Source organism: Lissotriton helveticus, chromosome 9 (genome assembly GCF_964261635.1).
Source record: "Lissotriton helveticus chromosome 9, aLisHel1.1, whole genome shotgun sequence".
Taxonomy (NCBI): Eukaryota; Metazoa; Chordata; class Amphibia; order Caudata; family Salamandridae; genus Lissotriton; species Lissotriton helveticus.
In genome coordinates this window covers 1,249,324,151-1,249,612,508 of record NC_136070.1, presented here as the reverse complement: position 1 = coordinate 1,249,612,508, position 288,358 = coordinate 1,249,324,151, and the positions used below count along the sequence as shown (strand labels likewise).

Here is a 288,358-nt window from a genome sequence, read left to right as displayed (position 1 = left end):
ACCAAAAGTAGTAAGTTTAGGATTTTGTCTTAAGTTAGTTCTGTGAATCGGGCCCATAATTTTTACACCTCCACCCAGCCTCTCAATTTATTATCCCCTCTGCTCCTGCCACTAAGTCAATGCTTACTTCCACCCCACCACGCACACACTGCCTTTTTTATTTTTTTTATATAATATTTATTTTTTGTAAAGCCCAGGAGGTGCATTTTGCAGTCTGGTGCCCCTTTCTCAAAAAACAAAGGCACTTTAGCACACTTTTTATATTTTTTTATTTACCAGTCCAAGATGGCTGTCTGACATCTTGGAACACTACATTAAAACAAAAAAAATGTGTTGTCATGATGTATTTGTAAGCATGAATGGTGACCTATGCACATGCATGTGTTGTGATACAAGGGGCAACATAGCATATAGACACAACGGTGCACCTTTGTGAAACGTGCATCATATGCATCACTGTTTTATGTTGTTGCAGATGATGTCCAGCATCAGGAATAACCTCTTCTTTTAGTACTGGCTACATTTTGGCAAAGCCAGAATGTCTACATTGTAAAAGCCAAAGCACAAGCCCTATTGGCTTTGCCACTGCTTGTTTAAATTATGCAACAGGACAAGAATGCAGGTCCTCTTCTGGTTTTTATGAGGGAGTTAATTCCTTTCCTTTGTGACTTGAAAGTAGCAGGGTGCCCAGCATAACCTGTTGTGACATTGCTTTTTCTCCGTTCTCATTTTTGCCTGTGAATTTGAGGTGCTTGTCAAGAAGCCCGTTGAGGATTGCAAGACTCTTCCATTTGCCCTGGTCATCCTGGGGTCCCCGTCTTCTGGCCATACCTTTGGAAAGAAGAATTGATGCAACGGATTACATGGTGGTACATCAACATCCTGCTTCCTCCTCCGTCCCAACCCTCCTCCTCAAATGCAGGACTATCAACTATACTGTCCTGTGCTACTGCAGGTGCCAAAGGGGCCATCTGGTTTATTTCCTGGGTTAGTGGAGTTTGTAGGTGCCTGACCAGTGTGTGCCTCAGGTGTTGGTAGAGAATCACTGGATCAGACTCAGCTTTTATCAAAATAGGTCTACATTCACCAGCTCCTTGCTCTTTGTTACGTAAGTCCACGCTTATGAAGGGACACAGCCTTTGCTCACCCAGAGTGCCATTTGGCCCATTTCCACTGGAGAGGAAGGCCACGGCATGTACTTATTCCTCTTCCTGTTGTGAAAGCCAAACAGCGACTTCTGTCCTATCATGGACATATCTGCTTTTAATAAATACCAATGTATCACTGTTCCATCAAGATGACCATTCCACAGAACACCCATGTTCTGAATCATTTTGAAAACCTACTCAGGTCACTCTCCTGGAAAGATGCTTACTACTGTTTGCCAGAAGCAATTCCTGTGTCTGGAAGAGGGGCAGCAACATTACTTGGTCCAGGTCATTTCCTTAAACATAAGCAGGACAGAGGCGGCCTGAGGCACCTTGCCATACTGATTCTTAGTTATTCAAAGTGATTTGCTCAAAAATCTATAAGTAAATCAATATAGAATGAATTCAGACAACTAAATCAGGATAACTGTGCGTTTTGACACCGAGCTCTCCATATCGTTGAATGTTTGTTAACAAAGCCTCTCCCTTTGTATACGGTTTCTTCCACCTTTGCACAAAAGTCCATTTCTCTAGTCCCACGGCTTTGTGCGGATCAATGCGAGGGCAATATTCTACTCTGAGCCTTTTCGCTCATCAAATGCAACATTTATAATCAAGTATTTAAAATGATCCACTGCTATTTGTATTCTTGGGTGTGGGAGACTGCTCGGCCAAGTACCAACAATATGGAAGCACGTTGATTTCTGCCAGCTCATTTGTAAGCCAGAAGCACCCAAATATATCCCTACATTATGTGCTAATCTTGCAGGTGTGGTGTCAGGCTGTTTGCAAAAGAGCAACATGTCATTGACATACAATGATACTGTAGCTTCTAACCCCCACTGAAAGAGTGTCACGCGGGCCTCCCTCCTTATCCATTCAACTAAAGGTTCAATTATCAAGGCAAACAAATTAGGGGAGAGTGGCATGTTCATCTGGAAATAGGGGCGAGAGTGTGCCGACACCCATGATGCTTTGTAAAGGGTAGCTTTATATTTTAAGATGTAAGGACCAAAGTTCATCCTGTGAAGCAACTTGTGTATAACAGGCCAGTGAACGGAATCAAAGGCCTTCTCAAAGTCCACTAGGACCAACGCACGAGGCCCAGGCAGTTCCCCTTCCGTAGCCAATGGTACTGTAGACGCATCCGACAGGGCCGGGTTCTGCTGCCAGGTATAAAGCCAATCTGATCACTATGCACAGTTGTGTGCATTCCCTATATCAACATAGTGGTTAGAACCTTGGTCATGGTTTTGGTCTCCACGTTAATCAACGAAATCAGGCGATAAGATGCACACTCAGTCACCAGTTTGTTAGGTTTCAGTATAAAACTGATAACAACACCATACAAGTCAGGCCACAGAGAACTTCTCAGCTGTGCTCCTTCAAACATTGCCAGTGAGTGTGGTGCACTGATTGAAGAATACTTTTTGGGAAATCCCAACGGAGAGCCATTTGGACAGATGTTTTGCCCAAAGGCATATCGCTATGGCATGGTGAATTCAGTTGTGTTGTCGTTGGAAGATCTAAAGTGGTACGGCCTGCTGGTGCAAGGGCTCTAATCATGAGATCTTCAGGTGTGGAATCTCTCGAGGGATAGATGTTTGTTTGGTATACAGAGCTTTATAGTACTCGGCAAAGCATGATGCAATGGCCGTGGAATCTGTGGTTATAGCTCCATCAGCATGTGCTCACATGGGTACAATTCTAGCTTTCAGATCTATTTTGGCCAGCCTGAATAGAAATTGACCTGTTTTGCTGCCTAAATCATATATTGTTATATTGAGAAATCAACCCTGCTGACCTTGCAGTTTCATGCAATTTCTGCCGTAGAGATATTCGATCAAGTTGTCTGAGAGTGTTGTTATCATATTTTGCCACTGACTTTCTAAGCGATTAACGCTCTGTTTCAACATTTTAATGTCCATCTCCCAATCCCACTCCTAACGTGACATGGTGGCACTTTTGATTGCAGTTCTAAATGCCTTTCAGTGTGGTCGGCGATTATGCGTGTTGAACGCAAAATATTCCTACACCTTTTCCTGAAGCAAGTCCATTAATGTCTATCGTTTAGCAACCATGCATTTAGACGCCATCCAAAGGCCTCAACTTGGGTGCTGTATTGATCATTCAACTATGGAATTATCTGACAATCATCTAGGGAATACCAAGCATCCAATGTAGCATTCAATTCAACATTGAAAATGAATGAGTAATGTAGCTTTGAGAAAGAACAGTGAGAGGGGTGAGTAAACTGTCCTTTGATTTGCCATTTCTGCAATACATCAGTAAGGTCCAGCATGGTTGCCAACTTCCACAGTACTGCTGTTTTATTACTGGAAGAGGGGCCGCTATCATCTAATGTTGGATCCATAACTGCATTAAAATCCTCACTCACCACTTGTATTCACAGGGGGAATTTAAGCATTAAGTTACAGATACTTTTAACCCCTTGGCCGCGGTGGTAATTCTGCTGGGGGGTAGGGGGGGCCGCGCGGCACCGCCATGCTGGTGACGGAACCACTCCGTCACCAGCCACGGGCACGCTGTGCTTGTGACGGAGTGGTTCCGTCACGGCCCCGCCAGCTCAATGGAACGCTCAGCGCAGGCGCGGCGGCGGGGCCGTGACGGAACCACTCCGTCATTAGCATAGCCCATCCATAACTGGTGACGGAGTGGTTCCGTCACCAGCATCCAAAGGGTTACGGGTGCTAATAATTAGCTTGTGGGACCACAGACACTAATATAGGACCATGTTAAGTCCTCATGCGTTCCTGATATCATTATAAATCTGACTAAATCATCAGAATAGATGTTGTACACCACCATTAGGAAGATTTTCCGAAGGGGAATTGGTACTTCCCTAGATCCTCTAGTGAAACCTCCATGATACACCCTAGTATATCCATGTTAGCCTACAATGCCGCATCTGGTGCCCATCAAATGTGCTTCCTGGAAAAGGAAGATGGCTAGTTCACATCTCTTTACACATGGTTCCTTTGTTGATTTTGTTATGGAGATCATTTACATTCCATGTCATGAGACAATAGCAGTGTGGTGCACTATCCTGTGTCATCATATGTGATCGGTAAATATGTCCAACTATGAGCCTCTGTGTCCCACACGCAGGTGATTGTACAAACAATTATCAACTCCCATTCCTCCATCATTATACTTCCTGCCCTGAAGCACCTGTTGCCCTAGCTAACTAGATTACTATGCTATAGTCTGTGTAAATACGTAACTACTACTACAGAGTTGCTACACCCTATTAGGAATGCACCAATTGTAGGAGAGTAGGGTCTGCTATCCTATGGTCACCCCAAATTTTTGCTTTTTGCTTCACTGGTTTATGACTTAATGTGGCTGTGGGCCTGCTAATCAGACCCACAGCCTGCTGTTCTCTCTCTAAATTAATGCCAATGCACATTAGGTGCATTACGAAATTGGAACTGGTTCACTTTATTGGCCCCTGTAACAGTGTACCCCAGGTACCCAGGGCATAGGTGCTTCCAAGGCCTACCAGGGGCTGCAGCACGTATTGTGCCACCCCTGGCCTGGCCTCCATATTTAACACAACTGGCTGATCACTCAGCTGGGGTAAGTCGGTGTAACCACCCCTTACTTAGGTATAGTATGCCTATATCTAACCTAAAATGGACACATATGTTCCTATCAGCCACTCCTATGGAAGGCCTCATCAATCCTGGAGGCAGAGTGCTTGGAAATATGTGAGATGGTGCTCTGGCATGAGCTGAGCCTGTCTGCAGCTTTCGGAACCATGTCCTTTAGCTGTTTCATGATACTGCCATACCATATACTCTTAAGTGCATTATGAACCTCGCGGTTAAATGCTATCTTTGGTTTGGCTTTATCAAAACATGTCGAGTAAGGTGTCATACGAATTGGAATACTACCCCCTCGCCAGCGACGGGGGTAGCATTCCACCCTTCTAGAGGGATACGACATGTACATAACCTGAACCCCGGTTAAAGTTAAACAGAGCCTCAGCATCACAAAATGGATGCTGCCACCACAGACATAAGTCTGACCTCCTGCTGCTGGGAGTCCTTCCAGCGAGGGCGGCTTGGACAAAGGGTTTCCTGCCTTGGGAGGTGCTAGCACCACCCCAGACAGGGTTTTGTGTATTGGGTAGGACAGGGCTGAATAGAATCAGACATGCCTGGGGCACACAAGGTGTCCCTGTGCATATGCCAGTTCAAACCGGTGCTGGGGCTCTCCAGCCCCAGTCTTGGCGCGAAGCTGGACAAAGGAAAGGGGGTGTAATCACCCCCCTTCCTGGTCCCACCCAGAGGAGGGACCTAGCAGGTAATCCGGCCCCTAGATTTGGAATAAGAGTAGGAGCTGTGTCCCAAGACTTCAGATCATCCTGAACTCGACTTGAAACTAAGAAGAAAACTGGACTTCGACATTCTGCTGCACAGAAGACTGAAGAGAATCTCCCTTGTGGCCAAGGAGTGACCACCCTGTGAATACAGGCACCAACCAGCAACTCGACGTCTGCTTTGCCGCCGCCTTCCGCCGGAGCCCGAGCCCAGAGCCTGACAAGACCCAGACTCCCAGACATCTCAGAGCCCGATCCACAGTCCCTGAAAAGAAGAGACCCGTGGAGGCACCGAGAGACGTGGGACAGGACATCTTGGAAGACCCCCGAAGAGCTGACTGCGCAGCACCCGAGGCACTCTCGACGCTGTGCTTTAGGGTTTGAGAAGCCCCGACACCGAGCAGCATTTGCACCGAAGATCAGCCCCCCAGCGTCTCCACGATCTGCGTGGGGCCCTTTTGCACTTTGCCACTCGACACGCCATCCCGGCCACTTGCCACGCGGCTAGCGGCCATCTTGGCAACGAAAACTACAACTTTCACCACTGGTCTGGTTGCTCCAGACTGGCCCTTGCTCCCCTGAAAAGGAGCACCCGCTCTGACCTTGCTGGTCCGAGTGAGAAGCTTGCATTGATTCCTGCGTGGCTTGCATTAGCCAAGGCCTGTTTGCTCCGATCAAGAAGCCGATACCGCCAACAGCTAGAGCCTTTGTGGGACAGCTCGTGACCAACGCTTGGACGTCCTTGACCTCTTCGTGTCCACGTGGCTGCAGAGACAATCTTCACTTCTTCACCTGTTTGCCCCCGACATTGCCTGGTTCCATCCTGGTTCCACGGTAGTCACTGGCTAGTGACTTTGAACATTGTCCCCTCTGCTTTCAGGTCTTCACCTCTTCAGATCCACCCTTGGATCCACCGGAACTCTCCTCGACGACCCGCCTGCAGCATCTTCAGCTCCAAGCACCATTGACCTGCGTGACGAAACCCGACACTACTTCGCACCTGTGCACCCGCTTCCTGTGGGTGAGGTAACTCAGCAACGCCGGTGTTCCCACACTGGTATACACCTCTAGTGCCTGTGTCTAAAGTTTTATCCTTGTAGGTCCATCGGAAGGTTCCTTAAACACTAACTTGGTAACTTTTATGCACCATTGACATTGCATTGGTGCATGCGTGCGCTTTAAGCGCTGCACCCGAGTCCCGCGGGCCTTTCCCGACTTCATCACTGCTAGTCCCGAACAGCTCCAGCGATTCCCCAGGCCCTAGGCCTCTTTCCTTTCCCCATAGTGGTTCTTATACCACTATTTTAGTATATGGTTTAGGTGGCCCCTAGGGCTCATCCATATTGTGCAACTTTTGTATATTTAAACTGTGGTTTTTTTAAACGCATTTGGGGCCAGATGTAGGAAAAACATATTTACCGATTCATAAATACCGAATTTTACCGATTCGGTATTTATGAATTGGTAAATATGAAGGAGGGAGATTTAGGAAGAATCGGTAATTGAATTACCGATTCTTAAAAATTCGGTATTTACCGATTCGGTAAATACCGAATCGGTATTTCCTATTGATTCCTATGGGCTGTGAAGCCCATAGGAATCAATGGGAAATACCGATTCGGTAATTACCGAATCGGTAAATACCGATTCCTGCAAGGGTGCAGGGGGTGTCACTTTGACTCCCTCTAACACCCCAAATACAGGCATGTGTGCCATGTGGCACACAGACATGCCCTAAGGGCATGTCTGTCTGTCACATGGCATAGGTGTGCATGCACACATGTGCATGCACACCTGGATTCTGTATTTTACCACCCAATTGAATTGGGTGGTAAAATACCGAATCTGTATTGCCTTTGGGACTCTGAAGAGTCCCACCTACATTTGGATTTACCGAATCGGTAAAATTACCGATTCGGTATTTTACAGAATCGGTAAATTTACCGATTTGGTAAATTTACCGATTCTGTAAAATAAATGCCCCTACATGCCAATTCTTAAATACCGGTCGGTAACGGCCGAAATCGGCCGTTACCGACCGGTATTTAGGCTCCTACATCTGGCCCCAAGTTCTGTGCTCATAACGAGTATAGGGGATATTTGTAGAAATAAATCTATATATATTTTCAATATATATCTGTGTGGTGTCCTTTCATTTGGTATTCAAGGGGATTGTGTATGGTAAAACAGCTCGCTTCACATGCCTTTACAGAGTTTAGCCTAAGACTGCTTAGTCCATGCTACCCCTAGGATAGCTTGTCTATAAGGTTTACTTACAACCAATCATCATAAGGGTTGCTTGGCATGGTACAAGGTGATCACTAGAACTAGTGAGCATCATATACCAGGCCAACTTCTCACACCAATCATTAGTGAATATTTGCTTCACATGTCTGATGTGTATGCTAGATTCAAGGACAGCATTTCCAACCACTGATCGGCCAAGAAAATGTGATATTCTTTCCATCACCCTGGCAATGGATATCACCGGTGGAAGGTCAAAAGAGGAAACAAACTATCTTAGCTCCACCTTATTGTCAGCAGATGCACAGCTGGCTTGGTATGTCTTGTGGTTTCCATTTCAGAGATGAATATCAGTTGCCTCAGTCCTCAGTGTCTCGAACAGGGGTGTGAAGTCCTGGAGTTGCATACACTTCTTCTTTAAAGTGTCCTGTGAATCTGGTGTTTCACTTTTTGATTCTTCTTTGCCACTCCCTGTCATCAGCATCAGCTTACTCTTGCAGAGTGCTGCTAGGGCCTGGATCTCTGTCTCCTGCCAGCTGTTCTCCTGGCTTGATTGCTAAACATGAGCCATCAGTTGTTCCAGCTTGTTGTCCTCAACTGTTCAACTTGGGAACATGCTCTTGCTTCCAAGCCCACACCTGGTCAGGGTGGTTGAAAAAATCCCTCTTATTCTGGGGAATAAATTTCATCTTGGCCACATATATCAGCATGTATGTCAACGTCAGAGCTCTGAACTTCTGCTTCACCTGCTGGTAGGATCTGCACTGCTGCTGAACATATCTGGTGTAGTTTGGCAAAACCAGGATTTAACAGGGTTCATATCTTACTTCCACCTGCCCCCTGACTATTCTCAGAATCAGATCCTGGTCTATATAAATGAAGAAACAAGCCATTAGTGGTCTGAAAGGAGTGCCAGAGGCCATTTTTGTACAAGGGAACTGTGTGCTCCATCAAATAGAAAACAGGAGACCTCATCTCTGGGCACAAGCCTTTAAACTATGTTTCTAAGAACAGTTCAGGTTCTTATCCCTCAGAGACTTCTGGGAAGCCCACAAACCACAAGTTGTTGCAGTGAGAGTGACCTTCTGTATCTTCTGCCCTTGCAGTCAGTGCACTTGTGATTAATTTAAGTTTCTTGACTATGTTTTTAAGTTCTTTGACAGTGTCTTCTAATTCTGTTATGTGTCCTTAGGTTTCCATTACTCGATCAACTGTGTTTCGTAACTCTTGATGCAGTAGGGTTACATCTACTTCTACCGTGTCAATTGTGGCTTCTAATGCCTGCCTCGATGTCTAGATTGCTTACAGGATTGGTTCCATAGATGCAGATATTTCAACTTGCGGTTCTGCCACAGTCACTACAAGCAGCAGTGCTGGATCCTCTGAGGATCCTGCTGCTGAGTCTAGTACTTTGGCAAATGTATCCATTTTGCTTTGGTTAGAGGTGATTTTCTCTTTAGCCAATGAGTCAACGAGAGACAGAGTAAGGATAGGTGACGTTCCTCAGACATACATCATTGAATGAAGAGCAGTAAACCTGAATTGGTAGTGTTGTGTGCGGGGTAATTCCGGATTAAACCTCACAAAATAGTGTTACTGTTGGGGGCCACCCCCTTATGTCATCAATTGTACACTGCACACCTACTTAACCCTTGAAGGTGTGCGGGGCTCTGTTCAGGTGCCACCATAGTGGCTGTTTTTTCTTTCCATGTCTCTACGTTGCAGGGGACAAATGTCAGATGTGAGGAAATGGGGTGTATTATTTGCTGCGGTTGTGTGACCTCACCATGTAATGCACTTACCACCCCTTTAGGACCAGTAGGTTTCGATTCTTAAACCCTCTAGCTCAACCAGGAGTAGATGTGGCTCTGAGCAGCAAGGCTTTCAAAAAGGAATAGGTGTAAAGCATTTAACATCACCAAAACAATTGAGAAGAAATACTCAAGACACCTAAGAAATCTGACACCAACTTATAACAAGCATTTACAATGCAACGGTTTCGCCTTTGGAAAAGTTAGAGCGATTGGCAATGTAAAGGACAATGCCATTTATTTATCTGTTTTCAAAACCAACACAAATACAAATGTTGTCATTTACAATGCCAATAGCTCAAACTTTTCCAAAGGCGAAACCGTTGCATTGTAAATGCTTGTTTTGAATGAGCGGTCAATGATGAAAAGGCGAGATTTTACACTTGTGATGAGGAAGGAAGTGGTCCATCCACTTTAATTTAGAGGTGATCTCTCTTGGGTGTGGACCTGTAGGATACTTGACTAAGAGAATAAATTCAGTATAGAAGGTCATCAAATGAAGGGAGACTCAAGCTATCCGGGATTGGAAGAGGGAAAGTCAGCCATTGAGTCACTCGATGGCTGTGCTTTAGGAGACTTCAGACTCACTTAAATATCTCTGACATACTGATGGATCCTAATGTCCTCTCTAAAGAGCACTGGCAAGAACATCGATGTTAAGGCAACTGGGAGCCGCTTATTTAGAAGCTCACAAGTGTGCAAGGTGGTGCTGACTTAAGTATGATTGATATTTTGGGAAGTACCAAGCAAGGCAAAATGTTGTTGCGTAGAATCACTGTGCAGACTTCAGTCTGTTCCTTCTGGATCAGCCATTCTGGAGTTGTGGCACACTCCCGAGCCTGTTCACACAGACAAGAGAGTTTGCCATGGTGCACATTCCAGAGCAGGTGTCGCCAACGAGTAGCTCTCAAGATATCTGTGAGTAGCTCTCCTGTGTGCAGCCAGCTATGATTATCGAAGCTTTTGTTTGGTTGAATTATTATATGTATATCAGAATTAAAAAGCATGTATTCAAGACGCAAATTTGTGTATTTTCACAACTCATAAGCTGATGTCTGTAGAAAAATAGTTGAATCTTTAAAGTGTGGTTAAAGCTATTAGAGTTTGAGAGATGTATAACTACTATTTATACCTTGGTGCCCGGGGGGTTGCAGCTATGGTTTGTATGTACTACACATGCAAAATCATATCAAATTGTCAAAAGCCTTTTTGATATTATTACTGGAAACCCTGCTTATGCACCGATGTGATCACTGCTGACACTCTTGAATGGGATGTTCACTTTTATATCACTAGTTTTAAGTAGCTCGGGATGATTTTCAATGAATTTAAATAGCTCGTTACAGAAAAGGTTGGAGACCCATGTTGCAGAGACAGCTCACATAGATAAGACAGCCTGTCACCGTGCGCACACACTCAAGCCTGCTCCTTCAACAGCAGTCAGTCGGCATAGCTTTTCGAGGTTTCCTCGCTGTTCAGCTAATTGAGCCGCCAGTAACGGCAGCAACCACAAAAGGCTACAGACTCATTAACCGCAACAACAATAAAGCTAGCGCCCGGCCAGCAGGCCCTTTGTATAACCACTGGCTGCATGTACGAGTCAGCCAGTCATGGGGTGCGTCCGTGCTATGGAGCACACTTCTTTACATTACGTGAGCGTCAAGCACATCACGTTTGAACACTTTATCTGATTCCGAAGTGGGTTTAGAGACTGGACGCAAAGAAAAGAAACTCTAATCTAAATTAATTAGCTTTCACATGCATTTAATATTAGGAGACAAAGTAAAAAGACACTTTCAATCCAATCATGAGTGTCTGCGTCTTTGTCCCTTATCTTAATAAATAATCTCTGCTAGTTAATACATAAATAGCGCGGTGTGTACACAACCATCTAAGGCTAAGCACACACACGACTAACGCGGAGCATATACGAAGTTGACCCTCTCGGGACATATATTTTTAGGAATCGATCCATTGTATGGCGACCCCCCTGAGCAGGCACTCCGTGCACGTCCATGGTATTTTAACGCCATAGGCACATGCTTCACTACTACAGTGTATATGCTATGCAGAATCTACAGGGTTAATGGTGTGCCTTCACGCCATGCGACACCAATGAAAAATACTTGGTTAATGATGCTCACCTGGTGCTCGTTTGGGAAAAGACTGGGGTAAGCTGTGAGCATACTAACATACTCCCTTGATCCCCTAGGGACATACATGGTTAGTTCTACATACATGCTTAAGGGCTCTCCTTGGCACATATACGGTTAGCTGTATATGCAAACTAGTTAGCAGTGCATCGATGCTCTGGAATTCCAACGTGCAGACAAAGTTAGAATTAAGTACGTGCTGTCGAGTCCTCACAATATACATATGTGGATAGTGCTGCATATGTGTTCTGAGCAGTGTTCAACCCTTCTGGTTTGGCGAAGGTGGGGGGGGGAGGGGGTGGTACATACAAGACATTCCCCCTGCTCGGACGTTTGCTTTAATAGAATACAGTAAGGTAATTCAGTGGGTCGAGAACAGGCCCAGTGGCATGATCAACCAAGATTTGAATCCACGTAGGATCGACTCAGCCTTTCACCGTTGAAATAAGTGATCAGTGCTACTCATTTTGCTTCAGGAGGCTCCTGCCTCGAAACTGCAGACAGTCATCATAGAAGATCAAAGAGTGTGACATTAAGAGGGCTAAAAAGGGGGGCCTGTAACCACCTCTCAACTTGGAGATGAAACATCTCATGACTTGACTGTCAGTCAGGTTAAGAAGAAGGGGAGAGTTCTTCACGGGGAATCCCTGATGTGAGCAACTCCACAGAAGTAAGACAGGAACTAAAACCAGTGAAAAAACATTAATGTGCCTTTTTAGGTATAGGGGAAAAGAGTAATGTGGCACAACAGAGTACATTTTTGGCAGGTGAAGGATTCTAGAGATTACCAAAGAAGGACAAAAATGCTAAGAAGATGGTTGTATGAAAGGGCACGCACTGAGTTTGGGTTCATGAGAAGTTGCTACGGGTCCTAAAGGTTATAACTGGGCCTCATTTAGCTGTGTAACACGTATTGATTGAGTTGTAAACAGTACCTTGCAGGAGGACCCCGTCTGGGGTGGATACAGCAGGTAGGAAATTATGGTTTCCAGATCGGAGGGTCACAACTCACATGAGCTAGCGTTGAATGTGTAATATGGCCGTGGTTTCTCAGCAGCAACAAGTGCTCTTGTGGGTATGTCACATTGGTTATAGAGTGTACCTAACAAAATAGTAATAAAGATTTAAAGGGAGGGTGTGTGTGTGTGTATATTTAACAGAAAGTGCAATTGTTTAACAGATTAGGGCAACTTACTTTGTGATGTACTATAATATAAAATGTCATTCTTATACAGCATGTGTGAACTAAGCAGACTCCCATTTGACCGAGAGGACTGCTGGATAAGGTATTTGTTTAACCAGCTCACACTTATATATTACCTATATATTTTCCACCAGCAACTCCCCCAATTCGATCCAGACTTTTCAGTCCACCGTGCTGTCATTAGTGAATGGATGAATGCTGTAAATATTGACAATAGATGACAGGATACTTCTAGTTGATTACATGTAGATTTATTGTAGGACACAGCTGAGTACACACCTCGCCAGCTGACCAGACCATCAACTGACACCGGTAGAACACTCTGGTACAGGTTAGAACACACACAGGTATTCAGGGAGACTGAGGAGGAAAGAACACTAAGGAAGTGCTAATGACTACTGTCAGCCATATTACATGAAGAATCAATATACAACAATGAACAGCAACCATCTAAAACTTAGAACCAGCTCTGTCTTATCCGGGTTAACAGGAGGTATTCATAAAAATCCCTGGGGCCCTAATTTTTGGCCCAAGGAATTGGGTCAACACCCATCCCCTTCTAGTTCGGCCAAGAGCCTTGGGGTAACTATCAACCAGGACCTTACTATGAAGTCCCAGATCTATTTATATAATTTCCACTTGTTTCTTCCATCTGAGGAAAATAAAAAAGATCCAAAGATTACACACCCAGAAAGCTCCGATTCAGGTTACTCTTGCCATGGTTGTGTCCCATACTGACTATGCCAACTCGTATTTTGGCATAGCCTTATATTGATCAAAAGGCTTGCAGCTAGTACAGAACCAAGCTGCGCGTCTGATTTTCACTCAAGCCAGGAACCACCATGTCACTCCGCTTCTGAGGAAGCTACATTGGCTCCTGATTACTCAACGCTGCGCCTTCAAAGTCTGCTGCCTCATTTTCAAATCTCTAAATGGAAGAAGTCCTACATTTTTGAACAGTGATTATAAGGCATGAACCCACATGTAATATGCGCTCGGCCCATAAGCAATTCCTGTCCACTCCCTCATTTAAATTGAAGCATGTAGGCGGTGCAAGGTTTGCTATCCTGGCCCCTAAACTTGGGAATTCGCTTACTTCTGAAATTCGCTTTTGCACCGACCTCCTAGGTTTTAGAAAACTTCTTAAAACCTGGCTGTTACGGCATGCTTATGAGTAACTCCTTAAGGCACACGTATCCATCAGGGTAGCGTCATGAAACCATCCCGGTGTACGCGCGCTATATAAATTCATTTTAGCTTCACATAACTTACTGTCCAGAAGTAATAACCAAATATGCCCGATAGTAAAGGACTTGCTTATTGCCACCACCATGAATATCTTTCTATTCCACAGACCAAGTGTTGGCGTTCAAATAGAGTATCTGGGGCTCACACTACTAGAGAAAGTGCTATTACCTGGGAAGTGTATGATCTGGTATTGCCATTTACCCGATCATGACCTTATAAACCCTAACATACAGCATGGACCGAGCTGCTGGTAAACGGTCAAATAAAGGCTGCAGATTTTCACTCAATCATACTAACAATCCCCAAAAGGTCCAACAATGCCTTAACATTTCACTTGCTTTATTTAATGTTGGGTTCTCTAAATAGACGTCCTTTTGGTAGAAAGCTGCCCCTTCACACTTCTGAGATGGCTTTCCCAAAGGAAGCTACAAGAGATCATTAACCCTGCTATGAAGTACTCATTTTAAGCCCCTTTGGTGTAGCGACGACCATTTAAAGCTGCCATAGTTTTCACAAGATCCCATCTTCAATTTCAAGGTCTCCATTTGGAGCACACTGACAGAGTATAACACGGTCACATTACCCAGGCAATATACACACAATTGCTAATGATGCCTATCTGTACAATACGTGCAAGATAACGTGGCCGTGCAGAAAAAGTATAATTTGTCACCACGTAGTACATAATGTTGGCATGATCCCAAGCATGGCACAATATTGACACCACCCAGCGACGTGGCACAGTTAAGTTAAGGCACATTACTCTGGCTAGCACAATAATGGCTGACACTACGGTGCAAAACTCGCCAATTCAGTGAATATACCCAGTGATGAGGTCTGAATGTATTTATTTGTATATGTTGTGTGACTCAGTGTTGGTTTAAAATCAATTAATTTCAAAATATGATGATTTTGTCTACTGATTTAGTTACTATCCTGTCAACCCAGAGACTTGGGTCCTAATCCCGCTCACTCAATATATCTAAACTTTAATACTTCTACGTAAATAATGATCAATAAGTCTTCAAACTGGAAATAAGGATTGCTAATGTGTGAAGTAAAAATAAAAATGACTACTGCCCAAAAGTTATGTTTTCAACACACTCCAATAAATATTAGGTTATCTGACAGTTATATCCACGCAGGACACCTCCTAAAAGGCCTAATGCATCAAAAATAAAGTCGTTGCCAATCACTCTTCTGTGTACAACTCCTCTTCTGTAAGAGCTGTCCCTGGCGCAACAGAAACGTTCTCTGTAAGGAACTAAGCTGCTAGATGATAGGTTTGCGCTGTATTAAAAAGTTAAAATAAATAAATAAAAGTACGCTGGTCACAAGGAAAACTCTGTACTGGGCACCGCGGAGTCCTAGAATGATGTACGAACTGACTACTAGTCTTGCCCCAGCACAGAGACTTCCTATTGCCTCACCTGCAGCACAGTGGCCTCTTTACTTACCCCTTCCTCTGCGTGAGCAATCCACCCTCACCCCTCCCTGATGCGGCCTTTAATCCTAATCCCTTCCTGTCCCAGGCTCGCCGGGCACTGTTTACACGTACAGTGCAGGCCGCACTCTTCCCCTGTGCACATAAACAGATCTGTTAACAAGTGGCAGGACCAGGCTCCCAGCAACCACCTGAGCCAGGGAGGTCTTTAAAGCAAGCCCTTTGAGCATTTAAACATATTTCGTAAAAACGAAGACATTGGCACATAATGTGAGCAGTGTTCTACCAGCACAGTGTTGAAAGCCCTGCTTAATGTTTAGTTAGCTCATGGGACAGCGTTTCTTCCACCTCACAAAGAATCAGTGGAGGTGGCTGTTTACAGTGCACATAAATAAAGTAAAATGGTTCGGATTTCTCCACGCAGACTATATCAACTTCTCGGATCCACATCTGCCCAAAAGATAAATAAACTCAAGAGATAATATACGTCTTCCACAGTAACCACCACATTGAAATGGAAGCGATAATATGGTTCCCAAAAAAGTATATGTAGCCCTAACTAGTCCACAAACGGTACCGAACGACATTACCCCCGCACCAGAGGTGACACCGACGAGATGTGTAGAACCAAAATGACCCCCACTAGAAAAGCCAGCAACACGTTAAACCTCATAGATGGGGCAGGCAAAAGGGTAGAGCACGGGCCGAGAAAAAGACAGTACCCAAGTAGTGCAGACGAAAAAACGTGACAGTTGCAAGGGACCGTGACACAAAGTTAAGGAGCAGATTGAGTTACCTGGACAACGGTAACACGTACGAGAGGCACAACCACTACAACAAGAGCTTCAGAAACGCACATCCTGATAAATTCACAGTTGATGTTCGCACCTTGAAACCTGTTTGTTAATGTACCTTCACGATGAGATCTTTAAAATACGTCTGCACCCTGAAACACTCAATGTGCCCGCGCCCTCAATCCCACCGAGAAGCCTGATGAGCACAACAATAACTTCGTGTACTGCCAGCTTTCTTGTCTTGCGTACTAGAGTTCGTGTACCTGATACACACCTCACTCACTGTTGTACCTCTGCGAGTCTTCACACTCACCTCAAACCTGCTCTTAGTGACCCCGTTCATCTCTCTCCTCATGGTCCGGCTCTCGGTGCGCGGCGGCTTCGGCCTCCTGTGGCCCCCAGGCTCTTCCGCCTCTCTGCACCAGGGCCCGGGTGTACGGACCTCTGCCCACCTCGGGGCTCGGGGGGCGTCGTCCACCCTCGCTGTGCCGCGGTCCGGCAGCGCGGCCTCCTGTCCTACACCCCGGGGTATCCCACCTTGGCTGGACACCAGAGTGAGTCCACTCTCCCGAGCCCCCTCTCTCCCTCCCGGGCCCCAGGGCGGCCTGTGAAACCCCGGCGGGTGGTCCTCGATATGCCTCAGTCCGTCAGTGAACTCGAATCCCCTCTCAGGTTATTTACACCCCCGATGACAGAGGCCCCCGTACACCACGAAGGCGGAAGGGCTGCCCTCCCTTGTTTGGGATCCCAGAGACACAGAACTGTTCCCTCTGACACTCTCTTCACTGATGCCTGCTACCACAGGAATCAGTACTATCCTCCCAGGGGGTCGCAGCTCTCTCCCACCCTCACTCTGCCCACCCACTTCTCTAAACTGTGACTGCTTCCGCCACCCCGGGCCTCGGTCCCGGAGCTCCCCGTACCGGAGTCGCACCACAACAAGCCGCGTTCTGATTGGCGGAGCGTATCCCCCTGTGCTGACAGCCGCCTGCGGGGGGCCAGCGGAGGAGCAGGCAGCATACACAGTACACTGCGCCTGTGCAGTCCCGCATCGGGGAGGAGCCACGTCGCTAACGACGGGCATCTTTGGGTCAGGCATAACAATCCGGCCGAGTCGGTGAGGGTGTCTACGTGCCTCTGGCAGCAAACAAAAGGGCTCATGCTTTGCCTGACCCCTACATGGCTCCTAGTGTTCCCGAATGCTCGAGGCTTTCATGCTAAAATGTAAAAGAAGGACTACAGAACGTTTGTCGACCATAAACAATATCCACAACAAGTCAGGTCCCGGGCCGCGCTGTGATTGGCTGACGTCACGGGGGTTTCCCGGCCGGCAGCCAATCACAGCGCGGCCCGGGAATGACGTCACGGGGGTGTCCCGGGCCGGCAGCCAATCGCAGCGCGGCCCGGGACAAAGGGGCGGGGCTTAAAAAAAGCACCAGAAACGCCCCCGAATCGCGTTTTCGTGAGAAAGCGCGATTGACAGCCTCTGCCTCCCAATGGCTAGCCTCCATTTATGGAGCTAGCCAATTGGAAACAGAGGCTGTCCTAACCTCACTATTAGAAACAACAGATTTCGATCTGGGAGTGGCTTCGCCCCTCGCCAGGTTACGAAACCTAAAAATGGACTGTACTTTTAAACACCAAAAGAAAAAGGATCCATTTGAGGGTTCCAGAAATGCAGATTTTACAAGGTACAGTAAATATGCACTTTTTACTCAACAGTAAACAAGCATTAACAAATTAGACTCTTAGAATCTCTTTGAGCAAAACCTTAGGTTAATTGTATTGCGGTCGATTAGAGTTACTTTGGGTGACCAACTCTGGCAGGGAGCCAGGCAAGGGAACCAATAAGGTCCATAGAAACAGTCACCTTAGCCAGAGAAGCATTCTTCAGTCAGTTCCAGGCACTTTTATCCCTGTGCTATAGGTTCCTGTACAAATGGTCCTGAGACAAGGGATACCGGATGCTGAAGATGCTCAAGGATACTGCGGATGTGATGCAGTTGACGGGGATCTTTCAGCCATTACTCCTTGGTCCACGGATGGGGTTCGGGGGTCCTGGCCTCGAGGTCGACGTCTCTCTAAGTCCTCTTGGTCCTGGTAGAAGTCTAGTCGCCACTGGGCTACCAGTGATCCGGTGTCACAGTCACAGCCAACAAATCCTTCCCTGGGCAATAACTCATCTTCTGGGCAACAAAGCGGCATTCTGATGACTCTTCAGGGTCTAGCAGATTTAGGTGTAACTTTGAGCATCGGGTCATGTTCTCTGGTGCTGCACGGCAGTGGGTGACGGCAATGCAAAGATTTTGGCTACCAACTTGCCCCAGCAGGCTTCTTCAACTGTTGTGGCCCTGTGCTGTGAACATAAGGTCAGCCAACCTTTCCTTGGAGTCTCTTCCTTCAGCTGGGCTCTGGAGACATCTGCTTCAACACACAGCAGGCACAGCCCCTTCTGCTTTGCTAGCGACCATGTTCAGCAGGTGAAGTCCATGCCAGTGCAGCCTCTCTTCTCCAATCTTTGTTGCAGCAGGGCAGTCCTTCTTCGGTCCTTCTTCCATTCCAATCGAGATCTGACTTCTGGGTGCCAGGGGTGCCCTATTTATGCTGTGAAAATGTCCACAGAGTTGGATGCAGTTGGTGGGCAATGGGCTACCAGGTTCCCTCTCCCCTAATGACCACTTCCTGCAGAGTGTGGCATCTGGCAATCTCTGGATGCACCACTCTGCACACTTCCAATATGGCGGTACCTGTCTCTCGGTGTCCAGAGCTCCCTAGCCCAACAGAGGTGTGACTACCAAGGGGACTTCACGCCCCTAGAAAACTAGTGTGGCAACTGCTTTCCCCACTCCTGCCTAAGTGACAGCCTGTCGTCCTAACTATAGGGCAGCACTTCTCCCAAGTGTTGCCCATTTGCTCTTCAAAGGCGGCTTCAATTTTGATGCTTTCATTTAGGGCCAACACCTGTGTGGCCTCCTGCACGAGAGAGTGCAGGGTTCTATTGTGTCCTCTCCTAGGAGTCATTAGCATGTCTCCCCAGGAGGCAGAATGCTGTCTGTGAGGAAAGTCCCTGTGTGCAACCATAAAAACAGACTGGTAATATTGGTCCACCAAAGAGGCAACTTCTGAAGTTGCACTTTGCCAAACAGTGTCATTAAATTCAATGTAACCATTTAATCCGATTTAATGCACTGATTAGTAGTCCCATTCCGACGTTAGCAGGGCTGAGGCATCACCCTGTAACTCTGTACTTGCCGAAGGGGCCACTAGCCTTTCCACAGTAAAAATGACAATTTAGGGTAAAAGTGCATGTTCAACCATTTAATATACAGCACCCTGACTTAGGGCTCAACGGGAGTACCTTAGGTGACATACATATAATAACAAGCATTGGAAATGCAATAGGTCTCGCATTTGTTTGAGTTAGAGCTATTGGCGTTATAAATAAAGCACAAGGACAAGTTTACTTTTGGGATGCCTTTTAAGGTGTGAATTCAAAGTACTGAAAAACAATACTCCTAACAGTTTATAAACATGTTTATGCGGTACAGAGGCAGAAACTCTATGGCCTCTAAGCAGCTGCAAAATGTATGTAGTCACTGGCACTGCTCACTTTTGTATAATTTACAGGCAGTTTAGAAATTCATTTAGTCTACTTTTCAAATTTGCAGAAAGGAACCAATGAATATGTATGTTCTTGCATTGTGTGAGGCGGAGAAGGGACAGTGGCATACAAAAATCGCAGCTCTGGTCCGGAAACAGATCCCCAAGACTCAGAGCAGCGCATTATTGAAGGGAATACTAAAGGAAAAAAATGCAGTTCAGTATGGCTTTCGTTGCATATGGTATATGACTATCACATGATGTTGACATATATAATAAATACAATACAGAACCTCACCAAATAACGAAAAGAGATGATTGCTTGTACTTGCTAACTGCTTCATCATTTCCGGAATTTATGTTCATTAAAAAACATGCAATACAATGTGAAAGCATCCTGTAGGCAATATACATTAATTAAATATTCTTAAACAGAGGGTCGATCAAATATCAAAAAAGCAACTTACATTAACCCGTTTGGTGCGGCCCCGATTTTGCGGAAGTGCGGCACTTCCGCAAAACGAGCGGGGCCGTTGAACTTTCGCTGCACCAGCCAGGTAGTAGCAATGGGGTTAAACAGATTGATCGGACTAAAGGATAATTATCACATATTAAATGCTTTTCCTATGATAAATTAAGCCAGGATTACAGAGGGGTCCATATCCGAATACCCACACCAAGGGTGACAGGTCTAACAGTAATAATATCTAAAGTTCGGGTAGGCCCGAACACCTTACCCAAGGGGTAAGCTTATGTATTTAAGGGCTGTCCTTGGCCTCTAATATTCCCATAAGAAAGTATTACAAATGGAATCTATTTTATTAAACCTAAATGAAGACTACAAAGGGGGTTGCGCTGTGAAAGTACAGTATTTTCAGGAGTGAACCTCAAATGTGTACTCTCATTTAGGGCTTGCTCAGTTCTAGTTCAGGTAGATGTATTCAGGTTTATGAGACAAAGTGAGTTTTTGGGTGGAAACGTCAGCACTATCTCAGGGATAGCCTTTAAATATTTTTTTTTATAATTAAGTAACAATACTCATATTGGTCTTATAGTCATGTCTAAACAATGGACACTTTTGCTTCCATATATGTGCATCATACTGTACACTCCATATCACACTTCTGAGCACCGTCTGCACTATTGTTGCACTACCTAAGGTGCAAACAAGAATATAATGGATTTGCAATTTGAAACGCCTCTGTTTTTAAATCACTGAATGAAAAGTGTATAATTTTCACGTTCTCACACTTGGAGAAGTCCTGGGGAATAAAATAGACCAACGGAACACACACACACTGAACATCGCTGTCTCTTCTCTGCACAGCAGTTACTCAAACAACTTAAAAGTACCTTCTAATTAGAAAACCTACCTTACCAAAACCACATCTGTTCCGCAGCACCACAGTGCCTTTCGTTTGCATGAAAAAAAGCCAGATGTGTTATTTCAAAGCTCTAGTTTCATGGCAACAATACTTATTTGAGGGGAGACAAAAGAATGTGTATAGAGACAAGATAAAACTACAGTCGAAGCAATGATTAATTTCTGCGCACATTAGTAATGCGTCATTATTTACAGTAATTAGCCTCCCAGATAAGTACTCCAGTCATGCTAACGGACTGGTGTCTGCAGAATGTCTTACACCTACAAAATGCTGCTACACTGCCAGCGACAAAACTAGTGAGAGGCAATGCCAAGTCGACCCAATATATTTGAAGTCGACGGGTATGGCCACGAACCCAGACTTCCACATTTTCTCAAGCAGTCAATACAATGTATAATGAACTAGGCACCTACAATTCCTAGTTGAATACATTTGTTAAAAAGGTTTGCTGTGAGAGTAATTAACACTAAATAGGATATGCGATCACCACACTGAATAGTCCAGAAGATGACAATGATGGTATCTGCAATACCGAGAGGATGGGAAACTAGCTCACTACGTAGTTTTTTTCTTACAAATACTATTAAAACTTTATTAAATAATATTTATTAAAAAATTTATATTATTTATATATATAATAATATATAAATATAAATATAAAAAATAAATAAATATTTATTAAAAATTTAGGTTTTAAGGAATTCTTGAGTTTGGTTCTTCACTACATTGAAAGAGACCGAGATCCTCTCAGGACGTTACGGCCAAGCCTTCTGGTGAACTATGTACATTTTTGATGCAATCGTCTATTGTGCCTTCCTGAGTCGAGTATTCATAATATGCACTCTAACGCTAGTGTCGATTCTTACTGGCTTTACTTGTTTTACCTGGTACACTGATTGCAGCCGACCCTGGCAGAGGGTTGTAGGCACAAGGCTGTGTATATGTAACTTGAACAATAAAGGTCTTTCAAAAAAAAAAAAATAATAAAAAATAAAAAAAAAGAGGGGAGACCCATCAAAAAAAAAAAAAAAAAAATACTATTAAAACTAAAAAGGCTATTTCCATTTTTCCTGGATCACCCCCGATGCGGATCTGTTTGGTAATGCCATTTTCTAATTGCACATCCTTCAACATTCTGTAATGCCCATGTTCTCAGAAAACGAGCTTGCATCCGAGTCAAATTGACGTGGTTGTCGTTTCGCTCAACTATTTTAATGTGTAGTGAAATCACCAGTGTTTAAAGTAGCGTGATTGAGTATCACTCACTCATTTATAACACAACAAAAAACATGCAGCTTCCAGACCCAGTAACATTTTGCGACACTTACTTAGTCCCACAGTCAAAAATCTTTACAAGTTCAGTGAGGGCGATTCTCTTCGCTTCCCGCAGAGAACAACTTTAAACACTGACGGCAGGGAAAGCTCGTCTCTAGAGACTGACCGGAAGCTTGAAAACGAAACATTCGCTCTGGAAGAAATTTAATCGGAAGTTATCTCCCCAGTTGCAGTAAAAAAAAACAAGCATTTGCAATGCAAAAAGTCTTGCATTTCCGGGACTTTGAGCTATCGGAATTGCAAATGATAATGCCTTTTATGTATGTGCTTTGAAAACCTGTAGGTTTTTAAAATACTTAAATAAAAGGCATTGTCATTTGCAATGGCTGAAACTCTTTGAAATGCGAGACCTATTGCCTTGCAACTGCTCGGTATTGTAAGCACTGCTCCACCAGGCACTTACTTTGTGAGGGGCAAATTGGTACGGGCAGCCTTAAAGCAAGGACTCTGATTCTCCCACGGCGGCAAAGCTGCTATTACCTCCTCGTCCTGGTCTCCCCGTCCCATTCCTGAGCCCTTCCCTCCCTCCCTGGTTTGGGTTTTCCGTGGGTGATTGTATGTGTTTCGTTCTGTTGTCTTTGGTATTTTCAGGATGATTCATCCGGCACTTCCCCCTTTAGTAGTCACGTGATGGTGACGTCATCCTAGGGGGAAGTGCCAACAGCTCAGCTAGGTAGGGGTTCTGTAGAGCAGACTAGCTGCTCACGTATCAGGAATGGGACGGGGAGACCAGGACTCGGAGTAATGGTTATTACCGGTGAGTAACCGGGCATTATTGAGGATGAGGGCTTGGCTCCGCTAAGCAGCAGTGTAGTGGAGGACGCGGGTGTGCTCTGGGCTGCTGCAGCTGGGTGAGGAACCACTCCGGCGGCCGGCAGCCAACACACTTAGGGGTTCAGTGAGCTCAGCTGGTGGGTAACGGGTTGGGGCGGGTCACGACACGGGATAGACAACCACTCGCGGTGTGAGCTACAGCGCGCTGCCATTGACACAGCAGCTGAGCCAACCTCTTATGAATGGGTAACCACCCGCATTGCTCGCTTCACAAATGAAACTACTCGCCGAATGCAGCGGCCCCCATGATGCACATATGAAAGCGGGCTCTGCATTTTATATGTTAGGACGGCATGTAAAACGTATGCGCATCGTGGCCCTTGCCAAAAATCATGAAATGGGAGCCGTGGTAAAACTTCAAGTGCGGCGCCCGTGCGTGCTAAAGTTCTGCGCATGGCAGTCCATCTAGCGGGCACCATGGCCAGCAGGAAATTAAAAATATAATGAACAATCCCGCGAGTAATAAATAAATGTGCACAACGAGTACTGTTTGATGGTTTCATAGATGGGAGATGTCTACTTTAGAGGCAATGCAACAAAAAATGAAATGGATCCAAAAAGAAACTAGAGCTGAATTTCGAGGGGGAGATGGCATTCCTTTACTGTTGCTTAAAGCACGCAGTTCAGAAAAAAAAGTCAGTAATTGGTAAACGCACGCGCGCGCACCACAGCAAGGCGTGTCATTTCTATTATCATGCCCGTCGCTGTGTTGCTCCTGCACGGCCTATTGATGTCTGTTACAAGCTTCGTGCGCGTAATAGACACCAATAGGCCATGGGAGGAGCAATGCTCGCGCCAAAAGCCAATAGTCTGCAGTCTTTTATTATCGAAAGAACGCCAAGGCCAATGAGGTAACACTAAACAAACAAGCACACGCACGAGCGTCTTAGAGTCCAAGGTGACTGCTGATACCCCGTTTTTCGATTACAAAATGCATCGCGCTACGCAGTGCAACGCTAGGCGCGAGACCTAAAAAAGGGAGGACTGGGCTTTGCCTTTACCTTAAATTGCAAAGTAGAGTTAGCAGCTAAAGACTGCCCTTCCAGTGGCAGACTGGTAGCCATGTGTTACCTTGTCCCACTCAGGGTGGCACAACAAGTGCTACAGTCCTTGAGGGGACAATCTAACTTACAGGCCCTGGGTACCCTTGGCACCTAATACTAGGGACTTACAAGTAAGTCAGGCTATGCTAATTGGGTAAGATTATTAAACGTAACACCATGTTAAGGGTCAGAACACATGAACGGAGTCCTGATCAGCAAGGCGAAGGGCATGTCAGAGACATTACACCAGTACCTAGTAGTACCAGTGGGGGCAAACCTGCAAAAAGCCTGTTGTCTTACATCAGAGCTCACCAATAATCTGTCTCTTAGGGCATGTCCAAAGTATTAACCTTACCGGATCGCATTGGATTGGCCTTAGGGCACCCCAGCCCCAGCCCCGCAACTCAAGGGCAGCTTGCCCAGCTGGAAGTTTGCCATTTAACTAAAGTCTTAGAAATGTCTCGAGTGCAGGCCACAACCATTTACACATGTCTTTGATCACACAAAATCAGCTGTCTCATCGCCATGGCATGATAAAGGTTCTGCAGAGTGGGCTGGGTGCCCGGTCCAGTGTGTGGGCCAGTCCTTCCCTGGGCCATATCTACAGCGTGCCGAAAGGCGACTATGCTCCCCCTAATAGAACACGGAACCGATCACTGCCATCCACCAATAAGTCAGAGCTGGGTGCAGGGACGTCGTCCACGATGTTGACTTTAATATTATTACGCTTTCCTGCCTTAATCCAGCTGCCGCCTCATTCACCTTACAAGGCCCTCCATATATTCTGCCTTGAGGGCTGCGGAATCAAGGTCCCATCTATATCACCAATAGGCAGAGTCCAGCACCTTACACTCGTATCTGTCCAGACTGGTGTCATTCTGCTCTATCTTCAATGCGTGGAACGCTACGCTTCTCCCGCCATTGCCATGGTTTTTCAGAAGGTTGCTCCAAGGCCTCAATGGTCCTTTCCCTTCTGTGCCTCCGTTTAGCTGCAAGATGTCTTCAATCATGCATGGATCCTTTTGCATGTTTGCCACTGGTGTTTCTATTGCGCTGCAGTCTTTAGTAAGGCAGGATGATGTAGGATATCTTGTGCTGGCGTGAGATCACTAATAAATGGTGTCCGACATCTTGCTGTATTGACCACGTCCCCTGCCTCTCCTTTTTAAAAGTTGACAGAAGATATTGAGGTGCTGTGTCCATCATTATTTGTCCAGTGTGGGCAAGATTCATCTTCTGCTTTCTCAATAAGGCACATTCAGTACAGCTTGGAGGGAGTGCATTAGTGCATGTAATCGGTGGCTCAGGACCAGTCTCATGTGTCTCTCTCTAGCTGTGCGTCCCTCTATAATCCGGGAATGGTTCCATACCAGGAGTACATGGCAGGGACAACCTCTGTGGTGTTCTTGGCATATTTCCATCTACAACCTTACATGATTTTCATCCTTTCCTATTTTTGCCTTTTCTCGTGCATTATACTATCTTGGAGTTGTTGGCGGACTACTTTTTTTAAAATTTGTTTTGTTTTTATTTTGAAGGTACATTACAATGCAAAGAATACCACAACAACTTTTCGGAATTCATTAAAAACTCAGGAATTGGGAGAAAAAAGAGAATTTACAATTTAGGCTTTCAATCACAAAGCAAAAGGACAACACTTCATTGATCCTCTAATACTTCTAGAGCGAACATAAGCAGTTTAGCCGATTTACTCAACTAAAACAGATTCCATACTTCACCGAACCTCTTTGAGCTGCCCAACCAAATCGAATATATCCTCTGTCTCTCCATTACTCTTCGCATTTTATTTAACCAGTCGGCAAAGTCAAGGACAACTTTGGAGCTCCAGTTTTGTACAAGTAACCCTGTATGACCATTGGAGCCAGTTTTTGTTTCTAACAATTTGTGGCTCGATTTCTTTCCAAGTTTTCCATTTATCACCCACCAAGAATCAGCTAATTTTACAAAACCATTATCTTACCAGCTTTTAATAGTCGGGGGTCCAAAGCAAGCTGGTAACAGCCCGAGGGTTGATTCTGAATTAATATAGGGACAGTCATATTGTCTAAAAAAATTTTTTTAATTTTTTTTAAAACATTCGATTGGATAGTATCTCACATTTTTAGTAGATTTAGCTCATCTTAAAGGGTTCCGTATTTCATTCTCTATATTTATTATATCTATTAAGTAATTTTGAAGGTGGTTAGGTTTAGAACAGGTTTTACTCAAATCTAACAAAGTCAAGTCAAAAGATCTTTATTCGGAATAAAAAACATCCATAAAAGTACGACAAAATCAATCAAAACAATACAATACAGTAATATGTCAGCTGGCTAAAAGACGAAAGGTCAGTCAGTCAATTTCACATTAACATACATAGTATCCCTCCTTATTAAAAACAAACAGCAACTTTTACACAATTAAAACAAATGATTTCTAAAAACATAGTTAAAAAGGATGAATGGTATCAGCATTATTAATAGGTCCACATCAGTAGTGTGCAAAAATGCAAAAATGTGCAAAGATAGAATTACAAAGTGCAAAAAGAGCCCATGGGCGGATGTTATACATCAATATGTAAAGTAGCTCGTGAACGGACAGCAGCTTTGAGGAAGCAACTCACTCTAAATATTACTTCATCTGATCCTAGTAATAAAAAAGACCTCAGTGCAGTTCTAAAACTAGACAAATTATGTTTCCTACAGTAGGGCATTAAATAATGAGCGGAGAGATTTTTATAAAAACCACAGAAAAACAAAAAGTGCATAAGGCTCTGTTTCATATTAGGGTTACATGGGCAGTGCAAAGTTTCTAAATGTTTGTTGTAGCCCAGAGGGAAGTTTAGTAAATTTACTATACTCCCATCTCGAAAGCGAAACAATAACCTCCTATTCCATCTGCCAAGGTGTAAACATAAATACCTATGTGGGGGACCTGGATTTTTAGTATGAGGTTCAAAGTAACCCTTGTATTTTATGATAGTACACTTTGACAGGTTCTTTCTCTCACGCTCGTCTCTATACAGCTGGTATAGTGCCCTATGAATAATAGTTTTATGAGTGCGATTTATTAAACTGGGTGATGTAAACAAAAAACCATGTCCTACGCTATCAAGGCATTCTTTTACAGCTTTTAGCCATGGTATACAGTGTGCCCTATCACACTTTAAACAATCCAAGATTATGTCACGGGTAAGGGTGGCTGCCGGGTTAATCCATATCTTTAGCCAGAAGAGAGCGGGTCTCGATTTTACAAAGTCTTCTATATATGAGATGTTTAATTCACTATGGCATATATAGGAAGGGGAACAAATAACCCCGCCCAGCACCTTCCGGCAGAACCTATTTTCTTCGATTTGAATATGGGTACAATTTGTATAACCCCAAACCTCGGCGCCATAAGTACCAGTTGGGATGCATTGAGTTTGGTAAATCTTTACTAGTGGTGTAATCACATCAGCATAGTTGGGTTGTCTCAGAGAGGTGACACAATTTATAGCTTTACCCAACTTGTTCCTAGCGTAAGATACATGTGATTGCCATGACCCAGTATTCGAAAATAGCAACCCCAGATAGGGAAAAGTGCAAGTACTTTTCAGAACATTTGACCCTGATTTAATCTCAGAAATTTTATATTTTTTAGGCCCACAGCTCACGATTAAAGATTTTTTTAAATTAGTGGTCAGACCAAGGTCTGCCATAAAGTGAACAAAGCCTGAAATTAAAATACGAAGTGCCTTTGGTGTGCGGCCCATTAGGACCGCATCATCAGCGTAAAGGAGGGTTGGTATAGGGATTCCATTTACATAGGGGACATCATGTGTAGAAGTACTCAACCAGCAGCTCAGATTATTTATATAAAGGATAAAAAGGAGGGGGGCCAGCACACACCCCTGTCTGACCCCCCTACCAATCCTGATGTCGTCAGAGACTTCGCCAAATTAATTAATACGCACTCGTGCTCTTAAATCACTGTGCAAAAAAGCTAAAAAGTGGACCAAATAATCATCTAAGCCATAATTAAGAAGGGTGGACCAAAGGCGGGAACGGTTAACAAAATCAAATGCAGAACTTAAGTCCATAAAACCAAAATATAGAGGGGATTTTTTAGCAATGTTATATTTTGCCATAATCAGACTCAGGTTCAAGCATTGTTCCACCGTACCAACATTGCTACGAAAACCAAGCTGGCTGGGATGTAGGATCTTACTCTCATCCGCCCAGGATCTGATCCTTTTAAAAATAACCCTCCCCAAGACTTTCAAAGTGTTATCGATTAACGAGATGGGGCGGTAGCACCCAGGATCCAACCTATCACCCTTTTTAAAAATGGGGACTATTGTACTGCAAGACCATGTTTCTGGGATTTGTTCATTCGTTAAATTATTAAAAACGTTACACAGCAATGGGGCCCAAAAGTCAAGCTCACATTTTAACTGATCAATTGAAAGCCCATCGGGGCCAGGCGCTTTATTTCCGGCGCTTTCAGATATGGCATCCTCAACCTCAGACACAGAAATGTTAAGGGGGCTTAGAGGGAGGGAGGTTAAAGAGGGGTTGTCTGGTGTAGCATAAATTTTAGCAAAATGTTCAACCCACGTAGGACCAGTAATGTTACAATTAATTGCTGTTAAATTTGAACCTAAAGATCTTAGCTTCTTTACCTCACTCCAAAACCCAGTGGTGTCTTTCAATTCGGCCGAGCGTGCCAAAGAACCCCAGTGGGTCTTAACCAGTTCATTTGTTCTGAACCGTAGGGTAGATTTATACTCTGCTCTGAGTGACCTTATTTGGGAAATGTCCCTGGGTTCTACTTTTAAAGCGGCTCTCAACTGCCTGTTTGCCTTGGAGCAAGCAGCATCAAACCATCTGGGTGTTTCCTCAGATTTCCTTAAAACTGGTTTGGAGATCTCACTTTTTATTACAGAGCAGAGTTCAGTAAATGATGTAATTATATTACCCTCATGTGTATCAGTAGTGAGACAGTTTTCAATCAGAGCTGGGTGTTTTTTAATGACGTTTGCCAGGATTCCCCTATTATCCACGCCCCTCCAAATTACCCTCAATTTATCTGTTGAAACCTCCAAGTTTCTTGCACCTATTTCGTTTTGTGTACACTTACCCCTCGGAAGTGATAGGTGAATTACAATGGGGTAATGGTCGCTATATACTTTGCAGACAACTTCCGCCTTCGTTAAAACATTTGCAACAGGAGATGAGACAAATACATAATCGATTGTAGTACCACTCCCATGGCCAATGAAAGTTGGAAAAGGGGCAACGCTGGTTTCCCTGCCAGCGTACTCCATGCAATTTACAAGATCTCTAATTGCAAGGAGATTTGACAGTTCTGTTCCCCTCCTGCAAGGGGGATTTCTAGAATGTATATGGGCATTGAAATCCCCTCCTAGACAGATGCCGTCAAATATCCCATATTTCTGTCCATCCATAATACTATCGATAAAATCAAATAAAGCTATAAAATTACAGTTAGGTTGGGACAAAAAGTCGTTATTGTAAAAATTGATCAGACATAGTCTTGTCTTTTGAGTATATGATAATGCCATGAAGCTTGGAGAATCACTTTGGAGTGTGTCGACTTTAACTTCTGCAGTTATTTTGACCCAGATAGATAAGTCCCCACTAGGGCGGCCTAAAGGGGGGGCCAAAACAATCCTATTATGACAGCTGTACCCCTCAAATAACAAATCATCGGTACACCAAGTTTCTTGGAACATTAATACGTCGTGGCAATTAACCCAATCCTTCCAGGATGTAATTTCCATTTTAGCCTTTAGGCCAGCAATGTTCCAGCTAAGGATTGACACATTTTTATCTGGCTTCGAGCAAAGGCCCTGGTCAATTCCTGGGGAGGGTGTGATTGTAAAAGGCCTCTGTTGTTCACATAATGTTTCAAGTAAGGAAGTTTTAGATGTTAGCAGTGGTGCCTCAGATGATGTTCCCACTGTGTGATCAAGAACTGGACACACAGGGACAGGTTCTACAATAATAGGGGACAGTCAATCCAGTGTTCCCTGGTCATAGAGTATTGAGAACCTGTTATGTACAGGGAATACAGGTGGTGGCTGCATCATTTTGTGTGGGGGACGGTAAAAGTAATTTAACGATAGAGGAGTCACCACAGTGGGTGGGCCATGTTGCGCAGAATTTTTGTTCAACAGAAATTTCGCAGTGCCCGGGTTCCTAAAGTTAATTACAATACAGTCCCCGTTAATATTTTTAAAGAGAGGACCTACCCAAGTTACTCGGCGTGTAGATATAATTTCTTTAGAGATATCATAACCCACCCCCTTGTACTTAGCTAGCCAGTCGATACATTTATTATGCAATTGGACCCACGATTCTCCTTGCCCTTCCCTAAGTGGTGGGATTCCAGCCAGAACCAAGACGTAGGGACACGCCTCAGGTGGCAGATGTAAGGCAGGGCCTTGATGTTTAAAAGGCCTGGTGTCTTCATCAGGAGTCTTTTTATAACGTTGGCGTTGGCTGGAATTTATGGACGTTTTCTGCGTTGTAGTGCTTATAGCAGGGTTACTGTTATGAATAGTTTTTTGGGCACTAGTAACAACAATGGGAGGCAAAAGAGATTTGTTCGAGGGAACAGAAGGATTACTTTCCCTTACGCTTGTAGTCGCCACAGATGTTATAGTCATGGGTAAGTTAGTGGCAACCTTAGGTTCCTTGGCCCTATTTATAATATGGTCGCTGCTAGTTAACGCACGGGTGGTGGATTCCAAGTCTTTCAGCAGGCGTTCACCTCTTAGTTTATCCAAACAAACTGAGCCTTTTCTCTTGGCATCATCATTTTTAATTAAATTTTCCAGTCTAACAAGTCTTTTAAAAATATTATTAAATTGTTTGATCAATTGACCTTCAAGTTGCTTACTAATTGTATCCGCGATGGTCTCAATTAAATTCCCCTCCGATTTTGGGTTATAGCCATTTGCATTGAGGAATTCGGTCTGAGTGGAAATAGACACTGAATTGGAACCTTCATTATTTATAACTACAACGTCATCCAACTGAGGTTGGTCCTGCACGGATACTGTGCATTGCTTTAGTTTCTGTTTCTGTTTCTTACCCCTGCTCCACATACTTTGTGGTGTCGGTTGGTTGGCACTCCTAGGGAGCTGCTTCCTTTTATTGTATGTCGGTTTCGCTGGGCCCCTTTTACGCTTAGCTCCTGTATTCTCAGCAATCTCAATGACCTCAGTAGTTGATAGTACTGAGGTAGAGTCAGGAGCAACAACTGGGGCAACATACACAATAGTATTTTCATCTTCATGGACAATGGGCACACTGGCAGCAGAATGGGGCGGTTTAACCACGATGACTTCAGGGGTTATGTGTATATTACCACTTAAATTGCCTGTTGCACTTATTGGACTTGATTTTGAACTGTTAATAGTGCGTGAACCTATAGAAAACCTCCTCTCGGTTTCGGCAATTTCATTGAATGCAGTGTCTATCAATGTCTCGAAGGATGTAATAAGAGATGCAGAGGTTTCAGCGCCCTGAGTGGCGAAAACTGTGATGTTACTAATAGCGTTACAATCACCCATTTTAAAACTTGCTGGAATGCTCACCTCTCACAGGGGATGTTAGAGGGGAGGCCCGCCCGACCACTGCTGACCTCTGAGGGCCTCAGAGGGCCCACCCTTTGCCCAGGCTTCGCTCCGGGCTCTCCCGCGGGCGCAACTCGCGGGGCGAGAGGGGTGTCAGCCTTTTGCTCGCGCCTCCGGGCGCTTGTGTGGCGTCACGGGCGCGCTGCTGCCCCAGCGCCTGCTGGGTAGTGAAGTCCGGTCCGGGCTGCCTCCCGGTGTGAGCTCCGCTGATCCGCCGTTGCCCTCACGGCTCCACTGGTGTCTGTGGCGAAGCAAAGCAGGTACGAGCGTCTGGTGTTCCCCACTATGCTCGCGGGGGTCAGCCTTTTACTCACGCCTCCGGGCGCTTGTGTGGCGTCACGGGCGAGCTGCTGCCCCAGCGCCTGCTGGGTAGTGAAGTCCGGTCCGGGCTGCCTCCCGGTGTGAGCTCCGCTGATCCGCCGTTGCCCTCACGGCTCCACTGGTGTCTGTGGCGAAGCAAAGCAGGTACGAGCGTCTGGTGTTCCCCACTATGCTCGCGGGGGTCAGCCTTTTACTCGCACCTCTGGGCGCTTGTGTGGCGTCACGGGCGCGCTGCTGCCCCAGCGCCTGCTGGGTAATGAAGTCCGGTCCGGGCTGCCTCCCGGTGTGAGCTCCGCTGATCCGCCGTTGCCCTCACGGCTCCACTGGTGTCTGTGGCGAAGCAAAGCAGGTACGAGCGTCTGGTGTTCCCCACTATGCTCGCGGGGGTCAGCCTTTTACTCGCGCCTCCGGGCGCTTGTGTGGCATCACGGGCGCGCTGCTGCCCCAGCGCCTGCTGGGTAGTGAAGTCCGGTCCGGGCTGCCTCCCGGTGTGAGCTCCGCTGATCCGCCGTTGCCCTCACGGCTCCACTGGTGTCTGTGGCGAAGCAAAGCAGGTACGAGCGTCTGGTGTTCCCCACTATGCTCGCGGGGGTCAGCCTTTTACTCGCGCCTCCGGGCGCTTGTGTGGCGTCACGGGCGCGCTGCTGCCCCAGCGCCTGCTGGGTAGTGAAGTCTGGTCCGGGCTGCCTCCCGGTGTGAGCTCCGCTGATCCGCCGTTGCCCTCACGGCTCCACTGGTGTCTGTGGCGAAGCAAAGCAGGTACGAGCGTCTGGTGTTCCCCACTATGCTCGCGGGGGTCAGCCTTTTACTCACGCCTCCGGGCGCTTGTGTGGCGTCACGGGCGCGCTGCTGCCCCAGCGCCTGCTGGGTAGTGAAGTCCGGTTCGGGCTGCCTCCCGGTGTGAGCTCCGCTGATCCGCCGTTGCCCTCACGGCTCCACTGGTGTCTGTGGCGAAGCAAAGCAGGTACGAGCGTCTGGTGTTCCCCACTATGCTCGCGGGGGTCAGCCTTTTACTCGCGCCTCCGGGCGCTTGTGTGGCGTCACGGGCGCGCTGCTGCCCCAGCGCCTGCTGGGTAGTGAAGTCCGGTCCGGGCTGCCTCCCGGTGTGAGCTCCGCTGATCCGCCGTTGCCCTCACGGCTCCACTGGTGTCTGTGGCGAAGCAAAGCAGGTACGAGCGTCTGGTGTTCCCCACTATGCTCGCGGGGGTCAGCCTTTTACTCGCGCCTCCGGGCGCTTGTGTGGCGTCACGGGCGCGCTGCTGCCCCAGCGCCTGCTGGGTAGTGAAGTCCGGTCCGGGCTGCCTCCCGGTGTGAGCTCCGCTGATCCGCCGTTGCCCTCACGGCTCCACTGGTGTCTGTGGCGAAGCAAAGCAGGTACGAGCGTCTGGTGTTCCCCACTATGCTCGCGGGGGTCAGCCTTTTACTCGCGCCTCCGGGCGCTTGTGTGGCGTCACGGGCGCGCTGCTGCCCCAGCGCCTGCTGGGTAGTGAAGTCCGATCCGGGCTGCCTCCCGGTGTGAGCTCCGCTGATCCGCCGTTGCCCTCACGGCTCCACTGGTGTCTGTGGCGAAGCAAAGCAGGTACGAGCGTCTGGTGTTCCCCACTATGCTCGCGGGGGTCAGCCTTTTACTCGCGCCTCCGGGCGCTTGTGTGGCGTCACGGGCGCGCTGCTGCCCCAGCGCCTGCTGGGTAGTGAAGTCCGGTCCGGGCTGCCTCCCGGTGTGAGCTCCGCTGATCCGCCGTTGCCCTCACGGCTCCACTGGTGTCTGTGGCGAAGCAAAGCAGGTACGAGCGTCTGGTGTTAAATCTAACAATATATTGTGCAAAATGAGCAAGATTATAAATTCTTAAACTGGGGATAGAGCCTGCCATCCTCTGCGCTTGAATTGCGAGTTGTTCTTAGGAAGGGGCGTTCCCTTCCTAATAGCGACTGCAACCCCATGTATGAATGTTTTGCAACCGTAATTCCGGTCGCAAAACACTCACAAATTGCCACCCTCTTCAAGAGGGTGGGAATGCAGTCGCAATTTGGACCCCTTCCACTTTGTGACTGTCTCTAAAAATATTTTTTAAGGGCAGGCAGTGGTTCCTTAAAAAATTTAACGAAATTGTTCTTTGAGGTTTAACTGGCTGTTCGCGACGAATAAAATGGGCCGACTGCGTGGCGATAGAAGAGAATATAGTTGCTATGAAAGAGCTGACTATTCAGGCAACAGAGGAAATTCAGAATTGTTCCACCAAGCAGGAAGTTGTGTCTAATGTCAATCTCATCCACTCTAAATTTATTTTTTAGACAGCTGAGCAGCTATTTTTTAAAGAAGATTTTAAACACACAGAAAAGGCCTGATAGAAAAGAAGAACAGTGGTATGGGAAGTCCTGTAGGGCCACATATAAAGGTCTAGCGGAAGCTGTTAAATCAAAAGATAAAGAAAAACTAAAGAACCCAAGAGCATTATATAAGAAAACGCAATATGATGCCAAATGAGCATGGGATGAGGACTACTGGGGTGAGCTGCTGGGAGCTAGCAAAGAACGTTCTATGTGTACCTTTTGGGATATGGTCAGGTGGGGTAGGGGTCTCAAAAGGGCTGAACCAACCAACCATGTTCCCCCGAATTTATGGGTTTCCCATTATGCCACCCAGTTTGCACCTTTTGAGCTGCTGAGCGTTAGTGAGGCTCCCATCACCATCGAGCAAGATATCATTCCCTTATGTTTCACTAGAACTGAAGTTAGAAAGGTGCTGGATAATATCCCCAAAGGCAGGGCACCTGGTTTGGACTCAATCCCTGCTGACCTATTCATGCATGATAAGGAGGTCTGGGCATCTTATATATTAGCGCTAATTAACAGTATCGCAAAGGGTTCACCCATACCCGAAACCTGGAAGGGCTCTGTGATAATTCCCATATACAAGAAAGGGGAACGCTCAGAACCGGGAAATTACAGGCCTATCAGTTTAATTGACTGTATCCAAAAGGCAGTAGCTAGGCTTGTCCTTCAGAGGATACAAGCATGGATTGAGGAGGAAGAGGTACTCTCTCCACTCCAGGCTGGGTTTTGTACTCACACTAGTACGATCAATCAAGTATTTAGATTTGTTTTAATTTATTGGCGGGTGGTGGTACGGGGGGGGTACACTGTATGCTGCTTTTATGGATTTGAAATCAGCGTTCGACTTGGTGCCCCGTCATAAAATGTGTACTGTCTTTTTAGAACAGGGTATGCCCTTGAATATTCTATCTTTTATAATTAAGTTACACGAGGGTAATTATGCCCAAATCCGCTGGAACCACCAAGGGAGTGTTACAGAAAAATTCCCAATCGCAAGGGGTGTGCGCCAAGGGTGCGTTTTGGCACCGACCCTCTTTTCATTGTACATCAACAGGGTGATCAGCTATTTTGAATACCAACCAACTGATGCCCCCAAGTTGGATGGGAAGCTGATCCCCCTGTTGATGTTCACCGACGACACCCTTCTAATTTCAAAAACCCAGCAAGGCTTACAGAAGGCCATAGATGCTTTTGAATTATTTTGCAAAGACTATGGACTTGTTATAAACGTTAATAAAACCAAGTTTATGGTCCTTCATAAATCCAAGCAAGTTAGAGGCAGGGCGCTCGTGAGTGGGGTACAGCTTGAGCAGACAGAGGTTTTCTCATACTTGGGTATTACCCTGGCTTCCAAAATGATTGGAAACACCATACTAACCAACTGGCCATAAAACACGCATAATTGGCAGGGGCCTCAACGAAGGAATTCTATCTCTCCCACACTAGGCCGGTTAGTCCAGTTCTAAAGATTTATGAGGCGAAGATTGGCTCAGCTGTTCTTTACGGGGCAGAATTGTGGGGGTTTAGTAACCTCAGTTGTCTAACGATAGCACAAAACAAATTCCTACGAGGAATTACAGGTCGCCCGGCATCAACCCCCTGACACCTCTTTTTTACGACCTAGGCTGTCTGCATTTGGAGGACATGGCTCGCTATAGAACGATAGCCTACTGGAGAAGACTGTGGGTGACCCCAGAACTCTCCCAGTATGCTCGGGCATTTATGGATGTACGAAATGCAGACAGGGCACATAAGATTCCATGGATGAGGGAGGCTGGGGTAACATATAAAGCAATGGGGTTATTAACTCTCTGGCAAGATCCTGAGGCTAATGTCTTCCCACCGAGGAACCGGCTTAGAGAACTTTATTGGAGTCTGGTTGCCCATAAAAGGTTTGGTCGCTGTAGCGGCCCTTCCCTGACCGCTGCTTTTTTAGACATCAAGCATACAGCAGCCTTAGAGGGCTATTGGGACTATTTAACTGTCCCCGGAGATAGGAAAAGATACCATCAGTTCAGGATTGGTACTTTACCCATTAACAGCTACACTGCTAAATGGTGCAGTGGTTCCGGTGCCACTTGTCCCTTTTGTCCCTCTGAAAGGAAAAGTATTGGCCACATACTATTCATCTGCCCCGAATATAAAGTACCAAGAAGGACATGGTTGAGACCCATTTGCCTCCAGCTAGGCATACAAACAGGTTGTGAGGCACTGAGGATTTTAAAAACAAATAACTCACAGCCTGTGGTTGTAGCTGTTGCAAAATTTCTTCACTGGATGTGGATTACGAATATATGATGATACAACGAATTCCGTTGCAACGCATGCCTTTACCACGCATGCGTTACAACGGAATTCGTTTACCACGGATAAAATTTACCTCGAATAATTGCGTGGTGACGTCATACGTCGTTAAGAGAAAACGGCATTTTTTTCCGATTTCTCTTAAACGACGCTGACGCCGACGTGACATATGGTGAGTTGTTTTATTTGGGGGGGAGACCCCCCCAAGCCCCCCTTTTTTTATTTTTACCTTTACCACATATGCCTTTACTACAAACATCGTAGTAAAGGTATGCGTGGTAAAGGCATTAGTGGTAACCACGCATGCGTTGTACTGCATGCGTGGTTAAAGATTTCGGGGAAACGGCTTCGTTGTAAAGGCCGTTTCCCGTGGATTACACGAGCCCGAGGTCTTTGCACATATTGATGTGTTGTGTGTATTTATCTAAATCACATAAATTTGCACTTGTCACTTTACTGTCTTAGAGCAATACAGAGTTGGAATTATTGTTTTTTTAATAATTTGAACTTTTTAATAATTGAAAAGTTGGATTCTATTTAAATTGGTCATAAAATTCACCACTATTTTATTAATTAATTATTTATATTCTTAATGTTGGAGATTGACTTCATGTAACGTCTTACTACTTTTTGGATGCTATTTGCTGCTGGATTTGTTTTAATAAGCCATAAATGTAAATTGTCTTGTTAATGTGTCTGTTATGATTTTTATCGAAATAAAGACTTTTTTGATTGATAACTGGCTGTTTGCCTCCTAATATTTCTAACTCTAGTGCCGAGATATCTAGGAACCCGTTTGGCAACATGTTTAACCGTTTAAACCTAACTGCAGGGGAGGTTAAAAAGATCAATTTGAGTCGTTGTTTTAGATCAATCAGAAAAACAAAAGAACTCCCTTTTATCTGGGAAAGCCGCTTTCCAATTTAAAAACTGTAGATTATTCAGTGAGAGTTCTTGCAGTTTTGGTTTTATATTTCTTCTTATTACTTACCACAGTATCTATACCCGTGTTCTGTACAAAGTAAAAATCAGCCCCCCATAATAATTTCACTTTTGATGGGTATTAAGGATTGAAAGAGCTTCCCTGATGGGCCAGGATCAGCTTATCCTGGGGCGTACACACTTACTAATATAAAGTCTAAAAATGTATTAAACAATATACCCAGCACCATCGGCCTTCCGAGTCAGATTGCCATGTATGGATTCAATATACCGCACTCCTTTTAATGCACATTGCCCCCCTCTATGGGTGGCGCCCACAGAACAGAAGCACTTGCAACCTGCCCAAGCTTTGAAAATACCGAACTTGTTGAATTGTCTAGAGGGAATATGGGTTTCTTGCAAAATAATTCCTGTTTGATTATGCTCTTACAGAAGCCTGTATCTGGGACAAGAATACTGTCTCCAATGTTGGTGAACAGCCATGACAACGCGGACACCTTCCGTACTGTTGCGTAGGCTGGGGTTGGAATAGTAAATCATACTATTCCAAAATCCAGTGCCTACAGCGCAAGTCGTTATAACGACTTGCGTTGTAATAGATGCGTCGTAATGGCAGCGTGGTGTAAAAGCCTGCGTTGTCATGACGTACATCCCCCATGTTAATAGCCGTAGACCCCTCAGTAACTGGGGCACCATTTTCCCAATAGGCAATTGTGAACACGAGCAAATGTGAATGAGAGAGTGGCTACAGACATCGGTGTGATTGCGCACGAACCAAGATATTATGAAACTTGTGGGACAATTACTATTTTGTTTCAAACATACATATCCTGAAGTTCCATCACTCTGTTCCCAAGCTGGCCCACAATCAACTGAAATCACTTACTTCCAGGACATCACATTACGCAGCTGCATTGCTGAGAACTGCATTCCTGCCAGCGGAGGCCGCCGGATGTCTCCACCCACAGGCAGCTCAGGTAAGCATACATGCCAACATTTCAGAAGAGCAAAGAGGGAGATTTTTTTTAAAAAATCGGGAGAATGGGGCTTCAAATCGGGTTACTGGCGTGTATGGGCTTTGGAAGTGTGCTGCTGCAGGATTGGACATTTGAAACACAAATGTACGTTTTTTTTCTTACCTTTTACAAGCATGGAGCGCAATGGCAGGCTGAGAGGGTGATGCAAGTGTTGTCCCCCCCCCCCCCCCCCGCCCCTGTGTGACACCCCAGCCGAAAACAGCTTCCTGTGCACACACACGCCCCCCCCCCCCTACTTCACAGGTCTTCAAAAGACTATTGCCTTGTTAATGACCCTTTGTTGTTTTTTCACCCCATCGAGAGCCCCTGCATGGCCACTTTGACTATTGCTGGAAAAATTAGCACTTCACACAAACGCCCTGTCAACAAACCCCGAGGAATCGGGTTTTTGCTTGCAGGAATCGGGAGGCGGGAGACTAGCCTTCAAATCGGTAGTCTCACGCCTGAATCGGGAGGGTTGGCATGTATGGGTAAGGTCTCTCTCGGCCTCTGCCGGTGTCCACGTGCGCCGAGAGCTGCCACCGCCCCAGCTGTGCCCGGGCCAAGCCTTTCCAGATGAGGGTCCCTCACGTGCTACAGAGGCCTGTCCGTGAGGCCCGGCCTTTCCCGCCTTCCTGCGGAAGGAGACGCACGTGCTTCAGAAGCGTGTGCGTGCATAGACACGCCTGCGCACTGACGCACGTGCTTCAGAAGCGTGTGCGTGCATAGACACTCCTGCGCACGAGGTGCACTCTTTCCCGCCATCCTGCAGAGAGAGCCGCACGTGCTTCAGGCGTGCGCGTGCGTGCGTGCGTAGACACGCCTGCGCACGAGGTGCACTCTTTCCCGCCATCCTGCAGCGAGAGCCGCACGTGCTTCAGGCGTGCGCGTGCGTGCGTGCGTAGACACGCCTGCGCGCGAGGTGCACTCTTTCCCGCCATCCTGCAGAGAGAGCCGCACGTGCCAGGAGGAGGCGGGGACGACGCTCAACCACTTGAAAGGATGGAGACAGTGAAGCTGGAGAGACCTCCGGGAGGCGGTTCTTGAGAGCAGAAAAACGACCTCTTTCCTCTCAGAGAGTTCTACTCTTCTAGTATGGAGCCTCCTTGAGGTCACGTGCCAGCCGCCCCACTGGTACCCTTGAACCCTGCTGTGATGAACCAGCCGCGGACTGGCGCCAATTTTAGGCCATAATAAAAATGTGAGCTTGTTTTCAAGATATCTCTTCATACACAACACTTCCTGTTGTGCCACTGTAATCTGGCTAAATAATACTGCAAGAATCAAGACGTTGCCTCTAGCACCGGCAATGTTAATTGTATTAATGTTGCCTTAAGGAAAAAGTTAATAAAGAAAATTAAAATAAATAATACTCCAAGAAAGAATAGAAGGGCAATTGGTAAAAGAGTCATATGTGCATGGATTAGAGAAATACAAAGATTCCTGGTCGGTCACTCCGAAAGGTCAACAGGCCTGGGGATGAGTCAGTCACCACTAAGACTTCCAGTTTGTTCGGTAATTTCCTGATTAAATCTATATCATAAGAGCAGAGACAATAAGTGTGTCAGAATTCACTGGGCGGTACCTAGGGAGGCCCTGGTGTTTGAGATATCAGAGAGGCTGGGGTAGAGTCTGTCACAGTTCAGCCCTCTCTCTCTTTCAGAGGCACTGTCCTGCCTAGAAGGGCTCCAGGTTCCCTCCGATCAGTGTTAAGTCCAAGCCCTGGTTAAAGATGAATGAATGAATAAATCATGCTGACTCATGCATCCAACAATCTTCAGGACATTCTCCTTTCAGCATTCAGAACCACCCCAGACATCAGTATCTTTCAATTATCCCGTCTCTATGGCTCTTTCCGAAGGATTGTATGCTTACAATCAAATGTTTTCGTAACAAGCATTGACAAAGGCAAAAGGTCTCGCCTTTGAATGACATTAACTGGCATTTTGACTTTGCCAATAGTTGCCGTTGATGCTTTTCAACATTAGCAACACTTAAAACAGCGTCCACAAAAACCGTTGACAAAGCCAATAGGCATGGCTATGTTTAGAGAGTAAATGTGCTTAGTCGTTGTAAGCCTTTGCATGTAGCAATGAAGTGCACAAAGCGGACATATTTAAAAATCCAAATGCGTGCAGAGAAGCTGGCGCTGAAAGGAGACTTGAGAAGCGCATTGTATGAGGTTTTATGATGGAAACTGTTTTTCTGCATTATTTTGGACAGAGTTATTTTTTATTAATTGAGGTTTCTGTGTTAGAAGCAATGTGAAATATTGTAACTACGCCCCTGCTTTGTGGTACTTGAGGGGTACTATGAAAGGATGTAGATATCTCACACATGAGCCTAGATGGAGCATGCCTCGAACACTGTGTAGTTAGTTACTTGAAACAGGTTATCAAGCCATATAATCACTTCTTGCTTCCTGTAGTGCGTCGAAAAAGAAATGTTTTGCTTGCAGAGAATGCTAAAATGCAAGTAAACTTTATTGGTCTGCTGGACAGCAGCCATGTAATCCTTATCTTTTCTTTCACTAAGGTGCAACTTTGAGAAAATATGTTTTCAAGAAGTGTTTCTCTTTTGAACTCAAAGATAAAGGAACAAAAGTAGTCCTCATAAGACATTTAATTAGCTGGAAGCAGTAAAAAATGCATTGGAAATGTCAATAGGTTTGTCTTATAAATACACAGTCAAGCCAGATCTAAAAATGTAGGTAAGTTAATGACTGTGTCATCCCATCGGGGAACATCCTTTACAACGCGGATGTTACCCCGCAGTACAGTTACAACGCGTCTTTTACAACGCAAGTCGTAACCACGACTTGCGCTGGAGGGCGCTCAAGGATAAGGAATAGTAGATTTACTATTCCAACACCTTCTCTACTGTACGTAGGCTGGAGTTGGAATAGTAAACTTAACTATTCCTAAGTCCGCACCCCTACAGCACAAGTCGTGGTAACGACTTGCTTTGTAAAAGACGCGTTGTAACGGTACGCGTGGTAATACCACGCGTTGTACCGTCGTACATCCCATCCCATCTGTGCTGCTGCCAGAGAAAAACAACGTACATTATGCATTATCTAGTCATCTAAGTCACTTTAATAGCATTACAATGTTTTCAGCAGCAAGACCACATCTCTCCTCCCTTGAAAGCCCTACATTGGTTGCCAGAAGCTCCAAGTTCAAACTGCATTGTATCACCCACAAAGCAATATATGGAACAGGACTGCTCTAGAGTGGCACCGCGACTCAAAATCCCACCTTACAAGAAAAACAACATGGGTGGCAAATCCTTCTCAATTCAAGCCGCTACACTATGGAACGCTCTACCCCCAAACATAAGATCCACGACTAACCACCTCATCGTCAGAAGACTACTCAAGAGTTGGCTCTACCCAACATAACCACCATACTCAAACATAAATCTACAGCATATCCCTCTGTATATAAGAATGTATTTGCACTATAGATATGTACCTATATATGTGTATTGCTTTATATAAACATACAATAATTATGTTTTAAAGATATAGATATTCTTTAGCTCTGCTTAACAAAGGTACATATTACTGATAGTTACATTATTCTATGTTTTTAACATGGATATATGTGACTGCATAAATAAGTAAATCTCTTATCATAACTATTTATCTACAATTGCTTCACTATTGAATTACAATTTATTTTACATTTAAAGTACAGCAACACTTGAAAGTCTGAGTTTATTAAATGCAACTTTAATCTACATATATTACCTTCCTATACATATATACCTTCCATTTACTTATGATATACCTTCCATGTACTTATATATCTTTATATGTATTGATTTGCTTCTAATTCAGCATATCCAATGCACTACCCAATATTTCACCCTATATCTCTCGCAATATATCCTCTACCTCCTCTCCCTGGCTCATCTCAAACCTTATTCCACTACTCTCTCCAGTGCACTACCCAATTCCTCATCCTATACCACTCTCAATATATCCTCTACCTCAACTCTCTGACTCGTCTCAAACCTCATTCTATTAATCTTTCCAATGCATTACCCTATTTCTCACCCTATACCTCTCCCAATATAGCCTCTACCTCCACTCTCCCATTTGTCCCAACCCAATACTTCTACTATGCTCCCCAAAATAACCCTTCCTGTACTCGTCCTTCTTCTAACCCTCCTTGCATCATTTCATACCTCTGTTACTATTCAGATCTCCCAAACAAGCCTTTGTAAACCCTTCCCTTTTACGTTTGCCCCTCCACCACCCCTTTACTCATCCCAAACCCCCACCTACTGCTTTGAACTCACCCAAAAAAGTTCTAGACCATTCCACTATTCCTTTTACAATCCAAATAACAGACTAACATTTCCATCCCTCAAATCAAATGCATTTAATATTTCCCTCACTAATTCACCACTAATCCTTTTTGGGTTCTAGAGTAGCCTGCTATTCGCCGAAAAGTTCTACAACACCTCATCAGGGGAGCAAACGCTATATAAATGCAATCCCTTCCCGCTTCCATCCCTCCACTATCCCTTTAATCCAAATAACAGACCAACATATCCACCACTCAAACTAATTTCATATTGCCCTAGACTAATTCACCACTAATCCTTTTCTGGTTCCAGAGTAGTGTGCTACTCTCCGAAAAACGCTTCAACACCTTATCAGGTGTAGCAAGCGATTTATAAATGCAAACCATTCCCTCTACTATCCCTCCACTATCCTTCTCAATCCAAATAACAGACTAACATATCCACCGCTCAAATTAATTTCATATTTCACTATACTAATTCACCACTAATCCTTTTTGGTTTCCGGAGTAGCATGCTACTTGCCAAAAAAGTGCTTTGGCGCCTCATCAGGGGTAGTAAGCGCTATATAAATGCAATTGCAACACAAACAATGTGTATGCCCCTGAAAGCTCAAGCTAAGGCACCAGGATAAATAAACAAATGATCACAGCTGCGTGGAGGGCAAGCATTTTTTTGTGGAAGCACACAACTTCTGTCCAATAAAAACATGTACTCCTGGGGGCCGATTCACAGAACTAACTTAAGACAAAATCCTAAACTTACTACTTTTGGTATTCACAGAAGTTAGGATTTTGTCTTAAGTTTGACTTAAGACAAACTTAAGACAGACTTAAGACAAACTCCTAACTTAAGTCTGTCTTAAGTCTGTTTTAAGACAAACTGAAGACAAAATCCTAACTTCTGTGAATACCAAAAGTAGTAAGTTTAGGATTTTGTCTTAAGTTAGTTCTGTGAATCGGGCCCCTAGTTCCCACAAAGCAAGCAAAGCCAAAGTCCCTCTCTTTGTGGTTCTCACATAATTGTCTGGCAACTGCTGTGCTGTCAAGCCAGATCAGAACAATGTCTGTTTAGTGTTTTTACACAACAACCTGGAGTATAGTTGGACACACACTGAACATCAGCAGCAGCAGCCTGCGAGGAGGAACAGGGACAATCTGCCAACCCGCACTTAAAAGAGGAATCTGTTAGGAAAAACGTTCATGACCTGCTTCAAGATTACACTAGAGCCATTGTCTGAAGAAAAGTGCAGAGATTGTAACACAGTAGCACAAGAGAACACTGCCAGCAGCCGGGAGACAGTCTAAAACGTCTGGACCAAGATCACAGTGTAGTGTAAAAGGAAGATCCTAATATAGCTGGGTCTATGAACAAGCATTTACAATGCAACGGTTTCGCCTTACAAAAAGTTAGACACGCTTTCAGTTTTAGTAGAGGAGACCCCTTGCCTCCCACTGCAGCTGAAGCATTTCAGCGCTGTGAATTAACCCCCTCCTGGGAGAGTTAGCTCTACTTTTTCAGAGAACTTTTAAGGCATCTGCAAAGTGGACTCTGGCCCAGGGCCCCAGCCTTTCAAAGGGGGTGGGAGTGAAGGGGAGGTGTGGTGTGAAAGAGCCAGCTCTGTTCTACAGATTTTTGCGCTCATCACTTAGATTAATTTTTAAAGACAATCTTGGAAATAGTTTATTTTTTAATTTATTTTTAATGTATATTACAGACATTTTGCAGACAAAATGTGTTATACAAGGAAGCCATAGCTGGATGGATTAGTGAAAGTATGAATGGATGAGTGAAGGGGTGAATGGAATGATGAGGGAAAGGATGGATAGATGAGTGAATGCAATGGGGGGCTGAGCAGAGAGTGCATCAGTGAAGGGACGGTGCAAGGAGAGGCTGAGGAGAGTGCAGCAGTGAAGGGACAGTGCAGGGACAGTGCAGGGAGAGGCTGAGGAGAGAGTGCATCAGTGAAGGGACAGTGCAGGGAGAGGCTGAGCAGAGAGTGCATCAGTGAAGGGACAGTGCAGGGAGAGGCTGAGCAGAGAGTGCATCAGTGAAGGGACAGTGCAGGGAGAGGCTGAGCAGAGAGTGCAGCAGTGAAGGGACGGTGCAGGGAGAAGCTGAGGAGAGTGCAGCAGTAAAAGGACGGTGCAGTGGGGGGCTGAGCAGAGAGTGCAGCAGTAAAAGGACGGTGCAGTGGGGGGCTGAGCATAGAGTGCAGCAGTGAAGGGACGGTGCAGTGGGACTGAGGAGAGAGTGTAGCAGTGAAGGGATAATGCAGTGAGAGGCTGAGGAGAGTGCAGCAGTGAAGGGACGGTGCAGTGGGGAGGAGGAGTGAGTGCAGCAGTGAAGTGACGGTGCAGTGAGAGGCTGAGGAGAGTGCAGCAGTGAAGGGACGGTGCAAGGAGAGGCTAAGGAGAGAGTGCAGCAATAAAGGGACGGTGCAGGGAGAGGCTGAGGAGAGAGTGCATCAGTGAAGGGATGGTGCAGGGAGAGGCTGAGGAGAGAGTGCAGCAGTGAAGGGATGGTGCAGTGAGAGACTGAGGAGAGTGCACCAGTGAAGGGACGGTGCAGGGAGAGGCTGAAGAGAGTGCAGCAGTGAAGGGACGATGCAATTGGAGGCTGAGCAGAGAGTGCAGCAGTGAAGGGACGGTGCAGGGAGGGGCTGTGGAGAGAGTGCATTAGTGAAGGGACGGTGCAGGGAGAGGCTGAGGAGAGAGTGCAGCAGTGAAGGGATGGTGCAGTGAGAGACTGAAGAGAGTGCAGCAGTGAAGGGATGGTGCAGTGAGAGGCTGAGGAGAGTGCAGCAGTGAAGGGACAGTACCGTGAGAGGCTGAGAGAGAGTGCAGCAGCGAGTGATGGTGCAGTGGAGGAGTGAGGGCTGCAGCCTGGATGGGGGGGCTGAGCAGAGAGTGAAGCGATGGCGCAGGGAGAGGCTGAGGAGAGAGTGCTGCAGTGAAGCGATGGTGCAGTGAGAGGCTGAGGAAAGTGCAGCAGTGAAGGGACGATGTAATGGGGGGCTGAACAGAGTGTGCATCAGTGAAGGGACGGTGCAGGGAGAGGCTGAGGAGAGTGCAGCAGTGAAGGGACGATGCAATGGGGAGCTGAGCAGAGAGTACTTCAGTGAAGGGACGGTGCAGGGAGAGGCTGAGGAGAGTGCATCAGTGAAGGGACAGTGCAGGGAGTGTCATGTATTCCTATAGGTTCTGAATCGATCCCCCTATTCCTGACCCTATTCTAGTTAAACAAACCAACAAGTTAACTAGCAGTCAGCCCATGAGGCAGAAAACCCCCATGATGCAGATACCGTTATCTGACGCAGTCACACTACGGCACAGGAACGTGTTATCTGATTAGGTCATAACGCTTGCGATCTAATTAGACAAGCGATATTCCTCCAGCCCCTGATAAGGCATACGGAGTTCTCATAACAAATCAAACCTATGACAACCTGGGCAAAACCCTGCGGCCATTGTTTTGATTTCACAGAGAACTTCAGTAAAAGAATGTGCTAACGAGCAAGTCGTATGACATCCTTATTGACGTATCTATGTCCATCCTTACGTCAATCTCGGCACCTTAAAGGTATAAATATTACCGATCTTGCCCTATGCAAACACACGCGTGGTGACGAGACGGAGCAGCCATACTTGCCGAAGCCAAGAGCAGAGCAGACCCCGCTGGCAGCAGCCCTGCCTTCCTGACGCGCTGAGAGACGCGCTGCTTTCTCCTGCCGAGAATCCAGCACCGGCGTTTCTGGGTAGCCCTCGCAGGCAGCCTGGAATATCGAGACCAGAGAGAGAGATACCATTCCTCATTCATCCTAACTTCCAGGTACAGAACTGAATGACCCGTCACAGAGAATTCTTTAGTTATTCACTTGGCAAAAACAAACTTAACTTAAACTGTAACTTTCTATTCCCGCCCATGTATTAGACTTAGGTCAGGTACACGGGGTAGGCGTATCTAGAAACACCAGTTGAGTACGTTTAGTCAAATGTATAGGTGTATGTAATATATTTTATTCATTTTAAAACATCTTATGGCTTAGAAACCATATCAATGTTTTTACAGTATTATTTTATACTATTGCTTTTAATGTATGCACTTTACTTAGCTATAAGTATTGCAATAATATCGATCCATTTCTCTTGTATGAGAAAAGAGACTGATCAATAAATAACACCTTTTTATTGAACACGCCCGTCTCTTCCTTTTCTCTACATTCTGATGAGACTAAGAATGCACGTACTGACTGAGTAAAATAAATTGCCTTTTGTTCACACGACTCTCGAGATTTACTCTTGATTAGGGGAGAGCAAAGTTGTCATGTTCTATGGTTGTCAGAAACTAAATCCCTTCTTGTCTAATCAGGGAAGTTAAGTCCTCCTTGAACATTCGAGAAAGTTTCTAGTGAACTCTGAGCTAAGCTGGCAAACCCAAAACTTTAAGTCTAGTATCGACAGTAGTAGACCTAGTTAACGTCTGGCCTAAGCCTTTACTGCTGTAGGTATTATTCCAATGCGCAGAGCCTATTGGGATGATAGGAACTACACTACATGGCGCCCAACGCGTTTGGAAAGGGCGATAAAACTAACGTAAGACATTTAGAGTAACTCAGTCGTGCTTTCTCACTCAGACCCCTTTTCCCAAATACTCCAAAGACGTCTGGAGTGGGTGAAAGGTTATATCCGCCAGACCTCGCAGGAGGGAACTCCTATGTATGGTTCTTGGTATAGTCAACGTTGAAGGACACACTGTTCCAAAATATTGTGCATCTAATCTTTGTTTCCATAAGAAACCTGATCTGCAAACAAAAGAAATAACCTTCAGGACAGTAAAATGTCAGACAATGAAGAAGAAAGAGAGGCAGTTAGATTAGCAGCTGAACTCGCAGCGGCTGATGCTGCAGCACTAGATGCGGACGGGGATATAATACTCATCCCGGTCATCAAAAGGAGATCTATAACCCTGAAACTTATAGAAAATGGACTGACACCTAGAGGTGGCACAGTCATATTCGTAATTGAGGCACACGAATATCGGCAGACAGAGGTATACTATTCATGGATACATTTTCCAGCAGCAAATGCTGTAACAAAGTACTTCCACTATTACAAAATAGAGGAACCTCCTAATGAGTACACTCCTTTCGAGGAGGTGGAAGTACCACTCAAATTTCAAGAGCATTTGCTCTTATTTGATGGCGCCCTAAAACATAACAATCACATCACCAGGCTCGGTCCTTTAGGTAGACCAGGAGCAACGTGGCCGGTCCTAGCCGGATACACACCACATCCAGACATCGATGGGATGTCTGTAGCAGAGCTGTTAACACAGCTAAAACAATTAATAAAAATTCATAGACAATTAGTTCAGTATGTGATGCGGACATCAACAATTCAGCCAGCGATTAAACTTCCACAGCTGACCCCTCACCAGGGGAACACAAATAAAATTACACCACAGAACATCCAATCCTGCCTAGGTAAAGTACCGGCTAAACGGGAACAAATACCATTCTGGTTGGCACAGAAAATTACCCAAATAGAGGCGGTGTTTCCTGACATCACCCCGCTAGAAAAGCACAGGATTCTGACTATCTGTCTCCCAATGGGAATCGCACCACACATAGAGGACTGTGACACTTGGGGTACAGTCTTTGCTTCCATCTACACAAAAACGCACGGTGTTCCATCCATTTTGGTAATACCAGATGTGCTAAAACAAATTCAAGATGAATATGGTCCTGAACCCGCTTTAACTCTTGGTATGAAATTACTAAAAGACTTCAAGCAGGTCTCGTTTATATTATTAGCCAACATAAAGGGAGAAGCAGCAAACGTGGCGATCCGCCAGAGGTTAAAAGAGACAGATATAGCAGACCAACCAGCTGAAATTGCCAGAATCATAGAAAAATCCTATGAGGAACTAGGTAGAGATAGTTTAGGTGGAATACCAGTAAAACCACAACTGACTGAAAGTCCAGAAAAAATATTTTTTAATAATAATTCACCAAAAAAGAACTGGGATGGAAACAAACAATCCAATCCTAAAGAAAAGAAATTCCAGTCCAGAGGAAGGTCTCCTAGGCGAAGAGAGAAATCTCCGAACCAAAGACACAGGTCACCCCAGAGTGACCCCTCTGGGAAAAGATATAACCTTAGAAATAGGGATAATATAAAAAAGCCTGATAGATATCAAGACATTGATACACGTCCCTCTCAATCCTTTCAGACTTCCTCGCAGAAATCGGAAAGAAGAGGACGATCAGAACAAAGAGAAGAGCACACCAAGTCCAAAGACAAGGAACCTGCTCAGCTAAAAAAGAAATTACAATTTCCAAAAAAGAAGGTAGCCAGTATCAAGGTAGTTAACAATGCCGAGAATACTGAGGACACAACTGAAAAACGGAGAGTGGGCTCAGACAATGCTAGACAGTGCAGCAGAAGTGAGCATAGCTCGCAAAGTCCTTATGAATCATCTGGAGACAGTGGACACGAATGAATATCTTCAAGTGGAAACTGCGGACACCAGAGTTAGCAAACCTCACAAGATATACGAGATAACATTACGTATAGAGGGAGATAAGACTAGGAAAATAAGGGGACTATTTTGGGATAACCTATCCGAGGGCTATGACATCCTTCTAGCTGAAAAAGACTGGCCACCAGAGTTTGTTAGGGAGTGCCCTCATGGCGAAGAAATAATTATGCCTGCCTTCTCGAATCATATCCCGATTCATAAAAAATACACACTTGCCAGAAAATGGGCAGTGGCTTTAGCGCCTGCCTTATATAAAAATCATGTAGGATGGGATGAGGACTCTCCTCCTCACAAAATCCAGTTAAAATCACAACCAACTGCACAAAGGCAGTACCCAATTAAGCAAGAAGCTAAAAAACAGGTAAATGAAATACTAGATCAGCTAGAATACCAGGGGGTGATTGAAACTTGCACCTCACAAATGAACAACCCTTTGTTTCCGGTCTCCAAACCAGACAATTCATATCGTCTAGTTTTGGATTACCGACACCTTAACACATGTTGCAAAACTTTTGCAGTGCAAAACTCACACAGTGCTGCACTAATGAATAACATAGTGCGCAAAAAATACAAAACAACCTTGGACATCTCTAATGGATTCTTTTGTCAAAACATAGCACCAGAGAGCAGATATTTAACTGCATTCTCAATAAATGGCACTCAAAAACAATTCTGTCGGTTAGCCCAGGGGTACAAGAACAGCCCGGGGGTATTCTCAGCGAGAGTAACAGAATTACTACAACTATATGATGATGAAGCATTATCTTATGTCGATGACATTTACTTAACAGATGATGACTTGGAGACTCACTTGAAGAGAGTGAACACCATAATACTTGGGTTCGCAGCAGAGGGTTACAAATTCAACTTTAAAAAATCCAGAATTGCCCATCTGACAGTCCTATTCTTAGGATATGAGTTATCAAGTGAAGGCAAAAGCCTGGCTGACAATTTCCTAGAGAAATGTGCCGTACTCCAAGCACCTAGAACACTAAAAAACTTACAGTCGATTCTAGGCTTCCTAAATTTCGGAAGAACATACATTGCAAATTACGCAGAAAGGGTCAAACCCCTTTATGATCTGATAAAACCTGATTTTAAAAGATCCAATTGGACTCAAATACACACAGAAATTTTGAGATCCCTACAAACAGACATGCTAATTAAAACAAAATTAGAAACACGTGATAACACACGCAATCTTGTGATTCGAGTCATCCCAGGGAGATGCGGATTCACATACCTGACCTCTAATGAGGGTGAAAAGGTACCAATTGCATTCAAATCACACTTGTACACAGAGGCTGAACAGAAATTCAGCAACAAAGAAAAAATTGTTCATGCAGTTCAAACCGCAATAGCTAGAGAAAAAGATCAAGCGGACGGTAGACATATCACAGTCAGAACAGCGGAATCAGCCTTTGAGGCATTAACAACACCGTGTAATTTACCAACAACAACATTGAATCCGGAATGGATACAATGGGTGAATTCAATTACAACGGACAAAGTACACTACTACTTTGATCCAGAACTAAAGGAATTGAACAATTTAGAATATGAAAAAACATACCCTCTGCCAATCGACATTCTGCCTTTACGACATTACGCCTGTGTAATCTATACAGACGGACATGCTCAACCCCCCGTTTGGGGAGAACAGGCATACAACCCCACATGTGAGATTACAAAAGAAGTGTGGCGCGGAGGTAAACTAAAACCTCTATTAACAAAATCACACTCAGTAGAAACTAATTCAGAAAAACAAACTGAAATAATAGCATTGAAAATGGCGCTAGATAATGCGGATCGCGAATTCCCGACACTTATAGTGTCAGATTCATATTACTGCGTCAAATCATATAACAAGGATTTGCAGACATGGATTCAAAACGGTTACAAAGATGACACAGATGCACCAATAAAGCAGAAACTGCTCTGGGAACAAATAGCTCTTTTACAAAAAGAACTACCAAAGACTCACGTGACACACTCACTGAGTCATCAGCGTGATGGCGTTCACGTTGCAGGGAATTCATTGGCTGAGACAGCCACAGCGGCAGCCACTAAATCGGCTCCCGTAGATCGAAAAAAGCGTACATTAAAATACATTGACGGTGAAACAGTGCTGGCAGTGAAAACGTCATCAAAAGGCGACTGCTCAGCGTTACCGATCAACTATCCACTCAATTATACATACATAATCGATGCAAACTCCGTCCCTTTTGCTCGAATCCCTGGAGTGTGGGATAGAGTGATTCCAAACATGGACAGGAGAAACTTGTTAATCGCAGACGCACATATGGGCGAGGGTCTCAGACACCTCAAACTAAAATATTCTCTGGAAGAATTACAATCACGGTACTGGTGGCCAGGCATGAGTCTGCGTCACACCATGTTTGTAAAAAACTGCCCAAACTGCAACAGAGATCGCAGTGGGGAGAGAAACAGTTTATTACCTCGTCGGTTTACTCCAGGAAAAATCAGGAGTAAAAAGGAAGGGTTGCGATTAACTTATACAGGCTAGTTCCACTTATAATGTAGATCACCAGCACTCGGCTGACGTCCGGACTGTTATACAAAGATTTGCGAGTCTAAATGGCATATACGCTAAGAGCATGCTATGTTTGACCATTGTCTCCACTATAGCCCTCAAGCCAGGGGGGAAACATGGCCAAATGAGCATAGCCCAGCGGGAATCTTCTCACTTCCTTCCTGAGGGTACGGGATGGTGTAAAGAAAAAACCAAGGCATAAAGCAATCTATAACGGAAAGGATATTAGGTACGGGAGCTGGGTGGGTCAAACATCTAATAAGTGTCCAACGTAGTCTCAATAACTTGCCAAGAAATTCTCTGAAGGGATTCAGTCCGTACGAATTATTATTCGGAACTAGGATGATTATCTCTGACCTTGACAGTCAGACTTCAGTGGTGAAAGAAAAAAGCTTTGATATCAAAGACCGTTTGGCTATTTTGCAGGACTTAAACAAAACAAGAAAAGACCTGAGCAACATAAAGTTGAAACAACAGCCAACAACCACTGAAGAACCACCACCTGTCCCAGCAAGACCTGTCTGGATTCCTAAAGTCGGGGATCTAGTCAGGGAGAAGATCGCGGTAAAGAAGGAATTTGGGCCTTCTTACAGAAAAGCAGTTCCTGTCTTGTCTGTCAACGGGACAAGATCAGTTGTACTACCGCCACTTGCTGGTAAAAAGGAGAACCGAGTTGTATCCATCGACTTGGTAAAACCACAACATGTGGCCGATAACAAACAGTAGGCCAAGTGGACTCCCAATAAGTAGCAGAACACCAAGGTTTGCTACCAGTACAGAGGTTCTTACGAAGAGGCTCATCACATTCGACACGCCTACAGAAGAACAACAAGGACTATGCAGCAATGCAATAGAACTCAGACCTCTGAAAACCCAAATAAAAACATTTAGCAGAGACACACCAATCTATAATGAAGTACCAAGTGAAAATGCAACCAATGAACCAATTGGAACAATTGACAGAACTGCTTCCGGCTACTTCATAAACTTCGATGATTCCTCTGAAGGCTTCACTGAATCAAAGACACAGCCATCATCAAAAACCTTTAAAGATAAAGCTAAAGAACTTTTGAAACAACTGAAAGAAACATATCTGATTTCTCCATGGATTGAATTTTGGGTGGGTTTTGGTGCATTTATCCTCATACTTTGGCTCATCATGGTACTTACTTTGGGACGCTTCATTGAGGGAAAATATGCTAAAATGGACACAGCAAGTCAGAAAATCAACTTGATCCTCAAACCACACACATCTTCACACGTCGAGAAAAGAGAACTTTCTTCAGCCAACTTCACAGCCAATCCGATACCTGGTGGGGTAGCCTGGGACAACACTGACTATGAAATTTATGGTCCAGTCGAGATCCTGAAATATCCACACCAAATTAAGATCTCCTTGAGTGACTTTGTGAAACCAAACTCATTTGCTGATGATTGGGACTTCGAAAGCATTAATAATATGATGTCTGATTTAGTAATGTCTGCTAAATTTACCAAACATGATTATTTGCAGGGTTCTACCAATTATGATAGTATGTACTGTTATAACCACTATGGTAACCATTTTTTACATAGATCTGCACAACCTAGAAATGTTTTTAATTATAATCAATGGGAACATTGTGCAACACCTCCAAAAGGGAGCTCAAGAACCGTTTACGACAAATATTCATATTTTTCAGGTTTTAACACAAGTAATGCTGAAGCATTTTATTTTAAATTGTCAAATAAGACAGGGACCAAGACCATGATAACCAACACAAAATTGTTATATTCAGACACATTCTTTGAAAAAATGAATACCTTTGGATTTGATTATTGGGACAAAAATGTTGAATTGAAAAGTGTTTGGGGTACAAAAGAATGGCAAGTACAGGGTATAGAAGCTTTGTTTAGAGCCTGCATGATCCCAGAACAAATGATATTTTTAAATGACACTGTTCAACAGACCACCTGTCTTGGCCTAGCCAAAATCAAAGATTTAATTAAACCGTCTATTCCAAAGCCAACAATGTTTAGCAATAACTCTGATACAGATGAAGAGATAGACGTAAACCATATATTAAACCAAAACAGAACACATCCTGATTGGAAACAGTGGTTGATCTGGCCCACAGATACTAATAACTGTCAAGACAGATTCCTGAACAAAACGCAGGGGTTCAAAATGACCAGGCCAGACCCTAGATATCCCCAAAGACATCACCCAGGGATAATAACCACCTACAGTGTGGGCAAATTATGCCTTCAGTGGCTACAAACTTCCACACTGGCAGAAATTAAGCAACACCTAACTTTACTTACTGATGGTGCTGACTTGCGTGATTTCACTTTGGGACCACGCAAACAGCGTCAAAAGCGTTTCATAGCAGCCTCTGTATATGCAGCATACAATGAGGCCTGGAAGGTTACTCAAATTGAAACAGCAGAGAGTATACGGGAAATTGACCGTATTAATTTGGAAAAATCACTTTCTGTAGTGGACAATGGGTTAATGACTCTGTCCTCCAGAATTTTTTCTTTGGACAGCATTGTGTCTTCAGCAATCGATATATTATCGCAAGACTTACTGTTATTACAACACGGTCAGTCACAATTGCGTTCTATTGTACAGCTTGGCTGGACGTTACAAAATCTGCATTCAGGCTATGTGCCTTGGCGTCTAATCAACACAACGTCATTATTTAAAATCTTTAATCTTACTGATAGACAAATCAGTATGGCACAAAAGGGTGCTGATTATACAATCTTGAGCATTGAAAAACTCGAAAGATTACCAGTGACAATGTCAGAACGACCTGTCAGTGAATGGATAATACATGGGATAATAAATATTCCAATCTCAACCTTCAGGTTTCAATACTGCCAAAAATATATACAGGCTGGCATGTACGAGAAATTGGAAAAGGGGTACCTTAAAACAACATGGAACCTGCCCTATTCACATGCATGTGTCAGTAATAAAGGACAGAAAGTGTTTCTTAGTGGCAACAATTGTGCGATGTCACTAAGTGGCACACTTCTGTGTAACGGAATTAGTTTGCATGGAGCCTGTGAAGGGAATTCATACAACCTTTCATGTCACCAGCAAGGCGCACCTGCAACAGAAATAGAACCATTCTTTCAAAGACTCTATAATGGGAGTTACATTCTTATTGTAGACCGCAGATGTTGTAGTCTTATGCCCGGGACTCCTTATCTAGTAACTACTACTGCGAAGGTCAAGTGCTGTGGACGCTCATTGTTCCCCAGCTCCTTCCCAGACAGGGAGGCAAGGGCATGGCCCGATTTGAAAATTACTTCTATTCGAATAGATACTTTAAGCAGAATGAAAACAGTGCTTCTTCAGACGCCTACCAGGCTCTCGTCATCAAAAGAAACGTATGATCTACACGTCGCAAGGACGACTGCAGAGATACATACATTATTATCAACTAATTCCCCCGTACATTTCGCGGAAATCCTGAATGAAATCTTAAATATTTCTGATACCAATGGGGTCTCAAAGGTATTTAAGACAGTATTTTCGATGGCATTAACACCATTCAAAGCCATACTGGGTATTTTTCCAGATTTCGTCCATTCGATTTTTGGCGGACTTCCCCTGATCTTGGGACTAATTGCAGGAATCCTATTCTTAGTCCTTATTTTTCGTTATGGCAACCCATGTCACAGACAAAACTCTTGCGACAAGGGAAGAAACAATCCTAGCCATTGGATACCGGGACCGGATATCAAAAATCCTGGGACTCTCCCGGCTTAGAGACCTGAACATGACTTGGTTTCTATCATTTCGACCAATGTGGCAAAGATGTGTTTTACCTGTATTAAGGTGTCTGCTATGCGGAGAAGAATGCGTGTTAGACACCTGTCTGACGCTACAATCGGATGCGCCGATGGATGCAGAAACATTGTTGAGCCCGATCAAGGTTCATGCTTTGTGCTGCCCTCAAAGGCTACCAATCCTGATGACGGCATTCGTGGAAGCTTCACCACTACGATTGATGGGTAGTGAAGTTCAAGATGAAAGCAGCATCGAACAGGTACGACCTTCTGTCAGCAATGCGAATCAGAATGTCAATGGAGACAATCATGCACAAGAATGCATGATTACACCTATTTCCGAGTTAGTGGAACTTTCCCAGGAAGCTGTTGACAGTTTTTTCGAAAGCCTAAATGATATGATGTTCTCACCCGAACAGAAATAGAGACTTTTGAGCAAGCTCGCACACGGCGTTCCCTGAATTCGGCCTTCAACTTTAAATAATAAAGTCACATGAACTATTTTTCACTCCAGTTCACGGACAGCAACTCTTTCAGAAGCCCCAATTCATTTTTTCGGTTTTTCGGGACACTTATCTTCTGCTTAAAGTAAGAAACTATTCCTAAAGAACTAAGATTTCTATTTTTAGATACTTTATAGACTTTAGCTGCCCGCTGGTATGTTCACAAATATTTTATTCTGTGATGGAATGGTCTCGAAACTTTTTTCTGTATTTAAGAAACCATTTCATGTGTAATTCTCATATACCAAATAAGCAATAATGTATACAAATGCGTGATTACTTTAGCATTATTCCATAGCTTGAGTGCATACAATATATATGTCTGCAAATTTTCCGTATATTTGAAGAATTTCAAAATGCATTTATGTATTTTGGGGTGGTAAGGTATACACACTACTCTATAGTATGTTGTACTATGTTATACTATGCCTAGATTAGTAAATATGTCCATAGTTAGCGTGGAGTGGGTGTCATGTATTCCTATAGGTTCTGAATCGATCCCCCTATTCCTGACCCTATTCTAGTTAAACAAACCAACAAGTTAACTAGCAGTCAGCCCATGAGGCAGAAAACCCCCATGATGCAGATACCGTTATCTGACGCAGTCACACTACGGCACAGGAACGTGTTATCTGATTAGGTCATAACGCTTGCGATCTAATTAGACAAGCGATATTCCTGCAGCCCCTGATAAGGCATACGGAGTTCTCATAACAAATCAAACCTTTGACAACCTGGGCAAAACCCTGCAGCCATTGTTTTGATTTCACAGAGAACTTCAGTAAAAGAATGTGCTAACGAGCAAGTCGTATGACATCCTTATTGACGTATCTATGTCCATCCTTACGTCAATCTCGGCACCTTAAAGGTATAAATATTACCGATCTTGCCCTATGCAAACACACGCGTGGTGACGAGACGGAGCAGCCATACTTGCCGAAGCCAAGAGCAGAGCAGACCCCGCTGGCAGCAGCCCCGCCTTCCTGACGCGCTGAGAGACGCGCTGCTTTCTCCTGCCGAGAATCCAGCACCGGCGTTTCTGGGTAGCCCTCGCAGGCAGCCTGGAATATCGAGACCAGAGAGAGAGATACCATTCCTCATTCATCCTAACTTCCAGGTACAGAACTGAATGACCCCTCACAGAGAATTCTTTAGTTATTCACTTGGCAAAAACAAACTTAACTTAAACTGTAACTTTCTATTCCCGCCCACGTATTAGACTTAGGTCAGGTACACGGGGTAGGCGTATCTAGAAACACCAGTTGAGTACGTTTAGTCAAATGTATAGGTGTATGTAATATATTTTATTCATTTTAAAACATCTTATGGCTTAGAAACCATATCAATGTTTTTACAGTATTATTTTATACTATTGCTTTTAATGTATGCACTTTACTTAGCTATAAGTATTGCAATAATATCGATCCATTTCTCTTGTATGAGAAAAGAGACTGATCAATAAATAACACCTTTTTATTGAACACGCCCGTCTCTTCCTTTTCTCTACATTCTGATGAGACTAAGAATGCACGTACTGACTGAGTAAAATAAATTGCCTTTTGTTCACACGACTCTCGAGATTTACTCTTGATTAGGGGAGAGCAAAGTTGTCATGTTCTATGGTTGTCAGAAACTAAATCCCTTCTTGTCTAATCAGGGAAGTTAAGTCCTCCTTGAACATTCGAGAAAGTTTCTAGTGAACTCTGAGCTAAGCTGGCAAACCCAAAACTTTAAGTCTAGTATCGACAGTAGTAGACCTAGTTAACGTCTGGCCTAGGCCTTTACTGCTGTAGGTATTATTCCAATGCGCAGAGCCTATTGGGATGATAGGAACTACACTACAGGAGAGGCTGAGGAGAGAGTGCATCAGTGAAAGGATGGTGCAGGGAGAGGCTGAGGAGAGAGTGCAGCAGTGAAAGGATGGTGCAGTGAGAGACTGAGGAGAGTGCAACATTAAAAGGACGGTGCAGTGGGGGGCTGAGCAGAGAGTGCAGCAGTGAAGGGACTGCAACAGGGAAGAGACGGTATAGTGGAGCTGAGGAGAGAGTGAACGGATGGTGCAGTAAGAGGCTGAGGAGAGTGCATTAGTGAAGCGATGGTACCGTGAGAGGCTGAGGAGAGAGTGCAGCAGTGAGTGATGGTGCAGTGGAGGAGTGAGGGCTGCAGCCTGGATGGGGGGGGCTGAGCAGAGAGTGCAGCAGTGAAGCGATGGCGCAGGGAGAGGCTGAGGAGAGAGTGCAGCAGTAAAAGGACAGTGCAGTGTAAAAATAAAAATATGCCTTACCTCTAACATAAACTAAAATCAACATACATACCTGTCTGAACAACTCCGTGCACAGCGGTGCACATCGCTGAAGGGAATCGCCACGGGCCATGTTGAACCTAGAAAAGAGAGAATAAACATAAGATTAGCAAAAAAAAAAAAAATGGCTTACCTCTGAACGAAAACAGAGACAGAGAGTGAGGTAGTGAAAGAGAGTGAAAGTGACTTAGTGAGATAGAAATAGAGAGAGTGAGGTAGTGAGAGAGAGAGTGAGGTAGATAGAGTGAGACAGAGAGAGTGAGGTAGTGAAAGAGTGAGTTAGTGATGGAGAGTGATTTTGGTGGTAGTGAGATAGAAACAATGAGTGATGTTGTGACATAGTGAGATAGAGAAGGACTGAGGTAGTTTAAGAGAGAGTGAAAGTGACTTAGTGAGATAGAAAGAGAGAGAGAGTGAGTTAGTGAGATAGAGAGTGACGTAGTGAGTTGGAGAGAGAGTGAACTTGTGAGCTAGTGAGATAGAGAGTGAGTCAGCGAGAGAGTGTTGTAGTTATTTTTTGAGTGAGTGACTTGTGTTATAGTTAGGTAGTGAGAGTGATATGGAAATAGATAGAGTGATGTTATGGAGAGAGTTAGTGAGAGAGAGAGTGAGATAGTGTTATAGATATAATTTGAGTAGTGATGTAGTTATTTTTGTTTTGTTGGAGAGTGAAGTAGATATAGAGTGAGGTAGTGAGAGAGAGTGAGGTAGTGAAAGAATGAGGTAGTGAGGGTGAGAGTTGTTGTGCTGTATTGAGATAGAAACAGAGAGATGTTGTGAAGTAGTGAGCTAGAGAGAGAGTGAGGTAGTGTATGAGAGAGTGAATGTGAGTTAGTGTATTTGAGAGAGAGAGAGTGAAGTTGTGTGGTAGTGAGAGAGTGATGTAGTGAACTTTAGAGAGAGTGTCGTGATATAGTGAGAGAGAGATAGTGAGATAGAAATAGAGTGAGGTAGTATATAGAGAAAGTGTGAGGCAGTGAGATAGAGAGAGAGTGAAGCAGTGAGTTAGAGAGAGAGAGAGAGTGAAGTTGTGAGGTTGTGGAAAAGTAAATTTTGCCATGTTGTATGTGCCTACGTGTTCCCCATCTTATGTTATATGTGTATGATCGATATGCATGTATTCCCCTCTGATCGATTAAAGACGCAATTACAGTTGTGTCCATTTTTAGTATGCCAGTTTCCAGACCTCGTGAAAACAACGAATATTAGGCTTATGTAAACCTACGTTGCCACATTTTACGGTGTGCACGTTAACTCATTGAATTGTCCCCGTTTCTAGGCCTCAAAAGGGCCAGGACACCAGATTCAGCTCCTGTCTCCTGAACCCTCTCCGAGGAGCGATGCAGCCCCCACCTACATCCCTGACCCTTCGCTTACTTCATGCCTCGCAGTGCCCGGCCCGGCCTGGCTCTGCCTCCCAGTCTGCCAAGAGTATGTTATGTTTCTAGTTATCAGTCCAGTCCTCCTTCTCTGCATTCCTAAGCTACTGCATTGCATCAATAGTTTCCGTCCTGGTCTAGCCTTTATGTCTCCATGTAAGAGAAATACTGTATTAATATTCATAGAATATTCCTCGTACACGCGATACATGTAGAATTATGCATGCATCAGTCCTAATGTCTAGTAGCCTTTGCCCTGATAACTTTTGGATTCTATCAATATGTACTCCAAACACCAGATACCAGATATGCCTTGGGTACATGTCGCTCTGACACTCCAGACTTTAGTCTCCTCTTCTAGCGCAGAAGTCATAGCCCCCAGTTCTCCCTGGTAACACGTCATTGCCCGTTTGCGCGCACCACTAGGTTAGAGGTCCCAGCTGCTCAGGTAGCCCCCTCCATGTTTCCGCCCTGTTTATGACACTTCTGTTACGTTTACATCACATGTCTATGTATACGCCCTGTACACGCCTTCTTGTTACATCATTTTTGCCCTTATCTTTCGCGACTGCTACGAGTCACGCCTACTGCTACGCCTACTGTATTGAATGTAATGTATTTGTTTAAGTATATATATTGTGCACCCATATTAAAAGTCGCCAATTCGCCAATTAGCCACCCAGATTCCATTGTCCCTTCCCTGGCAGCTGCCATCCCGTACTATTGCAGGCTGTCCTGTTCCTGTCCTTTATGCCTGATTAAAGCCTGTAGACTCAAGATACCTCGAATCCTGACTCTTATTTATTGAGCTATCTGTTTCATTCATTGTATTAAAAAATAGAACCGGTAATTAATTATTTATTTACCACATAATGGAGCCCGAACAGGGACTTGCCCTTTCCCCACGCGCCGGAGAAGCCACGCAGGCCCCCTGATCCTCTGCAGCCGTGACGGAACCATACCGTGCACGTGCAGATATTTCTGCTTCAAGTATCCCTCAGGCCCACGGAGGAGACGGAGGTTGCGGTCCAGCATCCAGACGAGGCGGTGAGGAACGCGGCGAGTCCCGACCAGAGCCCAAGCCGAGAGCCCAAGGTCCGAGGTATCCGGAGGCCCACCTGTAACTGAAGTCCGAAGTTCGTAGTCCGTCGTCGTAGCAGTCCAGTCCAGTCCGAGGCCTTCCGTTCTTGCTGCCCGGTGAGTACCGTTGCTGGGGTAGTATCTAGACAGGGTCAACTAATTTGTCTCTGGTCCGTGGGTTTGGGTACACAGATCCAACACGAAGTGTTCACCTAGGTGGACGCGGGTCCTGACGTGTCTCTTTATGGGACCGGTAAGTTTCGTGCTGTTTTAGCAGTACATCTAGTCATTCTAGTAAGTTCTGTTCTCGAGAAATTCATGTGTTCTGTCCGAACTGTTATTTTAAATGTTATTTCAATGTGTTTTCAATGTCGTGGTATGAGTGATTTGTTTTTCCAGTTATTATTGTGTTTATCGTGTATTGTATTGTGTCCAGATTCCAGTCTAGACAATGCCTCTATTCTCGAAACTACGTCAGTTAAAAACCAGAAAAGGGTTATTAGAGGAAGCAGTTCCTGTCCCGCCTAGGGACAGTCCAGGTCATTTTATGTATCATAAGCATGGCTTAAGTGCCATATTATATCTAGACTTATGGGTGGATTACACCAAGGAATTAGAAGAGAAATATAGATGGCCCGTATCAGGTACGTGGGATGCCGAGTGCATCATGCGAGTAGAGGAAGCATTATGGAAAAAGAAATCCAGACAGTCCCAGAAAGATGCCATCGAGTTATGGCGCAAAGAATCTCATAAAAGAACCGAAAAAGAGATCAGAAAAACAGAATTAAGTAGGGAATCCTCAGAAAGAGCCCAAGAAAGGGAATTAATCGAAGTAGGTGAACGAGTTAAAACAGAACAGTCAGACCGACAGAGAAATGCCCTTATTAAGGGTATGTATCCTCTTCTTGCCGAGGGCTTGCCAAAAGCAACCCCGGAAGCACCATGTAATTTTCCGCCACCATTAGTTCCGACTAAGCTACGTCACAAACCGACCGCAGCTGATATATTTCTCTCGTCCTATTTGGACGACACAGTCCCAGCCTATGCTAATCCTGTTCCGCCTGCTCCTGTAAATAATGTAATTCCTGTTCCTCCAGCCACCGGGGCACCCGTTGCAGCACCTGTTACGGCACCCCCGGTCCAGCCTACAGTACATGTACCCGCTACATCAGTCACTCTCCCAGCACGTACAATACCCGTTGACGATTCTAGTCTAGGGGCCACGGGGGGTAGTCCTCCTGGTACCCCGCCTCAACACAGACGTATGACGCTACATGAACTAGCGTTACAGCGTACGCCAAAAGTTCATACATTTACAGATATCAAGCGAGCACTTACCGAATGTCGTTATGATCCAGTTCCAGGCGATGGTACTATGGTCATATATTCATTACGTTTAAGACGGGTGACCGACTATTTGGACACCCTGCCGAATATGAAAGGTTATCTAGACAGAATATATCGTTTCATCCGTACAGGAGTAGATCCAGAAAGTATTGGCGACGCCATGGTTCAAAGGAAAGTCGAGATTCAGCTCATGCTTTTAAAGTTTCTAATTAATTGTTTAATAAGAGAACAAGATTATCCGGATAAAGATCCGGAAGAAATGAAAGTCCTGACCAGGTGGAGTGACCATATAGCCGAGGGAAGACACAAGACACAGAACTGTATAGAGAGTATGTACAAGAGAATACGTAGGGAAATAATAAAGTTACACGAGAAACGAGAAGCAGCACAAGTAACCGAGAAAGAAGACGACTCTGATAATGAAGAACTAGACGACGAGAATCCCTCCAGAATAGCGTATGTAGGTAGAACTAGACTTCCCGACCGACATTCACGCCTAGATCACAAGAAAGTTTTCCCTCCTCCAGCACCAGAACAAGGTTCTCTTGAGCAAGTATTTCAAGCTACCGATCACATTTTGAAATCACGAATCGGTTATAGTGAACTTAGTACCATGCATGAACAAGAACTAGCCCGCTCAGCAGTCCGATGGACTACTGATTCTACCACTTTTCCAGACGAAATAGTGGCACAAATGTTTCTGAAACTGCCCCCAGCCGAACAGCGACTGGTGGGTATGTATATGATCCAGCACCTCATTACACTGTATGAGGGACAGCATTCTGATCCAGGTCCGCTACATGATGTATTGAACGAGTTACTCCAGTATAGATGGAGAGGTTTAGGTACTGATTTAATTAGTATCATTCTAGAACAGCGCCACAAATATCGAACGTTTCTGAATCCGCATTTTGTTCATGTCTCACCTCCAGAAAGTAAATCATTTTACATAGATAGACAGCATCCGTTACGAGAAGTACACCCAGTTAGAGGAACGGGTGGTGAACTAGAACGAGTATTTGTTTACACCCCTATCACAAAGATGGAACTCTTAGAGATGAAAAAGTTAATTCCTTGTCACGACAAAGATCCAGCAGGGTTCCATCGAGAATTAAAAGACATGCTCCGTATGGGAGAATACACGTATCCTGATATCATTAAAATGTTAAAAGTCCTGTTACCCGCAGGGGTATATGAAAAACTCAAGGAAAAAGAATGGGAGGTGGGAGAGAAAAAGATAGATTGGACAGCTCTAGAAGCTGAAGATAATTCACGAGTACCAGGTACCGGTCTTGGGGGTAAAGTTAAAGAATTGCCCGAGTTATTGATACAGGTTCTGCCAAGATTACTAGCCACGAAAAAGGAAGATTGGGATGCAATCTCAGCTTGTAAACAGAAACAAGATGAAGACACTAGTGATTTTTATTCTAGATTTGAAAAATGTTTTATTATTAACAGTGGTCTGAAAACGAGTAGTGAATCGTACCCTCATCTTTTTGTTACCAAACTGGTCGAGAATTCAAGTCCACAAGTTAAAAATCGAGTATTGAAAGTCGAAAGTAGTTGGCAAGCTAATACTCCGTCACAAATGTTACAAATGCTCCAGTATCACCAGAATAGAATCAGGGAAGAGCAAGAACACGAAAGGAGACGTATGAAAGACACGAAAATGAAAGTATTAGTTGCACAATCTGTTACACAAGACAGTCAGAAGAGGGGTCCGAATCAAGCCAGTCATCCTGCAGCTCCCGTTAAAGGGACTTGCAATTACTGTAAACAGCCAGGTCATTTTATAAACGAGTGTGCAGTTCTGAAACACAACATAGCTACTGGTAAGACTAAAGAAAGACCACGTCCGCCTAGACAAGAACAAGTTTCACAGACTTCTCAGCCACCACAGAATGCACAACAGACAGTTCCAGCACCGCAGCCTATAGCTGCAACACAACACGTTACACAGCAGATGTACCAGTACGCACAGTCAGAGTATCCAGATTATCAGCCATATTCATGAAACAGCCTAGAGAGGGAGGTAGGCTTGCCTCTCATCGAGATACCTGTAGATCAAGAGGGTCCCTATGTACACAGTCAAGTATTAGGGAAAGACAGAAAGTTTTTGATTGATACAGGGGCAAGTAGGACTACTATCAGTCATGACGAGGTTCCAGGGGCTCCGCTCTCAGGCTCTAAAAATGTTTCCCTTGGATTTTCAGGAAAGCCAATTGTTAATGAAATTTCGAAACCAGTTACTCTAGAAGTTGGTCCATTGTCCCGAACTACTGATTTGTTACTCACGAAATCTTGTCCAGAAAATGTGTTAGGCATTAAGACATTGAAAGAATTAGGAGCAGTTATTTGCTGCTCCCCAGAAGGGGTCCGATTGTTTCTGAGAGACTTTAAAGGTCATTATGTATTACGTGATTTTGATCCGAGATTATTGAATGTACCACAGCATTTATGGGCGCAAGGTCCAACTGATGTAGGTTGTATGCATATCACACCCCATCGTGTGACTCTCAAACAAGGTATAGTTTTGCCACGAATCAGACAGTACAGATTGCCACCTGAGGCTGTAGCAGCCTTATCCAAAATTATTGACGAGCTTATTGCTCAAGGAGTGGTTGTAGAAACTGACTCCAATGTATGTAATTCTCCTATCATTCCAGTCCTGAAACGTACTGATCCAAATGCACCTCCAGTATATCGATTAGTGATTGACCTTCGGGAGCTTAATAAATGTATCATACCCCAGTACCCAGTAGTCCCAGATATTTCATCCCTCTTGACAGCCATTGATTCTGAAGCCACGTTTTTCACAGTTATCGATCTCAAAAATGCATTTTTCAGTGTCCCCATTCATCCAGACAGCCAGTACCTTTTCGGTTTTTGTTTAAATGGAAGGAGCTATAAATTCACACGAGCTCCTCAAGGTTTCACAGAAAGTCCTAGCATTTACAGTCAAGCACTTAAGAGACAACTAGACAATATCCGCCTGCCAACTGACACTGCCCTGCTCCAGTATGTCGATGATCTACTGATCACAGCCCGTTCTGAACGTGACTGCGAGCGTGCGTCACTCACGGTTCTATATTTTCTGGCCGAGCAGGGGCACAAGGTGTCCCCTTCCAAATTACAATTCTGTGTCCAGCAAGTGGTATACTTGGGACACTTACTGTCCAAGTGGGGTAGGCAGTTGACACCAGACCGTATCCAGTTAATAGCGAGTCTTCCACAGCCCAAGACACAGAAGGAGGTACGAGCTTTTATTGGCCTCACTTCTTATTGCAGACAATGGATTCCTCAGTATGCATTTCTAGCCAAACCACTGATACAGTTAACGACACAGGAGGCAGCCGTATCGACTGTCCTCCCTTGGACCCAGGAACATACACTTGTATTCAATGAATTAAAGAAAGCCTTATGTCAAGCACCTGTTCTAGCGACACCAAACTACAGTAAGCCTTTTACACGTTTTGTTACAGAACGTGATGGTACTGCATTATCTGTTCTCACACAAGACCAAGCAGGACAGTACAAGCCCTGTGCTTATTTTTCTAGCACATTAGATCCAGTAGCCCAGGCTCTGCCTGCGTGCCTCAAGTCAGTTGCAGCCACAGCCCTAGCTATCAGACAAAGTGATTCCATAGTGTTAGGACACTCCCTGACAGTACAAGTTCCACACTCTGTGGAAGTTCTTTTAAACCGAACACAGACTCAGCACTTGACCATTGCACGTTTAACAGGTTATGAACTGACACTGTTCCAGCCACACATAGAAATCAGACGCTGCAACATTCTAAATCCTGCTACACTGTTACCGTCAGTTACTTCAAATCCTGCCACACATGACTGTGTGGAAGTTGTTAACACTATGACAAAGCCAAGACAAGACCTGACAGATATTGCATTACCTAATCCTGACCTGACACTTTATGTGGATGGTTCATGTATGAGAACAAGTACAGGAGAACTAGTAGCCGCGTATGCAGTGACTACTGAAACCGAAGTTATAGAGACACGTCGTATTGACACCCTGTCTGCTCAAGCAGCAGAGCTAGTAGCTCTGACTCAAGCCTGCATACGTGCTAAGAACCTGAAAGTAAACATATATACAGATTCACGTTACGCATTCGGAGTTGTACACGACTTTGGAGTGCTCTGGCAGGAGAGAGGTTTCATGACTTCTCATGGAACCAAGATTCAGCATGGTCTCCTCATTCAAGCTCTGTTAGATGCAATACATTTACCGACAGCTATCGCTATCATGAAGTGCAAAGCACATACGAAAGTCACTGACATCATTTCCCAAGGTAACGATCTAGCAGATCGAACAGCCAAGCTTACAGCTCAGACTCCAGACATTCCAGTTAACACGACACAGACACTCACTCCAGATCAGACTACTTGTATGACAGTTAAGGACCCTACACAAGATGTCATAGACATACAGTTACATGCTACTCCTGAAGAAATAAAGAAATGGTCCGAACAAGGAGGGGTCCAGACAGATCAAGGATGGTTGACGAAGGGAAAAGCCACATGGTTTCTCCCCGACTCTATGGTTCAAGTCATTATTAATACCGCACATAGTCCAGCACATCTAGGAGAAAAAGCTATGTTAGACAGTATTCAGAACCTTTGGTTCAACAAGCATTTACGAGCTGCAGCCAAGCAGAAAGTCCGTACCTGTATGATATGTTGTCAGTTCAATCCAGGTAAAAGTGTCCCGGTGGAACAAGGCGGATTCCAACCTCCTGACCACCCTTTTGAAGTCCTCCAGATGGATTATATTCAGATGGAGAGATGTCGAGGTTTCAAGTATGTCCTCGTAGTTGTATGCGCTTTGTCCAGGTGGACAGAAGCATATCCGGTTCCAGATTATACAGCCGCGACCACTGCCAGGCAGTTGGTTCGTGAGTTCTTTCCCCGCTATGGACTCCCTAGGGTCGTGTATTCTGATAACGGCCAGCCATTCTCATCTGAGCTCATGAAACATGTTTCCCTTCTGTTAGGGTACCAGTGGAAGTTCCATTGTGTGCGCCATCCTGAAGCAGCCGGTCTCGTAGAGAGACATAATCAGACTTTGAAAATCCGCATTGCAAAAGTATGTAGAGAAAAAGGTGTAGACTGGCTAGTAGCTCTGCCAGTTGCTTTGTTCTATATGAGGATGGTTGCACATTCCAGATCAGGTCTGTCCCCGTATGAGGTCGTATTCGGCCGCCCCCCAAACATGTGGGGTACACCTAGACCCCGCAGTATTACAGATGTTTCCAGTAATATGCTGACAGATTACCTAGCTTCCTTGATGTCTGCCCTACACTCTTGTCGTTCACAGGTTGCCGCCGCATTTCCAGACAACACCGAGGTGAAACCGCATGAAGTCGTTCCCGGTGATTTTGTATTCGTCCGAAATTTTGATCGTTCAAGTCCGCTGGAGCCCCGTTGGAAGAAGCCTCGCATGATCTTACTAACAACAAGGACCGCCGTAAAGCTCGAGGGCAGGAAGGGGTGGGTCCACCTGAGCCATATAAAGAAGTTCCATGGATTACGAGAAAAGACTTTTGTTAAGGACTGCCTTATTCCTAAAGACTGCCTAAAAACAGACTCTGAACTCAAGCCTCCCCTGTTAGAGAAAACTCCGCAGCAGGAGTATAAAGAGAAACTCCGGTCTAGTAAAATAAGTCAGCCAGTTTAATTGTCTAAGTCCCTCTCGGGTGAAACGGTTAGACAGGTTCCTGACATGTATGAGATAGACCCCCACAGTGAGAGAGTTAGTCAAAACTCTAAAAAATTTATTATTGTTCTAAGTTTCTTATTATTTTTGAGTCTTATGGTTACCTGCACAAGTTATGCTTTACATTTATGTTTTCCAATTTCACATGTACATATGTTTTCTAATGCTACAATAGAACACACATTTAGTGATCTGCCTCCTCACGAGCTATCCTATCGTCTTGCTATGCGAAATAACACATTCATTAGAATGTTACACTATTCACACCAGACCAGCAATGCCACTAATTGTTGGGTGTGTGGTCGACTCCCCCCTTTCCAGACACCGAAGGGAGTTCTGCCACTCTTTCCTTATCCGTTTTCACATAATGGTTCGTGTGGAGCATGGTCCACGTTAACGTCATCCTCCAATGATATGTCCCTAATGAATAGAACATGTTTTCCAGACAAGCAAGGTCTCTCCCATAGAACAGGGTTAGATCTAGAAAATGAAGTATATGATTTAGGTAATTATTCTTCGAATTTCATGGTCCTGAATGTTCAGTCTGATACTACTCCAGATTTGCCTGCTATTTCAGTACTACCAGTCAAAGGCGAATTATGTGTCAGAAAGAATGGTTCCGCACATGTAGGACATAGTGATTGTACTACTACTGTCGAGTATAGTGACAGTGGGAAATCTATTTTCAAAGCCTCACGTCATTCTTATTTTGTTTGTGGTCAGACCGCATATGTTCGTCTGCCCCTCGATTGGGATGGAACATGTTACATTGCCTTCCTACTGCCACCAGTTTTTCTAGCCCCGTCCGATTATCACAGAAACACACATCTAGTACACGTCAGACCTAGAAGGGAGATCGAGTCCCCAATTGTCGATCAAACTGAAACTACTCTAGAACAGTATCAAGACTTCAACAAAGGTTTCTTCTTCTTTATAGGACCTATCCAGAATAGTAAGTTAATACGTAGGTTAACCAGAACCCTTGAAGCTGTAGTGAATGAGACTACTTCTGCTCTAGGTAACTTAACTGAAGAGCAATCTGCTATGAGATTTGTCGTGCTCCAAAATCGTCTCGTTCTTGACGTCATACTGGCCGATAGAGGAGGAGCATGTAGAGTCATCGGATCTAGTTGCTGCATTTTCATTCCTAATAACGCGCCGTCTGTTTATTCAGCTATAACCAGACTTCATAAAATTGCCCATCAGTTACACCAGAATCCAGGCACCTGGACATGGTCCGGTTGGCTCTGGAGTATCATATCTGCCTGGGGATGGAAAGTATTGTCATTCCTAGGTATTGCAGTAATGATCATATTCAGTTGCTGCCTCTGTATACAATGTGGCCCTGCGATTTGTGGCATGTGTGCTACCTCTTGTATTCCTAGTCCTAAATCCCGTTCCAAGACAATTCGAGACGAGCAAATGATGCTATATGAAATGATAGATGGTATCATGAATATTGATGTTTCCTGATGGAAACGTAGGGTACAAGGAGGGAATGTGGAAAAGTAAATTTTGCCATGTTGTATGTGCCTACGTGTTCCCCATCTTATGTTATATGTGTATGATCGATATGCATGTATTCCCCTCTGATCGATTAAAGACGCAATTACAGTTGTGTCCATTTCTAGTATGCCAGTTTCCAGACCTCGTGAAAACAACGAATATTAGGCTTATGTAAACCTACGTTGCCACATTTTACGGTGTGCACGTTAACTCATTGAATTGTCCCCGTTTCTAGGCCTCAAAAGGGCCCGGACACCAGATTCAGCTCCTGTCTCCTGAACCCTCTCCGAGGAGCGATGCAGCCCCCACCTACATCCCTGACCCTTCGCTTACTTCATGCCTCGCAGTGCCCGGCCCGGCCTGGCTCTGCCTCCCAGTCTGCCAAGAGTATGTTATGTTTCTAGTTATCAGTCCAGTCCTCCTTCTCTGCATTCCTAAGCTACTGCATCGCATCAATAGTTTCCGTCCTGGTCTAGCCTTTATGTCTCCATGTAAGAGAAATACTGTATTAATATTCATAGAATATTCCTCGTACACGCGATACATGTAGAATTATGCATGCATCAGTCCTAATGTCTAGTAGCCTTTGCCCTGATAACTTTTGGATTCTATCAATATGTACTCCAAACACCAGATACCAGATATGCCTTGGGTACATGTCGCTCTGACACTCCAGACTTTAGTCTCCTCTTCTAGCGCAGAAGTCATAGCCCCCAGTTCTCCCTGGTAACACGTCATTGCCCGTTTGCGCGCACCACTAGGTTAGAGGTCCCAGCTGCTCAGGTAGCCCCCTCCATGTTTCCGCCCTGTTTATGACACTTCTGTTACGTTTACATCACATGTCTATGTATACGCCCTGTACACGCCTTCTTGTTACATCATTTTTGCCCTTATCTTTCGCGACTGCTACGAGTCACGCCTACTGCTACGCCTACTGTATTGAATGTAATGTATTTGTTTAAGTATATATATTGTGCACCCATATTAAAAGTCGCCAATTCGCCAATTAGCCACCCAGATTCCATTGTCCCTTCCCTGGCAGCTGCCATCCCGTACTATTGCAGGCTGTCCTGTTCCTGTCCTTTATGCCTGATTAAAGCCTGTAGACTCAAGATACCTCGAATCCTGACTCTTATTTATTGAGCTATCTGTTTCATTCATTGTATTAAAAAATAGAACCGGTAATTAATTATTTATTTACCACAAGGTAGTGAGAGAGTGTTGTAGTGAATTTTTGAGAGTGTCATGATATAGTGAGGCAGTGAGATAGTGAGATAGTAATAGATAGAGTGAGGTAGTGATGTAGAGAGGGTGAGGTAGTGAGATAGAGAGAGTGAAGTTGTGAAGTAGTGTGTTAGAGAGAAAGTTACTGTGGTAGTGATATTGTGATGCTGTGAGAAAGAGAGAGTTGAGTAGTGAGGTAGAGATTGAGGTAGAGAGAGAGTGAATGAGAGATAGTGTAGTAGTGTGAGAGATAGTGAGGTAGTGAGAGAGATAGTGAGTTAGTGAAAAAGAGAGTGGGGTAGTGAGAGTGAGGTAGTGAGAGAGAGAGTTTGAAGGGACGGTATAGTGGAGCTGAGGAGAGCAGCCTGGATGGGGGGGCGGGCTGAGTAGGCTGAGCAGAGAGTGCAGCAATGAAGGGACAATGCAATGGGGGGCTGAGCAGAGAGTGCGCCAGTGGAGGGATGGTGCAGGGAGAGGCTGAGGAGAGTGCAGCAGTGAAGGGACGATGCAATGGGGGGCTGAGCAGAGAGTGCATCAGTGAAGGGACGGTGCAAGGAGAGGCTGAGGAGAGCGCAGCAGTGAAGGGACGGTGCAAGGAGAGGCTAAGGAGAGAGTGCAGCAATAAAGGGACGGTGCAGGGAGAGGCTGAGGAGAGAGTGCATCAGCGAAGGGCCGGTGCAGGGAGAGGCTGAGGAGAGAGTGCATCAGTGAAGGGATGGTGCAGGGAGAGGCTGAAGAGAGAGTGTAGCAGTGAAAGGATGGTGCAGTGAGAGACTGAGGAGAGTGCAACAGTGAAGAGACGGTATAGTGGAGCTGAGGAGAGAGTGAAGGGATGGTGCAGTGAGAGACTGAGGAGAGTGCACCAGTGAAGGGACGGTGAAGGGAGAGGCTGAGGAGAGTGCAGCAGTGAAGGGACGATGCAATGGGGGGGGCGGAGCAGAGTGCATGAGTGAAGGGACAGTGCAGGGAGAGGCTGAGGAGAGTGCAGCAGTGAAGGGACGATGCAATGGGAGGCTGAGCAGAGAGAGCATCAGTGAATGGACGGTGCAGGGAGAGGCTGAGCAGAGAGTGCAGCAGTGAAGAGAGGGTGCAGAGTGCAACAGTGAAGGGACGGTATAGTGGAGCTGAGGAGAGAGTGAAGGGATGGTGCATCAGTGAGAGGCTGAGGAGAGTGCATCAGTGAAGGGACGGTACCGTAAGAGGCTGAGGAGAGAGTGCTGCAGTGAATGATGGTGCAGTGGAGGAGTGAGGGCTGCAGCCTTGATGGGGGGGCTGAGCAGAGAGTGCAGCAATGAAGGGATGATGTAATGGGGGGCTGAGCAGAGAGTGCGTCAGTGAAGGGATGGTGCAGGGAGAGGCTGAGGAGAGTGCAGCAGTGAAGGGACGATGCAATGGGGGGCTGAGCAGAGAGTGCATCAGTGAAGGGACGGTGCAAGGAGAGGCTGAGGAGAGTGCAGCAGTGAAGGGACAGTGCAGGGAGAGGCTGAGGAGAGAGTGCATCAGTGAAGGGACAGTGCAGGGAGAGGCTGAGCAGAGAGTGCAGCAGTGAAGGGACGGTGCAGGGAGAGGCTGAGGAGAGTGCAGCATTAAAAGGACGGTGCAGTGGGGGCTAAGCAGACAGTGCAGCAGTGAAGGGACTGTACAGTGGGACTGAGGAGAGAGCGTAGCAGTGAAGGGATAATGCAGTGAGAGGCTGAGGAGAGTGCACCAGTGAAGGGACGGTGCAGGGAGAGGCTGAGGAGAGTGCAGCAGTGAAGGGACGATGCAATGGGGGGCTGAGCAGAGAGTGCATGAGTGAAGGGACGGTGCAGGGAGAGGCTGAAGGGAGTGCAGCAGTGAAGGGACGATGCAATGGGAGGCTGAGCAGAGAGTGCATCAGTGAATGGACGGTGCAGGGAGAGGCTGTAGAGAGAGTGCATCAGTGAAGGGACGGTGCAGGGAGAGGCTGAGGAGAGAGTGCAGCAGTGAAGGGATGGTGCAGTGAGAGACTGAAGAGAGTGCAGCAGTGAAGGGATAGTACCGTGAGAGGCTGAGAGAGAGTGCAGCAGTGAGCGATGGTGCAGTGGAGGAGTGAGGGCTGCAGCCTGGATGGGGGGCTGAGCAGAGAGTGCAGCAGTGAAGCAATGGCGCAGGAAGAGGCTGAGGAGAGAGTGCAGCAGTGAAGGGACGATGCAATGGGGGGCTGAACAGAGTGCATCAGTGAAGGGACGGTGCAGGGAGAGGCTGAGGAGAGTGCAGCAGTTAAGGCGACGATGCAATGGGGGGCTGAGCAGAGAGTGCATCAGTGAAGGGACGGTGCAGGGAGAGGCTGAGGAGAGTGCATCAGTGAAGGGACAGTGGAGGGAGAGGCTGAGGAGAGAGTGCATCAGTGAAAGGATGGTGCAGGGAGAGGCTGAGGAGAGAGTGCAGCAGTGAAAGGATGGTGCAGTGAGAGACTGAGGAGAGTGCAACAGTGAAGAGACGGTATAGTGGAGCTGAGGAGAGAGTGAAGGGATGGTGCAGTAAGAGGCTGAGGAGAGAGTGCAGCAGTGAGTGATAGAAATAAACATAAGATTAGCAAAATAAACAAAATGCCTTACCTTAACTGAAAAACAGCAGCATACATACCTGTCTGAACCACTTCGTGCACAGCAGTGCACACAGCTGCACGGAGACGACACGGGCCATATTGGACCTGAAAAACAAAGAAATAAACATAAGATTAGCTAAATAAACCAAATGCCTTACCTTAACTGAAAAACAGCAGCATACATACCTGTCTGAACCACTTCGTGCACAGCAGTACACACAGCTGCATGGAGACGCCACGGGCCATATTGGACCTGAAAAACAAAGAAATAAACATAAGATTAGCAAAATAAACCAAATGACTTACCTCTAACAGCAAAACAGCAGCATACATACCCGTCTGAACCACTTCGTGCACAGCAGTGCACACAGCTGCACGGAGACGCCACGGGCCATATTGGACCTGAAAAACAAAGAAATAAACATAAGATTATCAAAATTAACCAAATGCCTTACCTTAACTGAAAAACAGCAGCATACATACCTGTCTGAACCACTTCGTGCACAGCAGTGCACACAGCTGCACGGAGACGCCACGGGCCATATTGGACCTGAAAACAAAGAAATAAACATAAGATTAGCAAAATAAACAAAATGGCTTACCTCTAACAGCAAAACAGCAGCATACATACCTGTCTAAACCACTTCGTGCACAGCAGTGCACACAGCTGCACGGAGACGCCACGGGCCATATTGGACCTGAAAAACAAAGAAATAAACATAAGATTAGCAAAATAAACAAAATGGCTTACCTCCAACAGCAAAACAGCAGCATACATACCTGTCTGAACCACTTTGTGCACAGCAGTGCACACAGCTGCACGGAGACGCCACGGGCCATATTGGACCTGAAAAACAAAGAAATAAACATAAGATTAGCAAAATAAACAAAATGGCTTACCTCCAACAGCAAAACAGCAGCATACATACCTGTCTGAACCACTTCGTGCACAGCAGTGCACACAGCTGCACGGAGACGCCACGGGCCATGTTGTACCTAGAAAAGAGAGAAAAAAACCTAAGATTAGCAAAATCAAAAAGATAGATTACATCAAACAGCAAAAGAGCAGCATATCAGGACCAGTTCGTGCACAACGGTGCACACAGCTGCACGGAGACGTCACGGGCCATATTGGACCTGAAAAACAAAGAAATAAACATAAGATTAGCAAAGTAAACAAAATGCCTTACCTTAACTGAAAAACAACAGCAAACATACCTGTCTGAACCACTTCGTGCACAGCAGTGCACACAGCTGCACGGAGACGACACTGGCCATGTTGGACCTGAAAAATAAAGAAATAAACATAAGATTAGCAAAATAAACAAAATGGCTTACCTCCAACAGCAAAACAGCAGCATACATACCTGTCTGAACCACTTCGTGCACAGCAGTGCACACAGCTGCACGGAGATGCCACGGGCCATATTGGACCTGAAAAACTAAGAAATAAACATAAGATTAGCAAAATAAACAAAATGCCTTACCTGCAACAGCAAAACAGCAGCATACATACCTGTCTGAACCACTTCGTGCACAGCAGTGCACACAGCTGCACGGAGACGCCACGGGCCATGTTGTACCTAGAAAAGAGAGAAAAAAACCTAAGATTAGCAAAATCAAAAAGATAGATTACATCAAACAGCAAAAGAGCAGCATATCGGGACCAGTTCGTGCACAACGGTGCACACAGCTGCACGGAGACGCCACAGGCCATATTGGACCTGAAAAACAAAGAAATAAACATAAGATTAGCAAAGTAAACAAAATGCCTTACCTTAACTGAAAAACAGCAGCAAACATACCTGTCTGAACCACTTCGTGCACAGCAGTGCACACAGCTGCACGGAGACGACACTGGCCATGTTGGACCTGAAAAATAAAGAAATAAACATAAGATTAGCAAAATAAACCAAATGCCTTACCTTAACTGAAAAACAGCAGCATACATACCTGTCTGAACCACTTCGTGCACAGCAGTGCACACAGCTGCACGGAGACGCCACGGGCCATATTGGACCTGAAAAACAAAGAAATAAACATAAGATTAGCAAAATAAACAAAATGGCTTACCTCTAACAGCAAAACAGCAGCATACATACCTGTCTGAACCACTTCGTGCAGAGCAGTGCACACAGCTGCACGGAGACGCCACGGGCCATATTGGACCTGAAAAACAAAGAAATAAACATAAGATTAGCAAAATAAACAAAATGGCTTACCTCCAACAGCAAAACAGCAGCATACATACCTGTCTGAACCACTTCGTGCACAGCAGTGCACACAGCTGCACGGAGACGCCACGGGCCATATTGGACCTGAAAAACAAAGAAATAAACATAAGATTAGCAAAATAAACAAAATGGCTTACCTCCAACAGCAAAACAGCAGCATACATACCTGTCTGAACTACTTCGTGCACAGCAGTGCACACAGCTGCACGGAGACGCCACAGGCCATATTGGACCTGAAAAACAAAGAAATAAACATAAGATTAGCAAAATAAACAAAATGCCTTACCTGCAACAGCAAAACAGCAGCATACATACCTGTCTGAACCACTTCGTGCACAGCAGTGCACACAGCTGCACGGAGACGCCACGGGCCATGTTGTACCTAGAAAAGAGAGAAAAAAAACTAAGATTAGCAAAATCAAAAAGATAGATTACATCAAACTGCAAAAGAGCAGCATATCGGGACCAGTTCATGCACAACGGTGCACACAGCTGCACGGAGACGCCTCGGGCCATATTGGACCTGAAAAACAAAGAAATAAACATAAGATTAGCAAAGTAAACAAAATGCCTTACCTTAACTGAAAAACAGCAGCATACATACCTGTCTGAACCACTTCGTGCACAGCAGTGCACACAGCTGCACGGAGGCGCCACGGGCCATATTGGACCTGAAAAACAAAGAAATAAACATAAGATTAGCAAAATAAACAAAATGGCTTACCTCTAACAGCAAAACAGCAGCATACATACCTATCTGAACCACTTCGTGCACAGCAGTGCACACAGCTGCACGGAGACGCCACAGGCCATATTGGACCTGAAAAACAAAGAAATAAACATAAGATTAGCAAAATAAACAAAATGGCTTACCTCTAACAACAAAACAGCAGCATACATACCTGTCTGAACCACTTCGTGCACAGCGGAGCACACAGCTGCACGGAGACGCCACGGGCCATATTGGACCTGAAAAACAAAGAAATAAACATAAGATTAGCAAAATAAACAAAATGGCTTACCTCCAACAGCAAAACACCAGCATACATACCTGTCTGAACCACTTCGTGCACAGCAGTGCACACAGCTGCACGGAGACGCCACGGGCCATATTGGACCTGAAAAACAAAGAAATAAACATAAGATTAGCAAAATAAACAAAATGGCTTACCTCTAACAGCAAAACAGCAGCATACATACCTATCTGAACCACTTCGTGCACAGCAGTGCACACAGCTGCACGGAGACGCCACGGGCCATATTGGACCTGAAAAACAAAGAAATAAACATAAGATTAGCAAAATAAACAAAATGGCTTACCTCTAACGGCAAAACAGCAGCATACATACCTGTCTGAACCACTTCGTGCACAGCAGTGCAAACAGCTGCACGGAGACGCCACGGGCCATGTTGTACCTAGAAAAGAGAGAAAAAAACCTAAGATTAGCAAAATCAAAAAGATAGATTACATCAAACAGCAAAAGAGCAGCATATCGGGACCAGTTCGTGCACAACGGTGCACACAGCTGCACGGAGACGCCACGGGCCATATTGGACCTGAAAAACAAAGAAATAAACATAAGATTAGCAAAGTAAACAAAATGCCTTACCTTAACTGAAAAACAGCAGCAAACATACCTGTCTGAACCACTTCGTCCACAGCAGTGCACACAGCTGCACGGAGACGACACTGGCCATGTTGGACCTGAAAAATAAAGAAATAAACATAAGATTAGCAAAATAAACAAAATGGCTTACCTCTAACAGCAAAACAGCAGCATACATACCTGTCTGAACCACTTCGTGCACAGCAGAGCACACAGCTGCACGGAGACGCCACGGGCCATATTGGACCTGAAAAACAAAGAAATAAACATAAGATTAGCAAAATAAACAAAATGGCTTACCTCCAACAGCAAAACACCAGCATACATACCTGTCTGAACCACTTCGTGCACAGCAGTGCACAAAGCTGCACGGAGACGCCACGGGCCATATTGGACTTGAAAAACAAAGAAATAAACATAAGATTAGCAAAATAAACAAAATGGCTTACCTCTAACAGCAAAACAGCAGCATACATACCTATCTGAACCACTTCGTGCACAGCAGTGCACACAGCTGCACGGAGACGCCACGGGCCATATTGGACCTGAAAAACAAAGAAATAAACATAAGATTAGCAAAATAAACAAAATGGCTTACCTCTAACAGCAAAACAGCAGCATACATACCTGTCTGAACCACTTCGTGCACAGCGGAGCACACAGCTGCACGGAGACGCCACGGGCCATATTGGACCTGAAAAACAAAGAAATAAACATAAGATTAGCAAAATAAACAAAATGGCTTACCTCCAACAGCAAAACACCAGCATACATACCTGTCTGAACCACTTCGTGCACAGCAGTGCACACAGCTGCACGGAGACGACACGGGCCATATTGGACCTGAAAAACAAAGAAATAAACATAAGATTAGCAAAATAAACAAAATGGCTTACCTCTAACAGCAAAACAGCAGCATACATACCCGTCGGAACAACTTCGTGCACAGCGGAGCACACAGCTGCACGGAGACGACACGGGCCATGTTAAACCTGAAAAACAAAGAAATAAACATAAGATTAGCAAAATAAACAAAATGGCTTACCTCTAACAGCAAAACAGCAGCATACATACCCGTCGGAACAACTTCGTGCACAGTGGAGCACACAGCTGCACGGAGACGCCACGGGCCATATTGGACCTGAAAAACAAAGACATAAACATAAGATTAGCAAAATAGGAAAGGAATACATGGACGACGGGAAACGGAGACGACAGCCAGGCACGACGGAAATAAGCACACATTATCAGTAAAGTCAGCATTAAACACACATTAACATTAGTAAAGTCAGCATTAAACACACATTAGCATTAGCAGTTACTAAAAATAAATAATAAAAAGGTCTTACCTCTCATACTCGTAATGAACACAAAAACAAAATGCCGTGACGAATGCCGTGATGAAAAAAGGGGCGAGTGACGAAAAAAGGGGGCGGGACTTAAAAAAAGGCACGGGAACGCCCACCATTCGCGTCCGGACGGGGGAAAGAGTGACGGACAACATTATCTGCCAATGGCTAGCCTCCATTTATGGAGCTAGCCAATGGTAGACTAAGGCGGGACATTGCCACATAGTGTAGATCAACAGATTTCGCCTGGGCGAACGCTGCTGCGCAGCGGACGCCAGGCGAAACCTAAAAACCTCGACTTTCAGTAAGGGGCAGCAGAGGAAAACAGGCATAAACAAAACGACCGGTTTTGTATTTTGAGCCTTAACTAAAATATTAAAAAGTCTGCTGCAATGAAAAACCAAAACGAAGTATGATCGCTTTCTATATGCAATGTATTTATGTGATAAAGAATTTAAAGTTAAATGATTTATTTTTCTTTTAAGATAACACATAGTCTACTGTTCATTGCAACTAAGCACTCCAAAGACAACAGAATAATACATCAACCAACCAATAGGCTGAAGTAAGAGAGAATTACACTCTGGGTGGATATATATTTTAAAGAATTGGTCACAGTAGGTTAAGCAGACAGTTGCACTAGTCAGACATGCTGAATTTGGAACCTGGGAACCAGGTTTGAGTCTCAACATCGGCGTAACATCCTGTGAGTCTGAGCAAATCACTGAGGGCCATATATATCAACAAACTCTTTTGCGATTCCTAAATAGCGATTTTTAAGGAATCGCTATTTAGGAATCGCAAAATGGTATGTATGAAGAATTTCGCTATTGTTTAGCGATTCCTTAATCTTCCTTATTTGCGAATTCACATTTTGCGAATTCGCAAAAAAGGAATAATTCCCTATGCATTCCTATGGGCCAGGAGGCCCATAGGAATGATTGCGAAATAATTCTCAAATTGCGAATTCGCAATTTGCTAATCGCAATTTGAGAATTATTTCAAGGGTGCAGGGGTGTCTCAAAGACACCCTGCTGCACCCCTGAAATGTAAATGTGTGTGCATATGGCGAACATACATGCCCTATGGGCATGTGTGTGCATCACATGCCACCTTCAAAAATGCCAAATTGTGCATTTTTTGAAGAATTTGCAAGTTACCATCAACTACAAGTTGGTGGTAATTTGCAAATTCTTAACCAAAATTCGCAACCCAAAAATGCTACATACATAGCATTTAAAGAATCGCAAAATTGCGATTCCTTAAATGCTATGGCAAAATAAGGAATCGCAAATCTTTGCGATTCTTTATTTTGCGAATATTTCATACATCCCAAAACATGCAAAAAGGCCTTTTGCGATTCGCAAGGCCGAAATTCTGCACATTTCGGCCTTTGCGATTCGCAAAAGGCTTGATACATATGGCCCTGAATCTCCCGTGCCTAAAAAACACATGAATGCGAGCTGGTGTAAAGTAACTGGTGCTCATGTAGGGCGCTCCAATACTTTATGGTCAAGTCACACTATATAAAACTGCAAAAAAAAGACTTGCTCTTCCCGTGCCAATAGTTGTAAGGGTAATTTTTATGTCCCGAAGGAGAATCATAAGCCACCGTCTACTGTTTGCTTTCTTTCCATGTTTGGTATAGTTATAATCAAATAATAGTGAGTGAGTGATGCCCCAAAACTCAAATGCAGATGATTATGTATATACCCTTATCCCAATGAACTCCTGCATCATTTATTCTGATTTGCATCGAAGCGCACTGATTGGGGTGTTTTGCGAAGTGTGCAGTGAATGGCAAGTTTCAATACGAAAAATGATACACAATTACGCTTTAAACACACTGCGCTCATAGGACCCGATTCACAGAACTAACTTAAGACAAAATCCTAAACTTACTACCATTTTGATATTCACAGAAGGCACTTACTCATTTTGGTATTCACAGAAGTTAGGAGTCCTAACTTTTGGACTCCTAAATGCCTTCTGTGAATACCGAAAGTCTTAAAGTTAGGATTTTTCTCAGTTTAAGAGTCCTAGAGTAAGGACTCCTAACTTTACTACTCCTAAACTGAGAAAAATCCTAACTTTAAGACTTTCGGTATTCACAGAAGGCATTTAGGAGTCCTAAAGTTAGGACTCCTAACTTCTGTGAATACCAAAATGAATAAGTGCCTTCTGTGAATACCAAAATGGTAGTAAGTTTAGAATTTTGTCTTAAGTTAGTTCTGTGAATTGGGCCTTTAGTCCTTGCCGAATGTCCGAACAGAGCACTCCGCAGACTTGAGCTATTCAGCTACATACTGGTGTGTATTATCTGAAGTCACTGGTGAAGGGAAAGCAAAAATCTGAATTTGGTATCAACAAACAAACAATTGCAAAGCACCTTGTAAGGGTTAACAAAGCAATTCAACATCACAACACATAATGTGCATGACTTTTTAAGCATTTCTGAATACATGTTGCAATAAAAGCAAAGCATTGCTTTCAACTGTAGCAAACCCAGCCAAGCATGAAAAGGAGAAATTGACCTCGCTCTGGGAACTCTGCTGCAACGCATGAGAGATCAACTGCATGCCTGTTCGCAAACCTGAAAATGCACATTCAGGGGTACATTCATCTAAACATCCCACAGCGCAGCAAGACACTTTGCTGCGCTGTGCTGCATGATTGGAAAAGGGCAGGAATGTGCTGTATTTATTATTATATTGGCCATTTCTGTCTTTTCCTTGCGCTGGCGCGCAATATCCTACATTGTGCCAACACAGGCACCTTTGCGCAGTGGCGTAACAAAATGTGAGGGGGTCCTCATGCAAAGTACATGAAGGGGCGCCGACGCTCTGTGCCCAGTCAGTCACTCTCAGGTCAGGGGCATGCTGTCCGTGCACAGGAGGTGGCCCCCTGGAGCTCGTGGCCGCTCGCACCTCAGGGGCTGCAGGAGCTAATGTTGCACCACTGTCCTTGCTTCATTGTGCAAGGGGGCCTGCATTGTAGGCAGGGTTAATTCTGTTCAGGTAAGGACACCTTCCTGCACAAAAACAACCCTGAGAGGCCTTTTCCTCTTTCTATGTGTGGCTCAGAATATAACTTGCATAGAATGAGGAACAACGAGGAGAAATAAAAATATTTCTCCTCGTTTCACCTGACCTGGGGAGTGGTAGCATTTTGACGCATTGCCAGGTCTACCACTAATGGTAAATCTGGGATTGCACCAAAGTCCATGCGGAGAGGCGTGAATACACCCACACTCAACCCATGGTACATCTCCCTGGGACAGAATAACACAGTGCAGCGATTTGTGCAGCCTTGACTTACTCCAGATTTATTAACCCCTTGGGCGCTCATGACGAGCTCAGCTCATCATGAGGCACAGTGGCGCTGTGCTCATGACGAGCTGAGCTCGTCATGACTGCCGCGGACGGCCCACGCGAGGATAATTCCCCTGCTGTGCTGGGCGTTCCATTAAACGGGCGTGGTCATGATGAGCTCAGCTCGTCATGAGCACAGCGCCACCGTGCTGTGTGATGAGCCGAGCTCGTCACGAGCACCGGGGTGCCGCGCGCTGCCCTGCCCCCCTCCCCCCAGCACCGCGGGGGAATTAGCCCCACGGGGAAGGGGTTAAGCCATGCTGGGCCACACAACTCTTACTTAGTAGTCACGTTAATAAGTGACTTCCTGAGATGAGCAGGAAAACCTTCTAATGCTGGGAAGCAGATTACTTTTGTCATATAGCTCCCAGGAGGGAGTAGCAGGGGTGCAATGGAGGAGGTGTGAAGGGGGAGCAGAGGTGGGGGGGACTGAAAAAACAAAACATAATTAAAGCTGAGCTGGATGGAAAGTGGTGCGGGAACAAAGCATACGTAAAGCTGAGCTGGATGGAAAGTGGTGTGGGAACAAAGCATACGTAAAGCTGAGCTGGATGGAAAGTGGTGCGGGAACAAAGCATACGTAAAGCTGAGCTGGATGGAAAGTGGTGTGGGAACAAAGCATACGTAAAGCTGAGCTGGATGGAAAGTAGTGCGGGAACAAAGCATACGTAAAGCTGAGCTGGATGGAAAGTGGTGCAGGAACAAAACATGAGTAAAGCTGAGCTGGATGGAAAGTAGTGCAGGAACAAAACATGAGTAAAGCTGAGCTGGATGGAAAGTAGTGCAGGAACAAAACATGAGTAAAGCTGAGCTGGATGGAAAGTGGTGCAGGAACAAAACATGAGTAAAGCTGAGCTGGATGGAAAGTGGTGCAGGAACAAAACATGAGTAAAGCTGAGCTGGATGGAAAGTGGTGCAGGAACAAAACATGAGTAAAGCTGAGCTGGATGGAAAGTGGTGCAGGAACAAAACATGAGTAAAGCTGAGCTGGATGGAAAGTGGTGCAGGAACAAAACATGAGTAAAGCTGAGCTGGATGGAAAGTGGTGCGGGAACAAAACATAATTAAAGCTGAGCTGGATGGAAAGTGGTGCGGGAACAAAGCATACGTAAAGCTGAGCTGGATGGAAAGTGGTGCGGGAACAAAGCATACGTAAAGCTGAGCTGGATGGAAAGTGGTGTGGGAACAAAGCATACGTAAAGCTGAGCTGGATGGAAAGTAGTGCGGGAACAAAGCATACGTAAAGCTGAGCTGGATGGAAAGTGGTGCAGGAACAAAACATGAGTAAAGCTGAGCTGGATGGAAAGTAGTGCAGGAACAAAACATGAGTAAAGCTGAGCTGGATGGAAAGTAGTGCAGGAACAAAACATGAGTAAAGCTGAGCTGGATGGAAAGTGGTGCAGGAACAAAACATGAGTAAAGCTGAGCTGGATGGAAAGTGGTGCAGGAACAAAACATGAGTAAAGCTGAGCTGGATGGAAAGTGGTGCAGGAACAAAACATGAGTAAAGCTGAGCTGGATGGAAAGTGGTGCAGGAACAAAACATGAGTAAAGCTGAGCTGGATGGAAAGTGGTGCAGGAACAAAACATGAGTAAAGCTGAGCTGGATGGAAAGTGGTGCAGGAACAAAACATAATTAAAGCTGAGCTGGATGGAAAGTGGTGCGGGAACAAAGCATACGTAAAGCTGAGCTGGATGGAAAGTGGTGCGGGAACAAAGCATACGTAAAGCTGAGCTGGATGGAAAGTGGTGTGGGAACAAAGCATACGTAAAGCTGAGCTGGATGGAAAGTAGTGCGGGAACAAAGCATACGTAAAGCTGAGCTGGATGGAAAGTGGTGCAGGAACAAAACATGAGTAAAGCTGAGCTGGATGGAAAGTAGTGCAGGAACAAAACATGAGTAAAGCTGAGCTGGATGGAAAGTGGTGCAGGAACAAAACATGAGTAAAGCTGAGCTGGATGGAAAGTGGTGCAGGAACAAAACATGAGTAAAGCTGAGCTGGATGGAAAGTGGTGCAGGAACAAAACATGAGTAAAGCTGAGCTGGATGGAAAGTGGTGCAGGAACAAAACATGAGTAAAGCTGAGCTGGATGGAAAGTGGTGCAGGAACAAAACATGAGTAAAGCTGAGCTGGATGGAAAGTTATGTTATGTTAATAACTTTTATTAGGCGCACAGCTGCCCCAGCAAAGGGGCGTCCTGGCGCCCGATCCAGTACCACAACACAACAGATCAAATGCTGAGAAGGGAGGGAATCAGTCAGCGGAGGCAAACAGGTGGGTTTTTATAGCGCGCCTAAAAAGAGTCAGGCTATCCAGGGCACGAATATGGACAGGGAGAGCGTTCCACAATCCAGCCGCCAAAACACAAAAGGAGCGACCTCCCATCCTACCCAGTCTGAATCTAGGCTTAATCGCTAGAAGGAGAGATTCAGACCAGAGAGACCGCGTGGGGACATAAAAAGAAACAAGGCCCACAAGGGCAGGAGGCGAAGAGAGTTTCAGGATCTTAAATGTCAGACAGAGAGCCTTGAATTTGATTCTCTGTCTGACTGGCAGCCAGTGAAAGTGGTGCGGGAACAAAGCATACGTAAAGCTGAGCTGGATGGAAAGTGGTGTGGGAACAAAGCATACGTAAAGCTGAGCTGGATGGAAAGCGGTGTGGGAACAAAGCATACGTAAAGCTGAGCTGGATGGAAAGTGGTGTGGGAACAAAGCATACGTAAAGCTGAGCTGGATGGAAAGTGGTGTGGAAACAAAGCATACGTAAAGCTGAGCTGGATGGAAAGTGGTGTGGGAACAAAGCATACGTAAAGCTGAGCTGGATGGAAAGTGGTGTGGGAACAAAGCATACGTAAAGCTGAGCTGGATGGAAAGTGGTGCGGGAACAACGCATACGTAAAGCTGAGCTGGATGGAAAGTGGTGCGGGAACAAAACATAAGTAAAGCTGAGCTGGATGGAAAGTGGTGCGAACCAACTAAAACTCCTCAGAGATATCAGGAGCCTCTACAACAAGCAGATCAAGAAAGCCAAGGCGGACTATTTCAGATTACAACTAGACCAAGCGGCAAATCGCCCCAAGAAACTTTTCAAATTGGTCAAACAGCAATCAGTTATTGGTCCAAACCTCTCAGACCCGGGTTGCAACCCTCCCTCCTGCAAAGAATGTGATGCTTTCTTCACGGAGAAATCTCGACTCATCTCCACTGACCTCGCTTCCAAGAAGGTCCTATTACCCTCCTCTATTGCCGCGGCACCCGCTGACCTCTTTGACAAGTGAACCCGACTTTCATGAATACCAAGAACAATGCGTCATGGGGCTCCTTTACCCCATTTAGTGAAAAAGACATTTACACAATTCTTCAGACTATCAACCTGTCCAACCAGTTTGGTGACCCGCTGCCTTCGGCCATCTTCAAAGAGATCAAGGTCGCTCTCATCCCCACCTGGACTAGGATTGTAAATGCTACCTTATCTGAAAGCATGATCCCTGACTGCCTCAAAGCAGCTCAGGTATCACCTATTAAAAAAAAAAACCCCACTGATAAATCCGATCTCAATAATTTCCATCCCCTCTCCAACATCCCAACCCCATCGAAACTCCTAGAAAAATGTGTACAATCCCAAATATGTGCTCATATAGAGAACTATCAACTTCTAGACCAGCATCAAATCAGTTTTCGGAAGGGGCACAGTACCGAATCGGCCCTCTCACACATTATGGATGACATTCTGAAAATGAACGACCAAAATGAATTCTGTATACGTATCCTTCTTGACCTGTCCTCAGCTTTTGACACGGTTAATCATGAGCAATGAGGGGTCGCAGCTGGCAAGACGGGGGGGTGAGTGGGGGGTTTGTTTCGGGTTCACGTTGAGGGTGGGAGGGGGAGCGGCTGGGACTTAAATTAAAATAAAAAAAGGTACCTTCCCCCGGGTGACGCGCCTCAGCTCCTCCTGCTCCTGGCCGGGTCTCGCATCAGGAAGCTGGCTACCTCCCTCCCTTCCCCAGGCCAATCACAATGCTGCAAAGGCAGCGTTGTGATTGGTGCGGACGGTGCCCAGCCGGACACCTGAAGAGAACCCATTTTCTCTATGCAGGCTGCATGCAGCAGGCTACATAGAGAAAAAAGGGAGAGTGTGCATGACTGGTTTGGTCTGTCCGAGTGGGCTAACAAAACAGTCTGGGCCCACAACAGTGGGCAAGCCACTCCCCCCTGTCCTCGAGCAGGACCGCCCACCAGCCAGCCAGCCCCCAACCAGGCACTTCTGTTTTCTCGCAGTGCGAGAAGCAGAAACATAAAATGGTAGTTTTACCGTTTTATGTTTCTGCTTCTCGCACTGCGAGAAAGCAGTGGGCGAAGCCCCAATGGAGGAGCCGCCACTGCCTGGGTGTGACTCTGATCGACATGTACCTGACGGACTGCCTTCTCCTTCCAAGAGACCCCCTGCTTCTTTCTCCATTCATAAAGTGTTTTGTTTTTGGCCCTTAGCACTATGGACCAACAGCCCTTTCCTGCGCCTGGCTCTCCCCAACGACATTGTGCTGCTAGGTAGTATTGTCCACTTCAGGCATGGGTGGTGAGAGTGATTGACCGGGCTGGAGGAATGCTTCTGAGAAAATCTGAAGTGGGTCAAGAGACTGCATCTCCCCCCTGTGCTTCACAGAAGTGGTCTGGTGCCGGAAGGCCCTTGTGGACCCCTTTGGTGTGACCTACAGTGCCCTCAGCCCGTTTCTGGTCCGCATCCTGTGGATGAACTTCTTGATTGGCTGCCATACTCCCTAATTAGTCCTGCTACCTACCCCCACCTGCCTCCCTGGAACCCTGACTGAGAGTGACTTCGGCCACTTCTGGTCTAGCCGTGGGGGGAGGACGGCCCCCACCCTAGTGGCCTACCGGGGAAATGCCTGGTGCCCACTATGGCCAGTCTGGCCCTGATCACAGTGAATGAAGCCAAAGCCCATCTGGGGAAGCTCTCCTTCAATTTTGTGCTCCACTTACCAAGTCCTCCACAAGACATCATTCACACCACCATCAGTATCCCAGTCACACGACACACGAGTGACATGCTTCGCTCAATGCACAGTATAGAACACCCGGGGGGAGGGGTTGGGGGGCTAAGATGTGAGGGTCCTCAGCTGTGTTTGACTGCTTGTATTTCACATAGAGGACGCGGTAGTAGTCCGCTTCCTTGGCAGGAGTTTGATAACAAAAACAGCCTGGGCTCTAAATCTATTGCCCTCCACTCAGTCCCAACCCACTATAGTCTGGAGTGAAGGGGCAGTAACTGAGCAGACTTTAATAGCCTCATTTACAAGCCCAGTGCACTGCCGGTGCGTCACTTTTTTTAACTCTCCAGCAGCACAGTATGCTTGCCCCCAAAAGTGTGCCACCAAAGTGACCAGCGGCGCAAAAGTGTCGCAAGGGGCTTGTAAATCTGCTCCCAAATGACCCCGTTAGTGATCTGCAGGGGATCACACATTGGGTGCCTCATTAATGAGAAGTGACGCATCGCTGCGTGAAAGCAGCGATGCGTCACTTCTCAGGGCGCACTCCTTGCGACATACCTGATGCGTCATATTTAAAGTATGACGAATCATGTCGCAAGGAGTTACAGATACGTCAGTATTTCTGACGTATCTGTATGGCGCAAAAGTGACGCATTTCTGGAGTGTGTCACAAAAGTGACGCAACTCCAGCAATGGGTATTTACACATGGGCAAGCCCCATGTGAAAGGGCCTGCGTCAGTCTTACGCCTGCTGTGAGGCAGGCGCAAGATTTTGACGCAACGGCATCCTAGAAGTGACGCAGTGAAATCTCATAGATTTCACTGCGTCACTTCTACGACCCTTTCGAGCGGGGGAACGCCCCCCCCGCATACATTATTCCTGACGCAGGTATAATGTAGCGCAGGGGTTTACAAAGTGACGCATCTGCTTAGATGCGTCACTTTGTAAATAGTGTGCACAGGTGGCATGTTTTACGCCGCCGATGCGTCACAAAAAGTGACGCATCAGAAGCGCAAAACTGACGCAAGGGCCCATAAATGAGGCCCTTGGGTTTTTTCGGTGATGAAGTGTCCCCTGCCTGCGAACCTGCCACTGGTGCCCTAACCACCGCACTCACGCTGACCTGTCGTGTCATGTCACAGTGAATCAGCAAAGCGACGAGGTGCAGCCGGGAGTGGACACTCAGCTCCACGAACCGAGTAACATATTAATGCCAAAGCTAATTCCCGGAGCCTCGAGGCGCACGTGCGCCCTCCGGCACCTTGATGTCCTTATGGCTATAAAAGTGCGCGCGGACCCAGCATCTCAAGCCACGGGGAGTCCAGCGCGAGGAGGACAGGTGGGCGTCCTGGAGGGGGTGAGTACCCACCACCCTGACCTCTCAGGCCACGAGGAGGACAGGACAGGCGGGCCCTGGAGGGAGGAAGGAAGCAAGCCTGGTCACTTCCGGCATGACCAGCTTTTGTGTTTTTGGTGCATTTTGTGTTTATTTTTAAGACGGTGGGTGAGAACAGGAGCAGTGCGTGTGCGTGTGCTTGTAATGTGTGTTTGATGGAGAGGAGTATGCACGTGCTGTGCGTGTGATGTACGTTTGATGGAGTGGAGCATGCACGTGCTGTACGTGTGACGTGTGTTTGATGAAGGGTGTGCACTCGCTGTACCTGTGATAAGTGTTTGATATAGAGGGGTGTGGCTTTGCTGTAAGTGTGATGTGTGTTTGCTGAAGAGGGGTACGCACTTGCTGTTAAGTCTGACGTGTGTTTTATGAAGAGGGTTACCCACTTGCTGGACTCAACCGTGGTACCCATCATTATTAAAGTTCCTGAAGACATTTTCTGCTCAAGGAAGTCTCCCACAGGCAAAAATTACTACAACAAAAAGCAACACCAGAGACAAAGCATGCAACATCGGGAAAATGTAAATTAAGAAACATTATGTTCAAGGAATAAAACATTTTCCTACGGCCTACTTGCTATTACAAATTGTGAATTTACTCTCATAAATATATTTACGTCTCTACTATTTTCCCAATATCCTGTACAATAATTAGTGGATAAACCGGGGTATGGGAGTAGGGGGAGGCTGGCAGTAGTGGTTCCCGCTTGGAAATACCCTGGAAAAATTAGAAACTCCCACAATCTATTTATTTTTGTAGGTATTCAAAAACTCCCAGTACCAACCGCTCAAAGATGTTTGAGCTTGAAACAGTATTTTGAGCATTCAAATTTGCAAATTAGGCAGCACATGTCGAATTATGTTTTGCAAGTGCAGTAAAACCGTGATTACATGTAAAATGCCATGGCTGCAGAATCGCATAATTCCAGTGGCCCTAAGTGTGATGTGTTTGATGAGAGGGGTAGTGCACTGCTGTGTGTGATGTGTGTTTGATGAAGAGGGGTAGTGCACTTGTAAGTGTGATGTGTTTGAAGAGGGGTAGTGCACTTGTAAGTGTGATGTGTTTGAAGAGGGGTAGTGCACTTGTAAGTGTGATGTGTTTGAAGAGGGGTAGTGCACTTGTAAGTGTGATGTGTTTGAAGAGGGGTAGTGCACTTGTAAGTGTGATGTGTTTGAAGAGGGGTAGTGCACTTGTAAGTGTGATGTGTTTGAAGAGGGGTAGTGCACTGCTGTGTGTGATGTGTGTTTGATGAAGAGGGGTAGTGCACTTGTAAGTGTGATGTGTGTTTGAAGAGGGGTAGTGCACTGCTGTGTGTGATGTGTGTTTGATGAAGAGGGGTAGTGCACTTGTAAGTGTGATGTGTTTGATGAGAGGGGTAGTGCACTGCTGTGTGTGATGTGTGTTTGATGAAGAGGGGTAGTGCACTGCTGTGTGTGATGTGTGTTTGATGAAGAGGGGTAGTGCACTTGTAAGTGTGATGTGTTTGATGAAGAGGGGTAGTGCACTGCTGTGTGTGATGTGTGTTTGAAGAGGGGTAGTGCACTTGTAAGTGTGATGTGTTTGATGAGAGGGGTAGTGCACTGCTGTGTGTGATGTGTGTTTGATGAAGAGGTGTAGTGCACTTGTAAGTGTGATGTGTGTTTGAAGAGGGGTAGTGCACTTGTAAGTGTGATGTGTGTTTGAAGAGGGGTAGTGCACTTGTAAGTGTGATGTGTACTGCTGTGTATGATGTGTGTTTGATGAAGAGGGGTAGTGCACTTGTAAGTGTGATGTGTTTGAAGAGGGGTAGTGCACTTGTAAGTGTGATGTGTTTGAAGAGGGGTAGTGCACTTGTAAGTGTGATGTGTTTGAAGAGGGGTAGTGCACTGCTGTGTGTGATGTGTGTTTGATGAAGAGGGGTAGTGCACTTGTAAGTGTGATGTGTGTTTGAAGAGGGGTAGTGCACTGCTGTGTGTGATGTGTGTTTGATGAAGAGGGGTAGTGCACTTGTAAGTGTGATGTGTTTGATGAGAGGGGTAGTGCACTGCTGTGTGTGATGTGTGTTTGATGAAGAGGGGTAGTGCACTGCTGTGTGTGATGTGTGTTTGAAGAGGGGTAGTGCACTTGTAAGTGTGATGTGTTTGATGAGAGGGGTAGTGCACTGCTGTGTGTGATGTGTGTTTGATGAAGAGGGGTAGTGCACTGCTGTGTGTGATGTGTGTTTGATGAAGAGGGGTAGTGCACTTGTAAGTGTGATGTGTTTGATGAAGAGGGGTAGTGCACTGCTGTGTGTGATGTGTGTTTGAAGAGGGGTAGTGCACTTGTAAGTGTGATGTCTTTGATGAGAGGGGTAGTGCACTGCTGTGTGTGATGTGTGTTTGATGAAGAAGTGTAGTGCACTTGTAAGTGTGATGTGTGTTTGAAGAGGGGTAGTGCACTTGTAAGTGTGATGTGTGTTTGAAGAGGGGTAGTGCACTTGTAAGTGTGATGTGTGTTTGAAGAGGGGTAGTGCACTCGCTGTGTAATGTGTGTTTAAACAGCGCTAGTGCACTCGCTGTAGGTGGGATTTGTGTTTGATGAAGAGGGGTAGTGCACTGCTGTGTGTGATGTGTGTTTGATGAAGAGGGGTAGTGCACTGCTGTGTGTGATGTGTGTTTGATGAAGAGGGGTAGTGCACTTGTAAGTGTGATGTGTTTGATGAAGAGGGGTAGTGCACTGCTGTGTGTGATGTGTGTTTGATGAAGAGGGGTAGTGCACTTGTAAGTGTGATGTGTGTTTGAAGAGGGGTAGTGCACTGCTGTGTGTGATGTGTGTTTGATGAAGAGGGGTAGTGCACTGCTGTGTGTGATGTGTGTTTGAAGAGGGGTAGTGCACTTGTAAGTGTGATGTGTTTGATGAGAGGGGTAGTGCACTGCTGTGTGTGATGTGTGTTTGATGAAGAGGGGTAGTGCACTGCTGTGTGTGATGTGTGTTTGATGAAGAGGGGTAGTGCACTTGTAAGTGTGATGTGTTTGATGAAGAGGGGTAGTGCACTGCTGTGTGTGATGTGTGTTTGAAGAGGGGTAGTGCACTTGTAAGTGTGATGTGTTTGATGAGAGGGGTAGTGCACTGCTGTGTGTGATGTGTGTTTGATGAAGAGGTGTAGTGCACTTGTAAGTGTGATGTGTGTTTGAAGAGGGGTAGTGCACTTGTAAGTGTGATGTGTGTTTGAAGAGGGGTAGTGCACTTGTAAGTGTGATGTGTGTTTGAAGAGGGGTAGTGCACTCGCTGTGTAATGTGTGTTTAAACAGCGCTAGTGCACTCGCTGTAGGTGGGATTTGTGTTTGATGAGAGGGGTAGTGCACTGCTGTGTGTGATGTGTGTTTGATGAAGAGGGGTAGTGCACTGCTGTGTGTGATGTGTGTTTGATGAAGAGGGGTAGTGCACTTGTAAGTGTGATGTGTTTGATGAAGAGGGGTAGTGCACTGCTGTGTGTGATGTGTGTTTGAAGAGGGGTAGTGCACTTGTAAGTGTGATGTGTTTGATGAGAGGGGTAGTGCACTGCTGTGTGTGATGTGTGTTTGATGAAGAGGTGTAGTGCACTTGTAAGTGTGATGTGTGTTTGAAGAGGGGTAGTGCACTTGTAAGTGTGATGTGTGTTTGAAGAGGGGTAGTGCACTTGTAAGTGTGATGTGTGTTTGAAGAGGGGTAGTGCACTCGCTGTGTAATGTGTGTTTAAACAGCGCTAGTGCACTCGCTGTAGGTGGGATTTGTGTTTGATGAAGAGGGGTAGCGCACTGCTGTATGTTTGAAGAGGGGTAGTGTACTCTCTGTTCGTGGGATGTGTGTTTAAAGAGGAGTGGTGCACTGCTGTGTGTGATGTGTGTTTGATGAAGAGGGGTAGTGCACTCGCTGTGTGATGTGTGTTTGAAGAGGGGTAGTGCACTGCTGTGTGTGATGTGTGTTTGATGAAGAGGGGTAGTGCACTTGTAAGTGTGATGTGTGTTTGAAGAGGGGTAGTGCACTTGTAAGTGTGAGTAGTGTTTGATGAAGAGGGGTAGTGCACTTGTAAGTGTGATGTGTGTTTGAAGAGGGGTAGTGCACTGCTGTGTGTGATGTGTGTTTGATGAAGAGGGGTAGTGCACTTGTAAGTGTGATGTGTGTTTGAAGAGGGGTAGTGCACTGCTGTAAGTGTGATTAGTGTTTGATGAAGAGGGGTAGTGCACTTGTAAGTGTGATGTGTGTTTGAAGAGGGGTAGTGCACTGCTGTGTGTGATGTGTGTTTGATGAAGAGGGGTAGTGCACTCGCTGTGTGATGTGTGTTTGAAGAGGGGTAGTGCACTGCTGTGTGTGATGTGTGTTTGATGAAGAGAAGTAGTGCACTCACTGTGTGATGTGTGTTTGAAGAGGGGTAGTGCACTGCTGTGTGTGATGTGTGTTTGATGAAGAGGGGTAGTACACTTGTAAGTGTGATGTGTGTTTGAAGAGGGGTAGTGCACTGCTGTAAGTGTGATTAGTGTTTGATGAAGAGGGGTTGTGCACTTGTAAGTGTGATGTGTGTTTGAAGAGGGGTAGTGCACTCGCTGTGTAATGTGTGTTTGAACAGCGCTAGTGCACTCGCTGTAGGTGGGATTTGTGTTTGATGAAGAGGGGTATGCGATTGCTGTAAGTGTGATGTGTGTTTGTTGAAGAGGGGTAGTGCGCTGCTGTAAGTGTGATGTGTTTGAAGAGGGATAGTGCATTGCTGTAAGTGTGATGTGTGTTTGATGAAGGAGTAGTGCACTTGTAAGTGTGATTTGTGTTTGAAGAGGAGTAGTGCACTTGTAAGTGTGATGTGTGTTTGAAGAGGGGTAGTGCACTGCTGTGTGTGATGTGTGTTTGATGAAGAGGGGTAGTGCACTTGTAAGTGTGATGTGTGTTTGAAGAGGGGTAGTGCACTCGCTGTGTAATGTGTGTTTAAACAGCGCTAGTGCACTCGCTGTAGCTGGGATTTGTGTTTGATGAAGAGGGGTAGTGCATTGCTGTGTGTGTGATGTGTGTTTGATGAAGAGGGGTAGTGCATTGCTGTGTGTGTGATGTGTGTTTGATGAAGAGGGGTATGCAATTGCTGTAAGTGTGATGTGTGTTTGTTGAAGAGGGGTAGTGCGCTGCTGTAAGTGTGATGTGTTTGAAGAGGGGTAGTGCACTGCTGTAAGTGTGATGTGTGTTTGATGAAGAGGAGTAGTGCACTTGTAGGTGTGATGTGTGTTTGAAGAGGGGTAGTGCGCTGCTGTAAGTGTGATGTGTTTGAAGAGGGGTAGTGCACTGCTGTAAGTGTGATCAGTGTATAAATAAATTCTCACATAAATGTAAACAATTATTTTATATTATTCATTAATAATGATTTCAAGTGATGTATGGGACTAATTCAAAGTCATTTGATTATATTTTAATAAACGTTAATGTTACACTAATTGTTAAAAGAAAGATTATTAAAATATTGTATAGTCAAGTCAAGTCAATAATCTTTATTCGGATATTTCGTTATCCATAAAAGTACACACATAATCATGTACATGGTCAAGATAATAAAAATCACAATAAAATAAGATAAAAACGTTGTTAAATTTCCATATCATTAGCAATACTTGCATGACAATGTGCAAAAGTGTATTATTTTTCAAGTCATCACCAACTTTCAAGTATATTTCTATAGCAGCATCAAATAATATGTACATATGCAAAAATCACCTTTAAATTAGCAGCAATATATACACAGTACACATTCTCAAGCATCAACTAAAAAGTGGTTTACTAGGGCATTTAGTAGCATTGTCTAAAGTGCCAGTTTTGTAAAGTGCGTAGTTCCTATTTAGTGGACCATCTAGATAAAGTGCAAAATACAGGGTTACCCATGAAACGTTAGAATAGGCAGATTACTATAGCACATATATTTACAGATAGCAGCGCGAAATAAAGTGCAACTGTGCAAAGTGCAAATATACGACACCTCTAAATACATGTAATACATCTTAGCCTAATAGACATTAATTCATAGATTACTATGGCTCATATATTTACAAATAGCAGCGTAGAATAAAGTGCGACTGTGCAAAGTGCAAATATACGACACCTCCAAATATATGTAATACTTCTTGGCCTAATAGATATTAATTCATAGAGGAGCGGGACCGAATAGCCATTTTTAAAAAGGTGCACACACGGTATATAATGCCATCATCTTTAAGCTGAAGAACAGTTATTATATGCCACTTTAAAATCCTTTGTACCTTTAGCTCTGGAAAATGGTATCAACAAGAGCTTACTATATTTCTGATAGAAAGAACAGAAGAACAAAAAGGGCACCATTGTTTGATTCCCTGAATTGTGACGTGGGCAGGCCAGGTTCTCATTATTAGGATAGTAGCCTATATGGAAACACAGTAAGTATTTTATAGATCCTGCTCTTAATCGAAAGAGAAGACTACGCTCCCAACATGTGATATCTTTGAGGCGATAACCAGCTGGCATACACAAGATGGATTCTGTATCACCTTCTATTTGGATGCACTGTTTCACTGAGGTTTTAACAGATTCTTGTTTATATCTGATCTCCCAATAATGTTTGTAAAGGATGTTGCGAATTGTCTTCCCGTCAATCCCATCTAGTTCATCAGGACTATCAAAAATATATTCAAGGTTGACTTCTGCCGGGCTCGCCCGTACTTGGGCCAGCCAGGGAATTCTAATGCCCTGGTCGCATTTTAAGCAGTCAGCCAGGATTTCCCTGGTCAGAGAGGCTTCGGGGTTTTTCCAGACCTTTATCCAAAACAGAACAGGACGCGCCTTGATATAGTCCTCCAAATAAGACAGTTTTAATTCAGTGCGGCTTACAAAAATAGGCGATGAGATTGGTATTCCCAAGAGCCTTCTGCAAAATCTGTTCTCCTCAGCCTGTGCATTTTTAAATGTGTGTGTCCCCAGATTTCAGCCCCATAAGTCATGATTGGTACACATTGTGTCCTATACATTTTTAATTATGACAGTACCACCTCTAATCTTTTTGGCTTAGGGAGGGTCAATACTGAGTTTATAGCTTTAATAAACTTGGACCGTCCATAAGCCAAATGTGGGGCCCATGAGCCGCTATCTGAGAATTGTATGCCCAGGTAGGGAAAAGTGCGAGTGCATAACAGGGAGTCTTGGTCCAAAGTAATCCTATTGATGTGGCGTTTATTAGGGCCACAGCACATTAAAAATGATTTTTTTTAAATTGGTACAAAGGTCAAGGCTATACATAAAATCTGCAAACCCCCTAACTAAAATCCTCAAAGCATTTGGTGTGCGACCCATTAAAACAGCATCGTCTGCATAGAGTAAGGCGGGGAGTTTAGTGCCGTTTATTATAGGGACGTCGGGAGTTTGGTTAGACAAAACATTGTGGAGTTCATTAATATATAAAATAAATAAAAGAGGGGTGAGAACGCACCCTTGTCTAACACCTCTACCGACCGTTATATCTCCTGACACTGCTCCATCCATGCTAATCCTTACTCTAGCTTTTAAATCTCTATGAAGGTAGGCTAAAAAATATACCAAATTATTGTCCAGACCATAGTCCAAGAGGCGTTGCCAAAGCCTTGATCTATTGTATAATAAAAAACAAATGTGCAGTATTTTTAGAACATTTTAATAACATGAAACATACATTATTTATTGTACCATCATTTCCCGAAGGGTTTTATTTTAAGTCCCCATCTCTATTATTTCCCATGGGAGGGTGTTACATTATCAGTGGTTGGCCATCTGTGGTGCTGGATTCACAGCTGTTTCTTTTTGGCAGTGGTAAAACACTTAAATTAGTCTCTACCCCCTTTTTCTGTGCGGAGACATGTAAGCCTACACTTTAGAGTAACCTTTCACTCTGATTTTGTGAATAGATTAAAGGAGTAAAGTTACTCAAAAGTACAAGAGTAATTTACATGTGTAAATTACTCACAATTGTAAGTTGCCTTTGTAAATAGCCATCAATGAGCCTGATTCTTCACAAAGTTATGTCTGTACCTTAGTTTTCTCTCTTGCAATGGGTGCAGATAAAAAAAAAAAAATTAAAATTCACAACGATTCCAAAGTTTTCATGGACTGTTGCAACCTTTTCCTTGCGTACTGCTTGAAGGATTTTATGAATACCAAATAAGGCGCATCCAAATGTAGTTCTGTGTTTATAAGTATAATTAGTGCACATGGTTTTATCCCAAAAAGCCTCCTTGCCTTGGATGAATGCAATTGCACTTTTATAGCTTTTTATTTTTTTCGAATCTTGAGGGAAAATGTCTGCTTAGTAAGAGAGAGATTTGCCTTTGCTCAACCCATTGTGGGGGGCTCCCTTTTGAATCACGGGGCATATTACCAACGTTAAGCGATATTTATCGCTAACGATGCTTAGCAACGAATTTTTTAACGCTAAGCATCGCCAGAAATTATCGCAGATAAACCTTGCTATTATCAAGGTTTATCGCAAATGCGATAAAAAACGGCCGCAATGCATGAATAACGCTGAAAAGTCAGCGATATTCATGCATTACCGAGCTAATGCTCTTAGCCATGTTATCCACCTCCCATTGGATAACATGGCTAAGAACTGCTCAGGGCAGGTGTTAGCTTTTGGAGATATTGGCGCTTAGCGCGAATATCTCCAAAAGTTGGTAATAGGAGATAGCGATGTTAGCGACTGTTTCCAGTCGCTAACATCTTGGCACGCCCACTTTGCATGTCATTAGTGATAAATATCACTGACATGCAAAGTGGGGCCCAAGATGGTCGCTATCTCCTACTAGCTGTCGCTAACTGGTGTTAGCGACAGCTAGGTAATAGGGAGATAATTTTATCTCCGCTTTCTTAACTTTTAAAGCCAAAAAAGCGGAGATAAACCCCCTTGATAATATGCCCCCTCAACCTGAAAACTGATTTACGTCTGCCGGTGACAAGAATGCATATGCAACAGTTTCCAGGAGAGAACAGGTCCTGGGAAAGGTTTAGTGTTCCCAAAAGCTCATGGGTTTGTTTGTTGGAGTTCACCAAATTTCCACTGCGTCAGTGCCCTGGAACTACCAACCACGTAAATAAGATCTACTCATGCTGAACTGTACAGATCTTTTACTTATTAAGCACAACCATTGGCCCACACATGTTGAACTTGCATGCACAAATAACTTTGTGAACCAGGTCCAATGAATCTTCCAGGGAACAGGGCTAAAAGTAACAGGGCAGCTATCTGAAGCCACCACATCAGTGTGTATGTACCTGGCACACACAGGGACACAAGAAATCTACCGAGAGATACACCGTACTGTCTTAAATTGAGGATGACACGCAGCTGGCAATAGGCACAGGCAGCATGAACCCCAGAGCGCCTCCAGACCCTTACAGGTGAAGCAGCTGCGATTTACAAATCCTGATTCATTGATTGGTTGAGCTGTCCTAAGACCATATGGCATACCAGAGACCCCAAAACTCTGCAAACAAAAGGCCTTCGAGCCCAGCTGTGTTGGGGCTTGGCAGCAAGAGTACAATCTTACATGAGAGGACAAATCCGGAATGTACTGAAGCATCAATAGCCCCAGGCAGTAACGGTCGTTAATGGCCCCGGACATAAATGAGCATTAATGATCCCAGGCGGGGCTTGTCTATGACCTGGATCACAAATAATGGTCTCTTCAGTCGGGTCCTGGCCCATCATCATCCAAAGACAGTGACAAGCAACTTACAATCACTTGTATTTTTACTTTGTAGACCCAGGGGCTACTTAATGGTGGGTCTGTTTCTCAACAGGCACTTCCTGTCTCTTCTTTCATCCTGAGACATGCACCGCCGGCTGCAGGTCCCATGACAGCAGGTACTCTTGACACTTAGCCCAGCCTCTTTGGCAACACCACTGTCCAATGAAATTTGTGCATCCAGAGCAGAGCTTCAGCATCACTGTTTTTTTTTGCAGTTTTATATAGCGCAAACTCGACCTGAAGATGTCAGAGCGCTTGACATGAGCACCAGTTGAATTACAGATGGACACATCAATTTTTAAGCACTGGGGGCATATTAACAAGCCCATTATCGCCGCTTTATTGGCCGTGTTCGGCCGAAAAGTGCGATAATGGCATCACAGTATCAGCAAGGACACGCTAGTGCTTGTTTCCTTGTCGTAGCACCGGTTTTGCTTACGCCTTGCATCGCAACTCTAATGAGATGCAAAGTAGGCATTCCCGAGCAAAACCACAGGGCATAAGTCACTAACCGCACATCGTGGTATTTACAAGGCCTGCCCTGACACACATAGCGATGTCAAAACCTGCGCTAACCGTGGTTATCGCTGTAAGCTAACGTCTGCTGAAATTCAGACTTAGCTTTATGTGTAATGGGGGTGGAATCTCAGGCTACAACCACCATGGGCTATTTACAAGTAATTGCCTATCGCTGCAGGAATATCGCTGGATTTCCAGTGATATTCCTGCATTTAGCCGGCTATTGCTGGAATTTTATCGTCCGGGCGAAAAAATCCTGCCGTAGCCGTCGACAATTAAAATTACGCTACTCGCGCATAGCGATATTTAGCGCCCGTTGTTGGTAATATGCCCCCTGGTGATTAAGTGATTTGCCCTGAATCACAGGCTGTTTGAGTCTCCCACCAGACTCAAACCTGGTTCCCCACCTTCAGTGAGCTGCCTTTGCTCTTAAGCCACATCCTTTCCAAATGTATTCTGTTGGTGTGAGCTGGGAGATTGGCCGCAATGGGCTGCCATGAGGCAAACGGAGAGAGCACGTGTGCTCAGCTTACATTGCTCTGTTATCTGGCTATGTGGCAGTGTCCGCCCCTTGTAGTAATGTTTGGAATGTATCTACCTGCTTGAGCCTAACATTGGTTGTTTGTTCGCTATGTGACAGTCTCTGGTACCTGAGGTGATGCAAGAAATGAATCTCCCTGTGTGAGATCAACATGAAACGTGTGACACCTGGAAGGACTGTGAGTGTGTGTTTTCAAATACGTGTGTATATGTGCATGAGTGCCCGTGTGCACATCTGTATGATTGTGCATGGGGGCCTCTTGGATCCTGTGAGCCGATGCGCCCGGCTATGCATATATGTGGTGTACTAGACTGCACATTAGTGGTTGTGTGTGAATGTGTCCCTTCTTGTAGGTGTCTCAATCAATCAATCAATTAATCAACCAATCAATCAAGTAGCATTTATAGAATGCGGCTTGCCACCAGCGAGGGAAACAACGTTTACAACGCAACTTTTACAACGCAGTACCTTTACCACGCAACTTTTACAACCCAAGTCGTTACAACGACTTGCGCTGGGGGGCGCTCTAGGATAGGGAATAGTTTAATTTACTATCCAAAACCTTTCCTACTATCCACGGGGACTGGAGTTGGAATAGTAAATTAAACTATTCACTATCCAGCACCCCCCAACGCAAGTCGTTGTAACGACTTGCGTTGTAAAAGTTGCGTGGTAAAGGCATGCGTTGTAAAAGCATGCGTGGTACTGACATACATCCCATCAGCGACGGTGTCCAGGCACTTGCAGCTGGTCTCATTTGAAGAGTCAGGTTTTGAGCCCCTTCCTGAAGTCGGTCAGCGAGGTCGAGGTGCAGAGGTGGAGGAGGAGGGTGCTCCAGGGTTTGGCGGAGAGACGGGAGAAGGAGCGTCCTCTGGTGCAGCAGTGGCGTGTGCAGGGTATCTGCGTGGGGGTGAGGTAAATGTAAATGTATTTGAACTTGTAAAGCGCACTGCTACCCGTCCGTAGGTTTCCTGGCGCTGTATAACTCTGGGGAACCCGTCCTGGTTTTCCCTGTGGGATGGTCCCTGCTGGGAGTCCCCAAGGTGGAGCCAGGCATCCCCGGAATTGATGGGGCCGTTGTGGAGATTAGGCAAGCTAATGCCCAGAGTTGCCGAGTGGAACCCCTGATTAGGGTAAGCACCGAAGCGAGAATTATCGAGTCCGCTGACCCAAGTCCACAACCCTGCCGCATCGGGAATTGAATCCTGGTCCCGGGCCGACTTCTGCTCCCGAGTCTGCCGCCTCTAAGCAGTGAGCCACACTACTCCACAAGGTGTGCTTGTTCCTGGGGGGACAGTGGAAGTGCAGACAGGTGGTTCAAGTAGGCGGGTCCTTGGTCGTGGAGGACTTTGTAGGCGTGGGTCAGGAGCTTGAAATGGCATCTCTTCTGGATCAGGAGCTAGTGGTTGTCTTTCAGGTACTGGGTGATGTGGGTTCTCTTAGGCAGGTTGAGGATCAGTCTGGCAGCTGCATTCTCGATAGTCTGCATTGGAGTATGCATTTTTCTGTGTGCTTGATTGTGCATTTGTATTTATGTTTGCTGAGTGGTGTCTGTATGTAGATATGGGGTGTGAGATCATGTTTTTCCTTGTGTATTTTCAAGATGTTGCACATAGTCCTGTCTGCGCCTTTGTCTACATGTGTGTATCCCAATGGGTCAATGCATACGTGTACCTATGTGCTTCAGTGTGTCTGAGCATGCATGTGTACTCATATGTCAATTCATTCCTCTCTGTGTATGTCTGTGCTTATGTTCTCATGTGGGGCCCTGAATGCCTCTGTAATTGTGCATGTGAGCCTGTGAGCAGTTGTGCCTCTTTTTGCTTTTGTGTGTGCATATTTATGTACAACTGTTGGACCATCTCTACCTCTGTCTATGTGTGCCTTTAATCATGTGCAAGCATCTGTGTGTCAATGTGCCTGTGTTATTTGCATGACTGTGTGCTTGTGCTTCTCTATGCGCTTCTTTAATTTTGCATTTGTGCCTCGCTGTGTCGCGGAACGGTCGAGAGATGCAGTCTGTTATGTGAGTGAAGGCTGTCTATGCACTGTTGAAAGGTAAGGAGTGCCTTCAAGGGAATTTGTTTTCAAGAGATAACTTTTGGGAATAATTTAGCAAGCTTTTTAATTCAATGGTCCTCTGGTGGAATCAATCCCAAAAAGAACTTACAACCAACATATACACTGTAATACAACATAAAACAAACAGAGAGAGCACTCAAAGGGTGTATAGAAAAATATTGAATTTATCGTTCAGTTAAAAGGTAATCAATTTGAAATACAAATATATATCAGCAGGCCTACAGGTACATTAATCATAAACAAATATATGACTCTGTAAGTCCAGATAACACCTTTCCTAATTCTCAATTTGATAAATAGAGAAGGAGAAGGCGCTGGTCTATGCACTGTAGCACTCAGACAGCCTGAGGGAGGAATGGTTTAACCGCACGAGCGGTGGTGGGATTACCTAGATTCTGTCCCACCACTAATACTCTTCGTTCACTGCATTGGCTCCCGATGGCACAGAGGATTCGTTTTAAAGTCCTCTGTGTCGCCTATAAAATTCTTAAGGGATCCCCGGCCGCGATCTTGTCCAAGCTCATGTCTCACTATGTCCCCGCTCGGTCTTTAAGATCTTCTGACCTTGAACTTGCGGTTGTCCCCCGCTTTAGGCTTTGCAGGGCTGGCGGACGGTCTTTCCAAGTCCGCGCTGCACTGCTTTGGAATACCCTGCCCCCGGCGATCCGCGCTCTTGGGGACCTGTTCTCCTTTCGCCGTGCGGTTAAAACTTTTCTGTTCCCCTAGTGCTCTCTTTTTTCTGTGCTGTTTAGTTGTGTTATGCTGCTACCTTGTCGGGCGCCAGGACGCTCCTTCGCTGGAGCATCTGTGCGCTTAATAAATTCGCATAACATAACATTTGCCGGGGCATTTGAGGGCACGCTGCTGATCCTGCCTATTGACAATGGTTTGCTTTGTGTTGTAATATCTGGTTATCTTATGGCAAAAATGTTTTGCTATTATGCATTCAAGAAGGACCCGGATAGCTCCAAGAAGACGCTTTCAAGCACCTGAAATGCTACATAGGACATGAAGAGTAGGGTAAATGTTAAAGAATTTGCAGGGACTTAAACTTCAAATAAAAACAGTTTTGTAGAAGAGTTGAAGCATTTGCAGTAACTTGTCTTCTTTTTCCTAGAGTACAGAAGGGATAAGGAACATCTTGGAGTCTGTAGTAGGGAGTAAGCGTTGAATACCCTTCTCCAGGTTGACCATGGTCCTTGGCATATCAACCATGCAAGTGGAGACCCCACCATGGAAGCACCAGGGAACAAGTCGCGGACTGAGCGAGCCGGAGCTTGAGAAGATTGCCCCAAAACAGCAGCCGGAAGAGATGCCCCTATGGAGCAGGGCGAGGCGGAAGATCAGGTAGGGGCGCAAAGAAGAAGTTGGAACCTCATGTGGTCAGAGCTTCCCATTCCCAGGCTTCAGTAGAATTACAGCAGCTCTGAGTTTGTTGAGTTGACAATCATTGGCCAGTAGTATACTTGTTGGTGCCTCAGAAAGAACAGTGTGGCTTGGGCAGTAAAAGCCACACGTATGGAAAGCGGAATGTTTCTCTATATGTTAGCGAGTCTAAAAGTCCAATATGGCTCAGAAAAAAAGAAAAGTACATAGTAGGGAGATTTGCGTTGTAAAATGCTTAATTTTTTGTATTTGGGACCACATGTCCCAACACATTTTCCCATAGACACAGACTGAGTAAAACCTTTTGATACATCTGGTCCTTGGTCCCAAGCAATGGTAGCCATTTTAACAGCAAAAGTAGCCAATGAAGGCTTTGTTTGACTTATCTGCCTTTCTGGTCTTTGAACTTTGAAAGTTTTCTATTTATTTATAGATGTTCTGGACCAATTGCCAAACCCCTGCTTTACAAATTTATCCCGATCCTGTTCTGGTTGCCTCGCTATCCCATCAGGGATTTCCTTGTGGGAGACATTGTTTCTGGACTCAGCGTTGGCATCCTCCAGTTACCCCAAGGTAGAGCTGACTTCTCTTATATTTTGTACTGTTGGGAGTGTTGTGTCTTTATTCTCATTCACTAGGGCATTCTTTGTGTCAGATGCTCGCAGCCAAGACCCAGCTGCATAGAGATCTCAGGGGCATATGGGGGTAATTTCCATTTTGCGATTCTCAAATAGTGATTTTTAAGGAATCGCTATTTGAGAATTGCAAAATGGAATGTAGGTAATATTTCGCAATTTTTTTGCGTATCTCTAACATTCCTTAATTTTGATTAGCAAATTGCGAATCGCAATTAAGGAATGAGTGTCCCATTCATTCCTATGGGCCAAGAGGCCCATAGGAATGAATGGGGATACATTCTCAAATTGCGATTTTCTATGAGAAAATCGCAATTTGAGAATCGCAATTCCAAGGGTGCCAGGGTGTCCAAAGGACACCTGTTGCACCCCTGGAATGTGCCTGTAAGTACATGTGGCGCACATACATGCCCGTGAGCCACATGGCACTTTGATTTTTTTTTAAAAATGCATTTCGACGGGAAATCGCAAAATACCATCTACTTGAAGTAGGTGGTATTTTGCGATTACTTAAGCCAAAATCGCAATTTTAAAAGCACCCCTACATAGCATTTAAGAAATCGCAAAATTGCGATTCCTTAAATGCTTGAGCAAAATAAGGAATCGCAATTTTTGCGATTCCTTATTTTGCTAAGTGGCACCTACATATCAAAACACCGTTTGCGATTCGCAAATGCCGAAATTCGCCGAATTTCGGCGTTTGCGAATCGCAAACGCCTTCCTACATATGCCCCAAAGTAAGAAGGAACGGGTGGGAACAAAGTACATCTTCTTTCACTTCTGAGAATGAACAAGTTTATCTTCAGTTTACATGTTTCTCTCACTTCCAGCACCTTTTTAATTTTGAATAATTCATACCTCTTTTTTGATGTCTATGCTGGGTGGTCTGATTGACTACCTTTATCAATATTAGGACATTCAATTGTGGATTTCATAGCTCACTAAAATGCACCTGCTGTAATGGATTTTTCACTTGAGCAAACATAAAAGTATATAAAAGAGTGAACATTTATAGATCTCAAAAATGGACCTTGTGCCTTCTTGATGTCAGGCATTAGTTACTTAGGCAGTGGAGAAGATGGCAGGACCTGACAGGTGACACAGAGATCTGGAAACCCCTGGTGGACTGAAAAAATTGCATCTTTCATAGTTGCTTGGTTGAGGCTTCCTTAACCCATACAGCTGTGATAGCCCTGATAAAAGGTCTGAGTGTCCTTAACCGATATGGCTGCTGTGGAGAAGTACTTTCTCTGTGCCGGGCCTGAAGGACTAAGATATGTCATGGGCTTCTCTCTAGAAGTAGCTTTTTAGCCACTATGTGAAGGACCGAGGGCTGATTTTGAAGAAATATTTCTGGGGTAGAATGCTACTCACCGCAGTGCTCACTCGGTGCATTAAGGGTTGGAAGTAAAACATTTGTCGGGGTTGCTTTTATCTTCTGATCCAGGAATGGGCAATACGGCTCATCACATGTTGTCTTCCTAAAAAGGTCAATACTAAAGTAGAATACAAACATGTATTTTATAATGTATATAAAAAAAGAGATTGAGAGACAACATTTGTGCTCAAATTTCTTGAAGCAGAAACCCAGTTTGATTGTATTGCCATGGGAGTCTCCATTTAAGTATTTTCTGAGAATATTGTTGCATTTTGTGCCTTCCATTCCAAATACACCTCTATGTGTTGACCTGTGCTTCCTTGGTGGCCTGAAATCTGTTGCATCATTGTACTGTTTGTCTTACTTGTTCCTTGAAATCTAGGATCACCATTAACTCTGGACATTAATTCTATTTTGATAGACTTTATGTAAATGTATCTCATGTGGACGACCTGCAAAGCTGTCTGTGACCCAGCCAATCTGGAGCTATGTTTAATCATCCCTGGCACACTGCAGCTCACCCAACCTAATATGTTCCTTGGTTTAGATTTCCAATGTTGGAAAATATGAAGTGCATCTGCAGAAGTATTTATGCATCATACTTAACCATCTAGAAGAAGTTATTTGTTTATTCTATGTGCCCTTCGTATATTTGTGTGTGCCCCGTTCCCATTAATGTTAACTGGTCTATGTATTGTCTATTAACTTGAATTCTAGAGGTGTGTTCTTTTACTTTTACATAAAAGTACTACCACCCGCCGTTGTGGTCATGGAGAAGGAGGGCTTGTCTACAGAACAATTGTGCAGCATTGCATGATCCTTTTTCAGGACTATTATGGCCCAGGCTTAGAATTTAAAAATTTTATTTTTATTTGTATTGATCCATGAAGCCATAAAAAAAAAACAGTAAATACATTTCAATTTATACAATTAATGGTTAAAGCCCAGAAAAGATCCTACTCAAAAAAGATAAGCAAAAAAGAAAAAGCAATGCTAGCATAATACATGTATTTAGTAGAAAATTTTACACAAATATTAAAGTGCTTGGTGCAGTATGTAAAAGTCCAATATGCAATTATATAATACCATAATTTCTTAAACTACTTAATTTATTTATTTAACATTTCAATCACTCATATAGGAGATTACAGATCCCCAAATATCTCTACCTAACTTCCTCTTTCGAGCCCCCTTTATTGCATATATGCTGTATTCGACATTAAAGATGGAAAAAAATCTTGCCCTCCATAACTCAAATGTCAGGGCATCCTTATGTAGCCACATTGATGCCACACACAGCCGGGCTATAGCTGTAACAAGGAAAATCAGATAGTGATGTCCATATGCCAGCTGATCACATCCATCTCCCTCAGGAAATCCCAATAACACATGGGCTGCAGTAAGTTTGATTGAGCCCCCAAGCAGTTCAGTCAAAAATATTTCTCCAACATTGTCATGGACATCTCGTACACATCAGTTGGTTCACCGGTTCCCCATTACCAACTGGAATGACATCCATACTATCGTAAATATTCAGTCCCTCAACACCTAAATTGTGGAGAAGAATTGCTTGTTTTCTAAATGCTGAGAATTTTTCTCAGCCAATTACTACAATGTAGGAGTCAAATAAATTCCTCCATCTTTTCCAAGGGAGAATTGGTTCGCCATTCTCCGATAGGAAAGCTGGAGGTTGAGACATGCTTGTTGTTGCCGCCATGGTAAAAGAAAATTATAAAGAAAATTCTAAAATAATGCAAATACAATATGTATACAAAATACAATACTGATATTTCCGGCAATAGTATTAATGTGAAAGAAACAATGGCAGGTAACAACACGGTTAATAAAACCATACATCAACTCTCAAAGATGAATGCCAGAAAATTAGAGATAAACCAGTGTTATAAAAAAAAGCAGTGCTTATTGGCGTCATCATCCCTATTTGTATACCATAAAACTTCACTACTTTCTGTGTAGTTAATTTCAAAAAAGAGTTATTAATTTACATGGGCAAAAAACAACCAAGTTAAAATAAGTAAGGTAGTTACCGTTGTCGCAAAGGCCCAAAAGAAATCGCTGTCCTAAATGCTTGTACACTGTGCTGTCTCCCAGCTGGCAGTAATAAATTCTTCCAAACTCTTGTGATGTGATCGCTGAGCTTTGCACTACTGATGAGGTCGCTGTTGACAATGTCACATGCGTCTGTTTCGCTCGTTGCTTGCTGACGCATCACGTTTATTTGCCAGTACTGACGTCTGAATCTAACCACGCTGAAGCTGCCTTCACTGAGGCGGTGATGTGCAGACAATGGCTGGAGCTCCCACAACCCTAAAACGCGCATATCAACAAACTGCCGGTGAGTGTTTTCAAAAGATAACACCGGTGTGTCTTTAGTGTTATGGAGGTCGCAAGCACACAAAACTTTAAATATTCACTTCCAGCTTGTGTTAGTAAAATCAACCACACTTTGCCGCTGGTGCCATCATAGCACTACTATCATGTAATCACTGTGCACAGCACTCCGACGCTGATGCAATCAAGACACACTGGGCCCGATTCACAGAATTAACTTAAGACTCAGTCCTAAACTTACTACTATTTTGGCATTCACAGAATGCACTTACTACTTTTGGTCTTAAGTTTGTCTTAAGTCTGTCTTAAGTCTGTCTTAAGTTTGTCTTAAGACAAACTTAAAAAGACAAAATACTAACTTCTGTGAATACCAAAAGTAGTAAGTTCATTCTGTGAATGCCAAAAGTAGTAAGTGCATTCTGTGAATGCCAAAATAGTAGTAAGTTTAGGATTGAGTCTTAACTTCATTCTGTGAATCGGGCCCACTCTCTCTAAACTGCCTGCCACTGACCTTCGGTGCCAGAAAGTACCAATGAGTTCCAATGTTGCGTCGTAGTCCATTTCCCGTCTAGTCTTGCTTGGCAAACTTAAAAATATATAAGATAGCGTGGGTCTTCACAGTCCAAAAGAAGTTATCAAATAGGGGAGTTGATGCTGAAAATGCCTGTCCCCAATCAGGCAAAGACTCAACGTCGGCAGTGTAAAAATAAAGCCTTCTTCACTGGAATTAGTTTAAGAATAAATATATTTAATCAAGTAACAACAGTAAACCATACAGCACCAACTGTCCAGTAAGATGCTCAGCCCTGGAATGAGTGATTCACAGAATTTCTTGCCTCACTGCATTCTCCTGAAGAAGGCGTATGATACGCCGAAACGCGCGCAGAGATCGCCATCCTACCCACTCAGTCTTTTCAACCTTTGATTATATTTTATCATTGAATGCTGATATTTCAGCTTGTTATGCTTTTCAAGATTTGATGTAATATTTGTTTCACATGTATTGCCATTTTTTACATGTTGGACAGTAAGATTGTTTTATATTTTAGAACTGTTTTAAATATGCAATAATAAAATGAAAACACTTTTTAAATTTTTGGGGTTGTTTATCAGTCCACTGAGTTTCTGTTTATTATCCTATTTGTTGTCAAACCTGATATCACACAGGTATCCAGTTGCCTAGGAATTGCTACTATTTGAAATATTGTTGCCCTGTCCTAGGAACAGTAACTAGTTTCAGGGGGTCCCTTTTATCTTATTTGAACTCACTGCATTCCATGACATAGTAAAGTTCTCAACATAGATTACAACACAAAGCTCCTCATAGGCTATAAAAGCTGGTGTGCTCTGGGGATTGCCAAGGATTTGTCTATATAAGGTGTTTTCGAAAGTTTGCTGAATCGAGGCATCCTCGTGATCCCATATGTCCCTCCCGTAAGATGCAGCTGAAAGACTCTTTGACTGGAAATTTTTTATCAGAATGGAACAGGACTTGTAACCCAGTCTGGTGGAGAATTCATAGATAGAAGAGATGGACCTGAACATAGAAAGTTTCTTGATGGATAAGAAAAAGGAACACACACCCCTATGTTCAAAGTAGAGCCTGAGGTATGGAATCACAGAGATGTTCAAAATATCACTACCGGCAACAAAATAAGTGTAGGTTTTAGTAGACTTAGGGCAAGCCACAATGTTGTGTAACTTAGCAGAATTGATCAATATATCCAAAGATGTCATGAATACCTAAGAAGACTGCAATAGGTGCTTTCGAATGGTGGTGGTAAAGGCTAACAGGGCTGCATCATCAACATACAGTGAGGAAACAATTGGTCTGCCGTCGGCATTGTGCAAGTCACTAGCATCCTAAAGGAGGGCGACTCAAGACGATTAATGTAGCAACCTTGTCTAATCCCCGTTTTTACCTCAAAACTGGCATTGCACTGATCATTTGGACTACATCTAACAATAGCTGACTTAGGGCCATATGTATGAAGCTCAAATGGGTTTGCAAAAGCCGAAATTCGCAGAATTTCAGCGTTTGCAAACTCATTTTCGTGAAATGGTATGTATGTAGCAAATTTGAGTGCAAAATAAGGAATCGCAAATTTGCGATTCCTTCTTTTGCCATTGCATTTAAGGAATCGCAAATTTTGCGATTCCTTAAATGCAATGTATGAAGCACCCAAGTTGTGCGATTTCTCATTAAGAAATCGCAAATTACCACCAACTTGAAGTTGGTGATAATTTGCGATTTCTTTCACAAAAGCACTTTTTTGCATTTGTGAAGGTGCCATGTGGCGCACATACATGCCCTTAGGGCATGTATGTGCGCCATATGCGCACACATGTGAATTTCAGGGTTGCATCAGGGTGTCCTTATGACACCCTTGCACCCTTGAAATTATTCTCAATTTGCGATTCTCAAATTGCGAATCGCAAATTGAGAATAACTTCACATTCCTTCCTATGGGCCTCCTGGCCCATAGAAATGAATGGGAAATTATTCCTTAATTGTGATTCCAAATTTACTAATCGCAAATAAGGAATTTTAGAAATCGCAAAAAAATTTGAATTTCTACATACATACCAATTTGCAAATCTCAAATAGCGATTTCTAAAAAATCGCTATTTGAGATTCGCAAATCTGGATGTTGATACATCTGCCCCTAAGTCTTGTGCAAGTCCCTAAGGAAAATGACTACGTTGGTATCCCCTTCGATTGAAACCAACAGGAGCCAAAGTTTGGATTTGTTGACTCGATTGAAAGTGGATCAGAGATCCTTAAAGGCCTTGTGAAGTGTCCCCCGCTTCGCTAGCACATGAAATGAAATGAAATGAAAAATTGCACTTATATAGCGCCTGACTACCCGGAGGCCTCGCAGCGCTTTTAGCCGATTACTGTGGCGAGCTCAGGGTGAATCAACACATTTTTGCGAACAGGTGGGTTTTCAGGGCCTTTCTAAAGGACATCCGGTTACTATTCTCTCGAAGGGATGGCGGGAGAGAATTCCAAAGCCTGGCCGCAGTATGGGAAAAGGAGCGACCGCCCCAGCGGGCTTTGTTGATTTTAGTTGTGGTTGCTAGATGTAATGCGCTAGAGCGCAAGGCTCTAGACGGAACGTAGGGCACCACTATAGGAAGCAGGATGGCAGGACCAGTACGATGGAAGGATTTGTGCAGAATGAACATGGCCTTAAACTGCGTTCTGGCCACTACTGGGAGCCAATGAAGTTCTTTTAGAGCTTTCTTGGCTGATTGCCAGCGTGGAATGTTATACAGTAGTCGGGCCGCACAGTTTTGCGTGACTTGAAGCCTATTGGTCACTCCTGCCGGGACCCCCATATATAGGGCATTTCCATAATCCAGGCAGGAGAGTATCAGGGCCTGAACCATGACCCTCCTCGCCTGGAATGGAAGTAAAGGAAACACTTTACGAAGCATTTTCATTAGCCCCATACATGTGGAAGCGGTTTTTGTTGCTTGGACCGAAAAGTCAAGCGCTTTATCAAGCCAGATTCCGAGGCTCTTTATCTGAGGTTTGGGAGGGGGGGAGGGCCGAGACATGTGTGCCAGATGGATATAAGGGCGGATGGGGAGGGGTTGCCCAGCAGCATAATCTCCGTCTTCTCCCCGTTAAGTCTAAGACACGAAGATTGCATCCACTTAGCGACGGCTTCTAGACAGGGGCCTAAGGTGGTAGACGACCCTTCAGAGTGGTCCAGAGAGACCACCAGTTGGGTATCGTCGGCGTAGGTGACAATACGCACACCAAAGGGAAGACTATCTTTTCTAGAGGTCGCATATAAACATTAAAAAGGGTGGGGTTTAGGGAGGAGCCCTGAGGAACCCCACAGGTAAGTGGATGTTTGGGGGAGACTGTCTCGCCTTCAAACACCTGGAAGAATCGCTCATCCAGGAAGGAGGTCAGCCATTTTAGGGCCGCGCCCGACACGCCCAGGCCAGCCAATCGATGTAGTAATGTGGCATGGTGGACCGTGTCGAACGCGGCACTGAGATCGAGTAGGATGATGGCCGCTTTTCCTCCCCGGTCCAACACAGCTCTGGCCTCCTCCGTCACCGCCAACACAGCAGTTTCAGTTCCATGCTGAGGACGGAACCCCGTCTGAGACACGCAAAGCAGATTGTTGGACTCTAGATAATCTACTAAGATGGTATTGACGTGCCTCTCCAGCAATTTGCTCATCCAAGGAAGCAGGGAGATTGGGCGATAGTTAGCCAAGTTGTTCTGGTCCAATGTGGGCTTTTTCAGTAAGGCTTTAACCATCGCGCACTTCCAAGGGGCTGGGACTGAGTTGGAAGTGATGGAGGCATTGAGGACATCCAAGATGACCGGACGGATGGCGTCAATGACCTTCATGAGAGTCTGCGGGGGGGCAGGATCATTAGGAGAACCCGAGGTGATTTTAGAAATCAATTTATCCAGTATAGTAGAGTCAAGAAGTGGAAATCTGTCCAGCAGACAGGGGGCGAGAGAGTCGGAATCAGTTGTAGTAATGAGTTCAGTGTCATCATTACCTGTATTGAAAGAGGAATAGATGACCTGAATCTTCTGTGAAAAAAAAGTAGCTAGGTTGTCACAGCGACTTTGTGCGCCGTCGGCTGATAGACGCTCCTGAGAGGGAGAGATAAGAGATTTAACTATTTTGAAGATTTCTTTAGGGGCGTTTGCAGCCAGATTAATCTTAGATTCATAAAACTGAGCCTGAGCAGATTTTATATCAGTTTTATAAAGCTTTATTGCGGCTCCATACTCTTTGGTTGAGAACGGTCCTGCCTCCAAGCTCTCTCGAGTTTGCGGCAGGATTACTTTATTGTTCTAAGTGCGGGGGTATACCAAGGAGCGACTTTGGATCTTGTTATGGATTTCAGGGAACTCCTCGGGAGGACTTGATCGAGGGTACTGGAAATCCAGTTATCAAAGTTGACCGTGGCAACATTGGGATTGGACACCTTCTGAGGTGGATGCTTGGTAAGAGCCCCTTCCCATTCAGGGAGCGAGAGCGAAGCCCATTTCCTTCCCCAGTGTTTATTGTGATTTTGTGAGGTGGGGGGGGAATTTGTGGACCACGTGAAAGGTATTAAAAAATGATCAGTCCAGGGCAGTGGAATGGGTATCTCGACAGTAAGACTCTCTAGATTACTAAAAATGTGATCTAGAAGATGTCCCTTGGTGTGTGTCGGATGAAAGCCTTTTTGGCGCACATCAATAGCCTGTAAGTTAGATCGGAGACTATTGGCTGCTGAATCCTGGGGATCATCTAAGTGTAGGTTTAAATCACCCAGCAAGGTGAAATTTGCCCAGGTGAGCACTAGATTAGCAGCTATGTCCGTTATGTTGGTGACAAAATTACCAAGGGAAGCAGGAGGTCGGTAAGCTAGGATGCCAGAAAAGGTGGTGATAGGAGAGAGTTCTAGAATGAAGTGTAGACTCTCACAAGTTGGTGGAGGGGGTGACGCGGCATCTAAAGGTGTCTCTATAAATTATAGCCAATCCACCGCCTCTGCCTGTCAGGCAATCCAGTCGCTTAAGAGTATAACCCTCGGGGGTGGCCCATACTATAGTCGGGTCACTTTCTGACTGGAGCCATGTCTCTGTCAGAAAAAGAGCATCGGGGTTAAGCTCTTCAATCAGCATGGTCAGATCAGAGTGATGCTTCGGTAAAGACCAACAGTTAAGGAGAAACATTCTCCATTTGTATAAAGGTTGGAGGTTACCGGTATTCGAGAAGGGGATGCTCCACTCACATAATTTACAGTGAGCATTCGAGTTGGTTGGGAGGACCGAGTGAAGACATGAAGGGTTAGTGCAGGGTCGTAAGGCGTGCAGAAAGGAGGAGCTATACGAAAGGAAGTTTCCTACCATGGTGCCGGCTAGGCCTGGAAGCGTCTGGTCGCGGACTGGCGCAGACTGGCTTCCCTTGGGCGCCTCTTAGGCGCGTCTATGGCGCTCCCGCTGCGCGTCACCGCTGCGCGAGTAAGCTGGTAATTAAATAGATTGGGAGGGGGTGGGAGACTAGACTAGAACATATTTGTTAAAAAGCAAATGGAGTTTTAAACAATAGTCAAGAGTACAAGTGAGTTGTGCCAGCAGCACCTGTCCCACAACCCTAACTCCTGAGTGTTTTACAGAAAATTGGATGGTAACAAAGAGGGTCTCCTTTATCCCCTTTGTAAAACAAGCACAATAAAACTGATTTTAGACTAGGAAGTGTGTAGGCCTTGTCTCCCTGCTGCATTCATAATTTGTGTAGGTAGTGGGGCCTGTAAATTGAGTTCTAACAGGAGTAGATCGCAAGGCCCCCCATCTGGCTCTGGCGCCTTGCTTCTTGTTAGACTAAGAAGAGCCTTGTGCACTTTGTCGAGAGCAAATGCGATATTAGAGACAGCTGAGAGGTGGCAGGGTCTTGTTCCTTGGGGTATATATGACCACAGCTGTAAACCAGGTCCAAATGTTTGACCCAGGCTTCAGGAGAAATGTCGGACCAAACTGAGGGGCATATTATCAAGAACAGGCGATAAAATTATCGTCGCTTTGTCGGCAGGACCTGCCGCTAAAGCGGCGATAATGGGCTTAATAATATGTCCTTGTGAATTTCCATAGCAGCCCAGGTTAACACCAGAACCTGGGCTGCTATGGGGATTCACAAGGGCATATTATCAAGCCCATTATCGCAGCTTTAGCGCAGTTTCCTGCCGATAAAGCGGCGATAATTTTATTGCCTGTTCTTGATAATATGCCCCTGAGTTCCCATCAACTGGGGCGCACGCAGAACGGTTGACAATCTCCCCAAAAAAGGGCACACAGTGATAGGACTCAGGCCTGCAAAAGCTGGCCCCAGGCGTCCTCGCTCAATGCCCTTTTCCTGTCCTTCAATGCCCTCTTGTACGTTTGTCGGTACAGGGTAACAACAGCTTTTGGCCTCATTCACCAGAAACTGATGCATCGGCATTGATGCATCAGTTTCTGTGTGCTTCCACCAAATGTCCTTGCAACACCATGGATGCACGGTATTTACAGTACAGGGTTCCATAGCGCAAGGATTAACAGATGCATCAGAAATTTGGACACATCTGTTGGCACAAAAGTGACGCATTGCTAAAGTTATTCTTAAAACTGATACAACTCCAGCAATGCGCCAGAACACACAGGCGAGTCTCATTTAAAAAGAAAAAGCCCTTTATCATTCCTTATGCCTGGTCTGAACAGGCTACAGGATCTTTTTTGATGCAGTGAAGACGTAGAGTGATGCAGTGGAATGTTGTAAATTTCACTGCTCCAGTTCTATATGACTTGTTTGCATGGGAACGCCTACCCCACATACGTTATACCTGGTGCAGGTATAATGTGATGCAGGTCTCCACAAACTGACGCATTGGACCTAATGCGTCAGTTTGTAGATATGGCGTAGTGTGGCGCACTGATTGCTCCTCCGCTGAGTCAAAAAAAGTGGCACAGAGGTGGCGCAAGGGACTTGTAAATGAGGGCCTTTATCTCTAGGTTGAATTCCAAGGTCCTTCTTCAGGTTCCTGTGCGCTCTGGAGCACCTATTGTCAAATCAGCGAGAGAGGGGAGGTAAGGATCTAGGGCTTTTAATTGTTAGGAGAGGGTTAACGGAAAAACAAATGGCACCGAAAGCTACAATAATAGCATGATTGGTAGGCACCTTTCAAATTCAGTAGAGCATAAAGGTATTAGTTTATCCAAACAGTTTCCGGAGTGACCTTTGTCCCTTTCAGACAGTGTCCCTGCTCCGGAGTAACCTTAGTCCACTTCAGTCTGTGTCCCTGCTCCGGAGTAAACTTAGTCCACTTCAGTCGGTGTCCCTGCTCTTGTGTAACCGTAGTCCACTTCAGTCTGTACCTCTGTTCCGGAGTAACCTTAGTCCACTTCAGCCGGTGTCCCTGCTCCAGAGTAACCTTAGTCCAATTTAGCCGGTGTCCCTGCTCCAGAGTAACCTTAGTCCAATTTAGCCGGTGTCCCTGCTCCAGAGTAACTTTAGTCCATTTCAGCCGGTGCCTCTGCTTCGAGTAACCTTAGTCCACTACAGCCGGTGTCCTTGCTCCAGAGTAACCTTAGTCCACTTCAGCCGGTGTCCTTGCTCCAGAGTAACTTTAGTCCACTTCAGCCGGTGTCCTTGCTCCAGAGTAACCTTAGTCCACTTCAGCCGGTGTCCTTGCTCCAGAGTAACCTTAGTCCACTTCAGCCGGTGTCCTTGCTCCAGAGTAACTTTAGTCCACTTCAGCCGGTGTCCTTGCTCCAGAGTAACCTTAGTCCACTTCAGCTGGTGTCCCTGTTCCGGAGTAACCTTAGAGCCCTTCAGCCGGTGTCCCTGTTCCGGAGTAAGCTTAGTGCCCTTCAGCCGGTGCCCCTGCTCCGGAGTAACCTTAGTCTACTACAGCTGGTGTCCCTGCTCCGTAGTAACCTTAGTCCAGTATAGCCGGTGCCCCTGCTCCGGAGTAACCTTAGTCTACTACAGCTGGTGTCCCTGCTCCGTAGTAACCTTAGTCCAGTATAGCCGGTGCCCCTGCTCCGGAGTAACCTTAGTCTACTACAGCTGGTGTCCCTGCTCCGGGGTAACCTTAGTCCACTTCAGCCAATGTCCCTGCTCTGGGGTAACCGTAGCCCACTTCAGCCGGTGTCCTTGCTCCAGAGTAACCTTAGTCCACTTCAGCCGGTGTCCCTGTTCCGGAGTAACCTTAGTCCACTTCAGCCGGTGTCCCTGTTCCGGAGTAACCTTAGTGCCCTTCAGCCGGTGCCCCTGTTCCGGAGTAACCTTAGTCCACTACAGCCAGTGTCTCTGCTCCAGAGTAAACTTAGTCCACTTCAGCCGGTGTCCCTGCTGCGGTGTAACCTTAGTCCACTTCAGCCAGAGCCTCGGCTCCGGAGTAACCTTAGTCCACTTCAGCCAGTGTCCCAGCTCCGGTGTAACCTTAGTCCACTTCAGCCAGAGCCTCGGCTCCGGAGTAACCTTAGTCCACTTCAGCCGGTGTCCCAGCTCTGGTGTAACCTTAGTCCACATCAGCCAGAGCCTCGGCTCCGGAGTAACCTTAGTCCACTTCAGCCGGTGTCCCTGCTCTGTAGTAACCTTAGTCCAATTCAGCCGGTGTCCCTGCTCCGGGGTAACCTTAGTCCACTTCAGCCGATGTCCCTGCTCTGGGGTAACCGTAGCCCACTTCAGCCGGTGTCCCAGCTCCGGTGTAACCTTAGTCCACTTCAGCCAGAGCCTCGGCTCCGGAGTAACCTTAGTCCACTTCAGCCGGTGTCCCAGCTACGGTGTAACCTTAGTCCACTTCAGCCAGAGCCTCGGCTCCGGAGTAACCTTAGTCCACTTCAGCCGGTGTCCCTGCTCCGTAGTAACCTTAGTCCACTTCAGCCGATGTCCCTGCTCTGGGGTAACCGTAGCCCACTTCAGCCAGTGTCCCTGGGCTGAAGAGATAAGAGCTTCTTTATTGGGAACAGAGATGAGAGATCTTCTGGCACCAAGCTCAAACTTAGATTTGGCCTAGCATAGCAAGATGGTTAGCGGATTATGACCCCTGAGCCCCTGCTCCATCATTTCAAAAGCGTTAATGAGTACCACGGCGGAGGATGAGACAAAAATAAAATCTATGATTTTAGAAAATCATCTACCAAAGAAGGATGGACGGGACACAGGGGATTTTGCACTTGTGATCCCAGTGTGTACGTGGGGGGAAGGTGAAACTCACTCAGTATTAACCATATGCTAGGCGACAGGCAGATCAGCAATATCCTCAGAGCTGAATGGACCGCCCAGGCAGCTCCTCACAATTGTGAATATTGCAGCCGCCCACCCGATTCACCTGAGTAAAACAGGAATGGCCTCTCTGTTGCAGGTTAAGAAAGGTTGGTGTGTCTTATGAGGATGTCTGACGGTACAACGCGTGCTTTCACAACGCGTACCATTACCACGCAGGTTTTACAACGAAGTTGTTACAACGACTTGCGTTGGGGGGCGCTGGATAGTGAATAGTTTAATTTACTATTCCAACTCCAGTCCCCGAGGATAGTAGGGAAGGTGTAAATTAAACTATTCCCTATCCTACAGCGCCCTCCAGCGCAAGACGTTGGAACGACTTGCATTGTAAAACCTGCGTGGTAATGGTACAGCGTTGTGAAAGTTTCGTTATAAAGGATATTTCCCGTCTTATGAGGTTCCAACCTATCCGAGGAGCAGGGTCAATAATAAAAAACCACCAATAGAACATTACATTTCGAAAAGCGTAATTGGAGACCGACAATGTATGGCGAGCCCGTGGCCAATTGGAAAGTATCACAACCCAGGTCCAAGGAGACCAGTGTGACCAGGCCTCCTTTGGCACGGCTGGAAGACGTAGCAATGGTAGGGGAAAAGAATGAGGTACAACCATTTAGGTGAAAAGAGGAATCGACTGCCCGGGTGTCTTGGAAGCAGATGATGTTAAATTTCCAAATAAAGTTCAGCCGACTACTCTCTTTCCTCTTTGAGTTTAAAACTGCAATGTTCCATCTGAGGACATTTAAAAAAAGATCTGATTGCCCTCTGTCAATTGGCTCAGGATACTGAGGAGTGATAGAGGTTGTCCAAAGGGGAGTCAATCCTGGCAGTCCAGAGAGCGTAATGGTTCAAACAAATTCAGAATAGGAATATTAGGGATACCACTAGCATTTGAAAGTGCAATTGGCTGTAACCCCCTGCCTTGAGGGGACTATGGGGGTAAAACCCTTTGTAGGTGGATAGAAACAACCTACAGGAAGCACTTAGATTAATGAACGAGCTAGACTAGTGCCTGCACGGCGAGAGAGCAAGGTGCCCACCATCTCAGGTCTTTCAAAGTTAACTACCACATGGACCTTTTGGCATGCACCTATCCAATCTACACGTCTTGCCATTTTGTCATGATTGAAAAACAAGAGATTTTTACCCATCCGTTCATCACACCAGTAGCACAGCTTGCACTGGTGTTAGTAACTTGAGCAGAAAAACTACTTACAGACTGCACAAACATTTAGCTATCTGTTACTACTACAGGATAGCAAGAGTGAACACAACAGTGAGAATGCAATGAAAGCATGTGTGGGGCTATACTATTCATCGAGTATGTTATGAGTTCCTAGCCACTTTTCTAACTTCTGCAACACCTAGAAATGCACTGACATACAAATATAACGGTACAAAAAATGAACCAGGACCTTTTAAGGTCTAGCAGACATGCTCCTTATATCAATGATCTGTATGAAAAGGGGTGTGCAGTTTCTCCAAAGAAAAAAAGTAGAAGATTAACGTTCTAGGGAAAGAATGGTGCTCCAATAGGAGCTTGGGTCCTCACACACGTGAATGGCTGTCATGCTTAGTCATTGGGTTAGCTCCTCATCGGACTGACGCTGGAATGCCCGATAGGCACCCACTATGGGGCTCTTTGACATAGATCTTTTCTTAGCCTTCTGGTAAAGTGGGGGGGGGGCTCAAGTGGTGTGTGTAGAGTGGTAATAAAGAGTGGGTTAAAATAGGTGTTGTGATGCTCAGGGTCAAACTATTTAATGATTGAGTTCACAAGCCTAATGAAAAATTCTGCGCACTTTTAGCATTTAATGGTCCTAGTTAGCAAAGTGAGTAGGTTGGTCTAAAACAAGGTCATCATGTTTCTTCTCTCCTCTATATGTCGAAAACGATCATGTGGCGATTCCTCAGGACCTAAGGCAAAAACCTACACTACATTCTGACTGGATTCAATGGGTGATGTATTGTGTTAGAGTAATCAGTCACACAACAGGTCAAATTGTAACATTGAACCTTAGCCTGGAATAAATAACAACCTGGAACACAAAGAGGACAAACATCACAAATAAACTGTAAATAAATTTAGACACATAAATCAACATTTAAAATTGTGCAGCATGCGTAATGATTCATGACTGCATGCCCCAAGTGATACAAAAAACACAATGGGCCCGATTCACAGAACTAACTTAAGATAAACTCCTAAACTTACTACTTTTGGTATTCACAGAAGTTAGGATTTTGTCTTAAGTTTGTCTTAAGACAGACTTAAGTTAGACTTAAGTTAGGATTTTGTCTTAAGTCTGTCTTAAGTCTGTCTTAAGACAAACTTAAGACAAAATCCTAACTTCTGTGAATACCAAAAGTAGTAAGTTTAGGATTTTGTCTTATGTTAGTTCTGTGAATCGGGCCCATCGACACCAACATCCATAGCACTGTGCTGGCAGCTTCCTAGCAAAACAGCGTGGTCGTGAGAAGTTTAAAGCCTACCCAATTAGTGTATCGGTCAAAAGAAGAGATGGCGGAGGAAACACCTATTAGCATCCTATGTGGGGGGAAGAAAAAGGCATTTACGTTTTGGTAGCGTCTTACCGTGGCCCCGGTAGGCTTTGTAGGTGCAGCTTCATACCTACTTGGACGCGAAGTAGCGACCGTCATGAGACCTACCCCGCGTCTGCTTCCATAGGGAAGCGAGGCCGCGGGAAGGGTCTTTTTCAATGTGGCCACAACGTGCACGCGTCAGGGCGCTATTGCAGGTAACACAGTGGAATATTAACCCCAGGTACCATCTTGGAAAGGGGGACTTTCTCCGAGTGAAATTAGGTCTTAAACTATGGACCTGGTTAAAAGATGAACGCTCGAGAGATGTCGAATCGTTAATGTCTTTTGTAAGATTATAAGGAAATAACGAGATATGGAGAGAGCAGAGTCCTTAAAGATATGTGGTTAAGACATACACGCATAAGAACGCGCTTGTAGTAACAGGCTATGCAGCGTGATGTTCAGTCTCTGGAACAAGAGAATGGTTATACAAATGAACGCTCGAAGAATTTCGTGTGATTGATGTCTTTTAGAAGATGATGAAGACACACCGAGGTCAGGGGCGAGGAGCTACCCCAATGACGAAGCATGACACCCATTTGGGCGTGTGAAGGCCCATTCTCCTATTGAAGCACATTACTTTCCCTGGAACTTTAATCTTCTATCTTTTTTGTTTGGAGGATCCGCACATCCTTTGCCATGTAGCCATGCTAGTGAATGTTTTCTTAACTCATGGCTTGGATCAAGAAGGCCTCCCAATGAAATGAATTGAGAGCAGCAGCCATAATGAACTCGGTTAGAGAGTATGGCACTATAATGAGGGCGGAGGATACTACAGCCCTTCAACATGCACAAAAAGTGGCGAAACGTGTAACCATGAGTGGGAAGCATGGAAGTGTTCCACTATGTGAAAATGCCAAATGTAGAAGTCAAACAAATTAATTTTTTTTGCTTGTTCGTACGCTCTCCAGGTGGAAACCGCCACTGACACTCTTACCAGCTGTACGACCCGGTCTCTCCCACATACCAGAGCCCCAGCGTCACTGGCGTCTTGTGTTCGTCCGCCTCCATGGCTAGCCCATGGAACCTCTGTCACTGTGAACGAGACAAAACATCAGCAATGTCATTGTCCACCCCAGGAACATGCCGAGCTTGAAACAGAATATCATACTCCAAACACCTTATAATAAACACCCTCATCAGCTTGAGCACCTGCGGGTCCCTGGGGGACTGTCTGTTAACGACCTGCACCACCGCCATGTTGTCTACTTTAAAAATCACCCGCTTGTGCGCCAACTCTTGAGCCCACACTGTTACTGCCACCACAAGCGAGAAGAGCTCCAAGAAAGCAATGCTCCGTCCTCCGCCTTGACAATGTGGCGGCCATTCCTCCGCACACCACCGCCCCTGCCAGTACAAACCGAAACCACCCACCTCCGCCGCATCCGACGAGATGGTTACATCCCATTCCCAGTCCTCCGGGGGCGCTATGGGCACACCATTGAAGCGATCCAGCAAAGCTCGCCACATGCGCAGGTCCTCTGTTGTCCCTGCTGAGAATCGGAGGTGATGATGCGGCAACGTGGGACTGGACAGAGCCAGACCCAGCCTTCTGTTTCTTCAACATGCCGTCCACCAATGCCATCATGTGCACCTTCTTGGTAGGCATGCTTCCATGGCCACGGAGTCAAGCTCTATTCCCAGAAATGACACCACTGTACTGGGACCCTGCGTCTTCTCTGGCGCCAGGGGCACACCCAGGTAACCCATGAGTTCCGTAAAACCGTCCAGCTGCTGCTGACAGTCCACCGAACTGGGCCGTCCCACCAAGAAGAAGTCAACCAGGTAGTGCATCACTGTCTCATTACCACTGTGCCAGGAAAATGCCCACTGGAAGAAGGTACTGAAGCGCTCAAACAAGGCGCACAAGATCGAACACCCCATGGGCAATGCCTTATCCACACATATGTCCCCATCAAACTGGATCCCCAACAACTGGTGATCCTCTGGATGCACCCGCAGCAGCCTGAATGCTGACTTAATGTCACATTTTACCATGAGTGCTTCCACTCCCACCGATGCCACCAGCCGCCGTGCCACATCCATGCACGAGTACAACAACGAGGACAGCTCCGTCGATATGTAATCGCTCACCGATGTCCCTTCCGGCCACGACAGTTCCTGAATCAGGCGGAATTGCCCCGGCTCCTTCTTCGGCACCACGCCGATAGGAGAAATAATCAAATCCTGGATGGGCGCCTACCGAAAGGGGCCCGCCATCCGCCGCCACCGGGTAGCGCTACCCACACTTGGAGCATTCGTGCCAAAATCGTCAATACTGTCTGCCACACGCGCCCTTGTTGTAATCCCAACACGATCCGACCGCTGAGTTTGTGGCAGCCCCTCCTTGTCTCTCCCTGCCATGGGAGGGACGAGCCTGAAAGGGATGAGGCACCAGCGGCAAGCCGCTGGCCGTGTAAATGGTCTTACCAAACTTCGCTCATCATCTGGTGGTCCAAGTCCGCGTCGATCTCACACCACTTCGCGTCCCCGCCAATCGCGCCCGGAACTCCTCGTCATAGTGCGCCCACGCGTAGCCCCCATACGTGACCTGCGCCCTTCAGAGCACGTCCATATATTTGAAAAGCGCGACCTCCCGCTCCGGGTGCTTTCACAATGCACGCTGGTGAATATCAAAACCCATATATCAACAAAAGAAGAGTGTCCGTCAGTAAGGCGTAAGTCTGATCGAGATAGCACGTATAGATATGAGGCCAGCTATGGTTGGTCAGAAGACTGGACCAACTTTCAAGAAAAAATGTTTTGATTTTTTCAGGAAACCCTCACTCACCCTAGTGGTGACATGCTTCATCATCGGGTCCACTCGGGAGATCGAGTACCTCCCGAGTGTGCTACGACGCCAGGAGACTGCGGAGCAGGTTTTTGTGAGAGTGAAGAGTGAAAAAAGTGTAGTTAAAAATGTCAGCGGTTGTCCCAAAAAATCATTTATTCGCTGGTCAACTTGACATATTAAAATTAAGAGCTATCTGCAGGGAAACTATCCAAAAGAAATATAGGTGTTTCCCTGTTAGGGGAAGGTCAACATGTTTCTGCCCTTTAAGTGTATGAGTTTACAGGGCTTTCGTCAGGACCAGTAAGCGGGTGTTACCTCAACAGGTATAGGCGCGCTAAGGCCTACCCTGCTGTAGGTAGTGAAAGTTAAAACAGTGGCACTATGTGTAAAAATAGGTGCGTGAAAATACAAACCAAAAGGCTTGGGGATTTACCTCTTTTGCGAGGAGCCCAGAAGTCTGCAGGTAGGTAAAAGACAGACAAACAAACAAAACACAAAACATAGAAAGAACAGGTAGTCGTTATTAATCATGTTTTGTTGCCATGCAACTTTAGGTGTGGCGTGATACGTGCTAACAGACCTATCAATGGCCGTGGCCGGGATGGATCACATTGTAGAATGGAGATTGTGCCCATAAACCGAGGTGATGGGCCTCAACTAGAGCCAGAGTCGTGTGATCTGGCGCAGCACAATTAGTGAGGTAATGTAAATGGAGGCTTGCAGTGCTAAGTCCATCCGTGTGGGAATTCCTGCTATAAACAGTTCTAGATCGTCCAAAGCGCTCTCTAGTTATATCCCTATTCATAGAGATTATACCACCGTTTCAGGCTATTGCCAGCGTTAAAAAATTAAGCCCATCTCTGATAAACAAAAAACCTTTTAACACAATACAGACATTCATTCAAAGGGACAACATTAAGAAAAAAGGTGTGAATAGCTAGATGACACCTCACGGGCGCACCACCAATGGGGCCCCTGGTTGGTACTCACCAGGTTAGCCCTGTTCTCATCATCGGTGTCAAATAGCTTAACGCAAAACGTGTCCGAAACCCAAAGTAAGGAAATTAACAGTGAATGGTGCAGTGTACAAACAACATATATGTGACACAAGACTAACTGCATTCAACATATAACATACACTAAACTGCGCAGCAAGCTATTACTCATACTTTATTGATATCTTTTTGTTGCATTGCAGTTCAACATGTAATATAAAAGGGCGAAGTATGAATACTACCTATCGTTTCATACTTAACCCGCAGCCGACATGTTTCATTGCCTTAGGTATAATATCAGGCAATTTCTTCAGGGCCAACGTACATTTACGGTGTCACTGCCAGCATCTAAAAGCACAGTGCCGTAGTGCTACTGCAATTCCTTCTTAAGCGGAGATATTGCCCATAGGGCAAGTTCTCACGTAGTGGCCTTGGATGGAAGCTGCTGAATTGCAGAAGATTGTTCCTTGCCGTGGGTTTGTGATGGGTCACAGTAGTGAGAGCTGTTCCATCGACTACTGTGACCCATCACAAACCCACGTGAGAACTTGCCCTACGGGCAATATCTCCGCTTAAGAAGGAATTGCAGTAGCACTACGGACTACAAGACACAGGCAAAGGACCTAACTGTCAAACTGAAACAAAGAGGCTACCCTCAAGGCATCCTCAACAAAGGACAGACTAGGGCCCGGAATCAACCTCGGGAAGCCCTCCTGGAAGAGGATGAGAAAATTGACACTGAGGTCCCATTAACTTGTGTTACCACATATAGCACACTTTCAGACAATGTAAAAAAGTCAATAAATAAGAATTGGAGAATTATCACCAGTAGTATAGGTGATTGGGAAAAACCATTGTTTTCCTTCAAAAAGGGCAGGAGTCTCAAGGATGCTCTGGTGCATACAAGGCCCTTAACATGTCCATCAGGACTTACCAGATCTGTTACTGAACCTTGGCATTTACCCCCCATTACCGGACACTTTCCATGTACTGACTGCAGTGTCTGTCATTTAACTACTCACACTAAACAGTTAAATCTGGAACCGGGCAAAATATGGAAGCAAATATCCCATACCAACTGCAATTCCACTCATGTTATTTATCTGATTACTTGCCCGTGTGCCAAGAGATATGTGGGCATGACAACCCGGAAAGTTAAGACACGCATCGGCGAACATCGCAGTAATGTTCGCTGCAAGAAAGTAACGACCAAACTCAGTGAGCATTTTCTGCAGGCAAATCATACTCCCAATGATATGACCTGGACAGTAATAGAACAGGTCAACAACCCCAGGAACAGAGAGAATATTCTGTTTGAAAAAGAGCAGCGCTGGGTCTATAGACTCAATACACATAATCAAGGTTTGAATGACCAAATACCTTGGGCCAGCGTTCTGAAACAGTAACATTGTCCCCTATTTTCCACATTAGGGTACCACCCATAATTAATGTTCTTTACGGGTGAAATTACTCCGTTGCTGCGGCCCTCAGTATGTAAACACTATGGATCACAACATTATCCCTCATAATACCTCACCTATGGTGGGTATTAAACACCATTATCGCTTTGTCTGCTCTCTATACTGGTGAAAATACTCCCTTGCTGCAACCCTCAGTATATAAATACGATGGATCATAACATCATCCCCCATAATACATCACCTATGGTGGGTATTCAAACACCATTATTTCCCAGACTTTCTATGATCCTACACTCAACCACAATGATAATGCATCTATGCGTGACTATTGCCCACGTATTTACATCGGACCCAAGGCTCACGGACCAGTCAGCCGGTCCGTTGCAGGCATGCGTGCCAAGCCTCGATCTGACTGAGACTCTACCCTTGTGCGCGCATGCGCACCTAACGTGTATTCCAAGCCTCGTTCCAGTACACAGTACCCGAGCGCTTTACACGCGACGACGCGGGGCTTGCTCTCCAAGCCTCGTTTGAATTCAACGCTTTCGATTGGCCGACGCCTCGACGCCTCCCTCTCTTAGCGCCGGGCTTGCTCCTCGCTCGTGATCCACGAGATCCAGCGGGGACAGCTAGGTGCCGAGAGGGTGCTGAGCGTTGCGGGCGTACGTGCAATCGACTTAACATCTAAATAAGCTAAGTGTTTGTGTATGAGTTTCTGCCTACCCTCCTTAAACTCTCCTTTGTGTGTTTGTTTTACCTTGATAGGGTGTGCCATTGTCGCTCCCACCCCCCCTCTGAATCTATGGGGCGTGGTTCATACTGAATACAAGTGAGGACTGTTCCACCTATATTTTCATTTAGCGTGCCTACCTAAGCTCTCTAATTCACGGCCAGCAGGGCTGCGCATTATCATTACGTAGCTCTGCTTTTTACACTACACTTCGGGGATCATCTCTCCGTATTCTTACCATAGGTAATGTTACTATTATGGGCAGCCTGCCTGGCTTCCCACACGGATGGACTTAGCACTGCAAGCCTCCATTTACATTACCTCACTAATTGTGCTGCGCCAGATCACACGACTCTGGCTCTAGTTGAGGCCCATCACCTCGGTTTATGGGCACAATCTCCATTCTACAATGTGATCCATCCCGGCCACGGCCATTGATAGGTCTGTTAGCACGTATCACGCCACACCTAAAGTTGCATGGCAACAAAACATGATTAATAACGACTACCTGTTCTTTCTATGTTTTGTGTTTTGTTTGTTTGTCTGTCTTTTACCTACCTGCAGACTTCTGGGCTCCTCGCAAAAGAGGTAAATCCCCAAGCCTTTTGGTTTGTATTTTCACGCACCTATTTTTACACATAGTGCCACTGTTTTAACTTTCACTACCTACAGCAGGGTAGGCCTTAGCGCGCCTATACCTGTTGAGGTAACACCCGCTTACTGGTCCTGACGAAAGCCCTGTAAACTCATACACTTAAAGGGCAGAAACATGTTGACCTTCCCCTAACAGGGAAACACCTATATTTCTTTTGGATAGTTTCCCTGCAGATAGCTCTTAATTTTAATATGTCAAGTTGACCAGCGAATAAATGATTTTTTGGGACAACCGCTGACATTTTTAACTACACTTTTTTCACTCTTCACTCTCACAAAAACCTGCTCCGCAGTCTCCTGGCGTCGTAGCACACTCGGGAGGTACTCGATCTCCCGAGTGGACCCGATGATGAAGCATGTCACCACTAGGGTGAGTGAGGGTTTCCTGAAAAAATCAAAACATTTTTTCTTGAAAGTTGGTCCAGTCTTCTGACCAACCATAGCTGGCCTCATATCTATACGTGCTATCTCGATCAGACTTACGCCTTACTGACGGACACTCTTCTTTTGTTGATATATCTACTGATTGGGGACTAAGAGTGCCCTTGAACCCTGTCTCTCCCTTTGTTGACGAATATCAAAACCCAGCTGATCAGTTTTCTATGGTCAGAGGCACCATGGGCCGTTTCGCCAGTTCCTGCTCTTCCTCTTTCGACCCTTGCTTTGCTGTCAGCTCCTGATGTAACAGCTTCAAGATGTCCACATAATCCCTTTTTCAAATCTACTCCTTGGTGGCTAAGGACAAGTGCGCCCCCAGGGGCTTAGTAATGCCCATATACGGAAGCTTACGCACTGGTATGTCGTGGCTTTCCTTCCCCCCGTTACCCCCCTTTCCACCCCCGTCCGGCTTAGCGTCACCGGCCCCACCGACAATCACCGCATCCGGGCCCACCCCCGCGTCCCTAACCCATGTCCCCTTACTAAGCCGCACCCCTTCTTCCTCTCCCTTTGCATCAGTGCCCACGGACTCGTACCACGGTGGGCCCCACCCGACCCGCTCCCTGCTCCACCACCATCCTTACCTGGCGTCAAGGTCGGCGTCCGCACTGGATCCCGCCGCCTAACCAGTCGCGCGGGGGGGCACCACTCTCTACACAACTCCTCGGGGCCTGCAAAGCACTAGCTACAACATTACTCTATTACCCCCCTCCCACCCCGTACCCGCACCTCCCAAATCTTCCCTTCCTCTGAGCTGTCCTTGTCATAATCCAGCTGAGTCCCTTCCAGATCCATGTCTTGCCACTGGCCGCCCCTCATGGGCTCCAGCCTACTAAGCCCTGCCTTCTCCCTGCAGGTGCGCAACAATTCACCCAAGTCAACACTCTCCCTTCTCCTCTCATCCAGCTTCACTTCAGGGTCCTGATCAACACTGACGGACCTCCGCCTCTGTCCCCCGGCGGCCGTTTCAACCCTTCGGGGTGGGGCTGGCGGGGACCTACCAACCCGCCTCCGTAGGACTCTACTGACCGGTCCCTCGTGGGAGCGCGACCGCCCTCATAAAGCAGAGCCGTCCCATCCTCTCGGCGGATTGGAGCGGCATGCTGCTCTCCCGAGCACCTCGCCACGCGTTCCTGTTGAAAAAAAGGGGTGGAGTCCAGCATGCCGGGGTTAAAAAGCCCCCACATCCCCCCAGAGCCACCGCGTCCCCCCACAACCCCTGGGCACCCCCGCCACGTGGTCCCGCCACCCCCAATGCCTCGCCTTGCCACCCTGTCCCCCCAATCGCCCCCCTCCTTCTCCCCTTTGCTCCACACCAACGACTCCAACTCCCGCTGCACCGACCACCCTCGCCCCCGTTCCCCCGACGCCCCGCACCACCACTCTGCCCCCGACACCTCCCCTTTCACCCCCGGCCGCCCCTACCCCCCCCACGGGCCTGGACCCCGTAGAGTGCCCGTCCTGAGCCCCACGCTTCGCCAGCCCCGCCCCCCCCCCCTGGCCCCCCGTATCCCCCGTGCCCAGAACCGCGCTCGCTGCTACCTGCCCCCACCCCGGGGCACCGCGGCCTGCCCGCCCCCAACACGCCCACCTCCCCCTTGTGCACCCCCCGAAACCACCCCCACCCCATCCGCCCCCACCCCACATCCCCCTCGGGGTCCGAGGTGCTAATTAATGAAGGGGATGCCCCCCGTCGCTCTCCTGAGCGGGGGCATCCTCCCCCACTGGCTCTACCACCTGTAGCTGCACACCCTTTTTTGGGCTCTGCCCCCCTGCCGAGCACCACCCCGTCCCTCCCGCAACGCCTCTCCCGCCGGAGCTACCCCACGAGGTGACCCCCATCCTCTTCGACAAACTGTGATGGTGACCTCGGGGCCGCGCCACGCCTCCCCCCTGCCCACTCACCCCACCTCACCTCACATTCTTTGCAATTGGTACCACGCCCCAGCCTTTTCTATCCTTCATCTCAGAGAGTGACAGGAACAGAAAGTTCTGCCTGACCCACCCCTAATCACTCAGCAGTTAAAAGGAGGCAGTTGATTGGCCGAGAGTGGGACAAAGGAGTCAATACTATGGTGTCAACAAGGGTCGTTCTGGGGAATCGATGTCCACATCTACCACTTATGTTTATTCATGATCCACTGCAGGGAGTTTTCCAATTAAGCTTAGTCAGCCACCAAGGAGCTTTAAAAGCCACTCCCGCCAATAAGGATAGCCAATAAAGAGAGCTCAGAACTTGTGAAGTGTGATCAAAATCCTGGGCCCCTCTTATCAATGGAGCTGCTGCAGTTTGAAAAGCTATCAAGCCTTTTTACAGTCCAAGATACAAAGGGGCATATTTACATGGGCTTAACGCCACTTTTTGCGACGTTCCTGTGGCGTTAAGTCCTTTGGCTTATTTACAAGGTGGCGTTAAGCCACTTAATGTGTCTTAACGCCATCTTGTAAATAAGGCCCCCTTTCACGCAACAGTTAGCCTGAAAGGGGTGGGCATTGCGGAGGCCGTTCCGCCGCAATACCCATTGAATTTGACGCTGCCCCTTATTTACAAGGGTGGCGTAAATAGGAGGCAGTGTCAAAATTAACAACAGGGAAAACCTGGTCTTAACCTGGTGAAACGAGGAGAAATTATGAATTTCTCCTCGTTTTCGCTGTTTCTGTGTGTGCTGCGTTGTGCAGCACACATAGAAACAGCAAATTGCGTCAAATGATTGTTTATGTGCAGGGGTATCCTTTCCTGCACTTAAACAATCATTTAAAAAATAACAGTTTGCAACTTCTATGTGTGCTGCACAATGCAGCACAAATAGAAGTTACAAATCTCCATTAGTGATTGTTTATGTGCAGGAAGGGACACAATAATTTCCTCATCGCAGGCACCCTTGCACTATAGTGCAAGGGTGCCTGCGTTGACTCTAGGTAGCTGAGTTTAGCACCAGCGCTAGGGAAAATGCAGGGATTTGCTGTACCATTGGAAATACAGCGTAACCCTGAATTTTCAGAATGGCGGAGTATGGCGTTAGCAATTTTGCTTAGCGCCATTCCCTTGCAATTATGCCCCCTCAGCCTCTCCAACCAAAGCAGCTACCGTCAAGATCCGATTAGAGAGAATTACACCACTAAGAATGCGATGAAGAATTTGCAGCTATATAGAGGCTGAGCAAAGAGAGGCATCCTTCGGGTTCTAGAAAATCAAAGGATAACTCCTCCCACTCTTAACCCCTTCGATGCTCATGACGGAACGGTTCCGTCATGAGCTACGGTTGAGCTGTGCTCATGACGGAACCGTTCCGTCATGACCACGCCCGTTTCTATTACCCCCCAGCACCGGAGGGGGAAACGCGGTCGCATGGAAGAGGTTAAAGACAGGTCCTGTTACCCAATGAGCAGTGAGGCAGCAGGGTCGACAATTTGTTTCTGACTTAAGAAGACTATGTTTTACAATGAATTGAATGAGTTGTGCATGAATGTTTGTGCTAGTGGGCATAGGGTGTCTATAGGTCGTAATGTCTTGGTGGGATTCGCCTGCCCAAACCAGCCTGGACCTGTTCTAACCAAGTGCTTTAATGTTGCATTGTCCTATAAGTGTTCAGTTCACAATGATACTTTGTCTCAGTTTCTTATCCTAGTGCCTGTATCATGTTGATACATTTCTGGACCTGGTCTCAGGTACACATCTTGGATTTTGCAGTAGACTTTTTGTGTCACCAGTAACATGTCTTCTTTGCCTCCTTTTTTGTGCCAATAATGCACTGACCTTCCGCTCTTCGTTTCTTTCTAGGTTTGGCGTATGCTCTTCTTGCTGGCGTGCCTCCGGTTTTTGGCCTCTACACCTCCTTCTTTCCTGTTTTGGTCTATACTTTTTTCGCGACATCCAGGCATGTCTCTGTAGGTAAGTCCGCTTCTAGCTGCGTTGAAAACGAATGCGCCCTGGCTGTTTTGATGGCACCTCTTCTGGTCTGGCAGAGAAATTTGATTAGGGTCCCAGTTTTATGGTGTATATTTATATATTTTTTGACATTCCTATCTGTACTTATCCATATTTATTTTTCCTAATTTTATTGAAATGTATCTATATATGTTTTACCTCACTGTATCAGTATGTATCCATATTTATTTTTCCTCACTTTATTGGCATTGATTCATATTTATTTTTTGAGCAGTGTAAAAATGAAATGATAACTATTACATTTGCACGTGCATTTCAAGGCGCTGGGGGGGGGGGGATGAGTGCTGCTACTGCTCGAAGAGCCAAGTCTTGAGGAGCCTTCTAAAGGTGAGCAGGTCTTGGGTCTGTCGTAGATGGGTGGGAAGGGTGTTCCAGGTCTTGGCGGCGGGGAAAGAAAAGGATCTGCCGCCGGAGGTTGTTCATTGGATCCGCGGCTCGGTGGCAAGGGCGAGGTTGGCGGAGCGGAGCTGGCGGGCGGGGGTGTAGAAGTTGAGTCTGTTGTTCAGGTAGGCTGGTCCGGTGTTGTGGAGAGCTTTGTGTGCGTGGGTGAGGAGTTTGAATGTGATCCTCTTGTTGACGGGGAGCCAGTGCAGGTCTCTGAGGTGGGAGGTGATGTGGCTGTGGCGGGGAGCATTGAGGATCAGTCGGGCTGAGGCGTTCTGGATGCGTTGTAGTTGTCGCTGGTGTTTCCTGCGTAGAGTGTGTTGCTGTAGTCCAGCCTGCTGCTGACGAGGGCTTGGGTCACTGTTTTCTTTGTTTCGATTGGGATCCACTTGTATATCCTGCGAAGCATGCGAAGGGTGTTGTAGCAGGAGGAGGAGATGGCATTGACCTGTTTCAACATGGAGAGGGAGGAGTCTAGGACAAACCCTAGGTTGCGTGCGTGGTCTGTGGTAGTTGGAGCTACTCCTAGTGTTGTCGGCCACCATGAGTTGTCCCACGCAGAGGGGGTAGTACGTAGGATGAGGACCTCCGTCTTGTCCATATAAAATAAATGAATACACTCACATGAAAATATTTGTGTTGCAGTGCTAGCAGGTGTACACTTCTTCAGCTATTTACATTTTGCTAGAAAAAATAGGGCAGGTTTACCATTCTTTTATGACATACAACGCAGCAAGGCAGCAGGCTGTGCTACGTTGCGTTAAAGAAGAGGGCAGAAAAGCTCCATATTTACAAAGATGTGGAGCATTTCTGCTGTCTCCTTGCACTGGCACGCCGAGTGCTGCCTAGCGCCAATTTAGGCACTATTGGAACATTGTGCAAGGAAAGGGAAAACTTTCCTGCACAAAAACAATACTTAGAAGCATATTCCATCCTTCTATGTATGCTGCAGAATACAGCCCACGTGGAAAGAGGAATTAACAAGGAGAAATAAAGATATGACTTCTCTTATGCCTCTGTCGGGCAGGTGCACCATTTTGGCACAAACCCAGGTTTACACGTCTTTGCAAATCTGGGTTTGATGGAAAATAAATTGGTGGATGCATGGGAAGGCCCATACAGCACCCCTATAACACCTACCCGATGCAAAGTAGTGCAAGGCAGTACAATGCACTGCATTGTTTTACTTTGTATTTAGTAAAGCACACAAAGCCACATAAAGTGGCTGGTTTTTGAGTGGCTTAGTAATTCCCAGTTAAGGAAATTATGTTGCCGTGCGATGACTTGCGTCATGCAAGGACACCACAAGTGCTTAGTAAATCTGCTCTATAATTTTAAACTCTCTATGCTGTCAATATACACAGCTTTTAGCCAGGAAGTCAAACTTCTGCAGCTTATAACCTTTGACTGGAAAATTATCCAGGAATCTCCCCTGCGGCCGCGGCGTCAGCGCCGGTATTGTGTACCTCCCTCGGCAACCCCATGTGCCAGGAGAGGGCCGCCGGAATCCTCTGCAGGCCGCGCTGGAAGTCCCCCGCCTTATAGGCCCCCAGCACTCCGGTGAAGCGGCACATCATCCTACCTCCCTCGGCGGCCCCCGTATGCCAGGAGAGGGCCGCCGCATCAAATGCACCAGGCCGCGCTGGGTTTGAAGCCTCTGTGGCCCGCATCACGTGACGGGGAGCGCCGCCGCGTCATCGGCCGCGCCCCCGCCACAGCCGCGCAGCCATTGGCTGCCTACATCGGGCCTTCTGCCGAGAGCCCCGGCGCCCGGGGAAGGCCCATCTCATCGCGGAGGGGGCCGTGGAGCTTGAGAGCCCCCTCCGATCTGCCCCACACATTGATCCCGCCTCGCCCCCGGCGCCGGTGCTCGAAAGCTGTGCCAGCACTGCGCCGGGTAGTGTGAGGCCCCGGGAGGGCTGGAACCCCTCCCCTCATCTAGAGTCTATGCAAGGGCCCTGAGGGCCGAAGATTACAGGTAACCCCCGGGGAGGAGGGCGGAAGGCCGATGAAGGCCCTGAGTTCGCCCCTCCCCTGGGGAGCATTGAGACTGGGCCCCGTTGGCCCCAATGAGCCTCCACTGACCAAGAGGCCCCAGCTAAACCCACAGATGCCTCAATACCGGTTGACTGTGCATGCCTGAAGTCAGGCTCATACTGAAGTAACTGTGCATGTCTGATTACCTGCTTTTAAGCCTGCTGATGGAGTGGTATAATATTCCCCTGTACTGAATTGCTTGCAGGGGCGGGCTTCAATGAATCCTGATGGGGTTGTGTTATGATACTGCTTGATTTACTCCATTGATATTTCAATGACATGATTACTGGTATTGAACTGTTGATATTTACGAGAGGAAATGTTCATAACTGCTTCTTGAAATGTTAGCCCATGGTTTATGAAAGTACCCCCTTAGCCTGCTGAAGAGTATAATGCAACAGGCTGTGTTATTTGATGTTTTGCTCACCTGATGAGAATGCCTAATGTACCGCTTTAATGAAACACCTTAATGAGATGCTAATGAAATGCTAATGCCCGAATTGCTTTGATCTAAAGCCTATATAAAAGACCTTGATTTTCAATCACAAATACTGGTGTGGTCTCCATTATTGCGGCCACTTATTGTCTCAGTGGATGAGTGTGTTGTGTAGCTGCTCTACACGTAAGCCCCTGGCTGCCTTCCTGCTCGAGCCAAGCTACCCCCCGGAGAACTGGTGGTCCCAGTTCTTACATTTTTGGGGAGCGGTGGGATCCAGGACCTGTAGCTACCCAGCACCCTCCAGTGGGATAGAGTGCGCTGCAATTAATTGGACACCTATTGTGCCTACAAGCTTACTCAATTGCCCACCACTGTCTAGCCTGCAAAGTGTGTAGGGACCTGTGTTGACCCAGCATTGTTGCCTACGTCCTAGTATCTTTCTTCCAAGTTACCTGGGTCCCCACCTGACAAAATGGAGTTCCAGCTGGCTGACCTTGATAGGTACACGGTAGTGCAGTTAAGGGGGTTTTGTCAGGGGTTGGGGGTGCGGGTGGGGCAGAGAGCTGTAAAAGAAGAGCTCCGCACCGCCTTGAGGACATGGGTAAGGGCCCACCCAGGCGAGAGAGAGGATGAGGAACAGGAGGGACAGGTCACACAAGGGGAGGCGGACACTCAAGAAGACCCAGGCCTGCTCAACATTGATATGACTGACAATATGTTGCTAGGAAGATGTTCCGGGGCAGGGAGTAGTGTATCCAGGGGGAGTGTGTCGTCGCAGGAGTACGAGGACAGGAGGGAGGAGAGGCGATTGAAGTGGGAGCTTGCCAAGTTAGAGCACGAGAGAGAGAGAGAAAGGGAGGACAAGAAGCTTGCTTTGGTGTGAGAAAGACTAGCTATGGAGGAAAGGAAATTGGCGCACGAGCTCCAGCTCAAGGAAATGGAGCTGAGAGCATTACAGTTGGGTGCACCAGGAAGTCCGAATAGTGGCAGCGTACCAGAGGCTCAGCAGGAGCCCAGATTCTGGTTACCTAAGGAGGTGATAGCGAGCTACACCAAGGGGGATGACATTGCGAGGTGGTTGGAGGCGTATGAAGTGGCCTTGACTGCCCATGGGGTGCCGAGAAACATTGGGGAGGTGGTTTGTACCGGTATATACCTCCTGACGTCAGGGACACCCTCCTGTATTTGGATAAGGCAGACCAGTTCAGGTATTCCCCCATGAAGGAGGCGCTCATTAAACATTTTGGCCTCAACCCCGAAAGGTATCGCCAGAGGTTCCGTGGCAGCCATAAGCTGTCCACGCAGAATTGGGTGGATTTTTTTGAGTATGCCCGTAAGGCTCTGGATGGTTGGGTACGTGGCAGCGAGGTGCGTGATTATGAGGGCCTGTATAACCTTTTTTTGAGAGAGCACCTCCTGGATAAGTGTTTTTCGGAGCTGCGCCAACATCTGGTGGACCGTAAGCTTACTGATCCCCGTGAGCCTGCGGAGGAGGCGGATACTTGGGTTAGCACCCGGGTGTCACACAAGGGCCCCGGGGGAAATGGCCCGAAAGGCGGACAGGGCGCCCCCCAGAAGAAAGAGGGTGGAGATAAAAGAACGGAGTTCTCACGAGGCCCACAAACTTGACAGTTTGGGAAAGGAGTAGGTACCCCACCTCAGTCCCGTTCCCCAAAACCCACTTACCCTGACCAGAATCAGCAGCCAAAAGTGGTCCGGTGCTATGAGTGCGGAGAGGTCGGACACTATAAGGGAGATGCCCAGTGTCGCAAACGACCCCCAGCCCCCACTGGTGGCAAGAGTCCCGGGGTGGCTAGCGTAGCGCTTGGGATGGAGCTGCCCCTAGATAGGGAAGGGGAGTGGACAAGCCTGACCCTGGTTTCACTTGGGAATAGAGAGATGGTCCCAGTGACGCCCTTACCATCGAATACTGCTAAGTACCAGCAGAGGGTGAAGGTAAATGGGGAGGAGGTGGGCGCTCTGAGGGACACAGGAGCCAGCATGACCACCGTAGTGAGGCGGCTGGTGTCCCCTGAGCAGGTAGTACCTGATGTGTTCCATCCGGCCGTGTTGGCTGACGGCAGTATGAGCTACTATCCCGTGGCTCAAGTTCCCTTTGAGTGGGGAGGAGTGCCAGGCCCGTTGAGAGTTGCGATCAGCCCTGTCCTGCCTGTGGATTGTCTGCTAGGTAATGACCTGAAACATACCGCCTGGAAGGAAGTGGAGTTTAAGGCCCAGACGGAGATGCTGGGGTTACCAGGGTGGACTTGCGTAGTCACGCGGTCCATGACTGCCCAGCAAGAAGCTCAATCCGGATTGGAGCCTGAGGCAACGGCCCAATCCAATGCTGGTCGTGGAGAGGAGAATGTGGTGGAGGACACCCCTCGTGTGATGGATGGGGAGCCCGCGGAGGTACCCCCGGAGTCCGTGGAGGTGGATGTCGTTCCCGTGGGGGACTTGCCGACCCTTGCCGAGTGGCATGTGGAAGGAGGGCCTACCCGGGAGGAATTCTGTCGGTCGCAGAAGGAGTGCCCCACACTTGAAGGCATGCGGCGACAGGCTGAAGCCCAAGCGGTCAACCAAGAGACCGGCGGCTATCACGTGTATTGGGAGGATGGCCTCCTGTACAGTGAGCCAAAGGTTCCGGTTCATGGGTCCTCGAGGGCCTTAGTGGTCCCCCAATGCTACCGGGCCTTTTTATTAGAACTGGCGCATGAGATTCCCTTGGCTGGACACCTGGACCAGGACAAGACCTTTGCGAGGCTAGTCCCGCATTTCTATTGGCCCAGGATGAGGGTTGCCTCTGACACCTACTGCAAGACCTGCAAGACTTGCCAGGCCAGTGGCAAGTCGGGGACCAAAGTGAAGGCCCCCTTGGAACCACTCCCGGTGGTCAGGACCCCTTTCGAGCGGGTCGGAATCGACATCGTTGGGCCATTGGACCCTCCGACCTCTGCGGGACACCGGTTCATCTTGGTGTTAGTGGACCACGCCACTCGGTACCCGGAGGCTATCCCTCTGAGGACCGTTACTGCACCTGTGGTGGCGCGGGCCCTGATGGGGATATTCACGCGAGTGGGATTCCCCAAGGTCGTGGTGTCGGACAGGGGCACAAATTTCATGTCGGCCTACATGCAGGCCATGTGGAAGGAGTGCGGAGTGACCTATCGGTTCTCCACTCCTTACCACCCCCAGACTAACGGGCTCGTAGAGCGCTTCAATAAGACCTTGAAGGGGATGATCCGGAGCCTGCCAGAAGACTTGAGGCGGAAATGGGACCTCCTCCTCCCTTGCTTGCTGTTCTCGTACTGCGAGGTACCCCAGAAGGGAGTCGGGTTCAGCCCCTTCGAACTGCTCTATGGCCATCCCGTTAGGGGACCCCTCAGCCTGGTCAAAGAGGGGTGGGAGAAGACTTCGAAGAAGCTTCCCTGAGACGTTGTCAGCTACATGCTGGCGTTCCGCAGCCAGATGGCCAAGCTGTGGAAGGAAGCCTCAGACAACTTAGAGGCTAGCCAAGCCGTCATGAAGGAGTGGTATGACCGCAACGCTCGGACGGTGGAGTTGGACGCTGGACAGAAGGTGTGGGTCATGGAGCCTGGGGAGCTTAGTGCCCTCCAGGACTGGTGGACTGGTCCGTACGAGATTGTGGAGCGTTGAGGCCAGCCCACCTACGTCGTTGACTTGAAGACCCCCCGTCAGCCCCATCGGGTGCTCCACGTCAACCGCCTGAAGCCTCACCATGAGCGATCGGAGCTTGCTCTCCTCATGGTGACAGATGGGAGCGAGGAGGAGGAGAGTGAGCCTCTTCCTGACCTTCTAGCGGCTCAGGAAAAGGATGGTTCAGTGGAGGGAGTTGTCCTCACCCCATCCATGACCCCAGAACAACAGAGGGACTGCCGCCAGGTATTGGCGCAGCACGCCTCGTTGTTCTCCCTCACGCCTGGAATTACACATCTGTGTACCCATGATGTGGACACAGAGGACAGTCCGCCAGTGAAAACCAAGTCTTACCGGCTGTCCGAGAAAGTGAAGAACAGCATCCAGGGTGAGATGACCAAAATGCTGGAGCTGGGAGTGATCGAACCCTCCAGCAGCCCGTGGGCTAGTGCGGTCGTGCTGGTGCCGAAAGCGGCCCCACCGGGCACCACACCAGAACTTTGGTTCTGTGTGGGCTATCGGGGATTGAACTCTGTCACCAAGACGGATGCTCACCCGATCCCACGGGCAGACGAGCTGATTGACCGGCTGGGAGCAGCCAAGTACCTCAGCACCATCGACTTGACATCAGGGTACTGGCAAATTGCCATGGCCGATGGAGCGAAGGAGAAAACAGCGTTCCCCACCCCCGAGGGCCACTTCCAATTTCGAGTGCTGCCCTTCGGCCTCAAGAATGCTCCGGCCACCTTCCAGCGGTTGGTGAACCAGGTGCTATCTGGCCTGGAGTCCTTCTCAGCGGCGTACCTGGATGACATAGCTGTCTTCAGTAGCACCTGGGAGGACCATCTGCAGCATCTCTGGTCCCAGTTCTTACAGATTATAACACCTAAAAACTTTCAATAGTTTTTTGCAGAATTTTTTTTATTCATACTTGTATTATTAAGAATAATAATGCATAATCATTCCTCATTTCTTTCCTACTATCCTTTGATTTTTTTTAATCATTTTGAAGTTTTTATATAAACATGTTTGAAATGTAATATGTCCATCTTTGACAGTCACATGGTCATCAAAAAGGTTTTGTTTTGAAAATTCACTTGCAGACACATTCCTAGATGTAGTGTCCTAACAATCTCTTTTGAGCTGTTTTCAGGTTGATATATCTTTTGCTTTCATAATGGAAGCTATTTTTTAGAATTTGCTGTGTACTTTGAATATATGTAGTGGGCCTTTGCACGTTATGTCTGTCATGGTCTTTTATTTTCCAACATTTCACTCACTCACACCATCATATCACTCACCTCCCAACTAATTTGTTCACTTATTGATCTAAGGCACCCCGCTTATATACTCACTCATTCACTCATTCATGTCACACACAACTCACTCATTCATTCATTCATTCACTCATCTCAGACCTTCGCTTACTGAAATATCAACAGCTCCTACAGTCAGTGACAGACTCTGCATTCATTAAATTTTGACATCTCCAGTGAAAAATTCCTCCCCTTTATCCCATTTCCTTAAACTCTGGAATAAAAGTAAGCGGCCACGAGTGAGCTACTGATTCAACGGAATGTCCAATAAATCAAGTGTGCAGTTCCAAAAGAAGAATACTAAATAACCCCACTTGGGCTTTGTTCCAGCGCGGCTCCCAAACAACCCTCAAATCTCATCCCACTAAATTCTGGAGCAAACTTATTTTACTCATCGGTAGGGCCCAAAGCACTGCGAGTCACACATCCACACATCACACTGCTCCCAAATCAGTGAAAAAAAAGGCGAGCTGCTGGATAGCAAGGTACCTTATTATCATAGATTCTAACATTTTATACACTGTTTATATACATTTCTATATGACTTTTTCAGCTGAGATAGGGAAAATAAACGTCAAGGTACTCCGCTATTTTGGTCGACGGACCAACTAGTAGAAGTTTGGGATCAAGACCAGCTCAATCACAATATTTTCCATTTAAATTTCAATAAAACTTGTCATGACTTTATTCTAAATAAAAAACAGACTAGAGTTTATATTTTGTAATGTTTATCTAAAATTCATTTACGAAAGAAATTTAGCTTTTCTAAAAGAAATTCAATACATTTATTAAGTACGTTTAAGAAATGAGAAATTCAAAAGCATATTACCAATCTGTCATAGGAAGATGACAGAACTGCAAAGAACAGGTTCCCAAGCTGACTGTCTTTCTAACCTCCTCGATGTCTCCCTCCCGAAATAGATCTCCGCATTCAATTTCTCTGCCGCATCAAAATTTAAAGTCCGATCATTTCAAAGTCTCTCTGCACCAAAAATTATCCAATCCGATAGCATGCCGTGGTGCAATTCATGGAACCAAAAATCGTACCCACACCCTTTCTTACACACGGGCTCTTTTATACCCGTTTCCAATAACTATCTAATACTAAATTGAAACTTTTAGGGTCCGTACTCATTTCTCATTGGTGTATTAAGGGGGTGGTGAAGATCACCTCATGTCCTCCTTGTCCAAACTTGTTTAGATTTTCCCATGTGCAAATTATCCACGTTACCAATTACACTCAATGCATGTATCTTTTATTCACAATATGAAACATCCTCTTTTCCGTTCCCAAGCTCCCAAATGCAAGTGTCTCTTGGCACAACTCCCATGCATAGGTCAAACCGGCCTTGACATCTCTCGCTCCGGGCACAGGCCATGCACTCTTTTTCTGATTTGTTCTTCTCATGTGTAGGGGCCATCTTTATTTCTCTCTCTCCGAGTTACTCTTAGTATTTCAATTGGCCATTTTTAGACTAGGCCGCACGGACCTCAATGGGAACTATTATGAAAACAAACACAATAAATATTAGAAATAGAATTTTAGCCCTTCTGTTTACCTCCCACCATTCTAATTTTCCCTGTTACCTAGCAAAAGCAAATGAATATTGCAAACGAATATGCGTGATTTTACTTACATCTGCTTTTTTTCCACAAATATCAAAAATATGAGCACAAATACACACGTTTATTTCTGTTACATACCAAAATCACAGCTCTATATTAGTATGACTTTCCGATTAATTAGTAATTACATTTTCAGCAGAACAGCAATTAGAATCCTACGTGTAATATTTATTCTATGTGTAGTTTGTTGATTAGTTTTCCATGTTTCACACTTATTAGTAAATGTTCAATTTATGAGAACTTGACTTTGCATGGGGGTACAAAAACTATTTTGTCTTTACCCTGCTCCATCAGCCTCAGGATTTGTCATAGGCCACAGAGCATCCCTTTTAGGATACACTGGCCCTCCCCTACCAAGGTGGCATGGCCGTGCTCCCCACTTTCACTCCGTTTGTTCGGCTCAAGCCCTTTAGCCATCTGATGTGATCCCTACAAAAATCTCTGGGCTGACCTGGACAAAAAACTCCAATTAACTGAGGCTCTACATATTAGTTTTAATATCAGTGAATGTCCATCTTAAGATTGAAAAAAAACCAGTTGAACCCTATGGGGAGTCGTGTTCCCTGAGTTCAATTTAAGGGCAACATGTTTCTGGCCTCTGTGTCCTTACCTGGAATCAGTGGCAACCAAAATGAGCATCTTTCCTTATCTGCCTGATGTGAGACCCCTTTGCAGTATTAATGGTGCTCACCCACAATATGACATTCACAAGTGTGTGCCCTAATTGTGAGTATAATGTACATTCATGGTGGCCCTTATTAGGGCCCTGTTATTACAGATGCTTGTAGTCTGTAAGGGCATATGAAACATAGATAACTGCCATAAGTCACATATATTTTTACTATACAAATAATGACCTTCGGTTTTCAGAGTCTTTTGTGAGTCATTCATAAAAGTGCACCATTCATATCTTCAAGCGTGACCATGCTTTGTTTGATCATATGCACAGCACATATAACACTCCACACATTGTGACTTAAAAGTTTCTTCTAAACTGTTGGGCTAGGATGTTTGGCTTACCCATAACCCCACTTGAATGGGCTCCTTAGGTTTATATGGAGAAAGAAGTTCCCCTATAACAAGGCATCTGGAGGTATTTTATACAAATTAGCATGGAATTTTCCAAGATCTAGCGATCACATTTGCAGAATAGATAAGTTAAAAGATGAGAGTCATATACTTGTCAGCATCAGAACCCCCTCAGTTCATGTACCCGACTCGACGGAATAGGGATTGGGGGGTATTAGATGCATGATTCGTTATCACATGTGCGTGAGATTTAGGGGCATATGTATCATCCGTTTTTTTTAGTTGCAAAAGCTGCGATTCGCAAAAAAACAGCGTTTGCGACTAAAAATTCGAAAAATGCGATGTATGAGTAAAATCGCATCGCAAAATTAAGGAATCGCAAACTTTGCAATTCCTTAATTTTGCATCAGCATTTAAGGAATCGCAAATTGCTATTCCTTAAATGCTATGTATGAAGCACCCATGTTGTGCGATTTCTCATTAAGAAATCGCACATTACCACCAACTTGAAGTTGGTGGTAATTTGCGATTTCCTTCACAAATGCACTTTTTGGAATTTGTAAAGGTGCCATGTGGCGCACATACATGCATGTATGTGCGCCATCTGCGCACACATGTAAATTTCAGGTGTGCATCAGGGTGTCCTTATGACACCCTTGCACCCTTGAAATTATTCTCAATTTGCGATTCTCAATTTGCGAATAGCAAATTGAAAATAACTTCCCATTCATTCCTATGGGCCTCCTGGCCTATAGTAATGAATGGGAAAGTATTCCTTAATTGCGATTCGCAATTTTCAAATCGCAATTAAGGAATATTAAGAAATCGCAAAAAAATGGCTATTTTTTTACATACATCCCTTTTTGCAATTTTCAAATCGAGATTCAAGTCGATAAACCCAATAGACTAGTTGCAGGGGCCAATTTGGGGATGTAATCATCTTATCTGCAGGGGCAGGTAAGATATACCCTCACCTAGAACGTATCCCTTATTGCATTACCCGTATCATTTAATAATCTCTCACCTGTAAATCATGCACTAATCTCAACCTTTACCCCCGCAGGCTCCTTCGCCATGCTCTCCATCATGATTGGCAGTGTGACGGAGTCCTTGGCGCCCAACGACAACTTCATGGTACCTGGGAATGAGACACTTATTGATGTTGTTGCAAGGGACGTCACAAGGGTGAAGGTTATGTGCGCTGTAACATTACTCACCGCCATCTTTCAGGTATGCCCTTTGCGCATGCATGATAGATTGTGTGTGTGTGTGTCTGTGTTATGGTGTGTGTGTAAAGGTGAGTGTGTCTACGAGGTCTTAGGTTGTGTGTGTCTGTTGTGGGCGGTAACACTATATGTGTTAGTAGTACATAATTCGATTTCTTGACCTTCCACCTAACACACTTCATTCATACGATTACAGAAGTGGGATGAAAAATAGCTTTTGAGGAAAAGTGAAGCTAAACTGTGATTTTAATTTAATAAAAATCACCATTTAGTCTTCTGTTAAAAAACCATCCATTTTAAAGAAATCAAAAATCTTGAGGTTTAAGTTTCAGCTTCAAAGAGACCCCCAACTTTTTACGACTTGTCAAATGTAGTCAGTGACATGGCTTCAATGTAGTTGGCAACATATAAGCCATGAATGACCGTCGTTTGTCCATGACCATAAAATGAGGCCAACAGGTTCTAAGCACATGGCTTGGCCTTCAACGAGGTCATCTGCTCTGTATCACATATTCCAAAGCCAAGCAGTCAGATCCTTTGCCCTGTATTGTAGAGGTGACCCCTAGTGGGCTCAGAGCCAGTACAGTGGAAGTCGCCCCTGGTGGTTTCAGATCCAGTACAGTGGAAGTCGCCCCTGGTGGGCTCAGAGCCAGTACCGCGGAAGTGGCCCCTGGTGGGCTCAGAGCCAGTACCGCGGAAGTGGCCCCTGGTGGGCTCACAGCCAGTAAAGTAAAGTAAAGTAAAATATCTTTATTTAATTTTCTTTTTGAAAACTATAAAAGCACAGCAATTACAAACATTTAGGCAGTATATTTCTCCAGTATTAGGGTGTCTTTCATAGATTCACATGCTTGAATATTCCCAGTCGTCGAGGTGGTAGCCCCACGGTAAATAAAATAGCAATAAATCCCAATAAAATATGTATATAAAAACATATCACACAAATTCCAAAACCAGAAATACTTATAAGTACCAGGTTAGCATTAGCGCATAGAAATATATAGGAGAAAAAAAAAACGCCTTTATAACATATCCATGTCATTATGTTAGTCCAAACTACAGCCAATCAGGCGCAAGCACCTCTCTAGAACCTTCTCCTCAGAGGCTCAAGCCCTCAGATTTTTTACCACACGTCGTGTGAAGGGAGTCTCCCTGAGCTCTACTCAGTTTTCAACTTTCTTCTGGATTTCTTCAGTTTTCTAAGATGTTTTCAAGTAAGAAGTCTTTATTTTGTCCATGTTCTTCTTGTGGGAAGTTGAGACTCTACTCAGAGGACCCTCACAAGAAGTGTGTTTACTGCCTCTATCCAGATCATGAGGTAGGAAAATGTAAAATCTGCAGGACATTTTCAACCAAGGACAGAGAAGGACATCTTCTCCTATGGTTGCAGAGGTTGAAGATAAGGATTCACCTCTTTCTGACACAGAAAGCCTTGCGTCAGGTGTGTCCAGAGCTGCTTCAAAGCGTAGTAGTGTTCAGGAGTTGCCATCTCCTTTTCTGAAGAAGAAAAAACTTCCTCTCATGAAGGAGGCTGTTGTGTGTCCACCTCCTCCTACTACGCCTGCGCCCTCGAGATCTGACTCTCCGGCGCCCTCAGCTCCTTCTGCGCATGTTTCCACTCAAAAACATGGTAAATTGTCGACGGGCTCGTCGACGGTCATTCTGCCGACGAAATCTGCCGACTCCAGTTCACTGACAACAACAGTGATGACGACTTGAGCCAGCGGATCGTCGACAGCGGCTGCGTCGACGTCTTCTACTTCGACGTTGGAATGTGTGACAAATGTTCCGTCGACGACGGCTCCATTGGCGTCGATCACGCCGACGATCGTCTCGTCGACGACAGCTCCGTCGACGACAGCTAAATGTCAAGATTACGAAGATGATCAGGACCATTCTTATTTCCAAGAAGGGGAACCTTCTGTTCAGGTTCCAACAGCGCAGATACCGCTTTCCCTTATTTCAAATCTCCAATATATGCTGGAGGATTACAATAGACGTTTTCCACCGTCTCATCAAGGGTCTCCTTTACCTACTGTGCATGTAACTTCAGCGGCTCCTCCTGCTCCTTCACTGCCGGAGCCTGCAGTATCTTCCACCCGGCGGATTGGAAGACTATCAGGTCCAGACACCGTCTCCGCCTCCTTCAGTGCCAGGTGATTCCCCTCCTGTGGACATTGCTAATTTTCACCAGCTTATGGAGCGGGTGGCACAGCGCTTTAAGCTTCCTAAGGTCACGAAAGACGAGGACTGTTTTCTTTATGACTTCAAGAGTCAGCCCCTCAAACAGGTCCGGGCTGTGCCCATTATTGACTTTATTTGGAATGAAGGTGTCAAGTTGATGCAAACACCCAATACCATTCCGGCGCTTCTTCCTCGTTTGGAAAAGAAATATAGAGCACCACAGGGGTAACCTGCTTGCTTAATATCGCAGCCTAAGCCTGATTCCGTAATCACCCAGGCCTCACAGCGGCTATCCAGGAATCCGTCTTCCCCTATCACCTCTCCGTGAAGGACGTCGGCTTGACGCTATTGGCCGCAAGTTTTCTACCATGGCTTCTACCACCGTGAGGGCTGCAAATTCGTTGGCAATTCTGGGGCGCTACGACCGCCAGATGTGGTCTGATATGTCTTCTTTCATCGACCTCATTCCCGAGCCCTCTAGAGCTCAGGCCCTGAAAATTCTTCAGGAGGGAGAGAGGGCGTCCTCTGAAATTATCGATTGCTCAGTCGACATTGCCTGTACCGGTTTTCGCCAGCTCGCGGGACCAGCCGTATTGCCTCGCCAGGGCTGGCTTCGTTCCACCTCCTTCCTCCAGGAAGTTCAGTCAAAAATCCTTGGCATGCCCTATGATGGCGAATCGCTTTTTGGCCAGCATGTGGACGATGTGCTGCAAACTATAAAAAAAGGACACAGAGACGACTCGTGCACTCGGCAGGCTACAATTTCGCAAGCCGCCTTTTCGTGGTGTGCACGGACGTGGCATCTCCTCTTCTTCCTTTCGCGGCGTCTCCACCCAGTACCGATCCTACAACCAAGGATATCAACGATACTCCTCCCAGTCCCAGCAGTCCTATCGGCAACAGTCTTCAAAATCTTACAAAGGAAAATCCTCCTACAGGGGTTCCGCTTCTAAAAAATAATGACTTGCTTCCCCGCTCAAGGTTGGAGGTCGAATCTCCCTTTTCTACTCCAAATGGTCTTCAATCACCTTGGACCGTTGGGTGCTGGACATTGTATCAAAAGGCCATGCCTTGGAGTTTGTCAAGTTCCCTCCAAACACTTCTCCAACTGGTCCTCCCCCAGCTCACCTCAAAGAGCTCTTTCAGCAGATTTGGCTCATGATTCAGAAGGGTGCCATCAAAGTGGTTCCCAGGTCTCAAAAAAGGATGGGATTTTATTCCCGGTTCTTCCTCGTCCTCAAAAAGTCCAGCTACTGGTGTCCAATTCTTTGTCTGCGAGCCCTGAACAAGTATCTGAAGAGTCAATCCTACCGCATGCTCATGCTCGCGTAAGTTCTCCGCTTTCTCTTGAAAGACGACTTCATGACCACCATCGATCTTCAGGACGCGTATTTCCATGTGCCAATACTTCCACGACACCGGATGTACTTGCGCTTTCGAGTGGGGCACAGAGACTTTCAGTTCAAGGTCCTGCCTTTCGGCCTTTTCTCCGCCCCTCGTGTCTTCACAAAGGTCCTGGCTCCGGTGGTGGCATACCTATGGTTAAAGGGAATTCAAATCTTTCCCTACCTGGACGACTGTCTCATCAAGTCGCACTCCCGGCATCAGACCCGGTTCTGTCAGTATCTGTTCCAATCTCTCAGTCTCTCCATCAACACCGAGAAGTCTCAGATCGAGCCGGCTCTTTGCAGGACTTTTATGGGCACCACTCTGAATACTTCACTAGTGAAAGCGTTCGTGTCTGACGAGCGTCAGTTACGGATACTGCGCATGGTGGCTCTCCTTCGCTCAAAATGGTCCGTTTCTGTTCGAGTATTGAAGTCCTTTCTGGGGATGGAGTCCTCCTGCATCTCACTGATCCCAAATTGCAGACTCAAGAGTCGTTCCATTCAGGAAGAATTGGACAAGCAGGGGCGTCAGGTCACCGGCTCTTTCAATGATATGGTTCAAGTGACCAGTCGGATGCGGTCCTCTCCCCAATGGTGGGCTCAGCCGTCAAACATCGCTGCAGGTACTTCCTTCCTCACCATTGCTCCAGAACTCGTCCTTACCACAGACGCCTCCCTGGAAGGCTGGGGTGTGCATCTTCAGGGGGACTATCCATTAAGGGCAAGTGGAGCTAATGACCATCTTCCTGGGGCTCAAATCCTTCCATCTCCTACTCCAGGGAGAAGCAGTGCTCATTCAGACCGACAACACCACCAGTATGCACTATGTCAACAAGCAGGGCGGCACCAAGTCACCGCTCCTCTCTCAACTGGCACAGAGTATCTGGGACTGGGCACTTCGTCACCAGATCACCATGACAGTGGTTCACCTACCAGGCATCTCCAACATCCTGGCGGATTCCCTCAGCAGGTCCGTGTCCTCGACCCACGAGTGGGAGTTGCATCAGCCGACTCTGGATTTCATCTTTCGGCTGTGGGGTCGCCCAACCATGGATCTCTTTGCGAGTCCTGTGAACCGGAAATGCCCGTCCTATGCAAGCTGGCTTCCCCATCAAGGGTCGTCTGGGAATGCCCTTTTGATGGATTGGTACAATCTATTCGCCTACGCTTTTCTGCCGATTCCGCTGGTTCCTCGAGTGTTGTGGAAAATGCGGAGACAGCCGTGCCACATTCTCCTGATCGCTCCCAGATGGCCTCGACAAGCATGGTTCTCAGAGCTGCTGCTTCTCTCACAGTGCGAACCCATCCTCCTTCATCCTCGAGCGGATCTCCTCACGATGGACGAGGGTCAGATCTGTCATCTGGACCCCTCCTCTCTCAAATTATTAGCCTGGAACCTGAGCACCTTGAATTTGCTCAGTTGAACATTTCGCCAGCGTGTAGGGACGTTCTCGCTAATGCGAGGGCTCTGTCTACGATAAAGACCTACTAGCTAAAGTAGAAAAGGTTCTGTCACTGGTGTGCAGCTGCCAATATCCATCCCGTCCATTCCACTCCTGCACAGCTTCTGCCGTTCTTTCTACAGCTAGCTCAATCAGGACTTTCCCACTCCACTTTGAAAGTTTTCCTGGCTGCAATATCTCATTTTCGGCAGGATGGGACTACCTCTCTCTGCTCTTCTAGAATCATTCAACAGTTTTTCAAAGGACTGCTCAGAAAGTTCCCGCCCATTTGGCGTTCTCCTCATTCCTGGCATTTCAATGTCGTGTTGGCACAATTGTTGAAGGTGCCTTTCGAGCCTATCCACAAAGCGGATTTAAATATTTTAACTTGGAAGGTGCCTCTTCTAATTGCTTTGACCTCTTCATGTCGCGTGAGTGATATTCACGCCTTCACCGTTAAACCTCCTTTCCTTCAATCCAAATCGGACTGCGTTCTGCTTCGCACCAATCCAATTTTCATGCCTAAAGTACCAACTTATTTTCACTTAAACGAACCAGTGTTGCTAAAAACTTTCTTCGCAAATCCTCAAACTCCAGCAGAGCAACGTTTACATTCACTGGATGTTAAAAGATGCCTTAAATTTTATATCGACAGAACGGCGCCCTTTTGTAGATCTGACCAACTGTTCGTTGCTTACGGACCCATACGCAGAGGGCGTTCTGTTACCAAGCCAACTATTGCACGTTCGATTTTTTCAGCAATTTACTTCTGCCACCAGAAAGCTGGCAAGCCTTTTCAATCTTCAGTGCGAGCTCATTCCACCAGGGCGATGTCATCCTCTACTGCCCTGTTTGCTGGAGTGCCAATTCACCAGATATGTCGAGCAGCTATGTGGTCTAGCACGCACACTTTCACAAAGCACTACTGCCTTGAGACGATCAAGGAGGCTGTTTCGGCAGTGGGCCAAGCGGTGCTTCGCAATCTTTTTAAATAAGGTGAGCCTCTATTCTTCCCTTCGCCTCTTGGTGGTATATGCTTTGTTATTACCTGCCTGGCTACATTATGTCATTGCGTGTTTCTTCATGCCATTGCACTGCTGTTTTGGTCCTGCGGCCAGTTATTACTGCTTACTATTCTATTCAAGCATGTGAATCTATGAAAGACACCCTAATACTGGAGAAGAACAATTGTTACTTACCTGTAAACAGGTGGTTCTCCAGTATTGGTGTCTTTCATAGATTCACATGCGACCCACCGACCTCCCCTCAGAGGCTCGCTTCTCCTCCTAGACTCTTTTGTCACTTTGGTGCTACGAAAATCTGAGGGCATGAGCCTCTGAGGAGAAGGTTCTAGTGAGGTGATTGCGCCTGATTGGCTGTAGTTCGGACTAACATAACGACATGGATATGTTATAAATGCGTTTTTCTTTTCTCCTATGTATTCCTATGTGTTAATGCTAACCTGGTACTTATAAGTATTTCTGGTTTTGGAATTTATGTGATATGTTTTTATATACATATTTTATTGGGATTTATTGCTATTTTACTTTGACGACGGGGAATATTAAAGCATGTGAATCTATGAAAGACACCAATACTGGAGAACCACCTGTTTACAGCTAAGTAACAATTGTTCTTTTAGACAGGTAGTAGGGAGAAAAAAGGAGAAGCAAGTTCCGCAACAGGCGTTCCTAGATACATTATGATTGACACCCTTTCATTATCTATCATTTATAATAGCAATCCCCACTATCTATTTCTTTAAATGTAACTTTAAGCCATGCTTTAGCTTTCTGTACTTGCTAAAGAGCTTACAGAATTATTAATAAAGTGCCTGGTGCCTTTACTATAACACAACTATAAGGAGTCATATTAAAATTAGAGTGTATACAATAAAATCGTAGTTAAAATCAATCGATTTTAGAGCCAGTACCGTAGAGGTGGCCCCTGGTGGGCTCAGAGCCACTGCCTCCAGAAACAACAGGACACAGGCTTTGATCCTTCCATAATGTGGATGGATCTGCAAAGGATGCAGATGGAAACAAGGCTGTTTTGCACTAGAATGCTCAAACGCTCCATCCATCATCCCCTTTTGTATCGCTTTGTTCTCCCTAAGTGTGGCAGGGTATGCTCAGACGTGAGTCCCTTGCTCACTTGGCCACTGGATTCAAGATAGCCTGGCTGATGAGGATTATGAATCCGAAACCGGTACCAGGATGCTTGCTTCCGGTGGGCTTGGCAGTTCGGGCTGTACTGTTCCCATGAGGCACAGGGTCAGACTGATTTGCATATAGCCATGTTTGAAATGGGGTGGCTGAGTGGGCTAAAGAATGGTGATGGATTAAACCCAGATCAGTTGACTTGGGGTGAGTGTTTGATTTGCTCAAACGCTCCGTCCATCATCCCCTTTTGTATCGCTTTGTTCGCCCTAAGTGTGGCAGGGTATGCTCAGACGTGAGTCCCTTGCTCACTTGGCCACTGGATTCAAGATAGCCTGGCTGATGAGGATTATGTATCCGAAACCGGTCCCAGGATGCTTCTTTCCGGTCCATGGAAGACATGGCTTGGCAGTTCGGGCTGTACTGTTCCCATGAGGCACAGGGTCAGACTGATTTGCATATAGCCATGTTTGAAATGGGGTGGCTGAGTGGGCTTAAGAATGTTGATGGATTAAACCCAGATCAGTGGACTGGGGGTGAGTGTTTGATTTGCTCAAACGCTCCGTCCATCATCCCCTTTTGTATCATGCTGTTTTGCACTAGAATGCAACAGATGTGTGAAGGACCAGTCATGCAGCTACAATGACTACTAGTTACAGAGGAGGGGGTGACTAAGGCTTAAACACTACGTCTGAACAGTCTAATTGCAAGGAAAGTTATTCCTGTCTAGGACTGGTGATGCAATAATGGTGCACACTGGCAGCTAGCATATGCATATAGGTCTGACAGATCCAAAACAAAACAGCAGTGTGAGGACATGCAGTGCGCTTGAGCCATGGCACCAATACACAGGCCGCATAAAGCATCTGCAGGGGACGAACAGTTCTGTATGGCAATAATTTAACCATGATTGGCAAACCCAGTAGGTCAGGCTTGCATTTTGAGTTCTGAATAAAATATCACAATATAGCCTGCTGCACTGAAATAAATCTAGCATTAGAAATGCAATAGGTCTTGCATTTTTTTTAGTTAGAACTATTGGCATAGCTCAACAGCTACCCGACAGAAATTGTCACTTTGCAGGTGCCGAACAGAGCATGAAACGGCCTGAAAGCCTAAAACGATGTTGATAGCCTACAAAATAAAAAAGCAGATCAGGATGACTAGGAGGAACCCCAGACTACTGGGATGACCAACACAAGCAAACAATGAGTGAAATCGCCTGGGCGTGACCCAAGCAAGCAAAGCCGGAAGAATCAGACCCAATGCACCAATAAAAACCCCGTATTTCTAAAAGGCACAACAATGAAAAAATGGCAATTCCTAGGGATCCCAAAAGCTGATAGAGGAGATAACAACAGGTCTGGCAGATAGCGCATGCGGGTTGCCTAGGCTTGACCTAAAAAAAGATTTTATGCATTAGTAATTGTGTGGAAACCCATTTACAGAGACAAACCCTGGAGGAGCCTCCCAAGGCATCAGTTGGCATTCTAAAACTCATAAGCCGCCATACCGAGCCTGATCTAAAACGAAAAATAAGGGACCTTCCCATTGCGTTAATTCAAGAGAAAGACCAAAAACTGACTCTGTACTAGCAAGAATATGATAATAGGTAAAAAAGAGAGCTCTTTACCAGCTCCTTCTGCATTCTTACCTCAATACAACGTTCCAAAAAGAGATTTGTCTCTTTTCTGTAGATGGGTGGGAGACAGATACAACGGAGACAACACCAGCCCTTGAAAGGTTGTGTCGATATATTTCGACCACATCATAGAAACCCAATTATCCAGAAGGAGATAATATAAAATGATCTGAAATGTGACTTGGGGTACACAAAAGTGTACGTTTACCTTCATGAATCAGCTCTATATGTGTATTAACACAAGCTACAGATCACATGGCCGGTATTCTAACTGCAAGCTATTCTGTTCTTGTTTGCAGGTTATCCTGGGCCTGGCACAGTTTGGCTTTGTGGCCAACTTCCTATCAGAACCATTGATCCGTGGCTACACAACAGCTGCTGGCATGCACGTGACCGTGTCTCAGATGAAATACATCTTGGGAGTGCAGATCAGTCAAAAATCTCAGCCTTTGTCACTTCTTTATGTAAGTTCGGTCATAAACATTTGCAATATGATTTGCTTTTTTAGAATTAAAGTTTAAGTTATGTTATGCTATGTTATGTTATGTCATGGTATGTTATTTTATTGGTGTTTACATGGGGCGCTAATCACCCTTAAGGGTATGCTGTCACTCTGTAACAGGTGTATGAAGCCATCACTGGGGTTACTCGAAAAGCCATGTCTTCAGCTTCTTGCGAAGCTCATGTAGAGAGGAGGAGGCTTTGATGTATTATGGGTGGTAATTTCAAGCTTTAGGGCCAAGTACGAGAAGGCACGGCCCGCTCTACTTTTGTGTATGTGTGTGCTGTGTGCTACTGAGAGACTGGACAAGGGGTGTTGTATGGAAGACTGGTTTAAGTGAATATGGTAATTCAGGTAGGCATGGCCGATATATTGGAGTACTTTGTAGGTGGGTGAGGAGTCAAAGGTGCCCACGCTAGTGTATCGGGAGCCAGTAGTGGAGTACCCTAAGGTGTAGTGTGATGTGGCTTGGTGCACAAGTTTGAGGAATTGCTGCCTGCTGTGTTTTGGACAGTCTGCAGTCATCTTGTGAGCTGGTTGGTTATCCATGGATACAGCATGCAACCGTAATCTAGTCTGCTGGTGATGACACCTTCCTGGTGTTGTCTGGTAGCCACTTGAATATTTTCTTCAGCATCCTTAGTGTGCTGAAGCAGGACAGGGCCACTGTGTTGACTTGGGCAGTCATATCTAGTTTGTTGTCTATGATGATTCTGAAGTTTCTCGCTTGTGAGCAGGACCTGGGGGGTGTCCAAGATCTGTGGGCCACCAGGTGGAGTCTCATGGCAAGGCATTCTTCCGGAAGACTGCCACTTCCTTTTTGTCTGAGTTTAGTTTAAGGAAGTTAGATTTCATCATGGTGGACTCTTCTCTCATTCATGTGGTGAACTTGTTCCTGGTGTTGGGTGTTTTGTCTAAGAGGGACAGTATCAGTTGTGTGTCATCAGACGTTTATGTCGTATGATATGGGACAGCGCTGTCCTGTAGATTTAAACGAGTGTCTGGCTGAGTGAGGAGCCCTGCAGGACTCCACAAAATAGATCTTGTGCTTCAGAAGAGTCGGGGGGCCCGCTGGTATTTTGAGGAAGGAACAGATCCATTACAATGTGCTTGTCAATGGATACCTGCTTCATGGAGTTATCAGATTAGAATGGGGTGAGAGACGGTTTTGAAGGCTGTTGATAGGTCTGTAAGGATGAGGGCTTTGGTTTCCAAGCTGTGGTCCTGATTGTGTGGTTTCGACAAGCTGGTGTTTGGTGAGGTGGTCAGAGAGACGCTTGTTGATGGCTTTCTCCAAAACTTTAGCTTGTTATGGAAAGAGGGATATCTGTTGGTAATGGATGAGTTTAGTCGGGTTGGCTGAGGGTTTCTTTAGGAGGTTGTTGATGCTTGTTGACGGTTCTGGGAAGGTCGCCGTACAGATGGAGGTGTTGAGGATAGAGGTGAGAGCCACGCTTTGTCCAAAGTTGTGGTGGGGCAGGAGTACGCCTGGGCCCTGGAGTGAATAGTTGTCGTAATTGTTATGGTTTCATTTGTGCTAATGGTGTCCCATCTGGTGATTGTGTGTGCTTCCTTCGTCACTGGGATACTCGTGAAGAGGGCATTGATGTTCAGTTGTGGGGGGAAGTTACGGTACATGGTTCCGATTTTGCTGCAGAAGAAGTCCAAGAGTTTCTTGCACAGATCTTTTGATGGGTTGATGTTTCTGGTCACAGCTCTGGGAGTGATGAACCTTTGACAATTGCAAAGATTTCTTTGTTACCTTTGGATTGTTAGAATGTGTTTTTTTACCCACAGGAACAAACACTGAATGTGTTATCTGAGATAACAAGACACACTATGAGAAGCAGGAGTCGGGTCAGGAGAGGCAGTATTTATTTAAAACAAGCAAGTAACAAGTGTCAAAAGACACATCATTAGTCAAGAATAAAAACATGTAATGAAGCAAGTTTAAAATATCTGCAATTCAAAGAGAGAGTGAGAGAGAAATTGAATATCAAAGTACAATGAGGCAGAATATGTGAAATGGAAACCCTTTCACAGAAGAACTTTCCAGTTGAGGTGTGAATGATCTGGAAGGCTTCCTTTAAAAACTCCCCAGGACATGGGAAGTGGTTGCAGACAAGTTCCTTTTTGCTTTACGGGCAGGTGGGGGCTGCTTAGACCTAGTTGACATGTTCCTGCCCCCTTGTGAAGACTACACCACTCATGATCACACTGTTAAAATTTGACTAAAGTTGACAAGTCTGGTACTTCTAGGTTCAGATTTACTTTTTTTTGCAATCATAAACATTCACAGTAGAATGCCTGGAAAGTTGAGCCAGGCAAGGGTTTCCAGGTATACTGCTGGGAATGTCATGCGACCTCTCCCCCGGGATCCTAATCCCACTGTAGGTCATTTTAAACATAGTATACATTTTGTTTCACTTTTTGTCCTCTCTTGGGAAAAACATATTTTCCCATGGAGAAAGCCCTTCCTCTTCTCCCTTCAAAACTGAATGTGATGTGTACCCATTCCCATACTGGAAGGGAAGTAACATCAGACCCGGAAGAACATTTTCAGGGTGAGAAAGGGTCGGATTTCAGTTTGGGATTGCTGAAAATGTATGAACCATTTCCGCCTGCCTGGAATCGTTTTGTGAAACTGTGGCAGGAATAAAAGTAGGTATATGTCTATGGCTGAAAATATACTTTTCCAAATTGACCCCATAATGTCCAATGTTACAAGCTTCATCATTTCAAGATGCTCTCTGCACACACGTTTCTCATCTTGGAGTTTATCTTGGAAAATTTGGACCGAGAGCTGATGCTGGCCCCCCTCTGCACCTAGATCCTTATGTTGGTTTGAAAACCATTCTATATTATAATCAGGACTTTTCAGCATTTTCTGAGAATTTTAAGTCCTATTGTTTGTTTAGAGCAGTTCAGTGGTTCCCAAACTTTTTCGACCCACGGCTCCCTTGATCCATTGGCCATTGCACATGGCTCCTCACTTTTTTTGGAGGGTGGGGGATGTAAGCCCGGCTTCTGGAGTACTTGCATTTTTTCCCCTGAAAATAATTAGGATGAAGGTAATATAATCCTATATGCAGGGAGTTTCGTATTACTAAGGCGGCGCCTACAATAAAATAGTCCTAGTTACACTTCTTTGCCCATGCCTTTTTTAGAGTACCCTCTCAAGCTTTTTTATCCCACTTACACTGCTAGATAGTACCCCTATGAATGTAGGCCCCATTGCCAAAGTGTTTCTGTGCTTGAAGAATATTTGCATGCACTTCCATTTCACACATGCCAACACACCTGTTTCAGTAGGCACCTGTTTCAGCAGGGTGACTCACGATTTTTTTAACCACATATAGCTTTATTTTTGCTGTCTCCTCCCTAAAATTGCCTCCAAATCAATGCAAGCCAAATAAATTCCTCTGATTTTTCTTTTTTTTAGAACGTCCCTCTTTCTTGCTTCCAAATGTTGGCATTACGCTGTATATGGTGTTTTACTTCCCTGTGCTCAAGGAGAGAGCAGGCCTGTCTGGAAATGTGTGTGTACTTAAAGAAATATGTATTGGAAGTACCTATGGTTCAAGTACAAGTCTCAATACTTTATATACTTAATGTGTTTAATAGACAGGGCAACGGTACTTTCCTGATAACTTGCATTGGTGTAAAATGCATTTGGAAATAAACAAAACTATTAACGAGTCTAACAAAATTAATCAGGCATCTTCCGCTTACTTTGGGAGTGTTTGAAGGCGGGGATCCAGTGAAATATGGATGTCATCACCCTCTACATGCCATCAATTAAGCACTACGTTTACAGCTTTAGGCTTGTCACTTACAAATCATCAACATCATAACTTTAAGTCTAATTAGTTTAACTGAAGCCAACAGACCCTTCAACATTAATTGCTTTAAAGTGGGTGGTGCACAGCTCTCTTGGCTAGGTTTGGCGGCCCCCCAGGGAGCCAGGGCGTACAGTTTGGGAACCACTGGTTTAGAGCACCCCATTTTATCGAGGCACTGGAACCTGCCTGGAGTGCTGCATATCTCCCCTGCCCGTGCTTCAGGTCTGGATGCAGATCCTTGGAATTGGTTCTGGATGTCTAGTGTAAAGCCACCATGCATATCTTGGAGTTGAAAGAGGGACCAGGGGTGTATTGATGGAGTGTCCCTGAGTCCTTTGAGTTTTGAGAACCCTTCTGGGCACCTTCCCCCTTCTATTTTCTCCTTGCTATGTGGTTGCTTAAATACCTGTCCCCTTCCCTGTTTTAATTTTTTTGCATGCTTAAGTCTTGGACTCTGTTCCATCTTGTTCTTTCCATCCACGTATACCATTTTATTTGTATTTTGTGTGCCACTCTCCCTCTTTAAGGAGAGAATAAAAATACAATCATTCACTTAGTCACTCATTTCATTCAATCACTACTCCCTCATTTCCCCACTAGCTTACTCAATAACTTCTATATTCAACTACTCGCTTTTTCAGCCACATACTTTCTCACCAGCTTTCTCACCATTTCAAGAGTTCTTTATTTCACTCAGTCTTTCGTTCACCCATAGGCTTCTCAGTCACTGTTTCAATTACTTAGTTATTCACCTATTCACCCACTCACTCCTTTAGCAATTGTTCAAGCCTTCATCAAAAAATTCACGTGTTAATGCATCCATTATTATCAGCTAAGCCACTCATATTCCTTTGTATGACTCGTTTATTTTCAGTCGGTGGTCACTCTCTGCTCCAAGCTACCGGAAGTGAACATTGCCACACTGGTCACCAGCTTCATTGCCCTGCTGCTACTGTTCGCTGTCAAGTTTGCCAACCAGACGTTTAGATCCAGGCTTCCTGCACCCATCCCCATCGAGCTGATCTTGGTAAGAGCGGCAGGGAATGAGCAGCCTGCTCTCATGGTTAAACTAAGACCAGAGCAGAAATGAGACCCTCAATACTTTCTTCAACTTGTTCCATAGTAGTTACAAAACCTCAAAACCTGGTTGTTTGATCAATAACACCTGCTGAAGGTCCTGCGTTACTGCCAAAGCTCCGTCCTGGCGCCGGGAAACCCTTCTTGGGTAGCTGAGCGCCTTACAAACTTAACAAATAAATAAATAAATGTATGCATTCCCTTCACTTACTTCCATTCATTGTTCTACTTCTTCTTTTAGAACATGTGTTGCAATTGCACCAGATATTACTTGGATACTAAAGTTCCTTATAAGTTGACCCTTTTGTATTGATAGGTCCCAGCACCTGGTTATGGATGTATGACATTACAACGCATGCTTTTACATCGCATGCTTTTACAACGCGGTTTTTACAACGCATACCATTACAGCGCATAGTGCTTTTAGGTGCTGGATAGTGAATTGTTTAATTTACTATTCCAACTCCAGTCCCCGTGGATAGTAGGGAAGGTGTTGGATAGTACATTAAACCTATTCCCTATCCTAGAGCGCCCCCCAGCGCAATGCGTTGTAATGGTTTGCGTTGTAAAAGTTGCGTTGTAAAGGCACTGCGTGGTAAAAGTTGCGTTGTAAAGGTTGTTTACCCCTGGTTATAGGGCGTATTTGGTGTGATATGCACAATCAATTGACTATGACAGTTCCTTTGTATCAGTATCGTGTCCACAACAAATCAGGTCCTCGGTTCTGACATTGCTGCATGACTTATATCATGATCCTAATATCCTTTGCAAGCTCCCATGATTGTGAATGGCACCTTTAGCATAAATATGGGACCCCCTCTACAAATATTTTCTAGGTCAGGGAAAGAGGGGAAAACAACAACAAAATACAATATTTCCCTCACGACCTATTACAATTTCAACCAGACACTTTTATATCCGCTTATTTACCATACACAAGGTGACTCCAAATATAACTATTTTTAAATTTTTTTATTTTATTTATTCATTTTTTGTCATTTCTGTAGATTATTTGTTCATTTCATAGAGACATAGATTTACAAAACAGCATTTAAAATCTTTAGAACAATTCATCAATAGACATCGTACAAAACAAAAAGAAAAAGAAACCTAAATATTCATTTATAGTACATGCATACACTCATTATCATTCATACAGCATTCCCTTGGATTCCCTTGCTTAACGCAATCTGTCTTTGCATGTATTTCAACAGTCTGTTGGATCCACATGTGAGGAGGCGTTTGTAGGCGGCTCGTTATTTTCACGAAGTTACGCGACCCCCAGCCTATTGTGGACAAAAAAAGACACGCCTGGAACCACAAGCCGACTTAGCCGACTCGGATATACCTGGCGGTTATTTGAAATACATGCAAAGACAGATTGCGTTAAGCAAGGGAATCCACCCATCTCTGGACGCTCCTCATTTCCATGGAAATTTATAAAATCCAAATAGCAAGTTGTTGACTTGCAGTGGATGGCTTGCATTTGGTGCTCAAGCCAAAACCAGAACAGACTAGTGGAACCACTTTCCTGTATTTCTATAGATGTCGATACAGAAAGTTTTATGTTTTGCGGAGTGAACGATTGTGCTTTCAAGAGGTCCTGAGGAAGGTGGTCACAAACCCACCGAAACGCGTCGACCTTGCGTATTAGATCACACAACCATACGTGATCCCTCTAACATAGATTGCAGTATGAATGCTGTATGAATGATAATGAGTGTATGCATGTACTATAAATGAATATTTAGGTTTCTTTTTCTTTTTGTTTTGTACGATGTCTATTGATGAATTGTTCTAAAGATTTTAAATGCTGTTTTGTAAATCTATGTCTCTATGAAATGAACAAATAATCTACAGAAATGACAAAAAATGAATAAATAAAATAAAAAAATTTAAAAATAGTTATATTTGGAGTCACCTTGTGTATGGTAAATAAGCGGATATAAAAGTGTCTGGTTGAAATTGTAATAGGTCGTGAGGGAAATATTGTATTTTGTGAATGGCACCTTTGCCAAATGCTGTTGGGTTGGACATAGATCTTTGAACAGGAAGCTGGGATATGTTCCAGCACTGTACCATTGAGTAGGCGCTCTGCATTAACTCGTATGTCCGAGAACTCCTCCGTCGCACTGGTATTTAATCCAATCTGTGACATTCAGTGGGGTTATTGAGAGCGGGGTGCCATGCACCAGTCCAATTTATTAACACAAAGATGTAAAAAAAAATCCAACAGCAGAAAATCATTCAATATAGTCTAAACAGAAGTAATAGGGGTAGCCCTTAAAGCTGATTTGTTTTAATCACATGCTACTATGACCACAAATCTTACTAAATGTTAACAGCATCTGCAGGCACCATACTGTAAAACTGTAGTGCATGAAAGCCAATGTCTACTTCAGATAGATTCACATGCAGGGATTTTAAAAGGCAATCACGTACATAGGGGCCGATTTACAGAACTAACTTAAGACAAAATCCTAACTTAAGTCTGCCTTAAGTTTGTCTTAGGACAGGGGCGCTAGAGGGCGCACGAGCAGCATGGCCGCACCTTTGTGAGGCTCCTGCAGCCTGTGCCAACATCCGCTAATTATCCTATGTTAACCACCTCCAATGCCGCTACAACTTGAAGCAATTGTTGAAGACCCCTGACCCGGCACTCGCTGCAAATTTGGAGCGATTTGGCCGTCGGAATCCGGAGATATCCTGTCGTGAGTGTGGCACCGAATGTGAAGGCGGAGACTGGCTGATCGCAAGCTGGGAAGCGGTCGCTACGCGATCCCGTGGCGCCCACGTGGTGTGTGGGCCGTGACCGAGGAGAGCCTAAACCACCGCGATCCCCTGTGCGGGGACAGCGGGACAGTGAGGACGGACCATCGCATACTGTGGCAAGAGTTGGGGTAGGAGACGCCGGAGAAGTAGCTGAGCCGGGCGCTGGTGGAGGCGGAGCCTGCCCGAGTGCGAGCTGGGACGCAGGTACTGCATGCTCCCGAGGCTCGCGCGTGGTGTATGGGCCGCGGCCGCTGTGCGCCTGAATTGCCGTGATCACTTCTGCAGCGGACTCTGGGCAAACCGACGTGAACTGCGGAGACGGAAGAGAGACGCCGGAGGTATGGACTTGCATGGCGCTGATGCACAGAACTCGTGCTGATGCCAGTGATCTACGGACCCTACCCCCCTCCCCCCATCTTACCCGGTACAACGGGCATTTGGGAGTGGACGGCGGGGGTGGTCATACTGTGGCCTGCATGCCTGCAAGCGTCGAGGGGAGCGGATGTAGAAGGCGACGAGGGAAAAAGACTGCATTTGACATACAGTTGGTGCTAAAGCATTGCATGGAGCGGTGGTTGGTTGACGAGGGATATACTACGAGTGCAGTCACTACGCTGTGGTCACTTGGGATGAAAGCAGATGCGACGGTGTATGTGCAAGGAATGTATTTAATGCGCTAGGAATTCGCCTGCGCATCAGACCCAGAGTGCGTGCTCAGGACTTAATGGGCTGGAGTTTTTGAACGGAACTATTGCAAGCCCACTGACCCCAGATTGGCTGTGCTTATTGAAGCTGCACCGGACACACGCTGGCATGTCCGTTGCGACTGAGGGATACTGGGGTGCTGGCGAATTGCCTGCATGACAATTACATGTGGAATTAGCCTCTGTTAACTGGCGCGGAGCTGCTGCGCCAACGTGGAATGGTGATATTACTGCGCTACTTGAGGATTGTAGGCGCTCCTGAAATCACGGCGCTCATTGTATGCTGAGCCTGAACAGTGCGAAGACACCGGGGGGACAGCGTGGATCACTCTACACTTTGAGCCCACAGTATTGGATGCTGAATGCATTGGGTGAGAGGCACGCACTGACAGAGCGAGGTGAGGATTGGGCGGATCTCTGTAACTCGGCAACGGGAGTAGTGTATACTCAGGATTTGTGGACCGTAACGTTGCATGTCCGGGGCTTCGGAGACGCCGCGTGGTGGGACCAAACGAACGCACTCACTAACAGCGGACAGATCGGCGAGGGGTACCGCCATGGGCCGACAGGATACTCGACAACCGAAACTATCTTTTGACTCAGCCCAGGCGTCAAAGAAGGCTATGAAGGTGGGGACGGACTCAACTGGGATCCAGAACCCTCCAACAGCGGGGCCTAGCTGCGGCGCGGCTGCACCGGACATGCATCTACTACTGCAGGAAATGAAGCAGAGGTTCGCGACGGTGGTGGATAAGGTGGATCGTTTAACCTCCAGGATGGACGCCATTGTACAGAAGATGGATGTTCACGAGGAACGCCTCACGGAGGCGGAGAGAAGGATGTCAGATAATGTTGATACCACGGCGTCCCATGCTACTAGACTGTCGCGCATGGATAACATCCTCAAAGTGATAGCTGCAAAGAACGAGGAGTTGGAAGCGCGCAGTAGTCGCAATAATGTTCGTGTGGTGGGCGTGCCGGAGTCTACCAACACTGGGAGAATGGAGGACTATGTTGAAAGGATACTCCAGACGGCGATTGGAGCGGACGCCTTTTCTAAGCAATTCATTGTTGAGCGTGCGCACCGTTCCCTTGGTCCGCAACCCCAGCCAGGTGCCCCACCTCGACCGATAATAGCTCGACTACTGAATTATCGGGATAGAGACACTGCACTCCGTGCTGCACGCACGACTAAACAATTGACGTGCGATGGAATTACATTCACACTATACCCGGACTTCACGCCGATTGTCCAGGACCAAAGGAAAAAATTTCTAGGCGTAAAGAAAAAGTTAAGGGATCTGAACATAGACTATGCTTTACTATATCCGGCTAAACTTCGGGTTACGTATCAGGCAAGGCAGCACTTCTTCGTGAACCCGCAACAGGTAGAGGATTTCCTAAAGACACTGCGACGCGAACGTGGGAACCGTCCTGTGGAGGAGGAAGCAGAGAATGAGGAGGACTGATATGCATGTATGGATTGTTGAGGATCCTATAAGTCTACTGTGAACTGACTTTGGGAACCAGGAGCGTGCTGTTTTCGTGCAGTTGAACTCGAGACGTTGCTGAGATACTTCGACTATGGACATTCGTGAGCGCTGATGACGGCATTGGACTATGGGTGGTAAAGTATGCCAGGCGACACCCCCCATCCCTCGAATTGCCCCTCAAAGGGTGGTACCGGATCTGGGGACGGGGAGCGGGGGGTGCCAAAGTGTGTACCTTGGATGACCCTACTAGGGTATGCCCCTTTGAAATTGTTTGTTACACTGCGGCTGGTTGGGTGTTTGCTAGCAGTGCTGGGAGGGGGGCGGGTTCTGAATGCTGGAGGATTGGGGTTACTTCAGTGGGTGGTGGGAGGGGCGGGACCGGAGTTTGAATTGTTGCATGGGGATGGTTGTGGGGTGGGAGGGGGGGGAGTGACTGGGGTTATATCTGGATTGAATCCTTATGGGCTGCGGATGTTGCAGACTGCTACGGGCTGGGGTCACCGGGTTGTATGGGGTGGGAGGATTGGGACGTTTCAGTTGGTTAAGGAGAATGTATGGAAGAAAATAGCCTGTATGCCTGAGATAGTTGGGGGGAGGCAGGGGAATGGGAGGGATGCATGGTTGTTTGGTTGCACTGTACAGAGGATACACACGATATTGCAGAGTGATTGGACTATGTTGGCTGGCACGCATGGAAGCAGGGGAATGCGGGTAGGGGAGAGTGTTGATGCGACTGATGTCATTGATGATGGCTTATATGGCAGGGAGTAAATTAACGATCATGACATGGAACGTGCGGGGCATTAATGATTCTAGAAAAGGGAGAAATATCCTTGCCTATCTAGATAGACATAATGTGCATATTGCTTTGTTACAAGAGACACATTTCTGCCCTAGATCGAATTCTAACTATGCTAGTCAATGGGCCTCAGTCAGAAAATTTTCCTCATACTCTTCATATTCCAGAGGCACCGCAGTTCTGATCAAGAAATCAATTGCCTTTCAGATGTTGGGGGAGATTATTGATTCAGATGGGCGATTTGTGATATTGTGAGGTAGATTTGGCTTGGATAATGTTGCTATTGTGAACTGCTACGCTCCGAATGTTGACACACCAGAATTTTTTACCACACTTTGGGGACATGTATTGATGACAGGTGCCACACACATTATTTGGGGGCGAGACTTTAATGTTACACTAGTGCCTGGCATGGATCGGTCAGATGGTTGTGGACAATATAATAGACAGGCAAGGGATGTGCTACTGGGAGTCATAGAGGAAGCGGGGCTGGTGGATAGCTGGAGATATACCCATCATGCACATAAAGAGGGCACGCACTTTACATCATACACTAATACGTGGGCTAGATTAGATTATTGCTTTGTGTCAAGGGGGCTTTGTGCGGGTATAGATCGGGTAACACACTTGCCAAGAACTTACTCGGATCACTGCCCAGTGTTACTATCCCTGATGATTCCGGGACACGAGAGGGTAAGACCTCCGTGGAGATTACTCCCTACTATGCTGCTAGACTTAGTCTTTAGGACGGAGCTGGGTGATGAAATTGAGGAGTTCTTCCCCAGGAACAAGAATTCAGTTAATAGTGTAGAGATGGTGTGGGAGGCATTCAAGGTCACGGTAAGAGGTATTTGCATATCCAAGGGCGGGGGGATACTGAAAGACCTTCAGAGGACGTTGGGCAGGCTGGAAGGTGAGCTAAAGGAGCTTGAACTTGAGATGACAAGACGAGCTGACTCGGAACTACATAATACCTTTAGAGAAAAATTGTCCGAGTTTGGCGTGGAAGAGGCGAGAGAAGTAAAGTTTAAAGGGAAGTATTGGACAGCAAGGCGATATTGCGAAGGGGAAAGGCCTGGTAAGGTACCAGCAGCAATCACGAGAAAGCCGCGGTTCAGTGGCAATATATTAGAAATTGTTACATCAAACGGCATACGTTGTTAGGATACGAGGAGGATTCAGGAGGAATTTCTTTCGCACTATAAACAGCTGTATACTTCTCAACAAACTGCCGAGGTAGATATGGGAGGTTTCCTCGATGATATAGCACTGTGCTGGCTCAGTGATGTGCATAGACATTTCCTTAGTGCACCATTAGAGACCGATGAGATCCGAGACGCAATTATGTCACTTGCCAATGGAAAGGCGACAGGATCGGATGGACTCCCCGCTGAGTTTTATAAATGTTACATCGATATCATGGCACCGGTCCTTAAGGAAGTTTATGAGGAGTCGTTGGAAGTTGGGGAATTGCCGGGATCGATGAGGGAGGTGGTAATTACCTCCTTGTTGAAACCGGGTAAGGAACCGACGGACACGGACTCATATAGACCATTATCTCTCATCAATTGTGATGCGAAGATCCTTGCCAAGGTCCTGGCGACGCGTCTCTCGCTGATTATGTCTAAAATAGTTCTGCCGGACCAAGCTGGATTTGTGCTGGGTTGCGCCACCACCCACAATCTTAGAACGCTGTTCTCCTTGATTCAGACGATTGCCCCGGAATTGCCTGTCGCTGCTGTTTTTCTGGACGCCACGAAAGCGTTTGACTCGGTCGAATGGCCGTATCTATTTACCATATTGCATAGGATGGGGTTTCCCAAATTGTCTGTTCACTGGGTCGAGCTGCTTTATACCAGACCGACTGCCAAAGTGGTAATTAACGGGGTACTGTCGGCTCCAATGTTGATAACGAGGGGCACCAGGCAGGGGTGCCCTCTATCCCCTCTGCTCTTTGCTATGGCAGTCGAGCCTCTGGCGTGTCGCATCCGTCAGCTGCACAGAGCTAGTGCCTTTCACTGCTTTCAGCGCCAAATTGGTATATCGCTGTATGCAGATGATATCACGCTGTATGTGAAACATACTCAAACCAACCTTAATCCCATATTGCGGGAGTTCATTGTTTTTGGTAGGCTATCGGGGGTACATGTGAATTGGAGGAAATCCCAATTTTTCCCGCTGACGTCTGCTGTTATGAAATTCCAGCTGGACTATCCACTCGAATGGTGTGACACAGATCTTAGGTACTTGGGTATCGTCGTGTCTCTGGACAAGGACGTGACACTCAGATCAAATTATGGAGTGGCCATCACGAAATTGGCTGATAATGTAACGTGCTGGAAGGCATTGCCGCTGTCAATGGCAGGGAGGGCGGCGCTTATAAAGATGGTGGTGCTACCACAATTCCTATACCTATTCCAGAATGTGCCATATTTTCTTGGTGCTTTTTTCTTTAAACAGCTGCGCTCGGAGCTCCTACGCCTATTTTGGGGAGGCAAACAACCTCGGCTGCGTTGGAACATTCTTACCCAGCCCTATGAGAAGGGAGGTTTTGATGTACCGGATTTTGAACTTTATTACATCGCTGCCCAAGCGCAATATGCGTATCATTGGTTGAAACCCTCGCCATACATGCCCCAAATCGCTGCAGAGGATTGGATCGCGCGACCTCTACCTCTTAATGGCCTAATACTGGGTACAGTCAAAGACATAGTGACGCCGTTTACCACGGTTACATGCACCATTGACGCGTGGAGTAGGATGGTGAGACTGATCGGTGTCACGAGCTTATATTCCCCGGTACTTCCTCTTACGTACCACCCTCGTATTTCGCTGTTGCAGGAAACGGGATTTAAATTGATGTGTAGACGTGCGAAAATTTCGGTATGGGGGGACTCCTACACCTCTAGAGGTGTTCTATTACATCCGTCTTAGACAGGGATTGAGGGACGTGTTGCCCACCTTTCCGGAGGAACCGGATGTGGTTTTGCCACTGCATAACATGCTATTGTCGGACGGCCGCCATCTTGTGTCTCGAATGTATACTGCAATAAGAACGCAGCGCAAAGGGCCTGAGAGCTCGGCGTGGCGACATTGGACTGTCGACTTAGACAGGGATATTACTGACGAGCAATGGCGCTACTGCTGTGCTGTTACGGCCAATATTGCATCTAGCAGCAGGCTGAAGATCATTCATTTTAAATTTTTGCAACGTTTTTATTATACGCCTGAGAGGAAATTGCGCTTTCATTTGGCAGATACAGATAGATGCGATTGCTGTAATGCAGAAGGTGCGGGATTCCTCCATTTAGCTTGGGAATGCCCGGGAGTTTTTGAATTCTGGACACAGGTGCAGACCGCGTTACAGGTTATGACATCCGGGGCAGTTGACAAAGACCCGCTAATTATGCTACTGGGATACACACGGGATGTGCCTAAGTCGACTCGGAAATTCACAGATATTGCACTATTATTGGCCAAAAGGCGGGTCGCTTGTCGCTGGGGACGAGGTAGGGCTCCTAAGTTTAAGGACTGGATCGAGGACCTGGTTTATTGTCAGGAACAGAATAATATTTATGCAGAACTGACGCCAGTGCAAAGTAGGCCGAATGATATATGGGGACCACTACAAATTTATCTGTTACGAAATACGGAAGTAGGCATAGACTCAGAGGTCGACAGTTGAATACTAGGGCTATGCCTAACACTTAGATGGGACCCTCATAAGGTGCACCTTGAGAGACACACCGAAACACACTGATGAGGAACGTTGTGGTGAGTGGATTGTGAGGAGGGACTGGCCCTTCCCTGACCAAAGACGGGATCAGAGGATACTCAAGGTTATGTGGCTGATGCGTTTTTTTCTGCAATGATACTGTTAGAGCTTGATTTATTGTAATGTCACCGGAAGGATGTTCCTAATTTGCTGACTGGTATATGCCATTGCCCAGGCTCAGTATAGATATAACTGCACGCGCATGCTTATTACTGTGTATTGTATGCTCCAATGTACTGCATGTATTCTCTTCTGTGCCATTTGTTTGCCCGTAATGGCCACTAGCCCGTGTATAGATGACTATATGATGTCCAAAAGATTGTGCTGTGTACAAGTGTAACTGCTATGGTTGGTTCTTCTTAGTGCTGTTTGACAACGAAAATTGGAAAAATAAAGTTAAAAAAAAAAAAAGTTTGTCTTAGGACAAACTTAAGACAAAATACTAACTTCTGTGAATACCAAAAGGAGTAAGTTTAGGATTTTGTTTTAAGTTAGTTCTGTGAATCGGGCCCATAGTCATTAATTTACCTGTCCATATGTTGTGGTCAAAGCCTGCATAAAACAACATTGGGCAGTCCTGATGATATAGAGTTCTGCACCAACCCCCCCCTTCTACTGGAACACACAGACTGGCTGTTAACCTCTGACACTTCTATGTGTTGTTTTTCTCTTTCTTGATTACAGCTCATTGTTGCCACTGGGATATCATATGGTGCCAAGCTACATGACACGTTTGACATAGACATTGTAGGCGACATCCCTGTTGGGTGAGTGCCATCTTGAATTCTGTGCCATTAGAATGAGTCTTTTTTGCATAAAAAAGGTCCCCACTGGCAAAAAATACAAGCATCGCTTTTGCTCCAGATGGTTAAGAATTCGAGTTTAGTCTCCCAGACGTGTTCACATCCCTTTCTGCTCGAACACTGAATACAAAATTTACACAGAACTGACCAAGAAAATAAAAGACAGAAATTAACATGGTTGGAGGTTAACTTTGGTTAAAAAAAGGGCATTTTGTCAAGTACTAGCAGAGTCAGAATATTTGATGGGACTATAAATCTAGCTAAATACAAACTCAACAAATTCTTTGCCTTTTCAGAATATTAATATTTTCAAAAGTTTAAATTTACGTAATAATCACTATAGATTTTCTTTGTAAACATGTCATAGAGGAATTTGCATTAGTACTGTTTTAACTACAGCTAACAACGTTTGTAAAGCACACTAAAACCAAGAAGTGCTCTCTAGGCCATGAACACCTACTCAAGTACTGTGCTGGGTCGTGCCCTTGCCATGCACTGCTAACTTCCCCACAGATTACATCAGTCATGACATCGTCTGTGACATCATTGATAATATCACAGCAACATTTGCAGTGAAATTATGGATGAGAAAACTGTGCATGGAAGGGGAGCGAGTTATAGTTATCTTAGGGCACAAGTTCATTTTTTTGGGATAAATAATAATTATAACTGCTGAATTTCTATGGTTTTGTGTCTGTAAAATCTGAAGTTAACTATAAAGTCCCTGTAACCTTTGGTTTCTTAGTGAAAAAAAAATATATATACATCACATCAGGTAGTGTACACTCAGGTAGTCAATATGCTGTGCAAGTTTAGATTTATTCAATCCTGTTACGCTTTTTGACTGTCACCAGTCTTGATCATATATATATATATATATATATATATATATATATATATATATATATATATATATATATATATATATATATATATATATATATATATATATATATATTCACGCTCTTTGGGGAGTGTCCAAACAAGTAAGAAGCACTCGAGCACCACAAATGCTTTCCCCAACAAGCCAAATATATATATACACACACAAAAACCTTAATCCAACAGGAAAAAGGGGCGCGTACACGAGGGTTGTATGATTATGGCTTCTTTTAATTAAAAGGGCCCCTCAAGACCCAGCATGTGAAGGAGAGACGCGTTTCGGATTTGACAGCCTTTATCAATCCCATATATATATATATATATATATATATACAACACACCCTCTTTACTCGAAAGAAAGCAGAGGCCACACGGGGAACATCGAGGAAGCTGCTTTATTGCACAAGTTGTGGCGAATGCATTTCGGCTTGTTAAAGCCTTCTTCAGCGCCCAAGCAGCAAAGTTCTTGTCCCTTGCGCCACTGCGCGTCCAAACATTATGTAGGTAGTCCTAACATAAGCTCCGCCCCCAACAAGAGTGTTGACACACCTGATGCAAGTCCGTGATCTTCCGTGGACTGCAAGACCCAGAATGCACCATGAGGCTGCCAGGTAAGGTGTGGGTGGGGGAAATTCTGCCGTAATGGTGGCGCTGGATGCAGGACACAGCGCAAAGTTCAAGCGAAATCTTCCTGCTTGACAGTCCAATGAAAAGCACCTCCTCGGGTCCCCAACTGCTCCAGCCTAGATGTTAGGGAATTGTACTCAGTGGGGGCAGCCGGGCAATGCTCTCCGCCCGACTAGAGGTGGAATACCTCATATCCTCCTACTGCTGTTCCCAATATCCGGGCGGGTCCAGGCTGACCGATCCCTCTGTAAACACAAAACTGCTAACAGCAGGGTGCCAGTGAAGTCTGGGCCACTTCAAGGAGCAGGGGCCTCCGAAAACGCCTCTGGCCGGCGTGATAATGTACAACACACCCTCTTTACTCGAAAGAAAGCAGAGGCCACACGGGGAACATCGAGGAAGCTGCTTTATTGCACAAGTTGTGGCGAATGCATTTCGGCTTGTTAAAGCCTTCTTCAGCGCCCAAGCAGCAAAGTTCTTGTCCCTTGCGCCACTGCGCGTCCAAACATTATGTAGGTAGTCCTAACATAAGCTCCGCCCCCAGCAAGAGTGTTGACACACCTGATGCAAGTCCGTGATCTTCCGTGGACTGCAAGACCCAGAATGCACCATGAGGCTGCCGGGTAAGGTGTGGGTGGGGGAAATTCTGCCGTAATGGTGGCGCTGGATGCAGGACACAGCGCAAAGTTCAAGCGAAATCTTCCTGCTTGACAGTCCAATGAAAAGCACCTCCTCGGGTCCCCAACTGCTCCAGCCTAGATGTTAGGGAATTGTACTCAGTGGGGGCAGCCGGGCAATGCTCTCCGCCCGACTAGAGGTGGAATACCTCATATCCTCCTACTGCTGTTCCCAATATCTGGGCGGTTCCAGGCTGACCGATCCCTCGGTAAACACAAAACTGCTAACAGCAGGGTGCCAGTGAAGTCTGGGCCACTTCAAGGAGCAGGGGCCTCCGAAAACGCCTCTGGCCAGCGTGATAATGTACAACACAGCCTCTTTACTCGAAAGAAAGCAGAGGCCACACGGGGAACATCGAGGAAGCTGCTTTATTGCACAAGTTGTGGCGAATGCTCTTTGGGGAGTGTCCAAACAAGTAAGAAGCACTCGAGCACCACAAATGCTTTCCCCAACAAGCCAAATATATATATACACACACAAAAACCTTAATCCAACAGGAAAAAGGGGCGCGTACACGAGGGTTGTATGATTATGGCTTCTTTTAATTAAAAGGGCCCCTCAAGACCCAGCATGTGAAGGAGAGACGCGTTTCGGATTTGACAGCCTTTATCAATCCCATATATATATATATATATATATATATATATATATATATATATATATATCTTCCAAAACGAACCTCGATGCAAAACAAACTCCCTTCTAAGCTGGTCGGGGCTCGCACACGTGCTTCACCACGTATATATTCCAAAAGAATACATCCTCATATTTCCAGAGAATGAAGGAGCCATTCAAGTTTATGTATAGACACAAGTATTTAATTATAGTGGACAGCCCATATGATGTGTTTTGACCTAACGCGTCTTGTTCACATGACATTTGGAGTGATGAGTCCGTTTGTTTATACACATTTACAGATAAACATAGAAAAAAGACTCAGCAGGCATCATTTTATGGATCAAACTAGTAAAATAAATAGTATGTTTGAGTTGCTTCATGGTTTCTGAGCCCATAAAATACAAAATCCTTTATCAGTGCCCGCAATTATTAGTAAAGTTAAGCACATATCCACAGTGCATAGTTGTAACAATTTCCACCATCAATTAAAGCGCTATAATGATATAAATTATTTATAACAACATTAAGCTTTCCACAAGCAGTAGCTACAATAACTCACTTCCTGATTCAAAACTCTCTATATGCCCTGCTTTCTGGGGATGAAGACTGGCTGAATAAGTGGCTGACCACATATTCGTTCTTTGTGTTTTCACATGGTAACTGTGTGTGAGTTCATCTCTCAAAGATTTACCATTCTTATAAGTAATGGCTCAATTAGCTGGCAAATCAGGGCTGATCACCACATCGTTTTTAAGATGGGCCAATGTTTACACATTCGATTCCTCACCTTAAGTCAAGATGAATCTTAAGTAGTTATAAACCTAATACTCACACTTTCTTTGTTCTCATTCACATTCAGATTGAGAAGCTGTATCCTAGTCAGGGATTCTTGCTTTCTTAGTAGCCACATTTAAAACTTTATGCGTATATACCCTCTCTCTAAATCTCTTAATCATCTGTAAAATTTGGTTCTCAAAATTTCTTTAGTCTTAAAGTTTTCCGATAAGTGCTGCTCCAATTTCTCTTTAGTCTTAATGGTGCCGATTCACAGAACTAACTTAAGACAAAATCCTAAACTTACTACTTTTGGTATTCACAGAAGTTAAGATTTTGTTTTAAGTTTGGCTTAAGACAAACTTAAGACAGACTTAAGACAAAATCCTAACTTAAGTCTGTCTTAAGTCTGTCTTAAGTCTGTTTTAACACAAACTTAAGGCAAAATCCTAACTTCTGTGAATACCAAAAGTAGTAAGTTTAGGATTTTGTCTTAAGTTAGTTCTGTGAATCGGGCCCAAAGTCTTCTGATAAGTGATGCTTTCAATCAATTGTTTTAGGTGTTGGCTCCTGAAATGTGAAGTGCTATTTCCAGCTGCGGGTTTGCCATGTATAGTGGACTGTATTTTCCCTTACTGCACTTGAAAAAAGCAGTCTCTTGTGAGCTCATGGTAATGGTGAATTTGAAGTTGTAGGGATTATCATTCAACTTGGCTACATATTAATATGTTGTTTATTTTGGGCCATTCCACAGCACAAACAAGTCATTAATATAATGAGACCAAATCAATATGTAAGGCAAATAATTCTGGTTGTCCCCTGCCCAGGCCACATGCTCCTCCCACAAGCCCATCACGAGATTCGTGAAGCTAGGGGTGAAGCAGGTGCCCATAGCAGTTCCAACCTTCTGTCTCTAAAAAGGTCTGATCATATACAAAGGTGTTTGCTTAAAGACAGCCATTAATCATATTCACCAACATCTTGTTGTGCTCTTAAAAAGAAGCAGATCTATTTTAAAAAAAATCTTCGCTGGCCCTTACTCCAAAATTGTGATCTATAGAGCTATAAAGCGAGACCACTTACAATTTAATCATGCGATATGAATCTGACCACTCTATGTCAAATATTATGGACATAAATCTCCACTATCTCTGCAGTAGGAACGAAGGGCCGCAACTTATGCAAATAAGAAAAGACTCTGTGTGAATAGCAGTATTTTCTAAGAAGCTCTCATTTGAGGAGATTATCGGTCTCCCCTACGGGTTCTACTACTCTTATGCACATTTGGCAGTACATAGAATTATGGTACTTAGGGGTGATCCGATCTCAGAATATTGTACACATCAAAATCGAGGATTTCCCTGTCCCCCAATCCAACAATTATTCTCCGTATCGTTGTATAGAGGCTTTGTAAGCTTCAACCTGGATCACTTCGTAACAGTCACCATCACATAGCTGTCTCATTACTTCCATTCCATATACGGTGGCATCAAAGGGCTTTACTCTTACAGGTTTGTCATTTTTCAAAGAAATAAGGACTTCTGTTTGTAGTGTTGTTAAGTTATCTGGTACTTTCCCTCACTTAACTTTGATCTTGATCAGCTCCATAATCATAGAAAACATCCAAATTTTCTTGCGGCAGGGTTGGGATTCATTTGCATTTTGGTTTAAAACCACTGCTGCTCGGTGTCTCTCAATCGATTCCTAGGTTCCCCGACACCTGTTCTGATTCCACATTGGCACCTTGAAATTAACTTTTACTATACAATCTCTACAGCGCCAGAAGACATTCGACCTCCCCAATTTGCAGATCACACTGAGGTAAACTCAATTGCTGAACACACAGCTTATTTTTTTGATAGCTTGTGCACTTTACTAAATTTCAACTTTTGAATAAACAAATGAAAATAAATAAGAATCTGTACATAATTGAATCCACAAATTAGACAAAATGAAAGTCCCAATTCAAATAGAGACACCTCATTATTCATAAGTTAGCGTTGGGAAGGATTCAAAACATACATATATAACCTACTGGTGATAGTCAGTAGGTAGTTATAGTTAGGACCAACTTTTCCTATAGATGTAGTATTTATTGTTTTGCCATTAATGATGGCGTCAATTGACGAATCTTCACTAAATTTTCAAAAGTAGTGTACTAGTTATTGAGTGTACTTGTGTGATGATTACAGCTTTAGTGGCAAATATGATGACTATACTTGTCTTTTCATTCAAACAATACCAACTTTGACTCACCCAGGTCTCCACATCTTTGAAATAGATCCCCTGCCCCTCAAACAGATTGTTTGTAATCCTTCCATTTTTGGCAATATTTGCACATACATATACCTTAAATATTTGCAATAGTGGTAGTAGTGGTTTTGCAGTTGTTTGTGACTAATTTTGCCTGTAGCATGCTCACACTTGCAATGCCAACAATAGGTCTTTAGATGCTGGTTGTGGTGGGTTAAGTTGTAGTTTTTTGTTTCAGACAGACAAAAGGTGTTCAGGCAGAAAATATTAGCACTAACAGTAAAAAACAAGAAACAACCCTTTTATGAAGTGATTATTGTGAGCGCTACCTCTAGTATGTCAATTGTTTCCTTAAAAGAACTGATGCACTTTTCCAAAGCGTGTCTATTTTGTGGTCATGTGACTTGCTCCTGCCAATTTGACCCAAATGAAGACAGTTTTACTTAACACACTAAGATCCAAGCTGCTTTCCTCTTTTTGTCTTTTCCCTGCAGGATGAGACCTCCCTCAATCCCTGATGCTGACCTTTTTGGGAAAGTGGCCGGCAGCGCCTTTGCTATCGCTGTTGTCGGATACACCATGACTATCTCCCTTGCCAAGATGTTTGCCTTGAAACATAGTTATAAGGTGGATAGTAACCAGGTGAGCTTCTCTCTACTCTTGACTACTACTTACAGTGCTGTTCTTTATCCAGCCTTGTTTCTCTCTTCAAGTACTCTTCCTACCCTTGCCTTCCAATCACGTTTTTTGGGTATGTGAAAAAAGCCTCTCAAGTCACTTTTGTTAATTGCAAATTGATGTCAATTGCCATTAGCTTCTATTTGGATTGACTCCTTCTCAATAATGTGGGGCACTTTATTGACCATGACTAGGTGGAAACTATTTTTAATGTCTTTTTCAATAATATTCTGAGCACGTGAAACGGACTGTATGCACCATTGTGACACAAAATAACAGAAAAGATTTTAAAAAAATTAAAGAATAGAATATATATGTTTATACTTTTGAAATCAAAGTAATTTTCTCTTCTTATTTTCAAATGACTTAATCATGTTTTTTGTTTTTGTCAATCATACAGAAAATCATAAACCACTTCAGCTTCTTACACAGTATCAGAAAGCATGTTACTGTAGGAAAATGCCTCTTTTACGGTCACCTCCATTTCTTCTGGACTGATGCTAATGTGCAATGGGATACTGCCCCAGGGGTCAGACCCCTAAACATGTTGAAATTGTCTACACTCCTGATTGGCATATTTAAGTTACCTATTAGTTCCTAGTATATGGTATGCAAGTGTGCCAAGGGCCTGTAAGTTGAATGTCACTAGAGGACTGCAGCACATATTATGCCACAAGAAATGTGACCACGCAAAGCATGTCTCCAAACCTGCCCCTGCAGCCTGGGCTGTCAGTTTTAAAACTACTAATTCAAAATGGCAAAATAAACCTTTTAGAAATAATTGTATGATAGGTGGTGCGATTTTATTTTGGTTGAGCTGATTTTGATTGAGTTATTCGAATCATTCTAAGATGGCCGCAAGTGGGATACAGGTGCCTGTGTGTCCCTGTAGACCTCCTACCATGTTTACATCGGGTAGACGGTGACAACACAGTGTTTAATGTGTGTGGCAAATTTCGGTGCTGAGCATCTTTTACATTGGAGTGGTGTGACCGGAGTTTGGATTGCATAGTTAAGCGAGAGCATACAGGTATGAGATTGTTAGTCCTCAATTATTATTTTTTTAAAGCAGGGAAAGAAAGATGTTGGTTTGTGGTTTTTTGGATTCTTAATGGCATCTCTTATGGTTTAGACAGCTTTATCGTGGTTTTTTGAAACAGCAAGATAGACAAGATTGAGCAGGTCATATTAATCTTGAGGTACGTCTCTGAATATTCAGCAACAGATTCTTGCGCATTTTTAATTGAGGTTTATCTATGTCGATATTAATGGGCCTTGCTGTCATTTCAGGAAATTTGGTCCACATTGTTTTGTGAGTATCCTCTTTTAGCACAGGTATTGATCTAAAGATGTTTGGCTATGGTGTTTAAAACAACAAGGGTGTGATCATTGAAAAATGGGCATAGTAGTGGTTTCCATTTAGGACTTCCATTAAAAGACTTATAAGCATGATGGCGAACCTGTGACTCATGGCACAGTTAGAGGTGTTGTTAGTTGTTGTACCTCATGTTGGATATTTGAGCAATGTATAAAGAAAATATGAAATGATGAATATTTGATTTATTTAAATGGAATCTTTTTGTTTGTTTAGAACATAGTGGCTCAAAAGAAGGGAACGTGAGTCCCGAAATGCGTAGGGCACCGAATAGTTTATTTTGTGGATTACACAGATGGAGATACAAATAGTGTAATTCAAAAAGATATATGTCATGCAATGAACATTGTCTCTCAAGTCACTTTTGACTTTTATTTTGTTTTTTTCATAATACTGTGATACTGTGTTTAAATACATACATAAATAATTCATTAAACAAATTTTTGGTTTGAAAATTGATTTTGATGTTGAATACATTTCTCAAAAGTAGTATATAATATTGTGTTTAATTATTGATCACACAGGAAGTTAAACACACCAAGCAGTGTGCACTGGTCTTTCTGGCAATTGTCCGAATGTTCTCTTTCTGATCAAAATAAACCTTTTTCCATGCTAAACCTCCTTTTTTTTAATACTTCTAAGTCACCCTCAAAGAAGGTTGTGAAAATGAGGATCAGCTGTCTGTTGAACCACAGGAAGCAATGTAGGTGGAAACAAAAGAAGTTTATTCAAGTACAGCGAGAGGACCCCAGCCACAGCTGTCATCCGACAAGTCTCTCTCAGCCTCCACACAGGGAGCTTCACTCAGAATCCTAAGCACTGTGACATTCTAAGGCATGTCACAGGGGAATCATCCAACTGTAGACAGGAGGAGGGGGTGGGGGTAATCATGGCAGTCTTCCCCTAATATACCACACATCCCCCTCCTTTACAATTAACAAGTGCCAAGGGGGGGGGGGAGAGAAATTGAGAGAAAAAAAGGTGGAAAGGAGGTGAGACACAGTCTATTTACCAACATAGTGTTCCAAATACTTTGGACGACAAACCTTCCTGCCACTCACCCTGGTGCGCGCACTGGCCTGCCCAGTGCAGGCAGTCTCAAGCAAGCCAGCAGTACTTGGGACTTTAGACTCATTGTCCCCTGGTGTGCTTGTGGACACAGCAGGTGCAGCGTACTTCACCACTCTACTTATGTTCCAAATTTTCCCTTCTTGAGTTTTCATAGCATTTTTGAACAACTTTACAATTTTAGTTGGCTCTGTAAATTCAGACCAGTATGCTCTACCTGTGGGTGCTTTGACTTTGATCAGATCGACCACTTTGAATCCCATGTCCTTGACTGCATGTGATTTATCAAACCCGGCTTTCCTGTCAGCTATGGCCTTCCGCTCCTTTTCATGCCACTGTACCTCCTCTGATAGACCTGTCCAACCCTTGCACCACTTCATCCACCCTGGTACTAATCTAGAGTTAGGCTTTCTAGCTTTCAATAGTTTAAAGGGTGTCATGTTAGTGGTTTGGTGAGGGGTTAGTCTGTAAGCTTCCAGACGTTTCAGTACCTCGTCTTTACAGCGCAGCCCACTGGCTCTAGCTAGCTGGATAACTTCTTTGATGGTCTTGTTGAACCTTTCGACCATCCCGTTAGTCCCCGGGTGGTACAGTGCACATAACTTGTGTTTTATTCCATTCCATTCTAAGAATTCCCTCATTTCTTTCTAGCAAAGTTGTACCCCATTATCTGCCAGCATGCTGCTAGGTAAGCCTTCCCTAATGAACACTTCTAGTAGGAAATCAGTGACAGTTTTCGTAGTGATCTCTGACACAAACTTTAACTCGGGCCGCCTTGAGTAAAGATCCACAAGTACCAGTATGTAAGGTGTACAATTCTCCCCAGTCAACAGACTCACTGTGTCTAGAGCTACATCCGCCCAGGGGCCGACAGGCAGAGACCTACAGTGCATGGGAGGAATGCGTTATTTGAGTACTTTGTCATTAGAGGAGCATGGTAAGCACTCTTTTATTTTCCTCTCAATTTCTAAGTCCATGTTGGGCCACCAATAGACTAAATATAACCTCTGTTTTGTCTTAGTGACACCCAGATGTCCCTCATGGGTCAAGTCGACCAAAGTTCCTCTCAATGTCTCGGGAGGAACCGACTTGGCACCCCGGAACAGACAATCATCCATGATTGATAGTTCATCCCTGACCTTCCAGAAGGGTCTAAGCTACTCTTCACCTTTGACTTGGTCAACCACCCTTGCTCTTCTCACATGCTCTCTGCAGGAGCATGTCTGCCCTCAAGTCACCCTTCTAACGCTCTTCCTCAACTGCTCCTTGGGTGATGACACAAACATTCTAATTTTGCATCACATCATCTTGCCCTTCTAGCTCATCACCATCATCAGTTCCTTCTTGCTTTTCTCCAACCAGGCAAGAAAGGCAGTCTGCAGCAAGGTTCCTCATACCAGGTACATACTCAACCCCAAAAGTGTATTCTTGTAGGATCACCAGCCACCTCTTCATTCTGCTTGAGATGGAGTCAAGCCCCTTCTTAGCAAAGACTTCAACAAGAGGCTTATGGTCGGTCCTCAGGTCGAAGTTTACTCTCCACACAAAGTCTCTAAATTTGTGGATGGCCCAGTGTGCAGCAAGGGTCTGTTTCTCGATCACTGAGTAAATATACTCTGCTTGGCGTAGAGAGCGAGATGCGAAAGCTATGGTTTCCTCCCCCTCTTCTCCCACTTGCTTCAGAACCGCTCCTAGTCCTTTGGAGTTGGCATCAGTGATGAACGACGTCTTTCTGCCAGGTACAAAGGCTTTAAGGTCAGGTGCTTCTGCCATGGCCTTTTTAGTGTCTTCAAATTACTTCTGACACTCATCACTCCAGTTAAAGGTCACACCTTTCCTTAGCAGATTGCGAATTTTGTAAGTGCGCCTGGCAAATTTCTGAACAAACTTACTGTAGAACTCTACCATGCCCATAAAGGATTTGATTTCCTCTTTGCTTTGGGTGGGGTAAGGTTCAGAATTGTGTTCTGCAACTCTGTTTTGGGGCGAATACCCTCCTTTGTCACTCTATGTCCCAGGAACTCTATTTCAGCACATCCAATCTTACACTCTTCCCTTTTTACCATAATACCTTGTTCCCGGAACCTCTTAAGGACTTGTCTAAGCCTAAGTTCATGTTGAGTTCCATTTTCTCCAAAGATCAGAACATCATCCTGGTAGCAAAGTACTCCAGGTATGCCTTTGAGGAGGTTGCTCATGATCCTTAGGAAAACCGAGGCGGCGGATACAAGTCCAAAAGGCATGCGTTTGAACTTGTAGGCCCCCATGGGCGTGATGAACGCTGTGAGTTCTCGTGACTCTGGGTGTAGCCTGACTTGGTAATAAGCAGAGATTAGATCTAGTGTTGAAAATACCTTTGCCCCGGCTAATCTACTCATCATTTGTGTGATGTTAGGCAGAGGGTACTTGTCCACTATTACTTCTCTATTTAGCGCTCTTAGATCAATGAATAAGCGTACTGCACCGTCTCTCTTCTTGGCTGCTACAATGGGCGCCAACCACTCAGTGGCTTTTACAGGTTCAGTCACCCCCAAACTGCATAACTTCTCTAGTTCCTTCCTCACTGCTTCCTGCATAGATATGGGCAGATTTCCCACCTTGGCTGAGACTGGTTTGAAGTTCTCTTTGAGTCTTATTATGTGGGAAAAGTGTTTGAGGCATCCCAACTGTTCTGTGAAAACTTCTTCAAATTCCTCTTCAATTCCCACTAGTGTTTTGCTCACCTCTTACACCAAAATCTGCGATTTTTTGTTAGGATTGAGATAGATTCCTAAATCCTTTTGTGCTTGCCACCCTAGAATGTTATCTCCCTTCTTGAATATATAAATCTTTGTGACCACAATTCTATCTTTGTAGCCCACTGTGCCCCAGAAGAAACTCTTCATCTGTATGGGTTATCCTCCATAGCCTCCTGGTCTTACATCCATTCTCTGAAGTCTCAAGTGCCCTTTTGACACTTTTTTAAAATCCTCTACAGATATTATTGTCAATTTCTAACAAGAATCAACAATAGCGGGTGGGGGAAAACATGGTGGCAGCCTGCTAAGCTGCCGCGGCGCTCCGCGACCGAGCTCCCGTAAGAAGCCAACCTGTCAAGACTTCCCGGTATGGCGCGAGTTTGATTTGTCGAGGATGATCGCGCTGACTCCCCAGTAGGCGAAAATCTGTCCTGAAGCTAGTTTTGTGGGGGCAACCCGGTGCCGCGCTTGTCACCTTTGACCCAAGTGGAGTCTGTTTTTCTTCTCTATGCCGGGTCTTCATTGTTGTGCGCACATTGGAGATCCTGTACTGCTCTGTCCTCCGGTGGCGGACTTGGCGTTTTCCACTCTGCATCAACCCCGCTGAGCTTGCGGCTTTGGTCTTCGGCCGCGCTGGAGCTCAGAACGGGCAGGAAGGCACGAAGTCTCGTGCATGCTACCTGCAGCACCTCTGCTGGGACATACCGGTGCGAGGTGGTGGTGGAGGAGGCTTTGCCGGTCTCTGCCGTGGCGGTGGAAGGATCAGAGGTAGCCTGTTTAGAAGAGAGTGGTAAGACTGGCGTTTCTGCTCATCGTACTGCATTATTTGTGTCGCCTCAGCTATGTAATCATAAAAACAGAAGTCAGCAGAAATGGGAGGCTAGTAAGATCGCCCATTTTCAGTATGGTGAGGGAGCAGGGAAGCTATTGGCCTGGAAGGCCAAAACAGACCAGGTCCGCTACAATGTTGAGTCTATTACTGTTAGTAATACTACATTCTCCTCAGATGAAGATATTAGACGAGCCTTCAGAGAGTTCTTTCAATCAATCTATCACGAGGATAACAAGATCGATCCAGAGATTATTGAGGCTTGGTTGAGTGGAATTTCTCTCCCGGCACTCTTTGCGGAGCAGCAAACATTTCATGATAGTATTATCTCGGAGGAAGAGGTTAGGATAACCATCCAGAGTAGTAAGAAAGGAAAGGCGGCAGGACCCGATGGGCTACCAGCCGAAATCTATAGGGCCTTGGAACAAGAGATAGTAACTCCTCTCACCATTTTATTTAATCAAATCTCGCAGGATGGCCTGCGTCCCCCTGTATCCTGGAACAGTGCATCAATTACCCTGATTTTGAAACCAGAGAAGCCAGCTTCTTGCTGTGGGTCTTATAAACCAATTTCAATTCTTAATGTAGATTATAAAATCTTTGCTACAGTTCTTGCAAAGAGGCTGGCGTTGGTGGCCCCCGATATTTTACATCGCGACCAGAAGGGGTTCGTTAAGGGGCGGCAATTATACGAGCTGACACATGACCTGGTGGGGGCTATCGACATGGCATCGGCCGAGGCCCTCCCTCTGGCCGCTCTCACGTTGGATGCAACCAAGGCCTTTGACAGGGTAAATTGGTTATACCTGTCGGGGGCCTTGGCCAGGTTCGGCGTCGGTGGGGGCTTCTGTCGTGCTGTCGGTCTTTTGTATCAGCGCCCCACGGCTCTTGTTCTGGTCAATGGAGATCTATCGGACCCCTTTAACATCACAAGAGGGCCGCAGCAGGGCTGCCCGCTCTCCCCTCTCCTATTCGATTTATATATCGAACCCTTCGCTCAATACTTGAGGGAGGATGTTAATATCAAACCTTCCATGTATAGGGGATGGGAGAGGAAAGTGGCCCTGTACGCGGACAATGTTCTTATTTTTTCATCAGAAGCACATAGTGCACTTCCTGCAGTACTCAAGGCTGCTTTAGAATTCGGGGAAGTCTCTGGGTACGAGGTCAATGCCTCAAAAACCGAAATGCTTGTCTGGAATGTGATATTAGCACACAGCCTGGGTCTAGTATGCGCTATCTAGGTCTCAATATAGTTAAAGACATCAATCAAATTGCTCTAATTAATTTCACAGCTGTCGCAAAAGCTTTTCGTAAACTTATGCGATCATGGGCACAACTTCCACTATCTTTATTAGGGAGAGTTAATTTGATTAAAATTTCTATTTTACCTAAAGTTTCCTTTTTATTTAATACCATCCCTCTTTTCTTTGATTCTTCATTATTAGTAAAACTACAGGTGGAAATTACTTCCTTTATCTGGGATAAGCACCTTCCTAGGATTGCTTGGAAGAAACTTAGGAGGCGCAGGGAGAAGGGCGGGTTGGCAGCTCCGGATCTGCAGATGTATGCATGGGCGTTCCAGCTTTCCCATGTCCGAATGCTGTTAAAGATGCCTACAGATCTTGGGCTTGGGACCTTGTTTTCAGCTCTGCTTAAAGGGGAAGGAGTTAGTCAGTCAGGCTTTCTGTTTAAATTTGGTGACCCCAAGTACTTTAAGAAGATCAAATTGAAGGTCTTGCAGGGGATGGCAAAAACTTGGGCTAAGCTAACGATGTCTATAAAGTTGGGGTACTTCTGTAGTAGGACACCTCTATGGGGTCTTCCTGAGAGCCCGGTGTGGCTGGGAGACAGTTTAGCTGTTCCGTTGAGAGAAGCAGGGCTGGAGGTTTGGGGAGATCTTTTTGTGGAGGGGGCTTGCTCCCATGGAAATGTTTAAGGAATAGGATCGGCCCAAATTTTGAAAAGTTTAAATATATGCAGATTGCCAGCTGGACCCACTCTTGTGTTTCCTTGCCTTCCCGTGGGAATAGGTTCCCACTCTGCGGTCACAGTCAATTGGTATCCCTATTAGTAGACAAGCCCTCTGCTAGGAAGAAGATCTCCCTATGATACAATCTGATCCTGGAAGAAGTTGACGGTGATTTTCGGCTACCAGATTTGTTGTGGGGCTCCCTCTTTACTGGCCGCAATGTGCATGATCTGTGGAATACATTGTGTAAGGTTTTGTGGGACATCGTCAAGCCTGCATGGTTACGTAGAAACCATCTCTTTACACTTCACAGAGCATACTATTCCCCTCTTAGACTTTCAAAATTCTCTCAACGGAACTCAGTTGCTTGTGCTAAGTGTGGACTGGTTGCTGCCTCGGACGCCCACATGTTCTTTGCATTCTGGGATGCTATAGGTAGCACACTCTCTGCATCTCTGGGTTTTCAAGTAGTGCTAAAGCTCTCTCTTGTGATCTTTGGTATATTAGACGGGGTCCAGAGCCCGGCAAAAAGTTTGCTGTTTTATTCCATCTTGCTGGCCAGAAGGGAGATCTGTAAAAATGGAAAGATTCTATATCACCTTCTCTTAATGACTGGTATTCTTCAGTCTTGCAGGTCTCCAGACTAGATCTGTCTAGGGCTGGCAATCAAAATAAGAGAGCATTTTGGCACCTGTTGGTCTGGGAACAGTGATCTGGCCGGGTTTTTTTTTCTTTTCTCCCGGGTCCGATGATTACACAGCCGTGGTTCTATCTCCCTGTAAAGCCTCTACTCGGTTGCAAGCCCGGTACCTAAATGGCTGTATTTTCCACCTGCTATTATACCTTTTTCTCTGGTTTCTTTGTGCTCGTCTCTGGAGGAAGCGTTATTGCTGAGGGATGTTGATAATCCACCCTAGTTAAATCCCTGCCAGTTTTATAAACTGTGACAGCATGTTCGTATTCCCACCTGCGACTACACCTGAAACCATGGTGGTAAATGAGGACCAAAAAAAAAAAAAAAAGAATCAAACATTGCTTTAACCCATGTCTCCTCTACTGCTATGAAGTCCTTTGGGTTGCTCACAGTCTCACCCTCAACCTGTAAGACAATTTCATTGCAGACACGAGTGGTGTCATCTCTGATGTTCCTTTTGTAATTGGCATTGCTTCTGCAACATGCTCTAAAATGACCCTTCCTTCCACATCTATTGCAGGTTATTTTTAATGCAGGGCATTCCTTGCTATTTGCCAAATGTCCTGCTTTTCAACCTGTAACAATTTCCTATAAAACTCCAATTACTCTTTTCTCTTTTAACTCCTTTGACTACAAGTATATTTTTGCTCTCACTAGTGTTCTCACTCACTTTCGTTTTCCCTTCACAGTCTTGTTTGTTTGCATCTGGATACGATTTGGTTGGACTCCCATTGACTTCAATGGCAGCCTGTGTTCTGAACGAGAACACAGGCTCCCATTGAATGAAGGGGTGGCTATGGAAAACCTTGCACCCTTGTGGCGGGCTCCCCATGGTGCCTGCCACAATGTGCATGGTTGGAAAAGTGGGACCCATGGGTACCTCCATGGGCCCTATTTAAGTCCCCGGGTGAAGGGGCCTGCTATGGGCCCCCAACGACCGATTCCAACAGCTTATTTGTTCCGGAGAAACTGAATTGGAACGGCTGTCTTAATTGGTCATCGGACTCGCTCACTCGGAAATCGAGTCCATAGAGCTGTACGATTCGGCTCCGAAAGACGTGACCTGTCCGAATGCCTTTCGGAACTGATTTGGACAGCCCTACAAGTTTCCAGACATCATACTCAGTCGATGGGAAGTGTGTACGATTCAGTCGGAAACAAGTGCTCTGGATCGGATTCGGCAAACACGGATCCGATTCGGATTCCTTCCGAATGACATCGGAATCGACCCTTTAATAGGAATACTATAGTTAAAATCCCACAAAAGTTTCAGTGAAGCTGTGCTCCACCCCTGGTAGCTAAGGCACACACAGCAGACCGTTCCTGGGCGAAATACATGCAAGGTACCTGCAGTAGCAACAATTTTAAGTTAAAAAAGATTTGGCCCCTGCTACTTAAAAATGTTCTCACTGTTGTAAAAGAACTCAATAGAAAGGGTTCAGAAGGAATGATATCATACGGTAGGAATGTGGGTTAGAGATAGGGACCAGGTAAACGTTTTCGAATACTAAGGTAGTACTACTAAGCTTTCTACAAAGTGCTATCCACAAACTGCACTTCTGTAGTAACCTTCGGCTTGAATTAGAGTTCAATGTACAGGTTACTCTGTCACAAAAGTGATAATAATATAATGTGCTTGGAATATGGCGGACTGAATATCCGTCACCTTTGTAATGGAGTAACTCATCCTCCGAACTCTAAATCAGGGCATTACTTATGTAAATTACATCTTTGTAGTAACTTACACACGTAACTTACACTTTTATGGTAACATATACTTTTGTAGTAACTTACATGTGTAACTTACACTTTTGTAGTAAGTCCAGCACTACACACGCACAACCACCAGTACTGCAACATCATCCGGTTAAAAATAATGGAGATAGTGACTTAAAATAACCATAGGAAATAATATAAAATAAAATTAGAATATTTAAAATATTTAAAAATATTAATAAATTTAAATGAATGTTATAAAAATATGTAATACTAGTACATATTTATTATTTAATTGTGAAATATTTATGAATATCTATTTTCAATTTAATTCATTTTTTTTTGTAAAAACAATTTTTATTGGCAGTCAAGTTCGAAAAGAGTTCAGTACAATGGATAAAACAATGCAGTAATAACCGACATTTTAGGATAACAATGCATTTCTGACAAGTTGCCTTTTATATATAACAATCCCCCAAACCGTTCCCTCCCTGTGTCCCACCCCCCTAGTCAGTGTGCCGTTGTCCTCTCTCTCAAACAGCTGTGACCAACAGTGAGTCACCTCCCTGATAAGAACAATAGTAAAAGGTAAGTAGTGCGTATCAATGGGACGTCCGATCTCTCAGATCCTCTGTTTTTACTTGTTGTTATTGTGTGCCTCGTTGGAAGTGGGGTACCCCTTAAGATAATATCCCTACGGTGTCGCTACTCCCTCATCCTCACTCAGTTCGCTCTCAGGCAACTGGAGCGCAATCACTAGGGCCTCTCACGCTCTAGCCACCTCTAAGGCCTTGTCATTGTCTAGGCGCCTGGCCTGTTGCAGCCGCAAAGCGCTCTCCGCTTTCGCCCATCGCACCAGAGTGGTCCTTCAACGCAAGTAGCTGGGTCCCTGGCTAGATTTCCAGTGCATGGTGATCTCTCGTTTGGCTAGTATCAAACCCAAATCGTAAAACTTACTGGTAACGCGAGTACGGGGGGTGTGAGGGAACCATAACAATAAGCAAGCGCCCATATCCACGTCTATCTGCCGGTCTGTGACAGCATTCAGGCAGGCCATCTCCGCCTCCCAGTAACCAGTTAGCTCACCACAGGACCACAACATGTGTGCAAAGTCCGCTTCCGCTGTCCCGCATCTAGGACAGAGCGAAGAAGCACCTTCAAAATATTGCGAGATCTTAACTGGCGTTAGGTATGCTCGGTGTAGAGTGAAAAACTGGATCAACTGGAACCTGGCATTCCTAGTGCCCTTCCACGCCCGCCGCAATAGCTGCGGCCACGTCGACTCAGGGATCGGTCGCCCGATATCACCTTCCCACTTGGCTCTCAGCCCATCCAGGGGTTGCAGGACTTCAGTCGACAGCCTCCGGTAAAGGCAGGTGATGGCCTTGTAAGTACCAGCTGCCATGACCACATATTGACAGCACTCTGATGTCGGTGGTTCGGTGAGCCCTCTTTTCCAGTGTCTCCGAATACAGGCCACCAGCGAGGCGTGCAGCAGATAGTCACCTCTTGGGAGGTCGTAAGCGTCTCGCAGCTCTTGGAATGTGAGCAGCGATCCATCTTTGTAAAGATCACCGAGCATTTGCAAACCAAGCTCCTCCCAGGTCGCCAGCACAGACCAGTCGCCTCCGTGCGGAAAGGCCGTGCACATCCCTAGCGGGATCTCGGGGGCATATGGGCGAGTGGTGCCGGAGCGCCTATGGCAACGAAGCCAACAGCTATGAATTGTATGTTCCTCCAGTGTGAGCTGGGTAAGGTCCAATTTCTGGCCCAGGATTATAAAGGAGATGACATGTCTTGGAAATAGTCTGCCCACTATCCCCTCTGGACCCTGGAATTCTAAAGCCACTGCCTGGGTAAGCCACTGCAGCTGCGCCGCCAAGTAATACCACTCGAAATCCGGGACCGCAAGTCCCCCGTCTGCCCTGGGGTGCATCAACGTGGCCAGCGCAACGCGCCGTCTACCCGACCCCCAGATGAACCCGGAGATTAGGGAGCGGAGTCTGTTAAAAAACGACGCCGGGATCCAGATCGGCAGAGTGCAAAACAGGTATAATAAACGGGGAAGTGCTACCATTTTCAGTAACGCCACTCGTCCCGCGACCGATAGCGGCAGTGTCCGCCAGAATCCCATGCAGCTTCGCAGATTCCGGATCGCTCTGTCGAAGTTACCCTCCAGGAGGGCCAACGATGAATGATAGATGTACGTACCTAGATAAGGGAGGCAATGGTATTCCCATCGCAGTTCGCCCTCCGGTTGGGAGTCATCCGTCCCTGGTGTCAGCGGGAAGAGGCAAGATTTCCCCCAGTTGACTCTCAGTCCTGAAAGGTGGCCAAAATCCTAGAGCAAGCGCTCGGCCCCACGCAGGGAATCGTCAGTGTCTTCTAAAAACAGCAAACAGTCGTCTGCATAGAGAGAGACGTAATGGATGTCGCCTCTCAGTGGAAGGCCTTCATACGCTCGGCCCATACGGGCGTGAGCGGCCAGGGGCTCTATAGCGAGCGCGAATAGTAGAGGGGACAAGGAGCATCCCTGTCGAGTCCCCCGTCCAACCCTGTATGGGGCAGAGATGGTGGCGCCTGTCTTGACTCGGGCAGTGGCCGCGGCATAAAGCAAGGCAGTCCACTTCACAAATCGTTCACCCAGTCCAAAGGCCCCCAGTACCCGGAGCAGGTATGGCCACTCAATGCTGTCAAATGCTTTCTCGATGTCAATCGAAAGGACAGCGGCACCCGGGAGGCCAGCAACACTGCCCCCCATGACCCGAAGCAGCCGACGCACACAGGTGGCGGTGGTGCGCTGGGGGATAAAGCCCGCCTGGTCTGAGTGCACCAAAGCGCGCATGTGGGCCAGAAGCCGCGTCGCGAGTACCTTGCTCAGAATCTTATAGTCCGTTGTGAGCATGGATAGTGGGCGGTAGGCCGAACGGGAGCCATCATCACAGCCACGCTTCAGTAAGGGTACCACCAAAGCCTCGCGAGTAGTCGCAGGTAAGACCCCGGTGTCCCAGGCCTCCCGGTAAACCGCCTGTAATCGCGGTATCAGTACATCCGCGTAGGCTGCATAAAATTCAATCGGTAGCCCATCTGTGCCAGGGGTCTTGCGGCGAGCCATGTGTTTAATGGCCACACGGATCTCTCCTTCAGAGATATCCCCGCCCAAGCGATCCGCGTGTTCCGGGTCGAGCCGGGGAAGCCGCACCGCTAATAGGAACTCATCTAGCTCCACAGGTGCACGTGGCATCTCGCTCCTATAAAGGTGTGCATAATATGTCAAGAATTGATCGTTGATTTCCGATTGAGTATAAACCATGTGTCCCTCCGGGGTTGCCAAAGCTACAATCGGAGTGCCTCGGGTCCCAGGATTGGCCAGCCAGGCCAGCAGCGAGCCCACCTTGTCTCGTTCAGCATGAGCTCTAACAAGAAACTCCTTATAGTCAAAGCAGCGCAGTTTCTCCATTGCTGATGCCACTTCCTCCCGTGCGGCCGAAACCGCTCCGTGAGCCTCAGGAGTCATGTGACTATGTCGTTCCTCCTCGCGTAAGCGATCCTCGCTTTGCGCGACATCCTGCAGGAGGGTCTTACGGACTCCCGCGGTAGCCGAAATACAGACGCCCCGAACCAGCGCCTTAAAGGCGTCCCACTCTAGCGCCCTACTTAAAGCTGTGCCCACATTAGCATCTAAATAGCCTTCCACCACAATGCGTACATCAGCCTTAAATGCCGCATCCTCCAGCGCCAATGGATTTAACCGCCACGTCGGGATAGCTTGGCGGTGCCGCGTCCATTGGATCACTACCAAGCAAGGGTTATGATCGGATATCGTTTTAGCCAGGTATTCGCTGTGGCGGACCAAGCACTGAGCATCCGGTGAGCAGAGAATGCTGTCAAGGCGAACATGCAGAGCGTGTGGGGGGGAGTAAAAGGAAAAATCCCTCTCCGTAGGGTGTTGAGTTCGCCATGCATCAACCAGGCCCCAGCTACTTTGCCACTCTCCCCTACTCTTCGCTAGTCTGTGAGCTGCCGCCTGCGCCAGTGGTGGGTGAGATCTATCTAATTCCACATCCAATACAGAGTTAAAATCCCCCCCTAGTAGGACCGTATTGGCTAGGACTGTCGCCAGTTTCCCGGACAATTGCGCAAAAAAGGCAGGCTGTTCCACATTTGGGGCGTAGACGCTGTAGAGCGTCACATCCCTCCCATCCAGGCGGCCCTGTACAGCCACAAACCTCCCCTCAGGATCGATCACTGTCACCAAGGGTTGGAAGGGAACCCCCGCCCGCACCCAAATCAAATCTCCCCTTGCAAAGGCCGAGTATACAGTGTAAAACAGCTGTCCCCGCCACCTGCGCTGCAGAGCCCGCCCCTCCGTTTGGTCAATATGGGTTTCCTGCAGGAAGGCTACTTGAACCCCCCTACGAACAAGATAGGCATGCACCTTGTGATGTTTCAGCATGGAATTCAGTCCCCGCACATTCCAGGTCACACACTTCAGCTCAGGTAAGGTCCCCATTCACAATAGCAAGTACAGTTCTGAATAGAGAAAAATCTTAGGCACACTGACAACACCCCAAAACCAGAACCCTAAGATCACCCAACAGTCCCGCGTCCCACCCATCCCGAGAATAGGCCCCAAACTGTAGAAACCCATCCAAAAGTCAAAATCCCAAGAAAAACAGTCTCTGGTAACTACCAGAGTCTCACAATAGGTGTGAGATAGGGGGGGTGGCTTGTCGCTATTTCCAACAGACCGCGAGCTACATACGCCTCCCGACCGGCCCTCCCCAGTGTGTCCTAGGTGCCCCACATCCCCACCCTGTCGACGGCAGGAGCCACAAAGTGCGCAAGGCAGCCGCCCAACAACAGTTCCCCGCCCGCCCGGGTTACATGTCTCCACCCCAAACACAAATCAGGAACACATCAGCATATACAATACCACTTCGGGGGGGGGCATTAGGATCATTCGTCTAGTAAGTCATCTGCAGTTCCTTGGTGTGACATGGGGCGGCCCGGGGCCGCCACCGCCCGGCTCCTCCGATGCCGCCTCCTCAGATCCCCCACGGGAGCCCGACTCCATCGCCGACGTCGATCCCACTGTCTTGGAAATGGTAGAGACTGCCCGGAGGGCCTCTTTGCGTTCCAGCTCAGTCTGTGAGACGGAGGGTGTTCGAGCATTCGGTGGTCGTCTCCTGGGTCTCCTGTTCCGCCTAGGTCTCGGTGCCGCCCTCCGCGGCTCCCCAGATGTCAGATGAGCATCCGCACTGGTCCTGTATAGTTCCAGCCAGTCCCATACGTCGTCAGGAGAATTGTAGAAGGAGGATTTACCTTCCATCATGATCCGCAGGCGGGCTGGGAACAAGAGAGAGTAACGGATACCCTCCTCCCGAAGAGCCTTCTTGACTGCCAGAAAGGTTGAGCGCTGCCTCTGAACCTCAAGTGAATAGTCCGGGTAGATGGAAACCTGGGCATTGTCCACCTTATAAGGCCCCAGTGCCCGCGCCTTTTGCAGAATAAGATCACGGTCCCTGTAGTGCAGCAAGCGCGCCACCACCGGCCGAGGAGGCCGACCCTCAGCCGGGGGCCGGGCCGGCACCCGGTGGGCGCGCTCCAGAGTGTAGAACGGCGTCAGACCCTCCGGGACCACCACGTCACGCAGCCAGATCTCCAGATAGCCCAACATGTCTGCCCCTTCAATTTTTTCAGGCAGGCCAATCACACGTATATTATTGCGGCGGTTGCGTCCCTCTGCATCCTCCGCCCTCTGTTCCAGCAGGTGCACCCGTTGTTGCAGCTCCCCCAGCCAAGCCTCAGATGCCTTGGCCGTGGGTTCCAGTGCGTCCATCTGAAACTCCGCCTGCTTGACCCGGTCTGCTAGTTTGCCATGGTCCGACCGTAGGAGCCCCAAACTCGTGGATACCTGACTGATGTCATGGTGCAAGGCCTCTCTGGTGTCGGCGATGGCCTTCAAGATCTGCTCCAGCTGACCCGTCGTTGATCCACTGTCCATTGTGGAGTCCGTTCCCCCCGCAGCGTCCGGAGGAGGCTTCAGGCGCTTCCCCATGGTGGCGTCCGGTCTCTGTTCTCCCCGACAGCAGGTGCAGGGCGTCCCCCCAATCAGATCTGCCGAGGGTGCATACTGCGCTGGCGGGCCAGCACACAAGCCCGCAAGCCCAAGGGTCACTCCCCGTGTCGCGCACGTGTCGGCGCCGAGGGTCTCCAAGTCCAGCACCCCACTTCCAGCACCGGGCCGACGTGCCCTGCAGCCCAGGACAGATGCCGCGAGGAGGCCCCAAGGACGAGCCGCCCCTCCGGTTCGGGGAGCAGGGCAACTGGTAGGCGGCAGTCAGTGCGCCTTCCGTGGTGTGGTGGTGTCAGTGGTGGGTGGCCCCGGTCCCAGCCATGGGAAGGTCGATGGCATGCACGCCAGGAGAGAGCCGCCCCCCAGGTTCAGGCCTCGCTATGTTCTTAGGCCCCCCGTCCGGGCCTCAGCTCCCCACGCCAGCAGCCGCCGGTAGGGCACCACAGGATCAGGCCGCTGCGGGGGCCCGCAGTGCTGACCCTTCAGGCCTCCCGCCATCGACAGGGCACTCTGGCTCCGCAGGACAAGTATCCAGTGCTAGCGAAGCACTCTCTGTGAGGCACTGCAGGATCGGGCCCGCCCCGATCCCGCGTCCAGCGTCCCGCGCCCAGCAGGCCCCCGCAGCCACAAGAGACTTCCAGCCCGCTCACCTGCGGGCGCTTCCGATCAAATCCCGCTGCTGCTCCACTTCGAGACGGCCCATCCACCGCCGCCGCTGACCGGCCGTGAATCCGCGGCTCCGACTCCCGTGGCGGCTGGCCAGCCCTCACCGCAGGACGGCCTCCTGCGTAATCGACGCCGGGGATGCAGCAGGGTTGTAGGAGAGTAGGGTCTGCAATCCTATGATCACCCAGATCTTTGCTTTTTGCTTCACTGGTTTACGACTTTCCCTGGCTGTGGGCCTGCTAATCAGACCCACAGCCTAGCTGTTCTCTCTATTCCAAATTGTACCCAGGTACTGAATTGGCACTGGGCCCTCTCTAAGTCCCTGTACCCAGGGCTGAGGTGCACCCAGAAGTCTCCCAGGGGCTGCAGCATGTATTATGCCACCCCTGGACTGACTAACCAAACAGACACAACTGGCTGCTTGACAGCTGGGGGCAAGGTGGTGTACTCACCCTTTGCTTTAGATATAGTATTCCTATATCTAAACCTAAATGGGCACACAGATCTCCTATCAGTCACTCCTATGGCAGGCCTTGACAATCCTGAAGGCAGAGTGCTTGGAATCGTGTGAGATAGTGCTCTGGCATGAGCTGAGCCTGTCTGCGGCTTGCGGGATCCATCCCTTAGCCGTTTCCATGATATCGCATACCATATACTCTTAAGTGCATTATAATCCTCGCGGTTATATGCCAACTCTGGTATCGCTTTATCAAAACATGTCGAGTAAGGTGTCATACGAATTGGAATACTAACCCCTCGCCAATTCTGGCGACGGGGTTAGCATTCCACCCTTCTAGAGGGACACGACATGTATGTAACCTGTAACCCCGGTTAAAGTCAGACATAGCCTTAGCTCCACAAAATGGATGCTGCCACCGAGACACAAGTCTGCCCTCCTGCTGCTGGGAATCCTCCCAGAGCAGGAGGCAAGGACAAAGGGTTTCCTGTCAGGGGCGGTGCCAGCACCGTCCCAGACAGGATTTTGTGTATCCTAGGTAGGCAGGGCTTTAGAGGAAGGTGACTGCAAGTGGCACCCCGGTGCTCACTGTGCATAGGCCGGCTTGAACCAGTTCCAGGGGCACTCCAGCCCCTGCTCTGGGGAAAAGCCCGCCAAAGGAGAGGGGTGTAACCACCCCCCTCCTGGTCCCACCCATAGGGCAGGACTTAGTCACGTGCCAGCCCCCTTTTTCAGGATAAAGGTAGGAACTGGCCCCCCTCCAGATCAGATCATCTTTGAATCCTGAAACTACTTTCTACAAGAAGGAACTCAAGACTCTTCTCAAGATTTCTCCCTTGTGACTAAGGAGTAGTCACCCTGCAGCAGCAGGCACCAACCAAGTATCGCGGTTTGTTGCCAGTCTCTCCTCCGGATCAAGACTGCTCCAGCACGACGAGAACCGGCTTCCCTGGCACCTCTGACCTCAACCTACATCGTCAGCTACGCTGAGATTCGTGGGTGTGACGAGACCTCGAGGGACCGGCCATCTTCAGAACTGCACGACGCTTGTCCAGCACGACCACCGAGTGACCCTCGACCAAGTGCTTTGGGGTAAGAGAAGCCCCGACCCTGAGCAGCTCCAGCACCGAAGTTCAGCCCCCCTGCATCCACGAGATCTGCCTGGGGCCCTTCTGCTCTTTGCTGCTCACCGCGTTGTCCAGGTCGCTTGCCCGTTGGCTAGTGGCCCTTTCACGATGCTCCACGACGACAAACACTGCTGGTCTGGTTGCTCCAGACTAGCCCTTGCTCCCCTCCAACAGAGGAGCACCCTGGACCCTCCTGGTCCACTCCAGACGCCATCTTAGGTCCACCGCGTGGGCCTTGCATTTACCAAGACTTGTTGCCCAATCCTGGGTCCAGCGACGTCAGCAGCAGATACCTTCGTGGGACAGCTCGCACCTCCATCCTGGTCGCCGACAACGCCTCCTGGTCCGAGAGACTGCAGAGCCCAGCAGCGCCCACTCACCTGGTCGAGGTGACTTCGTCCGGTGCCACTCTGGTGCCCACCTAAATCACTGGCTAGTGATTCAGAACTTGGTCCCCTGTGCTTTCAGGTCTTCTTCTTCCCTGATCCAGGCTTGGATCACCACGAACTTTCTTCACTGGCCGCCTGCCAGCAACTCTTTCTTCAGGCTCCTGGTTCTTCAACGAGGGTTTCCGACGTATCTTCAACCCTATGCAGCCGCAGCCCCTGGGCTAGGTAAACCAAGTACTCCGGTGCTTCAGCATAGTCCAACACTCTAAGTGTTCGGATCCACTCTCGTTTTCGACCCACCTAGTCGGGTTCGCCCGAGAACAGTAACTTTGCAACTGCTAGCCTCCATAGACTTTTTCCCGCCTTACGCGTGAGAGTTCCCACTCTGCACACGACGTCCACAGGCCCCCTGCATCTAATCCAAGTGTTTAGAATTGTAGGCCAAGCGATTCCTAAGTCTATGAGAATAGTTACTTACCTGCTAGTAATTCGCATTCCACTTTTGTAATATATGGTTTTTCGTGCCCCTAGGGCATTTGTGTAAATTGTGCGACTTAAAGTATTTTCTTAAGAGTTTTGTTATGTGCTTAGCTCCCTGACTCATAAAGAGTTCAGGGTAGTCTTGTTATAAATAAATATCTGGTTATTTTCATAACAACTTGTGTGGTGTCCTTTCACTTGGTGTTCAAGGGGTAATGTGATGGTAAAACAGCTGGCTTAACACGCCCTCTAGAGTCTTAGCCTTAGACTGCTCGTATCCATGCTACTAGGATAGCTGGTCTATAAGGTTGACTTACAACCAATCATCAATAAGGGTTGTTTGGACTGATACAAAGTGCTCACTAGAATAGTGAACATTATATATCAGGCCAACTTCTCACATTGGTGAGCAGCGGTTGGGATTTGAGCTTGCTGTTGTTTTACCACGCATATCCTAAGAATATCATTTGAAAGATCACATAAGTACTAAAGGTACATATAACTTAGCTTAGAATACTCTGAGTTCTACTGAACCAGCTGTTGTAGCTCCTAGGGCCTAGCACACCCTAAACTACAACTCTAGCAAGGGATCAGTAGGCAAACAAATAGTGTAGGTAAGTGCACCACTTACACCTCACTAGAAAAGCATGTCTAACCATGGAGAGTCCACTGAGACTCCCCTGGTAAGCATTGACCCTCCACAGGTCACTTCAAGATATGCAGCTCTCAGTTTCCAGGAGATGAGACAAGTGTGTACCTCCAGGAAACTGAAACAGGGGTCTAACCCCACCATTCCCTTTCTGATAGGTCTCTTAGAGGGATCACTGAAAGAATATCGACTACCAAAATATCGACTACCCAAAATATCGAGGAAAAAATATCTACAGCAAAAATATCGAGTTTGTATGTACAAACAGGTAAGTACAAAAATATCGAGTACAAAATATCGTTTACAAAAATATAGTTGTAAAAAATATCGTATTTACTAAAAACAGTGTTAAATTAAATTAATATTAATAATTAATTACTAAAATATACTTAAAATTACTTAAATTAACTTATAATAATTAAATAATTAATGAAAGTTAAATAAATATTTTTTTATTTCATATTTATTAAACATATATATATATAGTAATAAAATATAATAAAATAATACCCAAAAACTGAAAACTGACCCTGAACCCTAAAAATACCCCTTTACCCAAAAACTGAAAACTGACTCTGAACCCTAAAAATACCCCTTTACCCAAAAACTGAAAACTGACCCTGAACCCTAAAAATACCCCTTTACCCAAAAACTGAAAACTGACCCTGAACCCTAAAAATACCCCTTTACCCAAAAACTGAAAACTGACTCTGAACCCTAAAAATACCCCTTTACCCAAAAACTGAAAACTGACCCTGAACCCTAAAAATACCCCTTTACCCAAAAAGTGAAAACTGACCCTGAACCCTAAAAATACCCCTTTACCCAAAAACTGAAAACTGACTCTGAACCCTAAAAATACCCCTTTACCCAAAAACTGAAAACTGACCCTGAACCCTAAAAATACCCCTTTACCCAAAAACTGAAAACTGACCCTGAACCCTAAAAATACCCCTTTACCCAAAAACTGAAAACTGACCCTGAACCCTAAAAATACCCCTTTACCCAAAAACCCAAAACTGACCCTGAACCCTAAAAATACCCCTTTACCCAAAAACCCAAAACTGACCCTGAACCCTAAAAATAAAAACAATTTTTTTTACTATCTATAGTATATACTTACATATTTTCACTTTCGATATTATTTACAGTCGATATTACTGCACTTACCTTAAAAACGATATTTTGGCTGTCGATATTCTGTCCAGTCGATATTTTGTCCAAACGATATTTTTTCCTCGATATTCTGTCCAGACGATATTTTGGAGTCGATATTATGTCTGTGCACCCTCTTAGAGACCTATGATGCGAGAAAGATTTCTCAGCTAGATGGGAACATGCCAGCCTTAGAAGGTACCACTGGGGATCCAGACCTCCTTGACACTGACAAAGCAGTTGAGGAGGAGGATCTTGAGGAACTCTCTGGGGATGAGGCAGACAAAGGTCTTGAGGTAGTCAGAAGGCTAACTAGGGCCAACTTAGACTTGCTTGGGCTAGGATCTGGGGGACCCCCAGTACTGACCCTAAGTAGGCCTAACCTTGGAGTTAGGAGAGATAGATCTCTTTCTAGGGACTCCAATAGATCTCTGCACTCTAATGCCTCTTCTCAGAGGAGGAGGAACTCTCCCCAGAGGAGATTGACTTCCCCTCAGAGAATGGAGCATGAAGCTAGGATGAGACAGGCTACTCTGAGGATTGAAAGGGAAGAACTTGCCCTGGCCAAAGAAAAGCTTGCCTTTGCAAGAGAGCAGCAGATGAGTGGGTTAGCTCCCACTGGTGGCAGCAATCTCCCAAGAGAAAAAGAGAAGGGTTTAGATACTAAACACCTGACAAAGGTAGTGCCCCCCTTTAAGCAAGGGGATGACATCCAGAAATGGATGGCTGCTTTGGAGAGGGCCTGCACTGTGCAGTGCATTCCCCAAAATCAGTGGGCAGCTATACTGTGGCTCTCCTTTGATGGCAAAGGTAGAGATAAGCTCCTCACTACAAGAGTGGAGGATGCTAACAATTACCAGGTCCTGAAAAATACACTGGTTGATGGGTTTGGCTTAACAACTGAGCAGTACAGGTTGCTGTTCAGAGACACCCAGAAAACTCAGTCTCAGGACTGGTCTGACTTTGTGGATTGTGCCACTAAGGCTTTGGAGGGCTGGTTGCTGGGTAGCAAGGTTACTGATTACACAGGATTGTATAATCTTATGATGAGAGAACAGATTTTAAATAACTGTCAGAACCAGTTGTTGCACCAGCACCTTGTTGATTCAGATCTGACCTCTCCCCAAGAATTGGGAAAGAAGGCAGACAAATGGGTCAGGACAAGGATCAAGCAGAACCAGAACCAGGGTGGTCAGAAGAAAGCAGACCAGAAGGGTAATACTAAGAGTGAACAAAATGACCAGAAGTCTTCGACAGGTCCCCAACAAACCAAAGAGGGTGGGGGTCAGGCTTCACAGCAGAAAAAGAAGACTCCAGAAGGCCAGTCAAAAAGGTGGTGCCAGTACTGTAAAAGTAAATCTCACTGGTTTAGTGAGTGCACCAAAAGAGGAGGGCAAACTCCTACCACTACTGCCCCTAAGGCAACTGCACCCCCTAGTACAGTCAGTAGTGGTAGTGCTCCTCCCAAGGCATTAGTTGGGTTAACCTTGGGAACTGAGGGGTCTGGCAACTTAGTTGGCACACTCACTCAGGCTGTCCTTGTCTGTACAGGGGATGTAGATATATCCCCTGACACAAGTCCCAATACTTTGGGCAAATACAGGCAGACACCTTTGATAAATGGAAAAATGGCTCAGGCCTACAGGGACACTTGTGCCAGTGTCACAATGGTGACACCTAACTTTGTGGACCCTGGACAGATCATGCTAGGTCCAGAGTACCTAGTGACCAATGCCAGCAATGTCACTACCCACCATAGTATGGCAATTGTTGATTTCTCCTGGGGAGGGGTAAGTGGCCCAAAGAAGGTTGTGGTTAGTTCAGACCTCCCTGTAGAATGTCTGTTGGGCAATGATTTGGAAACATCCCTATGGTCAGAAGTGGAGCAGAGGACTCACATGGAAATGTTAGGCTTGCCAGCACATGTGCTTGCTGTGACTAGGTCACAGGCAAAGAAATGCCCCACTGAACAGGTGCTGGATCCTGGAACAATGGACCAGACACCTCCCAAGAGAAGGAGCAGTAGGGTTAAGGCATTGCCTTCCCCCTTGCCCCAGGTTGAGGATCAAGTCTCTGAGGGGGCTGATCTCAAGGAACTGAAGGAAACTGAGCCTAAAGAACTTGAACCTGATCAGGTTGAGTTTCTGGGCTCAGGGGGACCCTCCAGAGCAGACCTGGGTAAGGCACAGTTGGACTGCCCAATAGTTAGTGGTGGGAGATGCACACCTCAATTTACAATTTTGTGAAACACTTTTTTGAAACTTAAACACACGCGTGCTGCGGAGGATGACGCAATGTCCAAATTGCGATGAGAAACGTATATAACAAATGACAACAAGCGAACCTGCTGACCCTCTGCGCACTGTTGCTGTCCAGAGTGGATCTCTACATATTATACATCCAGTATAAAATGAAACAATAAAAAAACTCTTAAATCACAAGAAATTGCGTTGCATATATATTTTATATATATTTAGTTTAACTGATTTAGTCTCAGTGTGATATTAGGTCAATACATACAAATTATTGCATTCATTAGTTCATCTGAACACAAAAAGAACTCATGATTTTAGAACAATATCATAGGTATTACATTCCTCTAATTTCCTGTATCGAAATTGCCCTGCCCAATGCATTTCGGGCCCCGTGGCCCTTCATCAGGGGCGGTACCTGCAAGAATAAAAAATGTATGGTAGTCCTTTGCGTAAGAGAACTCAAGTTATCTCCAAGGTACAAGGTACATATGCGAGCCACAGTTTAAAAAAACTCATAACACAAGGTGAAAAATGCAAAAAAAACACAAGTGTAACAGACTAACAATATAGCAGACATTATTTCACACTCACTTTAGTAACTTTGAACGTGATAATTCGATTGGTACACGATGGGCCAATTTAAATGTGTGCTGAGTCAGATCGCGTGTTGAAGTGGTCTGTGAACAAACGGAAAATGAACAAGGGTTTGTGTTTGAAGACAACACGTGTGACCGGAAATAAGGGAATAAATAAATGCGCTTACGGTCCAAGAGGAAAACTGACAATTGCGAGCCTGTTTTTCTTTCAGGATAATTTTTCTAAACAGCGGAGGGTTCCGGAGCACTGCGCCCACGCGTTATCAACAGAGTGCCAATCTATGACAAAAATCATACTCGTTTGGTAAGAATAAAGGTTACTGGATTAAGTCGACTGTATAAAGCCAAGCAGTTTAAAACGTGGACATAAACAAAGTAAAGGGCACCACCTAAATCCATTTTCAATTAGCAATCACAGAAAGCCGTTAATATCCTGTGTTCTCAAAACTGACCTTTTCTGCTTCACTAACTCCTCGACTTCCACGAAGATGCGTGCGCCCGTTAATCCAAGATGTCAAATCCTTCAACGTGCAAGGAAGTAGCTTGCCACAGCAGTTAAAACAACTTGAGTTCTTAACTAAAAGACAATTAAATCAACGCCTACATGCGTCTACACTGGTGCAATATCATCGTGCAAAAAGAATCCCGAGAGGGTTAAGGATGCCAATCAAACCGATGCTTTTCAGATTTCACATGAAGAAAGATTTTATGGACCGCTGGTATGCAGTTCTTAATAAATGTTCTCTGGACCTTATATTACTTTTGGTAGAAGAACTAGCTGTAGTAATCAAAGAGATCACAGATGAGATAGCCATAATTGAAACAAATCTTGAATCAAGAATGGATCCAGGGGACTGGTCGAAATTTCTAGAGGAAATGAATATAAGGATGGATAAACATACCAAGGAGATCCAAGAAGGCAAACTTAGGAAATATAAAAGAGACACTTTGGACTACAAGCTCAACGAAGTGTACACGTGGGCAGAAGTCTATGCCCAAAGGAGAACATTCACAAAGAAAACCACCAACACCTCTTCACAAGAAAGTATGGCTTCGGAGGGAGACACCAATGTGAACAGAGCACCACCAGTAATAGTTGAAACTAGAGCAGGTGACAAAGACACATCTATCATAGCAGGGGCCTCTTCTTCCAAGACGTCTTTTTCTGCCCAGGACGCGGATACAACACAACCGCCAGGAAAACCCAAGGGAAAACCAGGAGAGGTAAAAGAGGTAACAAAACCGAATTTGAGGAGCACCCGTCCAATTTAATCATTAACATCTCTAGTCAACAACTTTCAAGCCAACAAGAACAGGTCTTGAACAAGGGTCTCAATTTTGTACCGACCTATCAAACCAACACATTGGAGATGGAAGTTGACTTCTTCAAGTTCATGAGAACACTCCGTTTGAAATATTTCTTTTTGAATCTTCCTGATCAATCCACAGAACCAGAACCTGCAGAGTACCTTCAATTCAAACCAAAATCTACGTTTCAGGCACCAATCTCTCACAAAATATTGGACGCTTTTGAGAACCTCGTTCTGAAAGATCTAAAACAAATCAACACCAAGAAAAAGTGTTACTGTAATCTCTCGAAATTTGAGAAAATGACACTGAAAGGGTTGGCAGAGAATTCGAAAATTCACATTCAGCGAGCTGACAAAGGCGGCGCCATCGTGGTTATGGATCGCTCTTACTATGAATCAAAGGTAGAGGAACACGTATCTGATACTGATACATATCTGAAACTTGAACATGATCCCATTAAAGAACTTAAATTCACGTTGGATATCATACTAGATCAAGCTGAAGAAATGAAATGGATCAACTCCAAAACTCGTCAATTTCTTACAGTAGCATTTCCCAAGCAGCCAGGAATCTACATGCTGCCAAAAGTCCATAAAAATCTCTCTAATCCACCTTTCCGCCCCATTGTCACCGGGTGTGGGACCATTTTCGAACCTCTGGGGCAGTATATAGATCAATTCCTTCAGCCTTTTGTACAGTCATGGTATTCCTATATAAAAGATACCACACATTTCTTGCAGAAACTTATGCAAGTAGTCATCCGTCCCAACATGTTGATGTGCACCTTAGATGTCAAAGCCCTCTACACCTCTATTCCGCATGACGCAGGGATAGAGGCGGTAGAATGGGCTCTACTCAAGCAGGAAGACCTACCAGTCAACAAAATTTTCTTGCTAGAACTTTTGCACTTCAGCTTGCGCCACAGTTATTTCAAGTGGAACGATGCCTTTTTTTTGCAAAACAAGGGGACCTCCATGGGTTTTTCTGGAGCCCCAGCATATGCTAATACCTACATGGCAAAATTCGAAGATACATTCTTGAACACAGACAAGGACTGGATAGAGAATACGACCCTGTACTGTCGTTATATAGACGATATTTTCTTGATATGGCACAACTCGAGAACAATGTTGGAGCAAAAGATATCACAAATTAATCAATATGATGAGAACATACAATTCACACATCATATCAGTGAAAATGCGATTCCATTTTTGGATGTACTGGTTAAGCTTGAGAACAACACCCTTGAAACGGAAGTGTATCACAAAGACACTGACAAAAACACAGCACTTCAATATAACAGTTTTCACTCAAAGAAACTTATTGACAATCTGCCATATTCTTTAATGCTCCGAGCCAAAAGAATCTGTTCACAAGAAGAGATATTGCAAACCAATCTTGAAACAATCACTTCTAAGTACTTATCCAAGAAATATCCCATCAACGTACTGGAAACAGCCAGAAACAAGACTGACAATGTTCTCAGGGAAAGTCTGTTAAAAAAGAGCACCAAAGAATCACGTCAATGTCAGGTATTTGTCAGCAAATATTCTACAAGTTCACTGAACATAAAAAAGAGCATTAACCGTCATTGGGATTTGCTAAGCAATGAAACTGATTTCAAGGAATTATTTGTCAACAGACCTATTTTTGCCTATAAGAGATCTCAAAACATAAAGGAATTATTGAAACCCAAATCTGTGATAGAAACAACTATTCACAGAGGAATGAGAAAATGCACTAACTGTGTACATTGTAACAACGTCATGATAACAACGACAGTGAGACACCCACACACAGGAGAATTGATCCCCACTAGGATCAGTGCGGACTGCAACACCACCAATGTTATATATGCCATCAAGTGCCCTTGCGGCTTGCTATATGTGGGCAAAACAGAAAGGAAGATCAAAACCCGCATTTCAGAGCATAAAAGTACTATTCGGAACAAAAATCCCAATAGCAGTTTGGCAACTCATTGGGACAAAAACAAACACACGATTGCACAGATGAAGTTCCAGATTCTGGAAATGGTTTCCTCCACCCCAAATAGAAATCTCACCAAAACATTGTTACAGAGAGAGATCTTTTGGATCAAACGCCTTAACACTCAAGATCCCCACGGGATCAATGATCGAGTGGATCTAAGCTGTTATTTATGACATTGCACCTAAGATGCACGCTGTAGGACTTGTCAGCATTTTGTTCATGTTTTGTAAACTGTTTTTTTACATTTTATTATGTTGGTATATTTGAACTGTGGTAATATTTTATATATTATCTATTGTATATACACGTTTCATGCATATTCCCCCACTATCATCTTTTCCACGCAACTCCCCACCATTCATATCCCAATATAGCAGTTCTTGCTTACATTTCCCCTTCGAGTCCGTTTTGCACTTTAGTCCGTTTTTTATTTTTTGTTTTACTGACTGACGTCATTTCATAAGGCCGCTGCGCCTCGCATTGAACTTGAATTTTCGCCACCACTTGGGGTATCTCGGACGGAGGGACGGTAGCCGTGCCGGTGTTTAGACGGTCGTGTAAAGGTAATCTTAGTATTTCTTCAAAGGTCATGCCATGCTTCGCGGTACAGAGCTTGTACCAATCCTGACAACTTTATTGTTTCTCTCAGGGCAATTGTTTGTATATGCGTACCGGACGGGCGCACGCATCTTCGTGGAAGTCGAGGAGTTAGTGAAGCAGAAAAGGTCAGTTTTGAGAACACAGGATATTAACGGCTTTCTGTAATTGCTAATTGAAAATGGATTTAGGTGGTGCCCTTTACTTTGTTTATGTCCACGTTTTAAACTGCTTGGCTTTATACAGTCGACTTAATCCAGTAACCTTTATTCTTACCAAACGAGTATGATTTTTGTCATAGATTGGCACTCTGTTGATAACGCGTGGGCGCAGTGCTCCGGAACCCTCCGCTGTTTAGAAAAATTATCCTGAAAGAAAAACAGGCTCGCAATTGTCAGTTTTCCTCTTGGACCGTAAGCGCATTTATTTATTCCCTTATTTCCGGTCACACGTGTTGTCTTCAAACACAAACCCTTGTTCATTTTCCGTTTGTTCACAGACCACTTCAACACGCGATCTGACTCAGCACACATTTAAATTGGCCCATCGTGTACCAATCGAATTATCACGTTCAAAGTTACTAAAGTGAGTGTGAAATAATGTCTGCTATATTGTTAGTCTGTTACACTTGTGTTTTTTTTGCATTTTTCACCTTGTGTTATGAGTTTTTTTAAACTGTGGCTCGCATATGTACCTTGTACCTTGGAGATAACTTGAGTTCTCTTACGCAAAGGACTACCATACATTTTTTATTCTTGCAGGTACCGCCCCTGATGAAGGGCAACGGGGCCCGAAATGCATTGGGCAGGGCAATTTCGATACAGGAAATTAGAGGAATGTAATACCTATGATATTGTTCTAAAATCATGAGTTCTTTTTGTGTTCAGATGAACTAATGAATGCAATAATTTGTATGTATTGACCTAATATCACACTGAGACTAAATCAGTTAAACTAAATATATATAAAATATATATGCAACGCAATTTCTTGTGATTTAAGAGTTTTTTTATTGTTTCATTTTATACTGGATGTATATTATGTAGAGATCCACTCTGGACAGCAACAGTGCGCAGAGGGTCAGCAGGTTCGCTTGTTGTCATTTGTTATATACAGTTGGACTGCCCCTCACTTGAACCCCTCAGACAGCAGGCTGCTGCTGAGGCTGCTGGGAATGCCACAGGTACCCACAAGGTATACTGTGATGATGGACTCCTCTACTCTGAGTCAAGAGACCCCAAGCCTGGTACGACCAGGAGGCTGGTCATCCCCTTGTCTCAGAGAGGTTTCCTTCTAACCTTGGCCCATGAAATTCCCCTTGCAGGTCACTTAGGCCAGACAAAGACGTGGGACAGGCTTGTCACACACTTTCACTGGCCTCACATGAGTGAGGATACCAAGGAGTTTTGTCGCTCCTGTGTAACCTGCCAAGCCAGTGGCAAATCAGGTGGCACAACAAAGGCCCCCCTCATACCACTACCTGTGGTGGGGGTACCCTTTGAGAGAGTGGGGATTGACATTGTTGGTCCAATGGAACCCCAGACAGCATCAGGGCACAAGTTTATACTGGTGATAGTGGATCATGCCACCAGGTACCCTGAAGCTATTCCCCTTAGGACCACTACAGCACCTGTTGTGGCAAGAGCCCTAATTGGAGTGTTCTCCAGAGTGGGCTTCCCTAAGGAGGTTGTCTCTGACAGAGGTACAAACTTCATGTCAGGATATCTGACTGCAATGTGGAAGGAATGTGGTGTCAACTACAAGTTCACTACACCCTATCACCCACAGTGCAATGGGCTTGTTGAAAGATTCAACAGGACCCTAAAAGGGATGATTCATGGACTACCTGAACCTCTTAGGAGAAGATGGGATGTCCTAATACCCTGCCTCTTGTTTGCTTACAGAGAGGTCCCACAGAAGGGGGTTGGCTACAGCCCTTTTGAACTTCTGTTTGAGCATCCTGTAAGAGGACCCCTTTGTTTGGTAAAGGAAGGATGGGAGAGACCTCTCAAAAAGCCTGAAACAAACATTGTGGACTATGTACTTGGTCTCCGCTCCAGGATGGCTGAGTATATGGAAAAGGCATCTAAAAACCTTGAGGCCAGCCAAGAACTCCAAAAAGCTTGGCATGACCAAAAGGCTGCCCTGACTGTGTACAAGCCTGGACAGAAGGTGTGGGTGCTGGAGCCAGTGGCCCCAGCAGCACTCAAAGACAAATGGTCTGGGCCCCACACAATCATTGAGCAAAAGGGAGAGGTCACCTACCTGGTGGACCGTGGAACTCCCAGGAGCCCTCTCAGGGTGCTCCATGTGAACAGGCTCAAGGCATATGTTGACAGGAAGGACATGGGCTTGCTCATGGCCACAGATGAGGGACAGGAGGAAGAGAGTGACCCTCTCCCAGACCTGCTCACTCAGAATCCTGATGATGGGTCAGTAGATGGTGTTGTCTTTTGTGGCAGCCTCTCTGAACATCAGCAACAGGATTGTAGACAAGTTCTGCAATCCTTCAGACATATGTTCTCTCTGACACCCAGCCAAACTGATTGGTGCACCCATGAAGTTGACACTGGAGACAGTCTGTCTGTCAAGAGTAAAATCTACAGACAGCCTGATCATGTCAGAGACTGCATCAAGACAGAGGTGCAGAAAATGTTGGAGCTGGGAGTCATTGAGCCCTCCGATAGCCCTTGGGCTAGCCCAGTAGTTCTAGTGCCAAAACCTCACACCCAGGGTGGTAAGAAAGAGATGAGGTTTTGCGTGGACTACAGAGGACTCAATGCAGTCACTAAGACTGATGCCCACCCAATCCCAAGAGCAGATGAGCTTATTGATAGATTGGCTTCTGCCAACTACTTAAGCACATTTGATCTGACAGCTGGGTATTGGCAAATCAGGTTAGCTGAGGAGGCCAAGCCCAAGACAGCATTTTCTACCCCTGGTGGGCATTATCAATTTGTGGTAATGCCCTTTGGTTTGAAAAATGCACCTGCCACCTTCCAAAGGCTGGTGAATCAAGTTCTCACTGGGTTGGATGACTTCTGTGCAGCATATCTTGATGATATAGCTGTCTTTAGTTCCACCTGGGAGGATCACCTGGTCCACCTGAGGAAAGTGTTAGAGGCTCTGCAAAAGGCAGGCCTCACTATCAAGGCCACCAAGTGCCAGATAGGGCAGACACAGGTTGTATACCTGGGCCACCTTGTAGGTGGAGGCCAGGTTCAGCCATTGGAGAGCAAGATACAGGCCATCCAGGACTGGGCTCCTCCAACCACCCAGACTCAGGTTTGAGCTTTCTTGGGCCTGACTGGTTACTGTAGGAAATTTGTCAAGAATTATGGGTCCATTGTGACACCACTTAATGACCTGACAAGTAAGAAGATGCCAAAGAAAGTTCAGTGGACAGCAAGCTGTCAGAAAGCATTCAATGACCTAAAGCAGGCCATGTGCACAGCACCTATCCTAAAGAGTCCAGACTACTCCAAAACATTCATTGTCCAAACAGATGCTTCTGAGTTGGGTGTGGGAGCTGTTCTATCTCAGCTGAATTGTGATGGTAACGACCAGCCCATTGCTTTCATTAGCAGGAGGCTGACCCCCAGAGAGAAAAATTGGTCAGCTATTGAGAGGGAGGCCTTTGCTGTGGTTTGGGCCCTGAAGAAGTTGAGGTCATACTTGTTTGGCACTCACTTCAAGATTCAGACCGACCATAAGCCCCTCTTGTGGCTAAATCAGATGAAGAGTGAAACCCCCAAACTACTTAGGTGGTCCATTTCCCTACAGGGGATGGATTTTACAGTGGAGCATAGACCTGGTACTGATCATGGCAATGCTGATGGGCTCTCCAGGTATTTCCACTTAGAGCAAGAAGACTCACCTGGTCAAGGTTAGCTTATTGTCCCAAAGTTTGGGGGGGTCATGTAGGAGAGTAGGGTCTGCAATCCTATGATCACCCAGATTTTTACTTTTTGCTTCACTGGTTTACGACTTTCCCTGGCTGTGGGCCTGCTAATCAGACCCACAGCCTAGCGGTTCTCTCTATTCCAAATTGTACCCAGGTACTGAATTGGCACTGGGCCCTCTCTAAGTCCCTGTACCCAGGGCTGAGGTGCACCCAGAAGTCTCCCAGGGGCTGCAGCATGTATTATGCCACCCCTGGACTGACTAACCAAACAGACACAACTGGCTGCTTGACAGCTGGGGGCAAGGTGGTGTACTCACCCTTTGCTTTAGATATAGTATTCCTATATCTAAACCTAAATGGGCACACAGATCTCCTATCAGTCACTCCTATGGCAGGCCTTGACAATCCTGAAGGCAGAGTGCTTGGAATCGTGTGAGATAGTGCTCTGGCATGAGCTGAGCCTGTCTGCGGCTTGCGGGATCCATCCCTTAGCCGTTTCCATGATATCGCATACCATATACTCTTAAGTGCATTATAATCCTCGCGGTTATATGCCAACTCTGGTATCGCTTTATCAAAACATGTCGAGTAAGGTGTCATACGAATTTGAATACTAACCCCTCGCCAATTCCGGTGACGGGGTTAGCATTCCACCCTTCTAGAGGGACACGACATGTATGTAACCTGTAACCCCGGTTAAAGTCAGACATAGCCTTAGCTCCACAAAATGGATGCTGCCACCGAGACACAAGTCTGCCCTCCTGCTGCTGGGAGTCCTCCCAGAGCAGGAGGCAAGGACAAAGGGTTTCCTGTCAGGGGCGGTGCCAGCACCGTCCCAGACAGGATTTTGTGTATCCTAGGTAGGCAGGGCTTTAGAGGAAGGTGACTGCATGTGGCACCCCGGTGCTCACTGTGCATAGGCCGGCTTGAACCAGTTCCAGGGGCACTCCAGCCCCTGCTCTGGGGAAAAGCCCGCCAAAGGAGAGGGGTGTAACCACCCCCCTCCTGGTCCCACCCATAGGGCAGGACTTAGTCGCGTGCCAGCCCCTTTTTTCAGGATAAAGGTAGGAACTGGCCCCCCTCCAGATCAGATCATCTTTGAATCCTGAAACTACTTTCTACAAGCTCAACTCAAGACTCTTCTCAAGATTTCTCCCTTGTGACTAAGGAGTAGTCACCCTGCAGCAGCAGGCACCAACCTAGTATCGCGGTTTGTTGCCAGTCTCTCCTCCGGATCAAGACTGCTCCAGCACGACGAGAACCGGCTTCCCTGGCACCTCTGACCTCAACCTACATCGTCAGCTACGCTGAGATTCGTGGGTGTGACGAGACCTCGAGGGACCGGCCATCTTCAGAACTGCACGACGCTTGTCCAGCACGACCACCGAGTGACCCTCGACCAAGTGCTTTGGGGTAAGAGAAGCCCCGACCCTGAGCAGCTCCAGCACCGAAGTTCAGCCCCCCTGCATCCACGAGATCTGCGTGGGGCCCTTCTGCTCTTTGCTGCTCACCGCGTTGTCCAGGTCGCTTGCCCGTTGGCTAGTGGCCCTTTCACGACGCTCCACGGCGACAAACACTGCTGGTCTGGTTGCTCCAGACTAGCCCTTGCTCCCCTCCAACAGAGGAGCACCCTGGACCCTCCTGGTCCACTCCAGACGCCATCTTAGGACCACCGCGTGGGCCTTGCATTTGCCAAGACTTGTTGCCCAATCCTGGGTCCAGCGACGTCAGCAGCAGATACCTTCGTGGGACAGCTCGCACCTCCATCCTGGTCGCCGACAACGCCTCCTGGTCCGAGAGACTGCAGAGCCCAGCAGCGCCCACTCACCTGGTCGAGGTGACTTCGTCCGGTGCCACTCTGGTGCCCACCTAAATCACTGGCTAGTGATTCAGAACTTGGTCCCCTCTGCTTTCAGGTCTTCTTCTTCCCTGATCCAGGCTTGGATCACCACGAACTTTCTTCACTGGCCGCCTGCCAGCAACTCTTTCTTCAGGCTCCTGGTTCTTCAACGAGGGTTTCCGACGTAACTTCAACCCTATGCAGCCGCAGCCCCTGGGCTAGGTAAACCAAGTACTCCGGTGCTTCAGCATAGTCCAACACTCTAAGTGTTCGGATCCACTCTCGTTTTCGACCCACCTAGTGGGGTTCGCCCGAGAACAGTAACTTTGCAAATGCTAGCCTCCATAGACTTTTTCCCGCCTTACGCGTGAGAGTTCCCACTCTGCACACGACGTCCACAGGCCCCCTGCATCTAATCCAAGTGTTTAGAATTGTAGGCCAAGCGATTCCTAAGTCTATGAGAATAGTTACTTACCTGCTAGTAATGCGCATTCCACTTTTGTAATATATGGTTTTTCGTGCCCCTAGGGCATTTGTGTAAATTGTGCGACTTAAAGTATTTTCTTAAGAGTTTTGTTATGTGCTTAGCTCCCTGACTCATAAAAAGTTCAGGGTAGTCTTGTTATAAATAAATATCTGGTTATTTTCATAACAACTTGTGTGGTGTCCTTTCACTTGGTGTTCAAGGGGTAATGTGATGGTAAAACAGCTGGCTTAACACGCCCTCTAGAGTCTTAGCCTTAGACTGCTCGTATCCATGCTACTAGGATAGCTGGTCTATAAGGTTGACTTACAACCAATCATCAATAAGGGTTGTTTGGACTGATACAAAGTGCTCACTAGAATAGTGAACATTATATATCAGGCCAACTTCTCACAAGGGTGCACAGGTCGCAAAAGATGGCCGGCGCTGTCCGCAAGATCTCGGGTGCGGCGCGGCTCCACACCGCCGTCGGGTCGACCTCTCCGCCCCCGATCAGGCCTCACTGTCCGCAGGTGGGGATGCGGTCAAATCCAGGGCAGTAGGGTCGTCAGGATAAGGGATAGCAGGATTATCGGGGAAGGCCGCCTCGGAGCTCAGAGCTCACTCGTCCATTTTCTTCGGCGGCCAAGCCACGCCCCCTTTTCAATGTAATTCATAACATCAAATTTCGTTAAAAATAGTTACTTTCATTTAAATTAATTCTATACATCACTTGTAATAATGATTAGCATATATGAAACAATATTTCTTTCAGGTGGTAATCTATTCTATAATCTAAACTTCAGAAATATAATATTAATGTAATTTAAAATGAATTTACATTAATATTCAACATAAACATATCTTTAAAAAAAAAACACTTCCTATACTTTATCATGCATGCAGTTACTTTAAACATACAACAAAAAAGAAACACATGCTACACTACTAATAAATACATTTTTAATGTAAACTTTAATTAATGGAAATATATTACATTTAATTCTAATTATTATTCTAAAGTTTACAATTATAAATTTCCACCTGAAGAAAACATAATATTGAATCTATTAATATTTATTTAAATTGATCTATGGAATTAATTGAACATTAATTTATATGTATTTACATGTTTAACTATTTTAAATCTAACTTAATTTAACATTATTTTGTATGGGATTTTATTTTAAGTTCTTACTGCCATTATTTTTTATGGGAGGGCGTTGCAGTTTAGGTGGTTGGCTATGTGTAGTTCTGACCTTACTACAAAAGTGTAAGTTACTAGAAAAATGGAAGTCACTACAAAAGTGTAAGTTACACATGTAAGTTACTACAAAAGTGCATATCAAAAGTAGTAAGCTTACTCAAAAGTGTAAACTTACTCAAAAGTGTAAATTACCTTTGTGAATTCGGCCCAGTGTGTCCACAAAAAGAGAAGCTGAGAACAGTCATCACATAGGTAATTATAATATGCACATACACAGTAAACAGCCATGACAATTGTTCTGTTTCCACGCATGGCATTATATTGCATGTGTTACAACGCATGCTCCATTACAATGCACAGCCTTTACTACGCATCTTTTTACTATGAATGTGTTTTTACCACTCATGCCTTTACAATTAATTTTGTTGTAGAGGTATGTGTGGTTAAGGCATATGTGTAGTAGTAAGGGCATATGCCTGGAAACATCTGCGCTGGTATGCAATTCCCAGGGCCGATTCACAGAACTAATCTGAGACAAAATTCTAAACGTACTACTTTTGGTATTCGCAGAAGGCATTTAGTAGTAGTAAAGATAGTATTTCGTCTTAAGTTTGTATTTTGTCTTAAGTTTGTATTTTGTCTTAAGTTAGGATTTTGTCTTAAGTTAGGATTTTGTCTTAAGTTTTGGTCTTAAGCCAAAATCCTAATTTAAGACAGAATACTAATTTAAGACAAAATCCTAACTTAAGACAAAATACTAATTTAAGACAAAATACTAACTTAAAACAAAATACTAACTTTACTATTACTAAATGCCTTCTGTGAATACCAAAAGTAAAATGTTTAGGATTTTGTCTCAGATTAGTTCAGTGAATCAGCCCCCATGTTGTTAGAGGAAACGGAGAGACTCTTCCACTTCCTCACAAAGACATGCACCCTCCCCCCACCTCAGATGAGCTGCCTGTATGAGGAGGGAGGTAAGGGGATTGGGCCTGGGGCAGAGGGGGCTAGAGATAACTGTAATTACCTAAATATTGCAATTGTGTAACTTTTGTAAACTCCATAAACTAGTACACATATATATATTGTTATTGGTACACCTCCTGGCTATGAAGAGTTCTCCTGCACCCTCAGGTTAGGCTTGCAACTACAAATCCCTTCAATAATAACCAAATAGAATAAATAGACTTCAGTGTGGTGTGGTAGCACAAAGAAAGTACAACACCCATCTTCACGCTCTCCCTATTGGTCTCTTTTTCCCACAGGAGCTGATTGCACTGGGGCTCAGTAACTTTGTTGGCAGTTTCTTCCAGTGCTTCTCCATCACTGCCTCCATGTCTAGGACCTTGGTGCAAGAAAGTACAGGAGGGAACACTCAGGTTGGTTCAGTGAATACGCTCATTGCATGGCTAAACAGCTCAAACATTTGAGTAAATGAATGAATTATGACATTTAGTTTGCGCTTCAAGTTGTTGTCTCTTTAAACAACTGCTGAAACAATCTCTTGGTAGCCTACAAATCATAAAGTCCAATCACAGCGGGCCAGACTTAGCCTTTCACACCTCTGTGTTGATTGAGTTGGGTGAAAGTGTAATAGTAACCTCTGTTATTACAAGGTCGCAGGGCTCGATTCACAGAACTAACTTAAGACAAAATCCTAAACTTACTACTTTTGGTATTCACAGAAGTTAGGATTTTGTCTTAAGTCAGACTTAAGTTAGGATTTTGTCTTAAATCTGTCTTAAGTCTGTCTTAAGACAAACTTGAGACAAAATCCTAACTTCTGTGAATACCAAAAGAAGTAAGTTTAGGATTTTGTCTTAAGTTAGTTCTGTGAATCGGCCCCTGAGTATCCAGGTGCTGCTATTCAAAACATAAAATATTATGAATCTGGTTTTACCAGTGACTTGAATTGAGGGGTCATTAGGTCTCACTTACAGCCAGCTTTAGCTGTATGGAGTCTAAAGTTGTAGATTGCTTATCATTGGTCGGCTTTCTTGTTACTCTCATTTGCCTGCTTCTTATTCAATGGCTTTCCTTCTTCTTCTTATGTTTGTCCTCCTGGAGTAGAGTTTCTTTACCATCCTTTTGGCTGAATAATGGGCATCCTTTTACGTCTTACATTCAGGGAACTACCTTTTTTGTGTCCGCCTTGCACAGCTTTAGCTGCCTGTTGAGCAGGCCTATTGTTTCTAATAAACATATAGTGGACTTTAGGTCAATCCCATGCTCGGGATTGAGTGGCTTTGTTGCCTATCTCCCTTCCCTGCTTCCTCCCTATTCATTTCAGTCTCACAGTGTTCTGATTGGTTGACATGTATCCACCTACTAGTGACCATGCACACATTCAGGGAAGTACTTTGTGACTTTTTCTTGAACCACTACATGGGAGTTCAGGTGTTTTCTTGCTCTCTCCCACTTATGCTGTTCCCCCCTTCAACTTATCCCTCCACAACTACTCTTGCTTTTTGTGTTTCTTTGCCAAGCATTCCAAATTCTACTCATTTAGTAACCCCAACACCTGTAGTTGTGCTCTCTTTTGATCACCACTAACCCACCTCCCCAGTGCTGGCTACCCTTCCCACTTCCCACTTCGTCTCCATAATAATTTCTTTTGTATCTTTTAAGAGGGCCTCCTTGCAATGTTTTCTGCACCTTCCATGCCTTTTTAAAACATCTTTTAAAAAAAAAAATTTATATACAGATTTAACATGGGGCATCTACCATGTTAGATTGGTAGTTAAAACAAAATGGTCACCGGCATCGTGATGTATGCACTTGCTTTGTGTCAGTGGCAGCCATCTTGGAATGGATTTTTCTCATCACAAAATGCAATTCCAAAATTAGGGGTCCATTAGGATGGCGGTCGGATTGCCCCCACCAGGCAGGCGGTAGCCACCGGTGGCCTGGCGGGGGCAATCCGCCCGCCATCCTGACTCAAAACACCCCCCGCCATATTATGATGGCATGTTTGGCCGCGGCGGACGGAAAGATCGTCCGCCGCTTTTCCGCCCCGGTCGCCTTGCTGCCGGGGCAGAAAAGGGTTTATATGGTGGCTGTGTCTATTAGACACCGCCAGCCATATTAGGATAGGCATTTGTGAATGCCTTTCCGTGGCGGCAATGCTGCCATGGAAAGGCATGCGGAGTCCCCCTGCGGGGGCCCGTTGCAGGCCCCCAGGGACTCCGTGGGGGTGGGGGTGCACATGGGGGGTACCTATGGTACCCACCTGCATTTCAATGCACAACATGACAGGCACCTCGCGGTGCCTGTCATGTTGTGCATTGAAATGCACAACGTGTATTTTTAGCATTGCGGCGGGCGGTGCGTTCAGCACCGCCCGCCGCAATGCTACAAATACGGGAAGAGCCCGCCACTGTGGCGGGCTCATCATAATATGTAGCACGGGACCCTCGCCCTTATGGCGGGTGGTCCCATACACCGGTAGGATGACGGGCGGACAAAGTCCGCCCGTCATCCTAATGGACCCCTTATTATTGTATGTGTGTGGACATGTATTAATGCATCTATACCCATGCATTTTTAAGAATCCACAGGGAAAAACCAATTGCTCGGCATTTTAGAGTCAAGAAACATTTGGAATTGTCAACACATGTTTCTTTTGCTTTCAGCACTCGATGGGAGTGCAGATATCTTCTTGACAGATAATAATTGCAGGCCAAGGCTTTTTTTACCAGTCGTCTGCCAGACAGACTCGCCTACTTCCCTCTCCTGTATTTTATAAATGGTCTGTCAGTCCTGCAAACAGGCACTTCGCTCCATCCATATGCTACATGGAAGTCACGTGTGTATGTGTAACTTGTGTGTATTAGGGGTGTCATGGAGTGTATCTGTTACATGTGGCTGTGGCTACAGACAAATCCATTTTATTTCCTGAAATCCAGATGGTACCAAAGATAGTGGTTGGAGAAAGTTGAAGTTGAAGTTGAAGTTGGGGAAATTTATAGAGCGCACATATACCAAAAAGGTTTCATGGCGCTGGTACCGTGCAGTTCGCATATATAACAACTTAGACCTCAAACGCTCTGATGAATAACCAGGTCTTCAAACCTTTGCGGAATTCCAAATATGATGGGGAAAATCAAAGAAAGCCCAAGAATGCGAATTGTTTTTCTCCTACAGGACATTCCTGAGGTCCTATGTAGAGGTCCAGACACTAGGGTGTTTAGAAAAGGAGACTGAGGGTCCTTTGGATTATACAGGAATTCCCCTGCCCGTTGCTGCTCCACTGTTCCCTGGAAGTGCTCCCCACACAGGTTAAAAAGTAGATAAGTGGGACAGTGTCTTCCTTTTTTTGGGTCGCGGCTTACAGGAGACTCCAAACTCCACTCCACCTCCCTCCTGACACCTGAAGACAAAGACTGTGGCAGGTCCAGTCTGGGAGGTATAAGCAAAAGGTGGCAACTGCCTAAAACCGGTCCCTGAGATGGTCCTTTTGAATAGACACTGGGGCATATTTATAATAAACCGGTGGAGCGCGGTGTACCTCCAAAATTGCTAACGCCACACTCCGTCAGTTTACAAACGCAGGGATACGCCGCATTCACAAGAGTGCAGCACGCAACTGTGTTTCCCCTAGCGCTGGTACTAAATCTAGCTGCCTAGCGCGAACGCAGGCATCCTTGCACCGGGGTGCAATGGTGTCTGTGTTGCAGGGAATTATTGTTCATGCGCAGGAAGGTGTTCCTGAGCAAGGAGGGCAGCTCACTTTGGAGCACAGGGTTCACGGTTCGATTCCCGGCTCTGGCGCCAGCTCAGCTTAACACTATGTGACTCTGGGCAATAGCTCACTTAATTTCCACGATGGCCCCCAGCGCCTTGAGACCCGTAAGGGTGAGTAGTTTGCGCTTTACAAATACGGATTTAGATTTTAAATCACTAAAACAACTCATTGCTTTATATTGCTAAAAATACAGAGAAAAGTACTTACTTACCTATCTAAGGAGATAATTTACTGTCATTCAGGCCACAGTAGCCTCCACACTCGAAAACATTTCTACTGTCTTTACCTCATGTTACCAATCTACCTTATTCATGGTTTTCAGCTGGTCCAAAGCTACAGCAAGGCTTCTTTTTAATTTGCTTTAGCGAACTCAGGGGCATATTATCAAGGACCGGTTTTAACATTATCGCCGTTTTATCGGCATGAAACTGCTGATAAAACGGCGATAATGGGCTTGATAATACGCCCTTGTTAATTCCCATAGAAGCCCATGTTAACACAAGAACATGGGCTTCTATGGGAATTAACAAGGGCGTATTATCAAGCCCATTATCGCCGTTTTATCGGCAGTTTCCTGCTGAAAAAACGGCGATAATGTTAACACCGGTCCTTGATAATATGCCCCTCAGATCTCCCCTTCTTAAAGGAACAGCGATGGCTAATCTTTTGGTAAAAAGGTGCACTTCTATGTTTAAGCATCTGTCATAAAACATTATGGAACTCTAGCATGAGAATTCTAGTCAAACCTTTTCAATTTTAAGACCCTCGTCGGCTTCCCTCACCCACCTCAGGTTGTCTAGTTCACCAGTAAGATTGCTAAAGATCACCAATGCATAAGCTGCTTTCCTTACCAAACTGGTATGATTTGGATCCCTCTTCCATTTCACATTTGCTCAATGAGTAATCATCTCAAATTCCAGAAGGCTTTTAAGACCTGTGGGCATATGTACAAGCCCCTATCGCCACCACAACGTCACTTTTACTGATGTTGTGGTGGTGATAGGGGCTTTGCCTTATTTACAAGGCAGTGCTAAGCCACTTAACGTGGCTTAACGCTGCCGTGTAAATAAGGCCCCCTTTCATGCTATGGTTTGCGTGAAAGGGGTGGGCAGTGTGTGTTGCAGTGGGCATTCCACCGCAACACCCACTGTTTAAGGCGCTGCCACCTATGTACAAGGGTGGCATACATAGGAGACAATGCCAAAATTAAGACCAGGGAAAACCTGGTCTTAAGTTGGCGAAAGGAGGAGAAATGCATTATTTCTCCTCATTTTTGCTTTTTCCATGTGTGCTGCCTTGTGTAGCTTACATGGAAAAAACAAAATGCCATGGATTGTTTATGTACAGGAAGGTCCCCCTTCCTGTACATAAACAATAAAAAAATTATGTGTGCTGCATTAAGCAGCACACATGAAAGTGACCAAATGGCATTTCAGGATTGTTTATGTGCAGGAATGGGCACCTTCCTTCACATAAACAATCCTCCCGTGCACGCAGACACCTTTGCACTATGGTGCAAGGGTGCCTGCGTTGGTGCTACACTGCTAAGTGCAGCGCCATCGCAGGGGGAAATGCGAGGCTGCACCACATCATTGTAAATCTGGTGCAGCCTTGCAATTCAGAAGTGACGAATCGAAGCGTTAATCCAGGAAGGCTAATGCCTCTCTCCACCACTTCCTTGTAAATATCCCCCCTGGTTTTTCACTGAGTGGTCTGTTAATTATTCTGCTACTTTAGCTCTTTCTGTGCTTGAATCCTTTATTTGGTATGTGTGGACCTCATACATTTTATATATTGGGGTATACCTGCTGCATATGTTTGGACTCCATAGTAAAGAAAACTCTGGGATACCAGTAGTATCTGTCTCGGATTCTCATAATCGGGGCCTGGTAACCCCTGTCTTACCTGAGACTCCTAAAAAAGTTCCCACAGGCTTAATTTCCTCAGCTTGTGCTGTTGTGCCAATTTCTCTTCAGTGAATTGGTATTGAAAAAGTGTGCATGGCAACTGGGAATTTTGCATACCTATCCTCAATTTAGGTTCTCCTGCGTGAATCAGGTCTACTGCCTTTGATCCCTAAACTTCTCACCATGCACAGTTATCTCAAGTTCATCAAACTCTCTTCTTGTTTCTGAAGCTCATCGCTTGTCTGTGTCCCAAGGTTCTCATAATATCTGTCAGTATGTCTCAAGCGCCACTCACACTGTCCATGTGTCCCTAGTCATCAATGTATAGTTATTAAGCCTAACCCCCTCTCAAACTGGTCATATGCCACATGCTGTTCACTCTCTGCCTCTATATACAAAACTCCTGACACTATTGTTGTGTTTCAAGCTTCTCACACTGCCCGTCCATGTGTCCCAACCACCTCACGCTATCGTGTCCCAAGATAGATCCTCACTATGGGCCATATGTATCAAGCAAAATTGCATTTGCAAACGCCAAAATTCTGCGAATTTCGGCATTTGCAAATGCAATTTTGCCAAATGGAATGTATTAAGACAAAATGAGGAATCGCAAAATTTGCGATTCCTTATTTTGCGATTGCATTTAAGGAATCGCAAATTTTGCGATTCCTTAAATGCAATGTAAAAAGGACCAAAAAAGTGCAATTTGGCCTTAAGGAATTGGTTGGTGATAATTTGCAATTTCTTTGAAAAATGCACTTTTTTGCATTTTTCAAAGTGCAATGTGAAGCACATACATGCCCTTAGGGTATGTGTGTGCGCCACATGTGCACCCATGCTTATTTCAGGGATGCATCAGGGTGTCCTTTTGACACCCCTGCACCCTTGAATTTATTCTCAATTTGTGATTCTCAAATTGCGAATCACAAATTGAGAATAACTTGCCATTCATTCCTATGGGCCTCCTGGCCCATAGAAATGAATGGGAAAGTATTCCTTAATTGCGATTCGCAATTTGCTAATTGCAATTAAGGAATATTAAGAAATCGCAAAAAAATCGATTTTTTACATACATCCCTATTTGCAATTCTCAAATAGCGATTACTAAAAAATCGCTAATTGAGAATCGCAAATCAGGATGTTGATACATATGGCCCTATATAGAAAGTATGACAAAACCCCGCCCACACTGGTCAAGTGCCCCAGGCCTCTTCTACTGTCTGACCGTGTTCACAAAACTTCTCACACTGCCTGTCCATGTACTCCCAGCGCCTCTCTCTGACTGCCCAAGTGTACCAAGATCTGCACAAGCCAGGAAGAGTCCTCCAAGCTCATCATAGTCTCCGTGAACCCCAGGCTGCCCACGCCGTCTGCCCTTGTGGTAGAGAGAGCCCTTGGCTCACTCCCTTATTGAGCTGCAGTTTTACTACCACGTTGCCTCCTCCCGGTTCCCACATTTTCAGATCTGAACATAGAACTGATGTCTTCTGTACTTCTCTACATGTCTCTGTTTTACTCTGTTCTTCTTCTTTTCAGGTTGCCGGATCAATATCTGCGCTCATTATCCTGATCATCATCCTGAAGGCTGGATCACTGTTCGAACACTTGCCCAAAGTATGTACTACCCGTGTGCCTTGCTGAGGATCTGACCATTCCCTTTACTTTCAAGGAACACTTTCTGGAAAAACGGGGGCAGATCGTGTTTGCTGGGGCTACAGTACATGAACTTGCAACAGTACAGGGTAATTTGGCACCTACAAATGGTGTACCTTTGCACCAGTTTGTGGGTACAGACGCTCTTTTGTTGTTTGAAACAAATCATGGAAAACCTGATCCCTGCGAGCAAAAATATATGGATTAATGTACCCCCAACAGTCAATTCAATTCAATTTCAACTTTATTCGATCATTCTTAGGTATGATCATAAAAGTACAGAAACAACAATAAATTTAAAAGGGAAAACAATTCTCATGAATAAAATATGGTAACCATTTCATCTGGATTCTTATAGAAAGAAGTTAAAAATCTTAAAAAGTTTCTTATAAGTACTAAAATCTGCCATATCAATTTTAAGTTAAAATGCAGAATATATATAGTTAAATAAATTTACCTAAAACGTTTTATATGTATGCCAAGATGTTCTGCCTTTTACTTCAATGAGGCTAGGGAGAAGCACACTAGATGGTCTGGTAATGATTTTAAAACGTTTTGGATGGGAACCCCAGCATTAGGGGGATCAACCCGAAATCGGAGTAATATAAATTTGTGGTGTAGTAATGTAACCCTTCGGCGGTAGGAGAATCCACCTGCCCAAGTAGATAAATGTGGTCGATAAACCAGAATAGACTGCTTCCTGTGGTTGTTCTCCCTACGAATGTACTGGGCTTTCAGCATAAAAGTGTCGACCAGTCTTTGCTTAGACATTAACTTGCAAGACATCGGGTCTGTAAACAATACTTTCATCCCCAACTCCGTCAATTCTCGCTCAACATAGTTAATCCATCTGATTCTCTTATAATTGTCGAGGCTCAGGCAATCTTTTATTACAGTCTTGAGTTAAAGGGAGAGTTTTCCTTCGCCAAATTGAAAACCAAAGGAACAAAGGAGCAGGTTTAATTGAATCCGTAATATGGGGTAGACTCAACTCAGTGTGGAGTATAAAATTAGATGTTGATTGGGGAAGGGAGACCAAGGATTTAAAAAACTTATTTTCAATGACTTGGAGTTGCTCGTGGTGAGACAGAACCCAGACACCTGCTCCATATGTGGCTGCAGATTTCATTTTAGCTTGATAAATCTGCTTAACAGTGGCCAAAGGTTTCCTGCCCTTCCTGGAGGTAAATGCTTTTAATGCCCCCAGACTCCTTTCCATTCCCATGGCCCTTGCATCAATTAGTTTAGACCACGTTTGATTCTTAACAAAAAGCACCCCAAGATAATGGAACGACTCCATCGCCTCAATTTTCCCTGATGCTGTGTGGAGGTGTGATAGTTTTCCTTGAACATCCCCCCTCCCCCCGGCAATAATTGCAAATGATTTTGACTGGTTAACCTTCATGCCAAGGGAATCCATGAAGGCGGCATAAGTGGTGATTAGGCTACGCAGCTCTATCCCTGTTTTGGCGATAAGGACTGCGTCGTCTGCATATGCCTATGCCAGAATTGAGGGCTGGATAGACTCGGGGTGATCAGGGGTTACACCACGCTGTTCGTATAGACGGACAACAAGAACGGCGAGAGGACACAGCCTTAAGATATTAAAAAGGCGGGTACATTCCCCGTTTTTCCCTAACCAATGCTGATGCCTCCGAGTACAATTGCCGGATAAAGTCAATTATTGGAGGGTCGATCCCCATCTCTTCCATGATATACCAGAGCTTTTGGTGAGAAACACAGTCAAATGCTGCTGAAAGGTCCATAAAGGCAAGATAGATTTTCCGACCCTTAGCCATTGTATATTTATCAATGATCAGTGAAAGATTGAGGCACTGATCTACACTTCCCCTACCCTGTTGAAACCCATACTGGGCTTGCTTTAATATATTCTTATCAACTGCCCAAGCCTCTAGTTTGGCTAAAAGCAGTAGGCCCATGAGTTTTGCGGTGGTGTCTAACAGGGAAATAGGCTTGTAGTTTTTAGGGCTACTCTTGTCCCCCTTTTTATAGATAGGAACTATTATACTTGTCTTCCATGAAAGGGGGTGGAGGGGTAGTATTGCTATGTTGTTAAAAACATTGGTCAGTAAAGGATCCCAAAGGTCATGGTTGGCCTGGGGTTTTGGAACCCTGCCAATGTGGCCGGCTCAATGTGTGCGGTCTCTCCTTCCTGAGAGGGTTGGGGCGTGTTGACCTTCAGGATCCTAAAAAATGGCAGCAGCGTGATTCACTGCGCTGCTGAGCAGGATGTCTCTGTCCTGTGAGCTATAGCAGGGGTTTACAAGCACAGACATAGGTGACCTCTTCACCCTGCTACCCTGTGACAGGATAATTCCCATCCCCGCCATGTTTGGCTTTTTTTATCCTTTGAGAGTCAGGCAGGAGGATTGTCAGTAACATCATATGCATCTCATCTTCTATAGTTCCTACTCTTTCCTACTACTCGGGCTTCCTTTTCTCTGGGGTGAGGAAACGAACAATGCAGAAAGGACACTGTCACGCACACCGCTACTCGTTTGTAATAAATTATTACAAGTGAATCATTTTACCGCTGTCTACAAGTTCCTTCTGACTTAAGAAAGTGCCTGTAATAAGGAAGTAATTTTTAAAGTTTTATAACTTAAAAAGGAATATAATTACAATCAGATACCTATCACTCTTCGTTAATGTTCAACCTTTCTGGTCAATAAATGATCTTTGAGGTCAGGTGTTAAGTTATTCTAGGAAAAAAGGCATAAATTACATGCCCATAAGCTATGCATGATTGGTCTATGGTGTAAATGTAGGCGTGGGTGGGTCTGATGAGTTTTGAAAGGGGAGGGGTGAAATAAAGTCCTACATTTTTAGCACAGTGAGCATTTGTTGTAATCAAAATCCAGGTGCAATTTCACCCTTTCTAGGCAAATGTGCAATGTACACATCTATATAGTCATAATATTTGCATGTGCGTACTGTTTATAGTTTCCAAAAGTACCATAAATGTATAAGAGTGAGTGTACAATGCATGCCTACCTTATGCACGGATACATTCAATTGTATTTACAAATTTTTTAATTCTCATACGCCTGTCGTAGGGCCAGAGAAATGTGATCCAGGTTTGGTTTCCTGTCACAACGCTGTAGCTATGTATTAATACTCACTTTTTGTTTGTAGGCAATATTGTCTGCAGTCGTCATCGCCAATTTGAAAGGGATCTACAGGCAATTCGGAGACATTCCAATTCTTTGGCGAACCAACAAAACAGACCTGGTGAGGACGCCTCACAAAATGGTGGAGGGAAGAAGTTTATGGGGACAGGCTGGGATTTTTAGAAAAATTATTCTTGAGTGTGTTGCCTACGAGTGAATACTGGAAAAGTATAAATCGTGTCTAGCAGGACCATTGCTTTCGTAGGGCCTGATTCACCGAGGTAAACTTAGACTAAAAGTCTAACTTAGACCAAAAGTCTAACTTTACTACTACTAAAGTTAGACTTTTGGTCTAAGTTAGACTTTTGGTCCAAACTTAGACCAAAAGTCTAACTTTACTATTAGTAAAGTTAGACTTTAGGTCTGAATAGAAGGGCCAATTCACAGAACTAATCTAAGACAAAATCCTAAACGTAATACTTTTGGTATTCACAGAAGGCATTTAGTAGTAGTAAAGTTAGGATTCGTAACTTTACTACTACTAAACTGAGACAAAATCCTAACTTTACGACTTTCGGCATTCACAAAAGGGATTTAGTAGTAGTAAAGTTAGTATTCTTAACTTTACTACTACTAAATGCCTACCGTGAATACCAAAAGTAGTAAGTTTAGAATTTTGCCTCAGATTACTTTTGTGAATCGGGCCCTTAGACTTCAGGTGTGAACTTAGGGGCAGATTTACGAGGAAGTGCCGTAACGCAAGCCCTTTGGCTGCGCCACGCTGCAGCACTTCCAGAGCACAGGAATGCGACATATTTACAATAATAGATCGCATTCCTTTGCTCTTCCCTGAGCTGTCGCACAAACAGCTGCCATGCGCCAGAGCAGGCACCCTTGCACCATGGTGCAAGGATGCCTGCCTCATGGGGAGATTGTTTTTGTGCAGGAAGGGACCCTCACAACATGAACTCCTCATAACATCTATAAATCATCTATGGAGTTCACATATCGGGGTACCCTTGTCTCCCAAAACCCCTTCCATGTGAATAAGGCTGGGGCTTTTCTAGCTGCTGTGCGTTTTGGCTCCAGTGAAATAACTCATTCGTTTCTGTTGGGTTGCATTGCAAAAGTGATGCGAGCTTCCTGTCACTGACAGTCAAAGTTATCTGCTGCTATCTCATGCACAACTGGAATCCTTGCACTTTCTCACTCAGTAACAAGCACTCGCCATCTGTTTTTACTCAGCTGATTGTTTATATATGCATCGCACTTTCACTTTCACTTTAAGTGAAAGCACATAAACACAGGGCTGAGTGAAAATAGATGGCCCCCATAAAGACAAGAAATTGCTTTGCGACAGCCGCAAATCAGACAAGCCAGTCCGGATGGGCCGTCTGAAAAGGAGAAAGGGCAGCGAGTACAAAACCCCATTTCCAATGGCAGGCCACCGTTTAGCATACATGGTGACGCCAGACAATGAAAAAGAGGGGTGGGGCTTCAAGTCCCCTCCAGAAATCTACTCTCTGACTATAGGTCTCGCCGAGCGAGCAGCACATGTGCTGCATTGCCAGGAGAGACCTAATGAAGAAAAAACAAGGAGACCGATTCACAGAACTAATCTGAGACAAAATCATAAACTTACTACTTTTGGTATTCACAGAATGCACTTATTACTTTTGGTTAAACGTACTACTTTTGGTTAAACGTATGACTTTTTGTTAAACGTACTACTTTTGGTACTCACAGAAGGCATTCAGTAGTAGTAAATTAACTTTACTACTACTGAATGCCTTCTGTGAATACCAAAAGTAGGTAGTTTAACCAAAAGTAGTAAGATTAACCAAAAGTAGTAAGTGCATTCTGTGAATACCAAAAGTAGTAAGTGCCTTCTGTGAATACCAAAAGTAGTAAGTTTAGGATTTTGTCTCGGATTAGTTCTGTGAATCGGACCCAAGGTTTTCAACAAAGGATGGTTTTTAATTGACCGAATGAGACATCTTGTTAATGATGAGCTGACTTAAAAGAGACGATTCATGAACGCAGTCGACTGTATGTAAAAGAGTGCTCCTGCGATGCTTTTTACATACTCTTACATGCGCTTTGCACTTTTACTAATAGATAGTAGGGCATTTTGAGCTTAATTCACAAAGGGAAGTAACAGTAGATAAAAAGGCAGAGAACATTCAGAGCACACAAACAATTATTCACAAGTGTAATTAGGCTGCATTTATAATTGTTTGTGTGCCTTGAATGTCGAGATTGCATTGTCGTCTGTTGTCAGTCGACACCCCTGACAAAGCGCATGCAAGATATGAATAAAGAACTACATTCACACAGGTTTTTACACCCATGGGTGCGATCTACAGTTGTAACAAACAGCATTTCTGCATGAATATACACTGATTATTTTCAATTTTTAAAACAGCCAGAAAACCACACCTAATTGGGTATACAAAAAAACATTTCTTTGCATTTTAGCGTCCTGAAAACATAAACGTACAAACAGCAGGCGTAGGTGTGTTTTCAGTGTGAAATTGACACGCCCACATTTTTTAAAGAGAATAAAGTGGCATTGTCATTATTTTTAAATGAACATTTACATAAAGACTAAATGGTCGTCCAGAGGTTTTATGTTCTGTCATTAATGCCCAAATATGAGTGCCATTAGGGTATTCTGCTTTTCGCCCCTAATCAATCAATCAATAAATCAGTACATTTATAGAGCATGCTACTCTCCCGTGTGGGTCTCAAGGCGCTGGGGGGGGGTTGTCGCTACTGCTCGAAGAGCCAGGTCTCGAGGTGTTTCCTGAAGGTGAAGCGGGGAGGGAGTTCCATGTTTTGGCTGCCAGGTAGGAGAATGATCTTGCTCCGGTGGTGGTTCTGCGGATCCGTGGGACGGTGGCGAGGGCGAGCCTGGCAGAGCGTAGCTGGCGAGTGGGGGTGTAGAATGAGAGGCGGTTGTTGAGGTATTCGGGGACATTGTCGTGGAGTGCTTTGTGTGCATGGGTGAGGCACTGACTAAGAAAATAACCACGTGTGTTTTCAAGACAAACCTCTCGTGCTTTCTTTTTTGTATTTTAAGCAATACTAGTGTCCAGCAGTAGTGTAATTCTTAGTGAAAGCTTAAAACCAGACTAGATTATATATGGTTTGTGAGTGCTTCTTGTGTGTCAGACCAGCAGGCCTTCTGTGGTGCCAGCACGTAAAGGACAAGAAGGGCATCTCTAAAGAAGAACCAGCAGACCAGTGACAACTGGATCCTATCTTAGAGACTTGTCTTGAGAGTAGTTGAGCCTGTGTACTACTCCTGTCTGTACCCTGGACTCTGGAAAATTATCCCTTACTGTTTGGAAACTTTGGAAGTGCCCAGGATTGCAATGTTCAGCACCCTGAGATGTGTGGGAGCATTTGAATATAGCAGCCTGAAAGGTAATCGATACTGCCCCAGCCCTCCCAGCCAAGGCAGCACAGTTAGCTGGTAACAATTTTTGTTTTTTGGTGTGTGACTGCTCTCCGGTGCCCACATAGGTAAAACTCTTTAATTGGCAACCGGTACAGATGCTACATTTCAACCAATGAAGTGAGATTAAGAACAATGGTTTACAACTATGGAACTCCCTCCCAGGGCACTAACAGCAAATAAATACCCATAGTTAATGAAAGCAAATAACCAAACTTTCTCAAATTTCCTTTAGGAACCGTTCCCCCATCGCTGCACCTGGCGGCATAGGGCAGGAAGGGGAGGGCCCCATGGCGTGCACATAGTGGAGGCAGCCTCTCACCAGTCGCATAACATAGGCCCCGCAGTGCTGGGAGGCCCGAGCTCCAAGGGCCCCCCTCAACAAAGTACGCTGGCCTGAGAGCTCCTGACTGAGTCCAGAGGGGGGATCCTCCATGTAGTTCGCAGGGGGACCCCCAAGTTATGTTTCGCTGTTGCCTCTCACTGGCCCTCCCGCTGGCCTGTGGCTGAGGGACACCAGGGTGGTCCGTGGGGAGGAGGGCAGGCACCCACGGGAGGAGATAAAAGCTTTTCTCTGAGGATGGCTCTCTAAAGGTTGCAGCGAAGTAGCTGCTGTGCTGCTTATTAAACCCTGACCGAGAACCAGGTTGTCTACAAATGATCTAGCACCGGGTGCTGCTCGAACATGCAGTGCACTAAGGGTGATGAAGGTAGCCCCCTTACGACTGCGTACTAGTCCCCAAACTAGAGGCTGTACGCACTAGCCTAGAGGCCGGCTATCCCAGGCTGACGAGGCTTCATAGCACTGCGGTATTGTTATCTTTAAGAAGGGAGACTGATACAGAAACATTCTGTCATAATCCCACAGATGATAGCGTCACCCCATTATTCCTCAGCCAACCACCTACACCATTGTCTCAACCAGAGATTCCTCTTTCGCTGAGCCGGAGTACCATTCCAGCAACACATCACATCACATCAGAATAAAACTAAACTGTCTCACAATGGTCGAAACCCATCTCATGTTCGCTATTAGTCGGTGAACAATCCAACGCTTAGTGAACTCTTCTTCAGAATGATGGGAAGAGCCGACATCACAGGTACATAAGCTCGGACCTAATCACACCATCAAGTACATCAGTACCCCATCCAAGCAATACCCCTAGTGAGGTCATCAACAAACCTATGATTTCAAAGGAATTTGGATACTTTAGGGTGCAAGAGCTACTGCAATAAAGAAAATTCAAGGAATCATCATACGTCTTTTTATTTGTTACATTGCTGTAGAAGGTAAAGTTTGGTTTATCCACTAATAACACAATCTGCAGTTCAAGACAAAAATAGAAATAAAACACTGGCAATTTAATTAGGTTGTTCAAAAAAATTCCAGGGAAGAGAATACTGTTTCATAGAAGGCACATCCATGAATGGTTTTTAGAATTTCTGGGTGAGATTAATTTACATGGAATTAATTTGGAGCAATTTACACAGTGATTATCCTGGAAATTGTGGATTGGTTTACAATTCACCAACCGGCACATGCACCAACCATTTTTGCGAGCGCAAACGGTGCGATTCGAAAAAGTCGGCTGTTTGCGCCAGCAAAAAGGGCATTGGCGATGCATCAAGGTTCAAGGCACTCGCATTTGAGAATTCGCTATTAATTGTGATTTCTCAAATTGCGATTGCATTTAAGGAATCGCAATTTGCGATTCCTTAAATGCAATGCAAGAACCACTTAGGAATAGCGATTTTGCTACTAGTGGGCGCAAATTACCATCAAGTTGAACTTCTTAGGCAACAAACCCCACCCACACTAAGCTGCTGTTTGCAGTGAAATATGGGATGACGCATGCATGATCTTTGGAGGAATGCCTGAGGTAGCGTTGATTCTTCTCTGAAAGTTTCTTGTAGTGAATTGAGTTGCTAGCCTCTGGTCTCAAGCTTGTGTGTTTCTTCTCTGTTTCAGCTGATCTGGCTCACTACCTTTGCAGCCACTCTCCTGCTGAACCTGGACCTGGGGCTGGCAGTCTCGGTGATATTTGCGCTGCTCACTGTTGTTGTCCGGACACAGCTGTGAGTTGCACTGTTTCTGATTGGGCCGTGTTGTGATTGCTCGCTGTTCCACTTTAGTCACATTCGTCCATATACACCTGGGGACAGATTTACAAGCCCCTTGTGCCACTTTTGCGTCACTTTTAACATGGGAAAAGTGACGCAAAAGTGGTGCAAGGGGCTTGCAAATCTACCCCTTGATGTATAGGTTTGATATTGAAATTGGAGAGTGCAGGCAGTGATCATGCTCTGTAATATGTGGGTATTACATCACTCAGGAGGAGTATGGAGACCAAACAGCGGGAAGTCCAGAGTTCTCCAACTCCTTTCCATTTCCATTAGTTGCTCTCCAAGATTGTGCCTTAAAATAGTCTAAGCATCATAGCAAGTGGGTCAGTTTAATTGGCACCCTTAATGCCATCAGCACCCAATCGATTGGCATGTGCATAAAACAAAACAATTCAGTGTCTGTGATCATCTGCCCATTGCTAGCTGAACTTGCAGAGATCCTCTATAAAGATCACTCTGAGGGTCAGAATATGGTTTTAAAACAGTAAAACTGCCCCATCGGCTAACATAAATAGTTATATTTAACATACCTCCAAATGTAGTAGCTAGGGCCTTCAGTAAACATATATTTTCCTGCTCCACTAATCCATATTAAACTATGTAGTATAATAACATAAATAATGAGCAACTTGTCCCAAAATGTAATCTTGGAATTCTGGTGACAATTGCATAACACTTGGTTGTTGGCCTCGAAGTTCGTCATCAGTTCTTTATGAACCCTTAATCATTTTTAATGGCCGCAATAAACTATTGGTCATTATCTGTGTGCTCATGACCAGTGTAGATCAGTGGTCAGTAAGCTGCTCGAGAGCTGAACATATCCCAAACTAAACAGTATTATCAACCCAAATATATCAAATCCCAAAAATAACAGGTGATGTGAGTCAAGACCTTTGTCACATAGAAGCTAATGGTACATATGACAAGCCAGAGATGACCTGGTACCAGGAAAAAGACAATGGTTATGTGCTTACATTCTCTCTTATGTGACTAGGTACAACGCAAACCATGTACGCCACGAAAAATTGAACATATGCCTAAATTTCAGGGATCTCCCAGAAACTAATAATTCCTTGAGCGAGGTAACCTGCCATCAGTCAAATTAGCCCATAATTAACCCTGAAAAATGAAGGTTGCCTTTAACAATCCTCCAACCTTCAGCCGCTTTCTTATTACTGGGATCTGCGAAGAGTAAAGTCCACCAGGACTCCTTCCAACCGTCCACCGCTTTCTTATTACTGGGGTCTGCGAAGAGTAAAGTCCACCAGGACTCCTTCCAACCGTCCACCGCTTTCTTATTACTGGGGTCTGCGAAGAGTAAAGTCCACCAGGACTCCTTCCAACCGTCCACCGCTTTCTTATTACTTGGATCTGCGAAGAGTAAAATCCATCAGGGCTCCACCATGATGCTTGACCAGATCAGGAGAAAGGGGGAATCCATGTTCGAGACTAGGTTTCCCAAGCTTCTACTTGTTTATGGCACACTAATCATAAAATCATCCCATGTGAATGATTTCTAAGATTCTCAAATGTGCCATATGTTCTCATTGGTTGTCCACTTGACTGAAAGTCTAGTGTTCGACTGCACAGATTCAGTTGCTTTGAAAAAACCTACCTCAGTTTCACTTTCCTTCTGTGTGGTGTCCAGCATGTTTGCTCACTCCACCTTCAGTTTGCTCACACCATGACACCAAAGCGAAGACATGTGCCCGCTTCACACAGTGACCTTGCTGCGTGCACATGCAATGTGCAGAGTAGTGTGCATGCTTTCAGCTTTCGTCAAGTGTTTCTCCACATGTTTGGTAGTCCAATGGAAGCATCCTTGAATCTCGCAGCTGAAGCAGTCTTGGACTCTTGCTGTCATGTCCTCAGCCCAAGTTCGCTCACTCCCTGGACAGGTGCAGATGCACACACGCTTAGAAATGTACACTATTGGCACATTTCCACACATACTCTGTGATGTTTTTGAGACATCCTCAAAAACTACATAAGACTATGGGCCAGATGTGCAACCCATTTTTGCATTCGCAAACGGGTTTGTGAAACCATTTGCGCATGCAAAAACATATTGGGCCATGTACAAAGCCTATTTGGTAAGTCGTAATTATTTTGTGACTCGCTTAATAGGTTTTGCGACTCGCTATTTGGAAGGGGCGTTCCCTTCCAAATAGCGAGTCTCAAAACAGTGTACTACCACCTACTTCAAGTAGGTGGTAATGCATTTGCAAAGGGGAAGGGGTCCCTTCCCCTTTGCAAATGCATGCAAAATAATTTTTTAAGGGTGGGCCGCCCTTACAAAATTAAACAAAAAAGTTTATTTTAATTTTTTTTAAATGCATCCCATTTTCCTGAAAGAAAGATGGGCAGCATTAAAAAAAAAAAAAAAAAGCTACTTTATCAAAAATCAGTCCCAGACATGGTGGTCTGCTGACTCCAGCAGGCCACCATCCCTGGGAGTGCTGACATTCACAGTGTGCTCGCAAATTGCGAGAGGCTCATTAATATTAACGAGCCTCGCAATTTGCGACCCCATTGGGAATTGCAAAAACAGTGTAAACACACTGTTGTACATTTCATTTAGCGCTTCGCAATTTGCGACTCGCAATGTGTCGCAAATTGCGCGGCACTAAATGAAAGGGTCGTACATCTGGCCCTAGGATTCAGGGACATTCACATTATTCTTTAAATCAGTCATTACACTTTCACTGGATCTTAAGTCATGAAAAACAAACTCAATGATTTAAGGGACTTTTGCCATTTTCCTTCATCAAATGAAATAAGTCTTTATTTAGATATAAAACAAATATCTTTAAAAGAAGATTATGAGTTCACGTTATATACAAACTGTTAAAATGAGGACACAGAAACGATCAATTGAACAGCCGTAATAAAAATAGTGATCTTTCACATCCAAATCCTCCTTATTCCATAGCATTTAAAAAGAAATAAAACACAAGAGAAAAGAGAAAGACGGGGAAATTTAAAACATAATGTGCAAAACTCTTCACCCCTTTTGTGTTAGTCCCACTATCTATGATTTCGTACAAGTAAAAACAACCCAATATACTTAGGGGTACTACGCATGTTCTATTCATTTCGACCTCCCTAGAGATTTGGAATGTGTTGTAAAGTGCATTATGTAATTAAAAAGATAGGGGGGAAGCGTTAACAGACCTCTTTTGCTTAAAATTTTGTTACACTTGCTGAATGAAGTTTGTTAGTCTTATATTTAGGTCTGTATTTTCCGGGCTCAGAGCCAGATTCCTTCATCAGTGAGATCATTTAAATTTCAATTGATAATCATATTTCGCAGATCCTTTTTTCATTGTTTCATTCCACTTTCTCTACTTTAGACCTCATTATTCCATACTGGGCCAGGTGGGTGAAACAGACATCTACAAGGATGTAACGAAGTACCAGCAGGTAAAACTGGAGGAAAAGTTACACTGGAATCTGTTAGCTTGATATAAAATGTGTGCTTATCCGCCTAAGGTTTAAATCTCTGTAAATAAAATGTAGCTTTGTGTGTGAGGCCAGAGTGCATCTTCCTGGGCTCTTATGCTGGTAAGGGGAGTAACTTTGTTACCAAATGACTCAGGGATTTAGATCTCGGCAGACGAGTTTATCTGTCACAACCGTGACAGATATCCCGTCCGCTGAAATATAAATCCCCTGGGATATCCGTCACCTCTGTGATAGAGTAACCTGTCTGCCGAAATCTAAATCAGCCCTTTAATCTCTTTGGAGCCGATTCACAGAACTACTCTGAGACAAAATCCTAAACATTTTACTTTTGGTTTTCACAGAAGGCATTTAGTAGTCTTAAATTAGGATTTTGTCTTAAATTAGGATTTTGTTTTAAGTTAGGATTTTGTCTTAAGTTAAACTTAAGTTAAACTTAAGTTTGTCTTAAGACAAAATGCTAACTTACGACAAAATCCTAACTTAAGACTACTAAATGTCTTCTGTGAATACCAAAAGTAGTAAATTTAGGATTTTTTGTCAGATTAGTTCTGTGAATCGGCCCCGTCTGTCCACATGGGGGGGCACTAGAAAGGCGCAGCTCAGACGAAGGTTACCTTACCTTAAGAGGTTCACTACTGACTATAGTAAAAATTATGTTGGGAGGGAAGAGATGAACATTCTCCCTGCCCAACAAACCGCTACGCAGATTTATAGCAGCGTCCCATTAACTTTTCCCCTGTGGGATGCCAACAAGAAGGCAGATACCTAGATGTTCCCCTGAGGCTAGAGTCCCTCTGTCACAATCTGTCAGTCTCCCAATGCCAGGCATGATGGGGCATTAATCAGCTATGGCCATCGATGGGGGACAACCCCAGTTGGCAGAAGTTAGACCCGTCGAACGTCTCTGCAAAAACATGGAATAGCTGCATTGGACACATGGATTGCGTGGCCAAGTGGGAAAACCGTAGGGCAGGACAGAAAGATAATGCCAAACATTGCCATGGTTGAACATTTAAAACACTCATGCAAGGAACTTTGTCTCTACCTAGGTCATATTGAATTATTAAAATACTTGTAGGCATGTGTGTCTGCGCATGTGTGTGTGTGTGTGAATTACTCAACATTCGTGACATTGGGCCCGATTCACAGAACTAACTTAAGACAAAATCCTACACTTACTCTTTTTGGTATTCCCAGAAGTTAGGATTTTGTCTTAAGTTTGTCTTAAGACAGACTTAAAACAAACTTAAGACAAAATCCTAACTTCTGTGAATACTAAAAGGAGTAAGTTTAGGATTTTGTCTTAAGTTAGTTCTGTGAATCGGCCTCAAACATTTTATGTAAATTTTTCTGAAATTTTGTGTAATTGCACAAAAGCAAATTACCCGAATCTGGCACAGCCTTGATCAACATATGTGTTGGTTTTCTTTTTTTCTGTTAAAAAGACCTAAACATGTTATGTGACTGAGATATTACTTTTGCTCTGCAACCAAATTCATTGACTAAGGGCATTATATTTCAACTGTCTGTGCTCTGAATGGCCCCGTCTTCTGAAAACCTGCTTTTAGAAGAATCTGGTCAGATTCCAAGTTAATTGCTTGGGAGATTGACTAATAATCCATAGAGGATTAAAAATATTTAAACAAAAAAAATAATTCACAGTGGTACACAATGTCTTTACAATACATTTTGTTGGCTGCTCTGATGCAATGGAGAAACTAACCTTCTTCCAGTCACCTCAGGTCTCCTAATTAACCAGCAATCCACCAATTATAAATGAACTCATAAAAACCAGATCTTATAGGGTAAAAGTTCGCCAGGTCCAGTCCTTTCTCCATCAATCATTGAACATTCGGCAAACTGCCTGCTCTTTGGAAAACACCTTAAAGCCTCTATGTTCGAGTCTATAAGCTAGGACCATGGACTCTTTGCAGTTAATGATATTGACAGATGGAGAGTTATTTCTGATTAACTGAATGTTGGTATTTATGTATGGAATGTTTGACAAAGTGCTGAAATACTAGGGCCCGATTCACAGAACTAACTTAAGACAAAATCCTAAACTTACTACCATTTTGGTATTCACAGAAGGCACTTACTCATTTTAGTATTCACAGAAGGCACTTACTCATTTCGGTATTCACAGAAGTTAGGAGTCCTAACTTTAGGACTCCTAAATGCCTTCTGTGATTACCGAAAGTCTTAAAATTAGGATTTTTCTCAGTTTATTAGTAGTAAAGTTAGGACTCCTAACTTTAGGACTCCTAAATGCCTTCTGTGAATACCGAAAGTCTTAAAGTTAGGATTTATCTCAGTTTAGGAGTCCTAAAGTTAGGACTCCTAACTTTACTACTCCTAAATTGAGAAAAATCCTAACTTTAAGACTTTTGGTATTCACAGAAGGCATTTAGGAGTCCTGAAGTTAGGTCTCCTAACTTCTATGAATACCGAAATGAGTGAGTGCCTTCTGTGAATACCAAAATGGTAGTAAGTTTAGGATTTTCTCTTAAGTTAGTTCTGTGAATCGGGCCCCTAGACTTGAGAAATTCTTCTAATACTGAGAATGGTATGGAGGTACTGACGAATGGAATGATATTATTGGTCTGGTGAATTGAAAGTTGATCCTTACAAATGAAATGCCTGTATTGATTGATGAAATGTAGATATTAATGAATGGAATGTTGGTATTCGTAAATAGAATGTTTATGTTCATAAATAGAGTGATAATATGAATATTGACACTGATAAAAGAAAGGTTGAAACCTATAAATGCAAAGGTGGCACTAAGAATTATAATATAGGTATTGTTGAAGGACATGTTAGTAGCAAAGAATGGAATTCTGGGACTAATGAAGTGAATGTACTGATAATTATTGGGTCTGGTTGAATTATATATTGATCCTTATGAATCCAAGGCCTGTGTTGATGGATGCAGTGTAGATATTGGTGAACGGAATGTTGGTGTTCATGAAAGGGATGTTTATATTCAATGAACAGAATGTTGATCCTGATAAAAGGAATGCTGATAAAGGAAATGTTGGAACTTATAAATGCAAAGGTTGCATAAAGGACTGTTATATAGGTATTGATTAATGAAATGTTGGTTTTGAAGAATGGAATGTTGATATTGATATAGAACTTGTGAGTAGACTGTTGCTGTTGATGACTGGATGGTGGCTGTTGAAGAATGGAATCTATATAATGATTAGTACATAACTAGAAATAAAGAAATGTCATCTTTATGACACCTCATTGACTGCTACAATTCTTCTCTGTATTTTCTTTCAGGTCAGAGAAATTCCCGGTGTGAAGATTTTCCATTCTTCAGCGATGGTGTATTACGCCAATGCTGAGAGGTACTCAGAGGCTCTGAAGGAAAAGGTAACAGTTATACGGTAGAGGAGGGATTTAGGAGACAGAGAGCTGAGGTGGTAGAGTTCATGGACAGGGTCCAATGGAAGCTTTGTCACATTACAACATTGTGTTGCTTGCTTTTGTTTGAACTTTGTTGAATGTCCAATTGCTTTCCCAGAGCTGCAAAGAGCAGCTCCATCTGTAAGTAAATACTCATATGTCACCTGGGAAAATGGAGTGTTGTGAATTTCTGTGATGTGGAACTTGCTATGAGAATTGAATGTGTAGAGTAAGGAGGGACAAACAAGTATATTGCTCATAGATGCAAATGTTCATGGAGATGTTACCTACCTGGGCAGCTCAACTCGCCCTATCCCTCAGAAATGGTGAGAACTTCCCTTGTAAACGAATGAACTTGAAAGCAGACTAAACTTCAACACTCGTTCTTGATGCTCTGGTTTGGTCTCCCATCTACAGCTCCTTCTTTCAGGTCTCAAGGGGGCATGGCTCATCTGCCTAATGGGCCTCTTTACCGTGGACAGAAACATCCAAGGAATAGTCCATACAATCTCTGTGTTCTCCAGCTGGGTGCGGTGTAAATTGTGGTCTTAGGCTGGAGTTGAAGGTCTCTGTTTAGGTAGTGTTCTTAGACAGAGTATGGCATAAATGTTGCAGACTTTGCCTCACAGAGCGGTCACTGGTCCACCTTTAACAGTTCAGGCAGAATTGAGCACCTCCATGGATGGGGTCAGCTAATGTAGGAGCTCTAACTGATTACTGTCTTCATACAGCTCTCTACCCCCAGTTTAAAAATGTGTATTAGGAATTCTGAACTTAGAAATCAATGAACATTGTTTTGAGCCCACAGATAGGTGCTATTAAAAATACTATACAAATGTGTTCCTTGCCCCTGAACGATTTACATTAAAAGAGCTACTGAGTATTGAGGAGGAACAAAAGTTCACGTTTAATATAATCTTTCTTAAGTGTGTAGGTCTGTTTTTCTTCACTTTTTATCAATACACCTGTTGGTTCATGAATTAGTAAAGCAAATGCTCTCCAGGCACCTATTGGTGATCTGTTGTCCCTCTTGCTGGGAAGAAAACTGGGTACTCCCTCTCCCCTGCTGTGTGATCATCTTCTCCCTACCTCTGTGCACCCAGGAGCAGAGAAACAAGGATGAAACCTCTACCTTGCCATCTGTTGGAAATTTGCAGTGCACCCAGCAGCACTGGCACACCTTCACAAGGGGCTTGCAAAGCAATGTTCCATGTGCATGTGTCCTGTCGGTCAAACGGCTAGGTTCACAAAAACTAGTATATCACACTGAGGGTGTTGAACCGTAATATCAAAGTTTAAAAAATCGACCTGCAGTTGGATTGACCTCATAATATTGACAACAAAGACATGGTCGAGGCAGATAGATGTGGATCTAGGAGTAGTAAATGTATAAATCCTTATTCTTGTTTACCTTGATGATATGTTGGGATGTATGACGTTATAACGCATACTTTAACAACGCATACCTTTACAACGCTATTTTTACAACGCAGGAACCATTACAATGAATTACCATTACAACGCATTTTTTTACAACGCAATACTTTTACAACGCAATACCTTTACAACGTAAGTATTGGTAAGTATATAATATTTTTTTTAATGTAATTAATTAAATTTAATATAATGTATTTTAATTTAATATTATTTTTATTTTATTTGTACCCTGTATCTTTGTATTGGTAATTATATAATATATTTTTTTATGTAATTAATTAAAATTAATATAATTTATTTTAATTTAATATTATTTTTAATTTATTTTTACCCTGTATCCATGTACCCCAAAACCCAAACCTGACCCTGAACCCTAAAAATACCCCTTTACCCAAAAACCCAAACTTAGCCCTGAACCCTAAAAATACCCCTTTACCCAAAAACCCAAACTTAGCCCTGAACCCCAAAAATACCCCTTTACTCAAAAACCCAAAACTGACCCTGAACCCTAAAAATACCCCTTTACCCAAAAACCCAAAACTGACCCTGAACCCTAAAAATACCCCTTTACCCAAAAATCCAAAACTGACCCTGAACCCTAAAAATACCCCTTTACACAAAAACCCAAAACTGACCCTGAACCCTAAAAATACCCCTTTACCCAAAAACCCAAAACTGATCCTGAACCCTAAAAATACCCCTTTACCCAAAAACCCAAAACTGACCCTGAACCCTAAAAATACCCCTTTACCCAAAAACCCAAAACTGACCCTGAACCCTAAAAATACCCCTTTACCCAAAAACCCAAAACTGACCCTGAACCCTAAAAATACCCCTTTACCCAAAAACCCAAAACTGACCCTGAACCCTAAAAATACCCCTTTACTCAAAAACCCAAAAACCCAAAACTGACCCTGAACCCTAAAAATACCCCTTTACCCAAAAACCCAAAACTGACCCTGAACCCTAAAAATACCCCTTTACCCGAAAACCCAAAACTGACCCTGAACCCTAAAAATACCCCTTTACCCAAAAACCCAAACTTATAACATTTTTACTATAATAATATACTTACCAATACTTACGTTGTAAAGGTATTGCGTTGTAAAAGTATTGCGTTGTAAAAAAATGCGTTGTAATGGTAGTTCGTTGTAATGGTTCCTGCGTTGTAAAAGTTGCGTTGTAAAAGTAGTCCGTTGTAAAAGTTTCGTTGTAATGGTTACATACCAATATGTTGGTAGTCGATATTGAGGAGCTCATATTTGTACAAAACAACATTCTTGAAGTTGATCATTGTGACATCCAACCCAGTTGTAGACTTCAACTAAGAGAAATCACTGTTCTATACAATGCTATTGCATCGTATTAATTCACTGAAATTACGCGCCCTTACCTAATTGAATATGAGCATGAGTTGCTAGATGGTAAAATAATTAAGATATTAAGTTGGTGGAGTGAGCTAAAGAACGATGATGGATTCTACCCAGATCTGTGACTGGGGTGAGTGTATGAAAAGTTTCAGCACTCTGTTCAGTATCTCCTTGTGTTTGCTTTGTTCGCCCTAAGTTGGCAGGGTATACCTTTATAACTTTGCCACTGGATTCAGGCTAGCCCGGCTGATGAGGAGTGTTACCCCAAAACCGGTCCCAGGATGCTTGTTTCTGTTTCAGGTAAGACCTGGCTTGGTTTGCGATGGGCTGTTCGCATAGGGAGCAGGGTCAAGACTGATTTGCATATGACCGTGTCTGAACTGGGGTGGCAAAGTGAGCTAAAGAACAATGATGGATTCAACCCAGATCTGTCACTGGGGGTGAATGTCCGATACGTTTCAGCGCTCCGTCCATCATCTCCTTGTGTTTGTCAAGATCATTTAAGATGTGTGTATGCTTATTTACCTTTGTCATTGTACGATACTATTATGTGACTTTGTGGCCCGCCACGGTACCATCACTATTGTTCAATAAAAAAAGAGAATAAAAAAAAAATATTTGTTCTTCCAGCAGTGCACCTAGCTTTGCCCTATTAGATCTTCTATCAAAGCTCTCTACTTGAGGTTGGCTTTAGGAAAAATTCTTTGGGTTGGCACTTTGAATTTACCAATCAATCACAGGGATTGTGGTAAATCTTTGGAACTTTTCTCATTAACAGAATGTTCCAGCACCTCATTTAGAGATGTTGCAATGCTTACATGATGCATAGACATCCTCTAGCGCCATAGAGGATGTTTTAAAGTTTCTCACCTAGCTGCAGACTTGCTGTACTATGACAGGATATTACTTCAAAGAGGTGCTGTACCTAAATGTGCTAGGTCTAAGTGAGTTTAGTGGCAATGTCTTGTTGACAGCAGTCAAAGTGAAAACCATCAGTAGACACTAAATCATGGTCTCACATACAAGGAAATGGGTCCTTGTATCATCTTCTGATATGTTTACATGTTCCCACCCTGGAGCCACACAGAGACTCAGGAGTCACATAACCTTCCTCTTTAATGTTTACATGTTGCCACTTGTGAAGATGCTCGGAAACAGAGGCCTCACATTATTGTGATACAGCATGTGTTCTTAGTGTAGAGACAGTCCATATAAACTCCTAAATGTCTTGAAACTTCAAGAAGACTATGGGCCCAATTCACAGAACTAACTTAAGACAAAATCCTAAACTTACTACTTTTGGTATTAAGACAGACTTAAGTTAGGATGTTGTCTTAAGTCTGTCTTAAGTCTGTCTTAAGTCTGTCTTAAGACAAAATCCTAACTTCTGTGAATACCAAAAGTAGTAAGTTTAGGATTTTGTCTTAAGTTAGTTCTGTGAATCGGGCCCTGAATGTTGATCTGAGGTAAGGCCCTTCCTCCCAGTCACGTCATTCTATCCTACATCCCATCTTCCCGCACCCCCTTCTTCGTTCTTTGCATAATCCGTCAAATTTGCATAATCTGCCAAACTCTCAGGTGTCTTTAACGATAGCAATATAAGTGGTAACTTCTTAATTGTGCCTTTTAGGCCAAATAGCTCTACACATCCTCTCCTACAGCAATTCCGACTTTCATGCAACACTAATAGAGACGTGTATAAATTCTAAGCTGGACTACACTAATGTCCTGTAGTGTAGCCTCAATGAGCACCTCAGGAATTCAAGAGAGCAGCCTCATTGAAGGTCTTGAAACAAAACAATCGGTCGTGCCACCACTGAGTTTTCAAATGTGCAGGAAACTATTCTCCATGTTCTCCCTCTGGTCTCTTTGATCTGGAAATACCCATCAGCTCCCCATCACAACATCAGGGCCAGGTCTAACACTGTCGCTAAGTAACACAATGTTGTTTGACAAATCTGGGAGTGAGCTTGTTACCAAGAGGCACATTGGGATAACGGGCGGATCGCCACCGCCCCGTATGGCGGTGGCGATCCGCCCGCCAAAAACCTCCACCATCCACCGGTTTTCCACCAGTAGGAAATCCGCCCGATTGCCTACCGGGCGGAAAAGGAGTTTATATGGTGACGGTGTCTGTTAGACACCGCCAGCCATATTATCATGAGGACGGAAGCATGCCTTAATGCCGCCACGGAAAGGCATGCAGTAATTGCTTGTGGGGGCCCGTTGCGGGCCCTCAGGGACTCTTGGGGGTGGGGGATGCACACCTGCCGTTCCATGCACAACATGGCAGGCACCGTGCGGTGCCTGCCATGTTGTGCAACGAAGTGCATGACATGACTTCCAGGCATTACAATGTTAGGAATGCAGGATGCGCCCGCCACTGTGGCAGGCGCATCCTAATGGCACCCACAGGACCCCCGCCCTTATGACGGGCGGTCCCTTTTTACAACGGGATGGTGGGCGGACAAAGTCCTCCCGCCATCCTCATGTGCCCCTAAGTGTCTGAATCATGATCACTTTATTGATCGCTCAATGAAAAGTGGACTAGTTTCTCATTTGAGTGTTTAGAACCAAATGTCACAGATTTCAGTTGAGAATAATGCTTGCTTCAGTAAAAAGACCTAAAGTGCTATAAATGTTTAGGCAAATGTGCATCCATCAATTTAAGGTGTTGGATAAAATAAGGCAGAAACTGAGACTTATAAGGCAACAGACAGTGTTTCAGTTGGATATTCATATATTGGAACATGACAACCTGCTGAATATTTGAACCCTAGCTGAGGAATCAATGTAAAACCTTTGTTGCTGACCACATTTGTATCTTCCTTGTAGAGTGGGGTCGACATCGACAGAATCATCGAGAAGAAGAAGACCATTGAACAGAAGCAGAAAGAAAGTCTGAGAGTAATAAAGAAGGCCAGGAAAGAAGGAGCAGTCAGGACAGGAAGGACCATGGTGGGGAAGGTACATCATTTTACTATGAATATAGCAGAGATACGAAACCTGAAAATTCATGAACATCGAGAGAACTTGACTCGCTTCTCAACCACTGGCGGTCGGTGCATCCAAGAAATGTGCAGGCAGGAGCTCTTGGTAAACGTGCCTGACACAACAGAACATTGTGAAAAGGGAGAGAGCAGAAGAAGTGGTGGAGTGGTCTGGAGGGAAGTAGTTATAGGAGCTGGCAAGCTGGTTAATGCTGACGATTTGGTAGGGTTGCGGGTCAGACAGTCACTTGTTATTGAGCTCCACCTCTACAGTAGAAGGAGAATTTAGCGAGGACCACAGTATTGTTCTATTGGGAAATTTGACCGCGCAGTAATATAGCACTGACATAAATGCTAGACTGGAATCAGTGTATGTGGAAATTGTGATATATCCTGACAGGTCAGTGCCTCTGAAGGGACGTGGGCCTGAGGGGGCACAGGCCTGTCTTGAAATCTTCTGACCGCCCAACATTCCAGTCTGTCTTGATTGGATCATGGGCATCATTTGTAAGTAGTCTGGGCAAGCAGGTGCCACTGCTGGCCTGCACTTTTTTGCCTATGGCACTGGCCCTGCCCATGTGTTAGCAGTCAAGTGGATGTAAACAGGGGTCTTTTTCATAGGGTTGATTCTTTACACTTCTCAAAGTCTTAAAGCAACAAACAGGAAGCTTTTGAGGGACAAGGGGAAAGGCAAGGGTTCACACCTTTGGATGTCTGCAGGTGTCTGAGATTGTCACTTTTGCTGACTGTGTCCTTTGATACCCTTGAACAGGATAAGTTTAGCATATTCTTAATCCATGATCTGTCAAAAAATGGAACCCCAACCAAAAAAGCCTTAGGGCTATATTATCAAGGCCTTGTGAATTCCCATAGAAGCCCAGGTTCTGGTGTGAACCTGGGCTTTTATGGGAATTCACAAAGGCATATTATCAAGCCCATTATCGCTGCTTTAGCGACAGTTTCCTGCTGTTAAAGCGGCGATAATTTTAACGCAGTTCGTGATAATATTCCCCTAAGTGTTTTTTTTTCACTCACAAATACCCAATGTTATGCTAAAAAGTACTAAATTTACATGTTTATCTACATGTTTTTTACAGGAGAATGGATTCATGCATGTTGACATTTCAACACAAAGCACTGCAGATTTAGAAGCCCAAACTGAGTGCCGCCAAAAGACGTATGAGAATCCAACCCTGGAATCTCTTGGTCTGACGCCACCAAATTTACATTCACTGATATTGGACATTTCCTCCGTCAGCTTCGTGGACACTGTTTCTTTAAAAATGTTTAAGAAAGTAGGTAAAACAATTATATGTCCTTTTTGTTACTTCTCTTGCACTTGAGGCGAACAAGAGGCAGGTCCTTGCTCCAAAGGTAGAAATCCTAAGCCTCATTAGAACTTTAGAGATGTTGGACTACACCACTTAAAGCAATAAAGGGATAGCTGGTCAATAATTGTTTGGTGTAAGCCTTCCACTTCAACATCCCAATGCTTATGTTTCTATTTCTTTCTGTTTACTTAGAAAATGTTACCATCAGAGGGTGGAATAATCTAATAGCATTGTAATACCTTCTTCCACAGACCAGGCCAATCATTAAAAGCTCTTTCCCCAGCTATCATTCCTTGCTTTTGGGCCAGTCCTATAGTGCAACTGAAATAACCCTCAGCAGGGAGATATAATCCTGTATTTAAGGCATAGCTTTGGCATGGCAAATTGTTTGTACCAGACACAAAGTTTAGAATTCTCACAAACTCACTGAAGCAGACTTAATGAGTAAAACTATTTAATGTTAGGTCATCTCAATATAGCGATTGTTGTACCCCTGTGGTGTGTTGGTGTTAATTTTCAATACATAGTATTACATTTTGCATGAACCTTCAGTTTGTGGTGTATCCCCACTGTGCACTGACACTGCTTTCTGTTCCCTTCAGATTTTCACAGACTTCAATGAGATCGGGGTGGAAGTGTACCTCTCTGGCGGCCAAGGTGGGTAATTCCACCACCAGATGCAAATTATGAGAAGCGTTTTGTTGGGGCATCCTGATGAGTACTGCGGGGGAGAGCCAAACCCAACACTTAAGTATTAGGCAGAAGATATGTGTTCTATCACAGTGTTTTATAGTTACATGCTCTCAAAGATAGGCAAGCATCTTAGCTAGGTCTAGGAAGAGTTGGTTTCCATTTCATGTCAATGTTGGCCTGGGTTTAGGAATTCTTCTTTTGGCACAAACCCTAGTCGAGAGAACTGTAATGTGGCACAGTAAATCAATTTCCCAACAGCCTTGAGAATAATTCCACACTTTACCAAAAAAACACCCACATTCAATACCTACAGAAATCTATTGGTTGTCGCTGTATCCTGATTTAAGAAATGGCAAGAAAATCAGGAAAGAAACACATGTTTGTGATATTACAAACAAGAAAAATTATTTACAAAAATAGCACCTCAAAAAACTCACGATGGAAAAGAAAGGACAATCCACAAAAACTCTCACCTTACCTGTTAAACCTTCCAGTGAACTTTATCATGTGCTAATAATGTTTGGTCCTAAATGGAAAACATTTTGGGAAAATATTACGGTGAGTTCCATTTGGACCCTGAGGTCTTCTCTGTTGAAATCTTGTTTTAGAATATCTGTAAAATATGTTTTGAGTAATATTAAGTTTCCCTATCAAGACTAGAAATACATTTATTTGGACCCAAATAACACAAGAAGAAAAAATGAAGTGGGCCTTACTTATTACCTGTCTACAAGAAGACCTACACCTTAAGTAAATTGAAATTCACAATCGGCCGTTTGCATGCGGGAAGGAAGTGTGCCTTGAGGGTGTTATATTATACATTTACAAAATTACTACTTGTGAGGAAAGTATAGTAGGTCCATTTACATGTGGTCTGAAAATGTGGAACCATCATCCAAATATTGTAGAGGCAAGTGAGGACGGAAGGGGTGACACAAGGATGGCAATGCTAATTACAGTGTACATTCATAATTGCGGACGTCAGCCAACAGGAGTTATGCTTCACAAAAAATACAATACATAGCACACCGCACACAACAACACGGTGGAACTGCAAAGCTCCACAACGAGAATGAACCTTTATCCAGGATGATGGTAAAAAGAGTGTTGATCGTCAATAGATTGGTGACCTATCCGACGGAGTTCAACATTTCATGTGAAATCACCATTCGATTTGGCCACTTGGCCACTGTGACATTCATTTTGAGGCACATAAGATGTAGGCACATATCTAACCCAAATTTGAGCATCTTACATAAAAAGAAGACCAAGGTGAATTATCACTCTAGTGATCATTGATGAGGGACACCTGAGCCACACTCTCAATATAGCTATGGCTATCACCCTCACACCGTCATCTAACATAACACAAGTGGAAGGTACAAAAACCACCTCAAACATTTTGAAGTGTTTTTTTTTTAAATGTCAGTGGCAAGCTCACATTACCTGCTGTCTTACACAAAAAAATAATACAAGGAATACAATATATGCGGAAACGTTTGCTAGAAAAAACAGGTGGTAGATGTGGGCAGTTTTGGAGTGCCGTTGATGATGTTATGCGTATTTGTGTAGCGCACAGCTTACCCTTAAGGGTGTTCTGTCAGTAAGGCAGAAGCTGTAAGGGCCGAGCAAGAGTTGGAGCTAGTGGAGTAGCCAGGTCTTAAGTTTCTTGGGGAATTCTAGAACTGAGGAGGCAGCTCTGATGTTCAGGGGCAGGTCTTTCCAGGCTTTGGGAGTGGAGAGGAGAGGAAACGGCACAACTACCAGATATGGTTCTGCGTATGCAGGGGGTGTGTTCCAGTAGGCATCAGACTGAGCAACGGTGCCTGGTAGGTTTATGGAAGTTTATGCGGTTGTTGAGGTATGTGAGGCCACTGTTGTGCAAGATTTGTATGTGTGCGTGAGAAGTTTGAAGAGTGCTCATTTGTGAATTGGGAGCCATTGGAGCTCCTCGAGGTGCGGGGTGATGTAAATGCAGTGTGAGAGGTTGAGGGTGAGCCTGGCACCTGAGTTTTGTATGTTCTGGAGTTTTCTGTTCAGTTGACCATTGATTCCAGCATAAAGTCTATTGCCAGAGTTCAACTTGCTGGTGTTGAAGGCGTGGGTGACGGTTCTACGAGTGTTGGTGGGCTGCCATTTGAAGATCTACTTGAGCATCTTGAGTGTGTGGAAGCAGGAGATAGAGGCTGCGTTCACTTGGCATGTCATGGTGAGTTGGTGGTTTATTAAGTGACGTAACATAAGCCCCCACAACCCCGCAGTGCAGGGGCCCTTAGCTCCAGGGGGCACCCTCAGCATCCTGGCCTGTGAGCTCCTGACCGACTCCGGAGGGGGGCATTCCTGTACTGTGCTGGGGGCTCCCTCAAGTTTCATTACACCACTGTGTCGATTACTATTCCGAGGTCCTTCGTGTGAGTTGCTAGTAGGGGTGTGGGTCCGAGCTCGGCAGGCCACCAGGTGAAGTCCCAGAACGAGGTGTCTTTGCCAGAGATTACTACTGCTGTCTTGTCTGTATTGAACTTGAGGCAGTTAGTTTGTTTCATCTATCTGGTAACTTCAGTATGCAGCTGGAGAAATTGCTCCGGGAGTTTGGCATCTTGTAGAAGAGGGAGGACATGAGCTGGATGTCACCAGAATTGGATATAATGTCGATTCGGTGGGCGCGGATTATGCTGTGAGTGGGGTCATGTAGGGATGAACAGAGTGGGATGAGTGAGGATCCATGTGGAACTCCGCAATGAGTTTGACGCAGTCTGAGGTGAACTGGGCCTATCAGGAAGGAGCAAATCCACCAAAGCGCAGGTCCTTGAATGCCTGCTTTGTGCAGTTGTTAGATAAGAATGAGGTAGGAGATGGTGTTGAAAGTTGTGGAATGGTCCAGTATAATGAGGGCCGCAATGTCACCTCTATTTTCTGGAAGAAGAAATAGCTCATCAGCTAGAGACATGAGCTTAAGTTAGGGTTTGCTTTATGGTTTCGAATGAGGCTAGAGTAAGGGTCAGAATAATTCAAATTGTTAAAGATAATACCATCTGTTCGTAGGCTCATCTTGTAGACACCTTTAATCTTTTGGATTAATTTCATGACATCAATATGTAAAATTGGTTTAATCTATAATTGTATCACCTAATTTGTCAGATGTTCCTCTGGATAGTGTAGACAAAACTGTCATTTTGCAAGATTTGTAGAATTAAAATAAAATAGAATTACTATGGGAAATCATTTAAATAGGTTTTGGTCAGATCAAACCGGTAATGGTATTTGGCCTAAGTTTTAGTCTATCACTTCTGACACAATTCTTCTCAAAAACTTTGTTGTATATACAATAGATAATTATTGACACCAAAGGGCCCATTAGGATGGCGGGCGGATTGCCCCCGCCAGGCTGGCGGTAGCCACCGCCAGGCTGGCGGGGGCAATCCGCCTGCCATCCGCACCTGAATTCCCTCCCACCATATTAGGATGGCGGGGGGACCGCGGCGGACGGAAAGACCGTCCGCCGCTTTTCCGCCCCGGTCGCCTTGCGACCGGGATGGAGAAGGTTTAATATGGTGGTGGTGTCTAATAGACACCGCCAGCAATATTATGATGGGCTTGTGTAGATGCTTCTCCGCGGAGGCGATGCCGCCACGGAAAGGCATGCGGTCTTCACTCTGGGGGCCTGCAGAGAGGTGGGGGGTGCACACGGGGGGCACCTGTGGTACCCCCCTTCATTTGCATAAACAAAGCGGCAGGCACCACGCTGTGCCTGCCGCTTTGTCTATGCAAATGCATTAATGCATTTTTAGCATTGTGGCGGGCGGTGCAGAGAGCACCGACCGCCACAATGCTATAAATGCAGGATGTGGCCGCCACTGTGGCGGGCACATCCTAATACCCCCCACGGGACCCCTGCTGTTATGGCGGGCGGTTCCAAACCCCAGTAGGATGACGGGCGGACAAAGTCCACCCGTCATCCTAATAGGCCCCCAAGTGTTCTGCATGAAATGAAAATAGTTAATAGCTTTAGGTAAAGGAAATGATTCTGAAGATACTTTAATAGATAGGTATTTCTATTCGGCTTTTCAAAGTTATGATTCAAATGTTGACTCTAAAATGAACTAAATGTTTACAAAAAGATGTCTCTATAGTTTTTATATACCACTTTATTACAATACTGGCCAGGTTTAGCAATGAAGGGGAAACTTGTACTTTAGTTCAGCCATTCATTTTCAGCAAATTATATTTCCTTTTAGCCTTACAAACAATTTATCATACATAGCATGGTGGAACAGTATATATTGCAATCACAGCCTTGATATAGCATATGCTTCCTCCTTAGGTTTAGCAGTTGAATTATGAATGATAGAGTTTGTTGCTTGCACCCAAAAATTATAATATGGGTATTATTAGTAACATGCATGAATACCAAAATTTTCCCAAGTCACCTTGATCAGGAATCATCATAACACTTACAGTTTTATTCTCACGTTGTTTGTTTACATATCATTCCCATTTCCATAGATTTTGGAATTCCATGAATGATTTTTTACTTGTAAGATTTGTAATTAATTTGCTGATTTTATTGAATATTTAATTTGTCGTTCATATTTACTATGGTTCACTTTAATTTTGAACACTTTTATTTCCTCCCTACCTATTTTCTCTTTTGTATATATATTCTTAAATGCTATTTTTATTATTAATTTCTAAATATGTAAGTTTCTATAAATGTTATTTATTGTTTAGGTTCTGGAGGAAAGTATTATAGACTTCATGTATTAAAGTTATTACCATTTATGGTTAGCTTTGCCTGGTATTACTCATTGGGACCTTGTTCTTGTTTATTATTATATCTAATAAAGGTTTTTTTTAACATAATAAAAGAGTAATGTTTATGAGTAAGGTTTCAGTGTAGGTTTAGAGTAAGGGTATTTATATGGTAGGATAAACAGTCAAATTTTGGGTTAGGGTAGGGTAAGAGACAGGCATTTTACATATATAGAGATATTAGGGGTTACCAAAATGCTTTGTGATTGCAGAGAATGTCATTGTAGTAGTTAACAATTAGAATATTTGCTGTAGATTGTTTTTATAAGGTATTGTCTACAAAGGTATTTTTATCCCATGTAATGTAATTCATGCATGTTATCTGCAGTGTAGTATGATGTATTGAGTACTTACTACTGACCTAGTCTTGTTGTCATTTTATGCCCTAACTTCAAGCCTCTTGTTACCTAAAAAACAATTAGGTTTTTAATATGTACAATAAAAAGAATTAAACATAAGCATTGAAAAGTTTAGCGGTGCTACAGAAACCTTACTAGTTCTGGGACAAAATTTCTTGGTAAAAGGCAGGATATAAAAAAACATGAATCACATTCTTTCAGTTTAAACTGTATGAGAAATGTCAGGTGTTTGTTGGACAGTAAAATGTACAAGTAAGTAGTGTCTGTCTTGCTTGCGGCTTTCAATTTTAAACAAAAGCAGACTGGTGATTCTAGCAGATTTTAAGTTGAACAGTAACAGCGAGCTTCTCTCTCTCAATGTGCAGAATCTGTAATTCAACAAATGGAGAATGGAAGCTTCTTCTGCTCCTCCATCACCAAAGCCCAACTCTTTGCCTCTGTCCATGATGCTGTTACCTACATCTCAAAAACAAAGGAATGCAGAATAAGGCAGATGTCCACAGTAAGTGCCTGGGTAAAGTTATTTTCTGTAAACCAGCATTTCCTTTTTTATATATTTAAGTATCACACATGGACAGAGAACGCGTTCTATATGGGGTACATTATTATTGATCTATTCCAGTAATGAATCCTCATCATGCAGACAGATTACCTTAGGAAGGTTACAAATGCCAAGTACATCACCAATAAACAATTTAATGATCATTTAAAGGTTCAGGTCCAACAAAAAGGGTAGAACTTTATTTTTAAGCAATTTGAGCGTGTGTATCCCTTCCCAGTAAACGTTAAATGAAAAAGTGAGACATGTTCCTTAGTAACAAGAACTATGGTATTGGGATTCTGTCACATTGTCAGCTGAGTGGTTGGTGTGATGGGCGTCTGCTCGGCCAGTTTCCAGGGGAATGGAGGCAGTTCATGGTTTATGTCAGGCAAGATAAATAATGGAATTGGGAACCATGCTCAATTTTCAGGATAATAACTATGTAAATAAGGTCAATTTAAATTTTCTATATGTAAACTTATCTTACATGGGTATCATGCAACTCTGGCATGGATCCTGTTCTTCTAGACCTATGTTGATCACCCAGTAATTAGGTGGTATAAGAATTCTGATACTTTGTGCTTCTTTAGCTCAATCTGTATTCGTCTTTTCTCCCACCCTTCTCCCCACTTTGTGTCCTGCTACTAAGAAGGGGGCAGTGGCAGTAATAATGGTCGAGCAGTCTGATCAAATATATTGAGGTTAGCATTGACAGTGGCAATATTTCCTGAGAGTTGTTATTGTTTTGTGCTAATGAAAGTGTATTTGTTTGTGTGACTACTAATAAACATAATTTATGCAAAATGTAACTGGAAAACAAGAGTGATCAGATGTTAAACCAGTATGAGGCAACATTTAATGTAAATCTTTACACACATACATAGAATGGAACTATACAAACATCTCTAATACAACTTGGATCACAATTAGAATTAGACAAATGTTTACAAAAGAAGGAGGCACATAATTGAATTAAAACTGGAGAAAGAATCAAAACTGGATAGAGCAAGCATTTAAAGTTACACAAATTAATCCTTATAATACAGTTGGACAAATATTTAATGTGAAAAGGATAAAAATGTTAAGTGAACGGAACAAACGTAAGATAATGCTGGGCAAACATTTAAAGTAGATTTTTCCTTCCCAGTATAAGAATTGGCTTGGTAGTTTGGTTTGCCCTGTTCCCATCATGCACTGGGACAGGAACAGACTAATTTGCATTAGCCAGGTTCTGAGCTGGGATGGTGCAGTGAGCTAAAAAACGGTGATGGATTAAAACCATGATCTATTGACTTGGTAAGAGTATTCTGCATCATTCAGAAACTCTGTCCATCACCACCCCCTTTTCCAAAATCGGTTTTATCCACACTATGTGTGGGAGGGTATACTCAGACGTGAGTCCCTTGCTCATTGCACCATCAGGATTCAAGCAAGCCGGGCCGAAGAAGGCTGTGATGCCAGAAACCGGTCCCCGGAAGCTTGTTTCCTTCCCAGTATAAGAATTGGCTTGGTAGTTTGGTTTGCCCTGTTCCCATCATGCACTGGGACAGGAACAGACTAATTTGCATATAGCCAGGTTCTGAGCTGGGATGGTGCAGTGAGCTAAAAAACGGTGATGGATTAAAACCATGATCTATTGACTTGGTAAGAGTATTCTGCATCATTCAGAAACTCTGTCCATCACCACCCCCTTTTCCAAAATCGGTTTTATCCACACTATGTGTGGGAGGGTATACTCAGACGTGAGTCCCTTGCTCATTGCACCATCAGGATTCAAGCAAGCCGGGCCGAAGAAGGCTGTGATGCCAGAAACCGGTCCCCGGAAGCTTGTTTCCTTCCCAGTATAAGAATTGGCTTGGTAGTTTGGTTTGCCCTGTTCCCATCATGCACTGGGACAGGAACAGACTAATTTGCATATAGCCAGGTTCTGAGCTGGGATGGTGCAGTGAGCTAAAAAACGGTGATGGATTAAAACCATGATCTATTGACTTGGTAAGAGTATTCTGCATCATTCAGAAACTCTGTCCATCACCACCCCCTTTTCCAAAATCGGTTTTATCCACACTATGTGTGGGAGGGTATACTCAGACGTGAGTCCCTTGCTCATTGCACCATCAGGATTCAAGCAAGCCGGGCCGAAGAAGGCTGTGATGCCAGAAACCGGTCCCCGGAAGCTTGTTTCCTTCCCAGTATAAGAATTGGCTTGGTAGTTTGGTTTGCCCTGTTCCCATCATGCACTGGGACAGGAACAGACTAATTTGCATATAGCCAGGTTCTGAGCCGGGATGGTGCAGTGAGCTAAAAAACGGTGATGGATTAAAACCATGATCTATTGACTTGGTAAGAGTATTCTGCATCATTCAGAAACTCTGTCCATCACCACCCCCTTTTCCAAAATCGGTTTTATCCACACTATGTGTGGGAGGGTATACTCAGACGTGAGTCCCTTGCTCATTGCACCATCAGGATTCAAGCAAGCCGGGCCGAAGAAGGCTGTGATGCCAGAAACCGGTCCCCGGAAGCTTGTTTCCTTCCCAGTATAAGAATTGGCTTGGTAGTTTGGTTTGCCCTGTTCCCATCATGCACTGGGACAGGAACAGACTAATTTGCATATAGCCAGGTTCTGAGCTGGGATGGTGCAGTGAGCTAAAAAACGGTGATGGATTAAAACCATGATCTATTGACTTGGTAAGAGTATTCTGCATCATTCAGAAACTCTGTCCATCACCACCCCCTTTTCCAAAATCAAACATTTAAAGTAAACTTGGAAAAGGTTTAACATATAGCTGGTCGAAAACTTAACATGAAATTGATAAACATTTACCGTAAGGTAGGCAAATATTTAAAATACAATTGGACAAATGTTTACAATAAAATGGGCAAACTTTTAAATGAAAATAGACAGGTTTGCTTTATTTAGTTTTATGGCTGAGATCATTTTTGGACTAAGAGGCCAAACTGTAAAACAATATATATGTGCATTGCATAAGAATTTAAGTTTAGGCCAGATAAATGTAGCATGAAACTGGCAAACATTTTAAATTAAACTGTACACAAATTTAAAGAGCGGAGCTACCTACATGTTGTGAACCTCCCTTCAAAGCATTTCTCCATTCAGCAGCCCGAGCATCAAGCACAAAAATTATCTTAGCACATCAAACCTGTCCTTTTTAAGTTTCGCCCTGGCCGTTGCAACTGCGTAGCAGTTACTCCGCCCAGGGCGAAATCTTATGTCCTACATATGGGGCTTTGGTCCCGCCTCTGTCTCCCATTGGCTAGCTCCATAAAAGGAGGCTAGCCATTGGAAGAGATTGGCTGTCAATCACGCTTTCCCCGTGAAAAGGCGATTCGGGGGCGTTTCCGTGTCTTTTTTTAAGTCACGCCCTCTCCTCTTCCCATTGGCTGGAATTTTACCTTCCAGCCAATGGGAAGGGGAGAGCGCGAAAAACACCCCCCCGAATCTGCCGGCCCGGGACACCCCCGTGACGTCATTTCCCGGGCCGCGCTGTGATTGGCTGCCGGCCCGGGACCTGACTTGTTTCGTCATTGTTAAGAAGTTGTCCTCAGGAGAGTGCTTGCTGTTGTGCTTCCCGCCCGCTCCCCCCCCGTTGTCATTAAGGGCAGATATCGGCGGAAATATTGTTTATTGCAGAGCGTCAGTGATTATATGTAAGGGCACTCACTGAACATTTTAGTGACAAGTGCTGGCCTTGCGGTGTGGCTGTATGTAGCATCCGTGCAGCTTTGTATACTTAATTAGCGAATGAGCGGAACACACCCCCGGCAGCTGAAATGGCGGCATGAGGAGTTGCTACAAAATATAATGAGCGGACTGTGATCCATCGCAGCTGTGAAACAGTGTGCACTACTGACCCCTGAGACATGCCAAAAAGCCTCACAATGATACCGCTTCGCTGCCGTGAAATCGGCAGAAATCTCGATGGGCAATCTCGCCTCAAAATGGCGCTGGAAGCGGCTCTTTGTTTAACTGGAGTGGAAAAACGATGGATTTGGGCCCAGATCTTTGGACTGGGGTGAATGTGTGACATTGATCCACATTCTGTCCATCACTGTTGTGTTTGCAATTACCGCTCTAAGTGTACTGGGGATGCTCAGACGTGAGTCCCAGGCACTCCACACCACTGGAATCAAGCTAGCCGGGCTGATGAGAGGTGTTACCTCGAAACCGGGCCGGTCCTCGGATGCTTGTTTCCGTTCTGGGAAGGACATGGCTTTTGTAGTTCGGACTGGACTGTTCCCATGGGGCACAGAGTCAGCGCTGATTTGCATATCGCCATTGTCTAACCCAGGGTGGTGTGGAGTGGAAAAACGATGGATTTGGGCCCAGATCTTTGGACTGGGGTGAATGTGTGACATTGATCCACATTCTGTCCATCACTGTTGTGTTTGCAATTACCGCTCTAAGTGTACTGGGGATGCTCAGACGTGAGTCCCAGGCACTCCACACCACTGGAATCAAGCTAGCCGGGCTGATGAGAGGTGTTACCTCGAAACCGGGCTGGTCCTCGGATGCTTGTTTCCGTTCTGGGAAGGACATGGCTTTTGTAGTTCGGACTGGACTGTTCCCATGGGGCACAGGGTCAGCGCTGATTTGCATATCGCCATTGTCTAACCCAGGGTGGTGTGGAGTGGAAAAACGATGGATTTGGGCCCAGATCTTTGGACTGGGGTGAATGTGTGACATTGATCCACATTCTGTCCATCACTGTTGTGTTTGCAATTACCGCTCTAAGTGTACTGGGGATGCTCAGACGTGAGTCCCAGGCACTCCACACCAGTGGAATCAAGCTAGCCGGGCTGATGAGAGGTGTTACCTCGAAACCGGGCCGGTCCTCGGATGCTTGTTTCCGTTCTGGGAAGGACATGGCTTTTGTAGTTCGGACTGGACTGTTCCCATGGGGCACAGGGTCAGCGCTGATTTGCATATCGCCATTGTCTAACCCAGGGTGGTGTGGAGTGGAAAAACGATGGATTTGGGCCCAGATCTTTGGACTGGGGTGAATGTGTGACATTGATCCACATTCTGTCCATCACTGTTGTGTTTGCAATTACCGCTCTAAGTGTACTGGGGATGCTCAGACGTGAGTCCCAGGCACTCCACACCACTGGAATCAAGCTAGCCGGGCTGATGAGAGGTGTTACCTCGAAACCGGGCTGGTCCTCGGATGCTTGTTTCCGTTCTGGGAAGGACATGGCTTTTGTAGTTCGGACTGGACTGTTCCCATGGGGCACAGGGTCAGCGCTGATTTGCATATCGCCATTGTCTAACCCAGGGTGGTGTGGAGTGGAAAAACGATGGATTTGGGCCCAGATCTTTGGACTGGGGTGAATGTGTGACATTGATCCACATTCTGTCCATCACTGTTGTGTTTGCAATTACCGCTCTAAGTGTACTGGGGATGCTCAGACGTGAGTCCCAGGCACTCCACACCACTGGAATCAAGCTAGCTGGGCTGATGAGAGGTGTTACCTCGAAACCGGGCCGGTCCTCGGATGCTTGTTTCCGTTCTGGGAAGGACATGGCTTTTGTAGTTCGGACTGGACTGTTCCCATGGGGCACAGGGTCAGCGCTGATTTGCTTATCGCCATTGTCTAACCCAGGGTGGTGTGGAGTGGAAAAACGATGGATTTGGGCCCAGATCTTTGGACTGGGGTGAATGTGTGACATTGATCCACATTCTGTCCATCACTGTTGTGTTTGCAATTACCGCTCTAAGTGTACTGGGGATGCTCAGACGTGAGTCCCAGGCACTCCACACCACTGGAATCAAGCTAGCCGGGCTGATGAGAGGTGTTACCTCGAAACCGGGCCGGTCCTCGGATGCTTGTTTCCGTTCTGGGAAGGACATGGCTTTTGTAGTTCGGACTGGACTGTTCCCATGGGGCACAGGGTCAGCGCTGATTTGCATATCGCCATTGTCTAACCCAGGGTGGTGTGGAGTGGAAAAACGATGGATTTGGGCCCAGATCTTTGGACTGGGGTGAATGTGTGACATTGATCCACATTCTGTCCATCACTGTTGTGTTTGCAATTACCGCTCTAAGTGTACTGGGGATGCTCAGACGTGAGTCTCAGGCACTCCACACCACTGGAATCAAGCTAGCCGGGCTGATGAGAGGTGTTACCTCGAAACCGGGCCGGTCCTCGGATGCTTGTTTCCGTTCTGGGAAGGACATGGCTTTTGTAGTTCGGACTGGACTGTTCCCATGGGGCACAGGGTCAGCGCTGATTTGCATATTGCCATTGTCTAACCCAGGGTGGTGTGGAGTGGAAAAACGATGGATTTGGGCCCAGATCTTTGGACTGGGGTGAATGTGTGACATTGATCCACATTCTGTCCATCACTGTTGTGTTTGCAATTACCGCTCTTTGTTTAACTGAGCGGAGATTTCAAAAACAGGAGCGGCCACCCCGGGGCCAGGAGACGACATCGAGGGAGCGGCGGTGACCTGGAGCTGCATTCTCCACTGGGTGCATGTGGCTGAACCGCTGCCAATACTGCAGAGTAATTATCGTCATCATTTTATTTGGGGACAGGAAGAAATGTTTTGCCTTTTTGCTTCTTTGGCCTGAAGACGACAGGAGCAGCAAGCAGGTTTCTTCAGACTCCTTTGCAAAACCACTAGTGACTTGCCCAGCTGCAGGCAGAAAATTATCACTTGCCATCTCTGAGGAATAGGAATCTGGAAGGCTGCTATAAAAGAGTAGATATTTACCACACCCACTTGAAGTAGGACTGGATGTTTCGCGAGCACTCCAAGGCCCCTTTCTGCCTGATGCGCATAGCCCCTCTGCCTGCAGCGCACGGACTCTTACTCTCGTCTCGTGCTCATTTCACTCTCCCATATCCCCAACGCACCTTCTTTGCCAACTCTCTAAACCCCCTCCTCCACCGCTCTATCCGTGTGCCTCGCGCTCTCATTCACTTATTTCCTCGACTGCCTTCACTACCTTTTGCCCCTCACTGCTTTTCTACTCCTCCTTTTCTCTCACCCTACTCTGAGCTCTGCCATTCATTCCTTTTTCAGCTCGTCTCACCTCCTCCCTTCTTTTCTATTTCCCCCCGCCCCTCCTATTTTCTTGCAGTCGCTGGTTGCACTCTCTCCTCTCCGCTGCTAGTGATACCTGATGTCAGCTGGCTCTGCCCCACCCCCGTCCCTTTACCTCCCATCTCGACGGCTGCGATTTATGCTCCCAGTTCCATCTGCCCCTGCTACGTCACCTCTCCCCCTCGCTGCAGGCGATGCACCCCCCTCGCCCCCCCGTTCGCTATCTTTTGCTCTATGCAAGGGCCCAGGGCGGCCAGTTGTGCCCCTCCTCCGTTGCTACAGGTATACCCCCCTCTTTGCTCTTTTCGCCCTTCCCCAATGCTGTCTGTGCTCTTGTCTGTGCCGTTTTCTTGCCTCTGTTCCGTGATTGCTTTTCTGCCCTCCCTTCCCTCATTGTGCATGCTTTTCTGCCCCCCTTCCCTCGTTGTGCGTGCTGTTCCCTGCTTGTGACCCAGGTGCTTTGTTAGGTGGGGCTAGGGGGAGGGTGGTGGGAGGAGTCCGCTGGTGGGCAGGTGTGTGTGTGACGGTGCGGTAGAAGCACTGCGGAAGAGAAGCTATTGTCTGGAGAGCACACACCAACCACGGGGCAAGAGAACTTGGAGCAAGAAGAAACCACAGTGACGCCCACCCTCAGCACCACTGCTCTCACCCCAGCACCCGCGCATTTCCACTTGCTGTTTCCCAAGTTTAACCAGTGCGTTTGCCAGAAGGGCTCTATTCTGAGCCCCGCGTCCATCTGCTCCACCCCCTACTGTGCCCTCAGCTCTGACCGGTGCCCGGCTCCGACATAGCGCTCTTCCCCCTTGGTCATCAACTCTTGCCCCGTACTGCCCTCTGACCTCAAGCAGGGCATTCATCCCTTGCCGCGTTGCTCTCTGCCCTCGCAGGTGCCCTCAGCTCTGAATCCTCTGCCATCTGATCTCACCCCGGGCCCTCACTCACTTCTTACCCCTGTACTCTCAGCTCTTACCCCTCAGCTCTTCCTAGGCCCTCGCTTCTGGCACCTGTGTCCTCTGACCTCAACCCAGGCCTCCAGCCCTCACCACGCTGCCCTCACCTGTGCCCTCACTGACTCATGTGCCCTCAGCTCTTACCCCTGTGCCCTCAGCTCTTACCCCTGTGCCCTCCGCTCTTCCCCTGTGCCCTTAGCTCTTACCCTTGTGCCCGCAACTCTTACCTGTGCCCTCAGCTCTTACCTGTGCCCTCAGCTCTTACCTGTGCCCTCAGCTCTTACCCCTGTGCCCTCAGCTCTTACCCCTGTGCCCTCAGCTATTACCCCTGTGCCCTCAGCTCTTACCCCTGTGCCCTCAGCTCTTACCTGTGCCCTCAGCTCTCACCCCTCTGCCCTCAGCTCTCACCCCTCTGCCCTCAGCTCTTACCCCTGTGCCCTCTGCCCTCACCCGTGCCCTCAGCTCTGACACCTGTGCCCTGTGACCCTCGCCGGGGACCATGGCCAGCATGGCGGGGGAGATCGTGGCCTTCCTGCTGGCCCTGTCGGGCTGGGTGCTGGTCTGCTCCACGCTGCCCACCGACTACTGGAAGTGTGTGGCTCTGTGTGTGTGTGTGGCTCTGCGTGTGGCTCTGTAGGTATGTATGTGTGTGGGACTCTGTGTGGGTCTGTGTGTTTGTGTGTGGTATTTGTGAGAGATTAAGCTATTGGCATTGTAAATGACAGTGCCATGTATTTATATATTTTCAAAACCAACACAAATAAAAATTTTGTCATTTACAATGCCAATAGCTCTAACTTTTTCAAAGGGCGAGACCGTTGCATTGTAAATGCTTGTTTCACTGTGGTGTCTTCCCATGAACATTTGCTCTGTTTTAAGTCTGCATGTATTATATATAAGTTGATTCATTTGAATAAACCTGTATATTTTCCCCCAAATTGTCAGCTCTTTAGTTGAAGCACAACTTTCAGAACCCAAGCTCTATTCAAGTTGGACAATCCAGGTTCAAATGGTCTTCCACCAGAAAACAATCATACTGTGGATCTGGAAATCTATTCTGACACACATCTGAAAGGCTACATCTATGTCCGCATTTAAAAGGGTCTTTACACCAAATTTTGTAAACACCCATCGGTGAATTCCATCCCCCAATTGTACTTGATGTTCTCAAACCCCCCAGATAACATATAAAGTGCCATTTTTAAGACCTAGACTTCATGGGCCTGATTCACAGAACTAACTTAAGACAAAATCCTAAACTTATTACTTTTGGTATTCACAGAAGTTAGGATTTTGGCTTAGGTTTGTCTTAAGACAAACTTAAGACAGACTTAAGACAGACTTAAGACTAACTTAAGTCTTAAGTCGGTCTTAAGTCTGCCTTAAGTTTGTCTTAAGACAAACTTAAGACAAAATCTTAACTTCTGTGAATACCAAAAGTAGTAAGTTTAGGATTTTGTCTTAAGTTAGTTCTGTGAATCGGCCCCTTGGTTTTCTAACATGTTCTTTGCTTGTCTTACTGTTATTCTGCGCCGTATCTATAAATGTGCTCTACCACCCAGTTCCCCGGGTCCTGAGAAATTATATCAAACATCTAAATAAAAAAGATGAATCTGTAAGCATTTAAAATAAAATGGAAACACCTTTTATAACATGAGAAACCTACATAGCTGTAAGGAACAATGGGTTAATGAAAACTGAGCAAAGATCATTGTTTAAAGTAAACTGAGCAATGATAGTGAAATGAAAAAGCTTTTATAAAAGATAAAAGAAATCGGATTTTTTTTAAAGAAAACTGGGCAAAAATATGAAATAAAGTTTGATGAGCAAGTAAATTAGAACTTTATACATATTTAAATGAAGTGTCAACATAGGACAAACATTCACAGCAGAACTTGCGAGGCATTTCTTTGATAACAGGAAAGGTGAACGGTCATGCATTCTGCTGCCAGATTGCTTGCTAAACTATGGGCCATATGTACAAAATAATTTTGCAGTCGGAAATGGCCCAATTCACAGATTCGGCTGTTTCTGAACACAAAAATGCTTTTCGATATGTACAAAACCAAAATTGCAATTTGGTAATGGTACAGAATTGCAATTTGTGTTTAGCGATTCAGTATTTGAAAGGGGCGTGTTTAGGACGATCCTTCCAAATACTGAATTGCAGTGGTATGTATAAATGTTTTGTGACAGGATAACAATCACAGAACATTCATTTTTTTCCTGACATCTCAAAGGTGTTCGTAACCCTTCACAAATGGGATGGGGCCCCCATGGGACCTCTTCCCGTTTGTGAATGTGGAAACCAATATTACGGGGCCGATTCACAGAATTAACTTAAGACAAAATCCTAAACTTACTAATTTTGGTATTCACAGAAGGCATTTAGTAGTAGTAAAGTTAGGATTTTGTCTTAAATTTGACTTAAGACAGACTTAAGACAGACTTCAGACAGACTTAAGACAAAATCCTAACTTAAGTCTGTCTTAAGTTTATCTTAAGTCAAACTTAGGACAAAATCCTAACTTTTCTACTACTAAATGCCTTCTGTGAATACCAAAAGTAGTAAGTTTAGGATTTTGTCTTAAGTTAGTTCTGTGAATCGGGCCCTACATTTTTTTCTTTTTTAACACATCCCATTTTTCTTTAAGTTAAACGGGCTGTATTTTTTGAAAAAAGATCGCTTTATTATGAAGCAGTCACACACATGGAGGTTTGCTGACCCCTCCAGGCCACCATCCCTGTGATGGCTGCAATTCCTAATGGGTCTCAAACTGCAACCTACCTCATTAATGTTCATAAGGTAGGTGTATTGAGACCCCATTAGGAATCGCTTCTTCCAACTTCTAGGTTTTTGTACAGTAGGAATTGCGATTTCCTAACTGCAATTCACAAAGAATCGCAATTAGGAAATCTCAACCCTAAATCCTGTACATATGGCCTTAGGTTAATGATTTAAAGAAACTATGTAATATAAACCTGTGATTAAAGAGCTCCCTGGAGTCTTAAAAAAAATAAATATTTGTATTAACAAATTAACAAAAAGGAAAAGAAACATCAGGTGAGATAACAGTCTTCTCTTTTTAAAGGTCAAATTAACGCTTGTACAGAATCCCATGAAACAGTATACAGTTGATAGGATCACGGGGATTCCTGCGCTTCTGCTTCCAATCGCCTCCCCGGAGGCGCACAGATCTCACCATGATGACTATTCCATGCCCCCCAGATCTTCCCCCATTTCTCCGGGCAACCCCTGGCCACGTATACAGCTTTCTCCCTAAACATACACCAGTTCAAATCCTCCGCCCACTTGCTCCCTGGAGTCTTGAACCACTTTCCATTTCAAAGACTTCGGGTTCCATCCTGTCTCCATTTCTGGAAGGAGGTAAAACCCTGTACTTCATACAAGATCTTGTTACTGTACAGGCTCTCATCTTCCCTTTTGAAGGAAGTGGCACTACTCCCTTTAACTCCCTTTCTTAACCTTAAACTCCACCTGTGAATCACACTCAAAAAAGTCCATGCCAGAATCACCTTGTTACCCCTTCTGCAACCCAACTGGAAGGAACTTTGCAGCCTGCCCGCCTCCTTTACAATCTTGTCGTTTCTCTCTTTCTCTCTCTCCTTCTTTACTACCCTTGTTCCCATTGTAGTATTCATCATTTTATGCTATTTCCACTCATGAAGGGAGGCTTTTCTGAATGATACTCGTCAGTGTCAGATCAATGGATAGTGACGAAGGGCGGGATCTTGCTACTCTGTAGATCAATTGTTTCTATAATGGCTTGACTTGCTTTTATCTCCGCCTGGCGCTCATAAGTGGGAGGAGATAACTAATGTGGTCCTTGCTTCTGAAATGATCCATGTTCAGAGGCTACCATGAAGTAGAATGGAGTCATCAGGAGGGGACATTGCTAAAGTACATTTATAAGCTTGCGTAAAAAAAGGAGGAAACGGGTAATAAAACAACCGGATGTGCCCTGCGAGCAGTGCAGGTGCACAATCCTTCTGAGAACTATTCATAAGTTATTCTTCGGTCTTACTGGCTAGAAAGGATATCTCCATTATGTGCGTAAACCTTCTTCTGCTTCTGCAGCAAGTCATACAAATTCAAGAAATTTGGGAGGCGAAAACAAATTTGAAAGCATGAGATTTGGAAGTGTGTTTTATAAAAAGAAACTTTTCAAGCAGTCTCTTAAAAATGTTTTTCAGAATCAGCTCCAGACAAGGCTATAACCAGCGGAAACAATGAGAAGGTCAAGGGACAAGATGTGACTTCCTTACAAGCTGTGCTGTAGGTCAGCCTGGCCGACATCTTCCAGGGTCTACTCATGCGTGTAATGGATGTCAACATGCTACACTAGTTGTGTCAGGACAGAGTCTTCTACTTTGCAATTTTAACTTCCTTACTCATGAGTTAATGTGAAGGATTTGCACATTTCAACGTTTTTATTCAAAAGATCGACTATCGCAGTAATCCATACACTCTTTGGGTAGTTACTGGTCACTAGCTTCTATCTTACCACAATTAGATGAAAGAAGCATGGACATCAATTAGTGATAGGAGTGGGTAGCGGCTGCTCTGTTTCACTTGCTTATTGCTACTTCTTGGAGTACCTTGCCTATGCCTGGTCTCGAGGGTAACCAAGGCTATGTCAGGAAATTAAGTAACAGTACCCTACCAGTGGTCCAGGGTCTGCAATACCTGCTCAGGGGGTCTGCAACTGCTTAGAAAATTAAATAGTATCATCATATTAATAAATTGTATATAAACAAAGAAGCAAAATGTAAGATCTAAAATGTTAAAACGTTATGTAAATATGAAGGAATTTTGAATTTGAGGACTAAAAATTACATTGGCATCCCCAGAATGGATTTATGGATCAGGACAAGTGCATCAAACAGAATACTCTATGGACAATGGGTGTTCTCTTTTGAATTTAGAAATGCTCCAACCTTCCCATTAATGCTTTTTTTTCCATTTGTTTGAGAATTAAAAAAAAAATTCATCATTTGGGTATTTGTTTGCTGAATATCTGTTCCTGTATATTTACGTACTGTTTTGCAATTCAAGTCACCCAACTTGCTTTGGCCGGGGTCCCCAGGTTCCAATAGTGTTTCACCGGGGTCCCCCGATTACACGAGGGTCCACAGGAGTCACATGGTTAGGAACCACTGCCATAGAGATCTATTTACCTTCTGTATTTACTACTCACTGCCCTCACCTTAGCCTCTCACCATCAGACAGCTGATGATGGGCTTGGGGTGGGCCAAGGGATCAAGCCTGTCATGTTATACCCCATCAAAGAGTTCGTAAGGTTAATTCTGCCACTTTTGTAATTTTGGTGACCCATGTCCATGTCTACAAGAGTCTAGAAATCACTTTGGGTGGAAGTAATGTAAGCCCTTACCATTGATTTGGAATCTTTACTTTTTTGAAATATTTTGAGTTTTTTCGAATTCTCATTTTATATGTTTTTTCAATGAAAGGTTCAACCCAGCTGAAACAGCAAGCAAAGTAACAAGTTAGACAATCCTGGAGTCAAACTAATCTATCAATTACAGGAGGTCAGGAGAGGAGAACCAGATTCTCCTTACATTAAGGGCCCGTCCTGGTGCTAGCAGAATACTTCAACATTCACTTACCACAAACCTTCCTGAACATTTGCAAAGCACACACAACACCTTGCAAACAAGTAGGCAGGAAACACTGTTTGAAAAATAAAAGAGAGGGTGCTGCTTTAAGTTCCTTGTTGTGTTACTGGTAATGCTATTGTCCATAATTATAGGGCGCATTCTAAAACTCAACTGCTTCTGGACACTTCACTAACATGCATTATGTATTACAATTACTGAGTAGTGTTCATCAACTTCCGAAAGATGAAGGATGAATAAAGTACATACACAGGTTGGGCATGCAAGTTTGACTATGTGATGAAACAAATCAAAAGTGTTATTTAAAGTAAGGCAGACCCATAAGTGGTGCTATTTAAAGTAAGACAGGTCTACAGACTTTGTGAAATGATTAGAACACCAAAATATAAAAAGCAGACCTATTGGCTGTATCAAGGGGTCAGCACATCAACATATATAAATCAGACCTATTGTATTTGTAATAACTTATATGAAATGTATCTATACTACTATTATAAAGAGAGAACTGGGAACCTTTGAGGCGGGTAAACTCCAGAAGTACACCACCAATCACAACACCCAATACAGCGTTGTAAAGGGGAGTTCTAGGAGATGGACATAGGCTATACATGTGTCCAACATATACATTACAAAGGGCAAACAACATTAGGGGTAAAGTAGTTCCTTGTGGGCGTTGTTCTGCTGTTAGGGAGTAGCATGGGCGTGTCGAACTAAACTTGTGGGCGGCAACATTGGCAGAGGGGCATGTCCCAAAATGCATCAAACTTCACTCGCTTACAGGGGCTGCGAGCTTCAAGCACACAGAAAACACAAAGAGTTCAGGAAGAAAACTTCAAGCCTTTATACAGGTGCCACTGGTGACATAAACAGTGTTTTTTGCCTGTTACTGAGGAGCATGGCCATGTGTAAGTAAACATGTTGGCGGAAACATTGTCATAGGGGCATGGCTAAAAACAGGTTACTCATTTCAGTCAGAACATCGCTGGCACATTCCGAGCTACATTAATGCCTTTCGGAAAGCAGGGTTCGGATCGGACATAAACAAAGGGGCGTGGCTTACAGAAAGAAGATGCCTTACGTAAGCAAAAGGGGCACGGATATAGGGGCGCGGTACCATACGTCACAGCCCACTTCACGACGCCTTCATTGTCAGTCGGATCAGAGCACAGCAAAGGGGCGCGCCTTGCGCAAACAACCAATAGCGCTACATTAAGTAAAAGTATAAGGGGTGCGACTTCCACAACCAACCAATAGCTACGTAAAAGTATCACACTACTTGCCGCAAAATATATGGTAAACGATTACAGATTGGTCCAACACGCACGTTACAAAAACAACAAGCATTTACAATGCAACGGTTTCGCCTTTGGAAAAGTTAAAGCTATTGGCATTGTAAATGACAACATTTTTATTTATGTGTTAGCTTTGAAAACCTAAATAAATGGCATTGTCATTTACAAAGCCAATAGCCTAATCTATCGCAAATGCGACACCTATTGCATTTGCACCCACACACACACAAAACTGGATCACAAGAAGGGAACAGAGGCACACACAAAACCGGGTCACAAGCAGGCAACAGAGGCACACACAAAACCGGGTCACAAGCAGGCAACAGAGGCACACACAACACCCGGTCACAAGCAGGCAACAGAGGCACACACAAAACTGGGTCACAAGCAGGCAACAGAGGCACACACAAAACCGGGTCGCAAGCAGGCAACAGAGGCACACACAAAACCGAGGGGGCAGGGAAGCAGCTCTACTTGATAAGAATAAATCAGAGATCTGGCAACGATGGGCGTGATCATGGAGGGAATACCCAATCCACAAACAGGAGAGTAAGAAGCATTGCAACCAAATTTGCTAAGTAAGGAAAACATCAGAACCCATAGAGAGCCAGTTTTCAATAGCACTCAAGTGCCAGCAAGTTCTTCGCAACAGGACTCAGAAAGTGCGAAAGATAGCCTCCCTCTTAGGATCGATGGCTTCCTGCATATTCTTGGTACCGAACGCCAGACTTCGGATGCGTCCTCTTCAGCAGGATCTGGAGGACAAATGGGACTAGCAATCAGATCGCTGGGACGATCAGATCACTTTGTCGGAGGTAGCACGAGCTTCCATTCCGTGGTGGACGAAGAAGGAGAACATGCAAGTGGGAGTTCTCTTCCATCAGTCTCCTCCTACACAAACGATCATCACAGACGCATCATTGCAAGGCTGGGGGGCGCACATGGGCCCTCTTCAGGTGCAGGGTCTGTGGTCGTCCAAAGAAAGCACCTACCACATCAACTTGCTGGAGTTGAGAGCAGTCCACCTGGCTCTGAAAGCGTTCCTTCCCTCGCTTCAGAAAGAGGTGGTTCTAGTTCAAACGGACAACACCACCACTATGTACTATTTAATCAAGCAGGGAGGAACCCGCTCAAGGACTCTGTCACTAGAAGCTCTGGGCATCTGGCATTGGCTTCTGGCTCGCAAGTTGTCTGTTCAAGCAGTCCACCTCCCAGTAGAGCAGAACGTGAGGGCGGACGCACTAAGTCGGCACTTCGAAGACAGAGAAGACTGGGTTCTCAACGACGAAGTGCTAGAAGACGTTTTCCAGTCTTGGGGTCGTCCTTCCATAGATCTCTTAGCGGACGACGTAAACAGCAAATGCCCAAGCTTCGCCTCAAGGTTCTATCGACCAGGAACGAGGGGGAATGCTCTTTTGATCGATTGGTCAGGGGAATTTGTGTACGCCTTTCCACCCCTTCCTCTGATCCCGAAGGTGGTGAGCAAGCTGAGCCACTCGTGCATGACAATGATCCTGATTGCCCCCGACTGGCCGAGGCAATGGTGGTACACGGACCTCCTTCACCTGTCAGTGTCTCCTCACAAGAGGCTTCCATGCAGGCCGGACCTGTTATCGAAGATGAACGGGAGGATTCACCATCCCAACCTTCCGTCACTGAACTTGGCAGCATGGCTCCTGAGGTCATTCAGTACGGCCATCTAGGACTGCCACAGGACTGCATGTCCATTCTGAGAGAAGCACGACGTCCTTCCACGTGACATTCTTATGCATGCAAGTGCAAGAGGTTCTATATGTGGTGCGTGCAGAATGGTCACAATCCGGTGAAGAGTCAGGAAGAAGCAGTTCTTCCATACTTGTTATACCTTGCTAAAGCAGGTTTGAAGTTTAACGCCATTAAGGTGCATTTAGCCGCTATAACTGCTTATAGGCGATCACCTTCACTAACCTCTTTTTTTCAGTTGCCAGCAGTAAAAGATTTCCTGCAAGGTCTGAAAAAGGTGTACCCTCCTGTACGGCCTCCTTCTCCTCCCTGGGAGCTGAACCTAGTACTATCAAAGTTGATGGGCCCACCTTTTGAGCCCATTCATAAAGCTACTTTACAGCATATTTCCTGGAAAGCGGCTTTTTTGGTAGCGATTACGCCAGCCCGTAGGGTGAGCGAAATTCAGGCCCTATGTACTAAAGAACCGTATACAGTTTTTCATTTGAACAGAGTGGTTCTCAGAACGCACCCTTCTTTCCTGCCGAAAGTGGTGTCAGGTTTTCATGTCAATCAGTCTATCTCTTTACCCACTTTCTTTCCTAATCCCTCTACTCCAGCTGAGAGGGCGTTACACTCTTTGGACCTGAAAAGGGTTTTAAAGTTCTATCTGGACAGGTCCAAGTCTATTCGACATTCTGATCAATTGTTTATTAACTACGGATCGATCAGAACTGGCCATGCAGCATCGAAACGTTCCATTTCCAGGTGGATCGTTTCGTGTATCAAACTTGCTTACCAATTGGCGCAGAAACCTCTGGGGTTTACTCCTAAAGCGCATTCCACTAGAGGTAGAGCGGCCACGGCGGCTTACCTACATGATGTGCCCATGTCTGAGATTTGTAAAGCGGTGACCTGGAGGTCTGCCAATACATTTACCAGACATTACTGTCTAGATTCTGACACGAGAGCAGATACCCAGGTGGGCCAGGCCTCCTTGAGGAATCTGTTTAACAGCTGAGTTATTTGGCTGTTATGGCTTGGTTGGGTCATGTACTTCTCATTTACCTGCAGGTGGTTGATGGGCTTGCTATTCTATTCAGTGCTTATGACTATTGATGAGGATCCCCTGGAAGAGAAGGATAAGTTACTTACCTGTAATCCTAGTTCTCTTCCAGGGGTATCCTCATCAAAGTCATAAGCAACCCACCCGCCTCCCCAGGTAAATGAGATTTGGTACTATTTCAATCTTGTGGTTGAGCCCTGTCTTCAGGGTTATGCAAAGAACAACTGACCTAACTGTCACCCCTGAGGCATGATGGGAAGCCTGGGGTCATGGCTGCCTAAAGGCACGGTGCCAGTTTTTTGTTGAAAATGGTTTCATTTTCTATGCTATTGTTTTGCAATGCAGCCTGAGGGCTAACAGTGTCTATTTACAAGCAATTTTCAGGATTTATGAGTGGTCTACTCATTAAAACACAAAGTTCAAAGGTTATTTGACCTAATGTGTTTTTCTTTTGCTTCCTTACTAATTGCAGTGCATGTATATGTGTTTACATTGTTTTAGCCTCAGTTATGGAGCTGCATTGGTGTGAGAAAAATAATATATGTACATACATCTATGTGGAGCGAGAAATATGTGTTTTTTACATATATATTTTTATATTGTTTCCGGGGTCCCGCACATGGGCGGGAATATTCAGTGCTTATGACTTTGATGAGGATACCCCTGGAAGAGAACTAGGATTACAGGTAAGTAACTTATCCTTACCCCTTCTGCAACCCAATTGGAAGGAACTTTGCAGCCTGTCCCGCCTCCTTGTCCTATCTTTCTTTCTCTCTCTCCTTCTTTACTACCTTTGTTCCCATTGTAGTATTTGTCATTTTATGCTATTCCCACTCATGAAGGGAGGCTTTTCTGAATGATACTCGTCAGTGTCAGATCAATGGATAGTAACGAAGGGCGGGATCTTGCTACTCATTAGGTCAATTGTTTCTATATTGGCTTGACTTGCTTTTATCTCCGCCTGGCGCTCATAAGTGGGAGGAGATAACTAATGTGATCTTTGCTTCTAAAATGATCCATGTTCAGAGGCAACCATAAAGTTGAATGCAGTCATCAGGAGGGGACATTGCTAAATTACATGTATAAACTTGCGTACCAAAAGGAGGAAACGGGTAAGAATGAAACAGCCGGATGTGCCCTATGAGCAGTACAAGTGCACAAAGCTTCTGAGAACTACTAATAAGTTCTTCTTCAGTCCTACTGGCTGGAAAGCATCTGCATTTTGTGCATAAACCTTCTTCTGCAGCAATCCATAGACATTTAAGAAATTTGGGAGGCAAAACAAATTTGAAAGCATGAGAAGTGTGTTTTATAAAAAGAAACTTTTCAAGCTGTCTCTTAAAAATGTTTTTCAGAATCAGCTCCAGACAAGGCTATAGCCAGCGGAAACAATGGGAAGGCCAAAGGACAAGATGTGACTTCCTTACAAGCTGTGCTGTAGGTCAGCCTGGCCGACATCTTCCAGGGTCTACTCATGCGTGTAATGGATGTCAACATGCTACACTGGATGTGTCAGGACAGAGTCTTCTACTTTGCAATTTTAACTTCTTTACTCATGAGTTAATTTGAAGGAATTGCACATTTCAACGTTTTCATTCAAAAGATTGACTATCGCAGTCATCCATACACTCTTTGGATAGTTACTGGTCACTCGCTGCTATCTTACCACAATTAGATGAAAGAAGCATGGACATCAATTAGTGATAGGAGTGGGTAGCGGCTGCTCTGTTTCACTTGCTTATTGCTACTTCTTGGACTACCTTGCCTATGCCTGGTCTCGAGGGTAACCAAGGCTATGTCAGGAAATGAAGTAACAGTACCCTACCAGTGGTCCAGGGTCTGCAATGCCTGCTCAGGGGGTCTGCAACTGCTTAGAAAATTAAATAGTATCATCATATTAATAAATTGTATATAAACAAAGAAGCAAAATGTAAGATCTAAAATGTTAAAACGTTATGTAAATATGAAGGAATTTTGAATTTGAGGACTAAAAATTACATTGGCATCCCCAGAATGGATTTATGGATCAGGACAAGTGCATCAAACAGAATACTCTATGGACAATGGGTGTTCTCTTTTGAATTTAGAAATGCTCCAACCTTCCCATTAATGCTTTTTTTCCCATTTGTTTGAGAATTAAAAAAAAAATTCATCATTTGGGTATTTGTTTGCTGAATATCTGTTCCTGTATATTTACGTACTGTTTTGCAATTCAAGTCACCCAACTTGCTTTGGCCGGGGTCCCCAGGTTCCAATAGTGTTTCACCGGGGTCCCCCGATTACACGAGGGTCCACAGGAGTCACATGGTTAGGAACCACTGCCATAGAGCTCTATTTACCTTCTGTATTTACTACTCACTGCCCTCACCTTAGCCTCTCACCATCGGACAGCTGATGATGGGCTTGGGGTGGGCCAAGGGATCAAGCCTGTCATGTTATACCCCATCAAAGAGTTCGTAAGGTTAATTCTGCCACTTTTGTAATTTTGGTGACCCATGTCCATGTCTACAAGAGTCTAGAAATCACTTCGGGTGGAAGTAATGTAAGCCCTTACCATTGATTTGGAATCTTTACTTTTTTGAAATATTTTGAGTTTTTTCGAATTCTCATTTTATATGTTTTTTAAATGAAAGGTTCAACCCAGCTGAAACAACAAGCAAAGTAACAAGTTAGACAATCCTGGAGTCAAACTAATCTATCAATTACAGGAGGTCAGGAGAGGAGAACCAGATTCTCCTTACATTAAGGGACCATCCTGGTGCTAGCAGAATACTTCAACATTCACTTACCACAAACCTTCCTAAACATTAGCAAAGCTCACAAAACACCTTGCAAACAAGTAGGCAGGAAACACTGTTTGAAAAATAAAAGAGAGGGTGCTGCTTTAAGTTCCTTGTTGTGTTACTGGTAATGCTATTGTCCATAATTATAGGGCGCATTCTAAAACTCAACTGCTTCTGGACACTTCACTAACATGCATTATGTATTACAATTACTGAGTAGTGTTCATCAACTTCCGAAAGATGAAGGATGAATAAAGTACATACACAGGTTGGGCATGCAAGTTTGACTATGTGATGAAACAAATCAAAAGTGTTATTTAAAGTAAGGCAGACCCATAAGTGGTGCTATTTAAAGTAAGACAGGTCTACAGACTTTGTGAAATGATTAGAACACCAAAATATAAAAAGCAGACCTATTGGCTGTATCAAGGGGTCAGCACATCAACATATATAAATCAGACCTATTGTATTTGTAATAACTTATATGAAATGTATCTATACTACTATTATAAAGAGAGAACTGGGAACCTTTGAGGCGGGTAAACTCCAGAAGTACACCACCAATCACAACACCCAATACAGCGTTGTAAAGGGGAGTTCTAGGAGATGGACATAGGCTATACATGTGTCCAACATATACATTACAAAGGGCAAACAACATTAGGGGTAAAGTAGTTCCTTGTGGGCGTTGTTCTGCTGTTAGGGAGTAGCATGGGCGTGTCGAACTAAACTTGTGGGCGGCAACATTGGCAGAGGGGCGTGTCCCAAAATGCATCAAACTTCACTCGCTTACAGGGGCTGCGAGCTTCAAGCACACAGAAAACACAAAGAGTTCAGGAAGAAAACTTCAAGCCTTTATACAGGTGCCACTGGTGACATAAACAGTTTTTTTTGCCTGTTACTGAGGAGCGTGGCCATGTGTAAGTAAACATGTTGGCGGAAACATTGTCATAGGGGCATGGCTAAAAACAGGGTACTCATTTCAGTCAGAACATCGCTGGCACATTCCGAGCTACATTAATGCCTTTCGGAAAGCAGGGTTCGGATCGGACATAAACAAAGGGGCGCGGCTTACAGAAAGAAGATGCCTCACGTAAGCAAAAGGGGCACGGATATAGGGGCGCGGTACCATACGTCACAGCCCACTTCACGACGCCTTCATTGTCAGTCGGATCAGAGCACAGCAAAGGGGCGCGCCTTGCGCAAACAACCAATAGCGCTACATTAAGTAAAAGTATAAGGGGCGCGACTTCCACAACCAACCAATAGCTACGTAAAAGTATCACACTACTTGCCGCAAAATATATGGTAAACGATTACAGATTGGTCCAACACGCACGTTACAAAAACAACAAGCATTTACAATGCAACGGTTTCGCCTTTGGAAAAGTTAAAGCTATTGGCATTGTAAATGACAACATTTTTATTTATGTGTTGGCTTTGAAAACCTAAATAAATGGCATTGTCATTTACAAAGCCAATAGCCTAATCTCTCGCAAATGCAACACCTATTGCATTTGCACCCACACACACACAAAACTGGATCACAAGAAGGGAACAGAGGCACACACAAAACCGGGTCACAAGCAGGCAACAGAGGCACACACAAAACCGGGTCACAAGCAGGCAACAGAGGCACACACAATACCGGGTCGCAAGCAGGCAACAGAGGCACACACAAAACTGGGTCGCAAGCAGGCAACAGAGGCACACACAAAACCGAGGGGGCAGGGAAGCAGCTCTACTTGATAAGAATAAATCAGAGATCTGGCAACGATGGGCGTGATCATGGAGGGAATACCCAATCCACAAACAGGAGAGTAAGAAGCATTGCAACCAAATTTGCTAAGTAAGGAAAACATCAGAACCCATAAAATAAATGACAGGCTGACATTGTTTATGTAAACGCAGTCTAAATGCAGAAGTGTTTAAGTAAAATGTTTAATTAGTTAATACACAGGCCACATTATAATATTATGATCAAGGCCAATATCTGGTGAGCAGTGCAAACCAGCCGGACAGCTGTGGTATTGGAAGTATGTGGTTAGTAGTGGGCTAGATTTCAATGTACTGAAACCATAAATATACACCAAATATTGAGTCCGGAAATGGAAAACCCTTGTTAACAAATAAAGTATTGTATGCCATTAAAGGCTTGTGCTTAGAATAATAAGTGCTGAGCAGAAATGCTATGTTGACTCTTGCCTCCTTCAATGTACGTCATCATATACACACACTAGTACCACATACATCACCAAATACATAATTCACAGTCAGGAGCCACATACTCAATTACATACAAATAAACGCATACTTTAAAATGCACTTGACCAAGATGTACATCATTACATGCACAAGTCACGGCAGAACATAGCATAACCCATACAAAATATTGCCACAAATGTCATCACAAACACGTCACACTGGCACGTAACTACCACATGCATAAGTCACCACCATGACCATATCACAGACACACATCATCATAATAAGTAAAGAAAAGACATTGCACTGAAGTAACCCAAACAAAGTAAACTGCAGCATTTTATGGGGTTTCAAGAGGGAAGGGAGAGAGAGAGTGGGAAGGATAGGATAGAAAGGAAGAGCGAAGAGGCTAGGCGGGGAGACAGTGAAGGGGTAGGCAGTCGTAGTGTAAGGGACGGGAGCAGAAAAGGAATCTTCGAGCTTGGGTACGTTACGGCTGTAGATTTGTAAATGATTAGACAACCTAGAACATGCGACTTAGGACCATCTCAGGAATGGTGGGAAGTGAGAACACTCTTTTGTTATATTCTCATACCAGTCCACAACAGGAGTAAAATAATAGACACGGTAAGGTTAAAATATTTATTTTAACGACGTGATCTCATGCGCAGTATTTTAGTCAACATAAGCAGACATATGATTAAGAATAATATGGTCAGCATGGTTACAATTCCATAAAATACAAAAGGAGGAATCATATTACAATGATAGTGCAAACAGGTTATATAGCGCCTAGTTTTAACACCCTCCCCATATAGGAACTATATATTATAAACTAAAGAAGGTCTCTTGGGCTTGTTTTGGGGGACCCCATTACCTTTCCGCTCAGTAAGTGTAAATTACATCTGGATCAGCAAGGCTCTTTGCATCCCTAGAATCTTCCAAGTGTGTGAAATCGTGGCAAGTGTGCTATGATAAAGGCGCCAGAATCTTACTTGGCTAGCAGCTGCCAAAATGTTGTGCCTAGAAAGTGTAACACGGACATGTCGATAAACAGGCTCACATGTTATGATAACCTTGATGGCTCAGCACTCACTGTGCAGACTAGGGGCTTGATGTATGTCTAGTGATGTCGAAAAACAAACCTTTTCTCATGTGTAGACCTTCGTGAAGGCTAACTTACAAAAACAGCTATGCAGTGTCGTGTGCAAAAGGGAAAACAACCTTTACAGCGCAACTTTTACAACACACTACCATTACAACAAAACTTTTACAACGCAACATCCATTACATCGCATGCCATTACAACGCAACCATTACAACGCATGACACTACAACGCATACCACTACAACGCATGTCATTACAATGCATAACATTACAACGCATAGTACCCTTACACTATCCAACACTTACCCTACTGTTGCACCCCCTGGAGTTAGAATAGTAATTTATACCCCTACACTATCCAACACTTACCCTACTGTTGCACCCCCCTGGAGTTAGAATTGTAATTTTTACCACTACACTATCCAATACTTACCATACATGCAATGTAATGTTATGTGTTGTAATGGTATGCGTTGTAAAGGTAGTATGCGTTGTAATGGAATGTGTTGTAAAGGTAGTTTTTAAAAATTAGTTGTAATGGCATGCATTGTAATGGAATGCATTGTAATGGATGTTGAGTTGTAAAAAATGCCTTGTAAAGGTATGCGTTGTAAAAGTATGCGTAGTAACGTCATACATCCGTGCAAAAGCAGCAAAAGGTAAAATGGCGTTTAAACTTCTAATAAGCCATGCTAACATAACATGCACGCAAATGGAGGCCCTAAACCATACTACAGCACGAGGGAAGATGCTATTCTCTGTATGTGGCATGACATGAAGTACCCCATGCCATACATTATAGGGATATTACAAGTCATCAAAGAGTTCTGTGACCACATAAGCCGAGTTACTTTATAAGGTCACGGAACCCTAAAGTGAACTGCAAAATACTTTTCATGTAAGGCAGAAAATATCTTATTCCTGGTCACACCTTCACCCTTCCCAAAAACCAATGTAATCCTTGGTTCCTTGATCTTTCCTGTTCATTGTTGATGAGAAGAATAAAAGAAGAATCTGTACAGCAAAATTAATTACACCTTAAATCAGTTTGTTTTTTCAAAAATATATTGGAATAAGTTTAATGCACATTAGATTAAAAAATGCTGTGACTCATATAGTGCAGAAAGATACAGAGATGCCATCTGATTATGGAGCTAATGTATCAAGGTATGTTCCCATAGATACAGAATGGTTAAAGCTCTTTGATGCGTCGGGCCCGTTCATCAACCCACCCTCAAAAAGGTAGACCATTCATGCCGTGCATTGCACCACTGTGTACTGCCCCGGCCTCTAGACACTGGGAGGTTTCTTGTGACTATCACATGGATCAGAGGCAGCACCAGAGCTTTGACAAACCTCTCCAATCAGTAGAAATAAACATTTGCGTTTTCCCCCACCTCACTCGAAGAATGAGCTGTGTTTATCAGTTGCCTCCCATGATTCCACGTGCCGGGTAACATTAGTGCTGTTCAGCTGATAAAGGATGTATGATGATGGAATAGATTCAGAGTGATACAGTGCTTTTCATACAATGTTTCATGATGCATTCCGAAGCCAAGTTACTGCCAGAGACTCCTGGGCCACACTAATGCGCGACTATACGGCACTCGTGGAAGCCACGGGCCATTTATTGAAGGCGGCGCTCTTGTGTACGGCGAGCATGAGCATCCCAGATTCAGTGCACGTCGAGGCCACATTACGGTGATAACGCAGTCAGTAAAGCATGTCACCATCTATGGCGGTCCCAGCCGCACTGGGAACAGGTATGAAGAATGATGTCTGAGCGACAGAGACTGAGCAGATGAGTTTTTCACTCCCCGCTCTGCTTCTTTCTCCTTTCCTTTACCATATATATTTCTGTTGTTTTTATCACCTTCATGCTGCAGTGCTTGCACTGAATGCTGATGAGGCAATAGTCATACAACCTCAGCTGGTCATAGCCCGTCACATAGTTCATCGGCTGCATTCCCGACCCCAAGTTTTTCGAGGGGCTTAATTAACAACTTGAGTGAGTTTTTTTTTCATATGAGTGTCAAACACGTATGGTTGGCAGGGGAGTGGTTTAACACAAGCTTAACTCATAGCAAAAAAAACACACAAAAAACACAGCCAGTCTTTCCATAGGCAGCCCTCACTACCTGACGGGTGTTCGGGGACGGACTGGCACTGCTGCAAAAACTCCCCCACCACCGTCAGCCACTCTTTTGGTCCACCGAGGAAACGCCCGCTGCTCGTTACGGCCAGTCCGCCCCGCCCTGTGGATGGTCTGCAAAGGTGCTTCAAACCTGCGAGACAGAGACCCTTCCACAATCGGGTCCTAGCGCCGTCCGCAGTACAGCACTGCTCGTCTTAATTATCAGACATAAGGCAAATTAAACTCGCAATGCTCTTAATGTTCTGCGTATTATTCATATGGCAAGGTTGTTTTTTTTCACTGAATGAGCGGGCAGATCTATGGGATGCCCTTCTCCTTGAGCACAACTTTTTCCTCTGAAAATCATTGGCAGTAAATGCGGTCCTAATTAATTCGTAATGGCACAATTAAAAGCTGTTGAACACCGTTCACACCAAAGCTCTCTTCAGATGCATTGGATGTCCTTTGCGAAATGTTAAGCAAACATTAAAGCAGTTACTTAAATAGCGACGCTGTGGGATAGGTTCAACAAACATGTTACCAATTACACTTGCCCTTACACAGGAAAGGAAAGGTTACATTGACTTTGTAAGGCATCCGGCTATCGAGCTGCATACTGCACAGATGGCATAGAAATATTACCTACTCTCTTAGCCTGAGGACTGTTTATTTTTTAATTACATTTTGTACAGTGTGATTCACATACCATTTGCACATCTTATGTCCCGGTGTAGGGGCTCACGTTAAAAGCAAAACGTCAATGTAAAATTCTGCAGCGCCATTATTATGAAGATCTTTTCGTCTGACTTTGTTGGCGGTGATGTTGGGTTATACTTTGAAGGTGAAGAGAACCGGAATTTGTAGTAGTAGTCTCAAGAAAATAATGGCATGCGATAAAAATCGTTTGGGAAGCGACATTCTGCCTATCAAGCCTGCTTTCCATCTTTAAAGATGGCTCCGTTTTCCATCTCTCGAGTCAGAATTAGGGAGGGTTTATCATTGAAGTCATTAAAGGAATCAACTGGGTGCGGACCATTTGGAACCTCTAGGGTTGAGGCCAATACATTACGGGAGATACCAATATGAATCATTAGTCTTGCTTCTATGCAGTCCCTTAGACTTTAAAAACAAGTCAGGTCCCGGGCCGGCCAGCCAATCACAGCGCGGCCCGGGGAATGACGTCACGGGGGTGTCCCGGGCCGGCAGCCAATGACAGCGCGGCCCAGGACAAAGGGGCGGGACTTAAAAAAAGACCGAGAAACGCCCCCCAAATTGCGTTTTCACGGGAAAGCGTGATTGACAGCCTCTGTCTCCCAATGGCTAGCCTCCATTTAGGGAGCTAGCCAATGGGAGACAGAGGCAAACCAAAGCCCTATCTGTAGGATCATGAGATTTCGCCTTGGGCGGAGCAACTGCTACGCAGTTGCAACGCCAGGGCGAAACCTAAAAAAGCACAAGGATTGCTTTACGCACTCTGGCCATTATTTCGGTCGTAGGGACAAAGGCATTCTCGGAGGGCTCACTCGAATTGCTGCGCCAAAGCAGAGAAACTTTCACACTTTGCACAACATCAAACGTTCAACCAGGGGGCTGACATTGAAAGAAAAACATGCCGATTTCAATAAGGCTCTTTGAACTTGCCGAAAGAGAGGTCATGTATGCTAATTGACGGCGCTTTCCCTTATCGCACACTTATGCCGCCACAAGCCTAAAACGTGATTCTAAAAGCACAAACATTGCTTTGCTAACTGCCAACATTACTTCAGGAGTCAACACTAAAGCCTTCTCGCAGTGATCAGTCTAATTGCAGCAGGAAGACAAACACCCTTTCACACTTAGCCCTACATCAAAGGTTGTCACAGGGGGATAACATCAAAAGACCTCGCGATTTCACTAAATCAAAATCCACTTTCCCAATACCAGCTGCTGTATGGTACTTCATGCTGCTTTCTCTATCGCAAACTTCTGTTGCCACAAGAAATAAACTTCACAATCCAAATTTAAAACGTGGCAGGACCATTAATTACACTCACACTTTTTTACAGATACAAAGGGGCCAACAGTACAAATAATACCAGCAGGAATTCAAGCACACTTTCTGACTTTCAAATACATCAATCTTGCGCATCGACTTCCACTTTCACACTGAGAAGTGAATACTGCCTTCTGCAAGAAAGTTAAACATTTCACATCTAAAGTACCATTAAGTATACTCACCAAATCACACTTCGCCCTGCTGACAAACATAACAATAAATAATTAAGGGGCATTATCTATACTACTATTATAAAGGAAGAACTTTGAACCTTTGAGGCGGGTAAACTCGGGAACCACAGCACCGATCCATACACCCGATACATCGTTGTAATCGTCAGGGTGTGCAGATGGACATAGGCTATATAAACTTAATAAATATACGTTATTTAAAAAATTTACCGGAAAAAAAAGTAGTCCCTTGGAAGAAGCGCCGACCGTGACGTGCGTGCCCGACGTGAGGAGCGCGGGGAGGAGCGGCGTCCAGGAGCGCGAGGGGGACCGGCGGACATGGCGCGGGGAGGAGCGGTGAGGAGCGGCGGACAGGCGGGAAGGAGCAGTGAGCGGCGGATGAAGTAGGTTATTTATTTATTTAATTAGGAGCGGTGAGCGGCGGAAAAATTAAGCAAAAATGAAAATCGTGAGCAAGAGGAAACAAACGGAGCATTACAAAAGTGAGCCAAACGGTGCATTACAAAAGTGAGCCAAACGGTGCATTACTGGAGGAAAAAGTTACGTGTGCAGGTTACAAAAGCGTACATCGTGAGCAAGAGGAAGCTAACGGAGCATTACAAAAGTGAGCCAAACGGTGCATTACAGGAGGAAAAAGTGACGTGTGCAGGTTACAAAAGCGTAGAAAGTAAACAGAGGTATAGGAGGAAAAAGTGACGTGTGCAGGTAGCAAGAGGAACCAAACGGAGCATTAAAAAAGTGAGCCAAACGGTGCATTACAGGAGGAAAAAGGTACGTGTGCAGGTTACAAAAGAGTACAAAGTAAACATAGAGGTATAATACTGCAATATATGGAGGAAGGCTCCTGGGGACCCACGGACAACGTCGGGGCGGGCGGGGGCCCTGAAGCCTAATTGCTCCCGGACAACGTCAGGACGGGCTGCTAGTATTTTATAAATCAACACATTCTAATGTGATTGTCATCAACATTTTTAATAAAGCACTACAAAAAACACATCAACGTGTCTTTGAGTCTTTTTTTAATACTGTTCAGGTCACAAAATGCAACCCCCGAACCGACAACAAGAGCTTACAGGTCCGTGACATGAAATATATAAATATAAAGGGGCATATTTATGGGAATGTCACGCAGCACAGCAAGCCACCATGCCTTGCTGCGCTGCATGACAGGGAAAGGGCAGGAACACGGCGAATTTAAAAGAATGCAGCGCATTCCTGCCTTTGTCCCTTAGTTGGTGCCATTTTGGCAGCCTAGCGCCAACGCAGGCACCCTTGTAGCATGGTGGAATGTTGCTTGTGTTGCATGCAGAATTGTTTTTTTGCAGGAAGGGGCTCCTTCCTCCACAAAAACAATCTTGAGAGGAGTATTCTTCGTTCTATGTGCGTTGCAGAATGCAGCACACATTTGAAAGAGGGAGTAACGAGGAGAAATACAAATATTTATCCCCGTTAAGCCTCACCTGGGAAGGCGTATGTTTTTGGGTATTCCCACGTTTACCGCTTTTGGTAAATCTGGTAATACGTCAAAACCATTGGAATTGTATGGGAACACCCACGCAATGCATATGGAATGCCTTCCCAGGGCAGAATATTGCAACTCAGCGATTCACACTGTGTTGCTTCACTCCAGATTTATGAAGCCACTTAGGGCCACGCAAGGTGGCCGTACGTGGCTTCATAAATCACATTTTGGACTTGTGTCGCACTAGTCTCACAGTTCCATTATTGTGCTATTGGTAGTACTCGCCTGTGTGTGGGCAGTTCATCACTTTGGTACATAGGTGTGGGCAAAAGATTTTAGCGTTTTTTACTAACCACTAGCCTTTAGTGTTTTTAGTTGGAGAAAAAGGAATGGGCTGGAGATGATTGGATTATTATCTAAGACGACCTAGCTTTAATTTTGAGGTACAATATGGTGGAAGTAGAAAGTTCAAGAGTAGATTTTCTGTCGCAGTTGCAGTTGGAAAACTCAGTAGAGGAGGATTTTTTTGAAGACATTGAGGGGCATATTTACAAGGGCTTATCGCCACAGGAAAGTCACTTTTTGTGACGTTCTTGTGGCATAAACTCTTTGCCTTATTTACAATGCGGCATTAAGCCTCTTAACGTGGCTTAACGCTGCCTTGTAAATAAGGCCCCCTTTTGCGCTACACTTAAAGTGGAAAAGTCAGCCAATGGGTTTTGTGGTGGGCATTCCACTGCATCACCCATTGATTTTGACGCTGCCCCCTATTTACAAGGATGGCGTAAATATGGGGCAGCTCCAAAATTAAGACCAAAAATAATCTGGCCTTGGTGAAACAAGTAGAAATTATTAATTTCTCCTTTTTTTGCTGTTTCTATTTGTGCTGCATCTGAGAATTGTCTTTCCAACCTTTCCTCAGCCTCTCTGTACTCATACCAAACAATAAATTGCCCCAGTGGCGCATTAACTTTTGGCAAATTGTGAAACACCTATTTACCTGCTCGCTCCTTGTGATTTAACAGAAATGCATTTTCCCTTCATTTCTCATTCTTTTGGTACTTCATTGCATCTACTGCTAACAAATAACTTTCAGTTCCACTGCTTCCACTTCATGGGCGGCTTTCAAGGCTTCTGCAAAAATGGGGGAGAGCGCATGTTTTAAGCAATTAATTTATAGAATTATAGATGTGTAACAGTGAATTACGGGGAAATCAGCCAGCGTTTCTGAAATGTCTTTCACCTAGGGGTTCTGAATGACGTCAGATGCATAAAGAGAGAGAAGCGTGAGTTGTTTATGATGTCACTCAGAACTCAAAGGTGAAAAACATTCACATAATACCCATCTATAATTTTATGTTATGCACAGTCCCCAAAATCATTTGTCGTTGCTGAGAACTGCTATGCAGTGGCAGACGAGCAATACCTAACATGGCCTGTGTTATGTATCCCTGTACCATAGGTAGAAAAAAACCTTATAAATGTAAATGTAAATGTAGTGGTACTTGTATAGCGCACGAATCACCCATGAGGCATCTCGGCGCTTGTACGAATACCGCTGAGGAACCCTTCCTGGCCTTTACCTGTGAAGTGCCAACTCCTGGGCAACCCCAAGGTGAGGCCAGGCATCCAAGCGCTGCTGGGGCCGTTGTGGAGATTAAGCAAGCTATTGCCCAGAGTTGCAGAGTGGGACCCATGATTAGAATAGGCACCGAGGCGAGAATAATCAGGTCCGAGGAAGTTGAGCCCAAGACCCGCCGAGGCGGGAATTTGATAATAATAATAATAATCCACATTTGTAAAGCGCACAATCACCCGTTAGGGTCTCTAGGCGCTGGGGGCCGTTGGGAAGATTAAGCAAGCTATTGCCCAGAGTCACATGGTGCTGGGCTAATCTGCTGCCGGCGCCGGGGATCGAACCGTGATCCCCAGATTCCAGCGTCAGTCGCCCTAGCCGCGGCGCCACACCTGGTCCCGGGCTAGACCTCTGCATCAGGGTCTGCTGCTCTAACCATTGAGCCACACTTCTCCACGTATCTGACCTCCTTGACAAACCCCCACTAACTTTACTGCCTTCCTTCACCCTTTCTGCAGCTTCAAAGCAGAAAAGCAGAGCTGCAAAGATAGGCTCTCAGAGAGCCCTGCCAGCCTGGCCTGGGAGAGCTTTATTACGTAATAATAGTGGGTAACAAGTTTTGCTATCAACTATCACTATTGCACAGCAGTGATTATCTTAGTACGAGCTTTATGTTATTAAATATTACCACCATACAGCATAGGTGGTAATGTTCCAGGATTGCCACAGTTTTGACTTGACTAGAAAAAATGTCTTCAGCCTTTAAATGGGAAAAATAGAACATCAACATCACAAACAAAAATGGTGGACGCAATATTGAAACTTCAAACACTCCCAGTCACAGATCTGGGCTTACGCCATCATTATTTGGCTCGCCTCATCAACCCCAGTTTGGATCCAGTCATATGCAAATCAGTCTTGACCCTGCCGCGCATTGGAACAGTCCAGCCCGAACTGCTAAGCCATAGTTACAAATGGCAAGAGATTCAACCAGGACAGCAGGAAGGAAGAATAAATAAAAGTAGTACCTTAATCACAGCAAGATCAGAGGGACACCAGCAATGAAGCTGAGGCAATCAGTACTTGGTCCATGCTCCAACTGAAAGAAGAGGAAGTGAAGACAGCCTTTGCTAGGCAACTAGAAGACAACAAATAAGAGTGACAATGAAGCCAACTTATGTTAAGCAATGGGCGGCCTGCAAGACCCTTGTGTATGCAATACCTCTTGCAAGTCACAACACATTTGTTTTTCCCTGGTGAGACCTAAAATTAGGCCTTCCTGCTTTTGTGAGAAGTTCATGATGATGCATATAAAGTCAGCAACCACTAGATGGTGCCAGATGCTGAAGCAACCTCCAGTGTGTCCAAAGATATTGTTTTTTATTTCGAATAACATTTTAAAGAGACACTCAAAATCAAAGTTAACTTTACTCTGATTTTAGCAAGAAATCAATAAAAGCACTGCAAACCAAGTGCATACATTTAAAACTCGCACCCATCGCCAACATAAAATATTGACATAAAATCGACAGAGTACACTTGTGCTACTAGCAAATCACAGCGAGGACCCGCATGCCATTTGTGATCTGGGCCCCACAAAGGCTCTGGTAAGCCTTGGTGCCAACGTTCTGTTGCTGGGCTGCCACAGACAAACTCTGTAGTCATTTGGCCCTTCATCATCTTGATGACCATTCACCATGAAACTATTTTAGGCAGTTCCAGAGGAAGTGAAATCTGCATTTAGATTATATTTCACAGACACAGATGCATAAATTGTGGCTTCTGACAGTGACTATAAAAAGAAACATTTATTTTCCTCTTAAAAACTAATTTAAAAAAAGATTTGAAGAATCCCCAATACAATTATAAGGTTTGCATGCGGTCTTCCCTCGGGCTGAAATGTGAGTTTAAATCATTTAAATCAGTTTAGATGGATTAAAAGCAAAGCACAATTATCTCTGCTCAACACCTGCGTGTTTACAGGACAAAGACACAAGGGTTCACTGGGTAAAATGTAAGCAAGTCTCTATTGCCTAATTAAAAAGATGCACCACTGTCGGCATTTTGGCATTTACTTGTCGTGCATGCTTCGACTTCTCAGGGGCATTTAATTAAAAATAAAATACAATTACAACCCATAGCCTGCCTCTCTGTACACAGAGCCTGACTTTTGTAAACAGTGTGTCTGGGGTGACAGTTTGTTTATTACATGAAAAACAGAGGATAAAAGGAGTCAAATAAGGTCCAGATGGTTTACAAAAGGCAGATAAACTCCTGAACATAGAGAAATTGAAATAGTGTCATGTTCTTCGTTTTCAAGCAAATGATGACAAGTCTACACCGACTCCTGCTCGTTGTATTTAAGAGAGCTACACAGTAAATCACGAAATGAACAGAGACTGACAACACGCCAACAACTGCACACATACACCTTCACACATACCACCAATCATATTGAGACCCACACACCCCTTCACACTCAGACCCACACACCTAACATCCATACACACCATCACCCCCCAATCACAATCACCGCACAACATGTCTGCACCAAAGAATCCAAAGTTCACAAACCAGGAGATGGAGATCCTTGTAGATGTGGTCATCAGAGTCGAGCCACAGCTGTTTGGCGCATTGGTCAGACAGACCAGCATAGCTGACAAAACACACCTGTGGGAGAGGATCGTCAATAGGGTCAATGCTGTTGCACCCATCAGGCGCACCAGATCGGATTGCCAGGCCAGGTGGTACGATCTGCGGAGGATGGTCAAGCGCAAGATGGACGAGGACTACGCCAAGAGCCAGTACACTGGAGGTGGTGGTGTCCGCAGACCAGTACAGTACCATCCCTGGGAGGAGAAGGTCATGGCCCTGCTACCACCGGTGGGAGTACATGGAATTGAAGGAGTCGTGGAGCCTGGTGAGTATACCAACAACTCATGTAACATGGGGGGACTCCCAGCAGTGGCCACACATATGAGGGGTGGGTGGATATGACTCCCAGCAGTGCCCATCAGTATGGGGGTGGGTGGATATGACTCCCAGCAGTGCCCAGACATAGGCGGGGTGGGTGCACAGGACTCCCAGCAGTGCCCAGACATAGGATGGGTGGGTGGATATGACTCCCAGCAGTACCAAGACATAGGAGGGGTGGTGGCAGAGGACTCCCAGCAGTGCCCAGACATAGGAGGAGTGGGTGGATATGACACCCAGCAGTGCCTAACAGTATGGGGGTGGGTGGATATGACTCCCAGCAGTGGCCACACATATGAGGGGTGGGTGGATATGACACCCAGCAGTGGCCAACAGTATGGGGGTGGGTGGATATGACACCCAGCAGTGCCTAACAATATGGGGGTGGGTGGATATGACTACCAGCAGTGCCCAGACATAGGAGGGGTGGGTGGATATGATACCCAGAAGTGCCTAACAGTATGGGGGTGGGTGGATATAACTTACAGCAGTGGCCAACAGTATGGGGGTGGGTGGATATGACTCCCAGCAGTACTCAACAGTATGGGGGTGGGTGGATATGATACCCAGCAGTGCCCAGACATAGGAGGGGTGGGTGGATATGACTCCCAGCAGTGCCCAGACATGAGAGGGGTGGGTGGATATGACTCTCAGCAATGCCCAGACATAGGAGGGGTGGGTGGATATGACTCCCAGCAGTGCCAAGACATAGGAGTGGTGGATGCAGAGGACTCCCAGCAGTGCCCATACGTAGGAGGGGTGGGTGGATATGACTCCCAGCAGTGACCAACAGGATGGGGGTGGGTGAATATGACTTACAGCAGTGGCCAACAGTATGGGGGTGGTGGATATGACACCCAGCAGTGCCTAACAGTATGGGGGTGGGTGGATATGACTCCCAGCAGTGCCCAACAGTATGGGGGTGGGTGGATATGACTCCCAGCAGTGCCCAGACATAGGAGGGGTGGGTGGATATGACTCCCAGCAGTGCCCAGACACAGGAGGGGTGGGTGGATATGACTCCCAGAGGTGCCAAGACATAGAAGGGGTGGTTGCAGAGGACGCCCAGCAGTGCCCATACATAGGAGGTGTGGGTGGATATGACTCCCAGCAGTGCCCATACATAGGAGGGGTGGGTGGATATGACTCCCAGCAGTGGTCACACATATGAGGGGTGGGTGGATATGACACCCAGCAGTGGCCAACAGTATGGGGTGGGTGGATATGACTACCAGCAGTGCCCAGACATAGGAGGGGTGGGTGGATATGGCACCCAGCAGTGCCTAACAGTATGGAGGTGGGTGGATATGACTTACAGCAGTGGCCAACAGTATGGGGGTGGGTGGATATGACTCCCAGCATGGCCCAACAGTATGGGGGTGTGTGGATATGACACCCACTAGTGCCCAGACATAGGAGGGGTGGGTGGATATGACTCCCAGCAGTGCCCAGACATGAGAGGGGTGGGTGGATATGACTCCCAGCAGTGCCCAGACATAGGAGGGGTGTGTGGATATGACTCCCAGCAGTGGTCACACATAAGAGTGGTGGGTGGATATGACACCCAGCAGTGGCCAACAGTATGGGGGTGGGTGCAAGGGGCAGGGCCTGAAGCTGCAAGGGGGAGACTGATAAGGGTGCAAGTGGGAGTGTAGGAGGGTGCAAGGGGGATTGTGAATAATCTAAAAAGTTGCTCCCCCCTATCAACAATACTGTGTACATCCATGCACATTTGCACTCATCCCATATGGCCCAGGTACACACCAATGCCACATGCTCAATTTACAGGGAGTGTGAAAGTACTGACAACATAGCTGACACTGTGCCCTGGTGTAGGCAGCACAAGGCCCTCCTGTGACCACTGCAAATACCAACACCAGGACAACAAGGACAGATATCTTGAACAGCAACTCTCAACCACTGTCGTGGCAGCATGCCCTATGGGGGAACAGCCACACCACGCGGGACGCCCAGTTGCAAACCTGACTCAAACTACCAGCACAGCCTGTCACTCACTCCCCTTACATATACATAGCCACCTAGGACAGGCAATGGAGTGCCCCTCTGTCACAATCGTCATGTAACACAAAAAATACAGATCTGATGAAGCATCCAAGCAAAACATGCACGGTGCTGATGCACAAGTCCCTTGCGCTGATACCACAACACCGTAGATTCACCTCAGCGAGGCAGTGGATGCAAAAAATCATGCCATGGTGCTGGGTAATGTCAAGGTGATGCATCTTGGAGATGTGCCACGTACTAAAGCCCAGCGCCAGAAGTCGGTGTACTGGTTGTGTTGTGGTGTCCGGTGTTTCCCTGTCATGGCGCAGCAACACCTCCTAAAAGTGGCTGACTGTAATCTTAAAGATTTCACTCAGTCACTTCTATGCACATGCTGCCTCAAAACCCTGTGCATGCTTGAAGCAGATGTAAGGATTGACACCGCATTGTGCAGATAGGTCCACACAGAGCGTAGCAGGATCTGCCTTGTGCCAGCTACACAACTACAGCAATGTGCCACTTCCCTGGCACAGATGTGTGATGAAGCTGTTCTGTTTTTCCATCATGGTGATCCACAGTGTTAATGTGTTGCATCCATGCTGGCATAGATGTGGTGCATGATGAATGCCAAATCACTGCTGATATGCCTGGCTCTGCCAGTCATTGTAAATAGACCCTCACATGTCAATGATTCCTGAGCACAGATCAATCTGACCCCACAAATAAAACATCCACAAGTGATCAATATGAAAAAACCAAAGCAGGTGGCACAGTGACAACGACAATGTATATCTAAATTTGATGTTGCATTACATGGCATTAACATCTGCTGTCTCTCACACCCACAGGGTAACGTGCGGTATCTACCCCAACCAGGGGGAGATGGAGCACAGTCCCAGGCTCCGCAGGATCCTGATCCCACCAACAGCGACGCCTCTCACCACTCCACGCATGACACAGACCGACCTGGCACCTCTGGTTCCCAAACCCGTGCAGCAGCTGGATCAGGGCCATCTGTGCCAACCACCACACACATTCCTGCCACATCCCAGCAGACAGCTCGGAGCCCTGCCCACAATCCACAACTGAGCCAGTCTGACAATGAGGGACAAGGTTCGCCGGACACCCAGGGGGTGGCAGACAACACCACCACTGTCAACCCTCAGGGGTCCCGGTGACCCGATGTGCCCACTACAGCAGGCCAGGCTCGTGTGGGCAGGGGTGGTGGGAGTGGCACAAGGCGGAGGCAAGAACCTGACCAGCAAGCTGCAGGGCCCAGTATATCTGAACTGAGAAACATCATGGAGGTATACCGGCGGGACACCAGGGAGTTCAACCAGGGAGTGGGGGCCCTCGTCGAATTAAAAAAACAGCAGGCCGAGCAATATGCCAGTCAACGACGACCCCAAGGACGGATGGAGGCAAAACTGACTGAGCTCTTGGCGGTGCAGAGGGACATAAGCCACTCACTCCGTCAGATTGCTGACAACATGCAGCAGCCTCCCTGTGTCACCAGGCCAGAAACATCAAGGCAAAGACTGACAACAGGCACAGGGAGGGAGGAGGAGGCGGAATTGTCCGACAGAGCGTCCCAGGCATCGTCAAGGCCTGCATATGAGGGTCCCCCAAGGAAGGTGGGTCGTCCACGGAGAAGACGTTGAGAGGCAGTGGGCCATGCGCATCTCCCAGGTCACCTAGTCTGGCATCTTGCCTTTCTGTGCAACAGCATCACCTTATTGACCTTCCAATTCTCCCACATGGCTTTGCTGGTCGCAGTGTGACCAATGATGCCAAGTAATGTGTGCTGGACTCCGTTGACTCAAACTGCAAGGCATAACATCTCCCTTTGTGAACTTTGGATTCCCAACATTTTTGTACAGCACCTACCACCTACTCACATTTCACGCACAAGATGGTCAAATCAATTTGACAACCACTATACGAATTGAAGTACTGATTATTTTTGCCAGACTCAACAACCTACATGTGGGGATATGTCAAAGTATGCCAGAGTGTAGAGCAAACTAAAGCCATCCATACAGTGGAGTCTGAGTCCGGTTGAGGACACACATAGGTCACAATGTATCATCAACTACATACATGGAGGGCAATACTCACCTGTGATGGTTAATATCTGCTGAGGGGGTGGTGGCTTGCCATACTGCTATGACAGACAGTTACGGAACAGTCCCATGAATGTGTTCAGGTCAGTGTAAAGTGTAGGTGTCCAGGGAGGGAGTACCAGGTCTGTTTGTTTAGGTGGTAGAACTATCACCCACATGCAGTTGTATTGTGGATGTGATGAATGGTCCCCAGGGCAACAGTGGCTGGACGGACTTTGGGCAGGTGTAGGTTGGCAGACGTACATATTTCAGCTACTATTGTTTTGGGTTGTGGAGTGCCGACTGAGTGTGACAGAGGAGTATGAAGGTGTTACTGCAGTTGACTGTGGGACTATTGTACGTATCTACGGTGGACGGTCATGTGGCTGTGGCAGGGGAAGTTGAGGATTATGTGTGCGCATGCACCCTGTATGTGCACAAGTACTGCTGGAGTATGGCTCTTGTTCCTGCATAGATGTTGTTGCCGTAGTACAGCTGCCTGGTGTCGTGGACCTGGGTGGCTGTCTGTCTTGACTAGGAGTGGATCTATCTGAAGATCATTTCCTGCATGTGGAGGGAATTGCAGCATGAGGTAGTGATGGTGTTGTCTTGGGGAATTGGATGCAAACGTTGACGTACCAATACTCGATGTTGGTGTGCATCTCATCCAGCCAGGACTTGCTCTACCACTGACCCATGTAGTCTGTGTAGGTGCGGACCTGTGTGCTGATGTAGTACTCCAATATCTGAGGAGCAATCAGTTGTGCCGATTCCAAGCTCAGTAGTCTCAGATTTTGACACAATTAATGGTGAAGCCTCTCTGCTCGATTAGCAGATGTGTCAATCCAGTTCCCTTATGGACCCCATGCCCGCAAAGCAATACAACATCCTTGCTAAGATTCACAAACACCATTTGTATACCATTTGTAACCTGTACCTCAGATTGGCCACTAATCCGGATGCCTGCAGACACCCGTTACTCCTGCCCATCTTGAGTAAAGGCTAGAACAGCCCATCGGGTTAAATGTGTGCCCAATTAATGAGTATTAATATGATACTAGATGGCGTAGCAGATATGTGGGTGTAGGCTTGGAGAGCTGTTGATGATAGTTACACTGAGGGTGGGCCGGGTGTTGGTGTGAAAGGTGAAGTGCAGAAGTTTGACAATGCGGAGTGTGTCCTTGGTGTTGTATGTGACTCAGAGCATGTACCTCGTAGAGTCTGGCAAATCATACTCCTGGAATCTTGTTCTGGTCGCTGCGGGGGTTCCACTATCTGGCTGTGATGGCAATGTTGAAGTAGTGTGCTGAGGTTGTGGACAAACAGGTCACATGAATAAAGGCGATGTGTGCGTCTGTTGTGTTGGTGAGTTGACAGATAACAATGGGCTGGTGGTGGAATTAGCGTGTGTGCAGTATGAGGCACAGGACCTCGTTGTACGGACATGCACTGTTATGTGGTGCAGCGTGGTGTTGGCAGTATGAGTCATACGCATAGCCTGCAAAGGTGTCATGTGTGCACCTAGGGGTTGTCCGATCACAGGTGGATGAATGTGTGGCCTACACTGTGTGGAGGGTGGCTGGAGCATGAGTCTGTTGTGTTACCTTCTTCACGTTGCATGCGCTGATGTTCCTGCCTTTTTCACGTAGTTGGTGCAACAGTGGCATAGACAAGTTGTGGAATGCCTTAAGAATGGATGGCTGGAGGGACATCTTGGAGGCGTGTGTGTTGCAGAATCAGGGCACTCGGTGTTGTGGTGTTGGTGGTGAGACAGCAGCATGAATGACTGAACACATGACAGCAGAAGGGTTGACACACCATGAAAAACTAGTACACAAAGAGAAGGATTATTGCAAGGCACCCTGTAACATGTGTATGCAAAGGAAGGAGTGTGTGGTTACTCATGGGTCACTGCACGAAACTTGTTGAACACTCACAAATTGTGATGGACACAGGATCAGGCACCAAAAGGACAAGGGGGTCACAGGACACACAGCGTCATCTGGTGTTGCCTTCCCGTTGTGGGTAGCCAGCTAAACAAGACATACCCAACCATGTACGTCATGCACTATATGGACCATTAGCCATTTAAAAAACAGCATGCATGTTGCCACATTAAACATAACCACATATATACAAACATTGTAAAGAAAAACATAGATGACGCATGGAAACTGGCCAAAGATCTGCGGTGACAGTAATGATGCACAACGTACTGTGGGTAACACATTCACTACACAAAAATATCACGTTTGCTATGAGGCCATGCTGCTTTGCACAATGTACATGATCAGTGGCATTGCTCTGATGAAGATAACAGACATGCAATGATGTTACCTGTAATGCTGTTAAACCAATAGCCACACGACTGCCAGGGACTGTCGGTACCTTTGGGCCTCAGAGTTGTGCGATGCTGAAAGGGGTCCATCTCCCAAAAGCCCCTTGGTCTGAGCATAAATGACAGACACAAAAGGGTGATCAGGCGAGGGAAGGGGAGGATGGGAACAGCATGGAGTGAGATCTGAAACAAAGGTAAAGAAGCATAAGCATTCCACTCTTCTGGTCACAGATTTACAGAATACCTCAGGACCTATACTGTAACATTTACACATGTGAAGTATGATCACAGCCACTGTATCCTAATTGGGATCACATATTTGGAAATGATACAAGATCAGACCATTGAACACGGACACATAAAAGGTAGCAGAGTTTGTGACCTAAATGAAGGGGGTGTAACGCTCACCAGGACAGCATCAATGCAATGAGATCCATGCGCTCATCTATTGATTCACAGTGTATGAATGAGGCTCAAATTTACAGTGAATATAATGTGTGGCAGTGCTACTCACACAAAGCCCACAATCTGTAGTCATCCCTGGGGAATCAGTGACGGTCATGAAGGCAAATGACACATCATCCGCAAGAGCACTAAGAAGCTCAACCTACGAAGAAGGGAATTATCTAAACACAAGGTAGCCCCGCAAGAGCCTGTCATTGGCTCGTCCAACTGTGCCTTACGATGCCTAACATGACAAGCAGGTTGCAACAAACTACAAAGAGAGAAATGATTAACAAATCCAATAAACCACCCCTACCGTGACCGGGATATGCAGCACAGCACAAAAGAATCCTGGGATAGACGTCACCCGACTGGTGCCACGGAAGTGTAAACATTAGCCACAGCACAACATTGTGACGTCATCAGTGTTACATACCTGCCATCATGGGAATAGAAAGTTAACATCAACTTACAGAGAAGGCTTGCAAAGCAGTGTACTCCACCGGCACAGGGATAGCGACATGACT

General features: G+C 45.3%; 1 protein-coding gene across 1 annotated transcript; it reads left to right on the top strand.

Annotated features, from left to right (window-relative positions):
* Window positions 1-103,004: 103,004 nt before the first annotated feature.
* Window positions 103,005-259,109, top strand: LOC144783410 (solute carrier family 26 member 6-like). Its single transcript, XM_078662400.1, has 19 exons — window positions 103,005-103,159; window positions 103,632-103,771; window positions 130,778-130,888; window positions 142,497-142,663; window positions 151,774-151,938; window positions 156,693-156,845; window positions 167,123-167,205; window positions 173,568-173,715; window positions 210,576-210,689; window positions 217,498-217,575; window positions 220,771-220,866; window positions 226,175-226,281; window positions 229,683-229,752; window positions 233,083-233,175; window positions 238,851-238,982; window positions 240,103-240,300; window positions 240,939-240,993; window positions 246,563-246,699; window positions 258,975-259,109. The coding sequence occupies exons 1-19, from the start codon at window positions 103,005-103,007 to the stop codon at window positions 258,996-258,998; spliced, it is 2,226 nt and encodes a 741-aa protein (XP_078518526.1). The 3' UTR covers window positions 258,999-259,109.
* Window positions 259,110-288,358: the final 29,249 nt, after the last annotated feature.

Excerpts from the sequence above, each read along its gene's own strand:
- LOC144783410 (XM_078662400.1), top strand. The coding sequence starts at position 103,005 with ATGGTCCTTGGCATATCAACCATGCAAGTGGAGACCCCACCATGGAAG. Across the intron at positions 217,576-220,770 it reads TGTTCGAACACTTGCCCAAA|GCAATATTGTCTGCAGTCGT; the intron begins GTATGTACTACC and ends TTTTGTTTGTAG. Across the intron at positions 238,983-240,102 it reads GAAGGACCATGGTGGGGAAG|GAGAATGGATTCATGCATGT; the intron begins GTACATCATTTT and ends TGTTTTTTACAG.